The 263,589-nt window shown below is 39.3% G+C and overlaps 20 protein-coding genes and 2 non-coding genes across 29 annotated transcripts; 9 read left to right on the top strand and 13 right to left on the bottom strand.

Moving 5' to 3' along the window:
- The first annotated feature begins 68,469 nt into the window (after positions 1-68,469).
- On the top strand, positions 68,470-68,997 carry LOC115806232 (achaete-scute homolog 4-like). The gene has a single exon (XM_030766989.1). The coding sequence runs from the start codon at positions 68,470-68,472 to the stop codon at positions 68,995-68,997; it is 528 nt and encodes a 175-aa protein (XP_030622849.1).
- Positions 68,998-73,209: 4,212 nt separating this feature from the next.
- LOC115814136 (suppressor APC domain-containing protein 1) lies at positions 73,210-74,689 on the bottom strand. The gene is made up of 4 exons (XM_030776895.1): positions 74,603-74,689; positions 74,009-74,161; positions 73,542-73,697; positions 73,210-73,299 (listed from the first exon to the last, which is right to left on the bottom strand). The coding sequence occupies exons 1-4, from the start codon at positions 74,687-74,689 to the stop codon at positions 73,210-73,212; spliced, it is 486 nt and encodes a 161-aa protein (XP_030632755.1).
- A 3,332-nt stretch (positions 74,690-78,021) lies between these two features.
- trnag-gcc (transfer RNA glycine (anticodon GCC)) lies at positions 78,022-78,092 on the bottom strand. Its single transcript has one exon. It is a non-coding gene; the product is annotated as a tRNA-Gly (tRNA).
- A 4,232-nt stretch (positions 78,093-82,324) lies between these two features.
- On the top strand, positions 82,325-86,231 carry cdkn1d (cyclin-dependent kinase inhibitor 1D). 2 transcript variants are annotated; one of them, XM_030789106.1, is made up of 3 exons: positions 82,325-82,377; positions 85,232-85,692; positions 86,141-86,231. In XM_030789106.1, the coding sequence occupies exons 2-3, from the start codon at positions 85,236-85,238 to the stop codon at positions 86,197-86,199; spliced, it is 516 nt and encodes a 171-aa protein (XP_030644966.1). In that variant the 5' UTR covers positions 82,325-82,377; positions 85,232-85,235; the 3' UTR covers positions 86,200-86,231. The 2 variants fall into 2 exon arrangements, with proteins under 2 accessions (XP_030644966.1, XP_030644957.1); XM_030789097.1 differs by lacking the exon at positions 82,325-82,377 and adding an exon at positions 82,725-82,820.
- Positions 86,232-89,653: 3,422 nt separating this feature from the next.
- slc37a3 (solute carrier family 37 member 3) lies at positions 89,654-96,528 on the bottom strand. The gene is made up of 14 exons (XM_030777317.1): positions 96,452-96,528; positions 95,750-95,864; positions 95,319-95,411; positions 94,855-94,938; positions 94,582-94,727; positions 94,027-94,123; positions 93,568-93,652; positions 92,953-93,164; positions 92,609-92,750; positions 92,217-92,318; positions 91,425-91,472; positions 91,180-91,331; positions 90,831-90,896; positions 89,654-90,663 (listed from the first exon to the last, which is right to left on the bottom strand). The coding sequence occupies exons 1-14, from the start codon at positions 96,526-96,528 to the stop codon at positions 90,571-90,573; spliced, it is 1,512 nt and encodes a 503-aa protein (XP_030633177.1). The 3' UTR covers positions 89,654-90,570.
- Positions 96,529-99,137: 2,609 nt separating this feature from the next.
- Positions 99,138-101,482, top strand: LOC115809127 (ras-related protein Rab-19). Its single transcript, XM_030770658.1, has 3 exons — positions 99,138-99,332; positions 100,834-101,017; positions 101,199-101,482. Exons 1-3 carry the CDS (start codon positions 99,138-99,140, stop codon positions 101,480-101,482), a joined length of 663 nt encoding a protein of 220 aa, XP_030626518.1.
- Positions 101,483-103,260: 1,778 nt separating this feature from the next.
- terfa (telomeric repeat binding factor a) lies at positions 103,261-111,565 on the bottom strand. The gene is made up of 12 exons (XM_030776792.1): positions 111,415-111,565; positions 110,564-110,659; positions 110,337-110,461; positions 109,985-110,077; positions 109,591-109,731; positions 108,739-108,845; positions 107,776-108,528; positions 105,581-105,763; positions 104,221-104,319; positions 103,792-103,871; positions 103,639-103,673; positions 103,261-103,419 (listed from the first exon to the last, which is right to left on the bottom strand). The coding sequence occupies exons 1-12, from the start codon at positions 111,563-111,565 to the stop codon at positions 103,261-103,263; spliced, it is 2,022 nt and encodes a 673-aa protein (XP_030632652.1).
- A 3,428-nt stretch (positions 111,566-114,993) lies between these two features.
- Positions 114,994-117,249, top strand: ckap4 (cytoskeleton associated protein 4). The gene is made up of 2 exons (XM_030776679.1): positions 114,994-115,314; positions 116,083-117,249. The coding sequence occupies exons 1-2, from the start codon at positions 114,994-114,996 to the stop codon at positions 117,247-117,249; spliced, it is 1,488 nt and encodes a 495-aa protein (XP_030632539.1).
- Positions 117,250-118,395: 1,146 nt separating this feature from the next.
- Positions 118,396-122,131, bottom strand: ikbip (IKBKB interacting protein). Of its 2 annotated transcripts, none has more exons than XM_030778165.1 (3): positions 121,756-122,131; positions 121,547-121,664; positions 118,396-119,395 (listed from the first exon to the last, which is right to left on the bottom strand). In XM_030778165.1, the coding sequence occupies exons 1-3, from the start codon at positions 121,971-121,973 to the stop codon at positions 118,580-118,582; spliced, it is 1,152 nt and encodes a 383-aa protein (XP_030634025.1). In that variant the 5' UTR covers positions 121,974-122,131; the 3' UTR covers positions 118,396-118,579. The 2 variants fall into 2 exon arrangements, with proteins under 2 accessions (XP_030634025.1, XP_030634019.1); XM_030778159.1 differs by lacking the exon at positions 118,396-119,395 and adding an exon at positions 120,091-121,057.
- Positions 122,132-122,748: 617 nt separating this feature from the next.
- Positions 122,749-130,496, bottom strand: arfgap3 (ADP-ribosylation factor GTPase activating protein 3). The gene is made up of 16 exons (XM_030771884.1): positions 130,383-130,496; positions 129,426-129,544; positions 129,130-129,202; positions 128,800-128,931; positions 128,276-128,356; positions 128,049-128,127; positions 127,423-127,482; positions 127,131-127,180; positions 126,846-126,985; positions 126,542-126,673; positions 126,255-126,389; positions 125,706-125,846; positions 125,378-125,501; positions 125,174-125,261; positions 124,717-124,838; positions 122,749-124,459 (listed from the first exon to the last, which is right to left on the bottom strand). Exons 1-16 carry the CDS (start codon positions 130,449-130,451, stop codon positions 124,442-124,444), a joined length of 1,563 nt encoding a protein of 520 aa, XP_030627744.1. The 5' UTR covers positions 130,452-130,496; the 3' UTR covers positions 122,749-124,441.
- A 580-nt stretch (positions 130,497-131,076) lies between these two features.
- On the bottom strand, positions 131,077-150,954 carry pacsin2 (protein kinase C and casein kinase substrate in neurons 2). Of its 2 annotated transcripts, XM_030786239.1 has the most exons (11): positions 150,850-150,954; positions 142,042-142,132; positions 141,750-141,906; positions 140,964-141,199; positions 138,795-138,950; positions 138,542-138,717; positions 138,276-138,396; positions 135,764-135,882; positions 134,292-134,429; positions 133,028-133,206; positions 131,077-132,812 (listed from the first exon to the last, which is right to left on the bottom strand). In XM_030786239.1, exons 2-11 carry the CDS (start codon positions 142,096-142,098, stop codon positions 132,700-132,702), a joined length of 1,452 nt encoding a protein of 483 aa, XP_030642099.1. In that variant the 5' UTR covers positions 142,099-142,132; positions 150,850-150,954; the 3' UTR covers positions 131,077-132,699. The 2 variants fall into 2 exon arrangements, with proteins under 2 accessions (XP_030642099.1, XP_030642106.1); XM_030786246.1 differs by lacking the exon at positions 134,292-134,429.
- A 3,190-nt stretch (positions 150,955-154,144) lies between these two features.
- Positions 154,145-158,274, bottom strand: ttll1 (tubulin tyrosine ligase-like family, member 1). Its single transcript, XM_030786166.1, has 9 exons — positions 158,153-158,274; positions 157,852-158,060; positions 157,516-157,696; positions 157,041-157,178; positions 156,829-156,937; positions 156,602-156,745; positions 156,127-156,213; positions 155,091-155,254; positions 154,145-154,271 (listed from the first exon to the last, which is right to left on the bottom strand). The coding sequence occupies exons 1-9, from the start codon at positions 158,263-158,265 to the stop codon at positions 154,145-154,147; spliced, it is 1,272 nt and encodes a 423-aa protein (XP_030642026.1). The 5' UTR covers positions 158,266-158,274.
- Positions 154,572-154,658, top strand: trnay-gua (transfer RNA tyrosine (anticodon GUA)). Its single transcript is given in 2 exon segments — positions 154,572-154,608; positions 154,623-154,658. It is a non-coding gene; the product is annotated as a tRNA-Tyr (tRNA).
- Positions 158,275-159,591: 1,317 nt separating the features above from the next.
- On the bottom strand, positions 159,592-165,345 carry LOC115813857 (zinc finger protein 546-like). Its single transcript, XM_030776559.1, has 7 exons — positions 165,232-165,345; positions 164,988-165,089; positions 164,515-164,625; positions 164,132-164,259; positions 163,176-163,880; positions 163,046-163,089; positions 159,592-162,321 (listed from the first exon to the last, which is right to left on the bottom strand). The coding sequence occupies exons 1-7, from the start codon at positions 165,343-165,345 to the stop codon at positions 160,013-160,015; spliced, it is 3,513 nt and encodes a 1,170-aa protein (XP_030632419.1). The 3' UTR covers positions 159,592-160,012.
- Positions 165,346-167,719: 2,374 nt separating this feature from the next.
- LOC115813779 (uncharacterized) lies at positions 167,720-170,509 on the top strand. Its single transcript, XM_030776434.1, has 10 exons — positions 167,720-167,728; positions 168,030-168,158; positions 168,246-168,338; positions 168,536-168,631; positions 168,943-169,053; positions 169,159-169,270; positions 169,415-169,937; positions 170,033-170,100; positions 170,204-170,293; positions 170,382-170,509. Exons 1-10 carry the CDS (start codon positions 167,720-167,722, stop codon positions 170,507-170,509), a joined length of 1,359 nt encoding a protein of 452 aa, XP_030632294.1.
- A 4,251-nt stretch (positions 170,510-174,760) lies between these two features.
- cbll1 (Cbl proto-oncogene-like 1, E3 ubiquitin protein ligase) lies at positions 174,761-178,088 on the top strand. 5 transcript variants are annotated; one of them, XM_030781127.1, is made up of 6 exons: positions 174,761-174,773; positions 175,970-176,137; positions 176,239-176,345; positions 176,455-176,538; positions 176,644-176,717; positions 176,919-178,088. In XM_030781127.1, the coding sequence occupies exons 1-6, from the start codon at positions 174,761-174,763 to the stop codon at positions 177,946-177,948; spliced, it is 1,476 nt and encodes a 491-aa protein (XP_030636987.1). In that variant the 3' UTR covers positions 177,949-178,088. The 5 variants fall into 5 exon arrangements, with proteins under 5 accessions (XP_030636987.1, XP_030637020.1, XP_030637006.1 ...); XM_030781160.1 differs by lacking the exon at positions 174,761-174,773 and having other exon boundaries at positions 175,969-176,065; XM_030781146.1 differs by lacking the exon at positions 174,761-174,773 and having other exon boundaries at positions 175,975-176,137; positions 176,934-178,088.
- A 1,614-nt stretch (positions 178,089-179,702) lies between these two features.
- On the bottom strand, positions 179,703-185,687 carry LOC115813709 (chloride anion exchanger-like). Its single transcript, XM_030776311.1, has 18 exons — positions 185,554-185,687; positions 185,221-185,360; positions 184,840-184,950; positions 184,569-184,729; positions 184,198-184,362; positions 183,863-184,015; positions 183,619-183,701; positions 183,381-183,528; positions 183,115-183,228; positions 182,794-182,871; positions 182,421-182,516; positions 182,043-182,149; positions 181,699-181,768; positions 180,661-180,753; positions 180,479-180,574; positions 180,137-180,367; positions 179,930-179,984; positions 179,703-179,851 (listed from the first exon to the last, which is right to left on the bottom strand). The coding sequence occupies exons 1-18, from the start codon at positions 185,685-185,687 to the stop codon at positions 179,703-179,705; spliced, it is 2,184 nt and encodes a 727-aa protein (XP_030632171.1).
- A 5,411-nt stretch (positions 185,688-191,098) lies between these two features.
- On the bottom strand, positions 191,099-197,349 carry slc26a3.2 (solute carrier family 26 member 3, tandem duplicate 2). Its single transcript, XM_030776182.1, has 18 exons — positions 197,219-197,349; positions 196,588-196,727; positions 196,316-196,426; positions 195,976-196,136; positions 195,705-195,869; positions 195,182-195,334; positions 194,861-194,943; positions 194,611-194,758; positions 194,343-194,456; positions 194,064-194,141; positions 193,634-193,729; positions 193,240-193,346; positions 193,032-193,101; positions 192,829-192,921; positions 192,363-192,458; positions 191,742-191,969; positions 191,423-191,477; positions 191,099-191,256 (listed from the first exon to the last, which is right to left on the bottom strand). The coding sequence occupies exons 1-18, from the start codon at positions 197,347-197,349 to the stop codon at positions 191,099-191,101; spliced, it is 2,187 nt and encodes a 728-aa protein (XP_030632042.1).
- A 10,588-nt stretch (positions 197,350-207,937) lies between these two features.
- On the bottom strand, positions 207,938-215,533 carry slc26a4 (solute carrier family 26 member 4). The gene is made up of 20 exons (XM_030766914.1): positions 215,397-215,533; positions 215,045-215,184; positions 214,856-214,966; positions 214,314-214,513; positions 213,956-214,120; positions 213,447-213,599; positions 213,247-213,329; positions 212,831-212,978; positions 212,077-212,190; positions 211,829-211,906; positions 211,566-211,661; positions 211,214-211,320; positions 210,631-210,700; positions 210,382-210,474; positions 210,102-210,197; positions 209,711-209,947; positions 208,767-208,821; positions 208,434-208,579; positions 208,063-208,146; positions 207,938-207,961 (listed from the first exon to the last, which is right to left on the bottom strand). The coding sequence occupies exons 1-20, from the start codon at positions 215,531-215,533 to the stop codon at positions 207,938-207,940; spliced, it is 2,337 nt and encodes a 778-aa protein (XP_030622774.1).
- Positions 215,534-227,672: 12,139 nt separating this feature from the next.
- On the top strand, positions 227,673-233,675 carry def6c (DEF6 guanine nucleotide exchange factor c). Its single transcript, XM_030776086.1, has 12 exons — positions 227,673-227,768; positions 228,845-228,985; positions 229,601-229,783; positions 230,263-230,490; positions 230,755-230,901; positions 231,218-231,326; positions 231,437-231,624; positions 232,241-232,348; positions 232,465-232,631; positions 232,720-232,909; positions 233,178-233,259; positions 233,446-233,675. Exons 1-12 carry the CDS (start codon positions 227,673-227,675, stop codon positions 233,673-233,675), a joined length of 1,869 nt encoding a protein of 622 aa, XP_030631946.1.
- A 3,290-nt stretch (positions 233,676-236,965) lies between these two features.
- atxn10 (ataxin 10) lies at positions 236,966-242,737 on the top strand. The gene is made up of 11 exons (XM_030788378.1): positions 236,966-237,049; positions 237,353-237,544; positions 237,850-237,935; positions 238,338-238,434; positions 238,668-238,835; positions 239,075-239,155; positions 239,282-239,444; positions 239,568-239,673; positions 240,407-240,588; positions 241,014-241,077; positions 242,321-242,737. Exons 1-11 carry the CDS (start codon positions 237,003-237,005, stop codon positions 242,503-242,505), a joined length of 1,371 nt encoding a protein of 456 aa, XP_030644238.1. The 5' UTR covers positions 236,966-237,002; the 3' UTR covers positions 242,506-242,737.
- A 2,782-nt stretch (positions 242,738-245,519) lies between these two features.
- On the bottom strand, positions 245,520-252,244 carry wnt7ba (wingless-type MMTV integration site family, member 7Ba). The gene is made up of 4 exons (XM_030771124.1): positions 252,162-252,244; positions 250,199-250,425; positions 247,627-247,898; positions 245,520-245,999 (listed from the first exon to the last, which is right to left on the bottom strand). Exons 1-4 carry the CDS (start codon positions 252,242-252,244, stop codon positions 245,520-245,522), a joined length of 1,062 nt encoding a protein of 353 aa, XP_030626984.1.
- Positions 252,245-263,589: the final 11,345 nt, after the last annotated feature.

The following is a 263,589-nucleotide window of genomic DNA, read 5'->3' as shown; positions in this document are numbered from 1 at the left end:
ATGGAGATCAAGGAGTGTTTTCACACAAAGATATAACATTTACAGAGAGAGCAGAGCAATGAATGGAACAAAAACCTATACATCTAGAAATCTCAGAAAGCAGTGGGCAGAACCAAGGGTGAAAGAAAAGTTGCTTTTCAATCCTTTCAAAGATGTATGCTTTGTGTTTTCAAAGGCACAGTGGTGTGAAGCTGATCCAAGAAAACAAATACAGGTGAAAGTTTGTTCAGACAGCAGGTCATCACACCTGGACCACTTATTTTGTTAGGTAGACATATCAACTCCATTTTCATTACAACATAGGTGTTCTGTTTTCATTAGAGCAGAGCAGCATGTCTCCCACTAAATAATAGCCAAAGTATCCTGTGACTATGCATATTACACAGCAGTTTGAGAGGCCAGCTACTGTTGTCATCCCCGAACCTCCACATGGAGATTTTCATATTTAGACATTAGCCTGAGGCAGACTACTGAGGGAACTGACATTGCACAGGAATATATGGCTAGCGCTGCAGAATAATCTACATGTTCGTAGAGAAAGCCAGAGCTCTCTGAGGGAAATAAGGCCAGGCCCCACGAAGTCAAACCCAGACAGCAAAACTAGACTGTGTTATGCAGCAGTGAGCCTCCAAACATATTCAGCCTGTCAACTCTGATCCAATCCAAGACTTCCACCTTCTCATGCAACTGTAGAGATCTACTATTATCCCTTACAGAGGGTGTATGAGCAGCGCACCATGTTTGCATATGTGAACTTAAGTGAACTCCTGAGTCAGTTCCATAGGTAGACGCCTGTCACCACTCAGGCAGGGGAAGAGGAGAGGAAAGGACAGGAGAGGAGAGGCAAACAGCCTCCAGTGTGTCTTCTGGTAACTGCAGAGGATTGTCTCATGCTCTACATGATAATCAAGCCTAAGCAAAGGTTACAATGAGAGCCAATTATGTCGACAAGAGCTCAAAGATGCTCTATGGGAGGAAAATGGGGCCTTGTTTGGCCAGAGACAACATATTGATTGGAGGTATGGAGTGTGTTTCATTTTCCATTATCTTGCCAAAGCTCTTATTACCAAGCAACAGGAATGTGCTGCATTTAGATTGACAACCTGTTGCCAAGTGAAGAGAACTGAGGCCCAAAAGAATAGTAATAAGGTCTCAAAATGCAGTGAAATAATGAGAGAGTGACTGCTGAGTATAATAAACAAAAATAGGTCCCGAGAAGCTGATCTAAAGCATCCACAGAGTCTATATTTCACTTTAATAGCAGTTCAAACAATTGTAACAACTCAAAGTGTATAAAGAAAACACTGCTGCAGCATGCCCCCCACTGTTTCAGGTCTGGGCATGGATTTCCTCAGACTTATCCAAACTATCCAAGCGGAATAACTAAAGACAAGTTTAACAACTGAATAACTGAAGATTCTGTCCTGTGAAGATGGTGAATGTAAAAATAATCATGTAATAGGTTGTTATCGAGAATTTCTTTTTCTTTTTTTTCCTGTATAGATCTACTACTAAAAAATCTGAAATTACCACCTAGAAGAGCTTAATTTAAACAAACACTGTTCTTGAGATACATTCAATACTGCCATGATCTGAATACTGTGAGTTCTGATGAAAATTTGATTGAAATGAAAATTCTGATGAAAACAATATCACTACACATGTTTATCAACTTCTGCCAGCATTTAATGACAAATCTGATTTGCAATCTGTGATGAACTCTATTGTCCTTATTTTTGAGATTTATGTCAACCAGTCAGATGATTGGTCAATCTTTCTCTGCCCTCCACGCCCACCATATATCACAGTGCTGTCAGTCCTCACATAGGGCACTGTCTGCTGCAGTGTGCTCAGAGTCCAGTGTTCGTTGGGCCTGTGAACAAATCTGGATTATTAGTGAAATTATCTGTACCATAGAATAAAAGGGGACAAATCTGAAATAACAAAGAAAGGGAGACAACAGCTGATTAAGCAAAAGGGTGGGCTCACGTGATTTACGCACTGATCCACATAATGTTACGTTACAACTCTCCATTTATGCAAATGCTGCACTTGGAAATGCCATAAAGCCCTTCATGAGGCATAACAAAACAGTGCATTAGACATCTTGAAGCTCACACAGCAAGAAAATAGCCCATATATATAATACACACATAAATATGCACTATAATATACAGGCCATTTCCTACACTTGTCATGTGTTTTGACACAAAGAAAGAGATTAGAGTCTATGGGACTCTGTGTGCCATGTGCTACTGTATTTCTAAGTTATGTATCATAGCTATGGCTTTGTATAATTCTGCGAACATCATGCAATCTCACCATCATCTTAGTAGCTGATGATCGTAAATATAAGTGAGTTTAAGCCTTGGCAGAAAGAAAGAAAGAAAGAAAGAAAGAAAGAAAGAAAGAAAGAAAGAAAGAAAGAAAGAAAGAAAAAAATTTAGTACCTCTCATGTGGTAAGTAAGCCATGTGATGGTGGCTTTCTTATTTCAGGTCGATACATCTCCTCTGCAGAGCGGATCAATTGGCCCTGGGGAGCAAACTGTTTCACGCCTTTTTAAAGGATGGGTGGTGCAAAGAGGTGGAACCAAAGCACCCTTTAGTGATAACACCAGCAGAATGTCAGAAATGTTAGCTGTCTAGGTAAGATTCAGGACAAAGACTCCTTGTGAAAATCAATGTAAATTCACTGTCTTAAAACAACATTTTATGGCTTTGAAAGAATAGACAGAGACAAACAGCCTTAGTTTAGAGAGACAAAATTCACTCTCGTTTTAAAAATGCATACATGATAGTGAGACATTGCTGTTTTCAAAATATCTCTTAGGGAGAGACAAATGCTATCTGTGCTGTCTCAACGGGTTGGACACAGAAATGTCACAGGATAACAACAAAAAAGAGTTATGCTAAAACTGAGCACTATCTACCAAGAGTATCTGAGAATTTAACAAATGCCAGGGCTTACCAGAGAGATTCAGACTTGGGGTTTAGTAACAGCATCACCCTGATGAGAGCAGAATGTATATAATATTGACGAAAATCCTAAAAATATCTGTGACACTTGGTGAATTACTTGAACTTAATCTCCTTTCGTAAGCGTTTTCCAGTTCTTCAAACAAGTATCACTTTATCATTTTTAAGGCTGAATACATTTCAGGGTTAAAGTCTATAGTCTTTTGTTTTTGCTCACATCATCAGAAGTGAGAGCCATTTTGGACTTTACTGTGTGTCTAGTTCCTCAACTAGTTCAAATACAAACCAAATCCCAAATTTAAATTACGAGTCCCTGTCTTACTTCAGAGAAAAAAGTAATCCACAGCAACCTTCAGTGACACTGAGAGTAAACTTCCAGAGAAGTTCTCAGGGCAGGCACGTATATGGCACTTAAAGTGACATCCCTTCAGCACAGACATGTTTGTGGCAGAATGTCTCTATCAAAAAACTGATAATTTACACCCCATCCCTCCATTACTGTTACAGAGATGTACTTTAAGTCCACCAAAACTGAATGAAAATTTAAAATGTGTTCAATTTAACACTCTTTGCCTTCAAATTCTTTTCAAGTCAAAACTTAACCAAGTCAGCTTTTAAACTACTACCGATTTTGTAGTTTCCATGTATTTCTTCAAAATGTACAAAACACTAATTTACTTGCAGTTTCATTAGCCGTAAATATTATCTATAGTCTTTTGATGGTAGGTCATATATTTAAACACTTATACTGTCTTACCTTGACCTCTCTTTGTCCACTGATATGTGATTAAACTACTGGTACAAGTGGTTGACATAATCACTGAAAGCTGTTCCTCTGTTTACTTTTACAACAAATTAACAGAACATTGTAGGTTTTAGCCACACTGAATAAAAGCTAAAAACACACCAAAACTAGACTAGTTTAACAGAAAAAGTTTGTAGGAAAGTTTAAGAGGAAAAAATGTGCATGTGTGTGCCATGCCACAGTGTCATTTAGACACACTCAAAAAATAAAAAAATATATTTTTGTTTATGTATAATTTATTTATTAATTTGTTCTTTACAGTGGCTGACTGTCCCTCTTTATTTGTCTAGTAATGTTGTTACTGTCAAAGGAATCTAACGCTGCATAAATAGCCTTGTCACCACCAGCAAACCTACAGCCTGCCTGCTAGACATGAAAATTGCTATTGATTGGCTTAATAATAGATGTACTTTACAGAGAAAAGTTTGCACACTCAGTTTGACCTTATCTACTGAATCACCTCATGTACAATTATGGCCTCCTAAACCCAATAACTTCACATTCAGTACTGCACCCAGTGAACATGACCAAACTGAGGACAATATTTTCACACTAAAAAAACAATAATGCAGTCATATGTGGCTAGAAACAGAATGGCTCATTTCAGCTCTGGTGAAGCCTCTACTTCTGCACTGCTCTCCACAGTGGTATGTTTATGGTGTGAAAAACAACCAAAGTGCAAGAAACCATTGTAACTTAACAATGCACCATTGCATATGTTTTTCAAAAATCAACCAGTAACAGTCATTCATTAAATGTAAAATTACTGTCTGTGTTACACTGGACACTTATAAATTAATTTATGCTAAATGAAAACAGTAGGACTAAACAAGAACTAATGGTTGATTGTAAATTTCTTACATGGAATGTAAATTATTGTTTTGAGAGGGGATTTTAAAGTAATGGGTGTTCTACATATTCTTCTATTTTCAACATTATAAAATTATATTTAATAGTATTTTTATGATGACAGTTTGTGTTCTTTTGTTTTAAATGATGTGCTTTCAAAGGACACAGTGGAGGGATAGTCTTTCAGGGAAGTTTTTATCAGTACTTTCATTTTCACCTGAATTAGGTGAATTTATCTGAATAACTTGCTGAATGAAAGTTTATTTTAAAAGGTATCAGATGTACATGTAAAGCACTTAGCCTTGGTATAAGCATTTTGAGCAAGAGCTGCACGGAACTTGTCAACACTCAGTTTTACAACAGAATCTGGGACCACGCTCACGTGTACACACGTGTATTCTTTTAAAAAGGGACACATAAGTCCCAGGTTTAACGACATTAAATTAAATTAAAATAGTAATGATGAATTTGATGCTTTTAAACACCTACTGCATGATGTAAAACAGATGTTATTCTACGATAACTAATTTGTGCGTGCAGGAGAGGAGATAAACACGAAACTGATACTCTAAGAGTTCGCAGTGTACTGTGCGAGACACACAATGGTTTGGGGCATTATCTTGTCGTGGCCAGATGCCGGGTTTTGACAGCTTACCTTAAGAACGTGGGTTACGAGACAGACTGTTGTTCTCTCAAAAATACAGTCAAGTCTCTGCAGTAAAAGGGGTCAGGACCACTTCAGCCTGAACAGCTCCTACAAAATTGCTTGGAAAGCTCTTGATAAATCCAGACCACGACACAAAGCTGAATCTGCGAAACTCTTACGTCCAGCCTTGACGAAAGACTTTGTTCGCTTGCATGCCTGCACTCAGAGTTCTGTCCACTACTTTTGAGAATGTCCAACTACAGATGATAGAAGTCCTTTTACGTACAGATGACCAGATTCGCCTTGTCTGAAATTTACCTGCAAGTAGGAAACCGTTATACCGCAAGCAAGGCCATTGGCGTCTCTACAGAAAATGTATCCATTTTCTTACGCCAGACAGTAAAACCGCTGAAGGTACCATTTCGTCAATAACTTCAGAAACGCGACCACTTTGGTACATACCAAGTGGCCCAGAGCCAGTTTTCTCCTTCGTTCGCTCAGTGTAAGATAATGCCCGGCAAAGTTTTACACCGTCAAAGGAATTCCGCATTCAGCCGGGATACATTTAGATTCTGCTCTCGTTCAGCTCATCATCACATTCCCACAACAGAAAGTGTGTTTGTTGGCTTTGGTGCGATATCGTCTGATTAAAATTAATACTTGCTTTACAGAGCCCGTTATTCTCCCTTGAAAACGCTGACGTCCTCAAAGGTACACACTCAACGGACATGCAAACCTAAAAAACTGTATCGGCGGTCTCATAAGTAAGGAGACAGCGCGTCTCATCCCCTTGGCGGCGAGACAGCCTCTTCATCTCGATATCCTTCGGTAATGACAGCCACTGACAGTCCAATCCTGGAGCACCGCACAGCCCTCTCTCTCTCCCGCAATCGAGCTCCTGGTAAAACCTGGCAACGTGCTCAGCGGATTGGGCGGGATTCGAATGGATTTGGATTGTTGACCGAATTACTATACGAATATTTAACTCATAGGCTTGATTCTAGATCACTCAAAACAGTAGGCTAATCAACCACAACAAACTGATGGTGAAATTTAATAACGTGTTTAAGGAAAATCATATTGTCTTTTACTGAGCAAAAGACCAAAAAGGTTGCTTGTTCTCTATGTATTGAATGGGCCCATGTAATATCTACTTTTCCTGCGCTGTGCATGTGGTGGTGTGTACCAGCTGAAGCTCACATAGCTACAATGGCTACTTACAGGCTCAACTGCAGTATATACCTAATTCAGTTTACTCATGATTAAGTGGATGTTTTGAATCAGGTGCCTACAGCTGCACCAAAAGGGTGTGCATATTGGGTTGAATGAAAACATGCAACATTATAATGAAATATTAATGTATGATGAAATATTGCATTGACTTTTCATTACCTTCACTAATTTCCTATTTTTTTCTGTTTCCTATCTAAATAAATTATTTAGCTATTGAAATAATTAGTAATGAGATCAACCTCAAATTTATTTTCACTTAAGATACACGAGATTCCAGTTTAGCAATTCCGCTCTTTTAAAATTCACTTCATACTGAGCTGTGATCACTAACAAAGGGAGTGTCAAGACCATTCTCTTCATATTATTAATACATTCAGGTCTGATCACTGTTCCTAAGGAATAAGGGGAGTCCTCTCCAGGCAATAGCATGTAAATGCAGCACAGTGTAGTTTGTTTTTTTGGTTTGCACTTTTACTGGTTTGTGCTAAGAGTACAAACAAATACCCCCACCCCAATGTAAAACATGATTAGAAGGGAGAATACATTTGACTCCTCTTCCTGATGTGCCCACCTCTTGTCTCATCAAGCACAGATAACAGAATACATAGCCACAGCTGCTATACCTTTTCTGTCAAAGGGAACATTTGAGAACCAGTTGTAATATTAAGAGTAATCAGTCCCTCCTGGAGCAATTAGATAAGGTGCTCTACTCCATATTTCTCTACTAGTGTAAACACACAGTCATCTTTGGCTGGAAGTTAGGATTACAAGACGATAGTGCATGAATACTGTTGAGTTTCTTCCAAGAAACTGACAGGGGAGAGTAGGGATCAGACACAAAACCTATACATGCCATCATAGACTCATTTATATGCCCCTTCTTCACTTCCAGCAGCTTCAAGCATCACAGCCCTCACGTAAACCATGGAGCCTTGGACAGCACCTCGAGGGCAAAAGAGACTAGCTTGTTGGGTATTGTCAAAAAGGGCAGAGCTGAAAAAGATGGAGAAGTTGGAGGGAGCCCTTTAAAAAGGAAACGCGTGGGTTTTTGGCAAAATTAGTTCTGCTAGCAAGGACAGTCACTGTTCCACAGGTTAAGATCACAATTCCACTGTAAAGTGCCCTCTAAAAATGAATGTATGTCAGTTTTCAACCTTTAACATATTTCTAATTTCAAAGTATTAACTGTGCTTTGCAAACCTTAAAAAAGGGGGGGGGGGCAATGCTCTTTATTATTATGGGGAAATGAATCCCTGTGCAAACTATATGGATACACAAGAAGTACTGTGCATGACAGGATGAAGGATCAAGCTTTTTCTTTTTCTTTTTCTTTTTTGTTTGTTTTTTTGCTGTTTTGTTTTTTGTTTTGTTTTGTTTTGTTTTACATCTTCTGACTGCACCCAGTCTGATAACTCCCATTCATACCTGCATGGGAAATAAATGCACTGCTTTCACTGAGACAAGAGATAATGGGGCAGAGTGTTGGGTCCAATTTCCTACATGATGAACATTAGTGAGAGAACAAAATGACCTGCATTTTTCAGCAACACAGCGTGTAGAGAGTTAACTGTTAGAGGGGAGGTAGAGCACAGTAAAGCAGATGCATGGTAATGATGAGGTTGTGCAGAGTGAAAATGTGAGCCACCAGGGAGGTCAGCCCTGTTATCGCTCACTGACTATAGTGAACTGCTAAATTGATTTAATTATTCACTTGATTTAGCATGTCTTTGGAAACAATTAAATGGATGATCTATTATAAAGATAATTCAATAACAAGATGTCAAACCATTTCAGAGAGTGCACTGTTTACATACAGGGGGAAAAATGTAAGATACTGTAAAATTCAACCGAAGACCTAGGAGTTTTAGTCACCACTTAATGTCACACAACATAACCGCAAACGTGTATAAGAGCAGAGAAGGTGGTGTTGTAAGTTTTGTCACGCCTTTCACTGCTCTTCTTAAAGGCAGGTATACACTGTGCGATTTTGGGCTGTCCCAGATGAAAGATGACAAAACGTGGCGATATCTTTGGTCGTGGCTCCAAAACACTGTTCCTACGTCACACTGTGAGAGAGGTCTAAAGATGGCCATTGTCACAGTCTTGCAACCAAAGATAGCCTGTGTCAGAAATTTAGGATGACCATCTCACAATGTGACTGCTGCTACGACCTACGTCTACTAACCAACTAACTACTAACGCTACACCTACTAACGCTGATGACATTTTATTCTTGTACATTAATTTGCATCATAGTCTATGATTCAGTAAGTGTTATCATCATAGAGTCTACACACATCAAACTTTATGTCATACCCAGGTTTACTGATCCATGTCGCACAGTGTGGCTTGCAATAAACTTATAAGATTGCTGAAATCTCACAATCTGTAGGTGCCTTAAGAGCCTTTTCATAGAATTAACTGTTCTACATGATCTGTCTGTTTGACTTTTGAGTAGTCAACTGGTCTTCACTTCCGTATTTCAGCAAGTATCAGCAAGTCATGCAACATCTATACTCAGCACAGCACATAATACATGAGAACACCAGAGAGCAGACCTTACTCAATATACACTCATGTTGGAGTAGAAGTAGATATCCACATTACCATCTCAAGTCACTGTGAAGTTGTGGTCATTACAAGTGAAGAAATTTTTACGCTTAGTGTTTATGACAGTGGTAGTTGTTATGACACTGTGTGTTGCAACAGGGTGTTGTCAAATGAAGGATATTTGTCCCAATTTGTCCTAAATTGCCTTTATGGATGGTGTATGGTAAAGTCCTGAAATGATACAGCAATGAGCAGCTATGTGTGAGAGCTACTTCCTATAGTTCATGGCTTCATTTTTTGAACTGCTGTTTACACACATAAACAGCACCAAGGGCAATATGACTTCTAATTCTAATTGCTTTTTTGATACCGCTGTGAACAATTTTGAGAAACTGAACCAAAGAATATACAAAAATTAGAGGATTCACTCACAAGACCACAATGTCATTCCCTCTGTATGTTTAATTCAAACGCTGCCCTGAAGTGAGTTTGAGGACTTAAAATCCTTGAAATAAAAAGCTTGGTTCAGGCCATTTTTAATTCACATATGACATTTAGGAATGCTGAGAATGTTTCTATCTGTGAGGCTAATTTATTTTTAATCATGCTGCTAGATTTGAAGGGCTTCAGGCAAGGGTTTAGTAATTGAAAAGTGAGGCTTTGAAAGGTATTTGGTGACACAGCAATTATTATATGCAGTATGGTACATTTCATTGTTTTGTTCCATAATGTAATTTTAATGTACTCTCTCAAAAAAAATCAAGAACCAGTAATGTTTGTCACCATGTCTGATTTACCCATATCATGTATTGCTAAGCATTAAAGAAACCAAAACGGTAATTATAAACAAATAAATGTATCCAACAACTGGCACTGCTAGCAACAGTGTTACTGTTAATTGTTAACAGAAGATCCATGTTGCTGAGTGTTTTGTTGTCAAATAGCTTTCTTTTTGAGGAGACTGAGGTGCTACGCTAACCAAGAGGCTGGGACGTCAGATTGAATTGTATGAACTTCTATAGCAGAACAGCTTGATGCTTGCCAAGACTGGTATGCATTACTCATCTAAGGCCACAAGCGCAACACACATCTCATGGCAACCAGTCTCATTTTGTATGCATGTTGCGATCAGAGCAATAACACCACCAGCATCAGGTGTGGTCTCTGCTGGCTGTCTGAGTGGAAATCAAAACACACCACCTGCTGTGTGAGTTTTCCAGTAAGGAGCCTTTAAAACAACTGGAATATTAAGGAAGTAAATGAAACCAAGTCATTGACAGTTGTGCAATATTCGTGCGGTCATTTACATGACCTGAATACACGGCTATAATGAGAAATGCTCTCTCAACCTTAAGATTTTGAATAGGACTCATTTGACATGAAAAGGTTATACCAAAAGAACAGTTACAATGGTCTGGTGAGCAACATATCTCATTTATTGCCCTGGACCCATTTGAACTATACATTTTGCATCTCACCAAGCACTAATATATGTTATCAAACAGTATAAAAACATGATGATTTCTTGATTTGAATCAGGTGTTTGCTGAGCTGGTGCAAAATGAGCAGTCTTGAACACTGGAATAAAAAGATATGTTAATTTTAACAGTAGTTTCATGTTTTCATTTAAAGATATATTGATGTTGTAAAATCACGTAACAAATGTTCACAAATTACAGTGCTAAATTTGAAGAGTTTATCATGGGCCTGTAAGTTGTGTATGCCAGCACAACACAGCCAGGCTATTGTAGAAGTGCACAAAGTGGTAAAACACGCTAAATCAAGCTTGACATCATCTTCATCTAAGATCAAAATCCTCTTTTTTTATTTCATCCATTTTCCCATCTCTAATTTCTCTATTAACTTGTAAAACACGTCCCACCACATGCATCACAACATCAGTTTTCTATACATCACCAGAACAGTGATAAGAAAAAGCACTCACAATAAATGCCTGAAGTCCCAGTTCTGGTTTTAACCTCTTCTCCCTTTGAGCTGTGTTTATTTTGCAGTTTGCTTTGTGGTTCTGATTTTTCCTTTTTCAGCCCTTAGACATATATTTTCCCTTCTCCCCCTTTCTTTCGACAGTTCCGTCCTTTTTTAAGCTATTGAAAGCTTAAGATATTGTATCTCGCTATTCGAGCTAACTTAATGTAAACCTCTCAGCCAAGAGGTATGTAGAATGTGAATTTGACATTTTTTTCCTCACTATTATTCATACGTATCATACCTAAGAATGAGCTATTCTCTCTGATAACATGATTTAAAAAATGATGGCAGTTATTCCATGTAAGACATAACTGAATAAAGGGGTAACATGGAAACCTCAATCTTATGTCAGTGCATAACAGTTGGACATTGCGCAGATCTCCTTTCTAAATAACGTCCTACATATCTTCAGAGTTAACACTGTCAGCTTCAAAGCAAGCACATTCAAATGGTGCTTCATCAAGGTACCAGTGCTGTCATGCAGTGTCTGAGAGGCGAAACCTTTACCTGCAGTGAATAGCAAACTGTAGGAGGCAAATCTAAATCCTGCAAACTACCCAAAGCTGACTTTCTCATCACTCGACATTTGACTTTGTGTGTTCCATTCCAAACCTACAGAAGGCTACAGAAGACCGCATTTTTCTAAATTTACACTGCCATACCTGACTCAACTAACCAACTGATTAAGTTGTTCTGCTGCATCCATTGTTGTTCAGAAGTCCCATGGTATGGAATGATGTCTGAATAAAAATGCAGAGCTGCTTTGTTCACTGTGAAGTAACAAACGCATACTGAAAATGCCACATGACTGAGATCATTTTTCATGCAGTGGTCAAAAACCATGAACAGCAACAGAACTTCCAATCAAGACAGAGGACTGCAACAACATATCAGAAGCTCTTTCTGTTGCCCTCACTTTCTCTCAGCCACAAACACACACACACACACACACTCAGATTACTGAAAATTATTTCAACAGAAACCTTCCTGTTGATCTCTTTATAAATTACCTATATGGTTGTATGGTGAGGCAATGATGTTAGTGCCATCCCTACTTATAACTGAGAATAAAACAAGCCAGTAGCCTCAATGGTAGTGGAACGATGGCTATTTGGTGAACGTTTTGCCTTTGCAAGGAAGTTTATTCTGCTGGATGTCAGGGCCTGTTACAATCACCCCAGCCATGGTATAATGCTCAATCAGAGTAAATGCCACTAAAGAGGTAAAGGTCAGCGCCGCAAGGTAAATTTTTTTACAAGAACTTAATAAGGAGTGTAGAACTGTGTCAGTGATTAGGTTAGCGCGTCTGCCCTGGGGTGATATTAAAGACCCCCTTCCAGTGAGGAATATTGGATTGTGGTATTTAATTTCCAAGAGTCTCAGCGGATGCCTCACTGGGGGGACAGGCATTCTATCACTCATCTGTCTCATAATGCATACCTAATGAGTTGCCACTCTGTTGCTCAGTTCTGGCCTGCTTCCCCCAACATGAGGCTTCTGCTGTTAGAATTATTTGTCATGGTCGCTAAAATTTGTGAGTTTTTTTCTGGATTTGTTATTGTTTTCCTCAAATGTTGAACTGAGACTTAGTGCTGTATATGACTGTCCATGGTGATTTATGTTGTGAACACAGCTGTGAATGCATTTCAGCAATCTTTCTTTTTTTTTTTTTTTTGGTGAGAAATAAAGCCAACATGTAATTTAAGAGCTAGCTAAATGTAGGAAACATTTTGATTAGTCTTATGTTTAATAGCTGCACCAGCTTCTCAAAGGTAAAATATCTAGAGAAAGGCCATGGTGTTTTTTGTTTTGTTTTGTTTTGTTTTTTCAAAACTGTGAGCCTAACATGCTGCCGTGCTCAACCAGTAAGAAGACAAGATTTTCATTTTACTGAATCTGTAACAGGTAATAAGATAATTTGAAATTATTAGAAAAACATACACGCATTCTGAACACAACAATATGTCTTATAGCCTATAGCAAGTGCATTTTGCCTGAAATTTTCATGAGGCTTGTGTTAAATAAGTTTTTTTTTTACATAAGAAGAACAAATACATACTTACATTGTGTGCCCTGTATGGTCAGTCTTGTATGCATGGTCTTTTTTTCTCTTGAGTGATTATTTTGAATGAGAAAAAAACATAGACCAAACCTTGCACAAACTGCCTGTGCAGACAGGATTGCATCACCAGGCAGAATTGCAGTTGATGCCTTTAGCTCTTCATAGCGTTAAGGTGGTCTTCTTTTACTGTATCTACTACATATAAGTAACTATTAGTGCTAACTTGGGCACCACCTATCTATTTTCCTCTGGGGCACAGTGAATCCTGGTCTCTATTCTACAGAGGAAGACATCCATCATGATCAGAGGGAGACAGGACACAAAATGGGAAGGCTTATGAGCTTCCTGTCCTAAGTGGAGATGCCATTACTCAGTCTTGTCACAACTGATCTAAGGTCAGTGGCATTCCCTTCTTATGCCACTGTCCCATCTGAGGGAGGTTTTAAAATACTGTCCATTGCTGCAAGGGGAGAAATGTACCATTTGCATCAGATCCAGTAGAGCTGCAGTGAGACTTCACGACTGAGTCTTGGCACAGATTTATAACAGAAGTTTTTACTCTTGCTGAACATACAATGTTCATGCAACTTATGTGCTTAAGTGGTTTAGGTGTCTTGATGAAAGGCCGTGCATGCAGTCAAGACATTTCCATTGTTGTTCCTGCACTATGATCTGGAAAGAATGTTTTATAGAGTGTATTGCTCTAAGGGTGCGTAAATTAGACAGTAAATCATACTGTTCACAGTTCACAGCAAGCAGCGTCTTACACTTCAGTGACTGCCATATTCACAAGAACTGGCATATAGACTATTCCTCTCTGACCATCATAAAACTAAATGGAAAAGATGCATGGTTTCACTACATTTAATGTCAACATGGTTACACTGCTTCCAATCAGAATCACCACAGTCACACAGCTTTCAGTGTGTGTCACCACCTCATTAACTCTCCCGCCATCTAATAATCCCAGAGTCAACCTCCCATGAATAATCCCAGAAGAGGGCTGAGATGTTAGGACATTATGATTCCTTTTACCTTTATATGGCTTTGTCTCCCCTCACTGCAAACAGTCACTGTTCACTCTAGTACCCCCTAGAACTGGAAACAATAAGTGGGTAACTGTGTGCAAAAAGTAAAAGAGCTAAAGTCAATCAAATTTAATGCTGCAGCTCCTTTTTAATGTATTTATTACGTTAAAAGTCTGGCTTATAATGAGACTCAGAATAGTACATGCTTATAAGCATTGATGAAGAGCAGCATACCATTGTGCTGAATGTTAATACTGCTTAATCTTTTCCTAAATTATGCCAGCATTCTCAATTTGCCAGCATGAACTCATTTTGTGTGTTGGATTTAGGCTGAAGCCCATGGCAGAACACTGGACAGCTGCACTCTTAGTCACTATGTTACAAGAACTATGAGAAAACAAGATATGACATATCTAGGTCCTTGGCTGAAGGGCAACCAAGTATGGTTACTTGAAAAAAAAATATAGGCCTGTACCATATAAATCTATACATGTCTGGATTTCTTATATACAGAATATATTTTGGCACTTTTATCAAGTACATATTTAACAGGTAAGTACCTTTCATATTTGCGGACAACACTAAGTTGAATCAAATTAACACAGAATACTCCCTTTCTGGTTAGAAAGAGCATCAATTCCATATCACACAGTCAGATGTCAACATCAACACATAAGCTGTTAGATTTTGTAACTGAAACACAAGCAGTTGTGAGTAAGTACTAAGAAAATTTGTTTTCCAAATTTGTACTGTTTTTGGTGGAGGTGTAGAGGATAACCATGAGAGAAAGCTTAGTCTGAGCAGTTTTTACTGGGTATATACATCGACTCTCATCTGATGTTTATATTCTTTAGGGTTGTGCTCTTGCCCATTGATGACTAAAGATAGCTACATCAACACCAGAGCCTGCAAGCGATCAACTAATCAGTATTGAATGTTTTTGAATACAAACAATTGTGTGGCTACAGAGGACTGCCACAAGTCTGCTGTATAATCACATTAATCTTCACCCATAACACTCACTCTCTCTCACTCATTCTTTCTCACACATTATCTAAGCCACTTATCCTAATTAGGGTCCTGGGGTTGCTGGAGCCTATCCCAGCACTCATAGGGCAAAAGGCGGGGAAACACCCTGGACAGGTTGCCAGTCCATCACAGGGCAGACACAGATGAACACACATTCATACCTAGGGGCAATTTAGTGTCTCCAATTCACCAAACCTGCATATCTTTGGGAGGAAACCAGAGCTCCCGGCGGAGACAACATACAAACTCCACACAGAAAGGACTCTGACCATCTTGCTGTGAGGTGACAGCGCTACCCACTGCACCACTCTGCCACCCTTCACCCGTAACAATATAGCGTTATTTTACTAATGGACCCAGCTGTGTGAAGACAAAGAACAAATCACAACAGTAAATCTGTTGTGTGTCTCTTAATGTTTTGTGTGTGTGTGTGTGTGTGTGTGTGTATGTGTTTGTGTGTGTGTGTGTGTGTGTGTGTGTGTGTGTGTGCGCACGTTCGTGCGTGTGTGTGTGTGTGCACGCGCATGCATGCATGCTTGTGTGTGTGTGTGTGTTTCTGCTTTCAGGAATCAATAATATCGCATTATTTTAGGCTTTCAGACAATGTTTCAGATTTCAGTAATGTTTTAGGCTTTCAGAATACACAAGGCTCTCTCACACATAAATTTTGGAAGATTCCCTTGTCTTTGCCTTCTACTTGTACATTAACAGACATCACAGTGCGTGAGTTTTGCTCTCCCCTGTAGCGGGGTACAAGGGACCTTGGTTGTTAAATGCTTTCCAGTGAGGCATATGGGGTTATCACCAGAAGGATGGCCTCCAGTGGACGGTATGCATGGAGTGAGGTAGTCCTTCAGGAGCTGCCAAATCAAGCAGGTATTTTTGTAGGATGAAATGACCTAATCAATGACTACATGGCAGACTGTGTTTCCATGTTAGGTCCTGCACAGACGCAGCCATCCCATCACGCAGAATAAAAACCTGACTCCAAATTAGTGAAGTGCTGGTGGGATGTACTGGTGAAAAGCAACACTCCAACTTCTCAGTTTCCTATTTCACATGCCCTTCTCAAGGTGTTCATGACATTACTTAATTTATGAAGGCGTTCATTAAGATTTTAAGTGTGAGAGTTTTTAATAAGTAAAGGGTCAGTCTTAGGAGAAGGTAGTTGCGAAAAAGGGTATCTGCAGCATGGGATCAGTGGACCAGTACCTTCTCTTCAATTTTTTTTCCAGTAAGCCACCGACTGTAGTTCCCATCCATTTAAACGGTTTTCCTGACACCCCAGGCTAAGTTTTTCCTTTTGATTCACTTGCAGACCAGTTGGTCTTCTGCACTTCTGCACTGCGTCTCTGTCTCTGTGGGACTGAGAGGGGTGAGAGGGTGTCACGCAAGACGATGTGTTGTGGCATGAAGAGGCCAGACCACCAGTATCAATCATGTCTTCAGATTCTGTCCCCTCTCTGACAGGCAGCATGGTTACCAGCTTGGTTGTGTCCTCTATAAGCAACTATAAGCGACTGTTTTTGTTTTTGTTTTTCTGTTTTTGTTTTGTTTTGTTTTGTTTTCTACTATGATTAATTCAATAGGCTAAAATCAGTTGTTTAATTTTAATAGCACCATATTGTGTAGGACATATGATGCATTTAAAGTGCAACATATCTTTGTGGATAAAACGGTGATGTGGAGCCCGGGGAGAGCTCAAAGATCACTTTTGTCTACTTGCTGGCAGGGTGACCCCGCTACATTGACACTGTGTCTGTGTCACTCCTTTGTTCTCTAGTCATGTGACTCATAATCTCCATCATAATAGGAGAATAATAATCAACCCACTTTGGCATTTGTTTTGTCATCCCTTTACACCAAGGTTTTATAAACCACTCCTCGAGCATACTCATTCTATATCGCGTTTCTTATTTCACCAAGAGCAGTACTGCAGAACCCACATAGAGCTATGCTGTCAGTTGACAATATCAAATCAGGAATATGGAGTTTGATAGGAGCCAACATGTGAAATGTCTTGGAGATCCTGACACATGGTTTTGAAGACACAGCTCTACTTTATCCATTACTCAGATGGAAAAAGAAAGGTTATTTTCTTATACTGTTTTCTCAGATAGATCTGTCTGTGGAGGTGTTGTCTGAGGGATACTGTCTGCTGGAGATGCAAGGAACAGGTTAGGTAAAACAAGGTTTCAGTGATATTGCTGACCTTGAATACTGTAAGAAGGACTATATAATTTAATAAGTAGACATGAAAGAGGAAAATAGATATGCCTCCTCTGAAACTCCTTTGCTGTGGTAAGGTTCTAGATAAGATTTTTTTCTTTTAAACTGTCAAACAGTCAGGGTTCAAAACATTCAAAATGTCAGATCTCACTTAAATTTCTGTTCATCGCTTTATCCTCGCATTGCTCCTTATAGTTGTCATCTTCGTATGTGTAAGAAGTGGTTCCTACTCTTCCTCATAAAACATTACAAAGTTTCTACTACCTTACCTACCTGACATGCTGTAGCAGATGGCACAGTACAGAAAGGAGTTAGCACGATTCAGAGAAAGTTTATTATCAGCAGACAGTCATACAGATGAGTGAATAGGAGGGAAGGTCTGTGAGCGCACACTTGTTTGGCTTAAAGCCAATAACGCTTTTTTGTTTGTGTTCATTTGCTTGTTTTTTTTTTCTGAGAAACTGCAGTACATGCATCTGGGTGGGTAACTACATTAACCCTTTGGAGTCATTTTGTATAGGACGTTTGTCATAGATTTAGTTTTGCCTTTGTTCAGAACATAAAGGACTCTATTTTAACGATCTAAAGCGCATGGTCTAATGCGCATGGCGCAAGTGCTTTTAGAACGTAACCCCTAGGTGCTTTGAGCACGTAACCCTTAGGTGTGCTTTGGGCGTAACTTGCAATAAACCAGTCAGAGCGTCATCTCTAATTCCCTTTAAAAGCTACCTTCGTTTGCACTTCGGCGGATTGCTAATATAACGGTGGAAGAATCAAGGCGGAGGGGACAGGCTTTCTCGGGCGCGAGGTGAACGCGCGAGCAAGCTAAACAGCAGACAGCTCCCCAACACAAAGCAAGCTTACCCTTCTTTTTTGTGATTTAAAATTTCCAAAATAAAGTAAATATTCGATGGACAAGGTTTTGGACTTCACAATCAAATAAGGCGTTCCGTTTATGTACCAGGCTATAGATGAAGCATCTAATAACCAAACATTTGAAGTGCATTTTCAGCACTCCAGACGTCCTCTATATTACAGTGCGTTTTATTCATGTTAAATGACTGAAAGACCATTCAAGCACTGCTGTTGGAAGGATATTCATGAGGTGACAGTTTTCTGCTACAGCCTGGATAAGCAAAATTGACGGCGGCATTCCTCTTTGTTGTGGGACAGGTGAGGGATGAGGTGGCATAAAAGTCGTTTAAATGAATTAAGACATTTAATCCGTGATTCCTACATAGTTGCTGGAACTATTGCTGCGGCTGTAAAACGTCCCCCGAACGAATCTGTTTAAATGCTGTTGTGTATTGCCATAAATTATCAAATAATTGGCCAATTTCATGCATCTTTACTCTTATCACATGTATCTTTAGATATCTTGATGTCCACAAAAATATTTGACTACTATATTTCACTGTATTTTTTTTATGCATGTTTGTATTTGCCGCTGTAACAAACCGGGTTTGCTTGCTTTGCGATCCCACCTATGTAGGCCCGCATTACTACATTTATATTGCGCCCTTATGTAGGCGCAAGTGCATTTGCTATCTAAACAACTTGTGCGCTGGGCGGAGAAATGACAGGTGCGCCGGTCTGAAACTAGCCATGACACTTGTGCCTTGGGTTAGCGTTGCGCCGGGTGTAAGATAGGGCTCAAAGCCTTTTCCCCTCATGCATGATATCTCATGCGTGGTATTTTTTTTTTCAGCACCCCCACAGATGTGTGACCGATCGTTTTGACAAGACACTATGTAATTGTCAAGAGCACAAAATGCAAGAAAAATAAAAGACTCGCCTTTAGAATTTAAAAAGTCTTACGCAAAAAAAACCCCTTTACTTCTAAGGTTCAAATTTTCTTTACATTTGCAGGTTACTCATTAGCAGACCAAATTAGAGACAATTACCAAATTCACAACAGTCAACTGAAAATCCCTCCAAAGATTTTTCTGTATTCTTCATCTACAAGTCAGGTTTAGAGCTGTGTGTCATCGCTTCAGTGAGAGTATTTGAACATTTGAAACCGTTCAATCAATTTTATATCTCATCAAAACTGGCTACAAAATGCATGTTTATGGCATTGCACCAAATGATTTTGAATCCCTGTAAAGCAAATGAAGCTCTGTGTCTATTGGTCAAGTAATAGTGCTGGCCTTTACTGACATTGTTTTTTGTTCATCTTATGTTTCTGAGGCCCTATGGTATTTTCAGTCAATTCCAGGCTGAATGGCATTTTGAGGTTCATTATGTTTGTCACTTCACAAGGGACTCATAACAGCGTTGTGATAAAATCTCAAGGAAAAGCCCTGAGAGATGCTACCCAAGCAGTAGCTGCAGAAGTGAAGCAAGTGTGTTTGCTTTAGTGTGATAGTTATGACCAAACAAAACATGATAGGACGCATCTCTGACTAGGAATGCCTAAGAGCTTCTGCCGTCTGACTCCTCTTAGACCTCTGCATGCACTGACTGTTTTTTTTTTTTTTTTCATTGCTTTATCAACAACAAAAAGCAAAAATGGTGTTTTAACATGAACATTTTAATCCTCACATTGTCTCACATTTCCCAATGTGGTGAGTAACAATATACTGTATAACTTTAAACATATAATTTCATTTACAACGCACATGATACTTGTTCCATTCGTTCATATTTACGGAACATTTTCATTTACAAACAGAAAGTTTTATCTTAAGGTGATGCACCCAGTGAAGGAAATGGCCTGCCATATAAATAAATGTATTCTACCTTTGGGACTCTGGGTTAGAAACCCAGCCATCCACGGCTGGAAACCTCAAAGAATGCAATCACTGATGGTCCTTGTCATTCAGCATAAGCTCCATGTAGAATGAAATGAAAAAGTGTTCTCCTCCAAGTATGTTATGTCAGTCACAGGACTGTGGGGAGAAAAAAATGTAGTCAGTTCGGTATTGAAAAAGTGTGAGCTGGCTTTCATCCCTCTGATGTGAGATGCATGGTGCATTATTTCGTTGGTCACTTTAAAATCCACATGCTAATATGTATTACCCATGCTTACTGTTCATTTGTAGCAGTATGTAGGTGAGGCCCCTGGACAACAGGCACCAAATGGCATGGATCAGACATAGTTGTGGCTGAATAGCCCATCAAAAATCTATGATTAGAATCCAGTGGAATAATAAACCCTCTAAGACATCTAGTTCCTGTGGTCTGTGGTTGCATAATTTAAAATCCTGATTCATTACAAGGCTCTTAAGCAGTGAGACATTGGGGCATCACACAGCAATCTTCAGGAATAAAATACATTTTCTGAAAGTTGGTCATTAAATTTAGACAAGCTTCAGTGATGATTGAATGAGTGTCAAGCGGCCTAGCTCTCAAGGAGTTTTTTTTTTTTTTCCAGAGTGAGGATGATTTTGCTCACAATTCAAAATGTGAGCCATAGCATAGACTAGGATCGTATGTCACCTGAAGAAAGTTCTTCTGCAACTGAAATAAATCTGGGTACCAAAATGTCACCAGTCGTAACAGTGAAGAAATAAGTGAATATGGTCATCAGTTGTATTATCTTTACAGGAGAAAATAAAAACGTACAAAAGATATTAGGTTGGCACTTTTTTCTTTTCTATTTACCAGAATTTTGACATACTTCTTCAGTACCTGTATTAAATGACTGAAATTGAAAGACAGTGGTTTGGATTGTTTGACTTATTTTTCACTTATCTTGGTATGAATACTCTCTCCTAACCCTGGATATACACACTAAATAAAAGGTTCAGTATTGGATGGATGGATGGATGGATGGATGTTGGGAATGCTTTTTTTCAGTCTCCATGTCTGCTGTTCAAGTAATAGTGCTGGCCTTTACTGACATTATTTTTCGCTCATCTTATGCTTCTGAGGCCCTATGGTATTTTCAATCAATTCCAGATTGAATGGCATTTGGTGGTTCATTATGTCTGTTACTTCATGAGTGACCTATAACAGTGTTGTGATGAAATCTCAAGGTGCAGTGTGCTCTATGTACTATGTGTTCCTATTGTATGTGGTTTGTATCTTGTAAAACAGGTTCACTCAGCTCACTATCCTGAGCTGTTTGTCTCAGCACGTGCTCTCAGTCTTGAAGGTTTGTTTGAAGTGTATCGACAGAGGCCTTATTGAAAGGAGATTTCATGCATCTACCTTGTTCCCACGTAATTTTTTTTCCCATGCCATCTTTGTTTATACAAGAATTGTGTTTTTCAACTAATACTCTAACTTCAAGACTCCCTCAGTATGTTTTAATGTAGATGTGTCATACACTTGTAGTGTTGATTGTCTACACCCTTTTTCTATTTGGGTAGACTGTGTTCATTTTCTAGTTTTAAAGGAATTTATTTAGTTATTGTTTGCCCTGTGAACAAATTTGGCTTAAATGTGTTATCATTTTTTTGGTAATGATTAAGCTTCAAACACCTATTTTGCAGGCATCTTTGTAAAAGTAGAGGATCTTATCCTCTTGACCTGATTAATGCATTTCTGTATCTTGAAAACTAGCTCCTTTAGTGAATGCTCAAATGCAGGCAGTTTATTAAATGGGAGAAAAGCAATAAACCTGTTTTGAGAGCATCGGCTTATCAGCTGTCATGGGGATATTACAGTTTTGACATGTTCTGATTTCCTCAGTGGGAGGGTTGCTGTAGTAGATATTATAGGTGTTCAGGGTGACGTGAATCTACTACTCACAAATCTGTGTAATTTCTGAGGACCGTCAAGGAAATTGAATGATTTATACTGTTCTCAGTCTTCATTATGTGTGCTCAGAATGAACTTTGGTATTACTTAGGTAATAAATCTCATAACTTTGGTATTACATCTCAGAATGAGTGGCAAGAAATGTATTGGGTTAGCTCTGTAAAAAATTAGTTATAGCACTCAGTCCAACTGTTAGGTGTGAAAATTTCTAACTGGCTTTAAACATTTCCTTTACAAACTGTGGCTGTACAAGACATCTATTATTATGGCCCTACATGATCACATATTTTTGATATGCCTTAGTGCTAAAATGCAAAATACTAAAAGCGAATTTTGTAGTGCTTTGGCTTTAGATTATGTGTAACCCTGTGGACTCTCAGGACTGGAGCTGGAGTACTAGATGTAAGCAGTGAGAAAGGTGTAAATATCGTGTTTAGAGTCAATTGTTCTTTCGTTTTTGCTACATTTCCTGTTGCTGAAGCATTGATTCTAAATTGAACTTATGATTTAAACTGAGTTCTGAGTGAAAATTTTGGCTTTCTGCTTATGATTCAAATCCTGCATAACGTTAATTATGATTAAAGCCCCAATTTTGGCTCAGAGGTCATGGTCACCACGGTAACGGTGCATTTGAATAGAGTCTCTGGTACACCACTCTCCAAATGGATGCAAAGCAATTATCTGACTCACTAGTTTGTGCCCTCAGCCTCCTGAAATTAAATCCTTGAGAGGATATTTTTATGGCTGAAGTTTATGATTACATGTGAAATAATCAGTGTATGTTCCACAGTGGCTTGAAGAACAGGAAGATAGGAGCTGGGTGTGTTATACATACAGACAACTCGTTCTATTCTGCATATGTTAAAACAGAATTGCTTCTTTGTCTGTCTATTTTCATTATAGTCGATATCTCTTTTCCACAATAAAATCTGCTCAGCTGCTTGCCGGCTTTTTTTTTCTTTTTTTTAACCTGAAACGTTTTTAAAGCTGCTAATGCAATTAATAGACTATGGTCTCATGTAACTGCATCTAACTTCATGTGATACAGGGTATTTTGACTTCTGAAAGTTCTGAAAGTTAAAAATACGAATAGCGGACGTAGGCAATGAATGGCTCATTTGTATAATATGTCATTTTGGCATGTCAGGTTGTGAATGGATCCATTGGCTGAAGTTGTGTTTATGCGAATGTGTCTGGTATAATTTGGAGCCATTTTAAGGGGAGTCTCAGGAGAATATACTTCATATCTTCGTTCAAATTCTTCTCAGCAGATGCATGACTAGTGTTGGAGCTGGCGTTTTTCCCACTAGAGCTGAAAATGGCCTCTTCTCAGCCAGCTAGAATGGACCTTGCCAGAGCGAGTATTTTTGCAACACAGTGGGCCTGGCTGAGGGAGATAGCAACTATTTAAGAGGACTTGGAAAATGTGACATTCCTCGGTGAATGTGACACAATTTCACCTTTCACATATTCGCATTTTCAGTAGTGATACTGCAACTATGATTTAATTAATTTTGTGGAAAGTGTGAGTTTTGTTTTTCAAGAGTAGATTAAGGTAACTACAAAATACAGCTTTGAGTAAATGATGGATACTTATATTGAAACAGTGCTTCCACAGAAGTATGGCTATGAAGTTATACAATTAACATCCTATTATGTTAAGAAAAACAATCGTCAGCTTGGGTCAGTTGCAGATAAGAGCATATACTCTTTGATCATGATAGATCATTATGATTTGTCTCAAGACAATTTAGTTGAGTAATGCTGAATGAATTGATTGTAAATATGAATGGAGAGCATGGGAGATTCTGAAGATACCCCTGAGCCTGCCTTTTGCACCACCATAAACAAAATACCAAGAGATGGGTTTTCTCATGGAATAATGATGTGACGTCACTCCAACCGAGTTCTGGACAATTATCTATGCAAATGTACAACAAAGATATTGTAGCAGTTAATGTTGTCCCGCTGCTGCATTAACAACACATAGTGTTGGTGTGTCCCTTGCTTTGATCGTTACCTATATGATGAGTACATTAGTGCTGCACTCTCACTATCACTTAATTTTGTGTACCCTTGTATGACAATCTAGTTTTTAGAATGGCTGTAACATTTGAGTTAATGATATGATTGATTTTACTAAATGACAGACATGTTATCCTCCCCTATCTGACAGCTTGTTAAAGCAATACAAAGTAAAATGCAAATCGTCTTCTGTAGCCCATGGTGTTGGACACTAATGCATAACTGTGCTCTCACTTCTCATGATTTCAAGCCGTTTTCAGCAGAATTTAAGCCAAATTGGTGAGAAACCATCAGTGTAAAGGGACCATCTGAATGCAGAGAGTATGTATTATTCTCAGGGTACACAATGTCCTCTGTTTTATGAATCAGTTGGTACTTAGTCATGCATGACCAGATACAGCAGAATGAGGACTCATAAAGTAAACAATGCCTCATCCATTCAGCTTAAATCTACAAAAAAAATCTGTACAAGGTTTTTCTTTCTTTCTTTCTTTCTGTCTGTCTGTCTCTCTTTCTTTTTTCCCTTTCTTTTGTTTTCTTTTCTTTTCTTTTGTTTTTCACTTCCTTCAGCTTTTTTGTTTGTTTTGACAGTGCATACACAATACCAATATCGATGAGTTACGATTATATTATTGTTAGAAAAAGATTACATACACCTTTAATGAAAACACTTTTTTTAAATTCAGTGAAGTATAAAGGAGGAATAAATCTCAATAAGAAGTGACACATTAATGCATCATGCAGCCAAAGCATACAAATACATTTGTTTCAAATCTTTTTTGCAAAATTCTTACCTCCACAAGCCACTAACTAAATCACCCTTTCATATTCGACCCCTATCTACTGCCCTGATGACTCTGTCCTCTAATTCATTACTTATCACTCCACGATGTGTATGACACTGGACTAACTATACTGACCTATAAGCACTGACTCTTTTTATGGTGTAGAACAATCTGGCACTTAATTGTGATACTCGGCATGCAATAGTTTATATCACTTGTAGCTCACTCCATTTTTTCTTTTACTTACTTGCATGTGTATCTAGCCTGATAATGAACTTAGCAGTGATGCTTATGCAACAATCAGCTCTGCAATGGTTATTTGTTTCATTTTGTACTTTGTCTGTATTGGAAGTTGCTTTGGATGAAAGTGTCTGCAAAAAAATTAAATGTAAATGTAAATGCAAAACCATTTACAATGAAGGAAAGCCCATATGTAGTGTTTACATATATCTGGGTCTGTCTTCCACTTTCTGCATAATTCAAACTTGAATTGATCAACACTGCACTGTTTTTAATGGCTGAGCCATGACGTAACCATGGTGACTACGAGCTCAAGGTTCCATCTTCACATCCTTCATAAATATGCAGTATATGCCTGCAGCAAAATAAACTGACCACTCTCTGACGTAAATTAGTCCTTCATGTTTGTCTGCACATGTCATTATGTCACCATGGCGATTCACCCACCAGTAGTGAACATTATGTAAATGGTCCAGAAAGGTCTCTAGTCTTGTTAATGTAAAATCACTTATTGTTGACACATCTTTAATTGACACTTGATGTTTTCCAGGTTGTTTGTATGCCCCTGAGTGCCGCACCGAAACAGCACATTATCATGCCAAACTCTATCCGCTGAAGACACTTATACTGAATAAATCAGAGACACCTAGAACTATGTCTTTTTTTTTCTTTTTTCTTTTTTTACTTCTCTACTGCTTAGTGGTGTCTCTTTAGAATAAAACTAAAAATTCATTACAGTTAAAACTTAGGAACTGTAATCTTGTGCTCTACTCTTCTGTGATGAGTACTCAAAATTATAGTGACAAAGGAGAGGCTCTCTGATTGTTGACAATTTTCAATTTAACAAATTTTCATTTCTTAAAGAGGAACTGGTATTTAAAGGCATTCAGCAGACAGTGCAGGTTACCTTCAAATTGTTACTGACATTGTGATAATACAGTTTTCATGTTGAAACATGGAGTTTTGAGATATTTCATTGAGCTTGAACAATTTTTCATATCGGAACAAATCCAGTCCACCTCTGCCTTGAATATGGTACTAATGGGTCTTTTTGAGATCATGTTGTGCGAATTAGCACTGGAGCAAGCATTACATTGAATCTGTTAGATAATCACAAGTATCCTTACAAATGTGGTTGTGTATAGCTTGAAATGTTGCTGTGCTCTGGTTACACAGATTTAGACATAACACTTTGGGGACTGTTAAAGAGGGTTGCATTGCTAAAAACGGCCCCCTGAAATTTAGCAGCGACCTCTTTGCATGTCATTAGGTTGTCATGCCATGAAATGCACTGATAAGTGCCACGTCAAATTACACTGGGGGACACTTTGGTATATTATGGGAGTTTTGTGAATCTGACAACAACAGCAAAAGTGCAACTTCCATTAATATGATTTGTGCTTAGGTCACACTGTCACAGTCCGTTAGGGGCAACACATGCAAGCCATTACACAGTGACAATATGCTGCATGGACGTTCAAGCATAATCACTTATTGTCAGAATAAAACACTATTGATATTCCACGACACTATGGCTCCTCAGTGTGTTCACACTGTACATGTATGTGTATGTTTGTTTGATTGTTTGCTCATTCGTTGATATAATACAGTTTTTTAACTGTATGCGTATGCAGTAGCTCACAAGACATAATGTCACTATAACTTTGGCTTTGTGGCTCTAGGTTCAAATCCAGTGGAGAACAACATCATATGAAAATCACGTTATTTTAGACATTGCAAAGTTTAGAAAGTAATTGGAAATGTCAGACTTAAGTTTGCATGACAAATGTGCTTGCAGTATTTTAAAGGTAAATCACTGCAAGGGAAACAGTTTATTGAATGGTAAGCCATGGATTCAACCTCTAAGTGTGCCAGGAAGGATCATCTAGAGGAAAAGCGAGGTTCACCAGTGGTTGCGATTCCCTACTCACTGCTCACTGCTGATGCACCCTTGAGCAATGCTCCAGAGGTGTAGAACATCTGAGATAGAAAATCTGTTTGTCATCTACTGTGGATAGGGGTATCAGTTGAATGAGAAATACATACGTTTTATAACAGAGTCGACGGAGAGATTTTTTCAACTGGCAGACCACAGCTGTGCCTTGTTTGTTTTTTCTTTCCTTTGGAACATCATTTGTGGCAAACTCCTGTATGATTTGTTCTTTGGTATGTGACCAAATTTATACACGAGATTAAAGTTCCTGAGGGGTTGCTCCTCTGAAATGATGAATTGGCTTTACTACATGTTGTTTGAGCACCAAAACATTTACATACAATGGATCTATGTTATCCCTCACATTTTCCTCAAACTTGCACTTTTTTCTGTCGTTTTAGACATTCTAACCTTGTTGAAAAAGCATGGGTGATGTGGATTCCTCCTCATGAGTAATGAAAGAAAGAAATTCATGGAATGGAAATTCTGGGTACCCTTTTTCTCAGATAAACACTGATCAAAGAATCATTAGACTGATAGGAACAAGTTTCTCTATTACAGTCTTCTCTGTCTCCACTGTGCTTACATTTTTACCAGACACAGCTTGTCAGAGAGTTTGTCTTGTGTATTGCTGGGGATACAGTGTCACACAGTGAGGCTGTTATCCTTAAAACTATAGAAACTGTAACAGTTGTCCATGTGAGTACACCCTCCAGTGTAAGCCATCAAACACCATGACCGCAATTTCAAGAAAGTGGCCCTAACACCCATCACTCTTTTGTAATATGAGCAGAATATTTCCAGTAAGCCTAGAAGTTTGTTGTAATGTAAATGAGGAGTCACAAATCAGGATGCAATCACAGTGTGTGGTTTTCAATGCTGCTATTGCCCATGATTTTGCCACAATCTGCGAAAATCTTTGTAAGGTCCTTTGACCTTTGTAAGCTGAAATTTTCAGCAAAAATCTTATAACCTCTTTCTGGTGGTAGTCTTACGCTCCTTTTAGTGAGAATACTGTAGGTTCACAGAGAAGAGAAGGATGAGTTTAGGTGCGTGTCCTTTTAAAATTAGCATTATGGAGTAAACCAACTGTGAAAATCACAACACATGCATGACTTCTCTGTCAAAGAACAACCCTTTGGACTTTTTTCAAGTTATTTTCTGTGATGACTTACATTTTAACCTTGCCAAGAGAAAGAAGCCAACTTGGAAAGAAAGAAAACAACTTAAATAGAAGAAAGATAAGCAATTTTACTTTCCATAGCATGGCTCTAGCAGCCTTGTAATGAATTGCTTCACGGGGTATGATATAGAAGAACGAGTGAACATGTAGAAGAGCCCACTGGAAACAAACACAAAAAATGTATGGTCAGTTAAACAGGAGAGTCATGTCACTGTGGCAAAGTGTGACATGAATTGCTATCATGTTGTCTTTTGTTTACAGAAACAGGAAGAATTTAAAAAAGAGATGCGGTGGATAATAAAAAGAGCTTGACATTTGCTGAATTTTTTTTGCAAATAGTCATAGAACTGGAGATGCTTATTTACAATTCCTCTGAGATATTGTGGTTTCAAGCTTCATACCATCTCTCGGTGTTTTTTTTGAGGGTTTTTTGTGGCTGTTTAGTATGTATACATCTGTAACTCTCGTTGTAGCATGACACTGAGGGAATATGTGCAAAAATCTGTCATGGTTAATTCATTTCTCTGATTCAAGCAAAACACATAATTCTGTCAATTTCTTAAAACCATTAAAATCCATCTCACAGTTAAATGTTGGTGTTTCCTCAACACTGTCAGTTTGCCAAAGGACATCTTGCATATTTTCCCCCCAAATAATAGTCACTGGAAGAATGTACAGCACCTAATAAAATTACACAATGAAAGAGTTCATAGAAACTGCAACCTCCCTTGCTGCAGTGTCCTGAGGCCAGATAGATTTGTGAGATAAATTTGGGAAGGCAGAATTTAGAAAGTGTGGGTATATTAACTGACACTCTCAGATCATCCCCTAAATGATAACCCTGAGGAAATAGACACTCAGGGCTCACCAGAGGAGTCTTGCAGTTGTGTTATTACATTAGCCCAAGGAATTTTCTGTTCCTCTTTTGACCACAGTTACCTGAGACATTCTCTCCCACATCTCACAGACTGGCCTTTTATTTGAAGGGTACAAATCATCTCTTCTTGTGGGCGCATAAAGGGGGGCTGGGGCATGTTGAAATTCATTGTACCATCGAAAAGATGTTGGAGGTCAAGAAACTGTACAATACTCAAATATTTGTAAGAGTGTAAGAAGTTTGAAAGTTACAACCAAATTTGGAGAGTGTTCCATTTTTGTAATTCTTGAGGATTATTTTTCTATATCTTCTGCACTACTGGTCTGCAGGAACTACTTGATCAGAGTCACCTCTGATATTGTGATCCCAAGTGAACGCTTTAGGGCAGTAAGGATATATTGATCATTCTCTGTTTTTCTCTCTCTGTTGGATGTGAATTGACTCATTTACTGCTGTTTCCTCACTGTAGGACTAACCAGAAACTGCTGACCGAGACCATTAGAGCTCAATGTTTTTAGGGGTTTTTTTCACAATGTTTTTTCGTCTTTTCCTCTAAGCCTGTGTGTCCTAACTCAAGTCCAGATGACCCAGAAGCTTATACAGTTTTTTTCTTAAGTAGGTCTAATCAACCTGATTCAACTGATGAATTCTTTAACAATCCCTTTACTAGATGCATGAGGTATGTTAATGCTGCTGTAAAACAAAAAAATGTTTAGTTCCCATTTGGTAGCTAGGACAGCACTGGGAAACACTGTCGTAAACCAACCAGTTGATGTCTTTACTGTCAAAGGGGAATGTGTCTCTTATAGCACAACCTCCTTTACAATTGTAACCCAATAAAAGAAAAACACATTGGAGCACAAGATCTTCTCTAAAAGCTACAATCATGGAAAGCTTTGAGCTTTTCCCTCATCCAAAAAAAAAGTTACATTTCATTCTCATGTATCTTTTTGTTTTTGTCTGGAACTATTCTGTTTTATGGGAATATCATGTCTTCACACAACATTGTATTGTGTGGAAGTGGTGAGGTGTGTTGTGGATCTGTTGCTTCACAGTGATCTTTAACCGACAGAAAGCAGCTTCCATAAATGCTGAAAACACAAGTCAAGGGGAGACATGTTTAAAGTGGTCTGGGATGCTGAGCCATTCTGCTGAAATAGTTTCTTTTTTTCTTATAGCTGGGAGTAACTAGGCACCATAGATCACAGAGGGTGGGTGATGAAATCTTTATTATTGATACATTATTAACAACCAGCAATATTGGAGAAAAAATTAGAGTCCAGTTTAAGGTTGCTCTCTTGCTGTTGTGATATAAGATGAAGCACAGCAGGATGAGAAGAAATGTTTGCTTGTTCTATTCCTGTAGGTATCACATCAATCAGGTTCACTGAAGTGCAAAACAACTGAAGCCACATAAGGAAGACTGTAATATTACAACGTTTTAAACTGACAGTATCACTGACAGAATGTTAGTCAGACTCTATCTTTCTGATATCATTGTAAGATAATGCGCATCAATTCAATGGTGCAAGATAACTTGAAGTTTCATGTGTATGACAGTTATAGAAAAAAAAGACGCTGGAGCAGTAATAAAGGGAAGTGACTTGACAATCAGGAGGCAGTTTGACACCAGAGCTTGATGTAGAGGACAAAAGAGATTTGGTTGACATCAAACCAATAATTTGGATCTTAAAAACAGTTTGCTGCGGATGGACCCTTGAGCTACAGGTACTTAAGTGCACAGGTCCTGTATGTGACTGCACAATGACATTCAAAATCTCTGTGCTCAGTTTTCATGAAATGGCTGTCATAAACAATTCCGGGATATTTAGAGTGTAATATCAGTGATTTATGATGATTTTATTCTCCTTGGTACAAATAGGTCCTTCTTCAAAAGCAGATCTTTGTGACATAACACAGTTTTAAGCTAACTACTTTTAAAATCTGTTCATTCTCATTTTAAAATTACTAAGGTGTTGAGATGCCTCAGCAGCAAGCTTTGTCCCTGAGGTAGCCATGGTGACACAAGGTAGTCAAGGCAACATTTAATGACCAGCAGCTGAGACCTATTCATTATTACTCTACAATGTCATAGGTCCAAAGAAAGATTCATAATAACAAAATTACATAAATGTCAATTAGTAAAGTTCACATGCACATACTCTGTATTCACAAGTGATTTATTTGTTCTTTTTTATAATGCGCTTTCCTTTTGATGATGCTTAGTCAAAGCCTATTAAGGCCATCAAAACAATTATTATTACTATTACTTCTGACAAAACAAAAAAATATACATGGATATAAAAATTTGATAAAAAGTTTCAAAATTACTTATCACAAATTGTAAAAAAAAATAAACTGTACAAAGGGTGCTGTAGTTTAGGTGGCATAGGTTTTGTGAAAATGCCATTAAGACACAAAATGTACCTTTTACTGAGATCTGGCTTATACTGCAAGCTTTACCATGACCTATACAGACAAAGTTTTGACAAACACTGGAATTTGAGAATTTTAATTAATGTGAGACATAGATATATGACGATTTCCACCTCCCTGGAAGATAATATGAGTTCTGAGATAAATCTCAGCCAGAGATATTGTCCATCTCGGCATATAAATGGACATTTCCCAAAGTTAATAATATCTTGTATTTTATTTGTAGACCTAGGCTATTTCAACAGAGAACACACAATTTGTAGAAATTATTTGTAATTCCATTTAAAAAAAATCATTTATACACTTGTTTATCATGAGATTAATAAGTTGATTTCTCAACTAAATCATGCTATGTTTCGATCATAAAGACTACAGAGAGTGTAGTCAGTGAGCTTTCTGATTAAGATGTATTTGAGTTACCATCCTGTTTTTACACCTATCTTACCAGACTGACAGGCAAGAGAATTGATTAAAAAGCACCCTCAGTGAAGGTAGTGATGGCTTGCCCGTCACTCTGTGTGTGTGTGTGTGTGTGTGTGTCTTTGTCTGTGTGTATGTGTATGTGTTGGCCGCATTTCACTGCACCTCTGAGATCTGACCTTATTTAACAGCTTTGTTGGGGCTGTGTGAGGACTGAACAACCTAGTTTTAGACTCAGTTGACACAGATACTATCACTCACTGTCTTTCATACAAATAATTTCTCATTTTAAAAGCCAAACATCATTGACAGCGTTTTTTTCAGAACTATTCTTACACAGCTTAATAAAAAAGATCTGGTGATTTCTTGTCCCTGCATAAGTGTTTTAGTTTTCATCCATTTAGCATCCCAGTAAGAATTCAGCATCTTAATCTTCTCTTTTTTAACCACAAATATTTTGCATCTAAAATCCTAAAATGAATTTGTAATCTTTACAATTAAATATTTAAATAAGTCTGTTTCTGCAGCATAATTTCTATCAAAGAGGTACATGATTTGAGAGGGTGTACCTAACAATCAGATATCCCACACCAAAGATTCATGATGGTGCAACAGACTACAACATGTTTCCCGTGCCTCACACACACTCATAAATACACTTAGAAAAAAAGGAGACATAGTTTACAACTGGGAGGAATCTTTTATAAATCATTTTGTCATTTTTGAGTATGTCAAATCAGAATCTTTAGGATGGCACATCAAGTGTCTCTTTTGGTCATAACAGGCTGTCAGTGTCAGTAGGAGTGATCATATATTAGTACATAATTTAACAAAGAATTGTATTTAGATTTGTGTCTGGTTCTGAATTTTCAGTAGTGAAATTAAACATACTGCTAATACCACAGCAATGCTCAAATGATCTGAGGCATATTTAATTATTTTCTTTTTCTCTAAAATTAAAATGATGGCTATAACAGTTTTATTTAAATGGGAGAAACCCCTGGAAATACTCAAAATAATACTATTTCAGTGTATTGGCTATTTTATAGTGCTTACAGTATGCTTAGTTTTACTGATGCTTTTTGAGTAACAAGCTGAGGCTGGAGAGTGAATGTAAGGGCTTTAGAGAAACAAAACTAATGAATTACACTTATTATCCAAATATAAAGTGACATGCTTGACATGTTTTATTGGGAACTCTCTTATGTCTCTCATTTCTTGTTTTTGTTGTTGTTGTTGTTGTTGTTGTTTTACTGCACAGTTTAGACTGGTGCTTTTTTTTATCTTTGACCCTCATGCTTACCCAGTGTATATGTGTCAAAAGGTGCTTGACAGGAAGAGCAGGGGGATTTCTATCATTTCTTTTTTCATGTTGTTTTGCATTCAAGGATGGCAGCACACACTGACACATCACAACATTTTCAAGGAATAAGAATAAATAATGATCTGCATTTTCTCTACGTTTTATGAGCCTTGCTATATATAATACTATTACCATATTGTATACATCCTGTCCTACCAAACCATACTATTGATCAATGGCACATACCATAATATGTGAAGATTAGTCATGAGTAGAGTGAGATTAATCATTGCTTTAGTATTCAGGCACAGAATTATTTATAATTTTGCTCTGTGTTTTGAGGAGATTCAGGCAAGAGAAATGAAAGTCATTGCAGTGTCTCTTGTGAGGATGAAGACAAATAAAGACAGATGAGGGGGTGTAGGGTGTCAGTGTCACCTCATTAGCCTGATGGGTTTCACATTATTCCAGTGTCACATTCATACTGAAAAATCACTCAGTGAATCAACAACCTTGGAGTTTCACATCAGAACCATCAATCACCAAGCAAACCAAAGAGGATACAAAGGAAGCATTCACTGACACAGATATTGAGCACTAATATTACCACACACACAGATATGTATACACTGATAGAATATGTCCACATCCTTTGTAGACCACTGTGGACTGATATTAAAATAGACTGTTGTTTATCTGTTTCTAAGATTCCAAGATAACTGATCCAACTTGTCAGCCTGAATAAGACTACAGTAACTAGACTATAGATTTGTCCTCTAGTGGGTCCTCGGGATTATGATTAAGAGAAGCTGGAGGATATAAGTGTTCTCTGTTATATCATAGACAAACACATAAAGAACACCAACACATAAACCAACACATGCTTTTGACAGATACAATGTTAGGCATAGATTTATTATATAGTCTCAAAACATTTAAATGACCATGTGTTTAAATGTGTTACAATCAGCTTCAATAATCAGTCAAATATGTTGGGTAAATCATGCGTTATTCACTTATCACAAGAGTATTTTTGTGCCTAGACAGCTTTGAGTGCAAAGTAAATTGCAAAATGCGAAAATGTATAGGATATATTATCCTTTAACTGTTCAAAATAGAGTTGATAGGGCTCACAGATGATCCTACCCCCTGAATTTTGTTCTCAAAATTCTTTGATTGATATTAAATCCTGTGTGTGTGTGTGTGTGTGTGTGTGTGTGTGTGTGCATGTGTGTGCAGATGGCTATTAGATTTGATCAAACCTGTCATGCCCTCTGGCTAGTCTCCTCAGACGTTATTTAATCAGCGGTGGTATCAAATGTGGAAATCAAGGGACCTAAATGAATTCCTAGACCAAAACGGACACTCACAAGGTCGATTTTAGGGATGCCATAATACATTGTGGCATTAAATTTGACTGATTTGTGGGGAGGACTGATGCATCGGAGTAAGTGTCGCATGGACCAAACACACAATGTTTCTTCACACCCAAAGGAGCTGTAATTTATCATAAGCACTTATTATTACATATTTGTTTAATTAAGGAGTTTTGAAGATATTTGTGTTCCCTTTCATGCAAAGTCAGACTTTTATTTTATAAATAAATGCCTTGATACCTCTTAATTAAACAGAGTAAAAGTGCGGTGTGCAACACTACGCAGACTGGCACCAATGCACTTACAAACAGCTTATATCCTACAGGAGGGCAGTATGCGTGTTTGTCTCTGTTCCACACAGGGAGATATCCATCTTTATTCAGGGGTCAATGGGACTTGCAGTTGGAGGGCTTATGAGTTTCCTTTCCAAAGTGGGGCTGCCATTACTCAGCCCTGTCAAAGCTGATCTCAGTTCAGCAACACCCTAATGCTGCTGTCCCCTCTGAGAGAGGGAGCTAAAAATCTAAAAATACAGCCTGTTGCTGCAGAGGGGAAAAATGTCGATATTCTCAAGTTTTATAAAGTCATGAACACAAGAACACAGAAGGATCAGACAAAAAGAAAACAGATAGTTCTGTGGCTGAATGCATTTTGTCTGACTTGTCATGAAATGCTTTCATTTTTCCATATTTCCTCCAAAGGATTGGAAGTTTTAAGTAAGAATAAGAGTCAGAAATAATAGAACCCCAGTACTATGAGACAGTGTGTGCTTTAAGTAGTTTCACCTTTCAGGAGCCTTACCAGTATCCACCGTTGGATAAAGGGTGCATTGTATATTTAAACAAAAATTTACCAAGCTGTGCTTCCCATAAAATTGTCATGTGTTGTGCCCACCAAAACTGACTTCAGAGCTGACCACCTCCTCCACCAATTCAAAAATTCACAGCAGTTTGAATGCACAAAAGAATTCACCCTTCAGTGCAAAAGGTCCTTGATAAATTCGTCTAGGCAACCTTTTAGGTTTGAACAGAGAGAAAAATGGAAGCAAGAGGAATGAATAAGCATTCTGTGTTTTTCAGCACTTGATTTTCTGTCATCCATACACTACAAATCAGCAGTATATGTATTTTCAGGCCTGTTGAATGAATTCAAATTGTCTAATTATTTAAATGGTGCAAATTAGTAAGCAAGTAAGCAAGTATTGCTCTGCATTTCTAAAGGTCAGTACTGTCGGAATTGTCTGTAGAGGATCCTAAAATATGTATTTCAGTAGAGGCTGGAGCCTCTAGAGTCCCAATTAACCAAAACAGTTTTACTTGCTGCATACATTTGGACTCCTCCTACTGTGAATGTACCAGTACACTTCATGAATGAATGCTTTCACTGTAGACACTGAGGTCAGTCAGTACTAAGCACTGTGAACTGGAGGTGTAATGGTACCTGTATTCACACAGGTCTGTTCTAAATGAGACTTACCGTTTGATGCATATTACAAACTGATTTTCTATTTGGCAAGGCAATATATGACTGTTAATATAGATTAATATATAATATATTAATGCAATCTATGACCACACACTTGTTGTGATGCCATTTCCATGTAGACATTTATGTATGATCAAATAGGGGTTTTTGCCATTCCCTCAGGGTCTTAAATATAGTTGCACACTCTTTTTTATAAGTAATGGGAGGTACCAAAAAACATACTAAATTTTGATCCTAAATCTACTATACAGATACAGTGTAATACACCATTGCCATCTCAAGTTTTATGACATGGTATTTTCATGCTACCTCTGTTTGTCTCTATTGTTAATTGGGGGGGCTTATAAAAAGACTAAATGGCTCTTAACATCTTGGTTCTTGATTATTTCTCTGTGAAAATGAATGGGGGACATAAAGTCTTCCTCAAAAGTGTCCCGAATTAGCACTGCTGCTCCCCAGGAATACAGAATATGGAATAGTTTATTTTTTCTTTGGGTTAGTGTCCTCCGATACCCTGGTGAGTCTCACATCTTCTTTCAAATTCTCCTTGAACGCGGTTTCATTCCAGCAGAGTGGCTTGCACCCAGTTTGTCTGTGTTTAGACCCTCTCCATGTGACCCTGTCTGTTTAGATGAACTGTCGTGTAATTGCTCCCAATGGGACTTCTCTCCATGCATGTATAAGCCAATAAGGGCAGACACATGGGATAGAGATAGCCAGATGTAGTCTGCTCATTCATAAAGCGTATGTTCAGGCAGGCTGATTAGATTATTGGATATGCTAGAGGAAGATGTCCCTGCTTATCTGGCCTTTATGGTTTATAGTGCCTTTATAACCACAAGTCATTCTGGTATGTTTGTACAAGCCAGCTAACACTGAACCAATGCCTTATATGTCATGCCACAGAGAACTTCAGAGTCTGGCTATAAGTTGATCCTTCATATGCACTCATTTGTATATGCTCAGGCTGTTTTGTGTGTGATACCATGCGGTAGCTAAAATAGCTTTTGCTTCAATCTATCATGATATTCTCTATTGAAGTTGTTGACTGCCATCTTAGAGAAGGAGCTTTAGCTCATAAAACGGTAAGACTTTCTGAGTGTGTCTCTACTGTAAACTGTTTATATTACTACTAATGCATGCTATTATTTTGCTCAATCTTTGCTGTCAGTTCTTCACAGCATGCCCACAAACTTTTCAATACGCTTGGGTGCTTCATTGATTTCCCTGTTAAAACTATGTGCCGTGAAATAGGCACATTTCAGTCAGCAATAATTGCAGTGTTACCACTTTAATTGTATTGCTGTGTTAGATTCTCACATGACAATAAGACTGGACCTTGGGATTTAAATTTATTTTTTATTTTTATTTTTTTTAAGGCTGTGATATATAAGGCAGTATAAGGGCCATTGGATCTGTAAGCATGCAGAAACTAAATTTTATAGCATAAAGGTGGACAATTTTCTTTTTTAATGTGAGGGGGACAAAAGTACATGCTTACTGCAGTGCAAATGAAGTCTAAAATGAAGTGCCAGTCTGGGCATATTCGCAAGTAATTATAATGCACAAATGGAACTGTGGATCTTGGTTTGGTTTTGTTACTCACTGTAACAAATGTTAAAGCTGTACTTAAACAGGGAAGTGGAACCCCAATTAAATAGATAAGCATGTATGATTGAAAAAGTGGTCAGCAAACAAGGTGTGGGTGTCAAAGCAAGGCCAGTGAAGACTAGGTCTGTTTCATCATTTAGAGAGTGAGAGAGAGAGAGAGAGAGAGAGAGAGAGAGAGAGAGAGAGAAAGAGAGAGCAAAGCATGAACAAGCTTCTGGAAAGAAAACCACACAGCTGACTTTATAAATGTTTCACTGCATTGTTTATCTCCCTCCCTTTCCTGTCAGCTCTGACTGTATTTGATTAATTGTTCTTTCTGCGATGGTAATGGTCTGTATCCCTTGATGTGGTAAGCATTACTTCATCTTTTAGTTGTTTGGTAAATAGATTTGGGTCATTAGAAAAAACAGTAATTGCAAGGCAAAATAGATCCTTGGTGATAATTGCTCTCGTCCTGATTGCATTTCATCATTGTGAGGTGAGCTACAGCACTTTAGTGTGTCATAACTTTGATGATTCTCAAATTGATAGAAGGGTCCTTTTTTGCTCTCACCCTCTGTGCTTTTCTTAAATTTTGATTTGTCAAGATGAATTTGGGTTAATGTCCATTGCTTATCGGTGTCCAGAATAGCTGGGTTTTTCTTTTATGGAATGATGTTCTCGGTATAAAGGGTAAAGGATGGTTCTTTTGTGATACCACAAAGTGTTGATAATGTCTGTGAAGTCACCCGACCAGTTTGATGTCCGTGTCTGTTGTTTTGGCTTGAGCTGTAGATGAGGTGGTGTGTAACAGGTGAACTGGTACAAATAAATGACAATAAATTAATGAACCAAACCATTTGAAAGCTTATCAAAAATTTGAATTTTATGTCCTTTTATCTGTGTAAAAAAGGGCAAGGGTCCCTCTTCCATATTACAGCAGTGCTTTATTGATATACTGCCTGTTATTTATTGTCTCAGGAGAAGGAAAAGGTAAAAGATCATTGCCTTGTTTGACATTAAACTCAAATTGTTGACTCAGCATGGGTGCGATGGAAAATAACCCATCTCTTTTGTCTGCATGCTGTGCATTAATATGCACTGTGTTTACACCAACGCTGTTACAAAACAGCAGTTTTACCAAATTAACGCTAAGTTAAATGCGTCTTTTCATTTTTACAGCGAAAAGATGCCCTCAGCAGAACATAGTCCAACTTCTCCAGAGGGTCAGCAGATGACACAGAGATCCGTAGCACCAGGCCTACTACTATTACCATTATTACTGGTGCTACTGCTGCTACTACTATTATACTACTGTTACTACTTCTATTACTACTACCACTGCTGGTGTTACAACTACGACAACTACTACAACGAACACCAGTACTACTAATGATAATAATGATAAAATACTGATAAAAAGCAACAACGTCATCAGCATTATAATCATAATCATACAAAGTTTTTTTCATTCAGCTCCGCAGCACATTCATAGTTTCGGTGATATGGTGATCAAGGTGTCATAAAATCGTCAATTAAAGTGGTCATATAAACTGACTGTTCAAATAAAAACGCTGCTCTGATTTTAATAAATAAAATGTGCTCATATCTTCAAGTCCCTTGTTGAAAACAACTTTAAGAAAGTAGTTATTGCCAGCTAAGAGAGGAGGACCGTGTGGCCCTCAAGCTACAGCATGATTTCATCTGGCCCACAAATAAAGCAAAAGCTTTAGGCCCATGTGCTGCTCTTAAAACTCCTAGACAGTCTTCTGCTTTTGCATACACAACAATCTGCTACATATAAAGGCATCAGTGACTTTTTTCATTTAATAATATATACGGTTAGATTTTCATCAACATTTACAACAGGTCATTCCTGTCAGTACTGTGACTCGTCAAAACCTGCAAACAGACAACTGGTTTTGTGAAAAGTTACCAAGTTAATATCCATGCCATTAACCAAACTCCTATCGCCCCTAACCTTGACTATTAATGACTTTCCCCTTCTGAACTCTGTATTTTTAAGCAAAATGGAATCTAAGCCATCATGTTCAAAACAATCAAGAGAACTGGAAAAATAGAAAGTGGAACAACAACTATGTTAAACATCGATGTATTCCCTAAAAAATGTTGTTCAGACCCTTTTTACAAAAATATATTTAAATATATAATTATTTATTTATTCCACTTCCCCAAACAGCCAGCTGGATCACTTACCTTAGAAGGATAAATGAAATCAACTTTTTGGTATGTAGCCAAGAAAACAGTCATAGAAAAAGTACTGTATTCATTGGTGGGTCTGTTATTAATTGTTATTGACAACCACATGATATACCGGTACAATAGTCTTAAGTGACTTATCAGTCAAATATTGCTGTACATTCCAACACAGATTCAGATAAATCAGGCCACGGATATGTCTGTGCCTGTCCATCTGTCCATAACCTTGATATTGTCATGTATGTAAACTTGCCAGATAGAATTCATTCCCTCCTGCAATGTGTACAGTAAATTATATTTTATTCGTAAGCTATCATTCAAAACTAAAATAGAACTTGTTCAAAATATTGTCTTTAGTGCCCTGTCAAACACACACACACACACACAACACCTCTGCTAATAATGACCTGTTTGTGATCTTTGGCTCATTGGTTCATTGATACCCTGATACCCTGGGCCCCTTTAAACATATTGGCCAGATCTGGACACACTAACACTATGAAGACTGCATTATTGTCTCACACCATCCCATTTGGAACTTAAACTGACCACTAGATTTTGCCAGCATTAATTGGTTTATGGCACCGTCAGGGAACAGAGATGCACAAACTCTCACAGATTGATTATGTGCATAATGTAGAGTAATGTAGCATGAATGATGAATATTCTGTGGGACTGAGAGTGGAGCTGCAGCTGTCATCTGCTCTCCTACATGTCTAGCTGCAAAAGTCAAACTGAAAGCCCATTCACAATGACTCCATCTCCATTCTGTGGTTTGTTGACAAAAATGCACTCTGACACTCACATATCATCTGGTGATGTGACAGCCATGTGTCATAGCACCCGTCCCAAATGTTCCATCTAGGCTGAGCAAGAGGAGACAAGACATAGCAAATCTACAGGAAGTTTCTGAGTAGCCCTTTGTAAGGGCTCTGCTTATGTAGTCTCTGTTCTCATGGGCACTCTGAATATAAGGTTCTTTGCTCCAGGATGTCCATCTGTCCACTGGAGCAAGGGATGTAGTTGACACATTCAAAAACAGATGTATTTAGAAAGTATTTATCCAGACAGTTACACTCTTACACAACCTGGAGTTTTATAGGTGATAAATGAGAGCCAATGACAATTAGATCCATCACACATGACCACAAAAGGAACATAACATCACAACAGCCAATGAAACTGTAAAATGGTTTAGAGCAGTATAAATATCTGTGAAGGTCTGGGTGGGCTACAGAGTAAAAATCCTGGCCAAATATAACTGAATGTGATGGATGTCTTGTTAGCATCCTAAACACAAGTCTTCATCAAGATATATTTGAAAAAAATACTTTTAGGATATTACTGCATATTCATTTAAGACTGGTCTTGATTTCAGTTTTCATTTTTTTTTCCAGATATAACTAGGTATAGTAATTGTTCAGAGTTTGTCTCTCACTGATTGGGATATCTTCTCTCTCACAAAGATTGGTTTCTGAAGTTCTGAAGACTTTATAAGACAGTATCCCACATGGATTAAATCTGGTTTCCTCAATACACCAAACACAGTGTCACAAACATGTCTTGATTAGTTAGAGGAACGTGTTAAATAAAAAAGTATTTGCATTACCCAGTAGAGTCAAAAATGACACAAATGACAGTCAAACAGATTCACTTCAAAACAAAATCAAAAACAAACAACAAAATCATCAAAGGCTAAACAGACCCAACCATATCACAACTCTTTAAAAGAAAAACCTAGAAAAACTGAACGCTATCTCTGTGGCCACCAGTTTGCCCTGTTTCACAGAGTGAAGTTATTTAGCTTAAAATGGTATGCGAGTTAGTGGGCTCTGTGCCTGTCACAGCAACTTTTAGTTGCAAATGGTTGAATAAACTTTATAGTAGAACCAGGTTCAGTCTGACATCAATAACAATTGAAAGGCCCCACAGTTAGTAGCTTAAAGGGAAGGAACAGGCCTTGGTACCTGGGAGGGGTCACTGCACTGATTCCTCAGTGTGGGTTGGGAGCCGTACAGCATGGCAGGGCAAAGACGTGGAGAGTGGCTTACTAAGGTTACCCACAAACAAATAAGTGTTATTGTCCCTGAAACACCACTGCAGTTACCTGAAGCACTTAGCCTGAAGTTTGCTCCAGAGGTATACAACCGTTCAGAGTGAGAGCCTTAGAGTCTGTGAGCTGCTCTGAATAAAGCTGTTAGCAAAATGAATAAAAATAGACTAAACTTTAAAAAAAGCACTTCTTAACTCTTGACTACTTGATTTTTTGGCTCTTATCATGAAATTGTGAGCCAAATGAAATGGCTTTGGCGATGCTAAAACACCAGGTGCTACTATTGCCTGCATATGTCAAAGCCAATGACAGAATGCCGCTTGACCAGTGTAGTGGGACTAAGCCCAAACAATCCATTCAGCAAATGAATCGCAGCTTGGCAAAAATGGAAAGCAGAAGGTGCTTTGGTTCTCTGGGAGAGAGCTTTAGTAGGTCCTTGTCATCAAAGGTCTAAGAGCTTTCTTTGTATTCTGTCACTCCATCATAATCACAGGACCATATGCAAAGCAATGATAAAACAATCTGAATTGGCAATTAAAATGAAGGCATTGGCCTTACTGCAAGGCCCCCTTATGGTAATTGTTGATATTTTTGATATGATATTTCAGTCTCACCCAGTGCTGTTGCACTGAGACTTTAGTCATTATTTATGTGTATCTTTGAAGAGAATTTGGGATTTTGGAAGACTTTTTGTTAGATTTTAATATGCCCTTATTCTCTGGACCCTCTTATTTAATCTCTTCCTTCATTGTGATGAGCCCTTCCCTTGACCCCCTTCCAGCTTGGTATCTCTCATTTGATATTTTAAACAGACATGAAGTGGACTCTGCCTAAGGAAGTGTCAGGTAGTGTTAGCATGTTAGTGTTAATGTCTTTAGGACCGTGTCTGTTTGGGGGATAGCAATAGTTTAGAAGCTTAAGCATCCTCTCTGCATTAACTGGATATTTTGTGTGTAGCCTTTGTGTTCAAATCATTTCCTTGAGTTAGTGTCGGGTGCTCAGCTGATTCACAGGAAACTGATGGCAACCATGGCAAATTTATGACACATGGGAAGTGTCGCACAATCTAACTTTTTATAGTGAGTGCTCTCCAGGGAGTTGCCAACTTTATTGATTGATAACATTCAGCTGAAAGGTGAAGCATGGATTAACACTGCTTAGTTCTTTGGTGTTTGTTAACTAAAATTCACAGAGTGAAAAATGATTATGAAAATTTGTTGGCCCTATGGATGATGGAGTGTGTGCACTCAGTCCAGGTGCCACATAGTGTCAGTAGATTGTTCACAAGTTTGAAAATGTTCTCATAAAGGCCTGAGAAGTTCAGATATAGGGGATGAAAGAAAAAATTTGACAGTGGTTTGGTAAGATTAATCCTGATACAGTTTTGAGAGCCATGGTTATGTAATGTTACACTACCAGGGTGGACTGAAATATCACCAGGGTTTTAGTGCAACCCTACTAGAAGCAGTTTACAGTGAGACATACTTCCCAAAGTTATTTAGTAAGTAAAACATAATGTTTAAAATATTATTCAGCCTTTATGAGTAAACAAGATAGATATAATTTCAGTATAATAGTGTGTGCCAGTTGCATTAAACAGTAGAAACATACTTCATTTGAAAAAGTATTAACATGTTTTTAAGTGAAGTGTGAACAAGTTTTTAAGTGAATATTACAACACATGTATGTGTTGTTGAATGGCTGCATTTTTGTTGAATTGAGTCTGAATAGAAGTCCACTACATACCACACAATCTTAGTCATCAGTGCACTACTGCAAGGTGGTTTGACAGGATTTGCTGAATGGCCTTGCTCTGATGGGAGAGAATCCACCAGGTCTGGCTGTCATCAACTGTGAATGTCATTAACAGTCTTGATACCATGATAAATAATTCAGTGCATTGTTTATTAAATACAGTATGTAGAGGATAGTGGTTTGTTGTTACTATTGTTGATTACTTAATTTGCAATTAAAAGATCTTAAATAATTATGAATATTGCCATTGATCATTTGAGGCACCAGTCAATTTAATGACTGTTGTCAATGACAATGATCATTCATAATAATGATCAAAGAAAAAAAGTGAGTTTGTGAGAAATACAGATATGTGCAGAATACAGATCAAAAGGTAGAAATGGTATGAACTGTTGTGTGCTCATTTTAGCCCGCCTAAAGCAGTCCAATGAATTACATGGCATGCATTCACGGTTCACAGCTCATGCCAGAAAATACATGAAAGATGTCACGTCTCCTCTAAAACCGTTCAAAAGCAAGTTTGCATAACCTTGAATGGAAAGTGTTAATCAAGGCACAGTAGTAAATCTGTAGGTTGCTCTAAATAAACACAGGTGTATTTCTACTGAATCATACCACCATGAATTTTAGAGTGAAGATATGTACATCACCTCAATTTGGAGTCATAAAGAATTAAAGGGATTTCATTTCTCATATTTTAAATTATTTTTAAACACATCTGCAAATTTGTAATTTTATGGCAATGTACGTAAATTTGTTTGTCCAGCGTGAAATCAAAGAGGGTCAATACATTCTGATGGCTCAAATGAGTGCATCTGTGTCGATGATGCTGTTCCATTTATGTTATCTTTATTGCAGAAACCACAGGGCCCAGATGCTCTGTAGTACTGCAACTTGTATACATGTAATACCATTTATGCTGTTATATGTGAAGAAAGGTCAGGGGTTATGATGAAACTTATTTGTGTCTTATTTGTCCTGTGCTGTAAATCAGTCTCCTGTGTTTTCATCTTGACTTTTTGGGATAGAAACCCTCTCTGAGTTCCTGTTACTGTGTGAATGATGCTATTCACAGAGAAATATGACAGCTTCTCCAGTTCACTGAGGTCTGTTGTTTAAAACACGGATGGAAACATACAGTATAAGTCATTGAATGAACACCCAGTGTTGACACATTTGTCACAGAGATGTCTCTAGAGATGTGTCTTATCAAAATTGGCCTCACTGATGTGTGTAGGTCCCAAAACTTACTTGTAATGTGCCTTTTTCCACATTCATACATTACTGCTCCAGTTCATTTAATGTTGCACCACTAGTAGTGCAGCACTGTTTCAATCACACAGTTTGTGAGAGAACTGAGATGCAACCTGTGAGGTTTCAGAGGGAAGGAGTGTCTGTTAGACTAACAAACTTGTTGGATGTTGAAAGTTCCACCAGAGAAATCTCACATCTGTTTGTATACATGACAGCTATAATCAATGTTATCCTATCTCATTCTAGTCTCTTATTCAGCGTGACAGCCTGACAGCAAGTGCTGCTCAGGCTCTTCTTTGACATGTTTTAGCAGAATGAAAAGGGGTTCCATTCACAGCTCCAATACAACGTTAAAGGATCTAAAGCCACCAGAGCTTCATGTGGATATGATACATTTAGATAGGTCTGTGTCAACACTAATGGGCCTGGGAACACGGATTCTGTCAGAGATAAAGGAAGGCACACACTACAGAAGACTGACAGTAATATGATCTTATGGTACCAATATATGATGAGGCCTCTCCCAGTGCCCCTGAAGAAAGATCACAGTACAACAGTTTGTTTCAATGACTCTTTGTCTGAAAACTCAGGGAGGCTGGATGTATGTGCAAAGCAGTCATACTTTATTAAATCATAATCCAAATCATAAAACGGGCAAAGGTCGAGACCAAGAACAGAGATATATATTGGGGCAATCCAGTGCTTTAAACAGATTGTGCAGTGTGTAGCATGGTTGTTAATTACCTTCTCTTATTAAGGATGAACTGACATGGGCCTTTCTTTTTAAATTCTTTTTAAATTCTTTTTAAATTTGTGTTGATCAGGCCCTGCTGATCACACTACCTTTGCCACATCCTTTAGATCCCTCAGGTTTTCAGTTTCAGAGTGGTGTTACTTACACATCATTTTCATTCCCATTATGTCTATGTCTGTTTCACGTCTGTATATTGTATTTTGCCAGCCTCAGAAGTCAATCTTCTTGGAAATGGTTCATTTTCATTTAGCTGAATCTGTGTCAAGACCAGTGCATGCATATGAGCATTGTATTTCATCCACCTGCCACTGTTAGATCTGTCCTGACCATCACTCTCCAACTATTCTCTGGTCACTCCCAGGTATAACAAACCTACCCACTCAGAGCATGTGGGCTCATATGTATCCACATTCTCAGGACATTTTGAAAATAATAATCATCAGACTTCTCTTAGGACAGCAGTAACATCAATCAAGGAGATGAGGTGAATGTTCATGTGTTGCCAGCAACTGATTTTTTCTCCCCTCGACAGTTAGGATTAGATACAGTGAGAGTTGTAGTTGGGAAATACTATGCAAAAGACGATGATGATTATGATGATGATGACGATAATGATGATGATGATGATGATGATGATGATGCAGCCTGGCAGCAGAGTTCTGGCTCTGTTTTGAGCATAAAGCTGAGCCTAGCAGGAAATCAACTTTGTTTAAACTTAAATCAAGTAACTCCATTTGGGCTGTATATTGTATATTTTGAACCAGTGGGCCAGATTCTTTACTTTAGGCGCAAAGCAAGGCGAGTCATGAAAAGGAAAAACTATTCTATTGGTGGGGGCTGCTTTGCTGGACACAAAACATACTAGAGGTACAGTCAATTACATTAACCAAATAATTTAATTTATTTAATTGATACAAAGTCTTGCCCAGAAAGTTAGATAGACATTAAAATTTCTTTAAACAGTTCACATGGCACACAATTATGATACTACTCAAATTTGAGGTTCCCATGGAATTTGCAATAAATTGATCTACTAAATCGTATATGCAGTAGTGATGGGAAGTACAGATGTTTTTACTGACTCAGATCTTTGAATCTTGTTCAGTAAGATGAACAAATCTTTTTTCAAGTGATTTGCTAATTTCTTTCATTGGAACTAGTGTGGCAATGTAGCTGTCATCTGAGTGATGACAGAAAGAGCACGGTTCTCAAACACTAAGAGCAACATGGTTTGCTTCACTTGGTAAAGTATAATACACAAGTTCACTATTGTCAAGCTCTTAACAGTACAGTACCCAGACCCAGTGCCTTTGATTCTGGAGCAGCCACCGCTGCATTAGCAGAAAGTTATTTAATAGGAACCAGAAATTGCTGCATGGTTGTTTGACTGTAACTATGTTGGATATCAGAGGTGCTCAACATAATTTAGTAAGAAATTATTTAAATCTTCTGATTCCTAAAGCCACCACTCTTTCAAGCGAGCAGTAGCTAACTAGCTAGAGGAGCTACCTAGCTAAGTAGCCTATCCTAAACCTCACCAGAGACACTCCTTATACTGCACAACACTAAACCAATAATAGTAAAACTGTCAAAAATAAATGCACAATGATTTTTATAACATTTCGATTTTATATTATGTATAGACCTATGAGAAAAATGTTGCCATGATCTAGTTTTCAAGCAAGTTTTGTAGTGTCCAGCCAACCAGTCAGAAATTGGAACAGTTTGAAATCACTGGCCAGAACAACAATCAGTCATTTGCGTGGGCAGTGCTAAAATTTGGGAGGGTAATGCCCGCTCCTGCCCACCTCTAGGTCTGGTCATGTAGTCCAGGCTGTTTCTTTGTGTTCCTGTTCTGCAGGCTTGGTTAGATTTAGGTCGTGGATCTGTCTGTCATTGTCAATGCTCCGTGTCTTTACATTCCAGATTCAAAAATCTGCCACAGTGCTATTTCACCTGGTCTTCTCCTGAGCAACAGACCTCAGTATTGTCATGATGGCGTCATTATTTTATTCTCATAAATGTAATCGCTTATTGAATTAATCCCTTTTCACCCTTGAAAGTATCAGAATTTGTAAAACAGCAGCTTGGTGAATTAGATGAGTAGTGCCTAAGAGCTCACCAAACCCAAGGGAAGTTGATATCATTAAATACCCATTACATATAGCGTTCTAACCGGATTAATACATTAAATACTTTGGGACCTACTGGACTAAATTAAACCATGGACGTTAGTATATTCCTGAATATAATCGTATTATATGTGAAGTTACAGATTACAGTTGAATGTTTTGTCACTTTCATTATTTCATTATTTCATTTTTTTTCAGAAATATATATATGTAGTTATGCCCATTGTTAACTTTTAACTAAAACAAATACTAATGTACCAAGAGTGTCCTCCATTCAATAGCCAGAAAATAGAACATTATTCAGAATTTCTGAGGAATGATATGCCTTTATCCCTACAGAGACATATTGAAATGTTTTTTGCATGCCAGTCAAGTACTGTTTGAAGGAATTTATCTTCTGACATTTATGCATTTCTCTGACAAGGAGTTCCATATCAGAAGAACAGATTAGTACTGACTGAACTTAATTACTCGCAGCTTGCCCTGAGCAAGTTCATCATGTTTTCATTTCATTTAATTGCTTCACAATGGACAAAAGTATCAGCTTCAGAATACAGAATATTGTACAGTTAATCAGAGGGCTCTATTAGCTGTTAGCTCATTTCCATGATATTAAAGACCCTATGCTTTATATCAGAGTAAGTCTAAGATCTGTATGAACAAGTCCTCTGAAAATTGATTGATTTGGAATGCGGTTCTTTACCTGATGAGCAAGAACAATCAAAATGATTCATATTACCCTCTTACTAATCATAATAAGCTTCAAATGTAAGGTTTCCTTTTTTGTAATATATTCCTTTTTCCATCTCTCTCTCTTTCTCTCTCTCTCTCTCTCTCTCTCTCTCTCTCTCTCTCTTTCTATCTGGTTTCATTTGCCTCTCTCTTCCTCTTTCAAGGTCATTGACCTTCATTTTGTGGAAAGAATGCTTAACATGATTAATATACCTACCTGAAAGATAAATATCAAGCCTTAATATCAAGGCCCAATATGAACGATTTTTCTCTCCAGTGTAGCTCTGCACCATTCAGTATAGCTAGTCAAAAAATATGTTCACAGGATTTTTGTCTACATTAAAGCCAATGTGTACTGCAACCACCATACAAACATGACAACATTGTTTTCCTCTCCAAGCACTGATTTTCTGTGCAGTTTCCTTACTGAAAGAGAGTGTCCAGCCATAGTTTACCTTGCTTCTTATGATCTCAAAGGAATGAATGTCAGAACTGAAGGTCAAGTTGCAATACTTCAAATGTAACATTTGGATAGCATACACGTCAAGTTCTGGAATATCAGGTCCACCAAAATGACACCACATTTAAAGGTGATCCACAGTATCTCAGTCGTGGGTTAAATGTGCAGGTGGTATTTCCATATACCATACTATTCAGAGGGCTATGGGAGACAACACTCAATTATGTAGATGGAACACTAAGCCTCTAAAAATGGCTACAGTTGGGATACAGGAATATAGAATCTCTTTTTTCCAGTGCCAAGATGTGACTCACCAAATCAATCATCTCTGAGGACTGACTAACCATTCTAATATATAATGATTTATTTTACTGTCTTTGCTGATAATGAATACAAAATGCCTGTTGAATCCCACAATAGAAAAAATGGGGTAAATAATCAGATTGATTTACGTAAAATTGGAGCAATACAATTGTAAGGTTATTAAAAAGAGATTTAAAAATTGATGATAATTTCAGTAATAGTCAAATTAAGTCATGCATTTTATTTTGTTAGTCAGTACTGCACGGCCAGCGCTCAGTGTGTCTCTGTATGCAGCACAGAAAGCAGCTCACAATTTATTTGTAATTTGAGCCACAATTTACGTGTAGCCCCAGCAAGTTCATAGTTATCAAGATGCAAACTGGCATCCAATTTGACAAAAACTTATATATCCTCATTCTGAATCCAAATATCATTTCCAGTAACATATCTAAAGAATACTCAGGGCTCAAATAAAATGTTACAATGTTAGTCAGGGTGTAGTTTAAATCTGTTAGTCCTTTGGATCCAACATAAGCTGTGATCTGTATCTAAAGAAGAGCAAAGCATCTTCTTAGCTTCAGTTTGTAGTGGTTTAATTTTCATTTTGATGGTTTTGTTTTGTTTTGTTTTGTTTTGTTTTGTTTTGTTTTGTTTTGTTTTGTTTTGTTTGGGGGTTGGTGTTTTTTTTGTTTGTTTGTTTTTGTTTTTTTGCAGTTTAGACTGTCACGTTGACTGAATTTGGAAAAATGATTACTATGTAACGTGCAAGAATTTCAAGAGTCTCTTTTGTTTGTTTGTTTGTTTTCAATATTGGTTCTTTGTAGCATGTGGCAGCAGAGTTTGCTGAATTTTGTATTGTCACAAGTGTGAAAAGGTACTTTTCAGCATTAGTTTAAAATCCTGTAGGCATTGTCTTATGCAGAGAAGGTCATTTGAAGAGTGCATTTGATCTCTTTTTCATTCTCATTCCTGCCTGTTCTGTGACTCTCAAATCCTTGCCTTTGTTTTTTGCTCTGCTCTCAGTGCTTGGTATGCTGTCTGTTTTCAACATGAAAGCTCCACCTCAAAGTCTTTTTGAAATGTTTTATCTTCATTCTACCCTCAAAAACAAATTTAAAGAATGAGCACAGAATGTGATCTGTTTTGGTTATGAAACACATTAATGAGAGGCAATGGGGCTGACCTCCATGTAAAGAAACGTCTTGTGTTATTACCTCCTTTAGCTGTCAGTCTCTCTGCCTCCCACAGCCCGCTGCTGTCCTCTTGAGCCATCTTTCTTGGATTTTGTACTGAAATCATCTGACACAGTGACACAGTGGTGGGTTTAACACTCTTGATCACTGATGGAATGCTCCTGTCAAATGTGCCCTGAAACTCACGTCTCTAACAGAATCATAGATCTCCCCCTCTGAGCTCCTTTCCTGGAAGTCTGAAAACCTGGTGGTAGGGTGAGGGTACATAAACAGAATCTCTATTTTTAAAATATTTAAGGGCAAAAAAAGCATTGTCACTTTGGTTGATAAGCTGATGATTTGCAATATCAGCAGTTTTGATGTAGTGGTTTTGAGGTAGATATGATATGTTGTGCGTACTTTTCAGGCAAATATCACATTTATGATCACGTTTGATCACACAATTGTATGATCATCCCATATTGAATACATTACCACTGGTCAACATTTAAATAAGGCTTTAACTGGGGAATTTTCAAGTAATACATTTTGATCGGTTGCATGAAATGTGCTGTGGCAGCCGAAGTTCTGTGGAACTGTGAGTTGTAAGACGTGAAGTTCTCCCCATTGTTTATGGAGAGCATCATATGGAGAACTGGGAATATGCTACTGAGTTTCAGTGAAGCAGTAAGTCATGAGAGGCCATGCCGTATCATGAGTATGGTCAGAGTTAAAATGTGCTGTTAGGCCTAAAGAGAGGCAGAGGGCTTAAACCCCTTTGAACCACTGTCCCAAATCCAGCATGCCCTCCCATGACTCATCATTTTTATAGAAAAATGAGTGCATGGTAAAATCAATAAATATTCCTCTATAGTGAAAAATTTTTGTTCTTCACTCCCATGCCAAAAAATTAACTGTGTCGTGGAAGAAGTGACACAGGCAAATACACTACATCATTGCAAGGCAACACAAAGCTTTCTTGCAAATTTCATACTCGGCCAAATGTATATCAGTTGTTTTGCAACCTCTTAACTTAGCACAGTGATATTTTAATTGGTAAGTGCATGATAGCTGTAACTATATGGGGAAACAAAGCATGACTGGATGTCATTCAAGCTATCAATATTCAGCACTACTGCTTTATGATAAACGTATTGTTAGTATTGAACAAAATGATAAGAGATCATTGTTTTACATAAGACTTCTAAGCCAATACCATTCCTACCTTTGTCGCTAAAATCTACTTTACCATGACAGCAATGGTATCATTTATTATATTACTGGGCATCAGGAATAATGGAGATTAACCTGGACTTCAGTATGGGATAGCGCTGGCACAGGCAACAGATGGATCACAGTAGGATGTGAGAGATGATTTGTTTGTTCCATTCCAAAAGATTATTTACTGCTTTGCCTCAGGGAGAAAACAGGGGATTTTTTTTATTTATTTTGGGATACTGAGAAAGGAGAGAAAATCCATCTGAGATTATAGATGTTTCATACACTTTTTCATTGCTGGGATACTGTGTATTCTTTTAGTGATAACTCTGTCTTCGAACATTGAACCATAAAATCAGGACACAATGTTCATGTGTCAAGGTAGTTAACAAAATCGTTGTTTTAGGGCTGTAGCAATGACATTGTTTTCTCAAACCAGAGCAGTGGGGTAAGCTGAGGAGCTTCAGATAAGTAGCCTTTTATTTGGTTGAGATAGTGCTGTAGAATAGAATTTTATAGTGTGACATGGTTAGAAAGGCACGATGAGATGTATGGGATTCCCAGCACATGAAAATCAAGCAACCATGTGTCACTAACATTGCATTGTTGATTTACACTGCTTGGCCTACATTTGATGTAATGAAATTCGCTATAAGAAGCAGACTAGGTGTCTTTTTCAGACAACGGTGTGTCTAAGTGTCATAATATTTATATCATAATATATTTATGTGTGATGACATTTCTTCAGTGAGACTAGCATAGTCACCTTTGACTCTACCATAAAGATTCTCACCACTCAGTCTTAATGTTATGCAATGATATTCAAGCTTTGGGCCAAGCTAAATTAAAGTTAAGGCAGCTCATTCATGACGAACCACAATCCTTTGCTTTTGTCGATGATACTCTGTAACATATCACTAGTGCCACCAAATCAATCTCCATATTGTAATGTTTTACCCTTTGATTTCAGGTCAGAGCCTCAATATTATTATCTGTGGAAGTATAGTGGGGCTGGCCTTACACTGTATTGGTACGATGAAACATCTGAAATAGTTGCTGTTCTCATTTGGCATTCACCTCAGTGTTTGCTGTCACTCAGAATCTCATTAGATTTCCAAATGCTTGGATAGGTCAGTTTCAGATCAAGGCTTTCTCCATGCTGTCTTGAGTCAGTTCCTATAGCGGTCCAATCATGCAGAAAGGTTGGATTTTAGAGTGGTTGTCAAGCTGTAGTTGAAGGACATCGCTGATTTCAGAGTATTGACATAACATTTAGTGCAGACTGCTGTGTACATTCCTCTTCTTCTTCTTCTGGCAACATTGTCTTTCCTTGATTTCCATATTTTTAATAAACTAATCACATACAAAGAGCCAATCAGAGCAACCCAGTGGTTCTAGATAGTGTAACTCTCATCCTGTTCTTTTCAAATCTATTTGCGTATCCCCAGATTTGAGTAATTGGCAAATTTGAGTTTATCTTATTGTATTTGTGACATTTAAAGGTGTCTTATAATCTCTGTAATGAAGTTTTTGTTTTTGCTATCACTAAATGCAAATTTTGCTCTGTTATGATATTCTTGTGAATGTCATCACTTCAGCACAAATACAGTTTAAAAGTACTTTATTTGTCTTATATTAAACCAGAATTAACTGCACAAATTGTGAATGTACCAAAGGTGCTATTTTGTATCCAAATAAGGTCAGCACAGTAAACAGTTGTATTGACTCCACCAAACTGATCAGGTCAAAATGAGGAGAGAGTACAGTGTCTGCTCCTTCTGGTCAATGGTTCAGATTATTGTCCCTGGGATACAGTGATAGAAACTAAATGAGATATTGTCTGAAAGTCTAGTCTACTTTAGCCTAAAGAAAGATCATCATACTGGTTTGGTAACATGATGACCTTGATGTTACAATTTTAAAAGTTCTTCTGTTATGAAATTCTTTAACTGACACAAAAAGAAATGAAAATCAGATGTAGTTTTATTGGGATAACATCAGTGCATTTGTACAGGTTGTTTGACTTTGTAATATTTAAGAATGGCAATGATTTTGTTTATCTCATCCACCCAGATGGGGGCTGATGCAGTTTAAGATCAAAAGGACATTTCAGAGGCAAAGTGCTGTATTTCCTAGTGAAATCTGAAGACATGGGGGAAGGTTGGATTTTAGAGTGGAGTTCAGGAGTGAGCCTCATAGTGAGAAGTGATGAAGAGCAAGAGAAATCTGAAAGATTTTGCCACACCATTCCTCCTCTGTTCATGTAATTAGAAACTTTTCTTCAGGAACATTAGTGATATGGCTCTAGAAGAGTTAATCCTTGTTCTCAATTTACTGTCATTGATGGGTCAAACTCACTTATTATGTAGCAGGAGGATGGAGAAGAAATCCTGATTCTGGCTCTTTTTGGTCTTTTTTGCCATGTCTTTGGCTTTGGCTTTTCTCCTTACTCAAAGACTGACTGCTTGCAAATGTCAGAGGGAACGTCGAGGAAAACATTCTAGATAGTTTAGCATGTCTGTTGTAAAGGAAGGAAAGGGGTTTTTTTTATTTTTGAGAGGTATTATTACAAACTGAAGTGGTAATCTAGAAAGATAAATGTAGATTAAAGTAACAGTAGGGATCAGTATGAGCCCAGCTCTGGTCCCACATAGTTTGATAATTAGTCTTTTCCGAAGCCAAATGACAAAAGTCACCTGGTGTGTTATTTACCTTTGACTGTAGCACAGGTCAAAAGCATCCAGCCACACTAACATTTGGGAGGGAATGCCTAAACATTGGTTAGGGAAATAGAATCTGCATCGTCAAGCATCACTGACAGTCGAGAGGTCCCATTCAGTGGAAATTCGGTGTAGCCATTTACTAAAAGCCACGTAACTGCTGATTGTTCCCTGATCAGAAAAGCTGTCTCTGTTCATATGAAGAAAGCCTAAGCAGCCTATTTGGCCTCTGCTTCATTGCCAATTATCTATCAGTAGTTTATCTTCACAGACAAGTTAGTAAGATGCATATAATTGATAATACATTTCCATGTTCTCTCAGAAGTATTTTGAACTTTTTGAATGACATGACACAATGAGAGAAAATCCTATTTGAAGACTCCAGTGTCGTTCATTTTGTGGAGAGAAATAGTACTTGTTTCTTTTTTGTTGTTGTTTGTTTGTTTGTTTGTTTCCTAAATAAAATATTTTATATTTTATAATGCCTGTTCAAAGAAATTTCCAGCAATTCTCCCTGTAATTAAATGGTTTTGTAAATGTCATTGTCTGAGAATTGAGTAGTGAATGAAATAGTGAAATTTATGCTGATAATTTCATGGATGTTAATGACAAGGTGACTTTATAACTGAATCGCTTTAGTTTATTTGCAAGCATGGTCAATGTAATAATGCTCCTTGTCTCCACTGGGCCATTTTGATTTGTATGTAGTCGTGTTTTTTCTTACAGTAATCTAAAGCGCGTGAAATAAAGTCCCTGCTTGTCAGCCAATCATACATCATGTGTGAAATGTAGTGAAAATCTGGATTAGTTTCTATCTGAAAATCAATAATACTCCCATTCCTCCTCAGGTTGGCATGGCTTTTTAGTATTGGTTGTTTATTGTCAGATACGTGACATGATTTCTTGCAGCAAAGTTCCTGCCTGTCATCTCTCAGAGCTCTTGACAAGACCTATCTGACTCTTCCCAGATTACACTTTTTTTCAAATAACCTTTGATTGGATGTCAGAGGAAATGCAACTGATCATTTGTGATAAAAGATCACTGCATCAAAGTAGCGTGTAGATTACAGTAATAGCATCAAAGGGGAAAATGGTTCAATGGCGTATGCTGTATTCTTGTTTAATGATCTGACAGTTAGTCAGACTGTTTGTCTCTGAACCATTAAATTGCAGCAAATGGAATGCTCAGCTGCATATCTAATGAAATCAGATTTGTAAATCAATATTGGAGCAGGTCTACATCTAAATATTTGATTCCACGACTATCATTGATGTCTTAAAATGTGTCTACTTGTTGCTGTCTTTTGCTGTCTTTTCTTCTGTTTTGAATGTGATGTCATACACCAGATGGCAAATTGACTAGTGTTAACAGAACTTGTACTTGGTGTAGTGGAATTTAATTTGAAAATGTTATTTTATTCCACAGAGTGAGTTATGTGAAAATGTTACTTTTACTACAAAAGATTTAAATCACATTGCGTTTAAACTGGCAGGCTACAGTAAAAAGTTACAAGAAACTCTCAAGAAATATTCACACCTACAGTAGTATTTTATGTCACTGTGTATAATTTAACAACCACTTTTTTTGGTTGTATGAAACTGTTTGGAGTGAAAAGTACAGGATATATATTTCAATACATCTCAATACTTTTTAATGATACTCTATTAACTATAGCAAATTAAGCTAACAAACCACCTAAATCTTAGATTTTTATATTATATTAGGTATCATTATATTTATATTTCATAGATTTCTATATTTTATATTAGATCGCAGGAGAAGGAGACTTTTCTTTCAAAACTGAAAATGAGCCACAGTTGTTTGTCTTGACCAGAAGTGCAATTTTAGAAGTTTGTTCTCTTTATAAAATATTCGCCGCAGAACCTTTATGAGATCATGCTGGCCAGTGTTTCTCTCATCATTTCTCTTATTATCTTAGAACGTGGCTCTGTCCCAGCAGGAGATGCTCCCACCCGGCTTCTCTCTGTTTTGTCCCTCTCCTCACAACTCTCTACGTCTAGATGCCCCACTGTAGCATCATAACAGTGTATAGAGTGAACAGTTGTGTAATTGCTCCCAAAGGGTATTCTCACAGCTCTCCTGCTTTCAGAGCCGGTATGCTCCACTGGGATTGATTTTCACTGAACTAAATTAAACAAGAGGACAAGGAGCTTCTCTACGAGCCTCACACCATGTGTACAACTGGGTCAAAGACTTAAAGTTTTTGGCAGTGCTTTAATGTGCTCTATGGTAAGTTAACCTAAAAGATCTGACAAGATCAGTTTCCCAGTCATGCTTCAAAGCAGCTGGTTCAGTCTATAATATACATTGTAAACACTGAATCTGATCTCTTTATATATAATCAGTGATCACATAAAATACAGAGGCAGGAAAAGGCATGAGAAGACAAAGTCTGGTGCATTTAAAAACACAAAACAGAGCGTGACCAATTTTTTCGTTGTAGTCTATAGACTTCAATCCAAATTGAATGAACTGATCAGACAATTCAGTTCCAGGATTGTAAATTTGTTCTTTGCAGAACATTGGTCAAAAATCACTTAACATTGTATCCACTAGTCTTACACAACAATATAAAATAACTATAACAACATTATATTTATATTTATATTTATATTTATATTTATATTTATATTTATATTTATATTTATGGACTACATAAGCTAACTCCTTACAACCATTCTTGACTTTTCATGAATAGATTTAGATGTATGCCATGATTATTAATGTTGTATCATTACTATAAGCAGAATATTCCCTCCTTTTTGAGACTTAAATGCTACATGCTGAATTTTGAGCAGTACTTGACTGTTTTACAGTGAATTTACTTGTTGTAGTAATACATTCATCACAATTGGTCAGAATAATGGTATTTATGTTAAATATGTTGCCATTTGTATACTCTCTTGCCCACCAAAGCCCTTTTGCCCCTAAATGATCCATATTTATGGTCCCCTAATGCACGTTTATTAGCTGCTTACAATGCTTTATGTGATTAGCATGAATTAGAATGTAATTTAACATGCTGATTGTCAGTAGTGAGTCAAAATGCCACTCTGTGTAATCCTGTTAATGTAGGGTTTTAATGGTGGTGCCCTTTCTATTGGTCTCTCTTGGTCAGTGTTACCAAATGACGGAATGCATTGTATTTTCTCAGCTATTTCTTTCTCCCTGATTCTCTGGGAAATGCATTGCTGTGGGTATTAGTCATATCAGGGATTCCTTTTAGTACATCAAACATATCTTGTCTTTAGAGTCAAGCCCAACAGACAGATACTAGGCACAACAGGACCTCTTTGTCCAGACATATCCCTTTATTAGATGTGAGGAAATGTAGACAGAGGCAGTCACAGTTGTAGCATTCCTTGATCAAGTAGAGGCTCAAGGACAAAATTATTCAAATGAACCTTGAGCACTCTGGTTAACAGTTAATTTCTCACACCACATTTTGGAATCAGGCCCAGCAAGCCTGAAGGTCTCGGTACATGGTTCTACATTTACATTCACATTTACATTTATTCCGTTTCATTTATTCGTTTAGAAGGAACTTGTACCCAAAGCGTTCTACTGTTTATATGTCTCACTCTTTGATGTTGCTGATATTGCATCTGATGTCCATTATTGTTTTACAGTTATGCAAGTGTTCTGGTCACCCTCACAGTCAAATGTTGCCCATGTAGAGGGGATTGTGATGAGAGGTATGAAGGACTCTTACATTCTATGGTCCGCCTTACAGTAATTCTAACCCTTTTAGAATTTCATAACGTTGACCTCCACTAAGTTACCCTAGATCACCATAGGAACAGTCAAGGTGAAGAGATTCTGCATTATAGATGTATGTTGATGTTTGGCTTATACAAGACAGGGAAAAGCACAAAGGAGCATATGATTCCTCAACTGAAATAATTTGATAATTTGATCATTTGTGGATTATTAAAACCTTATCTGTAAACACATTACATGAGATCAGTTGAGTAATTTAAATCATATGCACAGTGAGAACAAAGGTTCAGCTTTGTGTCATTGTTGAAAATCTCTGTTGCAAACTCCCTTTTTGCCAGCTGGCTCATATTTAAAACTGGGGGAAGTCATATCTATTTATTACTTTTTAAACCAAAAATGGAGCATTGGACTGCTGTCATTTGCAGGTAAGGTGATGAATATTTATTTGACCATGACACACATTTTGAACAAATAAAAAACTCACAGACATAACATTATAACTGAGTTTAGAATATGCAGCACATGGATGGGAACAGCTTCATGAGACTTTTGGATGGGAACAGTTTCATGAGACTGTAATCAGATGTGGTAAATGTGTAGCTAAAATGTCAAGTCTGGAAACAATGCTGCTCGGACCTGCAAATGTTAATCAGCAGTGCTTGATTACCACATACTTATATCTGTGTTGAAAGCTGATTAACACAATGGAATTGTGTGGCAGCTTGGGTTTTATTAGGTCAAACAGTGGAGTGGAGTGAGGCAGGGCAAACGGAGCAACTGTGTCATTATGACTGACATGATGAACTATGAAAAGTTATAAACACACCATAAAACATCCTGTCAGTTTTAAGCTACAGGGAGTAGAGATGCCATTAGATTGCTGCAAATTTTCAAGGAATATCTGTTAAATATATGAACGGTTTCTTAGTAACTGATTTTTTTTTTTATTGTTCTGTTCACGGTGTATTATTGTATTTTTCAACTCTGTATGGTAATTGTAGGATACCTGTTATGAAAATATATCTGACATTGTGGTAGAAGATGTATAAATTATGGTATTTTTACAATACTCTGCTGCAGTATTTACAATGACAAAAATATACAGTGAAGAAATCTTGAGACATTATAAATAAAACTGAAGAAAAAAAACACAATATAAAGGGCCAGTCTGGCAGCACACTGTGCACCTTAGGGTTTCTGTGCTTCTCTCCCGTCTCCACTCTTTCCTTCAGGCAATTTCTGTGAAAGATCCAGGGACCTCTAGCCAATGATTTTGCCTGTTTAGGCTTAAATGACACTTACAAGGCTGTTGCTCATCATTGTCGTGTAAGTCTCCATTTAATGTATGGTACACTCTATGATTTTACACAAATGAAAATAATATGTGAAACAATATACGCACGTTTGTCAAAGAAACCAGGATGAGTCCATTTACAGAATCACTATGCCTATCTCAGTTAAGAGCAGAGTGTCAGGTAATATTTAAAACCTAACTAGGAGCTCACAAGCCGCTTAGCAACAGGCTCCAGGGAAACTCAGGCAGAGCTTCAAACAGAGGCAGCCTGACATGAAAGTTCTTTGAGGATTATCTCCGCTCTTGACATCCTATGAAGGAGAGAGAGAAAGGCTGAATTGGGATAGAGAGGGTAATCTCTGTGCAGAGGACTACTGGCAAACTTCAAAGCAAATGGTTATAACTGGTGGTTCATTGTACATTTCATTCATAAAATAACATGGTAATGACTTATCACTTGTATGAATTGTACTGTCACTTTTCATAGAAGCTTATGACACAAACTCAGTCTGAGTGTCATCATTCTAGGCTTAGTTAAATTCTACAGAAATACATTTCTCATAAAATTTGTGGAAACACCTTTTTATAACGTTTTTATTACACTTGAAGTTACCATCACAGCTAATTACTAATGTCATTTGTAATTTCTGTGAGAAAATACTGTTAAGCAAAAGTATGTTACATACAAGAAGGTCAAATAAAACAGATCTTGGACTGGCATAGTGTCTCACAATTTTGTTAGAACGGGAATCTCTAATTATTCTCTGAAATCGGCAAAATTTCGTGCAGTTTGTATGCAGTGCCAGCTGTACACATGTTGTATCACACATATACTGCCACCTAGTGGTAAAAAGCTGACTCTAAATGTCTGCAGTTCAAAATTAAATCGGTATAATTAGTAGCTCCTTAGCTTATCCTTAAAGTTTGAGTTTCTCAAATTATTTTTGTTACTTTTATCACAAAATGTCCATCTTCTTTCACATGTTTCTGTATAAATGATATTGTGGGTGGATGCACACAAATACATGATAAAAACAATGTGTTTTAAGGAAGGAGAGTTTTAACAGTAGGGACACTACTGGTAACATAGCTTTTCCCACATTTATCCCAAACACAAAAATGACTCTGTAAGTTGTAGTGTTGAATGGCATAGTTGAGTGTACAAATTACACAATGCATAGGCATTTACGGGATAAAAGTTGAGTTTACATGACTTTACTTATTATACCTTGAGCATTCATATAAAACACTAAAAGTTGCTAAGAGTATGAGATGAAGAATGGTTTAATCAATTTTTTTTACAAGACCCAACAAACATACCAACAGTTCAGGAAAGATCTTCATAGATTTTATAAAATTCCAGATGGGTGTGGTCTTACATCAAAGGGTATTTATTTTCAAGTGACTCTTCCCCTCACTTTGGAAAAAGACTTTAGTTCGGTGTTAAATTATTTACTCAGAGAGAGCTAGCTTGATGCTAATACGCATCTTAAGATATCATCACTGTTTTTTTGTAACCTTTCACCGGTATCTCTACTTAATCCTCAATACTCAGTGTCAGGTGTCTAAAGTCTATAATCCTAACCATATGTTACACTAACCGTTTGCAGAAAATATATTTACTGACCTGCTGGTAAAGTAGACACACTTCTACTGTCTTCTGTTGAAGTTTGAAAGCTTTTCAGTTTAATTTAAACATGAATTCATACTTTCACATTGAATCAAGTTCACACTCTGCACCCAGGAGGAGGTTATAAAAAAGTTTTCATCCAAGGGGGAAATAGTAATGCAGTATGACAAGGTTATAAATTAAACAGTGTGAAAATGCACAACTGTTGTACAGTGGCATGAAGTCAACTCTAACTTACAGGACACATTACTTCTATTCTTACTTTAATTAAGAAATGTAATACAACCCCACTGAACTGTAGCATGGCATTAGCATTTTCCCTAGGCAGTATCACTCAGATAGAACACTGTTAAGAATCTTTCAGTGTAAAATATAAGAAGGAATTAGATAGATGTAGTTAGAATTCTGTGGCGAGAATTGAGAATATTAGCTTTAAGAATCATGTGTGCTGCAAACTTCACATAGAGGATAATGCTTAAAGTTGTGGAAACAGTATAGTAAGACGAACTAATACACTCTGCAAACAGAAATAATCAACAGTAATGACATTTGGTGTAGTTACATTACATTTATTCATTTAGGACACACGTTTACCCAAAGCAACTTTCAAGAGAGACAAATTAGAATCCAAGCTGTTAAGGAGCTTTTTGTGGCATAAGTGTAACGGCTAAGTTCAGTGATTCACAAGATACAAGTGCAAGAACAGTTGAAGGAAGTAAAAGAGTAAATTGCAAACAAAGAAAGATAGAAACATCACTAATGAACAGGGGGATACAACAGTGCAAAACAAAAAGCTATTCCCCAATGTGCAGAATGAAGTAGTGCTAATCAACAAAACAGCTGTACTACCACAGTAAGAATAGAGTGGGTCTGTTGTACCATGATCATAAGATAACATAAGGTTATAATGTGCCATTCAAAATAGTGTCTCAAAAATAAGCGCTGATTAACATCCACCATAGAGGTCAAGGAATCTTCATCATACAAAGTAAATGTATACAGGTCAGCATAAACGTCAGCAAAGAGTATTTAGTGAAGTGAATGCTGGGCAATATAAATAATAGAAAGACAAGTAATACACTGGAACTAGGTCATTTGCACTATCAGTTGGTAGGTAGGGGGTCAAGTGCAAAGGACTGGGTTAGTTCACAGATATGATGGTAAGATTTTCGCATAAGCGATCAGTCTTTTGGCGCTTCTTGAAAGTTGTGATGGAGTCTGCAAATCAGATGAACTGAGGAACTCATTCTACCATTGAGAAAGTATGACTGAAAAGAGAACCGATTGTTACCTTCTGCCAAACAGTGGTGGAACCACCAAACGCTGTTGCCTCGAGGACTGTAGTGGGCAGGATGGAACAGAGGTCCTAATGAGTGACTCGGTGTGGGTTGACATGGTTCTACTGGCTGCTCTGAACGCAAGCATCTGGGATATGGGTAGATAGATGGAGCCAGAGGAAGGAGATGAAGATGGGTGTTACATAGGCTTGTTTTGGTTGATTGAAGACCAGATGTATTGCAGCATTTTGGATCGTCTGCATTGGTTTAATAGCACATGCTCAGTGGTCCATCAGAACAGAGATGCAGTTGTCCAGTCTTCAGATTACAAGTGCCTGGAAAAGGAGTTGGGCTGTATACTTGGACAGGTATGGTCTGATTTTCCTGATGTTGTACAGAGTGAATCTGCATGATCTGGAAGTTGCCACAATGAACTGAAAGGCAATGTCGTGTCAGAGGACAGGCCAGGACGACAAAAAGTTCCGTCTTTGACAGGATGATGAGATATGATGACTAGTAGGTATTTTGAAAAGTAGTTTGATTTCCATGGTGCACAAACAAGCCAACAGGGGAAAAATCATTTCCAAACCCTGATTTTGGGGTGCTTTGTGACGTGGGTCTGACAGTTATGCAAGTGTGAAATATACTCGAAAATTCAATGAACATCATGATTATTTCACAGATGCAAGCTGTAAAGTAGTGAAGTGGAGCTCCTTTACATGAATGTGAGGTCAGGCAAACTTTGATTTCTTGCCAAATACTCAGGTAGAGACCAGTGTTGAAACCACCCCAAAGAGAAACCAGTAATAACAGCTGGGATGGAAAAGTAGCATCAGGCATTCCTCCTTCTTCTACTGTCACTCAAAGTACACAGCAGAGACACACCAAGGGAAGAGAAACAGTTTCTCACAGTGAGGGGGTAGACCGTTTGCAAGTATCAAAAGACCTTTTCTGTCTGTTCTCATTTGGAGCTCATTGTTTTATTAATTGTTCTCAGATTTAATTTTTAAATTGTTTAATGTCACTTTCTCTACTGAAATAGAAGGGCCAATCTTTCACTGCTGCTTGTCTGAGTAATTTTTTGGCATATTAGTATTTCGTGATTAAGTACCACGTAGGACAATAAAATTAATGTGTTATAAACATCATAGATCACAGTAAACTGCAGCTTTTCTTAGGCTCTCTGAATTGTTCAGTGGGAATCTGATAATCTAAGTTAGAAAAAACAGTGGGTAATGATCAGATGGGCTCACTCTCTTTTATTTCACAGATATTAATCATGGAACGTATTCTTCACATTAAATACACTGTACATGGTTCAGACTGAATTCACAGTTACACATATTCTCAGAAGGAGGGCAGCTTAAATATACATCTAATGTGTTGAAAAGCTCATTTTAACCGAGTTGTTTTTAAAAAATTCAAAGCAGTTTTTCTGAATTTGTATACCAGGTTTTTGAAATTGGACATTGAAGATTTTAAATCAAGCATTTAAAATTTCGAAAACATATTAAAATTTTTAAATTGGTATCAAAACTAATGTTTGGGTATGTCAGATTTCAAAATCTCAATATCAAATTTCTTGATAAATTTTGCATAAAATTTCAAAAATTTCATATCCAATTTTTAAAGTTTTTTTTTTTTATGTCATGAAAAGTAACATTAATTTTGAACTCTCTGCTGGATCAGAATATTACCATCTTGTGTTAGATATGAGGAGGAGAAAGATGGTTCAGCTGGGTGGAGGAAGCTGACATAGTGGTAACCAGTTCCCTTTATATTCAACAGTAATGTATCCACAAGGTCTTCTATTTAATGCACAAAGTAAAACTCCACCTGCAGATAATTCAGCATCCTATCCTCATCATTTAATGAAAATGTCAAATTGGAATAAGAAATACTTTATTCAAAAGATTTTTTCAGGGTTAGTTTAACTTTTTACTTGAAAGTAAAGTTTTTACTCGAAAGTATATAGTGAAGAGTATTTGTACATATGTAAATATTTTTGTTGTAAGGGACTGCCAATTCAGTATGAATCTCTCATTGACCTGCATGAAAACACTATGACCACCAGATGGAAACAGAGACTATAGTTCACTCCATGGCCACCTACACTTCCACCACACTCAGACCACGCTTTACTGAAGCTGTTGGCACACGCAAAAAAAAAAAAAAAAAAAAAAAACTGTAAGGTTATGCATTTCGGTTACTTGGTCACTGAGTTAAGCGTTATGCACCAACTGTCATCAACTACATTCTCATCAACTACTTTGAAGCCGCTGTGGTTCACATGTTAGGGCAAGTGATATTAGCTCTCATACCGTAATTACATTGATTACAATGAGAAACTGTTTCATAGTTATGATGTCTACACACAAAACTGACTTCACAGTTCCCTGGCCTGAGATGTCAGCCCGATCAGTTCTTCTCCTGATGAATTTATGAATGCAGTAACACCTCATGACACATGGCCATGAGTGTTATGTTGTTGAATGGCTGGGTTTACCTTGCTGAAATTAGCAAGTTAGCTACCTGGCTACTCATGCTCACATGAGTATGAAACAGATGGAATTACGATGACCAAAAAGAGGAAATAACACAGGTTACAACACGAAGAAAGGGTACATATAAATCTGAAATGATAGATTTGACACAACAAAATATAGCTGCTTTTAACAAATGGAAAAATGCTCAAGGAGACGTTACAGATTTTGAGGCAGATTTAAAGGATTACCAAGAATTCCCACTTGATGAGGACACAACAGTTGAGAAATTGTTTGAGGACACAAAATTACCATTCACCAGGTCCTAACTTACAACAAAGAGAGGTATTTGTTGTAGCGCACAATAGAATATTATAAGAACTGAATCAACCTTACCGAACAGGTTTGAAGGCTCTTATAGTTGACCTTCCTCTTCCACTCCCTGTGTGACAGGCATATCATTTGAGGGATCTCCAAGCGCAACCTAAAAGTGATATGTATTAGGATCAGACCATGACCACAACATACAGTGAAGTGGTGAAGAGAATATCAGTGGTCCACTGTGGCAACATGCTAGCAGAGATCATCTCACTTTTGAAAGTATTTGAAAGACCAGCATTAAAAATCCACTTGTCCCTCCAGCTGGGCAAACTGAGATGAGACACAGTGAGAGAGGAGTTGGGAGAGGCAGATTTCTGAATTCTGTCATGAACTCCACAACCAAAGCACCATGGGCAGTTGCTTTAAAGTATTATTCCTCCATCAAGATTTTGAACAGTAACATCGGGAATGCATACACCATATAATAGCATTCAAGAGTAAAAGTACCTCCTGTGAAAACTGCGTAAGCGTAAAACGAATTTTTGTCCATAAAAAGCTATTCTGAAGGCCAGGGTATGTAATAGATAAATGGGAAAATACACTTGCCACTGCCATCACTAAACTTAAAGAAGCTGATCAGGAAGACCAACAAGGAGAAAAGTTCAGAGATACCCTTATTTTCCAGATCTGATGAATGTTTAATAGGAGGACATTGAAAACTAAACTAAATACATGAGAAAAGCTGTTTCAGTAGCTCATCAGCAGGCACATATCCACCCTGTTCAACATATGGTACACACAACATCAAGAAAATCTCTGATTAAGAAATCTGAGTTATGACAGGTGCAGGTATTAATTTTGAATGCTGATGTTATGAAGCTTCCATTTATGGAGCTAAGAAATGAGTTGCAGGTTACCTGGCAAGAGAGCCTTGGCTTAACCAATCTAGTGTTCAAACCTATCGCCATATGACAAACAAAAACACAGGGTTGTACAAGATAGCAATTATCTCTTCAAAGTACTTGTCACACAGATATTTGCATTTCAGTACAGAGATTCTATTAATCTTACCTGTCTGGACAAAAGTTTTTTATGCCACCATTTTCAGAAGGGAGGGTATGCGACAGTAAAGTAATCTGGAGTTGGTTATTCTGAAGGAAGCCTAACATCATTATTTTTACTAGTCATGGTTATCTGTGGGTGTCTAGTTGAAAGGCATCAGTTTTGAACTAAGTCTCTCTGTGTTTGAAAAAGGTGCTACTTTATTATTCATTTGTTGTATTCAGGACTTGGAAGAGGGGTAATAACTGTGTTAGCACTTGTGTTGTATGGTACCTAACTTTTCCAAGACAACTGAAACTCATGGATGGACAGACATGTGATCTTTGAGGATCCACTGAATGTGATAAGCACGGAGAATGGCACAATAGCTGCCGGGGCTGCCTTCTGTTTTTTCAAGCATATTATCTTGTCTCCTTCATCAAATATCATGTGACCTATCATATCGTCAAGAGCTCTTGTCTTAAGAAACTCTTCATTTGAGGCAATAGTGAGCTGGATGAATGTGTTTCCAAAGGCTGAAAATAAATTAATTCTCTTTTAATAAAACTGATACCAACACTCTCCTAAATCACATCCAGTGGAGTGGCCACTTTCATATGTTCTCTGCACATCTGTACATCAAAACGGAGTAGCAGGGCATCTATTTGAGGAGAACATGCTAAGGAAATTACTGCCTTCTGCAGGGCTAGAGGAGAGGGTGCAGACTGTTAGGGGAGGCAGAGAGGCTGAAGGAATTTGAGAAAAAGTGAGGACATGTCTGTCAAGAAAGGCTGTGGAGAAACTGAGCATTTCAGAACCAATGCGTTCACTGGTATGTCTTAATGGTCCATTGAACAATTTTTTTAGTAACTCACTGTACAACTGTTGACAGTTTTCCCATGCATTTTGAATTGTTTCACAGTTTCATTTTTGTAAAGTAAACTCTAAGCTAACAGAAATGTCTCTTTAGCAGACCTCCCACTTTAACTAGTTTATAATAAAACTTGAAGTAAATTGCTACACAAGTGTACTGTGTGCATTGTAATTATTAGCACTGATGGCCTCAAACATAGCTCCATGCTAGATAACTGTAATGCAATAGAAAGTAAACTCATGAAGCAACTTTATTTTGATTTTAATTATGTTAGTTCCCATTGTTTGAAGTTTTCAACCTCAACTGAAGTTGTTAATATGTACTAAATGTAACCTTCTGTTGTCTACACCCCAATCTTCCTGGACTATAACAAAACAATCTGACACTATTCCCTTGACTCGGGGGTGTGATATGACTGGAGAAAGATCTCACAGTGAAATCTGCAGCCAGACTCCTCTCCAGATGATGTTTATAGTAAATAGTAGTGAAAAATAAATGCTTTCCAAACTCAGTAGGCTAATATTTTCCACATAAAACTTGCACCCACCAGTTGCTGATATTTAATTAACATTTTGAAGGATTTTGATGCCCTTTTGGAGCACTTTACTTATAAAGATTATGGAGAACATAATCATTTTCTGCAACCAACTCTGCTAACTCTTTGCCTAAGATGTTAAAAAAATAATGTTATTTTCAATTTCACTTTTGGTTTATACTCCTTTTAACAGAGAGCAGTACCCTGTCATTTGTGGGTGTTTTGAACTGTGAACATTAGTCTAGTTATACAGTTTTGCTCAAAGAAAATTATTATCTCCATAAAGCATAAACAGATCTGAATTTTGTCCAATGGAGAAACATGGGTGTGTATGTGTCTAATCCCTGAATCCTAAAGATATCAGTCTTCCGATCTCATCTCGTTCACCTACAGTCAAAAGAAGAAAGGGTGAAAAAAAAGAAAAGCGGTACAGGCCCCTATAAAATAAAATCCATCCCTTCCTAAGATCACACCCACTGCTACATAACCACCAGCCAGGTTTAAACCAGCTGAAACTTAAGAGGAGCATGATGAGATGTTGACAGCTACACACAAGAAAACGTTCTTGCCCATGCCTGACATCTGCTTCAAAGGGATATAACAGACCAGGTCTTTGGTGTGTCACAAAGTACTTTACGGATTTATCAGTTACTTTAATATATATTATACAGCCTTGCAAAAATGTTTGTGTAATTAGATTAACATTTATTATAAATATAATCAACCTGTTTGTTGCAGAGAGATGGCAACTGATCACTCACAAGGAATTCTGCCATTCACACGGCAAATAACCTTTGGTCTCTCCATGGATCACCAGTGCGCATTCAGAGATTCACTTGGATTAGCTTTCCATTTTGACCAACCTCATCTGGATCCAGTTTACAGTCACAGGTATGCTGGACGATTCTCCTACCTGTCTTTCCCAGGACAGCTTGGTCTATATGACTACTCATTTGAGCCTACGTTCATACGAAAGCGCAATGAAAGAGAGAGGCAACGAGTTCGTTGTGTGAATGAAGGTTATGCACGCCTAAGGGAGCATCTCCCCCAAGAATTCGAGGACAAGAGATTAAGTAAAGTGGAGACATTGCGTGCCGCAATTAATTACATAAAACATTTGCAAAGCCTCCTGGATCTCAGTCTGCCAGGCAATATCACAGAGCTGTCATCTGACGCGGAGCAAAGTCCACGGCCCAAACAGCTCCCTGAATGCAACAGCGATGGTGAATCCAAACATAGTCTCAGTGATAGTGGAGATGCCAACTACTGAAAAAGCCATACATGAGTTAATATTACAGAATATTTGCTTTATCAGGATGCAGATCAATTCCACAACTTATACAGTGCTTCATGTGAGACTGTTGGTTTGTTTGAGAAAGTGAGGGCGTATTTTAACGCTTGTGATTTTGGAGGGAAAAACAAGTTAAAAGTGCCTCAGCAGCTTTTATAAAAGTTTGATCTCTAAATTTCATGTTAGCCAAAGTTATAGCTTTGTTTAAATCAGTGCATGTATTAATTCATAAGAAGGGAAATCTGTCCGTGTTTTATTTTGTGAGCAATGACCACATCATCGACTGGTTACTACAGCCTGGGACTGACAAGACATTCCCTGGTTCACAAACATGTCAGAATATGTCAGTTGCACATCAAATATCTTACTGACTGCATAATATAAGGTTAACTGAATATAATTCAAGCATCTCCTAGTATTATTGCTCAAAGCCTTGGCACTGGTAAAGAGTAGGCAACAGTATTAACTAATACTGATTGGGAAATTGGACAGTTAACAAAGATGAGAGATCTATTTATGTTTCTTGAAGGTAAATTGCTGCACCCTAATTTTGAATATCAACAGGAGTGCCTGGAGTGATCCTTGTCCTCTGATTTTTGTTTTATGTATGTTTACACTACACTCAGTCAAACTTTCAGGTTGATGTAGGGTTAACGCTTTTTAATGCTCCTGTGTATTTGTTTATAATGTATGAACTGTGATGAGGCATTATGTTTTCACGTTTCTTTGTGCCTTCCTTATGATACAATGCTTGCCTCCAAACTGTGTGTCCACTGATGCATACTGGAATCATTTCTAGCATGGTAAAAAGACACATTCATCAATTTCATCCTGAGTGCATTTCATTCTGACTACATCAGTTATCCTTTTTTTTTTTACCTTGTCATTACATATAGAAAACAGAGCATACAAATTTAGGAATTAAGAAGTACAAATAAAACCAACTTGCATCACCCTCTTCAGTAATCTCTTGAAATTCACTGCTGTTAGCAGACAACCCAAACAACATCTTAAGAGAAGTAACTTTCTGTAACTACCAAGACCTCTTCTGAGCATACACATTCTAAAAGCTGATTGCTTTAATATATTCAACATTTTCATAAAATATTTGGTAATTCCAATGTCAGTTTTCAGAAACATTGACTTTCTACACTGACTCAGATCAGTTTGAGAACTTCTGTTGTGTACAATTATTGTAACAATATAGCTCCAGGCACCCGTAAGACCAATAAGAGGATCTGAAATTCATACCTATTTTAATGAATCAACGACATTGTCTTTTTTTTCAGGACTCTCATTCATTCCTGTAAGAGGTCTTTACAAACATGACAAAAAACAGTCCGCAGTAGCGTGCAAATGATCTGTCTATGCAATTCAACTTATACAGGTGTCCCTCCGCTCTCCAAAGGAAGTCAAGACAAAACTATAGAGAGCCCCAAAAATGTCTATCAGTCAACACATTTGTTTATGCTTCATGCCTCCACAGACCTGCAGGGAAGTGGCATACATTTCCTAATGATAACCTAATATGAAAGGCATTAGGTGGAAAATCTTGACTGGGAACAGAAGAGAGTGGGAGGCCAGCAGGGTTGAGATCAAGTGAACCATGCGGGTACGGAAGAGCAATTTTCACTGGCACAGAAGCATGACATCCCCAACAAAAGGTGTTTACAGCATTACTGTGAATAAGATCCACTAATTAACATTGTGCTGGTACCCTGGCCTTGATGGTTCAATGGTAAACACTCAAGGTGGAAAGGGGAGCTACTTACATGAAAGCTTGTTTCATAATGGCTTATTTTCACTTAGATGCTAATCGGACAAAAAAAAAAGCTATGAAAATTCCTCAGGAGCATATCTATAACTGCGCTGTTTCATACTTTTGTTTTGCACAGTTGTATGTGTGCACATGCATGAGTATTATCAGATAAGGTGAGTTTCTATCAGACATTCAGTGAGACGGAGCATGCAATGAAATAAAAACAGCATTGGTTTAGTTAACCTTTGACCAGAGACACATTTTTGTTACATTTGAACAAAGTGACATCATATTCCTACATCTGTTTCTAAGCGATGTTTCTCTCCATTCAGTCGAATGCTGTTTGATCAGGTTCAGGTTTCTTTGTAATTACAGAAAAACCTGAGGTGATAGTTGCACACAGACTTACACAGCAACAGCACCAAGGAAAAAGCTAAATAGTTTATACTGACAGCTACTATGAGCACCAAGTAAACACACATGAAGAAATATCGCATGCACACACACAAAACAACTAGATATTGTTGAGATCGCTGGAGGAAAGTCAAAATCAAAACAATGTGAGAGTCTCAAAACAGGTAACAACTCAGTAAAAACAGCTCTGACAGTGAGAGCTAATCACACAGCGTCTCTATCATAGCTGCTGATCTATCCACTGTGTCCCGTAAGAACATCTGAGCTGGACCCTGCCTCTCACTGGTTTTACTCAAAGCCTGCATGCAGCTGCATGTTAGAGAGGAGCAACGTCATATTTAGTCTAGCATTGTTTCACAAGATAGGCAGAGCTGCAGGGCATCGCTGCCTAAGTGTGTTTATGTTTAAGAGAGGAAGAAAGCCAATGTCAGAAGGGTGATATGTGTGTGTGTGTGTGTGCGTGCGTGTGTGCATGTGTGTGTGTGTGTGAGAGAGAGAGAGAGAGAGTGTGTGTGAGTGTGTGTGTGCATGCGTGCGTGTGTGCATATGTGTGTGTGTGTGTGTGTGTGTGTGTGTGTGTGTGCATGTGCACGCGTTTGTTATTGATGCAAATTGCAGATAACCCTTATCAGTTGAGGTAAACTCAGTGTTGGACCACCTGGAGAGGAACAGTAACATGTTGTGACAGAGATGTCTGAGTGTCTGAGGGGCTGGCAGAAACCAGACTATGGTGGCAGTGAGTAACAGACCAGGTACACTGGCATCAAAACCCTTACCTAACTTTCATAAATACCACAGTGCCACTTTGTACCAAAACTACTCACTCTGAGCACCTGGCAATACTAATAAATAAATACTAGAAACTGTGCAGAATCTTTGATTTTACAGATCAGCGGAGACCCACACTTGTTACAGGATACAATTATGGTACTTTCAGTGTGATCTACCATTGAGACAGAACCACAGCACAATACCACAGCACAATAACCTGAGTATGGTAAAATACTTCACTAAAAGAAGTTATGAAAAAGGAAGGAGTATTTACATCACCTCAACACACAAAATCATTAATGTTTTAATAATGATATTCATAATTATATACAGTAAGGAAAACATATTCACAATCATTATACATTGTAGATTTGTTTAGACATTTTACCTGAAATGCAATAAGTCATGCAGACTTTGCACTCCAAATATATTTACAAATTATGAAATAAATGTTCCTACCAGTACTAATATTATCCCTCAGACATTGTGAGTACCACCGATAAATCTCAATAAGTTTTTTGCTGTGTGCACAGTAATTCTGTGCTCTGACATCTGAAAGCTGATACAACTGTTCCATTTCTTCTTTCCACTGACTGAATGTGATTATTTTTGTATCACTAAACACTAGACACTGTCACATGTTCAGTTTGTTTTGACTACTGTTAATGTTGTTGTTGTTGTTGTTGTTGTTGCTGTCGTGCAATGATAATTGCTAATGTTTCGTTTTAGAATATTTATCTAGTCACTAATTGTATAGACTAGTCTGAAAGTTATGAACCTGCACCAACACATGATGACAGCTGGAAGGTTGGGACAAATTATGCGAGTCATGTGACAGGGAAAAACAGGACACCCTACATATGATCATTTTTGTATCATCTAAAAAAAGAAGCTTGTATGAAACCCAAAGGAACAGTAAAGTGACTAAAATGTGTTAAGTCTTTGGAAACAAAATGGAATAAATAAGACATCCCAGCTATCATCAGCTTCAAGGCCTGAAAGCCTAGCGAACTAAAGTTAAGAAGAAAGTTACTGAACTAAATCCTTAAGCAAACAGCACTTAAAACTTGTGATTTCACCACTTTTCATACCTGATAATCTATGGTTTGAATAAAGAGTGTAATTGGAAGACAGACATTATGTTTGTCTGAATATGACTGAGTGTGTTTAGTGGTGTGAAGACATGAAAATAGGCAGTTGCCGCTGTTGGTGCTACTGTATGTAGCATACACAGTCTGAGTGGTCAGTCAGTAATACTGTAGGTCATCCAGCTCCTGAAGCAGATTGTCTCTCTCCAACTCCAGTAATGAAATCTGACGATTTTTCTGACTCACCTCCTGTACATGACAACACAAAATAATTTAATAAGTCAGAAAATTCACATAAACACCTTCACTCGGAAGAAAATTGACACTAATTTTCAGAGGAAATATTGTTTTGGTGGTAAAAAAATATCTTGCAATCCTTAAACCCTCTAACCGTGAAGGAGGTTAGATAACAGAATGGCAGTGTGTTTTCCTTTTGTGAAAATACATTTTAGCAGTATTGTTGCTGTCATTGCATTCTGGATGCTTCTCACTTGTACAAGTGCTGCATTCTGCCAGCGGAGGTCTGTATCCGAGCCCTCCGTCTCCTCTGGAGCTGGACCGCTCCATACACACGGGTCACACATGAGGCTACCCAGACTCCCATTTATCCGCTGCATACGAGACCGCAACAGGCAGGAAAAGACCCCCTGAAACAAGAACAAGGCATTGGGGTTGGGTTAAAGACTGTATTTGACACGAGATGTAATCTGGAAAGTGATAGAAACATAAGTCTTTATTAAGTCTGAGATTTAAGTCCAAGTCTTAAGGAGAGACCTTATGATAGGTGTAAATACACTCCTTATTACATTTCTGCTTCCCATTTAAGAAGATATAGGTTCTTTGTCAATTCATTACTCTGCTATTATCAGTATGCCTCTGGCTTTTGCCATGTTTTTAGCAGTCTTAAAACTGCTCCTGAACAGTTTCTGATAGAAAAAACCAAAGGGTGCAGGAAAGCACCTACCTGTTCCCAATTTCCTGACCAAACACTGGCCTGCCTGAGTGTGTTCTCCTGAAGTTGGTGCTGGTACCAGAGACGAGCCTGCTCCAGACCTTGCAGGCCAGTCCACAGCAAGTCTTTCTCTCGCTCTAGAGCCCTCAGTCTCTTCAACTGTCCAACACAACCCAGTAAAACCATACATGAATCATCAGCCCACTCATCATAAAGCTTCCAAATGATGTACATGCTTCCATCTGAATACCATTCCAAATACCCAGGCTCGAATATGTGAGCCGGAGAACTGAAGTTTCAGGCTAAATAGTTTCTAAATTTTGGGCTAAATTTCTGACCATGCTGACTGAATAAAATAAATAAAATATATGTAAAGACATGTGCCCATGGAATCAACCAAAAGCCTGAATACGAAACACATTTAAAACTAAACCGGTACCAGTCTCTTTTTATATCCCTCCTTAAAAACATTCTTGCAGAACTAAAATGTTTATGTCAACTCACTCCTCCAGTTTTCCACAGTTAATGTTGTCAAAGGCTATAACGGATTCAGTACTTCTACATGCAGACATCAAGACAAACACATGCTCAACCGCTCACCCAGAGAAAGAAACGCAACGAGTCCAGGCTGTGCAGATTGTTCTGAAGAGGGACAATGACCACAGAATAGGAGCCTCCACAGGCCATGAGCCACAGTTACGCACTTACACAGGCAGTCAGGACAGAAGCGAGAGAGAGAGAGAGAGAGAGATCTCTGACAGAACGAGGAAAAACAAATGCGTTCAGGGGAGAGAAAACAGGCTGAGGGAGGGAGTGAGAGAGGAGTGGAAAAAAAAAGCCCAGGCAGAGCACAGCCGAGGGCAGAGTAAATGAAAAATTCCACACGTCATAATGACTGGTTTATTGATAGAGTGAGACTAGGGGTCTAAGTGACAGGGTGGAAAACAGGAGAGGGAAAACAGGAAAATGACAGCAGGATGACAATGCTTGCGTGAGGGGTACACAGGGAGATAGGGGACAGTACAGCCCCGGACGCAGTAGCTGCCCACAACCCACCCACACATCTCCACCTCCTGGATCTGTCAATAGCACGCCCAAAACCTGTCAGAGGAACAGGCCAAACCAGAGCAGCCGTGTTGTACCGTGTGTTTTTTTTTTTTTCTTCTCTTTCCTCCTGCCACAATACCACCTCTCTTTGTTCCAACATGTTCTGGAATGTGAGTTCACTTTGACTGGAATCATTACACATCACAAAAGGAGAGATGTGCTCCATTTGGTCACATAGTATAACAAAACACAAGTTTCTCTTTTTTTTTTTTTTTTTCCTAAACATGATTTGGGGGGTAGAGTTCATTTTTTTCGTTTGACTTGACAGATTTGACTGATCGATCACTGAACTACATGGAATATCAGTGAGCTATGGTTTACTGTCTAATGTTGATGCCTACTCACATCAGCTTGTGGTATGAGTGGTTATGATATGCGATCTGATAAAGGAAATGCTTTCTGAGTTAATACAGTTATCATCACAAACTGCAGTAATGATCCCTTTTCCAGAGCAGTGCTCTGTCTATTAGGATCCATTAACCTCATTATTCCACTAACGGCCAACATTCTTCTAGCAGTCAAGCAAATTGGTAACAACATGTATTGGCCCTTCTCTGTACATGTCAGCTAAATCACACCATAAAGCCAACAACACTTGATCGTTCACAAAAAGAGACACTGACTATTCATTTTAACCCCCCCCCCCCCCCCCCCCCCAAAAAATTAACAAAGGGCACACTAACAGGAACACATCCTTAATGATACAAGTGTGTTAAAATTCTGAGATAACTAAGCAACAGTACTAACATTAATTAAAACCAACATCATAAGATTGTCATCAACATGTATCCAGACATAGGCCAAGAATAACTGTAACTGAGAATGTAATTCAGAGTTCCAACTGTGACAAGCAGTTATTTTTTGTAATTAGTGCTACACTGTTCAATATAGCTTGCTTGTGACATCATCAATCATGGTTGTCTCACATTTGCACCTTTTATTTCCTTTTCTCTTATTTTATTCTTCACACAATGTTAACAGTGCTGAGCCAACTCCACATAGTCCTACTCAAGCTATGAGCACACTGTCCTGTGGGTGGCGCCTGGTTGGCTAAGTCTAACACAATCTTCCACAAATCAAAATATTTAAATCAGTAAAACCTGAAAGTTGCTACATTTGCCATGAGCGCATATGACAGAGTGTTTTAATCTCATATAAGTTTACTTTTTTCGCTTTTTATGTTTGTAGTGAGCAAAGTATACACTGATTATATACATACAAGAGGGAAAAACTCCTACTCCTTCCTCATCTTCACCACTGGGGGGCGGTATGGCACAACACAAACCACTCGAGGTGTACAATTTTGAAATATTGTACGCATTCTCTTTCCCTGTTCTTGTTAGTGCCAAGAACACATACAAACAAACATGAATGTGTCCAAACCACCTTCTGAAAGTCAGTGCTGTGGCTCCCTGTGGTCTCTCAGTTTCTCTCTTCACCGCTTCTCATCTCTGACTGACAGCTTAGAGTGGGGCCCCTGCTTCCTGAGGCACTTTCACTCTAAAAAAAAAACACACTTATGCCACGTACACATATACACTACAGGCACATATATGGATGAACACATTAAGCGTACATAAGTCATCACCATCATAGACAAATAAATACATATTCATACCATGAATATCTTAGTGTCTCTCTGTTTCTTTACAGAGCTTGTGTTCAATCTGATTTGACAGCAGTGACACTTTATACAAGACCGGCGTCCCCTAACTGCTCCAATCCACCTTCAAGAACCACTATTCCACTGTGTAATGCCCTGGAATTTCAACCTTGTGCACACAGCCTTGAGAATGCAGTGAAGGTGCACCCAGCTATGAGATCTGGAGTAGACTTGGGGGGTGTCCATTAATCCCCTTCACAGTATTGGTCAGGTTCAGCACATATTCAGGGGAAAGAAAATAAGTACTCTATAAGAGCACTGGTCTCAGCCGGCCCAGTCACCATCAGCTCCTCTGTTCCCCAATACTCACCCTTAAACAAGTCCAGGTCTGTTCCAGCCAACGAGCTTCTGGTACTACACTACCCTTTCAAACAACACAACCAGGCACCATGACCAGCTGCAGACTACCCTTCTGCCTGTCCTGGTTTCATACACTAATACTCTCCCACTCACTCACACATATTCACACGCACATACCTATCACACAACTGGCTGACACAAAACCACGTGCTTTCCAGATGGATTCCAAATGATGATGCAGGATATAGTTTCTAAATTGCTACTACATGCAGTGAAAATTAACATATAACACCTCATTTAAAATTCTGATTTCAAATACAAACTCACACAAACTCCGTTATGAGTACTGTGTCCCCAATCAAATATCAGATAACTGAAATTCATGAAACAAAGGTATGTGTTTATTCAAAGGAAATAAAAATATGTTGGCCCAACTTTGAGGTCACTTATCGCATCAAAGTAAAAGGGAAAAAATGTACATTTGTAGTTTCTGAGGGGCAGCCGGAGGTGTTGCACCCTTTAAATTTTTCATACTGCCATTTCTATTTGTGCCATTAAAATTTCCATTTAAAGCATTAGTAAACAAGAGATCAGCTTGGTCTTTGAATAGGTTCCGAGTTCCATTTATTCCACCGAATTAAGAATTATGAGTTCATTGATGTTCTGTGCCAGCCAGTCCAATGTTCTCTTAAACATTATGTTCTCACCACACTTACTCTGTGACACAGAGCACTGACATTTAAATGTAGGTCTCAGTGTTTGTAGAGGACTCAACATGCCTGGATGTCTGTCACTCAATTAAACATAGCTGAAATATGATAATAAAGAACATGCTAATTCCCAATTCATCAAATACGGCAGCTTGGTCAGTGGCCCTATGCTTCAAACTGTGACACTCTCTAGGTATCCCTCTAGCGTCAGTTTTGCTAACGCATAAGAACAAACTAAATGCATTGGCCGGGAATCGAACCCGGGCCTCCCGCGTGGCAGGCGAGAATTCTACCACTGAACCGCCAATGCAGCTGTGAAATCTGTAGAGGCCCAGTGGGCTCCAAAATCAAGGGAAGGGTCTGATCTAAAAACAGTAGTGGGATTTTGAAAAGACTAGAATGGGCATGTAGCACAGTGGTGCAGTATTAGCGCTGTCCCCTCCAAGATGCGACAATTTTAGTATCTCTACCTCAGAGATACTAAAATTGCCCGATTGATATCTATTGAACAGCCCTGCACGTGCAAAACTGACGCTAGAGGGGTATCTAGTGCGTCACAGTTTGAAGCGCAGGGCCACTGACCAAGCTGCCGTTTTGACAAGTTAAGAATGAGAATGTGTTGGATATTACTAAACAGCTGTCCCATTACTTGTGGTAGAGTACACAGCAAATGAGTCAGTGTTGAATAAATTTAAAGGGAGTTTTTCATGTTTCCACAGACTTTATCCCTCTCTGAATAAATTTATCACAAACAAACTTGATAAGTAGCTGTGTTACTCTGCAACTGTGATTTACTTTGTGGTGTGAGGAAAAATAACAAACACAACTGTGATTTACTTTGTGGTGTGAGGAAAAATGACGAACAAAGCAAAGTAGGCAAAATCTGAGAGTTACAAATATTTTTTCCTTTTAACTTTGGCTGTCTTGTATGTTTAAGAGTTACTGCTTACATTTACATGGACAAATATACAAACACACACATATAAGCTGTGGCAAAAACAAAAGATCAATTTACCTTGGGGCCCCATCCTTAGTCAACCACCCAAATCCCTACGCCCACCAACACACACATGCACACACCCAACACACACACACACCCACACACATATACACTTGTATCAGACGAAAAGGAGCCCCTGTACTCAGTGCTGCCACCCCCCCCCCCCCCCCCCCCAAAAAAAAAAAAAAACAAACACTTGAGCAGCCCTCCTCAGGCTCATTTCATCTTAAACCCATTCACCCTGACATTCTAACTCCCACAGCACACCGCTGACAATATCCAGCTGCTCTCTTTCTCTCTCTCTCTCTCTGCCCAAAGCCCATTGTAACTAGAGCCTCTCCAGTCCCCCCCACCTGCACTCCCACCAAATGAATATCAGCTCCCCTAATGGACCCCCATAACCCTCTCCTCCTCCACTGGCCCACTCATCAAGGGTACTGCCACTGCTGCTATACGTAATAAAAGCATTAGTATTTTATACCAGTACACCTTCATTCTGATATTCAGTGGCTGAGAAAGATATGACAGCACATGAACACAAAAGCCCATGCAAAAGACAGTCAAAGAATCCCTATAGGTCTAAGGTCATTTTAGAGCAGGTAGCATGTAAAACTCAGGAGAGGGAAGGGTGTCTGTCTCAACTACACTCTGAATGAGCAGAAATGTTGACCAGCTCCATACATTCAGAGCTGTGAATAGTATAATTGAGAATAATGGAAACCTTTGACAAAAAAACACACACAAAATTCAACATTATACAATTTCACAAAAGCAAACTAGGACAGAAAAAGATTCTGCTTAAGCTTCTGAGGGGATTATCTGAGCATCTTTTTTTTTTTTCCAGATGCACATCAGAGTTTTTATCTATACATATCTACACTTACAAACTGAGACTGAGTGCAAAGCTTATCTTGGTTCTTTTTGTTCTCCCTGAGATATCACAGAACAATAGGTAAGTATGACAACAGTAAGTACAACAAGTGCTGTGTTTTTGTCTTTTCAAACAAATGTGCACGTTTACCCTGCACATGTGCAACCCCAGAGGTTCTCTGTGGGCTGTCTCACACCACTTCCGTCCTTTTGTATTCTCATCACAGGAGAAACACTTCCTGTAGTAGTGAAATTGTCATGTCTTTGCAGCATCTTCTTAGGGTTCTGCCATTCACTGTCACAGAGGCACTAGTGTCCTTGAAGCTCACTGTTGATACCCCTGTTTAGAACCACTTAGAGATTTCTTGTTAATCCTGGAATCACAGCTAAATTCACTTCAAAATTTGTACTGATACTTGTATAGTCTGCAGAGGGTTAGATAATTGTCTATAACAATGGGGTTTTGGATGAGTTTACTTAAAATTTCCTGGATTAAAGTATTTCTTTTGTATATGAATAAATGAAACCACTGACAATGTTAGCTTGGTGAATTCAGTGTTAATAAAGTGGTAACTCTGTTGTTGGTAAGATACAAGAAGCATGATGTCATGGCCTGCATTGAATGAAGCACGGGGGGGGGGGGGGGGGGGGGGGGGGGGGGGCGGGGGGGGGCAACAACCCATCAAGTTGTCAAAATAAGAGCCTAGAGGCAGAATGAGAGAAAACAAAGGACGAACATGATGAACACAAACACAAGTTGAAGGCATCTGATTTCTCCAGTTGACAAACCAAACACTGAACAAACAGAGGCTGTTCGTCTAAAAAACTCTGTGCAAACAGATCACTCTGTTCTTTTGCCTTCAAAACTTGTTCCTAGCTGGCAAACAGGGCCTAACAACTAACACAATGACTATAACTTAAACACTGTCTGAGAGGGCTAAAAGTAAAAAAAAAAAAAAAAAAACACCAGATGGGTACCATAAGAGGATAAGAGATTCATCATATCACCACTATCGAAATTAAATTTGTACATTTGACTTGATATACTACAATTTCACGGTAATTCAATCCTGATTTCAGGATATCAACTTAAATAAAGCTGTATATTTCAACCTATGAGTGGCAAAGCATGCTTTAAAACATTGAAGATTTGTCCTGTTGAAAAACCTCAGTCCTTGTTCTTTTCCCTATGAAACCATCTGCCTCACTGTAGAACAGGGCAAGACATATAACACTAAATGTGGTCATTTTTAATGTTTGTTTGTTCAACAGAACTTCGCTTCTGAATATGAATAACCACTGTCTTCTTCATTCTAACTTATCTTTCTCTTTCCACGTGGCAATAAATAGATTTTGCACATGTGTTACTTCAGTTTCTTTGAAACAGATAAATGTGAAATACTAGGGAAATAGGAAGCAAAAAAATATCCTTTGTTATACGGAATCTTCTTTTGTGAACAACTTTATCTTCAACAGACCAAAAAAGAACAAAATACCCTGAGATTCACTGAACAAATAAACAGGAAAACCCAGTTACAATAGTGACCTAAGCTGAACTGCCCTGCTCTTTTTTAGTAAATCTTATGCACAAACGGTATGCTTAAGAAACATTCCCCGGTGATGACATCATCCCTAATAAGACAGAGCCATTTAGACACAGATGACACACATCTACACACAGTACATGTTATCTCTGATAACAACTGTGGAAAGTCTGTAACTTCTGGGTGCTTGAGACGAACTATTCAAGAACATTATTTTAACAGATGAACAGAGTCATCTGAGTTACAGTTTCAGAGGTTTCATAGCACATGAGCACTTTATATTCATCTTAACTTGAAATGTCTGCTCCAGCTAAGAGCAGAAATTTAGAATTGATACAAAACTTCACAATGATGTCTGGAATCAATCAATTTACACTGGAACACATTTTTAAAATGAAAACTAAAGGAGGAGACATGCATTTGACACTACTGATCCACCACCAGCTAGACATAGAGAGAGACCCTGACCTATTAACCCACAATGGCTGTTTTATATGACATTATTCTGCAGCAGAGTAATGTCAGGACCATTGTCATATTTTAAGCAGTTTGATAGTCATCATTGATAACACCAAAATTTACCCTTGGGACTAGCTTCAAGGAAATATCTGTGGGCTTGGTAAATGGAACTACACCAAAACTGTAGCAGAAGTCAACATTTTTATTTGAAACTTATTTGTTGACATTTCTATTTGTTATAAAAACCAGTTGACGAACATGTCAGCAATAGCCGAAGTAGTGTGAATGCAATTAAACAGACATAACATGGTAATTACATTACGTTGGTGTTAACTGGTCGAGTAATTTCTAAATTAAGATTACATGTTCATCATTCGCTTGTTCTGTTTATATAAAGAGCTTTTTTAATTTGAAGTGTTTAAGAAGATGAGATGCTGAACATAATGTCCAATAAAACCACCAAAATGGAGTTTGCGGATAGCCCAAGTCACGTTGCAAATCAACGTGACTTGTAGCACTGGCCCCGTTCCAAGGCAAAACGTGATGCAAGCAAAACACGAGAATGTATGTCACATAGCGTAGGGAAGGGGAAATGGCTGCTCAGTGCCAAGATATTTGACCTACTTCTTGCAGAGCGCAACAGAGGGACTGTGCGTACTGCAGCAGGATCGCAAAAGACGAAGTTAAAATCGCCAAAATATACACGGAGGAACCGAAACGAGGTAAGCAATGAATTGCAAATTGTAGTTTTGGTATTTTGTTGATATTTAACAAGAAAATTATTTTTGGTCTCTCTATTTTCGTGCAACCTAAATTACAAAAACAGATGCATCAAGTTAGACTTGTAATCTGTCCGTCAGACAATATGTCGAAATATTCACTTTATTTCTTTTGGCATCGTTCCAGTTCACGGAGACCGATTGTTTTGATCAAAATCACGTGATTAACTTGACCGGGGGACGTCCCAGCGTCTCCGAGACCCATAACAAACAAGTCACATATGAGGCGAGACACGACCAAGGAGAAAGAGCATCCTTCAGGTTTCGCATAGTTTTGTGTTACGTTAGATGTCAAGATTATTGGCTAAGTGATCGAGATAAACAGTGTCGCCGTTACACAGTGGATGAGAAATTACATGTACATCTGTTGTGCGTTGAAATTTATGGTAAGCAAAAACATGATTTCAGATCATCTAGATGTTCAAGCTGTGTTTTGACAACTGCGGGTTCCTTTCATATTCTTTACGTGAACGGGAGCTACTTTTGTTTCATTTAGTCAGAAATTCTTATAAATCTCGTCTTGGTCTCGTTCAAATCTAATTGACCCACATCCGATGGAGTAGGCTATAAGGAAAGTAATTTGGAGTGCGTCATTTGTGCCCTTGATATTTTGTCTTGTTATTCTTGGGAAGACTGTTTTCTGTGTTCAGTATGTTTGTCCTGTATCATTTAATGAGAAAACGCTACGTACAGCTCCCTGTGACTGCATCACAGTGTGTTAAATTGATCCATTTTAGATGGGAAGGACGCTCATTATGTGACAGTTCATTGTCAGAAAACAAGAGACGGTTCGGTGTGTTTGTTAGGAGGAATGGGGTGTGGCTTCTTGTAGTAATTTGATACATCCCTGTACAGTGCCCCTTTATTCGACGCAAACAACTTTTACGGAAGGCGAGCACCTCTCTGGCCATTTTCAATAATCTAGAGTGAAAGCGAATGTGAACAGTTACTGTTTATGAATTTTAGTAACTTCAGCACGCAAGCCCAATCAGGCCCATCTAATAGTGACAATATTTCGTGTATCTGTTAAGTGCTAAATCTCAAAAGTGCGCAGTGCACAATGGCTACCGATCCGATATGCATGTTTTCCTGTGTCATGCAATGAGCCGCTGTGAGAAACTGGCATGAAATGTATCTTTGTGTCTGTTAGAAATATTCGATCGACCCGCGTCTCTCGCAGGTGTATGGAAAAAACGAATGTTGGCTAACATCTCAAGCGGTAGTTTTTTATTACTCTTAGTCTTTGTCGTCCATCCCAATAACAGATTATGCGTACATTAATTACAAAGTAGGTTGCGCAATGGGCCACTGAATATGCTAATCTCGTTTTGTTGTTGTTGTTGTTGAATGAAAGCATCCGAATTGTAATAAACAGTAGTCGGGAATAGCGAACACTGACAAAGAATGACTATTCTGAATTTCCTGCAACTCTAAAAAGTTAGCAAAGTTGTGACGTGGACATACACAGTCCTTAAACTGCAACGAGAAGTAGGCGTTTTGTACAATGTAGAACTTTACCATCAAAATGGAACATTTACGTACGTTTCGAATCTGTGTATACTTAAAGCTAGATCTCTGTTAAAAAATAACAATGTAAAATTGAGATATTATAGATTAAAGAGAACGTCTTAAATGAATAAAATACAACTGCTGAAAGACGTCTTATAACATTACTGTCTCTGTGTGCCCAACAACTGCAAACGGTTTAGCGCGTTATCTCCTTATCTAGGCACTAAAGTTTGTTTTCTCTACATGTCTGCGAATACAAGCCAAAACTTTTCTGATAAGCACTGATCAGTTGCACCGGCGGGGAAAACCGTGTTACAAGGAGGCAAAGCATAAACTCATGGAGAGCGTCCAGGCAGATTAGAAGCCTAATAAAGAACTTTCAGACACGTAGGCAGTGAGAATGCAAACAGTAGGACAGTACAACTAGTCTTCATCTGACAGGTAATTGTTCCATTAAATCTTTTTAAAATGCATTTTAATCTTTCAAATAACCTAACACAGCACTTCAGGTGAAATAGAAGTAAATATAAATTGTCCAAATTCATCGACCACTTCTTTTCTTGATTTATTCTCAGTATCATGTGTTACACAGCTTCCAATATTACAGTAAAGTAGATGATCTCTAACTGGTGGAACCTTGATTGCAATACAGTCAACTCAGAATGTACTGTCCAGTTCAGGGTAACCTTACAAATATTGTAATATAATACTATGTTTCTATTTTTGGGTAGATGAAGTGAGTTAACTGTCTAAACGCTTGCTTGATTACTGCATTTCAAACTAATTTAGACCAAGCATACTGTGCCTCCTCTCTAACTGGCCTTTTATTTTTAGAGTGTTTTACAAATGCCCACTAAAAGAGGACTTTATCAAAGGAGGCAAAGAACAGAGAAACATTCCGCCACTGTGAGACATTTCTCACACATATGTGGATCTCCTGGTCCTGATTACGCTCCTTCCAACTGCACCCTCAAACATACAGCAGGTGTATCAGGGGTTCACAGATTCAGTTTTAAAGATCTTGGGTGGCACAGCACAGAAAAAGCAGAAATTTATTTGGTGTGCTGTTTTAACTATGTGTAACAGTGCATGGTGTGTTCACATTAGTAACTAAACGGTTCAGGGGCACACATGGATTTGATCACATAAAAGTCCAGCAGTATTCAGCAGGGCCAAACATTAACCAGGCTCTCTGTCTGTGAGTCATAGTCACACCGTCCAGTTAAAGCAGGATAGCATGTTATATGTAAGGTCTCACCTCTGCTTCCTCTCTCTCAATTTGCTGCAGGAACATGGCGACAGCATCATCTGAGTCAGAGCGTGGACAGCTGCACGTGGAGGAGGTGAAGGTGCGTTCTGGGGCTGTCCGTCGTAACCTATTCGGCCCAGTAGACCATCAGCAGCTGCAGCAGGACTTCCAGAGACTGCTGTGTATGAGTGTGGAGGTTGCCAACAAACGCTGGAACTTTGATTTCCAGAGAGACCGACCCACTCAGGGCTCTGTGGAGTGGGAAGAGCTCCGGTGCCAGGATGTGCCCGCATTCTACCGCAGCTGTGTGGTGAGAGCAGGGCTGGGCCGTCGTGTGGGTGATGTTCCCAGTGGAAAAGTTTGTGCTGCAGTATCAGCACCTTGCACAGCCAGAGATGAGTACCTGGAGGTGAGGGCCAGGGGAGCGTACAGACCGGCTCAGGCTGAGAAGAGGGGAGCTAATCTACTGGGAGTTAAACGCAAGCAAGCTTTCATCACAGGTGAGAGACAACACTGGGTTTAAAGGAAGGTTGCTTGTGTGTGTGTGTGTGTGTGTGTGCCCCATGTATTGCTATTTCTGTCCCCAGTAAGATAGCATAATCTGAAAAAAGTGCCTGGTGGGGACCAAAATGCTGGTCCCCACTAGGAGAACATTTTTCTATTGAGTGAAACCATAAAATTACCCTTTAACCCTAAAATGACTATAAAATGTTATAATTTGAAGGTTTTGTTCATGCAGAAGAGATGAGACCTTGAATCTTAGAGATTTTACTAAAACGGTAGACAGAAAGAAAATCCAAAACAGCAGTTCATATACTCGTGGTAAACAGTATTAGTTAATCCTGTCTGTCCTGTTTCATTTTCAGTGTTTTACATTCAGTAGAATTGCCTTATTCCACATTTCAATCCTTTAAATCATTGCTCCGTTCATTCTTGCTTTCCCTTCAGAATTTTTCACCGTGAAGAAGAGAAGATTCCTTCATCATAAGGGCCCACCGCGGCAGTGAGCCGAGAGAGTCTATGAGGCTTCAACACTCAGGATGCTGTGTGCATCTCTGTGTATAAATGTACATACAGTACCTGTGCATATAGCTTCTCTTACTTAACACCAAGACCCCATATGTTATACAGGGGCTTATAAACTACACTCTTATAAAACAACCTCTGTGTACAAGGAAGCTAAATTTATTCAGCCATATCTGAGTTTCTCCATCGTAGTATAAGGGTAAAAGAAGAAAAGAAAGGAGAAATTCATGTTTCATCAAAGATATACTGTGAAAGTACCCAAATGCACTCTCACTCTTCAGGAAGATAAGATTTAAATGGTGTCATGTTCAATGATGCCTGTCAAACATTTTTTCTTTTTTCTTTTTCTTTTTTTTTAAATCTTTTTAACGTACCCCACATTGCATTGCTGAGTTCACTTGGAGTGTTGCATGAGTGTGTTGCCTGTTGCCTAACCTGCACCTCAGAATTCGAGGCCTGGGGTCACATGCCCCTCCTCAGCTCTGTGTGAGCAGCAGGAATACCATTAGTTGGGGGGTCAGAAGGTTAAAGGTTAATGGTAGCCTTGTAGCAATAATCTCACAATAGGTCCATGCATGCAATATAATTTTTTCGTGTAGAGTATAACTTTAAACATTTAATTTGAAAACTTTTAACTACTTTTTATTTATTACTGCTTGTTATAGATACCCTCTTTTTTTAGAGCTCATCACAAACTTAATAATGGTACCTTAGTATAAGTCAAATATGAGTCTTGGTTCTCTTTGCTTGCTAAGCAGGTTTATTGGGTGTTGCCAAACGTTTAAGCAGTTCTAAGCCTGTCTCATATTTTGGGACATACATTCAGTTGGACTCCATCAGCAAAGAACCAAAAGAGTCTAAGTAATATTTTCTGTTTGTATTGTTTTTTTTGGGGGTTTTTTTTTTTTAAGAATTTGATGTTAACTATTTTAATAATGTAGCATTTTCAACTCTTTTCCATCTATTTTAGTGGCCTAACTCATGGTTTTGAACACAATTCTAATCTATATGAAGGGAATGTAGCATATGACGTTAAAAAGAGCCGTTTATAATTGTGTGGACTGGAGGAGTTGAGAACCTTGATAGACAAAACTACATATAATGCTGTGCCTAGTATGTAGTTGATAGCAGGGAAACTTTCTGTAACACTTTCATTGCTGTACTATTTTATCTGTGTGCCTGTGTTAAAGAAGTGTGAATGTGTTTTCTGTTTTCTATACATTTTTTATATTTAAGAGGCAGCTGAGGCAATTGACCAAAGAATTGCTCCATAAATACACAGAGTAGACAAACAGTAATTCGTTCATTTGGACTGCTTTATAGAGTGGGACCAACTTCATTGGCTTGTAATATGGAAAACTATGCTCTAAACATGAACAGTATGTTCATTTAATTTCCACTGTGTATAAGACATCAATACTAAACACACCTAAAGTTCCTTTCTTTTACAGCAGTCTTTTTAAGTTAGAAAAGTTGGCCATAATCTGGAATATCTACCTCACCTCCTAAACAATGTCAGTACTGACAAGGACCTATATGGAAATGAATAAGAAATACAAAAAAAAAATAGTGTAATTTACGACAGCATCGTGGTTGTGCAGTCTGTAACTAACTGACCATCACTTTGAAAAAGAGTTTAACAGGACAGTCAAGAGTCTGTCTGTTTGACTGCCAGTGCAGAGGAAGCCTAAGTCCTCCGGGACATGGAGCCTTTGTTGTCTCTCTGGCTCTGTGTTTTTCTCCCCCCTGGTTCAGTAGCTTTCCTAGAAATAGACGGAGCAGCGGGGGAAGGGTCTGTATTAATAGTGAGGCAGTGGGAGCTGAATCAAAGGCACTTTGCATAGACAAGCAGCCAGTGTTCAGACTGTTGTCCAGTGTTTGGAGCTCGGACTACTCCCCGCTCTCTGTAACTCTGTACCTGCATGCACAGGTTATGCTTTTTTTCATTTACATACAGGTAACCAATACGTTTTTTAAATCACTGCAACTTTACACACAGTCACCTCACTTTCAAAATAATTTTCTGTTGGTATTTTCTATCATGTGTTTTGTTTGGGGTTTTTTTTTTTCCTTTGTGGTGGGGTTTTGTGTTTGTGTGTGTACCTTTTTGTGTGTTTGTGTGCTTTACGTTGTACCTGTTTTTCAATGTGTTCAAAACAAAAGCAAACTTTAAAAGTATATTTTAACTTATTTTAATTCTATATTGATCTATTGTTAGGGGAAATAATTATAAATGCCCCTTTGATATTACTAACTGATTTTTATACCATCTTTGCACTACTTGTAAACATTCGTTTTATATAATTGAATATAAATTCCTCATGGTGTTGTAGACCTCTAGTATAGGCATGGACACAAGCTGTGAGCAGAAAGTGCTAATATTTCAGGTTTTGTATTTTAAAAAATCACAGCCATAAACAAACAAACAAATAAGACCAAGCAAAAACTGTAATCTGATGCTGAAATACAGTCTTCACACTGACCAAGGAAAACAGTGTCCCTCTTATCATGTGGCATTGTTTAACACCTGTGCTTAGCCTCTGATTAGTTTAGTCCTCTGCAGATATCTGCAGATTAACACGAGGCACACAGCCTGTGTCCCTGAGCCCAACACCACGCTTCTGAAATTCACCTTTCGCAGGTATATCAACATAGTATTCTATGCCTTATATGCATGAATGGATGGTAGCCATGTATACTGTGTTTGGTCGTGATTTGCTAATTTAATATTGGTTGATTTTGTTATATGGGAACAGAGCGATTACTTTTGGTATTGAAAAGGAAAGTATAATTGTTTAATTGTTGAATTTTTGTGATTTCATTTTTTTTTTTTTTTTTAAGTTTCATATAACTGGTGTAAATTTCACCAAGTGATTCTACCAGTTTTGGTGCACTGTTGATTTGCTCATCATTATATTTTTGCAGTGTCAAAGAATTACTGAAATATCAATAAAAGATATTCACGTATGCTAATACCCATTTATTTGCTTGTTCGTTTCCAATTATTAACTTTATCTGGCATTATATGATAGCTGTTTATTCAACAGAGAGACATATAGTGGACTGGTACCCAACACTTTAAAAAGGTAACTGAGTAATAAACATAGTTTTCAGATTGAACAAAACCAACTAAATGGATGCAAGATTTCAAGGTTCTAATTAAGAACTAATAGTGACTCATGTTGCTGACTAAGAACTTTCATTGCTCACTTCAAATCTTAAAAAACGTTAACTCCACTCTGGCAGGAGTTTATCCAGGTTTAAATGTATGAGGACCTGCTCCCTCTAGTGGTTTCATGCTTACAGAACATTTTAAACTTTTGACTTTTTGTTTGTGCTCCACAGTTCAGCTTACCTGTAAGAAAATGAGACACACACTAGATTTCAGATGTCTCCTCCTGGTTTAGAAGAACACAAATGCACACAGTTGTAAAAAAAAAAAAAATCAAGTGTCTTTTATTGGTAGAGAAATCAACACTGACAACTGAAGTATGGAAGTTAACTACTGTTTATACAGATAAGAACAAAATAACCCATAATTTTAATGCATTAAAAACAGAGAAGCACATTCTTGTTAAATCAAAGAGACCAAACTGGATCTTAGCAGCAGAAATTGTTGCAGTAATGCAGGAGTTACCACACTGTACCGTTAAGGTCTCACACTCTGATAAACCTGAGCATGATTTCAGTTCAAGCATGTTAGCATGTCATTGAAAGAATTATCCAGAACCCTTTCAATAATGCCCACCTATCACACTCTCCAGTCAGTTAAAAACATAAATATTTCATACTAAGACATAGTAGTGTTAAGATTTTAAAGGCATGCATTTGTAGAAATACTTTCTCCGACAAAGAAGTAAAAACATGATTTTGAATCAGCACCCTATTTTGGATTCCTTACTGCTCACAACGAAATCAAATAAAAAGATGTTGATGATGATGATATCTAGACGCTGACAAACTGAAAACCAACAGTAAAACCATACCTAACACTAATGTGAATACAACCTATAGCTGTCTGCCAGGCTCAGCTACACAGTTGAGGACTGGAATGATGAACAATACATTAGAGTTTTCCATCCCTTAAAAAGACCACAATCATGACGAGAGGGTCCTGCCCTCTAACTCAGGAGTCAGTTTTTTTTTTTAAGCAAAACAAAACAAAATAAAAATCATCAATGAAACAGAAGTGTCATGTCATTATGTACATATACAGACTCATAAGGAGATTCCACGATGGCATTTCACCTGTGGGGTCGTACCAATTTTGTAAAACATCCTTTAAGAGCTTACTGTTATAACAAAGAGCACATTAAGACCACAGCTGACGCCAAGGACCAGTGTTTGTGTCCTCACAGCTGGCGCGCGCGTGTTTGTCTGCTGCTACACACGGCACGAAGTTCACTCACAATGAGCGGCATGATGAAGGCTAAGCTGCCCAGAGTCTGCCAGAGAGAGACACAGAAACCCGTCAGAACTGGCCAAATTCAAAAACTTCACAACTGGTTACTTAAAATTATTAAAATGATTATTTATTGTGGTTACTTATGATGGTTGTTTATTGTGGTTACTTATGCTGGTTGTATACTGCTCTGTGTACGGACGCTCTTACCATGCTGATGAAGAAATAGAACACCCACATCCATCCCAGTTTGTTCTCTATGAGAGACACGAGGTACTAGAGAAGACAAAGAAAGGCCAGTTGACATTTGTACTGTTTTTTTTTTTTCAACTTTGTTTTATCAACTCCATGGCTCATTTAAACACTTGGTTTTACTGATAAACATACTAACACAAGACATTGCTCCACCAGACTCTCGTAAATGTGAGGTATCAACAAATTGATCAAAAATGGTCAGCTACAGTTTAAAACAGACTACAGTGAAAGACTAGGTAGGGCTGGAACAAAACATTCCAGAAGAGGAAATTTTAGTGAACACTAATCCCCCTCTCTGAGTTACCTGTCCTCCAGCAGCTCCGATGCTCCCTGTGCCATCCACTATGCCTGTGACGGTGGCCAGAGCCTCCTGACTGCCCCGCAGAGCCTCCTGTCTGCCCAGGTCTGCAGAGATGGCTGAGCTGATCATGTTGGAGGGCCCACCGATGAAGAATCCTGCAGAGGGAAGAGGTATCATCATCGTCAAGGTGTAAAATCCTAGGCCTAATCATGCTTAGAACATGTTGCTATGACCAAAAATTCACTCACCTGTGATGGCCAAAAGTGCTCCATTAACAATCTTGTCATTTGGGGAATCTATGGAATGGTAAGAGAAAGTCTCAGCGCGTATGAAAGCAGACAAGACAATGATTTCTTTCTTTTATGATTTGTCAAGAGACTCCTGTATTACAAACAGATTAAAAATGATTTCATAAGAGGACTACGTAGAGGGAAAAAAATTGTAGGATGTTCACTGGTTATTCACTAGTTATTTTACATACATATACATATCAGCTTTGTTAAGAACTTTACAGCAGATACGTATTTTGGAATTAACTGTGCCAACAAGGATACTAACAATAAAAAATAAAAATAAATAAAAAACGGAGATGTGCTTGGGAGAATGTGGTAGAAACTTTGCAATCAACTATCCATGTTGGTGTAAAACCATTTGGAATATTCAACTGTTATATGTAGTAATATCATGTAAGAGCTGAAGTTAAGAGACCTTAGCTAGTTTCACTAACCCAAAAATAAGTAAAATAACTGATAAATTTTGTTATAAACTTCTGAGAGGAAATTTTGCAGATACTCATGGTGCGACATCTTTAGGCAAACCATTCAATTCTGCATAGACCCTGTATGGCATTTCAAACAGAAAAGCCCAATATAACTTATATTGCGTACAGTGTCATTTCTTAAGATGTGATTAACTCATGTAAGCATTATGGATTTCATTCATTTTCAACTCCTTTAAGTGAAAATATTGTCAGAAACAATTGAGAATCAAGAAAACAATTAAAAAACAAAGTGTGTTCACGAATGTTCATAAAAACTCACGGCTATATCCCACTAAGGCTCCCACAGCCAATAACAGACTGACAGCCAACACTGGAGCCCTCTTCCCCAGGACATCTGAAATAAGACCTTGTACTGTCCCCCCTGAGAGAGAGAGAGAGAGAGACAGACAGACAGACAGACAGACAGACAGACAGACAGACAGACAGAGAGAGACCAGAAGAGATCGAAGGTGTACGATGAATAAGTATCATTTACCTCTAGATTCAGCTCTCCAGTATTACATGTATCACACATTATTATGAAAGGTCCTACATCTCAACATTCATTAAATGTTCAATTTAAACTGAATTAATTTTCAGTTTGCTCTGCTAAAGATGAATTTAATTTCTTTTTATATCTTCAGCTGAATGACTACTAAAAGTATCACTCACCTATAATCCCGCCCACATCGTACCACACAGACAGACGATCAGATTCTGCCTCCTTCCAGTGAAAGTTACTGCTGAGATAAAAGGGAAGCCAGAAGAAGAACGAGTAGTTCACCAGCTTCAGACAAGCATAGGCCAGAGAGTACTGCAAGAGAGAGGAGTAAAAAACTGTTCAAAAAGTCTTATCTTTCTGCAGTGACATTGATTTCAGAGAAAGAAATGAAATGTGTAAAACATTAAAGAAATCTGAAGAGTTGAATCTCTGAAAATAAATAGAAGTGAATATGAGTAAAGACCAAACAGAATTCTGATAAAAAGTCTATGAAAAAGTGCAATGGTGAACATACTGGAATAACTCCAGGTAGGCAGAAAGCCTGGATGAACCCGATGGCTTTGGGTGGAGGGTCCAGATCCTGATCCTGCTGCTGAATGGAATAGTAGCCACCATCGTTTTCAGTATCATCTTCATCATCATCCTCTTCATCACTTATGAGAGGCCGGTGACTGTCTGTGTCCCTTTCCACCCTTCTCAGGCCTGTTTCAGAGTCTAAACATAACCCTGAGACAGAAGGGAGAGAAGGCTCTAGATATTTCTCAAACATACACACACACACACACACACACACACACACATAACATATCATCATCCAAATTCAGAACTGAGAATGGATGTTGAGAAAGAAAAAGAGATTCTGAGGCAATATTTTAAACACAAAAACATTCAGAAATACAGTTACATGTGCAGAAGCCAATGAATATTCACTCTAATGCGAGTCAGCAACCACCTATAGAGAGCGGATGCATATCTTCACTCATCACATGCATGGCAGAAGATCTGAGACAGGAAATAACAGCCAACGGTACAAGAATGGAGTGTGATACAAAGACAACCTCCTGTCACAGAACAGAGGAAGAGTTCACTGGGGCCGAAACTGAAGCTGGCCTCTGTGTCATATACTCACCTACTTCCTTAGGAGAGGTGAGAAGACCAAAAAACACCACCACTCCACCAGCAAACTGCACTGTGGACGTCACCAAGAAGGCATACTGCAACATCATAACACAACAGAGCAGAGCTTTAAAAACACACACCACAAATTTGTCCAACACAAATACAACCAAAGTTTGTTTGATAAACAGTTGTCTTTTTTTATTTCGCTATTGACTTCTTTGGTCTTTGGTCTTTTCTGATAAACTAAAACTCAACTCTGCGGTATTTAAAAAAAAAAACCTAAATCAACAGTGTAACCACTTCCTCCAAAAAAACCCCTCCATTACATAATCATTGGTTTGTTCTTTATAAACAGCTTGTTTCCCATTACCTCAGTGCATCATAAGCACAACAAAATGGTCTCTTAGCTGTCAAGATGATCCCTGTGACCGTTAGTTAAGGACTCAGACATAAGGCATTATTAGCTCACCTCATAGCCATACTTCAGAACGCTTGAGGCCAGGAATGCTCCCAGGATATTCCCAACGGACGCACAAGCGCTCCACAGACCAAACACAAAGCCTCTCCTTACAGTGAAAGAGAACAAATAGATACATGGGTCAATAAGTCTCTGTGGAAGGGAGTGTTATTTGATTATACTGGTCTGACCAAACACTCAAATCTCCAGGACCTCAAATCCAGCCCAAGAAGTTTTGAGTCCTGTCGGGTTTTTTATATGATTGCGTGTGTGTGTGTGTGTGTGTGTGTGTGTGTGTGTGTGTGTGTGTGTATGTGTATATATATATATATATATATATATACACATACATATATATCATCTAAATTCTGTGGTCTCTGACTAAATAGTTTATTTATTTCCATGTAAAAATTAGTCTCTATTCAACACATGAGATCAAAAATCAGCAGAACTCCAAGTCTCAAAGGCCAAATTTGAGGAACTCTTCACTAGACAATGTGATGTGAGTCTGTAGCTTAACTGAAAAAAAGTTTGTGTGGAAAGAGTACAATGAGTACAGATCCCTACCCAGATTTGCCAAACCAGTTTCCCATGACTGCCACCACACAGGGCCAAACTGATGACTGCAGCAAGCCATTCAGTACCCACAGACAGCAATAGAAATACACGTTATAGAAGTGCAGCCACTCTGTTAGAGTACCGAAAACAAACTCCTTCAGAGAAGAGGGAGGGAAGAAAAGAGAAAGAAGGAGTTTACCATCAAAGATAGAGGATGAAATACAAGGCAGAGGATGAAAAACTAAACATGTTCTGGTCTGTTTCATAAATGTGCATACTCACTACTACAGCAGAGCCACACAACCCAAAGGAGAGGACATAGCGAAGGTTCAGTCGATCACCAATGACCCCACTGATGTATAAGCCCTGAAATACAGATGTGCCAATGTCATCCTATCACCTCAAAAGCACTAATATGTCAATTATGAAGCTATTGGACAAGACCGAGAACACAAACTGACCAATCGATTATGAGAGATTGGCATTAAGTAAACTTTAGGAGAAACCACACATTCTTTAATCCTTACATGCTTCAACAGTTGTCCTTCACACCTTAGATTTTGTTTGACAGTGAGAAAGGCAACTTGATCTGAGAGCCAAAGTTACTCTAAAAGAAACATTTAACAAAGTCGTGTGTATGTTGTTTGATATAAATGCCCCATTGCAGAGAAGTGTGCTAAGCAACGTTTGATGGATTTAACTACTGAGGAACAGAAATGACAACCTCTCCTCAATCTGTCACTCACCACCGCATATGAGAAGAGGAAGATGGTGTCCAGCAGCCCCAGAAACAGAGTGGCATTCCCTGTGTTCTCAAACAGTCTGTTCTCTTCCCATGTCTATCACACACAGACACAACACTCCACTACGTCAGACATATGCCAAACCTCTTTTACTACATAAGCATATATACTATCATTCACAATGTGAGAGAGAGAGAGTAATTGGGAAATCTCAAACTCATAATTGTACGCCACTTTATGGAAACTGGAGAAATCAAACAAAGACTTCTTATCCAAGCTCTGAGAACAATGACTCAGACCACAAACCACTTGCAGATAAGAAAATATGATATTAGAACTCTGTCGGCATGGTTTGGGAATAGGAGGGGCTGTCAAGTAGCCTAATCAGAGGAGGTTAATCTCTAAAGACTCTGGAACCTGTTACACATACATACCTCTCCAGGAGAAAAAGCAGGAGAACTGTCATTTAGCACAGAGGGAGTCCACTGTGCTGAGATGCTCACTTTCACATTGCTGAAAGTCTTCCGTGAGGAGTGCAAGAGCACGTAGCTGAGGAAAACAGAGTAGGTTTTCCTGTGAGTGAATGAGCTTTTTATGTCTCACTGAGAGGTAAGAGGGGGTCTCCTATAGATTGGGTTACAACATTACAAGCAGCTGTCATGGCTACTCCACAGAAGCTTTTCATGGGCAGGTCATTGGTCAATGGATAACTCTACATCAGTGGTACACAGCTGAGGAGAGGTCAGCAGTCACAGGCAGAGAGCTGCCCTAAGGAAAGGGAGGTTCCCTGTGAGCACAGAGGCGGGGGAATATTTCAGTAAATACCCTGCTGTGTGATATAATCTCAGGCATTAATCAGACTCACTGATGTATTTCCACCAAACATCCCCGCATTATTCTGCATTGCATTGCATTCTGCATTGTAATTCTCCCAAGAAAAAAGAACACTGAGGTCAATAATGTGATGTCCATCTACCGTCTGTTTGCGCCATTACTGCCAATAGTATTTGTTTATGTATGGATGTTAAAATGACTATTGTTAGACATACCATCAATTTATGGCAGGTAGAAGACCTTGAAAGATTTGAACTTTAAACAAACTGTACAGTGCTTTGCATCTGCTTTTCAGAATTTACCTAAAGAAGGTGAGGAGGAAGGCAACCAGGTGGTGGTGGGTATACTGGGACAGAAAACCGCACCGGGGGGGCGACATCACAGGGGTCTCAGGAAGAAGAGGAGGTGGAGGAGTAGGGAGGGAAGGACTTGAGAAGAGGAAGAGGGAACAGTATACTGAGAAGCATTGTGTGAGATGTTCTCACTAAATTAAAAACAAAAAAAATCACATGGGCACAAGACATTGGCAACGTTTACATCTGGATTGTGTAAGATATGAATTGTCTTCTTAGACTGACAGTGATGTCGTGTATATATTTATTCATGGGATAACGTCTATTTAAAGAAAAAAAAAGAATACTTCAAATCAAAAAATATTTTGGAAAACTGAGGCATCAAAAGTCAACAGGGGGGTTTTCCACGAAGGGAATTTATCCACTAAATCAGAACTGTTAGAAATCATCCACGGTTGTTGTCACATTGTCGGTTTGTTTTTGTCTTAAATTATGCTTGAGACAAGTCTTGCTAATCGAGAACCACATGATTCCAACCAATCATCGGCCTACGGAGTACAAGGATCGAACGAAACCGTCTTGAATTTAGCTCACGATCAGAAGTTGCTGTTTGACATACGACCCTTTGACGATGTTTGAGCCTTAGTTTATATTTATGCCTTAGTTAAATTTCAGACCTGCACTGTCATCTTTCGGAATACATATATGCAACCCAGCCCTCTGTACGTGAACCTTAAAGCTTTATGGCTAGCCAGTAGTGACGAAGATAAACAAGCGTACGTACATAATCCAGCGTTTACACTAGAAAGCGTTCTAAACATAAACGATTACACCATGAGAGGAGAATCCCCCCCACTCCTAGGAGATTTAATGGTGAGAACTGTTCCAAACTCAGTGGCTAGCTAGGTACAAAAAGCGAACCAGAATAACACACATATGGTTACAGAAGAGCTGTTGCTACTTTGACAATGGCTGACACACATACAATAAAATACTGACCTAATGTAAAATGCCTGTGATAACAAGATAAGCCAGCCCTTACCTATTTTAGGACTGTCAACAAAACATACGTGTTTTTAATTCCCGGAACCCTCGCGTTTTTCGTCCAGGGTGGTTTAAGGTTGAAGATATGGGAAGGTAGAATCAGTATGCACATTTGTAAAGCTGAACTGAGAGGAACGATTTTTCAAAATAAAGTTCCAACGAGGATTTCAACGTTGTTAAAAAATATGGGGCATTTAAAGAGAGAAAGAAAATGTTAGTTCCGTGGCACAGAAAATGGCTCCATTTTCCATTTAAATCCCGCTCTATATCATAACGAAAGATGTTTGACTTTGCAGGCCTTTTTGTCAAATGAGTATTCGTGATAAATCTTTGATGTAAAAATACACTTTAGACTGTGAAACATTTACATGAATGTGCATTTCACGAACTTAAATAACAGAGACTCACATGAGAACGCAGCTTTTTCTAAATTCCTTCCTTTTCATGTTTATCAGTTGTATATGTAATCTTTACCACAACCGAGTGATGTTTGTTTGCATGGATATACAGCATAAATAATCAAAAAATGATAACTGATTACTATCAAGTATGGTGACTAAAAACATTTCTGTGTCCTTTGCACAGAGCATCACAACCCTTCTTCTCCTGTCTTAAGTGAATCGTTTGCCATTTGCCACACATGCAGTGTACAGTAATTCAAGTACTTTTATTTTGCAATAACTAGGAACCAAGCAAAAAGTCACTTTGCTCACAGTTGCTAATCGCAGCACTGACATCAGATTCGGATTTGTTTACAGTAGGAATTGTGATTCTACTTGAGCATGCTGCAGTCTCCTCTGTAAAAATACTTACCAGTGGTAAACAAGCTGACATCCACACAGCAGATTTGCCATCCATTCCCAAGCCATATAAAGGAAGAATAAGACACCAGGTGTTTACAGGTGATGAATTGCTCAAGGTTCACCTGATTATTTCTGCATTTATCACTTTGTTTGCATGGTTATCTGTATTTGGGAAAGAGAAGTTATTGACTGTTCTCAGGACATACCTAAGACAAGGTTGTAGTTCAAACTTCAAGACCTATACAGCCAAGTATGTGTGCTATCATGAAATTAGATGATAATATACACACTATACTATCCACATTAGACTGCAGCAACTCGACCTGTTACCTACCAAACAGGTAGGGCAGGAATTGTGTCACTGAAGGTGTTAGAGAGACTGAGAATGGGTGGAGTAAAAGGAAGGGAAGGAAAGCAATGAGAACATGGGCATGAAGGAAACAGGTCGATGGAGGATGCCGAAGAAAGAAGCCCCTTCTCATTCAAATAGCACATCATGCACATAGTGAGTCTGAATTTCCCGGGACAGTTTTGACAGTGAGGTGGATTATTTATTTTTCCCATTCTGTTGCTGCGGAAAAAGACCGTAGGTAACACCTGAGAAGGCACTGAAGTGGAATGCTGATCCTTTAGACAGTGCCTTGCTGTGCTTATCTGAATGCAAGAGCAGGATTTAAGGAACCAGAGAACATTCTAGAGGGACAGTTGTATTCTGTTTTGTTTTGAAATATGGTGTAAAATCTCTCAGAGGAGCCGTCCTACAACAGCTAACCTCAAGGCGTGTGGCATACTTGAATCAGAGCATACTACTTCTAAAAGGTTAAAAGGAATATAATTCACAACCAATAATGCAGTCAGTGGGCTCAGAGCAGGATGACTTGTTCGACTTCCTCTTCAAGATTATTCTAATTGGTGACTCAAATGTGGGCAAGACCTGCGTGGTTCAAAGCTTCAAGACAGGGGTCTTCTCAGAGCGCCAACAAAATACAATTGGAGTGGACTTCACTGTTCGGACACTGTCTATTGAAGGCAAGAAAGTAAAAGTAAGTTTAACTCTATTTGTACAACTCTGATGTACAAAACCAAAGCGAAGTTTGGTTTTGTACATCTCTGTCACGATGCTGTTATAGTGTCTGTGTTTGTGTTCATTTTGCAAAAACTAAACTCTGCATCATATCGGTACAACTTCATCAGCACTCCGGTGTTGCCACGTTACAGTGGTGATATTTAGAGACCTTTCCATTGTCAGGAACTAGTCAGACCAGTGCTGCACATGGGGGACTGGCTGCACAGGTTTCCCTTCTCTCAGTGTCTCCACAAGTTTGTCAACTATTAGCATTTTAGAAATTACACCATACTCCCAGAGGTCACCAGCAAAACACACAAACCTAAATTTCAGATTCTATGTGACTGTCCGTAATCGGCCTGATGTTTAATTGTATCTGTTAGGGGGTATTGTAGGTTAATTATGACACACATTGCAGGTGCCCACCCAAACCACCTTCATTGTTGCAGAACCTGTTAACCTATGAAGCTGGAGGGGAGGAGTCTTAGGATTGTCAGTCCAACGTGTCACTGTTTGAACATTTTAATAGATGCTCATGCAATTTCTTATTGCTATGGAATGCACAGTAACTGTGCCATCAGACTTGTAGTGTACTTTCTTCAAGGTGATTTACAAGGAGGCTTTTTTACCTGTGCCTCTTGTCTCCCATGTTACTCTAGACAGCAGTTTATCCCCAAGGCAGCTGTTGGGGGATGGGATGTTATGTGTCCTTCTGTACAAAGTGAAGGTTTGCAGCTGAGGTGTGACAATGACAACAAAGGAGAACCGGGCAGCTGTGGAAAGTTACTGTGAAATGGTAGCCAGACAGAATTTAAAATGTCAGACGAGTTCAGCTTTAGTTCTGCACTTTACATTTGTCAGTAACTGTTATATGATGGTTGGCATGTGTGAAAAGTCTTTGAGTCGTAAAAACCACAATGTATATAAACTCAGGTTCAGAATTGCAGGATCCCCAAAAATATATAGAGTTAGATCTGGGCTTAGCCAGTTCTTTATCTTATGTGTTTATGGCTAGATTAACAAAGCCAGTCCAGGTCTTAGGGGGCAAATCTGAGGATAAAATATGGCATATGCAGCCAAAGGACTCTTAATTATCAGATGTAGGTGTACAGAGCCCATGGTATCAGCTGTGTTTGGTTACCATGGCAGTGTATCCTAGTTAATAGGGGGCATTTAAAGAGACAGTTAGTCTCAGTGCAAATATCCCTCTGTGGAATACCTCACTCATACGATACAGACTGAATAATCCCTGTTAGTGAGTGCCCTGTTGATGAGGTGATTTATAAGCATTAAACTCTATGAATGCTCAGATCTCTTGTTGGTAATAAATAAATAAAAATAATGACCCAGAAGCACCTCTACTTCTCGCACTAATACAAGTCCTTAGATTTTCATGTTGGCTCAGCGATACATCCTTCAAAAGATAGTTCAGCCCTTGACGTGTATTGAGCTAACCTGATTTTGTTCTGGTTCGGCAGATGCAGGTTTGGGACACAGCTGGGCAGGAGCGATTCCGAACCATCACTCAGAGCTATTACCGGAGTGCTCATGGAGCCATGATAGCTTATGACATCACCCGCAGGGCCACTTTTGAATCGGTGCCACACTGGATCCATGAAGTCAAAAACTTCGGAGCTGCAAATGTCCTTGTTGCTCTGATAGGTGAGAGGGACAACAGTCAGTTGTCCTTGGATGACCATATAAGAATCAGATTTTCAACATACAACTTTATTTGTTTTATATCAGTGTTTTAGATGACAATGTTTCGTGAATGGAGAATCAAAATTGATACTTTTGTCTCAGCACAATTCCACAGACTGTATTCTCTCTTTTACCTTGTCAGGTAACAAATCTGACCTGGAATCTGAGAGGGAGGTGCCCTTCCAGGAGGCCTGCTCCCTGGCTGAGGAGAGGGGCTTGCTGGCTGCGCTGGAGACGTCGGCCAAGGAAGCTCAGAATATAGAGACAGCTTTCATGATGATGGCTAAAGAGCTGCTAGCCCGCAACGGCATGGCAGTGACACAAGAAGATGCTTACACTGACTCTCCACGCATCCTGCTACGAGCCAACTCTCGTCCAATCAATGGCCCCACCTACACACCGGAGAAGAAGTCATGTGACTGCTGATACAGATGCTGTTACAAACATGCTTGCGATTCTGTCTCCCACAAAACGTAAATAGTGAGATTATGGCCTATGACCGGTCAGTCACACAAGTGATATGGTGGATAGTAGCATAATTTGCATTCAAACGGTACTGATCTTTAAAGCCTCTGTCACAGAGGTTCTCAGAAAGTTAAGATCATTTTTTTTGCACCAGCAGTTGTCACATCAACAAGCATCCACTGGATCCCTTAGTTACGATGAGTGACACAGGATACTAATTGTAATCTATGTGGAGACAGACATGTCACAACCTGCTAGACAACAGACTGTGTGTGAACATTTGAAAACCATTTAAAAATGTGAACAGTATGAGCATGACACTGGTCAAGCTCTGAGACAGTGTTAAAGAGAACAGTGTGTGATTGTACTATCTGACTTTACCTGAGTGATGAATGTATGTTACTAAATCAAATTTAAATTAAAATATTTTTTGTACCTGAGCAAAGCTGAGACCAAAAGTTCAACTTGCGTGATTGCTTACGTATGTTGATGCTGCTACTACTGCAGGCCGTAAACAGTGAGAATGGAACAAAGCATATGCAGTTCAGGATTAGTGAAAGTCCAGAGCTACCACAAAAAAACATTATATCAAGGTAAAAAAATCTAGATGACAGAGGATGAAAATTTTCAGTCACTACCCTGAGGAGGTTTGGGACCACAGCGGTGTATCTGAGTGTTGCTTGAAGGGAAAAATGCATAGTAAGCAACAGAAATAAAGCTTTTGTTTGTTACAGGCCAGTAACTAATCTTACTTTTCCTCAAATTAAACAATTTCTCTGAACACTTGCACCACTTGCTATATGTGCATCCTTGAGTTGGCTTCTATTTGAGTGCTCCCTGCTGGTAATCGGACAATATTGCATGCATATTTATGTAGAGAGAGAAAGAGAGAGCCAAAGGGAAAATAATTATTTATATATATATATATATATATATATATATATATATATATATATATATTATATATATATGCACACATACACACTTTACCTTGAGCTCTCAAACGCTACCTTTTTACAACAATCCATGACACACATAAGCCATATCTATTCAAGATACGGAAGTACTTACCTTCATTTTTATACTTGAATCTTTAAAATACTATAACTACACAACACTTGTTCTGACACAATAACAAAAGATTTATGAATGCGGTCTCATTTTAACCCTTTATCTTAATTTCCTGGCGAAGACTGAGTTTCTTATATTTTCTCACCTGCCCTAATAACAGGTCCCTCTGAAGTCTACTTCTTTATGACCCTGCTATGGACTTCCACATGGTCCTGTCTCTAATGATACTTACCACAGATATTACAGTAAACTCTATTTGTTTATGACAGAAGCACAAAATCAAGGCCAAGCAAAACTAAGCAGCTGTGAGTGTAATCTGTGGATACTTGACTACTGAAATATTTTTAGAATTGTGACTGTTTTAATAGCAGACATGAAATTGTAATTTATATATGTACATCAACAATGGAGAGACAACACAAATAAAGTAAAAAAGACACAGACACTTCTAGAAAAAAGTTGAAAATACCTTCATTAATTGTTCAGGAAAATTGAATCAAAATTACAGAAATGTACAGATTTATCAATACCATCAAAATATATGTTCACACTATTTACATTTTTGAATATCAAATGGAGAAAAAAAATATATTTCTGATGTAAACCTAATGATCTCTGTATTTTTCCTTTATCTGTGACAGACCAGACCACACTCATTGCTAGCATAATCATGCTATCCTCTGACGGACCATGGTGCGCCATCGGTCTTTGATATTCACTGCCGAGCGTCCTTGGAAAGGGAAAGAACTCTTTATCTTCTCCCATCTCCCCGCTCCATAGCGTCTCACTCCCTCTCGTATCCACTCGGTCTCCTGTTGAGACCACCTCTGAAAGAACAGCACATCCAACATAAAGACACTGACCATCAGTTCCCTATGCTCTCATGTCTAAGGACTGAGAGTCTATTCAATACAACACTCATGTACAGGGTGCATGAATATACTAGACATTTATAACACATTATATCTGCTAAGGCAGTCATATGTGTGATGTTGTGAGGACAGAAAACGATTTGAGGCTTCGATAATCAAAAATATGATTCTCACCTTCCTCTTGCCTTGACTGTCACCATTTCTAATACCTTAAAAAGAGAAAAAGAAAGAAACAACTGCATGAGAACAGCAAACGCATATTGAACAGCAAAAAAGCATATTACAGGTCAAGCAAATCTAATGAACTGATTGAAGAAACAGAAAGACCCTTTGAATCTGCTGAGCTGAACAGAGAATCTTCATCACTCCAGTCCTCCTTAGTCCCAGGCACATTCATCCATCTGCCTCTGCAAGAGAGGATGAAAAAAAAAACAAAAAAACTAAGAATGACAAAAAGTTTCAGCAATACAACCACAGCTCGACATCCACCGACACAAACAACAAGACAGAAAAGACCCATCACTGGTGCAACCAGAAACAGACACTATCAGAATTTGCCACAGAATGCTCGTAATCTGCTCTTCCTTCCTTCAGAGGGAGTGAGCGCATCACAACAGAGAGATGAACCAAAAGTTGTCCTTTAGCTATAAGAACAACCATGGACGTCCTACACATCCAGCAATGACAATCATCTGATGGTACCAACACTCCTAATGAAACAGAGAGCTCTCAGAGGGAGAACATGTTAACACTGACCGTTTGATGCGGCGAGGTGTGGATGGCTTATCTGAAAGTTGGGAGTCCATCTCTACGTTCTCTCTCTCTTCACTCTCTGTGTGACCGTCTGTGTGGCACCTGTCGGGGTACAGCACATTGGATAAGACTCATATACTGTGCACCTGACAAACAGATTAGCATAACAAAAAGCAATTTGAGGCTGTTGTCTCAACAAGATCTTTACTGTTTTTTTGTTTGTTTGTTCGTTTAACAGGTGTGTTAAGTTGGAAGACTGGGAGTAGACTTTTCTCCTTACGAAGAGTGGACTCTGTTGGGAAAGTGTGAGATGTGTCTCATTTAAAATACTTTTCCTTTGTGTGGTCAAACTGATACACATTTACATTCTGATCAAGCACACAGACAAGAGAAATTCCAAATTATTAATTTCATGAAAAACAAAAGTTGAGAAATATAAAGCAGTGACAAAACAAGGAGGATAGTGCTTCCCTTACTACAGATGTCTGTGTTAAACAGATGTCTGTGTTAAACATTGTTAAACATCTGAATTATGCCACCCCTTCTATGCTTATCTATTAGGGGTGTTCATCTCTCCTTTATAAGATGATCCTTTTCATACCTAGATACATGCGTTACGGTATGATTCAGTGGCCATACATTTTAATACAAAGCAATTCAGTTCGATTCGAATTGGTGTGACACGATGTGATGCGATATGATATGATGCACTCTGATACAGTTCTTCAGAGATGTTTAATGTAGACATTAATTTTCCATTATGAATTAAAATAAGCCAATTCTATAAGTGACATTGCTTACCTTTAAATACATATTTTTCATAAAAGAAAAATTCCAAGTATTTCTGTTATTATATGGCACGAAAAAAATGGAAGACATATGTATCATTTCAGAATTACATGTCATTGTGTTTATTACTATCCAATAGACGCTGTGAGGCGCTATGCAAATTTATTAGCGAATGTGAGGTGGTCATTATTATTTTGAAAGTAACCTGACGTTAGATCAATGAATCTTCCACAGCAGCTTAGTTTATACTAAAGTAGAATTAGCAGCAAAGCTTCAGTCAACCAATTCCTAACTTTAGAATCGGGCCATCGATCGGTACATGGTACGTTTAGATAGATCCAGGGGTCCTGGTGTCGATGTAGTTGCATCTTTAACATTAAAACCAGTTTCCAATTCGTATCGGTGAATCGTTACACCCCTATTATCTATGTCAATAATATGAACACAAACACACAAGCAATTTGTTATATGAAAAGGCAAATCCTGTCATTTAAAATGAGATAAATACTGCCATTTCCATAACCAAGCACCACTCCTGACAAAATCATATTGGACAGGTGTTATGACAACTTGCCTTGGTGACTTGGCAGCACGGTTGCGGAGAGTTCTGACAGGAGTAGAAACGGTGGGCAAGGAGCTCAATGGGTCCAGTCCTGCGGACTCTTGTCTGACTGGTGTGGATGGCTGGTCTGAAAGTGGGGAGTCCATCGTTACGTTCTCTCTCTCTTCACTCTCACTGTGACTGTCTGTCTGGCGCCTGTCGGGGTACAGCACATCGGGTCTAAGAGTCATACTGTGCACCTGACAAACAGATTAACATAACAAAAAACAATGGGCCTCGTTCGCCAATCGTTCTTAAGAAGTTTATTCTTAAAACCCACTTCTGCAGTTTTCATTCCCCAATGTTTTCTTATTTGGGATTTGTTCTTATGTAAGAACAGAATCTATGCACACTCAAGAGCACTTACGCATATTTGAGTGCTGACATGTTTGTGCAAAACAAATGTTCATTGCGTTTTCTTCAATTCTGTATAATATTGTATAATATTACAGGATTTAAATTACAATAATATTTTTATCATTTATAATACTTTTTTAATAATTATTTTCATTATTTTACAAAGCATTATGGTGTTTTAATATAAATAAACACTATACTAACACTTCATGTACCACTCCAGAATGTCATGCATATTTATTCATACTTGTGTACAATGATCAAAAAGAGCAATATGAGAACATAACAGTTGATGGAGACTGTGATGAGTGAGCGGTAGTTTTAATTACACTACTTATGGGTCTCATCTGAAACCAGAAGGGTTGTAAAGCAGGTGTGTGAGAATCAGTCAGTTTTACTTTTACAAACGGATAAATATTGAAATACCTGGACAGAGCAGGCACAGCCAATATAGCCTTTGCTCCTGTCTGCTAATGTACACACATTGCACTGAACCATTAAAGCGGGAACAGAAGTGATGGCTCAAGCTACTAATTGGTTGTTAGAGAAGAAGTCGGAATTCCAAGAAATAAAGTTCCAATTAAGCAAACTTTTTTTTAAAGTTTGGGCCAAACAGGCTTCCACAGATTTGTGTGTGCACACAGCCCTGCAGTCTCATACTCTTTTGCGGGGATTGGTGAAGCGTTTACCTATGCTAACTAGGAACAACTGGCACACGCTTTCGGTTTACGATGACAATGGGATTCATCACTGTAAGAACAAAGATGCAAACAACTCTGCAGTTTAAGAACCGGTCATGAATCTGACGTAGACTTTTTCTTAGGGCCTCTCTTAAGAAGAAATTTAAGAAAAAATGTATGAGTGAATGAGGCCAAATGTGAGGCTGTTGTCTCAACAAGGTTTTTGCTGTTTTGTTTGTTTTAACAGGTGTGTTAAGTTGGAAGACTGGGAGCGGACTTTCCTCCTTACAGAGAGTGGACTCTGTTGGGGAGATGTGTCTCATTTAAAATACTTTTCCTTTGTGTGGTCAAACTGATACACATTTACATTCTGATCATGCACACAGACAAGAGAAATTCCAAATTATTACTTTCATGAAAAACAAAAGTTGAGAAACATAAAGCAGTGACAAAACAAGGAGGATAGTGCTTCCCTTACTACAGATGTCTGTGTTAAACAGTGTTAAACATCTGAATTACACCACCCCTTCTCCATGTCAACTCCTAAGCAATGGCTGCCAAACTACACTTTCCCCGCAACTTAGTTTTTACACATTTACACCCTCAGTGTCACGATGATAGATTCAACAAGTGTCAACTGCCTCACACTGGATATCCATGGATCAACAACAGCACTTATACTGACATCTGTAACTAACCCCCCAACTCAGAACACACACATGCAAGCAATTTGTTATATAAAAACGCAAATCCTGTCATTTAAAGAGATAAATACTGTTCTTTTTCACTCAAATCCCCCATTTTTATATTTTTCATCAATGTTCCTTTGTTTGTTGTATGAACAAATACTATAAATAAGGAAAGTAACCAATGACTCCAGTTCTCTTCAGACAGAGAAGGTAATGAAATGGCCACAGATGGCTTGCAGCCTTAATGCTGAACTTGTTACAAAAAAAAATCTTCTAATGTACTAGATATTTATTTCGCGTTTTTGTGTAGAAATTTGTTTCGCTTTGACAGCCAAAACAATCATTATCACAAATGGCCAAGCCATCCGTCAACCACTGCCATTTCCATAACCAAGCACCACTCCTGACAAAATCATATTGGACAGGTGTTATGACAACTTGCCTTGGTGACTTGGCAGCACGGTTGCGGAGGGTTCTGACAGGAGGAGAGACGGTGGGCAAGGAGCTCAATGGGTCCAGTCCTACAGACTCTTGTCTGACTGGTGTGGATGGCTGGTGGGGACTGACAAACTCTGACTCACTAGTATGACTATCATCCTCCATCACCAGCCTGGGGACTGTGACAGACACAGACTTCAGACAAGCAACATCCTCAGGACAGACCTCCACAGCACAGACCGATTCAGCCTGCATGTCTGGGTCAATGGACTGGCTCTGTACTGAAATGTCTGAGCGGCTGCCTGCGTCATGTTGCATACTGGCCTGATGAGGATCTGGATCAGTGCTCTTGTCCTGTAATGGGTCAGCTGAGAGTGACTCTGCGGGTGTACTCTTTGGGCTTTCAGAGATGTGCTCTACGGCTGTTTCCATGCTGCTGTCCAGGTCAGTGTTGAGGGCAGAAGTGTCTGTGCACTGATCAGAAGTGCTTGGTCTGAGCAGGTGCTGAGCCGTGTTCTGCTGCTCATGAGGCTCCTCTTCCAAATGGTTCTCAGCAACTTCAAGTTCCTCTAGAGGAGACTCTGAAAGCTGGAGAACTAGTTCCTGAGAGTAAGGATTACCACTCTCCTCCTCTGCCTCCTTCTCCACCTCATCCAAGAGCTGGGAAAAGGGGATAGCAACTCCTTGCTTTTCTGCTAAGACCATGTAAACCTTTCTCAGCATGGAGACTGACAGCTGTTCCGAGTCTGTGGAAGACCTACAGGGAAACAGAGAGACAAATCAATGTCTAGAAAAAACTATCAAGGACCAAGAACAAACTCTGATATGTACAGTGGTTTGTAACTGAAACCTGAAATCAATGAATGGACAATCATCTACAAATTACACCATGGCACACATTCTCACAACTTTACATGAAGAATGGAGAATGAAGTGCATGAACAAGCACCAAGAAATGAAACATCACCTGGGCATAGGTGTAGATCTTTGGTTGTTCTGTAGCTCTTGTGAGGCACCATCTTTTGTTGAAGTCTGTAAATTCTCAGCCCGCACATCTCTGAATTTTCGGACATTCTGAAAGTAAACGGCATAAATGTTTGCCGTCAGCTTATACATCTTGAGCCAATCACTTAAATACATCGCTAATCTGGTCAGTAACGCTCAAGCAAATAGTCTTTTCTGGAAAAAGGTATTTGTATGGCATCACACACAACATATTGAGAACTATTATCGCCAAAGAGTCAATCCAGATCTTTTGAGATAAGGCAAATGGAAAACAAAAACTCAGGGTGACCAACTATTTTTTTGAAGAGCATCTAATCTACATGTACAGAAACACACATTAAAAGCAGAATCAAATTATTAAAAAGTATACTACAGTAGCTGCAAATAACAGCATATAAATTAGGTGTCTTCAACAGATGTCATTTTATTACTCAATTCATTTTACCTCTAATATTTAACAGACAAGTTCTAGACAGGACACTGTCCAACCATTCCTTTTACATGAAATGGCTCTAGTCACTGGATTATGAGGAAAAATTAGTACTTTAGACCTTTTATTGTATTCCTATTTCCAAAACTGATTTCAGGCAAGACTACTTCATGTTTAAATTCACTTTCAATTAACCCATTTGCATTACTTCCTCAAACATATCAATAACACATCTGAAATAACATATGAAGTTTTAAAACTCCCCACAGGTGAAGAGTTATGTACATTCTTATAGGACTACATGGACGTCTGACCTAATATTGTCCAGCTAACTGAACAATCCTATTCACAGTGAACCTATCTAGTCATTTTTCATGGACAAACCTTAATCAAGAAAGGTTCCGGTATGGTGTGCAGTCTTTCAATAAAGTCCAGCATGTCCTGTTTGAAATCCTCATAGGAAATCTTGTCAAGCCTAGGGTGGGAGCTGCATTTCCTCTGTATGAGACTGGTGAAAAATGTCACCTATATATCAAAAACAAATAAGCAAATTGTGTTATGTGTAGAAACATTACACATTATACAACTATGTGCGGCAAGACCAAAATACAGTCTTCATAAACTAAAGCACAAATGCCTCTGTGGAGACATATTTGTATACCATGTTTTAGCAGTAATTTAAGTAATTTAAAAGTTAAAACATGCACTCAAGACAATACAGGAGGAATGATTTCAGATTTTTTTTATTAGTCACTGTATTTAAGTGTCAATAATTTACCTCTCTGCCACAATCCAGTCCTTTATTGAAATGTTTAAGTAGCATGTCACTGGCTTTGTTGAACTCTTTGCTTCTGATGCACAAAATAACAAGCTGTAGTATGAAAAGATGACTGTTCAGTTGATAACACAGTGATTCAATAAAGAGGATCATAAAGACACCACAAAATGCAACTTAGTTCCATAATTCATGACCTAAATGGATAACTCTTCTCTTTGTTAATTGACCATTGCTTGAACCAGAAAAGCCCAGAAGTCAAACACACAGCTCACAACTTAAAAGAATTCTTAGATCTTAGGAGATGATGCTAAGATGAAAATAACAAACACTGTGTGTAATCTAGATCTCTCACCATCTCTTTGATGGAGTTGCGCACTCTCTCAATGTCCTGCTGCTGAACATCAACTTCCTCGCCGATACGGTCCAGCACCAACAGAGCTGATTCAAGGGGAAGTAACGTGTTCTGAAATGTGCGATCTGAGAATAAACAGAACAAGCCTTAAATGACAAATTCTTGTGGAATACAAGGACATATGTTTACAAATGATATGTCAAACCATAGAAAGCAGAAACCCTCACCAAGTTTGTCTCCATCGTTTATCCGAGAGAGAAACTGCGTGAACAGCAACTTGACAATAAGGTCGCCATTGCCGTCGATTGGTCTGACTGTCAAACCTTGAAATCCCCAGTTCAAGAGTCATAATGCATCGTATTATCATACATCGGAATGACAACTATGATAAAACAACCATATGACCCTGGCACAACAATACATTGTATATTAGTTTAAATACCGCTAAGGTACAAAGAAGTAGCAGTGTTTACATTAGCACTGCAGTCTGAGATTTGCAAGAGACATAACTGCAGACTAGATGAAGTTCAAATTATACTATTTCATTGATTTGATAGCTAAATTTAGCAAATAGGTCAGTGACTTCATAGTTTTGTCACCCAGTTAGTTGAGTTTTCAACAACCTGATTACATTTCGGCGGGGGACACAAAAGCGCGTGCTAGCTGGGTAACTCTACTAATCTAGCACCTGATAAAATAAATGTATCTATCTTCTGCAAAGCTGGTTGATAAGCGGACAACCACTTGTGTCTAATTTGATTTATTTCACGGTTTCTTTTCACTGTGCAAGCAAACTGTATGCATTGGCTGTTAACAGCTGGACAGTAGCATTAGCCATTTCAGGTTAGCTTAGTTCACTGCCCTGCTATCGCACTTAGCTTCCCTTGCTCAGTATTTCTCAGCTCCAGGCCTGGGGAACCAACTGGACTTCTGTCTTCTAGGTCTACAAGACTTCAGCTGAGGAACACTGAGTTGCGAATTGCAGGCTCACTAGCTAGCTAATTAGCTAGCTAGCTAGCCAGCCAGAGTTTTGAACAGCACCTTGACCCTAAACAAGTATGGGTGTTTTGCAACTTACTGTCAATTATACTCCTAATTTGACAGAAGGCAGCGTAGTCTCCGTCTCGAAATACATCAAGTGCTGTGTAAATGTAAAATTCCAAATTCCATCTGTTAATAATCTTTTCATCTGCTAGTCGTTTTAGACCACTATATTTTGATGTCGCCATTTTTTACTAAGCTAAGTTGAGCTCAAACTCTTGGCGGGACTGGCCAGAATAATTGTAAAGGCAGCCCATAGGACACAAGGCTGTCCCGCCCACAATCAGCAAAACGAACATTACCATGTCAGCACCAGTCTCCAATCAACGTGCCTCATCGTTGCGAGGTAGGCTTAAAACCTGGACCATGAGTAGGAATGCGTCACTTCAAAGAATGAAAAGGTTTAATATGATACACGGAAGGAGAAGCACAGTGAATCTGTGAAGCACATTATGAACGGTAAACGGGTAAATGCACTCAAGATACACAGACCTTGAGTGAGAGCCTCGACGGGGCTTACTAGTCATGCTTTCCATTTTCCACACACGCAGAATCACTGAACGGTGGGTTAAATTTAAGCATGACAATTCATACAAAACTCTTAGAGTATAAAACATGAAAATTATATTGCAGGTGCCCTTGGCTACTCAGAAGAGTATATGGTAACTGATTTTTTTTTTACTTAATTTTTTTGTTCATGTTTTTCCAGGCCAAATCCTAAAACTGTCAAAAAGTGTGATTGATCACGCATTCTTTAAAAAAAAAAAAAGATTAAAAGGAAATCTTTCTTAAGAGTTTATAATCCATAGTCTGCTGAAATCAAGCCTTTCATTAAGTGTATTAATTTGTTAATGTGCTGATTTTTCGATAATACATCAACATCATCCCAATTTCTTAGTATTTTACTATTTCAGGTTAATTTTTAAGTTTTAACTATAAATGAAAGACAATTCTTTTGATTAATGATGACACCACTACTTCCAGCATTACATTAAGATTTTCATAATTTTTTACAATCAAGACCATAGTTAGATCATTATTTTTAATGTCACAACACATGATTTTGCATCATGGCACAGGATAATGATAACAGAATGAGAAAATTTCTCAGAAAAATGGTATCCACAAACTTACATAAGTGCATAAGCTTTCAATATCAAACAGAAATAAAGCATTCAAGATACAATAATTAAACTAAGATACTGATAATAATTAATAATTTTGCCTCCAGGGACAGCAAATATTTTAAGCAGTGCATCTAAAATCAGTTCACAAATTTCAATTCAACTGCACCACTCTGACAATATTTTATATCCTGTACGAACAGTTACGAACAACTTCCTCCTTCTTTCTCTGAAGACTGCCCAGTCAAGTTTAATTCTCTCCCTGTCATTTCTTGTTCTCTCTGCACTTGACATCTCTATTGTATCTTAATCATAGTGTCAAAAAGAAGTAAAGACTGTTAGAATGGCTGAGAGATAGTTTGTGCAAACGTTGTCTGGGGTATTCTCTGAGGGCAAATGCTTAATAACATACCAAAACAAGGACTGGTGTTAAAATTTGAATGAAAAAATTGTGTGGATAATTTAATAAGTTGTTATTAAACTGTCATGAAATCATTATTTTCTGTGTAGTTGTTTATCTGAAATACAATCTCTGTACTGTGGTGTGGCTGATGTACCATATGTTACAACACGTAAAATACTCCCACATCATTATGATTCATACTGTTAGGTCACTCTGTTTACTCAGACTACACCTACTGCAACGTGGTAACAATGCTGTTATTGTACGGTGACAAATAAATAAATAAATACAGCTTTGCATTTTGTGTAATTAATGTCACACTACAAGACGTAAAAAAAAAACTGAACTGAACTTGGAGCGCTGAAAACGTGCAATTTACGGAAAAAGTTACAAGGTACAATTCACCTCTTGACCTTCTGATGTACTTCAGAGATGTTATCTGTTCTTCCTGGTTTCTCCACAACAGCATCTAAATAAGTGCCAGTTAAAAACTGACAATCAAGTGTCACAGTATATGATACCAATTTCTCAGAAATTTCTCAAAATGTGTTTAACCAGAGCTAACCTCAGTATTATGCATAGGCTTCAGAATTTTTAGTGTTGCTAAAAACCCATGTGAATAATTCCCTTGATTTATTAAGATGAAGGGAGGAAAATATGTCCCACACAGTCATGGCACATGAACATTTTGATGTTCAGCTCAAAACTCTGGACAGAAATGTTTAAGCACTGACTGAAATTCTGGTATATACTACAATAATGCAAGCAGATTAACATATAAACATATAGTTCTAGACAGTTTACTACTTTTTTATGTGTCTGACACCCCAGACACTTAAAAAAGCATGTCCAGTCAACCAAAAGGAGAAAGAGAGAGAGGAAGAGCAGTTACATGTCATTCTGAAAATAGTTAAATAGCAACAGCACATACATACATACTACATACATACCCGTGATTTGACTTGGTCAGTTTTACTTTTCTTTTGCGTTAAATATGTCACTGAGGGCAAGAATATAAGATGTCATGTATAATATTTTGGTGCGACTATGTTACTCCTACACCCTCGTTCCAATTTCATAACATTTCAAGTAGAAAGCGTTAAGTGCAGATAGGGGGAAAAAAGGGATGTCAAAGTTAAACTTTTTCAGCTGTTTAATAGTCAAGTGTTCTTTCAGAAGGAACTCTGATCTCATTCCTCTCACTACTGACAATTAACAAGTAATAGGTTATCATCCGAGTCGTTAAGCATTTTAATACAGAAACTCTTCTCCATCCTAGCTAGTATGTACAGACTAATATAGATGTAATGCACCCTCATTTCAAGATCGATGAACATGATCGACGTTGTGCTGTACTAGTGAGGAGTCTTCAGTTTGGCTGTTATGTTATTGTAGAAGTGATAACGCACTGCCACGTAGAAAAAGGGTGGGGCAAACAAGGGAAATTGAACTCCCAAACAAGGGCCGTTTTGTTGTTGATTCATGAAGTGTGACAAAATAAAACAAGAGAAAATAAAACTGTTCTAAGAACTATTCTGTGGCTATTCGAGTATAGACTGTAGAGTACGAATATCGATGCATTCAGGTTGTTTCTCTCTCTTTTTTTTTTTTTTACTCGCTTTAACCCGTTATAATCTAATACCAGTATCCCTCTGAGAGATCAATTTGTAAACAAAATCTCTGCTATCGTAATGTAGGTCATGTATGTCTGTATAAATAAAACAATATTACTTCAAACCACGCAGGAAACGTGAGCTACTGCGTTTGGTAAACGATTATGATGTTTTTGCAGGCTATACTAACTGTATACATTCAAGAGCAGACCAGTTCGGTGATTCATTTAAATCCTTTCGTTTTGTTTCGTAACTTTTTTGAGACAGGTTGCATTTCAGCTTCTTGAAAATGCAATGAGAGATCAAATAGGTCTTTAAGTGACGCCCCTTCTTTGCATACCCAAACTCGAAACCGTGGATGGACACGACACGCACACTGATACGCTGGGTGAATTGTAACAATATCTGCTGTTCATATAGTCTCTGAGCAGCAGAGTCAATAACTCACTTACTGCTTCTGCAGCGTTCCATCAAACATGACTACTAAACACAGAGCTAAGAACAACGCAAACTCGAACGACAAAAGTTCTTCTTCACATCAAGATGACGTGGCAAAGAAAAACCCAAAACCCAGTAAAGCGGACGGATCTTCAGTTCGGAGTTCTGGCTCGGGCTCGGGAAACATAACCAAAATTTTGGCTGCGCTTTGTTATCTCGTTTTAGTAGTTGGAGCGGGGTTTGCATCCTTTTATCTTCAGCAAGTGCTTGAAGAAGTCAACCAAATCAGGAATAGAAACGAAGAATCCGTACAAAAAAGTGCAGAGATGACGCAGAGAGTGGAATATGCACTTCAGCAGGTAATTAAATAGATGTACACTATCGGATGCATTAAATTTAGGGCGTGAGCTATGGAGTGAAAAGTTAGGCAGGTAGTTCAGAGGTAATCAGAAACAAAGAACATCTTTTAAATAAAATGATACACAGGAAATAGTCAAGTCTAAATCCCCTCCCCCAAGACTTGGTGAGTTGGCAGACAAACCACCAGAAAAAAGGCAAAAGAACGAAGTAGACATATACATATATTTATGACACTGATTGCACTGTTATTTTAACACGTTGTTACAATACTGCGCAGTTAGGTCGTTCGGGTACATTATTTCCTTTCTGTTCATTTGTATTACTTTGTCTGACGAAGTGCAGCGGAGGAGCAGTCATTCATTCATTCACTTGTAATCACTTTTTCCACTTTCCATTTAGACTTTCAACTGGTTCATGTTAGAGTTTGGAATAATGATCAGCTATTAATATTTTTTTTTATTTTCCTATCCAAAAACTATTGCTGACCAGATTTTTATTGCTTAAATTACACTCATCTTAGAGTGTATTACTTGAATTTTAACGCTATCTGTGTTATAGTATTGCATACCACACAGGTTAGACCAATGCAGTTAAAACAAAATGTTTGTAGGGAACATATTGTGACAGTTTTTCATGAAGCCTGTCATGTATATATAGCCTATAATGACGTGTCAAAGCCAGACATCAGTGTTACAAGAGGAAGGAGCACGAAGCTTGCCCTCCATCTCTTTTTCACATACATTATTTCTGTCTTACTGTCCCTATAGGTGAATTCTTTGAAAGGATCCTTGGAAGGGTTGGAGTCAGCCCTGGGCAGTGTACAGACGGAATTGAAGGGAACCAGACAGTTGGTGCATAAGGGTGAAGCAGAGACACGAAGGGTGGAGGAAGCACTACAGAAGCTGCAGAATGAGATCCTGCGTGATCTCTCTGAGGGCATCCGGGAGGTAAAGGAGGCAAGGGAACGAGACTTCTCATCTCTGGAGCACACGGTGGAAGAGAGGCTGGCTGAGCTCAGCCGCTCCATTGCCGACAGCATAGCTGAATTCACTGAGGCCCAAGGGGAGGCGCAGGGCCAGCTGCAGGAGCTTAAAGCCAAGGTGGAGGGGCATGAGGACCCCACACTGCTGAAACAGGAGCTTACAGCCATTACCAACGCTGTGGCCGAGCTCCACACTGCCAACCAAGTTGCGGAGGGCAACACTGGTGTACTTCAGGAACAGATTGCTACAGTAAGGGCAGAGCTCCAGACTAGGAACAAGGAAGTGGTGTCTATATCAGAGGAGATTGATTCGGTGAGATCCCTAGTGCAAGGCACAGCAAGTGCACTGAGGCAAGAGGTGTCAGAGGCACAGATCAGAGTCCAGGCCATGACTGACAGAGTCCAGAGCCTGCAGAATGGGCAAGAACAGTTCAGCGAGAGTCTCCAAAGCCTGGAGAAGGATCTGAGAGAGGAAGATTCAAAAGTGGAGAAGAGAGTAGATGAACTGGAAGTTAGGCTGAAGGTGGCAGAGGAGAATGGAGAAGCACTGGCAACCTCCGGCTCTGAGCAGAACAGCAGGCTAGAAGCCCTCCTCTCTAAATATGACTCTCATGAGAGCTCGCTGACTGCTCAGGGACAGGCAGCAGAAAGAAGCAGGCAAGCTCTGCAGTCAGAACTGGAAGGACTGAAGAGCAGCCTGGCAGAGATTTATAGCACTCTGACCACACTGGACAGCACTAAGACCAAATTAGAAGCTGTGGAAGAGAAACTAGATGATCTTGGAGACACCACAATTTTCAGCCAGACAGTTAAAGACCTGCAAGCACTCAGAACCACTGTGGACAGCCTGGTGGCCAAAACTGACCAGCTGGAGAGTCATGAAAGGGCGATTTCTGCCCTACAAAGTGCACTGAAGAAGACCAAAAGTACAGCAGAAGGTCACCAAAAATGAAAATTAAGTGTTTAACAAGTAAGGGAAGCAGAGAAGGCAGAGTGACAAAGAGGAGAAATCTGTATTCTCCAGAGGGCAAATAGGTATATTAAGTTGGGACAGGGAGTAGTGAATTGGTGGACTGCTGTTCTGAAAAGCTGAATAACACTCAACCTGCACTGTAGTTTTTTCTACTTTACTGTTTTTTATTGTGGATCTTTTCAGCATCAAACTGCAACATTTTGAACACATCATGATTGTACTGATTTTCCAAAATAAAAATAACAATAAAAACACTTCCTATGAAACTCGAGTTCATCTGTTGTGGTGACATTCAAATCAAGAGAGAAAAAAAGACGTTGTGTAATACAGCAATTAAGCTTTTATCACTTAGGATCAGATCTTGGTACATTTTAAAAATAATTTTAGTCATAAAGTACAACAACGCTTTACATGAATTCTGACTAATGTCCCCTGCATTATGCATTTATGTACATAAAATACGAAATGTACCCTCTTGCTGACACAACAGCACAGGCTGACAGTGCATGTATACTGGTACGCTGAGCACCTGATAATATCACTTTTTGAATGGAATACTTGACATGTTTTGAAGCAGCCTTGCTCAAGAACCACTTCATTACATAATTTAACATAACCTGTCACTGAGGAATTTCTGGCATTTGTACATTCATCTTTCAGTTGGCATTGTGACTGAAACTAACAGTGGAGTTTGTTGCCAAACAGGTAGATATGCACACAATAGGCCCGCAGTAACTGGCTGTCAGGAGGAACTGTTGTCTGTAGCTCAAAATGATCCTTTGCTCACCCCTGAAGGTAATTCAGATCATAGCTCCATGTAAATGCTAGTCATAGCATGCAAATGGAAAGAGGAAAAGTCACAACCATTTTGGCTGTAATTAAACAAACTCTTATCAAAAGAAAAAAACAGCAAAATATTCTTATACCCTTATTTAATCTGTGATGACTGATCAATGTACGAATTCTTTATGACAAACATGGTCATTCCTGAAAACATTTTATAATGTAGCACACCATGAAAAGTTCAATTACAATTGGCAACCACTTAATGATGACACCGCTGTAAAAATGATCTTTATTGTGTGCAAATAAAGTATATATTTTTGTTTTGCTTTCTAAGTAAGCCTAAGGTCTGATTATTCAAACCGTTGGTATATTTCACAAGAAAAGTACTAATCTTGTGACAAACAAACCAGCCTAGGAAAAAAATTAGACCCTGAAGAAAAGTGTTAAATGTAAAACCAACAGCATTCCTCAAATGATTGCGCCTTTTCTCTTTGAAATGCATGTATTCGGAACAAAGTCCTCTCTACGCCTCAGGCTTGTGGGTATGGACCAGTGTGTCTCTTGCATCATTTTGGTGTAGTGTGTCACTGAGGTCTGGTACTTGTGTCAGCTCCTCTTTAACCTTCATAAGATCTGCCTGAACAGCAGTGAAGTTGGCTAAGCTTTCCTTTACCTGAGCAATATCTTCTTCCCTCTGCATTATGTCTTCAGCCAGCCTTCCAATCCTCAATGTCAAATCAGCCAACTGAGGCTCTAGTAAGGCAAATCCCTTTTTGATGGAAAACACCTTGGGTTTGAGGTCACTAGCAAAGGTCACTGTTTTAATGAGTTTGGCTCGACCACTCTCTACAGACAAGATGCGTTCGGACAGCTGTTTGTCAGCAGCGATGAGCTGAGGGATGCTTTTGCGCATCTGTTCCAGACTCTGAGAATTTTTCTCAGCCTTAGTTTTCAAACTAGAGATGCGGTCAATGCTCCCAGCCAGCAGGTCTCCAATACGCTTGATCATGAGCCTCTCAGCCTGGGACACTTTCTCTTCAAGCTCACCTGTCTGGGCTAAGAGAGTCTGTACTTCTGACTCCAGTCCTGCCATCCGCCTTACATCAGTGCGCACAGAGGCTACTTTGGCTGTAATGTCATTGGAGATGGCAGAAGTCCGATCCTCAATGCCTTTCACAGCCAGTGATAGTCCAGTCAGATTCTCCTCAAGTTGTCGCCATTTCTTTGTCAACCCTGAAGACCATTCCTTCAGTTGAAGCACCTCTTGCTCCAGACCTTCCATGTGGGACCATGGTACTTGGTCTTCCAGACTCCTCAGCATGGCCTGGACATTCTCACACTAGAGTGCGACAGGACAAACAGAGCAGCCATTTTACTGATCCTGTTTGCTGGAGGTTCCAGCAGCCATTTCATAATAAACATGGGAGGTGATTTAAAGCATTATACACATGCTCTAGGCTAGATATGTGTAAATCATGGTATTTACAGAAGCAATACAAAAAGGTAATACGTCAATGTGTAAACAGCATACCAAGGTAAAGCTCTACTCAAGATATTGCATTTATTTATTAAAAAGAACAATGTTTGGCACAAGATTAATACTCCCACAATGTGAGGTAACATTTAAATAAAAAAACAAAAAACCAAAACACCCAGCACCCAGTCACATTCTTTGACCGTTTCAACGGCGAAGATTCCACAGCCATAAAAAACACTGAATGTTGCAAATGAATGTCACAATCGTACTTATACAGGCATTTACACATGTGAGATTACAAATGAATACAAGTGCGCAAGTAACAAAACGTTATCCTGGAAGTGTAAAAAAAAAAAATATGTTACATTATTGGAATAATATGTTTTGATAACTTGTTTTATAACACTTTTCAACCAAAGTAAATTTTATGATCTTTCATTCAAACTTAGCTCAACAGTGACAAGAGAAATCCATTAGAAAAATGTTTGATCTGTAGCATACATATTTTTAAGAGGACTGTCAAACATTTTCAGTGCAGAGATAGTAAACTCACAAGTTATCTCTATACTTTATTACACAACTCACCACATTCGATTTTGCTGTTCTGTTGACAGAATATTAGGTAGGTAAAAGAAGAAAGAAAAAAACATTAAGATGTATTTACTTCTACTGAGGATCTACTGAGTTATAATCTGAAACTTTCAGCTCATCTGTCATACTCTCCAAAATTCCAGAGTCACTCTTGGTCAGTTCTCTGTCCACCCATTTCAGCTCTCTCACTGTTTCCATGACAACCCCAAGCTCATTCCTGACCTTCAGAACACTGTTGTCTACCTGCATGGTATCCAGCATCTGCCTGAGTTCCAGGATCTCTGACAAAGCCTTCAGCATGCTGTCCTCTGTGCCGAGTACCTGCAGGGTGAGCTCCTCCAGTCTCCTCTCTGCTGAGCTCAGTTCCGACCCCAGCCGCAGGATGGAGCGCACTGCCTCCTCCACAGCTGGCAGGTGACCCTCACACTGCTGGGCACGGGGCAGGTACTCCTCCAGTCTCTCCCGAAGCTCCACATCATGTTTTACCAGATGACTAAGCTGCTCCTGCAGTCTGTGCACCTGGCGTGTGTTCCAGTCCAGCTGGTCCTGAGTTCGCTGAGCGTCCTCCTCCTCAGTGCGTTCAAAAGCACGGGCGTTCCTACGTGTGCTGTCCTCCAACTCCTCCAACTGCTCCGTCAGCGCACGCAGACGCCCCTCTGCCTCATTTATCTGCTCCGTCATGCGCCCATGCACAGAGCGTGACTCAGCCTTCAGGGTCATCAGGTCATTGGTCACTGAAGTCAGGCTGCCCTGCCATCTCTCAGTCACATTCAGGAAGTGTGTGTTGATATTTTGGATGTCAAGAGAGGCTGAGTGCTGCTCTTTCTGCATGGATGTGATGATGCCAAAGAGGGAAGTGATGTCTTGTTTCAGCTTGGTTATCAGAGAGATGGAAGACAGTGCTCCTTTCAGGTTGTCCTCAGAAACTTCCAGCTGCACCCATAACAGAGGACATGGTGTTTTCGGTGTGGATCTGCTGTGTCCACAACACTCATACATTCATTGTGCATTGTGCATGCCATTCCAAGAGATATAGTTACATATAAAAGTTAGTCAAAGTGTATCTTTCAACAGATCTCTAGGTGAACAGGGTCTAGCTCAAAAAGTGTTATAACACAAAAAATTGAGACACCATATTAAACATTTAGCACCCTTTTGAGTGATTTTTGAATATCTTTTAAAGTGCATTCACTTTGGCACTGTCCTTGGACTGTGTGAAAAGTTCTAAGTCATTAAATAAAACCCAGAAAGCAATTAACACCATAACTGCTGTGTTGACTGAACGTCTCCAGCATTTCGACGTGGACACACAGACACAATACGAATTAGGCAAGCTCTCACTGTGTGAATGCACCGAGCTGTAGTCACTGTGCATAACAAAATGACGCTGAAACAGCGGTACTGTATCCAAGTAAGACATACCTTTTTAGAAACTTCAACAAAATTCGTCTCCAGTTCTAGGACACCAGCTGACTTCTCATACAGAAGTTTGTACCTTTCCTCAACATCTCCTATTCTCGCGTTTTGCTGAAGAACAACCCTGTGAGCGGTGAAATGATACCCTGTTACTATAATCATAAAATATTACAAATAATACCCTGTTAACAGTGATTATTTATATTCAAACTTACCATGCGAGTACAATGCAGGCGGTCACAGATAACATACAAAGTACCACTCTGAAATCGAAGGAGGAATGGGAGGAAGTTCCCTTTATATCCGTTTTTTTCCCCGTTACTCCGACTTTCTTGGTTTCTTCTCCAGAGTCAGATTTTAACGTGTCGCTCGGTCCCCTATTTTGTTTATGTGCAGAATTTGTCTTTCGTTGTTTTATCTCACTATTTGCCATTTTATATTTCTGGACATATGATTCTGTAATGTGATACACAGCCAAACCACACTTTAAAGACTGAACAAAACGTTTCACGCAAGCACAGTGCTGTATTTGCAGTTACCAGCCTAGGAAAACAACTGTATCCACTTATTTGCAAAACATTTCGGTCTAAGGCAAACTACTCCGTCCTGACTGGTTACCAATTATCATTTTTTTTTGCTTTCCCTGTCCTTCGCTTAATAACTGCGACTCTAAGGAATTTGCACTGGCCACGTAGCACTCTGCCAGCGGGGTTAAGAAATATTCAACTCTCCGTAGCAACTTTAAGAGGCTACAACATTTGGAGGCTTGTCTGAATAAGCTTACCTATTCCACATTGGTTAAGTTTTTCATTGTTACCTAACTAACTCCTCGAAGACTGCTAAGTCCAGTAATAACTGAGATTCAGAGAAAGTGCGTGCTACACGCTGCCAGCGTCAGCATCACACGCATGATAACGTCACGAGCCGAGCCAAGAGAGGTACATCACCCTATTGGTTGAACCCCACGTTTGGAACGTGCGAACGAGTGACGACAACTCTAACTCCAGCACAGTGGCCAGGCAGGGATACTACGCTCACTGTACACAGAGGAACGCGGTGACAACACGTTAAATTTCTGTAAAATGATACAACTATTTGTTTGTTCAAGAAAAGACTATTCCTTACTTTGAAACAGCAGTAAATACTATGAAGTTTCACATACATGTGGGCAATGAAAATGAAGACAATGAGAATCAATACACATGGAATAGTTTCAAGTAAATAAACCATTTATATTTAATTTCAGCAAATGATTTACGTTTTCAGTTTACATCATTTAAGGTAATGCTTGATTAAAAGAGATAACATTACCATCCCAACACCTACTCAAGTAACTTTCCCCATGTAGTGCAAAAGCATCATAAGGTGCAAGCTCAACTAAGTCTAGTCAACTAAGAGTTGTTTGCAAGACACTTGCTAAAATATTCAAAGCTGGACTTCATATGTAACCTGATTTTCATCCTGTCCTCCCTCCACATGACTGTTTCAGCAGTTCCCTCCCATTCAGTCTAATCAAGGCAACTTCATTCTCAAATTAAAGTTTTAGCACAAACATAAACAAGTGATATTACAAAGTCAGACTAGTCCTGTGTGGTATTACAATGTCAATACACAAGGCCGAGTGGGGTTTCATGTGCATGTTCACGGTAAACACAAAACTATACATTGTTTGTGAAAACCCAGCAATAAAATATCCAATTCAAATAATCAACTAATAATTAAAGTCTTGTTTATTTGAATCTGGTCTGATAGTACTGGGCAAGAGTGAAACTATGTAGTTCATGTGTAAATATCAAAGCCACAAATTGCACTGACAACACTAAATGGTAGGTAAAGTACATATCCACTTCCCTAGTGGGCAGCACTATGATGGTCATTTTCTTCCACTGACCTTATCTTTCCACAGGGCTGCAGCAGGTGACCTAACTCACTCCAAAATTCCAACCAATCAATACAATCAAATTAGCTGCAGTTTAGCTTAAGACAGCCCAAATTATGACACAACATTGTGCAAAAAAAGCTACCAAAATCCTTTGCTAGTGTAAATACAGAAAGTAACAACAAATATGACCACCAATTTTGAAAACATGCAACCCTGGTTACACTAGAAAGCTTTTTTATATGAAGAAAGTTTGAAAGAAAATGTGTTTTTCAAATGACAAATTTGGTTACACACTACAATGGCAAGACCACTGCAAAACTATTTACAAATCATTTCAATATGCACCAACACATAAATTTGTGTGGAAACATCCTTTTTTTGGACCAAATTACATGGTTTTACACAAACCACAAATTCAAAGAACATCCTATGTAAGGGATGTAAATGTTTTGACTTGATAAAGAAAATCCTACTTAAGACACTTGGTCCAACAGTGATCCACAAACAATTGTGTGGACTTTTAAGTGCACTTAAAGGCATGTAAAACTTTAAGATCAGATATAGCTTCCCAGTTTTAAATTCAAAATTTAGAGTTCAGCTGCATCTAACCAACCTGACTTGATAATGTAAGAGGTTCACCATAGCAAAGTTTTCCCTTCAGGGAATCGAAGTAAACATGGAACTAAATATGAAGAAAAAAAAACATACAAAATCTTATTTGAAGCCTTTAGCATGATCATAATATAGTGAATATTAGCTACAATGTCATGAGACCAACAAAAATACATATATCCATTATGCTACTTTGAAATTACACAAACAGGGTTTCCTCAAGACAATTTCCCCCAAAAGGCTGCATCAAGGTAGATTTGCTGATCCAAAAAACTCATTATATGCCTCACAGATGACAGTAAAGCAGCTGTAACCTATACCATGCTACATTCATTGGACAATCCTTGGCTATGCTGTGAGACTACTCCCTTGACAAAATGTGCTCCATGTTCATTCTCCAACTGTACTCAAGTACTATAACGATCCTGCAGTAGAGAAAAGACATGCACAGTGTCATCAGTGACATGATAATAAAAATGCTATGACACTACATGACGTCATAAGAGATAGGAAATAAGAAACTTTATTGTCATTGTACTGCTGTGCAGGACAACAACACAACAAAATTATTTTTTAAACAATATATACCTCACAATATATTCAAAATGATGAATAACAAGACATGTTAGTAAAACATACTCATTCATTTCAGCTGACAAGCACTCATTTTGTTATTACAGACCTGTATGGAGGACACCACTCCACTGGCCATGACGGACAATTTTCCAGCCACAGTTCGCACACCCAGCTTCAGCTGACTCATGTCTGGAGCATTGGGCAGGACGTTAGACAGACTGTATGAGCCTGAGGAAAACACAGACAGACACAGAAACCAGATAGTTACTCAGTACTTCAAACATGTCGAGTGCAATCTTCACAAACCTTGATTATCATGTCCTAAATAAACCTATGTTGACACTTATCTGTTTGCTTATTTTGAGATGTGCCTATCTTGTAACCAGATTTTCCCTGTGTTCACTGCAGTTCACAATTTCAGCATTAACCTTCAACCTTTGGTCTCTTCAAATGGAGCTTTCATGAAAACATTCCAACTGAATAAAGGAAACTGACCTTTATTAACCAATGTTTTCATTCTCATTATCTCTTCCTGCCAGTCTTTCAGTGTCCTTGATACGTACCAGTTGGTTTCTTCTGTTCATCGAACAAGTCAGCTGAGCTGATGGCAGAGTTACCAGAGTACCTCTCCAGACGCGCCTTTGCTTCATACTGGAAAAGAAAAGAGTGGTTCCTACACATGAATTTGATCAGGCATACTAAAGCAAAAGGGGAAAGAATATGTCACCATCTCCAAAATACACTGCAAGAGGATCACAGTCCCTCACTTCTGAATTGTCTTGTTTGCCAAAGTACATGTCAGAAGAGATGGCCTTCATGTCCCCAAATTTCCTCTGGGCATCATCAGAGGCAACAACAGGTCCAGTATCATGCTTCTTTCTTGATGTGGCCCTGAGAAAATGAAAGACACTTGGTGTTACATCACAATAATGTGCTATTCACAGTTCAGTGACAGGCCGGCACTTCAATTCCTCAATTAAGAAAGATTGAATTAAAAAGAGGATAAACTGGTTCAGTACTTAGTAAGCAACTCTGGCTCCTCTAGTTGGCACATGATTGGTGGAACTAAAAGAAGGCTTTGTCAGTGAAAGCTACCTCTCCTCCATGCTGGGCATTTTAGAGCTTAAATAGAATTCAGATTCTGCTTTCTTGCTCTCCTTTTTCTTAGATTCATCCCACTGGGAGAAGAACTGGTCTGAGGACTTGGATGGTTCATCCATGAACCTGGATGACATTCTGCAGTATAGAAAAGAGTTTCAGAGTGTGGGGATACCATACATATCAAGTAACATAAATGGTGGAAAAGCTTGTTAACTAAAACATCTGAGTTCATGTAAAGAAGTGTCCAGTGCAAACGAAAGATAGATAGTGTGCAGCTGTCAAAGCTTGAAGCCGAAGACGTATGTTACAGAAACTCTAAACAATGCCCATGGATGCCTAACAAAGAAAAGTCTCTAAATCACCTGCTCCACATTCCCCACTGCCCCTAACATTTACATGTCTAGCACAAGGTACACATAAATAAATAGAGAAGTGCTGCATTATGTTGAGAGAGAGCAAATGAGTTGTCTTCAGCATCAGAAAGTTCCAGCATAAATCAAGTAAGATTTCAACTGTCAAGGATGTGAGCAACTGAGATCTCACCTGGAGGAGAACAGGCCTTCCTCTTCCTCTTCTTCCTCCTCATCTATGTATCTCCTACTTCTGCCTGACTGAGCAGAGGCTGGAGACTCCTGCTGGATGGTCTGCATGTCAGCCAGTACTGAGTGAGACACACCACTGATAACAGGGACAGAGTGTGAGAGAAAGATAAATAACTAAGACTGACTTCATATTTTTACTGTGGGCTGCACTGCAGCTAAGGTTTCATTTTGTATTTGGGAGTCAGCAGCAAGTATGTGGAAAGAGAGGATTATGTGAGAGAGGCTTACCTCCTGCTGCCCAGTCCCATACCCAACCTCTCAGCCTGCTCCTTCTTCTTCCCTTCTAGACCCTTTAGCCTCTCCTCATCCCTCTTTCTCTGTACCTCCAGATCCTGGTAGGCCAGTCTCAAAGAGGACGCTCTGAAAGACGGTTAGACAAAGAGAGATAGAGAAAAAGAGAGAGAGAGAGAGACACAGAGAGAAAAATGAATAAAGAGAGTGCATTCATAAAAAAACACAGGCAAAGAGAAGGATAAAAGTGTAAAGGAAAGAAAACGCATCATTGAAAAAGACGATGGAACGAGACACTCACATGGGTTCCTCAGACTCAACACTCTTTTTGATGTTTGATTCTTCTCTCAGTTTGTCCACAGCCTGGGCTCGTTTCTCCTGTGCTGTGAAACTCTGGCTGCTCACTTTCTGAGCCCCAAGGCCCCCTTTCTTAGAGCCCAGCTGATTAACACAAACACAACATTATGTACCACATACTCTCTCTGTTTCTCTAACAAGCCATTTCAATCTTTCTCACCTCATTTCCCCTTAATGTCTTGACCCTAACAGACGACATATAGTAGATTCATTACTGTATATTACATACCGTTTTCTTTGCTGTGGTTGGCTTCTTTTTGATAAGACAGGCTGAGTGTTCTGGGAGTGAAAAGAAAAATGTCTTGTAATTTGTACAAAACCACAATGACCAGCTATACTTCAATAAAACCCTATAATTGGTACTAAAATGATAAAAGGTCAAATTTAGGAATGACACACTTTCCTAATGCAGCTGTTTGTTTCATTGGAGAATATTCCCTTGTCTGGTGCCTTGTCTCATAGCACCAGCAGCTACTTTAAAATCTTAAGTCTTCACAATTCCAGTATCACAGTTACATTACCTGTGACAGCTTTGGGGGAGACACTGAGAAGGTCAACACTTGGGCCTCCTTCAGAATTACCTGAGAAAAAAAAAGAGAGGATCACAGCACTCAGTAAACTTGACATTACATTCATCTAAAAGAGTAATATAATGGTGTTCACTGAAGGTGCTGGAAGTATGACCAATATGAATATACCCAACTGACTTTAAATGAAACTCGTCTCTTAGCAAGGAGTGACAAAGAACAAGGAGAACAAGAAACCAGAGCCTAATCTCCCCCTGAATCTTTTCCAAAGTATTTCCACTGGATCAACAAGACAAAGCACAGATGCTGTTCTACAGTTAGCGAGTATCAAACACAATCACTACCTCTGGCATGACTGCCCTTCCGTTAACTATATACAAAATGGAGTGGAGAAACCATGCTAAGAAGCAGATAAAGCAGCATAGGAAACATACTTAATAAGGAATAAAGCTCTGAGCAGAATACAGTGGCTGCAAATTGTCAAACCGGGAAAAACATAAATTACCATTAATTATGCTATGGCAGTTTACATTAGCTAGTACTCATGGATATTCTGTAGAAAGAATTTTTAAAAAGATGTGAAAAAATGTGTGTGTGTGTGTGTGTGTGTTTGCACATACCTTCATTATTATTCTTGTCATGTGCTGTTGGCTCTGTGTTTAAGCTAACTGGGAGTGACTGTTCAGCTCCTTCGATTACCTAATAAAGATTCGTAGTTTAACAAACATAAACAGAAAAAGCAAGAACATATCAACTTTACATGATGCAACCAAGTATTAATGGACACAATGATCACTCATCTCAAAAATAATGAGATGCTAAAAAGCACTTATGCACTAATACGCACCTTTGTGTGCTGGCTAAAAAAATCTTCTTGCTTTTCCAGCGGTGATGTTGGGGAGAGTGGAGCCTGGCTGTCCAGCCACAACTGCAGGGTGAGAGCATTAAGAAAAAAAGGTCAGACAAATCAGTCAACAGCAGATGCAATTGCTCAGGCTAGAGGAGGACCTGATGGGTATGCAGGCATGCCACAAAGTTTGGATCACAGGTTGAGAACTTGGTGAAATAAAGAGATGCTTGTAAGGAAAGAGACATCTGCAACACTGTTCTGACTCAGTGTCAAGGCTGAAACAAATAGCTTTAATTTCGAGTAACTTTCAGAATGGTGGTCTGTGAAATGATTGGTCTAAGAGTAACTGAGCACCTTTTAATTGAATGTGTGCCCACCACAGAGCCCCTACACAAAAGGCCAAGTTTTAATATTGTGATGTGTGTGTGTGAGTGTGTGTGAGTGAGAAAGAGAGAGAGAGAGAGAGAGAGAGAGAGAGAGAGAGAGAAGGAGGAGGAGGGAGGGGGCGGTTGGGGAGACACCTCTGTGCCATGCTGTCTGGTGGCCTGGGTGGCCAAGCTCTTGATCTTCTCTCTGTATAGCTGAGCAGCTCGGCTGTTGTACTTGGCATTTGCAGCATTTGTGGTGCAGCCATGCTGATTGAAAAATGTCACCTATATTGAAAAAAAGCATTAATGAACTTGTTTCCAAAGGAAGAAACTCACTGTTGTCGATGTAATCGTACACTTTCTGTCTTCAGAGCTACATTTCTTAAACACAAATAACAAAATCACACTGGAGGGTACTGACTGAGGCTATGTGATAGTTGGACTAGAGTCTTGTAAAACTGAACACAGAAGGGGGACACTTACTGCACTAGCATTGCCACCCACTTGCATGCAGCGTAGCTGATACCATGACCAGTTTGAATCCAGTTCTGTAGACCTGCATAATAAGCAGTCTGTCTTAGAGCCAGAGAAATGTGTTCTTCCATGCATCATCTGTTTGTATCAGTACTAGGCTTTAGAATCCACAGCACTATATTCTCCATGGTAACTTTCTGTTGTTTCACTTACTTTTCCAAGCTGTGTACGTGTAAGGACACAGCCTGCAAGGTACCATCACATTCACGACAGAATGTTAAAGTAATTGGTGAGTGGGGCAGTACCTGATGAATGACAGGTGCACTCCTAGTGACCGGTGCGTTCCAGAGCAGTCAATACACAGAAACACGCCATAGGTGATGCTGGCCCAACTGGGATTCTTGGCTGAGCAGTCAAAACAAACCTGAAAAGGCGAGGTAAACGGTACAAAAACAGAACTCCTATCCTATCAAAGTGCTTCAACGTGCTGCGGCTCTGTTAATGTTTCTTTTTTCGTCCAACTTACTGCCCACGAAAACACCTCAAAACACATGGATGTTTATTGTTTAAACAAGCTGAACACGTATCTGTCACGCATTAAGCAGCTACGAACTGTAACGATGACGCAGTCTACTTGTAGCAGCGGGTTCACTGTAAAGAGCAAACCGACTTATCATTTGACATAAAAACACAAAGAATAACAGTATATGCAAGTTCAGAGCCAATAATTCAGTTCATTTCCAACAGAATCACGTTAACTACAGTTTTCAAGAATGTTCATATTCCATGCGACAGTTTTCGTAGTAGGTGGATCTTAACGTTACATTACGTGCCACATTCATGTCTTGAAAGATTAAAATCACAGTTTCTTGCAGGTGACAGCAACCTCCTAATTGTCATTCCATTTTATCCATGTTTGTTTATAAATCTCTCGATACAAAACAACAACACAAACATAACGTCGCCGGACTGGTCATCTTCAGCTATTTTGAGAAAACCGAGCCGTTCACTGAACTCTTGCTTTAACAAATTCATAGAAAGTTGACGCCTATATACATCTTCATAACCCAAAGTTTACACATTCTAAAAAGCTGGATGTTGAACTTTCAAGTTAAGACCTTCCATATGTTAGACTGACAGCGCTGCCACATTTCCTTGCTAAACGACTATGGCAGCATACCAGAGTGCGACGTGTCAAACTGATACTGTACTTCCTGCTAAGAAACTAATAAATTATCAACCTGTGGCGCCTTCATCCTCACCTTGTTCGTAGGGATGGAACGCAGACGTTTGAAAATTGCAGCTATATCGTGCTTACTCGGGTCAGTCATTTTCACACCAGCTGAGAACAGTTCACCTGACGTCGTCAATATCCGCATCCACAAACTAGCGTCTATTCACCATCGGTGGATTGCGCTTCCGCTTTCAACATCGTCAAATACAACGCGTCACAGTCGCGAACAATAATTTTGGCTACGCTCTTATTGGTCCAGGAGGGAAAAGGGACAGGCTTTGTTATTGCATAGGGCTGCGAAACAAATGCTATTCAATACACAACTTTGGGAAAAACTACCCCCCCCCCCCCCCCCCCCCCCCCCCCCAAAAAAAGGAGTCACAATCACACACCGAGCGTGTAAAGCAGTAAAATAACATCTTCTATTTATTTATTATTTCAAATGTCGCAGAACAACATTTTTTAAACTGAATCGAGCCAGAACAGCTTTTTCTTTTTTTCAATCGTGTAACAAGTTGTCCAAAATCTGAATATGCTCCATTTCAAATGTCAAACAAACTCTTGATTTACATTCAGACTCTTCTGGAAAAAAACCTCTCCATTCGAGGCATTTTATGAGAGAGGCACGGTATCAGTGAACAGGTGAGTTTGTGACAATCATATGAGGATGCCCCCATGTCAACTCTCCGAGGAAAAAAAGACAATCAAAAGCAGCAAAAATATGCAGATCATTTTGTGCCTTTGTAATTTGATATGACCTCTGAATGAAGAAACAAACAAAATCATATATACAAATGTAACAAAATACTAAATTAATGACATTCATATGCCATAAATCCTCAATTAATGTACATTCTGATTCTGAATCACAGCATTGTCCACTGGGGAAAATAGCATCTAAGGCATATCATAAATTAGCAGTTTTCAATTAAAAACTAGAATTCTCATGATTACCTCCTAATTCTAATGCTTAACTTGATCACAGATTCAGGCTATATACATGCAAAAATATTAGATTTCATTACTTCATTTTTTTCCATTTTATTAAGCACATTCAGTCCAGGAGGTTATGGTTCCCTGTGACATATTTTAAACACAAGCACTTGAAGAATATACTCCCATAGAACAGCTATGACCATCCAGTGCAGCCTAAGGTAAAGCCAAAAGCTTCAAATGAGAGTTCTTTCCCTCACAGAAAAACACATTCAGATGCATTCTGAAAATTAAAAACATCAAACCAAAAGACTACTCTTTTACTGTTTGGTGCCTCTGAGTGTAGTCTGGTCAAGTAAGCACTGGCACCGACAATCCTCTTGTTGAAGACAGCCAAAGCACCCTGATGCATTTGTGTGACAAATTAACAATTACCATCAGCAGGAGAACAGCTTAAATCAGTCAAAGCACTGGAGGTGAAACACGCTGATTAAACAGTCAATCAACAAGCAGGAATAAAGCTATCATAACATGCAGGCACTTTCATGTTTGTGACTAGTAATATTTAAAAACTTAAAATCTATTATGTATGCTTGGTTTGAAAATAAAACATACATAATCAGACCAGAGAATGGTGGTATCAACAAAAACAAAACAAAACAAAACAAAACTAAAAAAGTATATTCTCATGGGACTTTCTTACTTTCGGAAAACAATAAGTTTCCTTGCATAATAATTGAATAATTGATAGATAGGAGAAACATCAATGCAACAGAACCAATTTGAACCATAAAACTTAACAGTAACTGCCTTTCTCCACCTCAGTTAAAAAAAGGGGAAGTGGAAGGAAGAAGGAAAAAAGTGATATAAAAAAGACAAATGCGTCAGATTTAGATCAGTCCAGAAGGCATTCAAACAGTGGAAGCCTGAAAACCCGTGTCATTTGGAAAGGGCATAAGCTCAGTGTTTAAAGTGTGTCATCTCTGAGATTAAGGCATATAAGATTGAGTTCATATTTTCAGTTTGACCTCACCCTTTGTTTCAAAAGATGTATCAATGCTTCTAAACATCTGTATTCAAATAATAACCACTATTTAAAACAAGCTGTCTACATATAAGTCAAATTCTGGCTTGTTAACAGTTCTCTGCTGTGGGTATGATGCACGTGAGTGGTAAGGCCAATATAACATGCTACACCTCTGTTTGTTCTCTCAGCATCAGGGGCCTTTTTGCTGTTGCTCTTTAGAAAAACAAATTGGACTTCCAATACCAGAATTTAATGTTTGGACACTACAGCAGACAATCCTGCCTCCAGCACAAAGAGAACATCCAGTAGCCAAATCTCTCTCTCTTTCCCTCTCTCTCTCTTCTCCAACTAACTCCTCTTTCTCTTTCTTTCCTCCTCTGGGTCATCACTGAATGTCCTCCACATAGTTAGCTGGATAAAGTCCAACTTGTCCATCTTTCAGGCGGCCTTTGCACCAGCCCTGTTCATCTTCATTCTCGATCTTAGTGAATTCATCACCTGTTAGAGAGGAAAATGAATGGTGTACCAGTTAAATAACCAGGGGTACTCAGGGGAACCAATAATAACAACATTTAGTTAATCTTCACATGAACTAAATTTTAAAAGACTCCCCACAACTAACCATCTTCAACGTTATACTTCTCCTCCCCCCTCCTATTACTTCATTCTTTCCAGTTTTGCCCTTAATTGATTTCTCTCACACCAGTCTTTACCTGCTTTGAAGCTGAGTTCATCCTGTTCTTGGCCCTCATAGTCATACAGGGCACGCACCGGAACTGAGAGGGTCGGAGTAGGAGGCTCATCTTCAAACGGGTTTCCATTTCCGTTTGTATCTGCCGAAAAAGGGTTCCCTGCCTCTTCGTCCGAGGAATCCGGAGTCTTCTCCGTGTTACTGGTGATGTTTGCAAATAAAGAATCAAATCACAACCTGTCAAAGGCCACTTGTCATCTGTAAACCACAGCCAGCTCAGACACCAAAAGACATTTAACAAGCCAGGCAAGAACAGCAGGAACATGTTAAGAGAGAGTAATGTGAGAATGGAGAGGGGAAAACAACCCCACACATGAACACATCACAAAGACAAACAAACGCAAGCTCAAATGCAGCTCAGAATCCCTCCTCATATAGCTGAAGCTTCCATACTTACCTCCATAATACACTATGTATGATGTGATTTTAAGATACTTTCATTTGTGAAGGCAAGCCGGTTGATAACAGCCATTTTGACAGGTTTCATTGAGTCACTTTGTTACCACTTGGCATGAACAGAGATGATGCAAATGTAACAAAGAACACGCACACAAGTTGAACGGAAGCTCTGAACTTTACATAATATGATTGCCAGAGACTTGATGGCAATTCACAATATCCACCACCAGAGGGCAACACACACAAACACCTGACAAAGACAGAAGAACCAAAGGAGAAACACACTGAAGCCTTGTTCATGTCAGACCCATGCCACTGGTGTATGTCTACACACCTAAAAACATTTCCTGCTTTTCATCAAAGACACTCCTCATTCATACTTGCACAAACTGTTTGCTTACTGGCTTTTAGTTTGTCAATCTTTGTGTAAATTTCCTGGAAAACCAAACCAATTTTAAATACATTTTAAAACATTTTTAGCTGAAATTTCCCCCCGCGGTATTAATATCTACATGCTTTTTTATGGAGTTTTTATGGTGTTGTTGGACCAAACTGTTGAACATTGGTCTGATAAATTCCAGTGCATGGTGGGTCTGACTGAAGAGAAGGTCTGAGCACTGCAGAACAAAAAAACTGTTAGAAGTGAGGGACACACAGAGAGGATGTGTGTGTACACACGCATGAGAGTGTGTGCGTGCCCGTTCGATGAGCGACCATGCAGAGCAAATACTCAGAAACTTGACAGTAAGGGAAGGAGAGAGAAAGAGAGACAAATAGATATAGAGTTCTGCTGCAGAACATTGAGCAGGTGTTTTCTGTTCACCAACGTTTTAGTGTTAACTTCCGCTTTTTTGACATTGACTGGGCTGCTGTTGGGCTGTTCTTCTGTCATCTCTTCCTCATCCTCATCCTCAACCTCAAAGGGGTTTGAGCCCACAGGCTCTGTGTTACTGGGCACAGTGAGGCTAACAACATGGAGAGAGACAGCATTGTGATACAAACACACACATACACACGCACACAAACATCCATACACACATACATACATCCACAGTCTCAGCTAATTACAGCACACAGCTGGTAGTGACAGAGCAAAACAACACCTGCACCAATAATAGAATATCAAGATCATCCATAGACATGAACTGTAAGCAGCTTCCTCAGAGCACGGAGATCATAAGTGAAGGTCTCAGGAGTAAGGGCACTGCCCCGTCAGCCTGGAGAGAGAGAGCACTGAAATACTTTATACCATATCAGCAGATCTGAAAACAGAGCCAGCACATTGGCTGATGAGGGGGTAAGTACCTCAGTGTCAGCAATGTGAATGGTGACTGGTTTTGTCAAGAGTACTGCTTGTCTAAGAGTCTACTTGTGTTCAACCAGTCATACATGTACCATCTTATGGTTCTTATTTTTGTACTACATTGATGAGTGCACGTACTTTAAATTTCTGTACATTTCCATGCTTTAAGAAAAAAATTACATCATTTTCCTTTAGAAATGGCAAACATGTTTGGATGAACTTTATAATACCACGGATTGTACAGAAGACTAAAATTGGGAAACATGCAGTTTACCCATGTATAACCTTCTATAATTTGATTAACTCTTTTTGGTTCAGCGTCTTATCATAAAGAAGAGAACACAAAATTGAGCAGATCTCTCTCTTTCTCTGGTAAGAGCAGATGCAATCAAATGTTTGCTCCACAAAGGCTGAAAAAGGAGTTTTCTAGAACAAACTGATTTGCCCAAGATCAAAGGTTAACCGTTTCCAAGATGCTCTGAATTCCTCATGCTAATTCGTTTCTACTTTCCAATTAGCTACCAAGGGACGCAAACTATTCCCTAAAAATACATAGCACAGCAGCAGGCTATGGCCCCAACAGGCTTTGAATGACCCACAGAGATTCATGTGCACATGCATGTTTAAAAATACTCCAGCGCTCTCTGTTCTTTTCTTTTTTTTTTTTTCTACTCTGGCTGCGACAGCACTTGCTTAATGTCAGATGTATGCTTTTTAAATAACTTGCATCTTGGGCAAAGGCCTGCTTGTAAAGATTGTACGAATGGAAAGTCTGGTTCTGAGAACATCCAGCCCCATCAAAGGAGCCAGTAATGTTTGTAACGGCATGGCAGCCTGAGTAGTTAAAGTGTAAGGATGCTACTGCAGTATAATGCTGTTGACTATAGGTATTTAAAACAGCACAGTAAAGATGCTTAAGTGGACTTAAGTGATCTGCTTTGAAACTATGGCTCAGACTCAGACAGGCAGCAGTGGGTGATGCAGTGGTGGCTTTACCTGCTACTGGTTTTAGCTGCCTGCTCTCCAGTCTGACTGATTCCTGTCAGAGTCACACCATCTCCTGGCTTCTTTTTGTCCCTCCGACTTAAGGTACGGTTGAGGTCTATGGACCATTCCTGGAAAACACACACACCCATACAAAAGCATGTGAGTAACATTCATGCATAAACAATCAACCCTTTCCTCAAACCCAGCCAAAGTAAATGAACTGGAACCACTGTATATGCATGAATGCGGTTAGAGAGACTGTACACAGCAGAGTAGACATATGCTTTAGAGAGTCCACAAACACACATACACCAGTAATATCATCATCACACATTCAACGGATGATTTGGCAAAATTCTCTCAGACTGTGTACAAAACAGAGATGTATCAAGTGCTGTGTGTTGAATGTTTGTGCTAAAGAGAAACAGACGCATTTCCACCACCACTGCACACAAACACACACACACACACACACACACACACGCACACAGATAAGATGATAACATAGAATTGTCCACCCAAAACTGAGAGGCGGTGTGAGGTAAGCAGAGCCTAGTGAAAAGGGAGAACATCAGCCAAACAAAAAAAGCAACACTCAGCCCCCATCAACATAGACACATCCCAGAAAAAGCATTTGTTCAATGAAGGCATCAGTCAAATTCATGTGGATCTTCGGACATATACCACGTTGTAATAATGTCCGACAATAAAACATTACAGAAGCTCAGTCGACGTTATGATTGGTAATTTTCTGCAAGTGCCCTCCGTTCTTTCCCAAAGGTCTCTGAGGAGTTTGATTCTCTGCTGTTGGATAATGTGATCTTGATGTATAGGTGTGGCATGTTGTACTGCAGAAAAATCTTCAGCCCAGCCAGAGAGAGCTCCATCTGTTGATATATAAGCTAAGGTACGCTCCCCAAACCCAAACACAATCACAATGACCCACACTGTCCCGGGTGCTTTCTTCTGACCTCCATCTCTCGGGGACAGAAGAAGCAGTGGGTGACTCATGGGTAGGAGGACTGATCACACAAGAAGCAAACATGTCCAGAGTGGTAACATTAACATGCAGCATTGAAGGCAAAGGAACAAAAGAGAATTCCAAACATACACCTTCCATTAGAGGGAACAAGCATAGTTCACAAAACATATCGCAGATAAGAATGACAGAGGTGTGTGTGTTTCTGTTTGTGTATGTGCGTTCATTATGCTCCCCAGCCGTGGGAGGTTAGGGCAGGTCAAATATTACACACACAGCACATCAAACATACACACACACAAACACACATATACTGATGCAGTGTAAGTGCTTTGGGAACCCGTAACCACTGTGAAGGGGGGGAAAAAAAAGTCCTTCATGCTGAACTCACTACAATGGACCTTCTCTTATGGGAGTGAAGCCTGGACCAGTCCATGTTCTGTCAAATGGATCAGAGGCCAGGTTGAAGCAAAGCATTAGAATAAAAGCAACATTAACTCACATTGCTGCCTTCCTACAGACAGGGAACATCTCAAAGAAACAAACATTCTCACATATTCCCTGTATTCTGAACTCCACCTCAGGGATCTACTGTACTTCACATATGACTAGGAGTGGGCACATGCAGGCCTGATTCTGGGGTGACTTAACACAGTGTGAACAGACCAATGAAAAAGGGAAGTGTGTAGGAACCCGGGGAGATACTATTATAACAGTCAAAACAAATCAACAGTGTAATTTATGACATGGTGTCATTTACGATTCACACCACGTGATATGGGAATGGTGCATGTCTCAGGTTTTCAGAAACATAGCTGTAGTGGTATGCATATTGTCTTTCAGACCTGTATAATTCTCTTGACTGCACTGATGTGAATTTACTGACAGAGTGAAAGTGAGAAGTCAGAAGCCCTAGGGGCCTAGCTGAGTGGAAGTCTAGTGACGCAGTAATACTAGTAACACGTAACTGTGACAAACTTAAGACACACCTTGTTTTTGGCATTACAACATTCTATCAAAGGTATAATATCACTGCAGGGACCTGGGAACTGATATTATATGAATCTTTGGAGGAAACAGTACATAACACTCAGAGAAAAGCAAGGCACAGTGAGTCTAAGCCTCTAGGTCTGATATGCGTGTGTGCTAAACCTGTCAGACAGGTTTTCTCTCTTTCACAGTAAATTCTTTAACTTAGATGAAGACAAAGATAAATATAGAACTGTCATTAAAAGTAAACATGACATCACTTATTTACTACATTGAAAATCCATTCAAAGTTACTGTAAAGTAAATTGAATTATGTGTCCATGTTTGAGTCGGACAGAGGCTGGGACATGGAACTCACTCCTTACTGCCAACTGCATACTCACACTCACTATCTCATTCTTTCACTTTGTATCTCTCTGTCACTCTCCTCACTCTTCTACTGCAGTCATCAGGGTGAATTCAGTGCCCCACTGTGTCTATCTAATCTCTTAAGAGCTACGATCCAAAAGACCAGCGTATTGTGTGTGACTGTGTGTGTGTGTGTGTCTGTACCTCAAACTGGGGCCAGTTCATAGGCATGCCTGGGCCGTGGTTGGAGCGGAACCATTTCAGGTCTTCTTCTGCATCTGCTGCATTGATTGTGTCCTCCAGAGTTTGGTAAACCATCTGGAACCTGCAGACAAAGGTTTATCATGATAAAACAGTGCCCAGGTGTGGCATGTACTGACTTGGAGAGAAAAGCTGAGTTATGAATCAAAATGCATCTGTATGCATACGTCTATGTGAGAGAGTGTGTATATATGTGAAGTGTCTCTTACTTGTGATTGGTGGACAGGTCAAGATGCTGCTTGACCTCCAGTAACACCTCTTTAAAGAAGCGGAGCCTCTTGTCCTCAAACTGTTGCCACTGTTCAAACACCTGCTCCATGTTCTCCATGTACTGTGGAGTCACTTTATTAAGCTCCTCCAGAGACTTCTCATAGCGTTCTTTAGACTGGAACATACAAATTCACGATAAATATCAAATCTTTACACCTTCCCCTAAAGCACACAGAAAAAAACCCCACCTACCTTCTGAACATCTTGCTGGCACTTCTCTACTTTGTCCTGTAGTTTTTTAAGGGCGTCTGGGTTGGTGTTGCTCTCCAGTTTGCTGGTGTTCTCTCTGCTGGTTGCTAGTTTCTCCTCCTTGCAGGCAGCATGGTAAGCCTTTTTCATCGTATCCACCTGCATACACAGTTCAAAAACTCCCTCATCACTCATTCCATATAAACCTTTGAACAGTTCACTGTTAACCTTGATTTTCATTAGAGTTGTGAAGAGCAGACATATATACAAAAAATCAAATCAAAAGTCCCTTACATCATTAAGAGTCAGAAATACAAAAAAAGTCCAAACACTGAGTTTTTCTGGGTTATGCTCAGAAATATAATATGCTCAGCATAACACCTCAAACTTTTTCATGTAAGCCTCTGACTCAGTGTGTGTGTGCTCTCAGATGCACATTTATTAGAGGTGACTACATTTACAAAACAAAAGTTTTTGAAACAATCACAACCGAAGCAAGCTCCACTTAGATAAAGAGACAGATCACAGTCATCACTAACGCCATTAGATTGACAAGTTCATCAACTCTTTGCTAATGGCTGGGGTTTCAGCACTTTTCTGTGATTTTGAATATTTTCACAATACAATATTATGTATATGGCTCTGTTTGCCAATTGTTTTGGTGGCTTTTTGTGAAAGAGGATGGTCAATTACTTTGGAAATTTTCAAGAGTTCCTCCTAAGTCTAACCTGATCCATCCTCTATATTAGCACACTCTGTTCACTTACTCCAGTTACAATGTCTGAAAAAACCCCACTCCGAAACCACACTCCGAAACGCCACTCTGAAATACCACACTCCGAAACACCACACTCCGAAACACCACACTCTGAAACACCACACTCTGAAACACCACACTCTGAAACACCACACTCTGAAACACCACACTCTGAAACACTACTCTGAAACACCACTCCAAAACAACTTTCGTTTCGCATAATATATTCATTTTAAGTATCATAAACACTTGAGCCCTGTCTTCAATGTCTATTAATTCTCCATAATGTTGTGTAGTTGTGTGTTGTGCATGGGGGCATTCTTTGTCTTGGTAGAATCTCAGTGTGTGGAGAGGAAGAGCTAAAGACAAAGGAGTGGTATGCAGTGAGGGCATGTCTATTTCCTCTCTCTGTGGATGGTCACTGTCTGGCCTACTTCTATAAATAAGCCTAATCAAAGCCAAAGTGAGTGGTGCAGCCCCACACAACCATGGCCACCTGTCTGATAATGCCACCAAGTCAATCACTGAGATGCCACACAGGAACACAGAGGTGGCGCAGTCCCACATTCTAAAAACTTTCTCTAATAAATACACACACACACCTCCTCACCACCATCATAAACAAAAACTACGTTATGTTAACTTGCACTGAGGGCTATGTCAACCCCCCAGGGAAACGAACAGCCACAATAACATGTGGGGAAAAAAACAAGGGCGTTCCGGAACCCTGTTCAGCGGAGGTCAGTGTCTCAGCAGGAAACTCTCTGTGCTGCTGCGCTGTCCCAGCCGTCCCTCATCACTACTCTCTTCTCAAGCATCACCCTCATTCACCTCTGCCCTGCCTCTAACCCCATTAACTCCTTAGCAGCTCAGTGACTCAAATGCAAATCAGTGAACTATTATGGAAGGAGCTGTTTACACAACTGTAGAGGCCTGTTGTTTTGTCAACCTTGCAGCCTGTTAGTAACTGCTAGCCTGACAAATACCAAAATGAAGATATAAGCTGTTCCTCTCTGCGGAAACAAGAAGGATGTTTACACCTAATCAAGGTCCTGGCAGATTTCAGTGCAGCATAAAACGCTTTCTGAGACCGGGGACCACAGCAACAGCATGTCTGATTGGCCTATCACCTTAAGAAAAAATTTGGCAAAATTATTCATTAACCTTAGACAGTAAATATACTACCAGAGCAAATGATGACAAAGAAGACATTTTCTTAAAACACATGGCCTGACCTCACAAAAAACAGACAACAATAACAAAAAACAAACAAATAAAGCAAAATGCAAATAATCGCTAACATAACATCTGAACACATCTCCTTTCAAATTCACTCCTTTCAAGTTCATCTGGGAGACAGTAATGTACCTATTCTAAAAAATCTAACGTGATATGTATGTGTTTAGACTCCGCACCTCTTTGAGTTTCTTGGCCCACGGTTTCTGGGCCTTACGAAAGCCATCTTCAGCCTCTTTGCTCTCTTTGAATCCTCCAATCATCTGTTTGTGGTAAGCATCCTTCTGCCAGTTCTTCAGCTTCTCAAAGTCTTCTGACATCAGTGCTGCCTTCACATCCATGTGCAGGTCACTGACTTTCTCTGCCTCTGTCATCAGAGCACTCCACGCTCGCTCCAGCGTCCCATACTGAGGCCCTGCAGTAGCAATGGCAAGTCACAGCAACAGGACCAATCACAACCAGGGCTTAGCACACTAGAAAGTATAAGATCAATGCTCCTGAGATAGGGAGTCATTTAAACAACAATCAGTGATGTACTTTCTTTTTGTGCGACTCTTTGTGCGGCCTCGTGCGCACAGTTTTTAAGACAAACAGCTGTAAATTACTAAACAACTGACAAAGTTAAAGAGCATGATGAGAGGAAAACTGTTGTGTTAGAAGCAACTGTACGATTCTACAGGGTTGTGTTAGTGTCAATGGCCTGCAAATGTTTAGATTTGCCCTAGAAACAGTCAAGGGAGCATTTGGCCAGGATAAAGCCAAAGCACACAAGCCCGAAACATCTGGAAGACTCCAGAACTGGGTCAGCACAACCTAACTAAAACAAACAAATGAGCCAGCACCGGTCCAGTAAGGCTTTTGAGTCAAAACATTCAAACCACCGTGAGCCCTATACATCTAAAAATGCCACATTCTAGATCTTTCTACACCAGCACCAGTGTTGGTGTGAACACCTGTGGAGGTACCTTTTTCAATGAGCTGTCTCCAGCGCTTGGCCCATTCTGTCAGCTGCTGTGCGTAGCCTTTCTCGATGCGTGCACGGTCGTGGATGCAGTTCATCAGGTCATTACACAACCGGTTCCCATCATCCACACGCTTGACTGTGCGCTTATAGTTTCCAACCTGAACGCAGGAGGCAGAGGAGAATGGAGTGACTGATTAGTCCTAACAGTGGAAACTGAAATCATCATATGATAAAGCTCATTACTGATGTATGTGTGTGTGTTCATTTGTGTATGTTGGTCTCAGTTAGCCTACCTCCCAAAAGCTGTCACTAGACACGTCTATTAAGGAGTCGTTGTAAGTGCCAGACATGGCTGCTTGTCAATATAGACACGGTCCTCTGAAGCTGAAACAGAATCCAAAAGAATTACTGATGTCATGTTGCAGAATATGACAACATAAAATTAAGAATTTGAAGTGGTCTGCTAGAAATATGACATCAGGAAATCCACACACAAAAAAGCAGCACTGGTGGAAAACGTTATTTTCAAACAGTCATTCTGCTACGCTAGTCACAAACTGGGTGTGACGAAACGTGGAACTTCATACACAAATGAATAACAGCACAGCCTCTGGTTGTTACATTTGACTAGGTAGTGTGATTACAGAGCTTCTCTCTCTCTCTCTCTCTCTCTCTCTCTTTGTGTAATATGAAATGGTGTGGGACATTCTTTCCAGGGGAAGTGAGGAAAATTACTGCCATTCTTCCATGAGTGTTGACCCCTGCCTCTGGCTCTTTAATGCAGCTTTAGCCCTGGAACTGCTCTCTGCTCTATTCACTCGACCCCTCACAGAAGCAGCGGTAGGCAAACTCATACTTTCCATGATTTAACAACTCAAACAATATCACACAAAGCCTGGGCAGGGTGCAAATAAAAAAAAAAAAAGAGGAAGGAGAGATTTCGCAGCCTGATTTTCATCAGTCTTTTACACAGCTGGCGGAGTGTGTTGGCAGGCTTGTGTTAGCAACTACCATTACCATCACAAAGCCGTGACTAAGACTCAGGCATGAAAGAAACACAGAAATAAACATAAGAATGCCATGACAAAAACAGACACAAGCATATCTGTGGACACATACACTCTTACACAGGGACAGGTCTAAACGAATATGTCAGGGCCTGGTTGGAAACTGGCTTTCATGTGTTTTGAATGGGAGTTAACGGGAGTCTCATATTTTACCTATAAGAGACAGGAAAGTGTCAAATAAGACAAACATACCAACAGGCCAATTGTATTGTATACACTCAGTACCTCATGATAAACACAAGTGGCCAGCCTCTTTCACATGCTGTTTTAGAAGAGAGGAAAGCAGGCATGTGCATAAGACACAAACACATATTCCCACAGCCTCCATCTGACTGCACTCTGTGACCCTGGGCACAGACACACATGTTTACTTGGGAAAATAAGAGACAGTTATATTATTGGACTGCAGGGAAGTAACAGATATCATCACACTCTCCAAACAATGTCCTACTATTCTTATCATTGTGCCTACGTAAATGTGGTCACGAGAAAAAAATACCTCGGAACGCTGATTCTGTGGTGAATGTCTGGGACACTGCGGCTTTCCATAAGTAGGAAAACGCAAATGGACTTCTGGAATTCAGCTGTTAACACAGATTCAAGCCTGCAGCAAAGAATCTGTCAAAGCCTGATAATACGCCCTAATCTCACTCACTATAAACAGGTGTTAATAAGAGACGGCTATTCATCTGGTGTTTAAGAATATCAACGATATCATCACACAACCCAGAGATACACACACCAGCTAAGTAATCTATTTAGTTTGTTAGCCATGTCTTGAGATGCATACAACACAGACTTTCTTTAGGCATACTCTGAAAACAAAGCTATGATGCATATAGTGTTCAAGCATGTGAATGCTTATTATGGACTCTAGGATTTAGAATCCAGAAATGACAATAACAACTCCATACCACACATTTCTGTATTATTTTATAGTTGAAATGCTCTACTGTTTGTTCCACCATGTGCAGCTTCCAGGTTTGTTAATGGCAAAAAGAACATGTATATATATATTTTTGTTTGTTGAAAAATTCTGAAATTAAAATAATTTGTTTTGCCAGATTATACAGCAATTGATGGACTGATGAGTTTTCAACATTTCGTCGCATTAGATTCATTTCAGATGTCAGAAATCAGAATTCCTTGATGAATCCAAAACGGAAATATTTCGTTTTTTAAAAAAAATCACATAAATATGTAAGACTGGAGGACACACTGTGTGATAATCTTCAAAACAGATGTGTCCAATCAGCCATGTCTATACCTCCACCACCCATAAAACAACCATACACTCAAACTCAAACATAAACTCACATCTGAACTGTTTGTGTGTGTGTTTGTGTGTGAGTGAATGAATGACAGAGAGGTATTGTACCAAATCTCTGAGTATCCACAGCAGGGTGTTTCCGTTCCCGTTGGCTGGGACGCTGCAGTAGAACATAGCTGAAAGAAAACGCCTCTGTCATTTCTCTGTCCCCTCCTCATTCACCCCCTTCTCTCTTTTCCGCTCATCCATTCAGCTTCTTCACTTCCTCATCCCTCTCCTCTCTGAGTGGCTTTCTGTCATGCAAAGCACTTCTGTGAACTCCCTCTCTCATCTGTGGACAAACACCCTACACACTGACTGAGGAGCTTCTCTGATAAACTGCATGAAATGGGAGAGCCAGTGGAAGCAGCTGGAGTGGAGTTAGAGGGTCAGACAGACTGATGGGTCATGTAGTTAAAATGTTGAGGCTGTTTTTCTCTCCATCCAGGGCCTGACTGCTTGGTGACCCTCTTTACAACAGATTACAGCTACACAGTTGCTTCATTGTGACCACTGTCCATCATAAATGACCTAAAAAGAACAGGGGCATTGAGTCTGGTCATCTAGCATTTGCTTTAGTGTTATTCTAGCAGGATACACACACAGGGCACAAACAAGCCTGACACTTTCCAAGATATGTCCACACTGTGGAGCTACATGCTCAAAAGCACAGATGAATACATGGCATATACCTAAATAGCCAGGCAGCTACATTTCAGCTGATAGGGGCGCTTATGTTAAACATGCCATAAGAGTTTACAGGGGGCGCAGTAGCAGAGTCAAGTTTACTCTGGTGAAGTGAGATTGATGGTCCCTGTGTGTGTGTGTGTGTGTGTTTATGTGTGTGTGTGTGTGTGCGTATGTGTGTGTGCTTGCGTGTGTGTGTGTGTGTGTGTGTGTGTGTGTGCATGTGTGGAGGTGCGTCCTGCGAGTTTAAAGTCAGCACATCTCATTGCAGTGTCTTGAGTCAGCAGCTCTGCCTGCTGGCTCACTTCTGAAAGTCTCCCATGGACTCATTAAGAGAGCAGTCCACCCACACAACACATATGAGCCATAAATACTCACACACACATGCACGCGCGCTCACACACACGCTCACACACACGCTCACACACACGCTCACACACACACACACACGCACACACACGCACACACATCACAAGACCCTCAATCACTGCCAGACCTCTCCAATAAGGGCTGAGTGAAAAGGCCCATCTCAAAGGCCAAACAAAATAGTTTTTATTAGTGTGGAAAGCAGCTAAGCAGTTAGTGATTTCCTTTAACTTACCACTCGGATCTGTTGACTAAGGAGTTGAAATCACATTCTCTCTAACAAACACACTCAACCCACAACACTCGAAGTCCACTCCAACCCCCAAAACACACACACGCAGACACAAAGTCCAAACAAATTCTTAAGCAAATCAGTGTCCACAGAAAATGACTACATCACGTATTGGCTGAACTGCCCAAGATGTCAGAGGTGGACAGGTTTGCATTCTCAGTCCATCTATGAATATTATCACGGAACCAATATCTAAGCTACGGAGCGTGTGTATGTCCTACAACACGATTTAGTTATTGCACTATTGTAATTTGACTTATGGCTCAATGCAAAGCCCTTTTTGTCATTTCCCTGCCAGATCAGTCTGGTTCTTTGGTTAAGAGAGTGATGTTTTCAGAAATTCACAAAGCTCTCCAAGCAATCTATGGTCTTCTGTCTCTATGTAATCACCTCTTCAGAAAGAGCACACACAGAGGGGCCACTGCTGATTTGACACACAAAGGTCAGCTGATCACGGCGCTCTGTTCTCGTCCGTTCCTCTCCCTTCATCGAGGCAAAGCCACTGCCCTCTGCCAGATACCAGTGAATGAGTAAACATGCCAACGAACAGGCTGTTTGCTTAGTGCAAAGTGGTTAAAAAAAAAAAAAAAAAAACCCCAAAAAAACTATTAGGCAAAGAAAGGTGGAGAACAACTGACAAAATTCTGTTGCACCATTAACTGTAAAGGTCAAATAATGTTGCACCATGTTGCAGCAGAAAGCCAGCTGGGATATGACGACCCAATGCCTTTAAAAAAGAAAAGAAAAAAAAAAGAAAAGAAAAGAAAAGAAAAGAGAGAACAGAAACAAATCTGTATTCAGTTTGAGAAAGTATGTGCACACGCTGCCCGCAACTTTCAGGCATCACTTTCTTTTCATCAATTACAGTTCTTAGTTAGGACATCACAACTGTTTACCACTAACAAGAACTAGCCCTGCTGAGGTGTGACTGTGGCTCCACAGCCCCTCCAACACACTGACGAGCAAACAGACCTTATACTGAGAGAGCACTGTGGGGTCTGAAGTCCACACAGTCACAGACTACCACTCCAGGAGGGGGGAGAGAGAGGCACTGCTCAGGCCCTAAATCTGATCTGGAGGCTCAGCCAAAAAACTGAGATTCAGGAGTAGAGAGGAAGCGAGAGAGGGAGGGTTGGTGAGAACACTTAATTCCCCGTGGCAGAGAGGCAAGCTAGTTTTAAAACAAGACAAAAGACACACACACACACACACGTTTCTGCCAAATACACGGACACATGCACACCAATGCACACGTCATAACTATATCTCAGATTCAGTCTTAAACTCCGTTAACGCCCTCCAGACAATAACAGCAAGTTTTATGATTACACCATTAGACAAACCTGAGAAAATGATAGGATAAATATAGAGAGAGTTTAATAAGAAATGATGTCATGGTAAAGTCATGACTAATATTTGTACTTTGCATGTTGCAACATGACATGTACCTGATACTGCTGTAGAGTTAAACTGCACTGATATTGACTTCAATTTGTGAGGAAACACAAAGTCATAGTCACACAGCAGTAAATGCAGTCTCCAATCCCAGGGCATGCAGGCCAGAGGGGCCTCTCTCAGGAGTAAAGGAGGGGGTGATGCCGACACAGAAACATGTGAGCTATGATGTAACAATCAGTGTATTGCACCCTCTCTCTCTCTTTTTCAGCCTACATGACCTTACCACTTGAGAATGTGTGTGTGTGTGTGTGTACTCTGTATGTTTACTTTCCAGAGTCACTTCACATTCCTCCATTGCTTAAACTGATATTATGCACAGGGCTCGTATGATTAACGACTACGTTTTCCCATTAAATATTTTTGCTTTATCTTCATGTGAAAGTGGAACCAAGGACCTGACAGAAGAGAAGAAGCTTGTTTGGGAGAGACAGTTAGAGAGGAGGGAGAGAACTAGAGGTAGGCTCTACAGACTGATAGAGAAAGAGGAGCAAAGACTGACACCACACTGATTGAGAGCACAGGGGACATGCAGGCTGGAAAGCAGTCACTGTGTAAAGGCCCTCAAAACAATGTGCAGCCATGGGATGTCAGTGACCTTTTCCATGAAGGCAGTAAGAGGGGGAGAGAGAGAGAGGTGGGGGGGAGGAAGAGAGAGAGGGAGAGGTATAGAGAGAGAGAGAGAGAGACGCGGTATGCATGCAGCTCTGGAGGAACCCTCTTTCCCATCCTTCTCCTGGGACTTCAGAGTTAGGCATGCTTAACAGAACTCTAATTCTTAATGTTATCTTAACTTTTATGTTGAATCATTTTTTTTTAAATGCCATTAATCAGCACTGGTTCAGCCAGGAGCTACCCAGTTATTCAGTACTGAAAGCATGGCTTAATTAGGGGCACATGTTCTCTCTCGCACTACAACTGAAGCTCTTGTAGTACATCACTGCAACACGTTCTGTGGTGTTCCAACTGCTCTGTTTTGAGACGAGGATCCACTACCTTTAAACGACATGCAGATCAGAGAGCTAAAGGAACAGTGAAGGCCATAAGCTCTGTTTACAATGCTGCAGGGCACTCAGGAGCAGGCTTGTCATAGGCAGGCATAGGCACGTCGACCACACCATGAACCCACACTACAGCTGTGACCCAGCCACACACATCTCATAAAGCCCCCTCAGTAAACACCCAGCCAAGAGAGCTACTTCTGCTCAGTTACAATCACCAACACCATATAGCAGAGGCCTGCCAGAAGCCCAAATGAAGAACGCATGACACCGAAACTAAGCTCACCAGAGGAGGCCGCATGTCTCAACCATCAACTGCATCCTCTCAACAAAACAGAAAGTGTTTCCACGAGCCCCAGACGACATGTAATTTACTCATCTTCTGTCCAGTCGCAGAACTGTTGGTGAAAGTCTTGAGATACTCTCCACAGTCAGAGACACAATGAGAACAGTTCAGAAATAGCAAAGCTGCTGATCACAGGTCATACAATACAGAACACAAGACAATGCAGACAGACAGACAGACAGACACACCACTTCTCACTCTAAGGACAGTCATCCAGTTGGACACCGCTGTGTCAGGGACCTCTGTGTCTCTGTGCTGTCTGAGGTTGGAGGTGACACAGAGGCATTCAGATGAGTGAGGAAGGACCTGTCACTCTGTACATATGAGACAGCTAACCCATAGTGACCATGTATACTGAACTACCACTTACAGTAAGAATGTTTTAAAGAGCGGTGTTCTTAAAGAAATGCTAATCATTCATATCATCCTTCCAGCCATTTTATTTAGGGGTGTCTGACCACATTTCCCTCTTTTGTTTCAAATTTCCTCTGCGACGAATGCAGTCAAGTCGCCAAAGAATAGTCTCCTACATTATGAAACTGGAAAAACATCCAAATAATTCCATTATGTGGAAACGCTCAGATGGCCACACAGAACACCTGATTATACTGGTGTGACGTGTAACCATAACAACAAAAGTCCATTAACCGAACAATCTTCCATTCCATCTCATCTTCGCCCAATTCTTCTTTCATCTTCGAGTGTCAACACTACACAACAGCTGCGCCAATCCCTTGATCTCAACAATGTCTAGATGGGCTGTTTGTGAGAACATCCAGCATCTCCATCCACAACATCCAAAGTTCAGTGAGTCTGAAAACATACTCCTCTACTAGTGCCTAGACAGCTGTTGGCTCTTCCATTCACAGTGAAAAGCAGTGGTGTTCCTAACTGACCCAGGCTCCATTCTGAAGGCTTTTTTAAACATGCCTGGCCAAACAATAGTGGGGCTCCTCTGAAGGTTTGCAGCCTTGAGAGGGAAGGGTTCAACATAATGAGGGGAAACACGCAGGGAAATGATATATAGGGGTTGAAAAACTCCCACATCACTGATGTAACTTCTCTTGCAAGCTTTTTGTGGTTCCCCTCTCACTTCATTCTGATAGACACCTGGCACCAGAGGGTTTTCACAGCAAACAAAAGCTTCCTTACTGCTGACAGTTTCAGAGTGCCTTCACTACTGCATAAACACTCTCTCAAAACTTACACACCTCAGCAAAGGAGCCAAGTTACTCCTTTATCAAGACGATAACAATGACCTCCACACCAATGAGTGTCTTTAAAATGTTCAGCTTCTCAATTTTTTTAATCTAAAATCCGGAGGTCATTATTTATCAAAGAGTGAACACGGAGTACTTTACACATTCATACAGCAAGGTGAGTTAAGGACATGCTTATTAAACTGTCAAACGTCTCGACTATCATACTTTCTCACCACACTACTGTCAAACGTAAGATGTGAAAGATCTCATTTACAATACAAACAAATGCAGATCAGTTTAGATGAGGGTCAACGTTTGGGCTAAATGGTAAATAAAATAGCAGTTTTCTTTGAAATGTCAGTGCCAGGCACAGGCACGGTGCAAGTGATAACATCTCGAGTGGGGGAGACGCCCACTAACGCTGTTCATTAAGTGTTGATTAGTCAACTGAAGGGGAATTAACGGTGCGCACCGGTTATCAACTTAGAGTAATACTGCCGTTATACAATGTTTTAAGAACTTCATGGTCCGATACAAGCCCAACAGCATTTCTGAACAAGTACTTCACAACGACGCGTCCATATCAAGTTAGGACAACACCGAGTCTGACAGTCAAATACGCATCAGGAGTCTGCCCCGCCCTTCAGATCCGCTGTCAAAGTTAACTTGCTCATATAAGTAATGCTAGCGTTAGATTTCCTGCAAAACACAAATCTACGCGACTTAAAATGAAAGAATGTGGCTTTTAATTACATTTGGAATCCCTTCATTATATTCACTAAACAACAGATCAAAGTACGCTTTAACACATTATTCCTCTTTCTAATATTCTCAACCTATTGTGTCTAAGGTGTAAATTGCTAAAGAGGGTATTAAACTGGCCAGCTGACGAGAATAAAGCAAGTAACAGTACGTGGCGCATACTGACTCACGATGCTGGGAGCACACCCAGTAACCGAGCTGATATCAGTGACAGTCAGTTATTTCCTCGACTTCAATAAAAACGAGTGACTGTCACCAGTATAATGAAAAAACTCTTTGGAAAACCTTACCACTAGCCAGATCATTCAGTTGTAACAAGCTAACATTCGATGGCCTTTTCCCAGCTAAGCCCCCCCTTTTATTTCTGTCACAGACACGAGAAAATTTGGTCAATTATCTGTCTCTATAAAATGAACAAATTCTATTACATATTCAGTCAAAACAAGTTAGTCTGCGAAGAGGTTAACTTTACAATAACCGAAGCTTATGACTTTCTTGAGGCTGGACGACGTAGTTAACAGATACCCGGGTAAATGGTCTCATTCTGATCATATGAGCTAAATACAAACCTCATATAATACATTTTGAAATATTACGTATTGTTTCTACTTTACCTTGCTGGGAGTTAATCCAATCTGAATGAAAATTTCTTTGAAAACAAGAACTTTGCAACTTTTTTTCCCCTCTCCTTTTTCGGATCAGCACTCCATCGACACCAAAAGCTGTGTGAACACAGAAACAGTAAAAAATTTTGGGATGATAGCCAAAGAAGGCTTTTGCTTTTTCAAAATAAAAGACCTTGAAGAAATAATTGTTCGGCGACGCGAGAGAGAGAGAGAGAGAGAGAGAGAGAGAGAGAGAGAGAGAGAGATTCTCCGTAAATAATAAGGGGAAGTCCTCCGCTTTGAACTGCCTAACATCTGAAACTTTTTTTTTTGTAACGTCAAACATCCTTCTTCTGGCAATTTAACATAAATTGTGCTGAAATAATAATGTACTGTGAAGTAACGCCGTAATCATGTTTAATACATACAAATATTAATCCATCCCAGTGATTACAATATTGTACAAACGGCCACTAAAGTCTTTCAAAGTCTTTATACAAACATTTTTACTTCTGTGCTATAAATCGTGAAACGCTCTGGTTCACAGTTCCTGCCGCTGACAAATTCTTGGGGTCTGCATGCAGGGGCGCCATCAGCGGAGGGCGGGGGGGGGGAAGGTTACGGCGATTCCAAGTGCCCAGCACTGACAGGGGGCTTTCATAGAACACTAGAACACTATTAAGGTTTGGAGGGCCCAGTGTGATATTCTTTCATAGGGCCAAAATTTCTAGCGGCACCCGTCTGCACGCTTAGTGATCTCGGGATTTTAGCAACACTATTACACACACACATACACACAGGGTTTCCGTCAGCCGGTAATTGTCGTTTTTGCCTGGTAGAATTTATATTTAAAAAAACGATAAATTAAAAAATTGCCGGTTAAAATGTCTGGTAATAATGCTCAAACAAAATGTAGCAATGACGAAGGCTATCCATGAACAGGACATTGCAAGCTCCAAAGACACATTCGACACGTTTGATTTCAAGCCGGCAGCAAGAGGACTTTGCCGCAATGAAAAAAGGAGAAAATAAAATGTTATCTGGTAGCCCTAGGGCTACCAGATATAGGCTACGTTTGATGCCATGTAGGCTTAGCCTTTTTTTTAAACAGGCTATAGATGTTAGAGATGTTTCGTAATAGCCTACATTTTAGCGGCTAATGTTGAGGTTTTGCTTAATCATTACTGTTTAGTAAACACTCAAGCTGATTTGAGGTCATTGTCTTTCTTTCGTCAACCTAGGTGTACATTATATTTGTGTTACTGTTACTGAAACCTGACCGATAAGTTTCAAATTTGCCCAGGAAAATAAATTCTATCCGGACACCGGACCGGCAAGAGCAAAATCGCAGCGGAAACCTTGATATAGCCTATAGAGAGAGAGAATCTGAGGGGAGGGAGACACGGAGAAAGGACGGTTTAAAAATGCAGCTGCGAAAAAAGAAGTTTGGGTTAGACAGAGATCAGTAGAGCGCTTAAAAGTGCTATTTCTGTCAGTGACCGCTACCATTCAGAATTAGAATCAAGGCTTTGAATAGGTTCATATTTCACACCATGCACAGAACTGTTGTAGGCAGTACATGAAGGCTGTGTGGCCTAGAGACCAGACTCAAGTTGAGCTCACCAACTGAACAGCAAACATGCCTGATCAATTACTTCTCATTTCCTGTTTTACAGCTCCCAGTGTATGCAAGCACATAGCAGTGATATAGAATACTCTACTGGGTAACAGACAAAGGACCTGAAGGTTACAAAATAAATCAAATTACAGGTCTGGCCTTGGTCTTCAGACTGGGTTTACAAAATGAAAAGTGGTCAGGGCTGAAATATCAAACAGTCCAGGAAAACGGATAAGAAAGCCTTTTTCACATAGTCCAGAGGGTAAGTTCATCTCTATACCTATAGCATTCTGTTATTCACTAAAAGACACTACCTTTCATAACCAGCATACAGAACTCATACTGGGATCATATTTCATCCACCACACTAAAAACCTTTTTTATATTGCAATGTAGAGCAACAGGCACATGGATTCTATACAGATTCCACTGGGACAAGGAGGAATGTTCTAAGAAAATGAGCATATTAATATGACAGAGGGTGTATTTTAAGACTGTTTAATTCTGGCGTGGGCATGTTCAAATGACTGCTCACTTCCCACTTAGCTTCAATTTACAAGGGGAATGGGTGGAAACCTGGATCTCAAATTCACTTTCAGTGATGATGGAACAGGCTTACATGATGATTTTCACACATAACAAATGTACACAGGAGAATACAATTTCTACTAACTCCGAGAATGACCTAAAAAACATATTTTGGGACACCAATCAGTTAATACTTGCATACTTTCATTGTCCTAATAATACGAGAAGTACCAAATGTGAATGTGAGAGTGGTGAACATTGAACAATGTCTCACTTCCTTCACTGATCAAAACATTTTCAGACACACAGTTTTATTATTTTGTAGCATAAAGAGAAAGAAGAGTAGAGTTAATATAACTACTTAGGTAGGAGGGCTATTTTTTAGATCTTTTACATATAAAGGAAAACTCTGCAGTAGAGGAGTGAACTCGGTCACGTTTGTTGCACAATGTGGCATTTACACTGCATCAGAAATTGATATATTGTTGTGAGTGCTTTTTAGTTGTATCATTTGTTCTTAACATTTCTCATAAATACAAACAGACATATATGTGCACTTACTGCAGATATATACAGTTATATACATAACATGACATACAAATTAACAAACTGAATCCCAGGGTATTACTTGTTTTTTGTTTTTGTTTTAAAAAAGGATGAAATAAAATTTACTATCCTTTACCTTGACCAGCTATGTATTTGGAGAGAAAGGGAGTGGCCTCCATACACTAGTTGAGCTCATGTGTAAGAGAACTCTTCTATACATTGCTCTCTTTTTCACGCTTTAGTAGCACAATCTTTCACAGCGTTATACCAAACTACATTGTTTCAACAAGGGGTCCATACCTTCACGCATTCAGGAGTATTTACTGAATTACCAGAGCTTGACACACTGTTTCAACAAGGGGCCCATACCCTCATGCATTCAGGAGTATTTACTGAATGACCAGGGCTTAACACTCTGAGATGTCCTTTATACTCTTTCTGTTTTTCCTTTCGTAATGCAGGGAGATTCATAGATGACTTCGCTCGCTCTCTCTCTGCCTTTGTCAAGAGTGATGTCCTGATGGCGTGTTTAGATTCTAAGCATGTTTAACTTTCCATAATCTTCATCTGAAAAGGGAAAAAAGAACAAGCAGTCTGCTGCAGAAAATGGCCTCACTTCCATGTGGCGGGGACAGGGCGCATGTGGCTGGTCCTTGTGCCCTTTGACCCCAGCGACTGACCCGAGCGACTCCGAAGGTCTCGTTCCGTGCTTTCATTTACCGACTGTTCTTCATCGTATCTAAAAGTGAAACGTGAAACAAAAAGAAAGGGGGTGAGGATGGGGGGGTGAGAGTGAGTGTGTGTTCGCTTGCTGTTTTGTCTGTTACAGGAAAAAAACATGTACCTACAGGAAACTCTGACAGGAAAGCACAAAGTGCTACAGGCTCATAATTCAATAAAGCTAAAAGCACATTTCTCTCTGTTTTTGGAAACTGCATTCCTTCCCTGTACGTATCAGCAACCAGCAACCTATCAGGATATCCACATGACTTTGAAAGTGACAGAATGACTAAGCAAAATATTACTCATTAACCACGAGCCTTCGATAGCTCAGTTGGTAGAGCGGAGGACTGTAGTGGGTATCTCTGACATCCTTAGGTCGCTGGTTCGAATCCGGCTCGAAGGACTCCTTTTAACAGCTGTTTAAGGTCTATTTATAGAGCCATAGAAACACTACTTTTAGACATAAGACATTTTTACCATTTACCCCAAAGGACGACTGCAATGTGGAATACAATAGAAAAACGTGGTAAGCGCAAAACTAAAATACTATATGCCATCTAAGTTCAAATCAGATCTTCCTCCATTTCTTCTTTGAACAGTGAGAAAGGTATTTTGTTAACAACATATTTATTGTAAACATGTCAGTTGGATAAGTTAGACAAGTTAGTCTCATTACCTCACCTAACAAACATTACTGTAAGTCTGGAAACTGAAATTAAATACGCTGTGCTCCCTAATTCATCTGTGTCAATAGCCTGCAATGTACGTGGGGGCCAGTAAGTTGTTCTGGGAATCCAATACTGAGAGCTGACTGAAGTAAACAGGTGTCACTCACAGAACTTCATAGTTTCCCAGGGCTTCTTTAGGTGGACTACGGTTCCAGCGGCAGTCTGGAATTTCTCCGTTAGGTGTGACTATGTTCAAGGTGTCGTTAATCAAGTTGTACTTCAGGATTCGATCATTTGCTGTGCTAGATGTGAGTGATGGAGAAGCATTCACCTAACGAACACATAACCAACACACACACACACACACACAAAATGGAGCACATGAGTCAGGATCAGTATGAGTCATTAAATACACACTGATTGTAGTGGTAACTCAACTTCACACTGTGAGGCCAGCCCAGCTTTATTTCAGGTTAATTTCCTGTTTGGGCCCAGAGGATGGGTTTTATCTCAGGAAATGTACAACACTCTCAGCATGCAACAGTGTGACAGGGTGGCAAGAGCTTATCTGCTGCCCCATGATTAGAACTGTGTTAATTTTACACAGAAGTAACGAATCTGGATTTGAGATGAAAGAAAAGCAGTTTTTCAACTATTTGTAGCCTTTATTTAATCTTAGCGCTAGAATTTAAGCCACTGTTCAATGTGTGCATGAGAGGAGGGCTTGGTGAATAAATATGCAGTGTGATAGTGATGGCAGTCTGCCCATTTAAAACAGCCCTCACAGAGAGACAGACAGGCACACACAAGCAGAAACACACTCTACAACAGTGTGAGTGAGTTTCAGCTCTTCCCAAACACACTCATCAAACATTGAGTTTCAACTTAATGTATCATTTCACATTCCTGAATACATATTCTGAACACCTGAGGAATACAAGCATGCTGATGTGTCAAACACACCTAAGACAGGTTTCAGTCATTCACACACACATGCTGGTAAGTTCTCACCAAGGACAACACAAAAGGTAGATGTACAAATATATAACTATACTAATGTTCTCACTCGTACAAATATATAACTGTACTAATGTTCTTACTCTCACTCGTCTTTACAGAAAGTGAATCTACAGGGTATAATAAGATTATCAGAGAATAAGAAAAGTGAGCATGCTCCCAAAAAGTAAGTGTAGTTAGTCTCACCTCAATGAGCCATGGTTTCAGCTTGTCATCAATAATGATGTCATAGCCGTAGCATTCAAAACAGTGCTTGTCGTTGTTCATGACAGGCTATGGAGAGAATAGGGGCGGGGAGAGGTAACAGACAGGAAGAAAGGAAGAAAGAAAGAAAGAAAGAAAGAAAGAAAGAAAGAAAGAAAGAAAGAAAGAAAGAAGAGAAAAAGAAAAGAGAAAAAAAGGGAGGAAGGGGATGACACTGTTTCGAAATACTGGTCTAAAGTTCCCTTTTAGAGGGAAACAGAATTTGTGAGGATGGGAAACACTGAGTGGGTTCTCTGAATGCTTCTGAGAATAATAAGAAAAGGGAAGTAGTTCATTAGCCTTGACGGCAAAGTACTGCAGACATGACATGAGTAATAAGTACATGAGTAATAAGTTCTATACTCAACATGTGTACACACATGATATTGCACAATGCACTGTACAAGAGCTAACTCACTGCCACAGCCTTCAGAGACTGTACCACAATCCAGTAGATCTGGTCAAACAGTCTGTTGGTCACCTCCTTTCCTCTGGTGCTCTCTAAGTAGAGGCGAAGGTTACTGACTGTCCATTTCCCCCCGTGGACATGGTTATAATCATCCTGAAACAAGCAATCATGAATCACTGCCACATACATTTGAGAAAGTGCAAGGTCAGCACTGTAAAACAAAGACACATACTTACCCCATGTTTTTGGATAGCAACGTTAGTAAGGTGCACAAACATGTTGTCTAATTCACTTGTGCTAGGTGTGTATTTGACTGTGCAAAATCGGCAAAATCCCAGTTTATACCTTGAAAAAAAAGAGCAGTGATTCACTTGGTGGGCTCACCTCTTGAAACCGTTTATACTAAAAGTAAATGAACAGCAGTGAAGCAGAGGAGTAATGCACTTACATGTAGCATTTTAGTGGCCGGTATGTTGTAACTAGCACATAGAGGCGCAAGTCAAATTTCTTCCCACCGATCAGCAATGGATTGTCAATATACAGTGAGATGACATATGCCTCTTTGCCACTAGAGGCCGCCATAAATCTAAAAAGTGAGGTAAATGCAGGCGAGTAAATGGCAGAAAAATGCACAAACATCACGACCAAACATTAAGACAGTAACATATCAGCACAACTGTAAGAACCAGGCTTTTGTGCCCTTTTAAGACATTTTATATGCATGATTAAATATGAAAGCACTTCACAATAAGCCTGATCTGTAGAAAGACCTCTATGAGTCAAATACAGGAGGCATTTATAGGAGAACACTGCAGGTACCACCTGGCCATTAGCCACTGTCATTTATGGAAGTGTCTCCCAAAACATTGGACACTGAATCAAATCACTCTCCCCCACTATTAACTCTGTCCATATGGGCTTACGTGGATGTGCGGCTGTCCCGGGACCATTTTTTAATCTGGGACAGTTTGTTGATAAGGAAGATGCCTTTGCCTTGGGCTTTCCCACATGGCTTCATGATCCAAGTGCTGGACGGACTCTTCCGGAACTCCTCCACAAACAGGTTATAGTCAGCGGGGAGCATAAATGTTACTGGTACAAAATCTATTCCCATAAGGAGTAAGGGGGAGGGGGGGGGGGTGGATGGACAGAGAAAACCAGAGAGAACAGAGCCATGTAAGAAACCATTTCTGTTTGCCAGTCAAAATCAGGAAAACTGTCTGTCACCATTAAGAATAGGATCTCTGTTTATACACTACCTAGATAAATGTACTTTCCATTTTCATCTTTCTCTGCAAGAGGACTTCCCTCCTTCTCAAGCTCTTTCCTGTAGCGTTTAATGTTTTTGATCATTAGATCCTTTCTGGTCAGCTCATAATGGTTGGGGAAGTGGTTGACCATTTGATCATCAGAGAGCCTGTAACCAGTGTCCACGCTGAAAACATTCCTGATTGTCTGGACGCTCATCCTACAGAGTCAGATGTGAAATGAACCAGGTAAAACTGAGGTGTCATAAATGAGGCAGACCACTGTAGCATGAGCATGATTAAAATAATTTACCAGTAGAAATTCCAGTCCTCGTTTTCTGTGACCTGAATCCATGCTCTTTTTTCAAAGTTGTTGATTAGTACAGATTTCTCTATGTCGGTCACCCACTTCACTTTACCAGCCATGACACCTCCCCGGACTGAAAAGAACCAGTGGGCATGTCAGCGTGCATTAAGCGCAAGGGTAGTCATGAACGGGTAATATTTGATGCTTTAGCTAATTGACTGACACGGTGTGCCCCCCACTTAGAGCCGTAGCCAAGCCCTGCCCAAAGAGCAGCTAGCAACGGCACAAACAATGAGGAGCACAAAGAGAAGAACGAGTTTCTACGATACGTAAAGTTTTAATTGCAAATGATAATAAAAGCACAAAATACGTTAAGTATGTAGTTTGTTGGGGCTAATTTACCTGGCTACTTCAGCTGGGAAAAATAAGTCGGTCATCAACTGTGTTCCTTGTACAGATGCAGCTAAGAGAAGTTAACTGTTTCCAACCAGTATTGCAGTTCGCTCCTTGGTACAACTGATATCATACCATTCATATTCGAGTCTTAATTCTAGACATGTCAAATACAAATTTTTCATTTCATTTTCATTCATGCTACCTCTTGCCTGTTAATATTGGTCCATTGAGTTGGGTGTGAACTAAGCAACGGTGACAAATTTCAAGATGGCTACTAAGGAGACACTTTTCAAAATAAAAGACGGGTCCTGTATGGAGTTATGTACTGAGCGGCAGAAGAACAGTTAATTAAGGGAGCAGACAAAGTAGCAAGATCTGTGTCTATCTGGAAACCATTATTAATTTTGTCAAAAGTATGTGACCTGAACTTGAACATCTGTTGTAGGCCATAAAAATGTATTGACTGCTTTTTTAAACCCTTTAAGGACCATCAGAACACCACAAAAATATCAGCATAATAGGTCATGGTCATGGGATGTAGAGTAACTGGGATCATTACATGATCATTACAAATACCCAATGAGCAATATGCAGACACAGACTAACCATGCAGACACAGATTATTGTCAGTGACAGAACTGATTATTTTTTCCAGCTGAAAATTTTCTTCTGTCCTAGACCAGAACAAAGCAGTATCCATAAAACCACCACTAAATGTATTACAGAATTGATCACTGTTAATATAGACACATTTGGACAGTTTTTTCTGGTTTCCTGTTAGCTGTGGTTTTGGGTGTACAAACAATATATATATATATTTTTAATATACTGCATGTGAATACCTTGTGACAATAATGACAATACCTACAAGATTACATACACTTGAACTACATTTATTCATATATTCCATTCACTCCTAATAATTTATACAATAAGACCAGTCATTTTGTGCATCAATATACCCAACCAGGCTGCTTTAACCTTTTACGACACATCACAAGCGAATAATTGAATCAGCTACAGTATGGCAGGATACAAACTATGTAAATTAAATGTATTACAGCCCTTATCTGTTACTGGGACAAAAGATTATCTTTCAGTTCAGCATCCTCACATGACAAGCTGTCTGGTCCATGAATGAGTGGGTTAGGACTTGGAGCACATGATGTTAGCACGATTAGGGGCAGAATATACATGTGTAGAGATTTATGACAGAGGATAACACCATCCACAGTGGCTGAGGCAAAATTGCAATAAGCTTTAATGTCAGACGACTGCATTCTTAACAAATTACCAGAAAAGAAAATACGGATATGTATAAACCACCACTTACCCAGTGTTCATTCGATGACATAAAAGACTAACTACGGCAATAAGAGTAAGTACAAAAGATAACTTTTAAGTCTCAAGATATAAACAATCCTTTCATCACATTCATCATCACTGTGGTTCATATTAAGTCAAGCAAACTCACTTTGAGTTCACATGAGTTCTCTTGTGTATATTCAAAAGATTCATTCGATTGAAAGCTTTCCCACAGTCACATACATATGGCTTCTCTCCTGTATGTATCATCATATGCCTGTTCAGGTGAGTTCGGCTGCTAAAACGCTTGGCACAAACACCGCAGGGGTAAGGCCGCTCCCCTGTGTGAACTCTCATATGCAACGTCAGGTAACATGACTGGGTGAAGCTCTTTAAACAAACAGTACATTTGAACGGCCTTTCTCCTGTGTGGTAACGCTGGTGTTTTGCTACCTCACCACTGGTCAGAAAGGTTTTCCCACACTTAGTGCAACTGTATGGCCTCTCCCCTGTATGAGTGCGATTGTGCCTTTGCAACGTAAACGCTCTTGCAAATAGCTTTCCGCAATACGAGCAGGAATAACACTGCTGTTTTCCAAAGTGACGCTGCAAATGTTCCTTCATCGTCCGTTCTGCCTTAAAGGTTTTCCCACACTGAGAACAAACATGTGGCCTCTCGTTGCTGTGGCGAACTTCGTGCCTGGACAGCTCTGTCACAGTTGCAAAAAACTTCCCACACTCTGCACAGAGAAATTTTTTAATTCCTGTATGAGTTTTCTCATGAATCTCCAGTGCAGTCAACAGTTTGAATCTCTTTGGACACTGAGAGCACTGGTAAGGCCGCTCACCAGTATGTGTTCTCAAATGTTTTACTAAGCTAGACACTTCTATAAAGCTTTTCTCACAGTGAGAGCAAGGGAAGTCTCTTTTGATGTCATGGGCCTGAAGGTAGTGTTGTCGGAGAGATTCTAGTTTCACGAAGGTGTCACTGCACAGGGTGCACTGGAACACTAAAACTATGGCATGTATCTGCTTGTGCTTTGCGAGCTGACTTGTGCTCTGAAAAGCTCTACCACACTGAGAGCAGCGCAGTGGATCATCTCCCCAGTGATTACGCAGATGTTTCTTTACTTCTGCTAAAGTCCTGAAAAACATACCACATTTGACACACCTGTGGCGATGTTCAGGAGGCCTCTTACACCTCTGTCCATCACACTGCCCAATTTCCTTCCCGCAGTTAGCACAAGGTACCGGTTTCTTATGGGCAACGACGTCATCTGATTTGTCTATTTTCCCCACACATATGTTTTGGTCATTTCTCTCAAACATCTGATGAGAATCAGGGGTTGCGCTAAGCGGGGAGGAACCTTCCGAGGCACCAGTCAAAGTCAGAGAGGTCGCGTGATCGTCTGTCTCTACAGAAAGAGACTTCTTGTCCTTTGGTGAATGAGTCTGAACTGAATTTTGGCTTGGCTTTGTTCCCTGGCACACATCCTGGTGTTTCTCCAAATTGTAGGAATATTTGTAGCCCATGCCACACTGGGAACACTGGTAAGGATGCTTAACAGACTGAGAATGCCTTCTCGTGTCTGAAGAACGAGTGCTTGGTGCTTTTTCACAAGACTGACAGGAGGACCCAAGTGAAGGTGACCGTTTCTGAGGTTTATCGCCCAGGGTTTGGGAAAGATCACTAGCATTTTCACTTATAGTCTCCTGTGTCTCCTGTTCACCACACACCTCTTGGTGAACCATGTTCTGAGGCTCAGTGCTATCAGCCTCCTGACACACCAGTTCATGTACCCTCAAACTGTCGACATACCGATAGCTTTTTCCACACTGGGAGCATGAGTAAGGTCGCTCTGTTGTATGAGAGATCATGTGTCTTTTCAGAAATGTGGGGCGTGTAAAGGTTAATCCACAAACAGGGCATGTTGTAGAGGCAGGGGTACTGGCTGGAGTCTGTTCCCTGGAGGTCTTATTCTGAGATGTGTGTAGCTGGGATGAGTTACTTGAGCCTTGGGCAGAGACATCCTTATGCTCTTCCAGCTTACCCAACTCCTCTAAATGTTCGTTTTCACATGTATGCTCCTGATGGTTTCTCAACTCACTGGGTAGTTTGAAGCACCTCCCACATTCGTTGCAAGGGTATGGACGCTCTCCTGCATGGGTTCTCTGGTGTCGCCTCATATCTGCGCCTCGGGTAAAAGTCTTTCCACATACGGGACATGTTTTCGAGACCGGGATTCTTCTATATGTCCGCACAGGAGCGCTAACCTTGACTTCATTTGCAGGATGTTGAGAGGCACCACTAGTTGGCTCAGTGTTGATGGCTCTTTGAGTACCAGCTTTCCAAAGCCTTTTGTATTCCTCAGGATGGGTCACAATGAGGTGATGGTGCAGGTTAAACTCCTCTGGATCTGAGAAAGAGCACAAGGTGCAGGCAAAGGCCACAGCAGGAGCAGATATGGCTGTACCTGGTGGAAAACAAAACGAGCATGACATAGTTATTGACCGTGAACAGTTTGCAGGTGCTGCATGGACCAAAAGAGGAAAACGTACATAAATGAGAAACAGCTGTAAAAGTGGACTTCGACATTATGAATGTGTAGAAAAACAAAATCTCAACGGGCTAAAGTGAAAATCTGTATCTTATGAAATTCTGTGTCTGTGTGAAATTCTGAAACTCAGTATCTGCAAACACTAATCTGATTGGCCAAAGGTCAGAACTGTGATCCAGCGACCAAAGACCCCTTTCAATAGTCTTCCTATTCTGGACTCTCTGAGTTGCCCTGCACAAAAGTTAGTAATGAACAAATGATAAATCTAAGCAAACTCCATGTAAACAAACCTTGAAGTAAAAAATCATGAATAAACTAAAAGAAACTGGGCATACACAAGAAACCATTGTAAATGATCACGATTTCAAATTTAAGTTGTATGTACGCAAAAATGCAGATGCTGTAGTACAATGTAAATACATCTATAGTTTTAGAGGAGCACATAGGATTTTTTTAACTGAAACATGGAAAAGGCCAACTACTGTTCTGTCTAATAAGTTATCAAATATGCCAAAATCACACCCAAAGATAGTGTCTTAAAAAAGGCCTTTATGATGACAGCAGAGACTGAATTTAGGTTTAAATCTGCTACTGTCAGCTTTTAACTGAGGTAGCAGTTCAACATAACACAACATTTCACCTGTCTTTCCACTGTTCTGGTCAGGTTTCAGGGGTCCCATAAGCCTGTAAACAGAGAAAATATTTTATTAGTTCTAAACTCTAAATTATAATGAAGGTCAAACTGCTCTCATTTTTTAATAAATTCTTACTTCTCTAGAGGTGGTGGCACCACCCATGTGACGTTTGGCTCATGCCTTTCAATTTGTTGGTTCTTGTTTAAGGGTTCAGTCTCCTTTCCTGGACATCCTATTTTGGGTTTGGTTGGATACCATGGAAGAGGCAAAGGTTTGTCTGTGACATCAAGTCTGTCTAATTTTACAGCAGGCTGTCGAGAAATGCACGCATTGACTAAACTGGACACATTCGTGTCTTTCAGCTGCGTCTTATCCGGTTTGGCCCTAGAAGACAATGTCAGGCTGGATTCCTCTCTCTCTTGGCTCTGCTGTTCTGGCTCATTTGGGGTCCCTTCATCTGTCTTGTCCATTACCACTTCTTCTGTATTTTCATCCTTACTGCCACAAGTCACTTTGCCACTGTTCACACGTTCTGTCCGCTCAGCCCCAACAGGTAAAACCGTTTCCTCAATGAGAGGCTGCTGATTCTCAGTAGCAGGTCTTTCCACTTGAGCAGTGACATCCAACTCTCCTGCAGGCTTCATCTCCTCAATGATAAGCCCTCCATCATTCTGTGCCACCCCCTCCTTTACGCCCATATCTTTTAGTTCGCTTTCTCTCTGCTCCTCTTTTGTCGTTCTGTCTGCTTCTTTATCTTTTTCTTCAAACTGACCAGTACTTGTTTCATATTCTATCTCAGTGTAGTCAACAATGTGAATGGTCTCCACTTGCACCTCTTCACTAAACGAGGCAGGGCAGTCATGAACAGTCTGGACATTTAACTGAGTATATAAATTAGCCTGATCATTGGCTATAACATGCACTACTCGAGGGATAGAAAGACAGGAGAGTATGCAGTCATCAACTGGGGAAACCAACTGTTCCATAGACTCTGAAAAAAGAAAGAAGGGATGGGGATAGGACTGATTATCAAACTACCATTTTACAGCTTTCTAAATATGTACTTTTAACCAATGCAACAGTTATGACACATGCCTTTAGGTTCCAGCTGTTGAATATTTTTGTGGTGTTGAAGTAGGTTTTTAAGGTGTTCGTGATGTGATAGTGACTGAACACACTCCTCCATGACAGCAGGATTTGTACTCAGCATGGAAGCAATCTGAGAAGACAAAAAATTATGCAATTCATTTTGGTTAGCTAACCACAGGACAGCTCATTTCATTTTCTTCACATAAACTGCAACACACAATATTTGACTCATGATTTTAACAAGATTGAATGAGATTAGCTGAGTGAGGTTTTGACTAGCAACCAGCGATCAACTGAGTGAACACTATCCTGGCATGTTTGTGACCAGTTGATCAGCTAAAAGACAGATGTACAGTTACCAATTCAACTGTTGTCTAAATCACACCTGTGCAATATTTGGCATTGGAAGAGCTTCCTCAAGTTTGGAGAGGAACACCCACATTAACTTCTGTAATGCCACATCAAACTTCTGACCATATTCCACTGGAAACACCTCCTGTGAATGGAAGGTTAAGGAAAAATCACACACCTGTGAATACTTTATATAGAAAGACCAACAAATACTGCCTTGCATATGTACACAGTTCTGTCAGTGTTTAATAAAGTTAATAAAGAACAAATAAAGTTAATAAAAAACAAATTTATCGATAAACCTGGCTGAAAACTGTAAACATGGCAGAGGCTGTGTTCATACAGTGTAATTCCACTGTAAACATTCAGAGTGGACACTAAAACTTGTGTTTATAAGTAAGACTAGGTAGAATTGAGATGAAAAGACTAAAGGATAGTTCTAAATTCTATGAACTTCCTCAAAAATCACTTGTTCCAACAAAATTACAATCATATTGCCATTCTCACCTGAAAGAACATGGTCCTCTCAGCTGGGTCTTTCAATAGGACTTGTACCAATTCTATAAAGTTTGACTCAGATGCTTCAACTTCTGCATCACTTGACTGAAGCTGTCCAAACAAATACATTTGAGAACAGAGAATTCCAGTTTTGCATTTAAAGACTGAAGAAAATGATCGTTGCTCCTCAACACAAAACTCTCACTCTCCTTCCTCCTCCAACAAAATCAAGCTCTACTCTTTATGTACTGACCCCTGGTTCCCCAGACAGTGCAATGGGGGCACGAATCTTGTCCAGATGGGATTGAATGGTCTCTAGGCTCTCCAGACGACATAGCTCCAGTACCAGCTGGACCAAAGGATGCATTGCAAGAGTTACAACTTTGGAAATCACACTTACACTGAGCTACATTTGTGTAATACCACTGAACTTGAACTGAGCAGACTAAATCAATTCATGTTTTTATGATATTACAATGCTACAGTCTCAATATGACAGTCAGATGAATTCATGTTGCATCATCTTGTGTCTCTTACATCTGCCAGTAAGTTCTAATTTTGATATATGCATGTTCTTTAAATTCTAACAGTTCACTTACTTACAGCTCTGTTTGTCAGAGACACCATCATTCTTGACAGTTACATTAAAAACAAACAAACAAACAAAAACCTTTATCGGAATGTCTCACTCTACGGTGCCCCCCTGGTAACATTGGTGGGACAAAAATATTATTGCGTGGCCACGAGTTAATAACCTGAGGGAATGAGATAAATAAGTCGTGGCCACAACTGTATCATTGCATGGTCACAACTTTCAATATGAGATGAAACACCATGAGAAACCTGCAAAGTGGCTGTCCATTTTGTTGTTGCAATGTGGGCTCCGTATTTATCCATGCTTCATGCGTGACAATAGCCTTAACGAGCTCGTCCGGAGTTGTCAGTAAACAACAGATTTCGAATCTTGCGGCCACAATTTAGTTATCACGTTCCCACGCCTTATTAACTCGTGGCAACGCAGTAATATTTTTCCCACCAATGTCACCAGAGAGGCTCAGTATCATTCTTATGCAGTCCTCAATTACCCTTGCTCGCAGCCCAAGAATCAGTTGGGCCCTTTGCCGGTGACTCAACAACTCAGGAACTGTCTCCGTGACCAAAGACACAAATTCTTCCAGTAGACCATAATTCATTATGTCCCTTTTCTGGATCATTTGCCATGTTGCTGCTGAAAGAAGCCGCAACGGGGGAACCAAACGGCGAAAAAAATAAAGTGGGGTACCTAGGGAGAGTTTAAATTTGTATCAGCTCCGAAATAATTAAACATATAACTAAAAATACTTACTGTATTGCTATCCTAGTGATTTGAAACCAACAGTTAGTACAACTGAAGGCCAGCATAGCATGATTTTGTATTTTGTATAACGTAACGTATTCTCTGTGTGACACAAGTTAGGGCCTGAATAACTAGCTAAAGAAACTGAGCGACCAAACTGAAAGCAAACAAACAAGCGTGTAGACTAGGCAGTGCACTTTCTCCTGACGGACCAGCAGGCTAACTCTGGAGGGTTCAGTGACTCCGAAAAGACTGGTAACATTACTGAGTAAGCTCGCTCTATGTAGCTAATCAACTAGGATAAAAAAAAAAAAACCTTTACCTTCTTCCTCAGAAAACCATGAATGTATGCTATGCATATTTTCCGAGCGGTGAGTGATCAATGGAATAGAATGTTGACAACACCTCCATGTAAAGAGTACGAAATGCCCACTGCAATTTTATGTTTGTTATGGGGTGGATCAGTGGTGCTATCACCACCTTGTGGAGTGGTGGTGAAACTACACACAACACATCTCAGACGTTCTATTTGCCGGATCTCTGTCATCTCCTCCTTGATAATTTGGGTTTGTTATCATTTGTATAGTCTTCACTCCTTTGGTGTTATGACTTGTTATCTTACAGTGTCACTCACAGAACCTACACTACATTGTGCCCGATCTCTAGCCACATCTAAGCACCACAGTCAGTTTGCTGTATACATGAACACAACTGAAGACAAACTGCCAAAGTGAAACGAGAGAAAAACATACATTTTATCTCGCTGTTTGTCGATTTCAAGTTAAATGACAGTGTTGTACCAGGAATTGCTTCCTATTTAATATGGAGCATACATTCTCGATTGCAATCAAAAGAATGTTAAATTTGATTTTCAGGAAGCACATTGATTATATCAAATATTTAAAATACTGATGTAACAGAACGAATTCTGCACAAAGGATTTCATTCTCTCTTTCTTCCTCTAAACGCACTGTAGCCCTCTCCAGCTCAGTAGGTGGAGCCGTTAATTCAAAGAGGAACGCTGATAAGAAGGCATGTTTTCGTCGTCATCAAAGTGCGCACGCAAATGTTGTGAATTTAAGGACGGGGGCACTGAGCGGGTTTTTTTTTTTTTTTTTTGCATATTTTTGCTTATTATTGGGATTTGAGAGAGAAGTATGGGTATGCATCGACCGAAGTGACCACATGCGTTTATTAATCAGACACAAGATGTATCGATATATGCGAACGGTTTGTCTTCCCAGATACTAGGCAACTATTTGGAGTTAGACACCTCACTGCTGGCCAGCCAGCACCCAGCTATATACATGTCTGTATAATCATTTTTCGTTCTTTAACTTCTCGAATAACCATCAGAGTGTCACAGACTTTCCATTGCGCAAGTGCTATTCGATTAGCTACCAGTATGTATCAGGTGTGTTAGCCTTTAGATAGACAAAGAAAATGAATATTAGGTTTAGTCGAGATGCGGCTTTGGAAAGGCGAACTGTTAAAGTGTAAATAAAGCCAGTTGTCTGTATTGTTATAGGCAACGCGACGAAAATCTGAACGGAAAGTGTCTGTAGCTAAATTGCTCAGTTTGTAGCCACAGTGGTTTTCCCTTTACCACGTTTACAAGTTAACAGTTCATGTTTCCCCTAGGTATTCCTGTCCCACTTGCCTCCCTACGCCTTCTGGTGCCTCCCCTACGTCTCATGTCTGCGTTCATGTGGCAGGTCGCTCAGCAACAGAATTTAGAGCATTTTGACAAACTAGAGGAGTTTGTCACTCAAGTTACAAAGGTGATTCCAGAGCTTCTGAGTGCAAGGCAAAGGACAACGCTGATTTTGGGCTTGAGGGCAAAGGTGATACTAACCAAATGAAATTTCCAAATATGTCCAGTTCAAAGTTTATGTTCCAAAGAGAGTTAATCTCATTGCTGTCTGTTTCAGATGATTTTGGAGATGTGCAAGGGTGAGATACCGATTGACCTAAAGACAGTCAAGGCCCATCTAAGCGGGATTCAGTCTTTAAACATGTCGGAGGTGATCACCTGTACTTTTTTTTTTAAGAAGTGTGATAATGTCACTTATGAATGGCCAAGCAGGAGGGGACACCAAAAGCTTATATTCAACGGAGTTTACAATGAATTATAGACTAATTATGGAAATATATTGGAATTATGAACTTGTATTGGAGCACCCAATGAATGAGACTTAATGTGTTTTATTTTAACTTACAGTCTAGTGATTCGGAGGTCAATGCATTACAAACCAACTTGATGAAGCTTGTGATGAGTCTTTTAGAAGATCCCCTGAAAAAGGAACACTTTTATCAGGTCAGCCTCAAATATAGTTATGTGTGATGTTAATATCTATCAATATCTATCAATATTCTATTCACACTCGTCTGGTAAAAGTCTGGTAAAGGAGGATGAGCAAAGTAAGAATTTCATTGTACAGTGTAACTGCCTGTTTTGCTGTGCACATGACAATAAAACTCTTGAATCTTGAATCTTGAATATCTGTCTGATGAAATTTGATCTTTTATTTACCAAACTTAAAAGTAGATATTATGTTCTTGATAATTGTATCTCTAGTATAATTGAGCTGAAGATGACTACTCACACTTTTAAAACTTTTCTTGTAGGAGGTGTTTCCGGTTGAGTATGGTCTTGACTTTGACAAAGCACTACAGGTTCTGATAGGCTACCTTCTCTCCAGACTGGAACAGCTGCTGCCTGTGCCAAACTTTAAACAGGTACAAATACTGACTCCTGAATGTATCACTCTTCCTTAGTTACACTGGAAATTAAGCAATATTAATTTTGATTGCTTTTTAATTGAATCCAATTCTGTTTCTCAGGCTGCGTATTATCTTAACGCTGCTCCCTCTGAGTGTATGCAGACTGACTGTCAGCCTGAGCTGTTGCTGTCTTTGCTCAAAAGTAATTACTGTGGAAACTTGGATAAGAATGGTATGTATGTACACTGCTACATACATGTTGCTATTTTTTTTTTTAAAAATTGTGTGTTGTGTAATAACCACTTGAGTTCATTGCTTTGCTGATTAGTCATGTGTAATTTGTATTTATGTGTGAATATTTGCCTTCCTCAACCAGATCTCCCATCAATAGTAGTAGACAGAATCATCTCCTCCCTGTCTCTTCCTCCTGTGACTGAAGTGGTCATCTCCAGTTTTGGAAACACTGATGAGGATCTTCGTTCCCTTCTCAGCTCTGAAGGCCCAGCCCAGGTCAGTTCGAATTTGTGCCAAGAAGAAGATCCAAAGTGCCAAAAGGTTGAAGAGGTGGAATTCCAAAACTGTTTTGGAGAGGAAGATGTGGATAAATTTGGGCAAGGAGTGGAAAAAATTAGGTTGGCAACAAAAGAAACACAGAGTAGTGCTTGTTCTTCCCCTGAAGATGATGGAGAACCAACCTATGAAGCAGTGAACGACGCAGCTACCTCACCTGTGGCCACAAAGATCACCCTACCTTTGGATGTGCACTCTTGTGCTGTTGCTAATAAAGGAAACCAGAAAGTGAATTCTCAAAAAATGTACAGTAAGACCCCGATAAGACAGAATGTTACAGCATCCAAGCCAAAGCCTCAGATGTTGCTGTCTGAATCTTTACAGCAGAGGTAAGTGTAAATGTGAAGTAGTTACCATTAAGGACTTACTGTCTCCCTTACAGGTACATGACATAGACTTATCATGTGCTAATTTCTCTTCTCAGGATTATCTCTGAACTGACTGGCTCAACCAGCTCACCTTTGGTCAGACTCTCAAAAACTGTTCAAACAGGTCAGTCCTTCTGCTTTTATGTTTCATATATTAATAAAGATCTAATCTAACCTAGATTATATTCTTAATGTCGTGATTTTTAACTGTTTCTCCTGTCATATAGGCAGTTCCATTCAAGTACTTCCTGAGAGTGCAACTGAAGTTACACGCCCCATCTCTGCTCACACTCAGCCTCCTTCATGTTCAGCTGAGTGTGATGTCATTTCAAGTAGACCTGAAAAAATTTTCCATTCCACTGAGAGGAAAACCCACAAGTGCCCCCAATGTGGAAAGTGTTTTAGGTATCTCTCAGAGCTGTCTGCCCATCAGTGGAGACATGCAGCAGTGGGTCCATACAAATGTTCCCAGTGTGGACTGTATTTCAAAACACCTCGGCATGCTGCTACTCACAAGCGCAGACATTATATGAACTCAAATTATAATTGCCTTAAGTGTGGTGACAGTTTTAGATCATTAAGGGACTTGATAAAACACCAGACTCAACACAGAACACACTCAGTGCACCAATGCGATCAGTGTGAGAAAAAGTTCACTAACTTTAGATCACTTATGTTTCACAAGAGAGTTCATTCTGCAAGTGAAGGCGATGATGTACTCACTCCTGGTGTGTGTCCACCACTCAAGTGTCAGTTTTGTGAGAAGTTGTTTCTTCGTGCCAGTGACTTAAGGGGCCATGTTAAAACATTTCATCCATTACATACCAAAAAAACCGTAAAAACTCCCAAAGTCCATCTACAGCCAGGAGAGTGCCGATTCTGTGGGGAGATCTTTCCCCTGGCGAGTGATCTGAGGAGCCACTTGAAAATTCACCCAGAGTTCAGACCGCATCAGTGTGACCAGTGTGGCAAGTGTTTTGCCCTCCAGAGCAGCCTGCTTGCCCACCTCTCTAATCATACTGGGGAGAAGCCACACCTTTGTTCAGAATGTGGAAAGCGATTTTTTAGCAAGGCTCAGCTGAAGTCCCATATGGTGTCTCATACAGGAGAGCGTCCTCACTGCTGCTCATACTGTGGGAAGTGTTTCTCGATGTCAGGAAATCTAAGGATACACACGAGAATACACACGGGAGAGAAGCCGTACATGTGCTCTGACTGTGGAAAGTGCTTCATTTCAGCTGGTGATTTACAAGCTCACAGGCGCACACACACAGGGGAGAAACCATATCATTGCACATTGTGTGAAAAGTCTTTTAGAGTATCTTCGCATCTCACTGAACATATGCGCAAGCATACAGGAGAGCGTCCTTATGTCTGTCAGATTTGCGGAAAATGCTTTGGGAGAAAATATTCTTGGAACACACATGTGTTAACACACTCGGCTAATAGGCCATTCCCCTGTTCCCTGTGCTCAAAGAGTTATACAGTACGTAAACACCTGAAAAGACACATGCAGACCCATGGACTACAGTAGAGCTTCAACAGTAATGTGTCATGTCATATTTTGCTGAATTTGGAATTGACAGTTATTTGCAAATTTAGTCAACTCTTCGAAAACATCTTTCAACCCTTCAGAAACAGTCAGTATCTCATAGCACTTCTCCAAGCTGTTAGCCATCCACTCAGTTCTACCTGCAACTCTGTCAGAACAAATTGACAGAGACTAATAAAGCAGTTTGGGGTCCCGTTCTCCTTGTGGAACAGACATGGTTGTGTTCTGCTCTGCTCACATCTCACATCCTGCAAAGGAGATATTTCTGCATTTCAAGAGAGTGCCTTAATTGGGTTCATCAGTTTAGAGCCTTTTCTGTTTTCCTTTTAATGACTTTTTATTTAAAGGTTCTGTACCCTTTCATTTATCCTTTCGTTCTTTAACAAAACAGGCTGTGGATTAGTAGATCCTGTAGTCTTCAGTGAATATTTCAAGTGTTATTGTGTCAAATTAATTAAAGTTCATAAGCAACAGTCTTTCCCTGCGTAATATTTTGTTCTTTCTTTTTACCATCACTTATCACCGCAGGTGGTAGAGCTTTCATAACTGATGTGGCTTTAACTGTAGTGTTTTTTCTAAAAAAACATTTCACTAAGTACCCAAGCCCCTGGTAATTGTTTTTAGGATGATATGCAGCCAAAGCTGCCAAGCTCATCTGCCACCAGCTGAAGAAGTGTTCACCCCATCTCCATCAATCACTCAAAGGTTTTTGGTAATATAGCTGTGTTATAATGAGGGTTACTAATGCAATATATCTTGAAAGGAGGAACATGACTGATATGTTATTACTGTCAAATTCTTTGTAGTGTGAATGGTTCGATTTGGACTTTTGTGCGTTCACAGCTCATTTCAAAAGCAAAAGCCAATGACACATTAATTACCTTGGAAAATATAAAGCTCTTGCAGCTTCCTGAAATTCAAGTTCATGGCACTGCTGTTTGTGTAAATATAGCAATTAAAATTGAATATGGTCTCTAGACACCCCATGCCAAACTTGAGCTTGTTTTATACATTTAACTGAGAAGAGTTTTTCTATTCAAACACTTCACAATTGGTGCAGTTTTTTTTTTTTTGGAGTGTGACAATCCTGATTTATGATTAATGCTTTTATCTCAGAGTGATCACTGAACTAAACTCCACAAAACAATGTGTGATGACAATACAGGCATTCTATTCTATTCTATTCTATTCTATTCTATTCTATTCTATTCTTTTCTATGAGTGAAGCAAGAAATATACTGTGGCTATGAGACAAGCTTCAGGTTGAGAGCAGCCATGGGCATTGCTTACCCTTTCAGAATTTCTTTGTTTTGGGTAAGGTGCAAAGGTGACACTCCACTAAGAAGAATCATCCCAGCCAGTGGTGTACTCAGTTTGAAGAGCAGGGGCGAAAAAATAAAAAGAGCACCTAATGCACGACATGGGGCCCCACCAGTGTAAAAAAAAGCTATGATGCATCATGTATGATGAAATAGTCTTCACCCTTGATTAAGATTAAAAGTATAAGCACACCTCTATGTTAAAAACACACAGGGAGCTATAAACCTTTAAATTGTTTAGGCCCTATTTTACAAACAGAACAAAAAGCTCCTTTTGTATGTGCTTCAGTTTTCTTCCTCTTCTTGGCCTTCTGTAATCATTGGACAGCCCAATGCTAACCCAGCTCTTAAGTTAGTTGAAAAAGCAATTCACAGCAAACTTTAAAGTCCTAGGGGCATTTTGTGCAAATTACCCTAAAATAATTAGGGAAGGATTTTTACACTTATGCTTGATTCCCAAATTGACAGGTTAGCATAGATTCAGCTAAGCAAGGTACCTGTTTAGTTAGCTAGCTCCTTAGCCAGACATCTAGGCTGAAAAAAAAAAGTGACACAGCTATCTATAAAAGCACTTGCAATGTATGTACATTAGTATTTGCATTTTGTATATTAGTATTAGTAATGCATCATTGGTAAAACTCTACAACTCTACAATAAATCTTTACAACTTCAAAGAAAGCTTGCAGTATTACCTACCTCACACACTGTAGTAGGATGTCAGGGTTACAGTTCAGACTGTATTAAGTCCCCTCTGACATCTGAACATTTTAGAGGGGGTATGGCTAAAACTGAAAACTTAAATGAATGGAATAAAAGTTTTTAACAATGGGAATGAGTATTTGAAACTTCATTTGTGTAATCCTTGGCAACAATTTACTTTATCTTTTACTATCAAATACAGTTAACCTAACATAATCTAACCTAACCTAAACGGTACATTGAAAAATAAAAAACAGGGGCAGTGCAGATGAGATTACATCAAAATGCGAGCTAGATATTAGCCAAACTTATCAGCCCCTTGCAGAAACACAGAAAAGATTTGTTAGCAGCCATACAATGTGTTTTGAATATAAGCAGGGTTTGAGATGTAAATATAAAATCTTATCAAAGTATTTGGTGACACCCCTAGACTGTCGTCACGGCACCCGCTTTGGGAAAGCCTGCGCTAGAGGGCACGTTGTAGGGGGAGACTGTAGGGCACTGCATCTCATTTTCTTCACTGGGATTTTTTTCTCTCAGTTCATTAGAAAGGCACCTGTAGGGAACCTCAAGTTTATCCCATTGGAAGGGCACCTATATGGCACCGCATCACATTTTCTCCACTGGAGAGGCATCCATCAGAAAACTTCCCCCCATGCTCACGCACGTAAGAACACCCTTTACAGCACTGCATCACATTTTATCTACTGGAGGGGTGCTTCTCCATTAGAAGAGCACCTAACTGGGCACTCCATCATGTTTTCTCACCTGTAGAAGTACCCTACACAGCACTGCATCCCATTTTCTCTACTGGAAGGGGCACCCTTCAGGACACTGTCATGTAGGGGCAGCATAGAGGGCACTTCATAACGGCTCCTTTTTCCATTGGAAGGGCACACATAGGGAACATCAAGTTTAGACCACTGTAAGGGTACCTTATAGGGCACTGCATCATGTTTTCTCCACTAGAAGGGCACTTCCTCTCACTTTCGCCACTCTTTCTCAACCATAGGAGCACGGAGGGGGGGTCCGCCAGTGATCCAAGCTACTGTTCGATTAAACTTATCAACCAATTGATCAGATGAAAAAAATGGCGGTAAAATTTTGGGGTCATGCCCACTTGTTCTATGCTTTCGCGCCGGTAGGTGGCAGTCAGTTGTCAATGTATTTTAAAGTGCACTTACAACTAATGAAGAAGAAGAGTTGAGGAAGTCATGGACCAGAATGGTAAGGATGCACATATTATGTGTATGAACTATGTGTATTGTAGTATACAATGTAGTATACTTAAAAGGTAAAACAAAATACTGAAACTTGCCTTAAATGCTTCTCTATCTTTCACTTAAAGCAAAGTCACTGTTCTCCCCCAGTATCCAGTGAAAGGTTTTTTGACCACTGTTGCGTTAGTTATCCTAGCATCACACTTTTCTGTCTAGCTTGATTCCTAATCTTATTATACTTTTACGTGCTTCTCTCATGGCATATGTCTGTTTGTTATGCAATATATATATATATAGATGTGTGTGTGTGTTTTATGTTTCTACCGCAGCCACTATTCCTGTTAGTAGCTAAAAGGTCGGTGCGTAACACAAAACATGGCTAAAAAGCTAGTGTTCTGGTAGCACGGTGTGTTGAGGGATAACTCAGTATAGGTTAGCGCTGGCGAGAGTTCAAAAATTGTTAGCTGGGTTAAGCCAGCTAACTAGCTAACGTGGAATTAGCTTGCTCCATGCGAGTAAATGGATAACATATTCACCAAAACTGCATTTTTAACTAGTCCCGCCGGTCTCTGCTACTTTAGTTAATTCACAAAGGAAGGCCTCGGTATGCTTTGTCAGTTTTGTTTAAAAAGTAATTAATATGCCAGCAACTCAATGGATGGTACGTATTTATTTGCCTTTTTTTTAGAGAGAGCGAGAGACTTTGAAGTCCTTTCATGAAATGTAAATAATACCACTACCCTGGAAATGTATCAGCGGAAGTATTTCATTTTGATCCTGAACATAGATAATCTTTAAATCTAGCATTGCTTATTGGTTGACACAGTTACTGTACAAAAGATAATGTTCAGTCTCGCACCAACCTTTTTTCATGCAGCATAGCTTGACTAAATTTAACGCCCTTCTCTTTGCAAAATCACAATTAAAGCTACTTACTGCTTTTTGTTTGTTTGTTTTTAAGTTTCATAATAAGGCTCAAGTTAATTATCTGTAGTGTGGTATTAGGTAGCATCCAGAGTACAGAACTGTAAGTAGCAGTCACTGTAGGGTGCCCCCTGTCGTTCTCAAGTATCTCACCAAATTTTTAACATCATGTACAGATTTCCTGGAATGGTTTGTCATATGTCAAGCTGAAAACAGTACTGCCAAACTAATGCTAAGATGTTCTTGCCACAACTAAGTAAATTTATTTCCTTCCAGTAGACAATGATATGCAGGGCACGGAAAACTCTGGAATATTAGGTGGCCCTGATGTTCGTAAGCGGATCCCCATCAAACTTCTTCCCAAACAAGCCAGGAGCAGCAAGCCAACACCCCGAACACAGAGACCCATGGGCCGTTTGCCGTCAAAGTCTCATTTGGGAGATGATGGTACTTTGTTTTGACAAGTTACCATTTTGAGCTTTTCACTAATGCAGCCTTTGAAATGAGTGTAATATATCAAACCAGTTGTCTTGTCTGTACTTTATCAGATGACCTAAGTTATAAGCAGGAGGAGAGGTTTGTCTTTGGTGCAAAGTCAGGAGATGCGTTTGCTAGTCAAAGACGGTTTCCACAGCAACTGTACTGGGATTACAAGGTATGAGAACTGGTAACTCCTGTCACTTTTAACTTGTTTAGATTACCATTTTAATTTGACTATAAAGTAATACATGTTTGTATTGACTGCTTTGGGGTTCTTGTTCTAGCTAAACTTAATTGGTGAGAAGGATGACATGTCAATTCATTTTTGTGACAAGTGTGGCCTGCCCATTAAGACCTATGGACGCATGGTGAGCATGTTTATAACTTGACCCATAACTGTCTCTTGAATTCTGACTCCTGAATTTTCACCCTCACATTTATTAGCATCCTGAAATTATTTTTGTCATTGACAGATACCTTGCAAGCATGTTTTCTGCTATGAATGTGCAATGCTTCATGAAAGGAAAGGTGATAAAATGTGCCCAGGGTAAGTTATCACAGTTTTTTTTTTTCCTTCATTTCACAAGATTTTTCCTCGCTGTGCACAACTCTAATGCAAATCAGTGTTATTTTTTTTTTGCACAATGTTGATGTCGCTACATAGTACGTTCTGTCATATGTAAATGCTCTGCTTTGATGGTTGTGTCGGGACCCATTCGTCTTTACTAAGTTTCTGGTTTCTGTCTAGTCTGACCTTGTACAGCTGCACAGACCCGGTCCAGCGGATTGAGCAGTGCCAGCGCGGCTCCCTCTTCATGTGCAGCATCATTCAGGGCTGCAAGCGCACCTACCTCTCCCAGCGAGACCTACAGGCTCATATCAACCACCGGCACATGAGGGCCAACAAGGCCACTGGAGGACGCTCAGATCCTCAGCACCCTCCCAGTGCCTCTGACGTGTCCGACCGCTTCCGCTTACCCCCTCACTTGCCCAAGCCCCATGTGCATGTTCCCCCTCCCTTGACACATGGAGGTCATGACCATTACAACCAGGCCCAAACAGCCACCCATGATGACCCGCGAGCCCCGCAAGCTCAGCCACCTCCGACAGACATTGGACCACCCCGCTCTCTAGCCCAAGAGACCTTCCGTATTGCCACGGTGACCACACGCAAACACAGCAACCTCATCACTGTACCTATCCAGGATGACACCGCAAGCTCTGCCCCTTCTCGTGAACCCCTGCCTCAGCCTGGCTCTGCTCCTCCCCCGCATCATATCCCAGGAGACTACCAAAGCCAGCCTGTAGTGTCCCACCCTCACCACATGATGGCGCCACCTCAGCCACACTATGGGCCACCACCGCCTCCCCCTATCAGCCACTCCCTGCAGCACCCCCCACAGGGCTCCAGCACACCTCACATGGTATATAACCAGGCCCCTCCTCTTCCAATGTCCTCTGTCCCACCTCCCATCACCCCTCCTCCTTCACACCTGATGGGTCAGATGCCCCCTTACATGAACCATCCTCCACCAGGACCACCTCCTCAGCATGGTGGCCCCCCAGTCAGTGCTCCTCCGCCACGTCACTACAACCCTCCATTTTCTGAGGACCAAGGCACCCTCAGCCCACCTTTCAGCCAGCCCGGAGGGGTGAGTCCTGGCCTCTGGCCAGCCCCTAGAGTACCTCCGCCTCGCATGCAGGGCCCCCCACCTCAGGGACAAATGCCTGGACCTCACCACCCAGACCAGGCGCGCTACAGAACGTATTACCAGTAGACCAGTCTTAATGTTCCTCTTTAGCTACCAGGAACTTATCTTTGCCTCACTGCTGGTCCTTTCTTTGGGGCCCCAAACGACATGAGTGAGTTTAGTTCAGGGTAGTACGTGATTGTTTTTTGGTTCAAACTCTTGTTTTAGAGTCTGCTTTGTATGGCATTCGAGTTCATGTGCAAAAGCGTCTCAAATTATTGTCTAGATTGTGAGGAAATACCTGTAAAGTTTGCTGTCAGCTTCTTTTTTAAATGAACTGGGAAAGTTATTTTTGTCAACTTTGTTGTTTTATGAATGTCATAAGAATTAAATGCACAAGATGTATGTGACTCTGTGGTAAATCTGTTATGTCTTGCATTCAGGCTTAAATGTTTTTTTTGTTGCTTCTTTTTAGACTCTCTAACACAGAAGTTTGTAAGTTATTAAGTGATAAGATCATTTACGCTGCGGTGCTCATCATGAGCACAACAGACTCATCTTGACAAAGAGGTCATAAGACTTTGATTCAAGTTTATTACAGGTCATATTACAACATAATGAGCTAAAACACGCCCAGTGCTTGTACAAAATGGAAAGATCAGATCATGTTTTATTTCTTTGTTTTGTTCTCTTTTTGTCATCCTAGTATGTGTTGGCTGACTTCAAGCAGTTGACTTTGACTTCAGGTAAATATTTTATTGCAGCAACAATATGACAACAGTGATATCACAGTAGACAGACATAGTCATTAAACTGAATTCACAACTTCCTCTGAAATAAGGCCATTGGATCAAAGTGGATGGACATAGTGTTTAGGCTTTACTCACAACTTGAAATTACAGGCTTATGGTACAAAGAATAGTCATACATTAACAGAACATACAACATTGTCAGTGTGTAATGAGGAATATCAGATTTTAAATGTATAAATATCAGTTCATTTGTCTTGTATTTATAAAAGGATTGACTGAAAGGAACCATGAACATGTTTGCTAAGAAAGACACATAAAACAGCATGAAATACACTGTGACAACATGATATTGAAATTTTTGGCAGAGGTGGTTTATATGCAACGTGTTTACATTTTCCCTCTGTTGTGTCACAATAGGAACAAACAAACACTAAGATTACTCAAATGGTTATCTGTACATACTGTGCCAACCAGTTTTCATAAATCCGGAAATGTTATAGTTTTTGGTAATTAGTCACACTTTAGATATTCAAACTTACAAGCATATGTAGAGAATGCCATAAGTGAGACAGTAAAAACAATATTGCCATCATGAGATCACTGTAATTGGCACAGTTATACAGTTTTTAAAACTGTGCACTTGCATTTCCTGTCAGGTGTCTTTGTACCATAGAAACAAAACACCGTTAACGTTTTTGTCTTCCTGACTGGACACCTCCCATCCCTGTTGTTCCAGACTAGGGAATGTCACCATCATTTCCCAACAAAGCTGAGGATGTTCTTCCATGTTTAAAGTCTGGCATGAAGAATCTGGGGACAAAATTAAATAAGATTTGCCTGGGCACTTCTTGCAATTAGGTAGTTTTGCCAGTTTTACCAACTCGTCCTTCTGAGGGAAGTTAGGCAGACAGTAATAGATCTGACTAAGGTGGCACACATAGCTATTTCTGTCATAAACTCATGACAAAACTACTGCCCTTATAAGTATTTCAACAGTACTTTGCCAACACTAGCAGTGTAAATATAAGGAAAGCAGGCTATTTAAACAAGTGCACATCTAAGCGGAGTTTATTTTTGTTACTTTTTCCCTTACCACATCATGCTGTTGTTTTCATTTGATTGGTTGTAATGCTTTTCCAGAATGTGCAACATGGCGTCATGAAGAGTAGGGAAAAATATGGATGTCTTGATCTCATCATCAAAAAACATGCAGCTATGGAGTTTCTCAAGGACATATGCTGTGGAGATTCAAGTCATTTAAAGTTTGGCATTGGATGGGTTCTCATGATCAAGAAATTATATCAAAAGTAATTTACCGTCACATGACACAATATAGACCTCCACATCCACTCTCAGGAAGTTTTTCAATGTCTGTGAAGAAAAACATTTTTGGATGATATTGTGCTGAAAAGCCTGGAAGAACTGGAATTGAAATATGCTACTGGCTGTCATTAACAATCCATAGAAACCACGGCCTAAATGTAACATGACTGACTGTATGCGATGCCTATTTAAGTGTGTACCATTTTCAGCCCCTTGAGAGCAGAGATGTCAAGGAAGGACACAGCAGCAAAATCTAAGACCAAGCTGTGGATGTCCACTCTGGGCACAACGATGTTGGCAGGAAGCTCTGTTCTCCAGTTCACCTGGACAGGAAGATCTGAGAAGTCTGTGGGCCTGTCGAGTTCCTCCATACTGTTCTCACTGACTTCAGAATCTTCTCTTTGCAAAGAGCCTGTGAGTTCAATGCCTCTCTGGTAGAGTAAAGGGAATTCAGCAAGTGAGAATAACTAGGAAGTTGTTATGTAGGCTGCACCTTAAAATTGACCTAAATTTACAGCCAGCCAGGTCAACCTGTTACTTACAGAAGTCATCTGCAGATCTCCTTTACTGTACATTTTCTTGAGTTTCCTCAGGGCTTTGTTCCTCTTTCTCAAAACTCTGAGAGGGTCAAAGCCTACCTGAAAAAAAAACCTCAGAACTACCTAAAATGTCTCTTTACACAACAACAACAACAACGGAACATATTCTGATAACAAGAACTTACTGCTTCCAGAAGTTTGCTGCGGAAAAACTCAATGTTGGCAAAGAAAATGGGTGAGGGGATTCTGAAGATCTTAATACCCTCTGGTTCATATATCTGAGAGGAAAGAAAAATTATTGATGGGTTAGTCGCATCCATGTATTTATTGTGGGCAATAATCTCCAGGGAGAGATGGCTCCAGAAACATCTTTACTGGTCATTACAATATGAGGCTTGTTAGGAATTTGTTTTGGCGTGCCCATGGAGGCCAAGATAACACAGGACATGTCAGTTGGGAACATTTAGAGACCAGTCACACACAGAAACATAAGACCTATTGCACCTAAGACATACAAAAATTCAAGTACAACAATATCTGATTAAAAAAGAATAACAAAGAATTAACGGAACAACTAAGAGTTGAAGGAGCAAACAGGCTGTTTTTAAACTGCGTAGTTCTGAGATTGAACTTGTCTGAACTCTTCCCAGAAGGAAGATGCTGGAAAAGTGGAAACTGGGTGAGAGGGACCATTTATGACCTTCAGAGCCTTCTGATTAGATGGTATTTATAGATTGAAGATAGAGATAGCAGAGAGCAACCTATTACTTTGGACATGGGTTTTACAGCTCTCTCCAGCTGTTTCCTCTCTGCCTAATAAAACGTGCTAAACCAACCTACACAGAGAGATGAATAAAACTCGATCATTGCATTCTTTGGTACACCACATTTCCTAAACTGTCACAGAAGTACAATCTCTGGTGAGCTTTTTTAATTATATATTACACATTCTTTTCTTATGAAAGGTTCGAAGGGATCATGGTATCCAGAATTTATTAATCAACTCTGTCCACTGTCTCTTTCTTTATACTCAGTGGTAGGAATGCGTCTGCTGTCTTCCTGAAATCAATCACAATGTCCTTGGTTTTTATTTATGCTAAGCTAGAGATTGTTTTGTCCACACCACCTTACAAGTCTAGCAACCTCTTGTCTATAAACTAATTCATCATGCCTTCTAATGAACCCAACCAAGACATTATCATCAGCAAAGATCAGAAACTCACATGGACGTAGTCTTTTCGATCCCTGTAGAGATCTGTTCCTGTGATGTTAGCCAGGACGGAACAACGAGGGCTGGAAAACAAACAGGACAACGTACGCTATGCTTTATTAAATTCAAGTCCAAACCCCTCATTTATGGGGAGCTCCATCTTGCTTGACTATTAAATTACACACAACAGGTTGAAGAACAAAGTAAAACTCCTGTAGTCGCGACTGCAGCTGCACAACCAATCAGGTGCACAGAGCACCACTGCAGTAGAATAACATTTCTTTAAAACACAGTTATCATTATTGAATCCCAAAACATTACCCTCATGTATGGAGTGAAACTTAATCCCACACTCACAACTGAACCCTGAAGACCACAGCTAACAGCTCTATCCCCAAACCCACAGCAAGCCCCAAATCCAGCCCAAGCAAGATGGAGGACACACAGGTCACCACCCAGATAACCTGATGGAGAAAAAACAACAAGGAAAAAAACTCCAAATTACTCAACACTTCTTACTGTAACTATTGTCACAGATTTTTAGGATTAAATCTCTAAATACATACAAAGAAATAATGACAACACCCTTAACCACCAATACCAACACCATCACAACGACAACAACAGTAGTGGTAATATAATAGTGGTAATATAATCATAATAATAATAACAATAATAATAATGGACCAAAGAAATATAATTCTCAATTTAAAAAATTGAATTTACAGTACTTACGCAATCAGGCCTGTCTCTTCTCCACAGATATGGGACCTCAGTGACCTGCATCAGCATACCTTTCAGATTGACAATCACCAGGGCACCCAATACAGACTGCAATTAAAGCAAGGTTAAAGTCTGAAACACACAGGTCAAAGCCCTTGACCTTCCCGAGATATCATCACTGAAACATCTAAAGGCCTTGTATACTGTTCTCAAAGTTTAAGATGAATTACAAATTTCAGATGAAGGAACAATTGACAACAGGGTTTGGACAGCATTGTCTAAAACAGAAAATAGCTTTCTCAAGTCATTTTATTTTATCAATGAAATTATGTCAGTCTCAAATGAGTGATGAACGCAGTATGGTTTTGATGAAAATTTCTTGTACCCTTGGCAATGGCTCAAGAAGGAATCCTATTCCCACGGTGACAATCATGGCCATTACAGCTGATATGAGACCTGCAATCTACAGATATGCCAGTCAATGTTTCATGCTCATGTTGTATTTGATCAAGTAGTCATGTTTCAGAAACATCATAGAAACATAATTATGAACAACAGAATCTAGAATAATATTTTATTACTTTACTCATCTGGGAACTTTGACAAATATTAAGGTTTTATTGACAGGTCCCTCCTTTTCTCTAACATTTCTTTCATCTGGAGAGTTATGAGGTTGAACAGTAAGTGATAATTAGACAGAACTGACCTGTGTTTTTCCCCCTGTGCTTTCCTGGACAGCTGTTCTAGAGAGAGCTGTGCTGGCAGCAAATGACCTGAAGGATGCTCCAAAGATGTTACTGGCTCCAAAAGCAATGAGCTCCTACAATAATGATTAAAAAAGACATTAAACACATAAATTCATAAGTTTGTCCAAACTTGACGGAGTATACAAACGTTTGATGTGTGTGTGTGTGTGTTTGTGTGTGTGGGTGTCTGTATAAAACAATAGTAATTTTCATGTATTTAGCTCACCTGGTTTCCATCTATGGAGTAGTCATGTTTGACAGAATAGACCTTAGCCACAGAGAAAGCCACAGCAAACCCCACTATGGCCAGAGGGAAGGCATCTACAGCACTCAGCTGGAGAACCTCTATATTTGGAGAAATCGGGGTTTCATACCTGAAGAGAAGAGTTTGCACTGGACATGAAGAACTTAACCGTAATACATGCCTATTAATGTGTGTAATCAGTGCGACAGTAAATGTTTACCTGTTTGGAATCTTGCCAATTACTTCAACTTTGTAAATATCATCAAAACTAAATCCATAGGAGACTCCGCAAGCAATAACAGTCTATCAGGGAGAGCACAATGTATTCATGTCAGTCAGGTAAGATTAAACAACAACATGTCAAAATATGAAAAACACTGTAACAGTGTCATTGTCTCATTAAAAATAAAACAGTAAAGATGTTGTAATATATACGAAAACATAAAGTGAACCAGACCACCTACCATGATAACTTCAATAGGAATGGGGACAGGTAGTCTTGACTTGAACCTATTGTTTATCTCCTTAACTATGAGCACCACAGCCATAATCACAATGGACATCACCAGGTCAGGAACATTTGTTTTCGTAATCTGTGAACCTACCATCTCCAAAGTCTACAAAAAAAAAAATGGATCAGCAGTAGTGAGCCATAAAACATGAACAGACAAACTTTTATCTGTTATCTGTTGGAGTCATAATGAATTGACAGAAAACATTTCTAATACATTTTGCTGCCTTCTTTTAGCACTTTTTAAAAAGATCATATCCATTGAAGTTTGCTTTCACTCTGACTCACGTATATAATGGAGAGTGGTCCACTGATACCTGGTATCTGCAGTCCCAAAATAAACTTGAGCTGAGACACCACAATCTGAATTGCAGCTGCTGTGGTGAATCCAGACACCAGTGTATCTGACAGATACATGACTATGAAACCCATTTGCAGCAGACCCATACCCAACTGAGATAGAAAGAGAGGATGTCATACAAGCATAGATTACACAGTGAATATACATAACTGAAAATGAGTAAGTGAAGTAAACAGAGTACTATAGTCTGTAAATCTGAATGCTGGCAACCTTCAGCATAAGTTACAGTGAAGAGATCAATGAAAATCAGTTTTAGCTGTGATGACTTTCATAGTAGTTAAACTGAATATTTATGTGCCTGGAAAATCCCCATTAGAAAGGTGACAGAGGAGGCCACAATGACTCGCTGTTCATCTCTAGTCAGTCCCTCAAATCCAGTGATATTTGCAGGAGGACCATCATCAGGCACCAGTCTGGTCACCACTGCTCCCACCATCAGACTCAGTACAGGAAAAGCTCCTGAGGAATGGTGAGAAGAGTTATAGTCAATAGTTGGTTTAATCAGACATTTCGTCTGTAATACAAATGTTCAATGGCGCTATAACTTTTTGTCAAGACAGCTTGCCCACCAACTGAGATGTGTCTGGAAGTTCCCATGAAAAAGTAAATTATCACAGGGAAAAATGCAGTATACAGCCCGTAGCCAGGAGGTAGAGAGGCAAGCAAGGAGAAGGCAAGACCTAAAAAAAAAAAAGATAAAATGAAAACAATACAAATAATGTGAAATTCCCATTTATGGAAAAAATTCAAATTCAACACTCATTTTTATTTACCTAAAATGTCTGTGAAATGCATAAAAGTTATGATAGTGATGTGTAGTGGTGATACAAATGCACTCGTGTTCAGCTTTTACTTGATTCTGGCATTAAACATATTTTATTGATCTTGGCATACCCAGGTTTATTTACTCCCAAGTACAATGGTATAATGCAACAAGTGAAATGCCTTACCTTGCAGAACAGCCACCAATCCAGTGCTGACACCAGACACAATATCACTGAGCAACCAGTCTTTGATTCTGTACATTTTCATCCATTGAATTATGGGTAACACAGAAAGGGCTGCATTCTCGGCACGCTGTGCATTACAACTAAATCAAAGAAAAACACACAAGCTATCTTTCAGAGACTCCAGTGATGAAGTTTTTTAAAAACACACAGATTCTACCACAATTTCTTTTTGAGTTTCTCTATAGGTTTCCATTACAGAGTAGACCCAAAGGCATTCAGACAAATGACACCAAAGCAATTTAAAGGCTGTGCCTGAGGTGGGTATATCCTTACGTGAAATAATCTCTTATATGGTCCCCGAAACTCTTGCGCAGCCTGTGAATTTTTTCATGATGCTCTGTGAAGGAGTCTTCTGAGTACAGCGGTCTAATGACCATGTAACGTTCACGTAATGCTGTCTTTTCCATTTGCTGGGTGTTGGGAAAGTCTGGAAGAAATTTGCGTGGAAGAAATTTGTGACTTAGCTCCAACAGTAACATACAGATCCAGAGTTAGATATTGCGACTGTGTGTGTCTCTGGTCGTGTGTGCCTTTATATATTCGAGATTTCTTTTTTATTCTTTTTCCTGGTACGTAAGTAATATCTCTCTTCCTTATGTATTCTGGTATCTCTGCTTTTTACGATATGGGTGTCTCTTCCTTCACGTCAGATTAAGCAAGAATATTATCAAAATACTGTTATCCACAGTTCTCTTTGGATAATCAGTGTGTTCTACAGGTGGTGTTCTTCCTGGTTGGCATCTTTGCCTGTCACGCCTCTGCTGGTGGACACTGGGTCAGCTACAGGGTCCTCAGCTGGAGCCACCGTTGACTGATGTTTCTCTCCCTACCCAATACATCTCCCGGTGAGGGGAGCAGTGGCCAGTTGGGAACGTTTCCCCCCCACCCCCTGCAGTTGCCCTTAATGGGGTGTTGAGCCCCAGAAACTGTCCCTCCTCCATAGCCACAACCAGTAGCTTGACTTCTCAGCCTCACCTGCCTGAAACAGTTAAATAACCCTTACCCAACAGATCGTTCAACGCTGAAGGGAAAGGTCGCGTTTACCAAATTATGACTTCAGTTATGTGTGAAATTTGATTTCAGTAAAGCGACGCTGTAGTCAGCCAGTTTGCCCTAGTTCATTTGGTGTTCTACATGGCGAAATACATACATACACACATGCACACATACATAGATCAGTAAATAATTACTTAAACAGATGAATAAATCCTATTCTAATAAACTCATGCTCAACATAATGAGTTCAATTGCAATCCAAATGTCATACATCTCCTGGTGGGGGCAGTGGCCACCCCCTGCAGCTGCCCTTATTGGGGTGTTGAGCCCCACAGCCAGAAGCTTGATTTCTGACCTTCCTCTGCCAGTTCATTGATGGCCCTCTGTAGGCTCGCCCTGGTCATACCAGCAGCACGGTGAAATTGAATTGCTGATTTTCCCACAAAACCCCTGCAGCCAAGTTCGACTGGGTGGTTGCCAGTTCCGAGTTCTTGAGCTGCTTGAACTCATGTGCTGCTGGTATCCCCTCCTCCCAAGGGACAGCAAGTTCAATGATGAGAACCTTCTTTGGCAGCTGTGGACCACATCACAACATCTGGTCTGAGAGTTGTTTGAGTGAGCTCAGGTGGGAAAACTAGCTGCTTGCCCAGATCAACTCGCATTTCTCATGCCTTTCCAGGAGTAAGCAGAGAAGTTGTCTTTCCTGGTGCTGACTTCTGTCGGTTCTCTCCTGGCTTGACAAAGGGAATGAGCTGCCGATGGTGACCTGAGGAGTTGTTTGCCCCACCCTGCACTTCTCCAGCAGCTCTGCCAGCTTCCTCAACACCTGGTTGTGCCGCCACCTGAAGCACCCCTGCGCCAGTGTGACCTTGCATCCTGACAGGATGTGCTGGAGGCCTGTGTTGCTGTTGCTACACAGTGGGCACTTTTCCTCACTAACAAAACACTGGGATAGGTTTTGGGGACATGGAAGGGTGTCATACATTGCCCTTATCAAGAAGCTGAGCCATGCCATCCTGCTGGCTACTGATGAAATGTTGTAGCTGAGTCTCTCTACCTTGAGTGTCAAGTCACTAGTGCTCATGCCTAGGTTCAAAAACCACTGACGTTCGACTCTAAGTCCAATTCATCAAGTCTGAACTCGTCTAAACAAGTTTGAAAAGGACTAATACATAATAAAGTACAAACTAATACACAATACATAATACACACATAATAATACATGCAACAATACAGCTGGACATTTTGAAGTATCAACTACAAGTGTGGTGAATGCCATTAGACAGAAGTTTAGGGAAAGTCTAATGATACTGTGAATGATGCAAGTCCTGGAGTAGAGCACTACAACACTGGGATAAACCCAAACATATATTTGTAAGCTACAGGTAACTGCTAAAGTTAAGGAAACATATGAGTAAACAAGAAATAGTTTGGTCAGGCTGCAGTGCCTAAACTCTTATGAGTTTGCCTGCAAAGGCAATGGTACAAAGAACACGTCTCGTTGTTTAACATATGGCGGAAACAGTCATATGATCAGATCAAAAGTCATTCATCCTGATCTCACTCTGATTAAAATATGTTGTCTGAAACCACTATTGCCCAAGAAAACAAAGGGAAAAATGTATTTGCTTTTTGATGAGATAAAGCTGTATTATGGGAAACAATGGCTTGAGTGCTGTATTGTGCAATGGCCAAGTGTCAAATATTTTCAGTCACATCCATGGTTTTGCAGATCAGCTTCCTTCTTCTGTGCAAACTGTCAGCCGTGCTTCTTAGGCACTTCATCAATGTGAGTCATACACACACACACACACACACACACACACACACATATATATATATGCACAGATATCACTACAATTCTAGCACTTCCTTAAGTTTAGCATTAGGTTGTGTTGTAAGACTGACCCGAAATCATATTCAAACATAAGAAAATGATATAAAACATTAGTCTAAGTACATGGCCTCCTGTGCAGCTTCCTAAAATAAGCCCAAAAATGGAAATTTAGGGATTTTTTTTAAAAGATCATTTTCAGTGTAGCTGCCACAAAAAAGTAATCCCTATTGTTTTAGGGGTCAATATGACCCAAGATAACTTTTGATGTTGAACTATCTTTATGAGCAGCTCTGTCTAACTCAGTGTCACAAATTCATCAAGTATTTGACCTACTCTTAAATACCTGGTACTAGGCCTATTTCAAAGGTATTAGCATGCATGCTAGTTTAGCATGCTAGGTTGCTAGCAGTACACAATTTCCATGTTTTTCCATACTGTATTCCATACTGTATCAAAACCACTGATGCCCCTGACCTCTAATGATTGACTGTAGATAGTCTCATTGGAATTCATAAGCATATAACTTTATCTTCTCTCTCTTACAAAATTAGAACATTCAGATGTTATAGTCAGCTACTTCAAAAGAGGGCACTATAGACTTAATTTATGTTAAGATAGTTTCAGTTCATATATATCAGAATCAATTACATCTTAAAAGGCTAAGAGTTGTATTTTGAGGAATTTTATGACAATTGTACCTATAACCAAAACATTTTTCATGTTTTTGCAGTGTATGGGACCTTTGGGGAGGGGCGCTAGAGAGTTAACAAAACAGCTGATGTTGTGTATGATGATTTGGCTGTATTCTACAGTTGTAACATTGTGCCAAATTTTACATTTGTATTCAAAGGTTTAGTTGAGTTATGAGTTAAATTGGACCCTGGGTCATAGTAACCGAAGGGTGTTAGGGGTTAGTATTTCTTAAAACAATAGGAGGGTTTTAATCAGGAAGCAACCACTGAGTTAAGTGATTAATAATAATCATCAGATACTTTATTGATCCCCATGGGGAATTTTGTCCTCTGCATTTAACCCATCCTATATACAGTGAGCAGTGAGCACACACACACTAGGAGCACACACTCACACACACACACACACACACACACACACACACACACACACACACTACGAGCTAGGAGCAGTGAGCAGCCACAGTGCAGCACCCAGGGACAAACTCCAGTTCTTTTGCCAGTGCCTGGGTCAAGGGCACTGACGGGAATATTAAGAGCTAAAAGCAAAACCAAAAGGAATTAGCAATATTTATTACTGACTGTAAAATATTTGGTATTCCAGTAGGCAACATCCATGCCAAATGTATTGTTTTCATAACTCATAATAAGAAAAAATTGTGATTATGGCTTTAACATGTGATTTGGAAAATACCGATAATGACAGGTTTTGCAAAAGGTCATTTAGGGTGAAATAAGCTCATGAAATGAGTTTATGACTGCCTATTTCCTCCAAATCATTTTACAGTCTTCACTACTGAGAGGTTTTGTTTTTGTTGTCCAAATGCAAATTGTTGTTAAAATCCTGCTGACTGAGAATGTGCCCCTCAAAAACAAATTTCTGATCAGTAGAATTTAAGTTTGGGGCGGCACGGTGGCGCAGTGGATAGCGCTGTCGCCTCACAGCAAGAAGGTCTCGGGTTCGATTCCCGGCCGGGCGGCCAGAGTCCTTTCTGTGTGGAGTTTGCATGTTCTCCCCGTGTCTGCGTGGGTTTCCTCCGGGAGCTCCGGTTTCCTCCCACAGTCCAAAGACATGCAGGTTAGGTGAATTGGAGACACTAAATTGTCCCTAGGTATGATTGTGTGTGTGAGTGTGATTGTCTGTGTGTCTGCCCTGTGATGGACTGGCGACCTGTCCAGGGTGTTTCCCCGCCTTTCGCCCTGTGACCGCTGGGATAGGCTCCAGCAACCCCCGCGACCCTAGTTAGGATAAGCGGCTTAGATAGTGAGTGAGTGAGTGAGAATTTAAGTTTTTCAGAAGTTGCTGAAAATAAGATTCAGATCATAAACTCTTCATATCTACTGATATTTATTTGACAACCAAAAGTTGCGCTTAAAAATACAAAAACGCACATCTACAAAACAATAGCATACATAAACATCACTGACACTTCTTGCTAGACAAATATTGGCAAATAAAAATATAGATGAATAAGATAAGTGCAGACTTCACAGTTTTGCTTGGCAACATTTAATTAACATATATAAAGACTACAAAAAAGACTACAAAATTTGTCATGACTCTTCTTCAGCTTGTATAATCAGCTTTAACAAAAAGTTCCTCTGAATGTAAGATGAAATAAAAAATGAATACCTATATACCTATATACCATTTTGTTTTCTTTAAGATTTTATGCACCTAAAATGCATATATTTTCACCACAGATTTTAAATTAAATTTACAAAGTCGATTTTATATACATTGCCAGCTGGATGGCAGTTGACCACAGAATATTTAGGTTAATCTTGTTCTCTGCTCTTTGATGACTGTAAACAGTGCAGATTGTTGTTGGGGAGATAAAGGTCTTAAAACTTGGTTTCGGGCTCTTTGACCTGTAGAAGAAAACACGACATTCTATGCAAATGCCAAAACTGGAGCAAATGACGTAAGTGACCAATTTGATTTGACTCATAGCTGCTGACAGGATATGGCTTTATGGACCTCCTGATCAGTCAGAAATCTTTTTGAGGAAACCTAATGCAATGCATCCTGTACTCACTTGCTTATCTCGGTTGCGCAAGTTCTGGTAACCGTCCATGTCATTAGACTGAGAGTCAGGGATATTGTTGAAAATCTGTAAGCCAATATTGATCTATGATTAACCTTTTTAAGAACAGTTGTGTGACAACCATCTGTTTTGACATATGCTTTTAAAACTGTTAAACACGTTGTGTTCTTGTAGTTCCAAAAACAGAGCAAAGTAAAAAAGTGATCATTTTTTTATATATTCATGTGTGTGCTGTGTGTTAAAAACTAAAGGCTATATATTACCTTTTCACTCAAAATCTTTCTTTCTTGTGGATGTTTCTCGAGTATATACAGCATTGCATCATGGAGTGTAAGGAAGAAAATGGATGACTTGATCTCATCGTCAAAGAATTTACAGCTATGCAGTTTCTCAATGATGTATGCTGAAAAGAAAATGACAAAGATGAAAAAAATGAGTAGTAATTGATTATTATTATTTATCTTTCGTGTTGTGCTGTGACTGCCTAACATTTCACAAGACAATGGTGATAATACAGGTATGGTTCTGTATATAGAATGTTTCATTAATGTGAAATAGTGTGAACTCACGATCACAAGCAACAATGTAGATCTCAACGTCAACCCGGATAAACTCTTTCAAAGCCTATAAGTGAAAATATTGAACAGTACATTGAGTTCTGAATGCACATGAATCATGTGTGATATCAATGACAGAGCTATATCCATGCCTCCACCAAATCAAACTGGAACACTCTTTGGTCAGACTGAACAACGTAATCAGCTTAGGGCAGGGCAGTGGAAAGGCAGTCAAGGCACTGTGATGGCAGTCACTTTCCTTGTTGGGTTTATGAGCTCCAGTCTCCGCTATTAAGTGTAGTGGGTCAACTAATCACTGGTGAAGTCTTACCGTTTTCAGTCCCTTGAGAGCAGAGATGTCAAGGAAGGACACGGCAGCAAAGTCCAAGATCAAGCTGTGAATGTCCACTCTGGGTACAACAATGTTGGCAGGAAGCTCTGTTCTCCAGTTCACCTGGACAGGAAGATCTGAGAAGTCTGTGGGCTTGTCCAGGTCCTCCATGTTACTCTCATCTTCAGACTCTTCAATAGGGACAGAGCCTGTGAGCTGTAGTCCTTTCTGCAGAGGGATCAGCAAGGTTTGGCAAATTATAAAGAATAAAACAGCTCCATTATTGAGAAATGAAAGCTTATAAATGCTGCAGATCCAGTCAGATTTTATACATAGCTCATTATATATTTCTGAGCAGTGAGCAGTGAGATGCAGCATATGCATTTCGCTACCACTAGTGAGCACACACACATTAGAGCAGCGACACATACTATGAGCAGTGGGGACCAACTCCAGGTTATTTTGCCAGTGCCTTGGTCAAGATCACTGACAGGAGTACTAATCCTTGCATGCATGTCTTTGTGGTGGGAGGAAACCAGAGCCCCCGGAGGAAACCTATGCAAACACACAGAAAGGACCTGTGCTAACAGTGCTAACCACTGAACCACCGTGAAGACTTACTGTTGTTACTGACAGTTCCCCTTTCTTCAGTAGTTTCCTAATCTTCCTCAGTGCCTTGTTTCTCTTCCTCAGTACTCTCAAAGGGTTGAAACCAGCCTGTAAAGCATTACACAAGGGAGTTTTAGTAAAACTGGTGTGTTTTCATGACCAGTTTGGCATTAAAATAGTTGTTTAATGCAGTTTTTGTCTATACATATGCACGCTAAGACTTTGTACATTACTTAAAACTGCAGAATTCTGTGACATATAAGGAAATAATAGCAAAAGCAGTGTCGCATTTTTGCATTTTTTCATTTCTAAAGAGCTATGGCTGGTCTTCTGCAATAGTAGCTTAGCTACTTCTCCATATCTCGATATGTAAAATTTAAAGGTCATGAGATGAGATTTGGCAAGAGCAGGTAATTATTGAAGCAAGATTTCAAATAAGAGATCGGTGAAGTGCATAAAAATAAGGCAATACACGTACAGCTTCCACTAGTTTTCGTTTGAAAAAGTCAATGTTGGCAAAGAAGATGGGAGATGGAATTCTGAAAATCTTCACTCCCTCTGGTTCATATATCTGTGGAGGATTAGAAAACAGTGACATCATTGGACAAATGTCAGCAAATACAATCATTTATGGTGTAGTATACTGTATGTATGACTAAGATGTGTCTTGGATTGGTTTACCTGAACATAATCCTTCCGATCTCTATAAATATCAGTTCCCTTTATATTTGCAAGGACACTGCAACGTGGGCTAGAAGAGTAAAGAGATAATGTTGCATCACCAGCAGGATATCTCCATTACATAAAAATAAAACCTTATGACAGGCAATCAAAGACTAAACATACAATATATGGTTATTTTGTATACTGTTCATCTCGCCATTCTTACAATTGAGTTCTGAAGACCACACCAAGAAGCTCCACCCCAAGGCCTACAGCAAGTCCCAGATCAAGGCCAAGGAAGATAGATGCCACAAAGGTAATCACCCAGATAACCTGATGGAGAGGGATGGATCTCAGTCGTATAGACTGCACAGAAACTAACAGACGATCTAAATGTTCTGCGACTGGAGGTCAACTGTAATGTCCCACTGTCAGAACAATACTATTTCAAAGGGAAACAAGCTTTAGACATATGACTACAATATGTTGTATTTCTTTGTTTATGAGATGCAGGCCAGTGGCTTGAAAAGGCTTGACTTTGACTGATGCTGTGGTGATATCTCTTTGACAACAAATTTCATGTGCGGATTATGGGAGGATGAAGAGGTATAAACACTTACACAGTCAGGCCGATCCCTCCTCCAAAGGTAAAGCACCTCACGCACTTGCATCAACATCCCCTTAAGGTTGATAATGACCACGGCACCCAACACGGACTGAAATACACGTGCACATACACACCATGTGATTATCAGTGTGATATATAACTAGTCCTGAGATAACTACACAAAGCTCTTTCATTCACATGTACTGATATAGGCAATGACTCACTGCTGTGGTAGTATGTGGTAGGATTTATTCAGAAACAGTTTTGAAGTATGATGGTTTACTGGAAGCCCATAATCTTGTTAAGGTTTGACTATTCTGATGTACAGCATTTGAGTGTGAAATACCTATGGTATATATCACTGATCCCTAGGACTGTAATAATAAAATTCTGAAACAGTGACTTTGGAAACAGAAATAATCAAATGAACATCTGACGCTTACCTTTGGTAGCGGGTCCAGCAAGAACCCAATCCCAAAAATTACAATCAACACTATGACTGCAGAGAGTAAACCAGCAACCTGGAAAAAAATAATAAAAATCATCAGAAAGTAAGCTAGGATTGTTTAAAGTATGTTTACTCTCACTCCCTTTCATTTGCCCCTTTTCAACTTTTTCACCTGAATTATGATATGCAATCTCTTAGAGTATTCAGTGTCAGTATTACAGGGAGCCATTTTCCAGGTTGTAAAGTGAATGTGAATATTTATTTTTGACCTCACCTGGGTTTTTCCTCCCGTGCTTTCCTGCACTGCACTCCTTGAGAGAGCTGTGCTTGATGCCAGGGATTTAAAGGCTCCTCCAAAGATATTGCTAATACCGAAAGCAATGAGCTCCTGCAATTATTCAATATCACAGTTAATTCATCAGTAATGCTTGTGCAATTATTTTTAGGACCTCATTCTCCTATTAGTAGATACATATTTGTTCCCCACTGGTATATCTTTCTATGTGACGAATAAGTGTACCATCAGACACAGTTTAGCTCACCTGGTTTCCATCTATCAGATAATCATGTTTGACAGAGTAAACTTTAGCCACAGAGAAAGCCACAGCGAATCCCACGATGGCCATGGGGAAAGCATCTACTGCGCTCTGCTGAAAGATTTGCAGATTGGGAGCCATTGGAGCATCAAAACTAAGGGAAGAGAGCAGATTAGCGTATTTTCTCTTTGCTGCGAATGTATTCAGGCTTCTGCAATGATACGGTTGTGTGATAAATGGATAAAAAGTTGCTAACCTATCTGGTATTATTCCCACAACGTCCACTCCATGATTGTCTCGGAAGTTGAATGCATAAGACACTCCACAAGCTATGACAGTCTGTAAGAGGGATGACATAGAGCAACGCCATGTTTAATTTTCTGAGAAATTACCACACTTTTATGATGGTATAATATAAAGGCAAAGTTCTTTTGTGACATAAGTTGATTTATGGAGGAGAACCTCATATTATTAAATAATAAGTGCCTGTAATTATTAACACTGCCTTCCTTCACAGATTAATGAGATTCAGAGTGAATAAGCATTGTCCACTGTACAAGGTGTCTGCTATACTTACCATGATTACTTCAATAGGAATGGGCACTGGCAGTTTGGACTTAAACCGTTCATTGATCTCCTTCACTATGAACACCACAACCATTACCACCAGGGATGTGACCAAGTCATGGATGTTTGTGGAGGTGATCTGGCTGAATATCGACTCCAATGTCTGCGATTGAAAGGCAACAAATAAATAAAATAAAAAATAAAAATAAAAATCTGGGCTTTGATACACGCAAGAACTAATGTTGATTTTATTATACTATTGTTGACGTTACTCAAGTGAAAACATATAACGTCATTCTCTGTTATGACAGGAGGCTTTCCCCATAAAATAAAGCTTAAAATTAAGCTATGAGATAATGCAATAGGAATGAATGAATTGGAAAACTGACAAACTTCCCTGGAAGAAAGAAGGGGAAACAAATTTGGCCTCTATAATGTAAGCTTTAACTTCTAAAGTTAAAGCAGCATATGTTTTCACACCCAACCACATGCTGTCTTGTTTAAAGTAATGATTTTCAAAATGTCAGACTTACATATATGATAGAAAGTGGTCCACTGAAACCTGGGACTTGTAGTCCTAATACAAACTTGAGCTGAGACACAAGAATGTGAACTGCTGCTGCTGTGGTGAATCCAGATACCAGCGTATCTGACAGGTAGATGACTATGAAACCCACCTGCAGTAGGCCCATACCCAGCTAAGAAAGAGAAGGGCAGGGCTTTAGATTAAACATTTATCATTTAATTAATAAAAAGTTTAATTTATGTTGGCAAGAGAGTCCTTAAACATTATGAGTGATTTACCTGAAACAAGCCCATGAGAAATGTGAGTGAGGCAGATACAATGACTCTCTGTTCATCTCTTGTCAGTCCCTCAAATCCAGTGATATTTGCAGGAGGACCATCATCAGGCACCAGTCTGGTCACCACTGCTCCCACCATCAGACTCAGTACAGGAAAAGCCCCTGCACAGCACAAACAGAAAATACCCACATTTACAGTCACCACTAGCAATAGAGACAGGGATTATCTGTATTAAAACAGTTTTGTTAAATGCACACACACGCACACACACACACACACACACTTGCACGCACACACACACACACATACATGTTGATAGGGGTCTTATAACAGAACTCACCCACTGAAATGTGTCTAGAAGTTCCAAAGACAAAGTAGATGACGACAGGGAAGAAGGCAGCATATAATCCGTACCAAGGAGGGATCGATGCCAGGAGGCTGTAGGCCAGACCTGGGGTCAGGCAAAAGTTGTTTAAATTAAAAATATATACTTAATTATACACGTAATTTAGCATTACAGTTTTCTTCTTATGGAAATGTGTGACTAAGATGTGCTGTTATCTGATCTTGTAATTTTGGATGACTTTTTTAAGGATTTTTTTTGGAGTGTACCTTGCAGAACAGCCACTAGTCCAGTGCTGACTCCAGACACAATGTCACCGAGCAACCAATCTTTGAATTTGTAAATTTTCATCCATCCAATAATGGGCAACAGAGAGACCACTGCGTTCTTGGCACGTTTCGAGTCACACCTAAATCAGTGGAGATACATGAACATGCAAAAAACATTAACAGGCACAGGTGCACACACACACACAAACGCATACACACACACACACACACACACACACACACACACGCATTAGAGAAATTCAGTTTCTCTCTTTTTTGTTACATGTTATAAAATCACTCACTGTTCATTCACTCACTAAAATAACTCACTGTTTTCACACTGCTACATCATGTACATGAGTCGTAGTATGAACTCGGATATCAAGGCACATTCTGAACCTCATCTCTCAGATAAGTTTATGTATTTATTGCTGTCACAGAAGCTGAAGAACCTGAAGTATACAGCAATGTTACATGGTACTGTAAGTTTAAGCTCAGATAAATTTAAGTCATCTGGACACATGGTCTAGGCAAACAGACAGAGATGACCACTTACAGACAACCTGTCTGTCTCTCAATATTCCCTGCTCAATAACACACAACAAAGGATGGAAGGTGTTGCAGCTCTTACGTGAAGTATTGTTTGACATGGTCTGAGAGGCCCTTGCGTTGCCTGCAGACTTTCTCATGTTCTTCTGAGAAGGTTTCCTCTGAGTACAGTGGCCTGGAAACCACATATGGTATTCTGGATGTGCTCACCATCCTTCGACCGTTTTTTGGGCTGATGTTTGAACCCCTGAGAGATCCTAAGACCCATCAATCACGTTTAAGTCAAGTTTTATCCCTCATATCCTTTGAACATCGTTTAACAAAGGGAACCACGTAATCAGAGCACAGTACAACAAAGATCCAGTCCAGTTTCTGGGAAGCCTAACAACATTAGGCGTAATAATATTGCCTGTAGCATCCTCCAGACATAGGAGGAGCATTTGTGTTGGCTTAAGTCTTCTCTCCATACACACGTTTGTCAGCAATTGTGCATTCAACATATAATTCATCTTACGCCATTTAATGTGTTATTAGTTTGCTGTCTTGCAAAACTGCAGAATGGGAATGCTAGGTATGGTATATTGGAAACATTACAACATAAGCCAGTTTCTCCTTAAGTAGACAATGAAAAAGTCATACATGTATGAAAAACATTTATACTTTAAACTATATTAAATACAGTTTCAAAAAGATCACAGCATTTCATTCCTGATGCAGATGATATAGTTAAGATAAACAGACCTTACCTCAGTTGCAGTCTTAGTTCCTTGAGATAAGCCCTCTCACACTATCTTAGATCTCCTCCTCGTGCTGTCCAGTTGTGCTCTCTTCTGAACAAAGAGGTAATCTGAGCTCTTGCAACATGTTTCTGACAATAAATGGTGTTCAGAGACTTATCACATCTGTAATTATTAACAGCAATTATGATACTTCCTTCACTCAGGGTGTCTTAGCTCCGTGTATCCTTGACCATTGTGCTTGGAGATAAACAGCTGGAATAATGCCCGGCACTTAATAATGATTTGCCATATCTTTCATTTTATCCTTGTACTACAGTGACATAACTTATCTAATGTATAAAAAGTAAAATAAATATACAAACACTGACAGTCTCACTCAACAACTGTATACTTCAAATTAGTGTCAATTTTGACTAATTAAAACATTCACAGAATGTGTATTTTCATCATAAGTATGTGAATTTAAAGATTCCCATCTGCCCTAAGACTTGGGATGGTTGTAATGCTGAATGTGATTTAATAACATTTTATAAAAATATTTGATATATTAAAATCATTCACAGGACATCTAAGTACTATTACATTTTAACCACAATAACATATAATTATATTATAATATCAGTATAATGATCTAATAAATGAATCAATACATTGAAGAAATGAATGAGCTGTCATATATAACTCATATATACTCAGTGATAATAGCATTTATTGAATACTTGAACAAAAAAATTATTGTTATTTTTGTAATTTTGTGTAACAACTTTATAATTAGAGACTTTTCTGTCCTTTCTGGCATATTAAAGCTGGGGGCTGCATTTTGGTCATTTTGCTAACGAGGGTGACGGCATCCCTCCTTCATCCCCCTACAAATCACCTATTGTATGTATATGTGTTTCATGTAGATTCCTTAAGAACAAATGATCATATTATCAAACAAAATGGTTTCATCTCCTAATAACAATTCATTCACTTGTTGATGTAGTCCGCTGTTGTTTACTACAAAGTATATTTTTATTGACATTGGAGTGCTATCTATATGGCTTATCGTCAGTGCACAACTGGTATATTATTTCTATGCTTCAACCTTGTATGGTTTAAAAAAAGAGAGTTTCTCTCATTCTCAAAAACCGCACATTTTTTCTCAAACACCCAACCCCCATCGCTATGTTTATCTGGCTTTTTTTTTTTTTTTAACAGATTACTTACAAACACAAATTCAATGAACACATATAGCTCTCACAAAATTCTCAAAGAGTCAACACAGTGAATTACTGTAAGTTTAATTTTTGAAAACTCATACAGTTGAGTTCAATATCCAAAAGTTGTCATAGTGGTTTGACTTAGAAAAAAGAAATAAGTGGGCATAACTAATTGGGGCTGTAAAGTTTTACAGTGTACAGTTTATGAAAAACATCACTGAATATTGTGTTCCTTTTAAATAAACCTGCACGAATTTCCATTGAGTTTCACAACAGTTTTGTTTACAATAACACAGTGTTAAAGAAGGGCACTCTTTGATTAAGTAGTGAGAGACTGTAGTTTTCCAGAGCATTTGTTTTGATCATTTACAACGTAATGATGCCTGGTGTCCTGTCATCATATATGTATAAATACTCACCATTATCAGTGAGCTATTTTCAGCCTCGACTTTTATTTCCTCCCAGAGTGGAAATTTTACAGACTCCGACAGGTTTAAATTTGGCCTACGATTACAGTCTGGTGTGTCTATTTGATAAATGACTTTGTTTTTTTTTTATTTGTGTTTTTAGTGCCCCAAACATATTCTTTTAAACTACATTTAATCTCAACTCATTTAATCAATTAACTTCATTCACCCCAAACGCACCCAAACGCATGTAGCTTAAGTCTCAAGCAGCTTGGTATTCTGAATTATGCTAAAATTCTGAATTTAGTGAAATACAATACCCAAAAAGAACAGCTTTAAGTTTCTGGCAGACAAATGTTCATTACTTCATTTGATGCCAGTGCATGGAAGGTAATATAAATGCATGGGTGAAAGATGGACATAATGCTCATACTGTAGGTCTGTTGAGTAGCATGGTTTTGCTTCTGTCAAAATTCACATGAAATTAACTCAGTCTAGACCGGACTCTTCTGCATCTGCAGGACTGTATACTGTAACAGGACTGAATACCAATCTCACTCTTCATAACTGTGATTTAGTCCAATTTTATATCATGCATATGCCAGATAATAAGAGTTGTGCTCTTTGGCATTTTTCAGTTTCATGCTCCATCCATTAGAGACTGCTATTTTGCCTTTCTCAGGCTTCATTTTTACAAGAAGACCTTACAGATGTTAATTCGTTAAAACAAGGCAGTACAATTAGAAGCACTAATTGCTACAACCAGGCAGTACAATTAGAAGCACTAATGGTTCAGGTTGGGGTTTGAGACACAGCAGAAATCTAACTGCAACTTGTCACACAACCATTTTAGTGATGTTGCACATGATTCTGAACTGTAAAGGTCATGACTTAAAAGACTAACACTGGTATTTTTCCAAATGTCAGCATTTCAAACCTTCTCATGATAAAAGGTTGCATTAAAAAAAAAAGAAATTCAGATGGATACTTTAATGTAGTATTTTCATGCCAAATGATACCTGTAAGACCCTGATCAGTTATTTTTGGAGGTGGAACAGTACTAAAAGTCAACATTTATAATCTTAATGATCGTAATCTTCTCAAGATAATATCTTTGTACAGAGCCAGTCCACTCTCACCATTCTAATCTTTTTTGTTCTATCTGATTGTTTCTTCTCAAAGTCCAGTGGCAAGTTTCAGATGACATGGGTGTTTGATATAGGGGTTTTGATGTGGGAGATATTGGCTCTGGTGTAATAAGGGCATGCAAAACAACAATTGAAGTCTCTCTGATCTGAAAGACAAGGTGAGTCATTATCACCGTGTACTATTATTTACACTAATAAAACTGATTAAACTATGAGGCAGCCAAGGTTAAAAGCCATAAACTCACCCTAACTACTAATGACTTGTAGAACCACTTTGTATGTAATTTATTGTGATATTCCACTCAGTAGCATTAGTGATTTGGATTGGAAATTTTAATTTTATTCTGACTCTGGTGGTGTGCTGCAACACATACAAGCAAAGTTAGCACAAAGTTCACATTAGCATATAAGCTAAACATCTACCGATAAAGTATGCATTTAACATGTATTTAATATTTATGTGCAATGGATATTTGAGAGTCTACCGTAAAGAATGAAAGCTGCTAAAATGAAACATTCTCTGATATTCAAGTGTTCCCTTGGCCATGATGTTTGACATTATTTTGTTGAAACGCTGTTTTGAAAACTTGCTGTTTGTCCCTAGCACTCTCTTGTTGGATTAGATGGGCTACACCAGCCTGGAGAACAAATGTTAAACTTGTCCCAAGGAATATGGTTAGATTTATAAATTTGGCATAAGCAGAGCAAAAATTTACTATGCAAAGCTCATAGTACTCTACACCCCCAGAAATTCTAGGCCCTATGACAGAATATACTAAACTTATGATAATAATAATAATAGTGTTCTGTGAGGGCCACCTGTCAGTGCTGGGCCCTTGGAATTGACCTAATATCCCTTGTTGTTACTTTTACTGTTTATCATTTGTTACTACATGGTAGCAGTACTCCCAATTTCTGTGCTCAAAATTGATCTCCATTGCATTCATGCAAAGAGTTCCAAATGTTGCTCTCCAAAAGAAAAATAATCATTGTTGCATATTTTCAGCAAGGGAGTAAATCAACATATTTGCTTTTCCCTGGTGTGGTCTTTAAAATGTGGATAGCTATGTGAGAATTTAAACGGACTTAAGTTCAATACCAATGCTTATTAAGATGACAGAATAGCAGTAAATGCTTTATACTTTCTGCCAAAAAAGACCTTCAGTAGTCTCGAAGACTCTTCGGGAGTTGTGCTTAATATTGTAAAAATACAGGATTTGGCATTTAAAGGGTTTTTTTTTTAACATATTTCAGATTGTAGAATGACCCTACCATTTCTGAGTAGAGATGGTTAAGTGCACAACTTTTTAAAACATTTTTCAAGCACTTTTATACTGCTTGTGCATTACTAAGAGAACTTATTTTGTGTACTCATCGTCTTACTGAGGTTAAGGTTCTTTTTTAAAATATTGTACTTCTGACTCCATAAAATACTGTGTCTCATTTAAGGCATATTTCCTATGTCACATTTTTGTTTGATATATTTTCGCAAGTCAAAAGGACGACATATTTTAAAGAAATGTACATAAGTGAAACAGTAAGTTCTCAAAAAAGAGAATTACTTGATTGAAGTAACAGTATTGCAAAAATACATTTATGTAAGTATATATACCAGTTATGTCAAACTTGAACATTTATTTTCTGAACCTTGGCAGTGATGGGAGTAGTTCACAGAACATCGGACAAGTAAGATGCTGAAATCTTTCACTCCCATGTGAAGCTGCATGAATGCATTAAGCTGACTGACTTCTCGCTCTGAAAAAATGTGCAGGCTGAAGGAGTACAGTGGCAATGGCTGGAGAAAGATGTGCTATAGTCATGGTGAAACTTTTAAATGCGTAGACTTTAAACTCTGAGCAATTACAGGCTTGGTTGTTGCCAGCGCAGAATATTAGCCTAGCAGATAAGATACTGAATGAAAAAGCTGAACAGTATCACACGGATTATAATGTGTATGTTAGTTGATGTCAATCATTAGTGCAATAACATCATTAAGAACCCTCTGATCATTTCTAAGGTCAGAACCTTCTGGTCTTATCTTCACATGACACAACCACACTCAGGTGAATGAACAAGTCACTAAATGATCACAGTGAGAACATTATGATTTCCAGGAAGATTTTAGTCTGTCACAATCCTTTATGAGTGAGACAGATTCAGTGTATGTTTTACAAGTCCACTGCCAGTGTGTTTAGGCATGATTAAACTTCAATGTTTAGTGACAGTATGAGGTTCCCTCCCTAGTAAACCCTGTCCATGTTGTAAATTATTCTTTGGAACGATATTAAGGCTTGTGTTTTAATCCAGAGGAAAATACAATAGTTTGAGTTTACCTTGTGTGGAGGACCAGCTGCAGGACTGATTGTGCATGGTAGTCGGGAGAGAATGTGTATGTGCTGTTGTGGTCATCGTGATAAATGTTGTCAGTTTCCATGAAGTTCAGAAAGTTTAAAGAGCAAATCAAACAAGTGAACTCTCTGAATAACAAACTGAGGAATGTTAGTCGAAAAGGAACAAGTAATTTATTGTTCGTGTCTGACAGTTGACTGGGAGTCAAGCAACTGGCTCCACTCCCTCACAGAGTCAGGTAAACTGGCTTCTCTCATTCAAAGAGTCAAGTAAACTGGATTCATTATATTGTCGAGTTCAAAAACTTGTCAGACACTCCAGACTGACAAACTGGTCCTTTGGGCACTTGTGAGACATATCAGGTGTCTTAGTGTTCACAGACACATGCTGATTTTTTTTTTTTTTTTCAGCATCAGTGATACAAAGAATGTGGATAAGACATGAAATCTTTTTGATGTTGATTTCAGATTTTATCAACAGATTTAAATTTGAACAAAAATGTTATTTATCTGCCTGCTGTGAAAAAATAAATGTTAAGAAAAGTTGTGAAATGAAGAAATATATGTTGGTTAAACATAACTGTTGTGTCAAAAAAGAAAAATGAGCTTCATCAATTATTGCATAATTTTGATCATTCCACTTTAAAAGTTGCATAAAGTGAACGAGTACAGCTGTGCTCAAGCAACTTTTAAATTTGCACAAAAATAATTATATTGGCCGAGCAAAAGAGGGAGCATGCGTAAAGGGCACTTCCGGGCTCCTAGAAATTCCCGCGAGATCTTTTACCTGTCCCGTCTAGAGTTATCCGACGTTAAGTGAAATGAATGGTGAGTCCCTTAAAATACAGTTGGGCTACAACTTAGTCAACAAATTTAAAGTTTAGAATAGTATTTTTTCAGTATCCATAACGATTTGTAGTGCTTATCAGTTATCTGGCATTCCACTCACTTGCAACTCGCATATAACATTACAGTTCGTGTGCATTAGGATTGCTAGCAATAACTCGCGTATTGAACTGCGAAGCTACAACGGTTTGCAGCAATGTCTATATTACCAGTTGCTCATACATTTTAAATTTCTTGATGGCTGATATTTTCAAGTGCGGCATTCAGATGTTTTTCGGGCTGCACGATGTACTGAATCGTGAAATGAGCGATTACTCAGTCATCTGCCACTACGAACGTAGTAAAATGCTAAATTCAGGTGATATCACAGTATGAACTTGAGTAGATAGCATTCTAGTGATTAGATAGGCTACAGCTCCTGCAGTGCCATTTTTTAATCGCCCTGCCCTTCGCAGATGTTTCTGACAGACTTGTTTGAATTTTTGGTTGTTGAACTGGATTTTTAATGATTGAGCTTTTAACATAAAGGATGTGTTAGCTTTATGGTGTATAAGTTAATTGCTTTCAAATTATACTGTAAGGAAGCATTTATTTTTATCTAAAGCAAAGACATTTCATTTTCAAGTAAAGCTGTGGCACCTTTTGACTGTGAAGTGAAATCAGTAAGTATTGTTAGCTGAATGTCATGAGCAGTATCAGAGTTCTCATGTACGCTTTTTTTTTTGCAGTTCAAACCAGTTTGCACTAGGTGACATTATTGTATAGTTTGTTGCTAAAATGCACGTATTGTATATTTTGTTTATATACATAATGTTACTAAAGTGCACTTAAGCCTCTAGCATGCACATTGTATTGTACTTTGTGTATTCTGTTTTGAAATGTTCTGTTGTACACAGAACTTCTTTTAGTGCAGTTTAAAGCAGGTGCTGTAATACTGATGTATGTAAAATATACATACAGAATTTGCTAAGTGCACTTAAGCTTTTGCAGTGTATTGTGCATTATATCTCTTGTATACTGTTTTGCACTGTTCTGTTGTATACAGTATACTTTTGTGCAGTTCTACACAGTATGCTCTAAAGCTACATACTGAAAAATGCCTGCATATCTTCACTTAAAATTCACTTAACATTTACCATACATTGTGCACTGTATGTGATTTTGACTGTAAAATGGAGAATTTGTACCGAGGTCAACTTTGAGGTATTGGTTTTGTAATTATGTAAACTAAACAAAAATAGCTGATCCAATTCAAAATATAATATTGGACCAATTACCCCTATTTGGTCAACATTTTGAGTTTCAATCCGCTTGCATCTTCAGTTCACTGTTACACATTGCTTGAAGTAGACATCTTTTTCTGACGTGTTGTAAAAACGCTCAGTTCAAAAATAGAGCATTGTATCCTTTTGAAATTTTTGGTGAAACTGAACAGAACGACTACTGAATCTTTTTGTATGTTAACTGAAGTTTATGGGGAAGAATGCATGTCACGTGTACATGTGTTCGAGTGACATAAGATTTTGTGAAGGTCGAGAGGATGGTGAACTTTGTGGATGCCTGTAACTGCCCGATTTTGGGAACTACCTGAATTTGGCGGAAGCATGAAAGTCCGGAAGTCCGGTCTGCAATACGCATGCACAGTATCCAAAGCATACATGCAAAGCATGCGCATACTATATGACATCTTCCAGCAATTCCAGATCTGTACTGCTCACGCGTGAACATTTTACAGCACAAAAAGCACAGTGTTTTCACTGAGACGGTTAGCGCATACTTCTGATAATGTTATATAAGTACTGTGTTTTTGCAAAGGTTCTCTGTAGACTAAGCATAACATTCACTGCTGGAGTAAGCTGTCTATGCACTTTGCTCTAAACCTAACTCTTTATCAGCAAGAACATATAGTTCACTTGAGGTTTGAAAACCACCAAATCATTTTTGGTTCGCTCATGTAGCACTCTCAACCTTTACATACAATTTTTAACTTCTTTTGACATTTTTAATGTTTAATTTCTTGAAAGACAATTATTATTAATAAACTCAGTATTTTTACTGAGCCATCATATATCCAGAATTTTATAGTTCACTAGATATTCTAGTAAACTCTACAGTAAATTGTTAACAGTAATTGCTGAATTAGTAAATTCTTAATATAAATAAAGTTGTCTATTTATGATGTGATAACTGTCCATTCTTATGTTACAATGAATATGCACTGGAAGTGAATTAAGTTTCTTGCATTTTTATTGAATATAACACAGCACAAAGTATATGTCATGTGAAACTGTTTCTTTGGCTCCTGTAAGATTTTTGTTGTCTTGCTTTCTTAATGATGTTGAAAACCCACAAAACAGAGTATATTATTTTTAAAATTCTCTCATATTAGACATTTAATATGATGTAATGTTGTAAAAACGCCATGCCAGTTGGGTAGTGTTGTCAACTATTCTTGCTGGGCATGTGTGTTGCAGACTGGACTTCCAGACTATCGTACTTGTACCAAAATCGGGCAGCGATAACACCCATGCATGTCAAGAGCTGGGGTTCAAAATGAACAAATTGTTCGAAATGATCAACGGCTCAGCATCAGAATGATTGCAGAAATGGTCTCCATCGATAGACTGTTATTAAACTTTCATTATTACTGTTATTAAAACTGTTATTAAACAATCATTAAACTTGAATTTCAGCATTAGTCTCATTTTTTAATAGTCACACCTCGTACTTATGGTAATATAAACTATATTTCAAGTCACAGATAAATGAAGTCATTACAATCATTTGTCCAGAGCTGCTCACATCTCAAATTTTTTGTCAGTGCAAGTCATGGAGTACATCAAGGTTAAAGTATATATTTTTAATAAACATAAAATATAAATGTTATTTTTAATGTTATTATTCCAGATTAATCTATAAAATCTGATTTGATTTTAGGAAAATTGTCAGAATCTTTCCCAAGTTAATGTAATTACTGAAGAAAGAAATCATAGTTAAATGCACGAACAGAGTTATAAACATTACATAACACATATAAATTTTACTATGACCATATACAAAAATAATGTCCTCTGCACAAATGCAATCTCTTCAACATGTTGACTTAAAAAAAAATCTTGAAAACTATGCTTGTATACATAGGTTACTTTATGCTGAAAGTATATGACTCTGCACCAACACGGTAAATGTAGTTCAGTTTGGTCTCCCAGCTTGTTTAATGTTTCATTTGGATTATGATGCAGTGTGAATCTGCTTGTACATTATGATCTTGTGACCCTGCATCTGGATTGTGGTTGTGGATAAAAGTCATTAAAATAACACTGCTCGCAGTCAGATCAACTTTAACTTAATAAGTTCAGTGTGACACTGTTGTCCAACCCTTATGTAACAGTACTGCTCCATTTCCACATAGTTCAAGGCATAAAGTGTAGCTTGAAATGAATTATTAGACGATTTGACATAAGTTTTTTATGTTTGGGAGATAGCAGCAGGAGGACACAGCCAAAAAAAGTGCAATATTTCTTGTGCATTTGGAAGAGCTGCTACGACCAGTGTACTATAGATGTGGCATTTCAGAGTTCAGATGAGGGCTTTAACTGCCCCTGCCAGTTCCTCACTTGACAAGAGAGGAAAAGCACTGTTTATGTTCAGATCCACTGCTGTTCTGCAGATGAGCTGTGCTCTCCAAGAGTTGAATGTGTCCTGGTTTATTGTGTTTTTGTTTGCTTTTTTTCTGAGGACACTGTAGTTAAAACAAAGCTTTGCGGTTACTCATTAGGGAAAAATGACAGTAGTAATGGCTACATGACAAAAACCTAAAAATATCATTAGTCAGCCCCAGTCCATTTTTGTTGATTCTGGACATTCAAAGGTAAATCTTCAAATGTTAAGTCATGATTTCCAAGAGGAAAATACTGGTTCAGCACTGTCTGAGATGTTACAGCTCGAACCAGCGGCAGAGAAACTCCTTGTTCCTGAAAGTCCTGAAACATATCCATTCAGCTAGATGTATTCCAAAATGTACTCATGTCCAGTCTGATTAGCAAAGCCTCTTTTCTTCTTATTTTCTCTTGAGCTCAACCAATCAGAGATGGTGTTGTGGCATTAGCGTTAGTTGGAAAGTCCATGAATAGCCTGAAAAGAAAAAGAAAACCCGGAAAAATCATCTGTGAATAGCTTGTTAAATTGATCCACCAATGGAATTTGATGAAAATTGTTTATTATCAATCGTTTACTCGATGTTGGTTATCATATGTCTCAATCAGATCCTCTTCCTCAGTGAAAGGTGGTGGATCTTTGTTGCTCTGCATCTGAGAAATATTAATGGGAAGAAATGTGGTTTCAGTTGTTTAGATATACATACTGGAGCCTATAACAAATGGTCAAGCCCATATTATAATTAAAGCAGTTCTTTTGAAAATGTAGGTTTATTCATAAGTTGGTATGCTCAGTGAACAAATGTGGAATTTTGTAAAATCGTGGACAGTTGCTTTAAGTCTGTATGGTTCATTCTGGGTTGTCCACAATTAGGTCTCTATAAACCAGATGTGGCTGTGTCCTCCATGGACAATTGCTTTGATGAACACTGCTGTGTTATTCATCCTACCTTGCTTTCTATGGTATCATGTACATTTCTGCTGGCGGCCTCCAGTCTTATGAATAAGATAGCGTCATGAATGGAGAGAAAGAGGAGGTCTCTAGTCACAACATCATCAAAGAAAGATAAAGCCTCCATTCTTCTGACAATGTTATCTGTAAAGTAAAGCGCATTTCACATTCATATAGATATTTGTACTGTTGGGACAATGCAGAAACTATGCTATAACACTGAACAGATGATAATTCACATATATTGTCAAAAATGACCTGAGTAATATTAGTTTTCTCTGAAATACACAAAACAGTATAACGCAAAACATGAGTATTTTTAAAAGTGTACCATCACATCCTGCTAGATAGACACTGACTCCAATGCGTAAGAATTCCTTAATGACCTGTGGAGAACGGATGGAAATGATTAATGTTGTTGGCTAGTCATTGATTTCCATTGGACTGACCCTTGTTAACATTAAGTACACAAAACCAGAAAGGAATGACATTCCTGTGTTGTATTAATCACCCTACGAACAATGTGTAATTGTGTGTTCCATACTACCCCCAGTTTAAACACACTGTAAAAGTTTTTACAGTAACTTACTCCAAGTAGAATGGGCAATAAAGTACAGTGAACTTTATAGAACATAACTGTAAATTATATAAACAATAAATTACTGTAATTGAATCACAATACATATTTAACAGTCTCGTATGCAAATTCAATGTTTTTTTTTAAGGCAAATTAATCTTTGACAGTATCCTACTTACACTAGTCGTTACAATACTTTAAATTTACAGCACATAGGGGTTCACACTAAGCTTCCTAAATCAGGCAGCCGCTGATCTGGTGACCAGTCAGTAGGAGCTGCAACAGGGAGATGAGCCTCTGCTGACTTCTCACCACCTACTGTCTTTGTGTAGGAGCACTGCAACCAGGCATCAAACCCAGTGCACCACCCAAACACCCTCTGAGCCACTATCACTGTGACATACAAATTTTACCAGTCTTCCACCAAAAAACATTTGTTTTTATATATATTTGACATCCCAGAATGTAATACATGCTCTAGTATTTTACTGTAAACAGACAGTCACTACACAGTCTCCCACAATGCATTGTATTTCACAGTAAAACTCAGTAAAACAGCAAAACAGCAATTTACTTGCTATGAAATTACTGTTGAAATTTGCTATTTCAATTTTTAGATTACACTCTAAAGCAATGTAATTTTTCTTGCTGCAGACACAGAATATTTTGTAGTTTTTGTGTGGGGTACTGAAACTCACAAGTTTTAAGGACTTCACAGCCACAACATCAACAAAGGAGACAGCAGAGAAGTCCAACACCAGGCTGTGGATGTTAACTTTTGGAACTGACACTTTAACCGGCAACTCCAAAGTCCAATCCACTCGAATATCTGTCTCTGAGTTGGGCTGACCACTGTTCTTGACCTGCCCAGGGTCCTGCTCACTCTCATAGGCCTCATTATCCACACCTAGTGAGACCACAGACACCACCCCCTCCTGTAAGTGAGGTCAGAAGGAAAGAGACATTCTGCAGTAACTCCTGTCAGAGACTACTGAGGAAAAGCAAGGTGAAGTTCAATAGGATATTACATAGAAAGATATAGCAAAAGATTGAAGGGCTATGAAGTTTTCATATTAAACCATACTAAACCTCTTTTGCCTGCAGTTTCCCTTTTTTAATCAGTCTATGGATCTTCTTCAGTGCTTTGTTCCTCTTCTTAAACACTCGAACCGAATCAAACCCAACCTGTTATTTATTAAAAAGGTGACCAAAAGCTTTTAAGCTGTAAAACAATTTAGTCTGTCGAAACCTCATATCATGCAGCATTCGCATGAGAAATTGCTCTTTAGGTGTGTCACTATGAGCTTATAAAAGATTCTAGGAACCTGTTTCTAGGAATGTCAGTGGTTCAAGAGCAAAGGCAACTCACTGAATCTCTCAATCTTTCTTTGAAGTAGTCAATGTTGGCAAAGTATATTGGCGAGCTGCACTTGAAAATCTTTACTCCCGGAATTTCCTCGACCTGTGAGAGAAACACCATTTCTTCACAATCATTTTTTGACACATTAAAAGACCTTCCTGGCATCTAAATTTACTTTCTAAAGAGAATGTAGAATGCAGGAAGGGAAATAAATTGTGTGGAGACACAATTTGCTTAAAAGTTAGAAAATTCTCTTACAGTTTTGTAATCCTTTACATTCCTGTAGATGTCAGTGGCAGGGATGTTTCCCAGTGTAGAACAGGCAGGGCTAGATTTTGGGAGGAATAAAATATTTCTTGATCATCCTTTGGCTGTTTTAATATTTTACCTATCTGAACAAATGAGATGTGATTTTTTTTTTACATAAATGTACATGTGCCTTGGCGCTACATTTCAATGTCATGCAAAGTGCTATTGTTAAATGACTGAAAACATAACATTTTAATAATTAACCTTTCTCTAATTGACCTTGCCATGATTGTAATAACCGTTGTAATGATGCTAAATGGACTGTAACTGACCCCAGACAAAGCCCTGTTGTAGTTCAGGTTTATCTAAGACATCATAAACAGATATGACTAAACTACATATCTTGTAATCTCATGCTATCTTACTTAAAAAGGTCAATCAATATGCTAATGACTTTAAATAATTTTATTGTCTTTTATTGTATGGAATAATGTTGGCAATGGTTTCCAAACTGTCCTTGGTGCATTTCATGCCATTTTACATCAGCTAATTATTACATTATGTGCCGAGGTCCATCTTCAGTATTACTCACAACTGCGTCCTGACCACCACAGTACCCATCTCAAACACCAGACCAGCCAGTAAACCGACATCAAGTCCTAGAATGATGGACAGCACACAGGTGGCCACCCAGACATACTGTTGAACAATATAACATAAATCAACACTCTTCTCTTATATACACCAAACATTTATCAGCCATGGCTCATATGCATTGCCATGTGTTTTGCTTTTGGCCCATCATTACGGGCATGTAAGTTTACGAATGCACGTTTGATGCAATGTAATATGAAAATATTATATGTGTTTGATTTATTGTTTTATACCACTTTGCCCATTCTTATATTCCAACTGTTATCAGACCATCTTTTTGAGGCACTTACACAGTCGACTCTGTTCTGTCTCCAGAGCACTGGTACATCAGTCACCTGCATAAACATTCCTTTCAGGTTAGCAATGACGATGGCAGCCAGCACAGACTACAGGACAGAAAGAGAAAGGCTCAGTATTATGCTCTTACACTGTCACATTGCAGTCTTTTTCCTGTTAAGAGAGCATTCATAGCCAAATGCCAAATGTCCAGAGTTATGTCGCTGTTTCATGGTGTACAATGTTAAGTTTTTCTTTACTCTGCCCCCTCACATACCTTCTGTAGTGGCTGTAACAGGTGCCCAACAGCCAAGATCACTATCATCACTATGAAGGCTGAGATTATTCCAGCCACCTGTAACAGCACAAACAAGTATTTCACATTTTACTAGTCAATATCTCAAACAAGTACATGACTGTGTGTGTGTGTGTGTGTGTGTGTGCGTGCGTGTGCGCAGGTGTGTGTGTGTGTATGTGTGTGTGTGTGTGGTATGTGTGTGCTTATTTGTTTGTTTGTATGTATACCTGAGTCTTTCCTCCTGTGCTTTCCTGCACTGCAGTGCGAGACAGTGCTGTGCTGGCAATAAAGCTGGAGAAACAGCCACAGAATATATTGCTGATACCAAATGCTATGAGCTCCTGTTTGAAAACGGAAAAAAGACTCACGATATCAGACCTCATTAAAAAATAGTGTGTGAATACAGCATAATTACACATCACTGCAGTCTGCAGGGCTTCATTAACATTAACCAGTGTCTTGCTAATCAGTTTGGACTGACTTAAACAGTGACAGTGTGCTGTATTATTCAGATTTATACATCAGCATCACTCAGTCTGGCAGTTTGGAACAGACAGCAGTAAAGCATGGCCAACCACAAATATCCTTCTCTTGCTAAAAATGAGACCTAGATGAGGTTACCTTCCTGCTTACAAGGTCAGTAAACTTGTTCCCTTCTTTTACAGAAATATCTCCTTCCTTGGGGGGGTTCCTACCAGAACAAATCAGGAAATATTTTTCCCCTCTACACTCAACACTAACTCTCCATGTCTCTCACTTTTTTCTCTGTCTAACACAGGCATAAACATGCATATATTCACGCATTCACACACATACAGCTTCACTCTTAATTAAACATGCAAACATATCATGATGGAGTCAACTTTCTCGGTATATTGCATGCTTTTTTCCCGTGTTTTACATTACCTGTTTTTTTTTTATCTACTCCTACACATGCACACATGAATATGTGAATGCATATACTTGTAAGCATACACATACCTGATTGCCATCTATGACATAGTCATATTTCGCTGCATAGACTTTAGCTACTGAAACTGCCACTGCATAGCCCACCACTGCTGTGGAAAAACTAGAGCTCACGATGGTTCCATAGAGTTCTGTGTTTGGTGGTCGAACTGGAGTGAACCTGTTGAACGCACACACACACACACACACGCACCAGTCATATATGAGCAATGTACACACATAAAAAGGTTTTGAATCCTGTTCTTACATTTTCAGTCCTTGCTTTGATAGCTCATTTCTCAAGCTAATTTTCCCTTTTCAGGAAATAATATATTTATTTCAGTTGTAGCTTTGCACTGGATGTATCTGTTTCTGTTATTATTGGACCAGTTTTTTAAACCGTTTGTTCATGTTATTGTTCTGATGGTTGTCACAGGAAGTGCTCTCACCCCCTCGGGATGTTGCGGACAATACTGGCGCCATAGCGGGAATCCAGGTTTGCACCATAGGAGATCCCTGTAGCAATCACTGTCTAGAAGAGAGCGAAAGAGTGAGAGCTTCTGACCTTTGAAACAGTCCTTTTCAGTAAAATCTCACAAAGAGGGTTGCTTGAATGATAATATAATCAAGAATCAATAGTTCTCCTTACCACAATTACTTCGATGGGTATTGGAATAGGAATCTTGTGCTGGTATTTTGCATTAATTTCCTTCACAACCATCACTATGAGAATGGTCAGCAAACCAGCAACTAGGTCAGCCACATTGGTTTGTCTAATGTTTTGAAATATATCTCTTAGCGTCTACAGAGAAACAACACAGATTAAGTTTATGGTTAATTCATCAATGACCTAACAATTCCATTCTAAATATCTGAAATTATCACTGATAGTGATCACATTTTATTTACATGTTAAGGAGATCTCAAGAGCACTCTGTTTTGCAGTCATTTATTCCAGATGTTTCATCACTAATGTGAAATATTGTTCATCAAAGAATGTCTTCAGAGGGAAACGAATACACAGAAAAAGTGTTGTTTTATCAGTATGATGGGTACTTTTTGAGAGCATGTGTGAAAATGTTAAGTTGCATAAGGATGTCGATGAGCATGTTAAACAGTTAAGATATGACCTTGGTGTTTGTGTGATATTTTGCTCACATAAAGAAGAGAAAAAAGCCCATTGTAGTTGTTGGTTGGCACAGAGAGGACGATCTTGATCTGAGAGACAAACACGTGGAATGCTGCTGCTGTGGTGAATCCTCCCACCAGTGGATCTGACAGGTACCGCACCAGAAAGCCCACACGCAACGCACCCATGGCCAGCTGAGGAACAGGCAGTTGAAAAATCACATCCTTATATATTACACTGCAATAATAAATTGATATGGTAGAAATTTGATTGCTGTAGTGACAAACTAGGGTGCAACAAGGAAACTAGTCTTAAACTTCTGAATTTCTGGCGTAGTTGTAAATTTGTTTGTTTGTTTGTTTGTTTTGGCCAGGGCTTGAACCTTACCTGAAACACTCCAATCAGAACAGTCATAGTAGAGCACACCATAATCCTGTATTCCTCCCTGGCTTTCACATCCACTATGAAACCATCGTGAGATGATCCATTCCCAGTAGTGCTGCCATTTACAGGACGTAGAAAATTTTCATCTGGAGCAAGTGTCAGGACCACTGAGCCCACCATCAGACAGGTTACAGGAAATGGACCTAGAGAAGGGGAGCAGTCAGGTTCCCTGTCTGTCCTGATTATTCCAGTTCTCACACCCAATAAACAGTGTTTGTTGCATCTTTTTAATGTTTTTTGAGTGTTAGAGCATTTTTCAAACAAAATCAGTCATTTTGTCCAGTCAGCTTCTGTTTCAGCCTGTGTGTTTATTGTTTTGAAAATGTGATGTCAGAGTGGACAAATGTGTTTAAGCAATCGAGAAAAACCGTGATCACATTACTTTTGTACCGATATGCCCACAACTCAAATCCACAGCCCTGCAAATGCCAGGATGGTGCTGAGCCACGTTGTGACTGATGAAGGACCAAAAGATGTGCCCTTACCTACAGAGATGTGCCTGGAGGTGCCAAGCAAAAAGTAGGTGAGAATGGGGAAGAAAGCAGAGTACAGTCCATATACTGGAGCAACAGATACCAGCAGCGCAAACGCCAGACCTACAGGACAAAACCAAAGATGTAGTCAAGAAATAAGTTGCAAACCAATAAGATCTTCCAGGGTGAAGTAGTGCCCACCTTGTAAGCTGCACACCAGTCCAGTGCTGACTCCAGAGATGATGTCACTAGGCAACCACAGCTTGACCGGGTATTTTGGGAGCCATTCCAGGATAGGGAAGAGACCTTTAACCACCTGTAAGGCCCTCCTACCTGAGCATCTGCAATGATGTGCTTATGCATTATTTACAAATGTGTGTGTGTGTGTGTATGTGTGTGTGTGTGTGTGTTTGTGTTTGTGTGTGTGTGTCTGTGTGCGTGTGTGAGTGTATTTACCCACAGTTCTTGCATAATGATATTTGACTAGCTGACCTATTTCAATGAACTTTTTAGAGTGTGTTTCAGAGGTTTATGAGAATACTGTGTGACTCACTCAAAATTCGTGCTGAGCCTTTGTCTCAGGCTCTTGGTCTCTCGGACTTGTCTCTCATTGTCCTCCTCAAAGTTATGGTTGGAGTATATTGGTCGTGAGATGCAGTACTGTTTCTCCAAAGGATGAGTACTCATCATGCAACCTACTGGGAAACATAACCTCAGTCTTATTCCTTAGCCAAATGTCATTTCTCAGTCTGGTATTTTTTATCTGTAGATTCCTAACTCCCCGTCAAAAATGAAAACTAACTCGCCATCTCCAGTTCACTTGATCCTATGTGTCAGAAAGCTCTGTAAACTCTCTGTGATGTAGAAACAATGAAACAATCTAATCTCTTAATTTCAAAACCACAAGGCAACAACAATGGATGTTATACATGTAGCAACAGACATATGCCCCAATGCGGAATATGTGACATTGCTAAACCAATTCTCTCTCTCTCTCTCTCTCTCTCTCTCTCTCTCTCTTTGTGTGTGTGTTTCTCTGTAATGGTCAAGGACAGTGAAAGTGCGAAAAGAGGAAGAAGCCAAGTGCTACTGCTCAAACATCCATCTAATCAGGCACCCAACAAGAAAAGCTTTACTGACACCCCCCACACACATACTTGCCATGTTAATTTTTCTGTTTAGCAAACAACTTGTATTAACATATATTAACATGTTTTAAACCTTTATACTTTCATAGCGCAAAATGTATTAACATTAATAAACCTTTATAATTTCATATTGCCTAAACAGTGGGATGACACAAGGTACTCTAACCACCTCCTTTTCAGAGCTGTTTCCAAAAGTCCTTTGTGTTTTAGACACAACACAGAGTTAAAACCATTACTCCCACAAATGGCTGTGTGCCTGGTAAATTCTCTGCTAGTGAGTTTTTATTTTGATATAGCATTGTTGTATTTGTGTTTCTTGTTTAAGAATTTCCCATACAAGCAATCGTAACCTTGACAGACTGTGATTATTTAGTAATAACCTCTCCATTGGTTAGAGTAGTATGCACCATTTCAAAATCTAGATTTAAGGAAAAAAATCATGAATAGTCTCATGAAACTTACCAGACAGTTCTGATGTTTGCAATCTTCAGTGTATCTTGTCTTCTCTCTCTCTCTCTCTCTCTCTCTCTCTCTCTCTGTCTCTGTCTCTCTCTCTCTCTCTCTCTCTCTCTCTCTCTCTCTCTCTCTCTCTCTCTTTCTTTCTCTTTCTCCCTCTGCTTCTTTCTCTGTCTGAGTGGGACCTGCATCCCTCTCTTTTGCATTTATAAGCAGAGTAGGGATGTGGGAGGTGTATTAGGATTGTGTAGCTGGAGGAAGCAGAGGAGAATGACATCAGAGGTCCTCAGAGTGGACACTGCCAAAGGTGGCTACTCCACAGCAATATGTGTCTCAGATTTGTGTGTGTGTGTGTGTGTGTGTGTGTGTGTGTGTGTACAGGACCTGCACTCAGTATGATGTTACTGTTTCTCCTGAACAGAATGTCCAGCATAAAAACTCTTTGATACAGTGTGTGAAAAAAATTGGATGATAAGAAGACTGCTCCCTATTCTGTACAAATAAGTTTCAAAGTCCAAGCCAACCATTTCTCTAAAAAAACAAACAAAAAAAACAACCCCAAAACCCAAATGGGCTATAATCTGAACCTTACTTTTGACTGAGTAATACTGATGACTTCAATAAATGATTTTCCTCAATCAGTATTTGAGTGGTGCCATCCTTCACTGAGTTGAGAAGGGCTGTTGAGAGCCTAAATCTGAGACTTGCCTCCATGGTGAAACTTCTATTCATCTTTCTCTGTTTCACTGAGAGCTCTTTACAAAGAGTGTCCAACTAGGTCAGATGCCCAAAACGTAACAGTGTGTTGTTTGTACTTATGTGTATGTGTTCAGCCAAGTAAGTGCAGAAATTGTGTGTGTGTGTGTGTTTGTGTGTTGTAGGTAAAGCTAGCTTACTGAGGCTTGTGACCTGACTGCACACTCACAGTGTGGGGAACAAAGTCAGTGTGGGGCGCAAAATGGTGTTCCCCACTTAGTTAACAAAGTTTTTCTAAAGTATATTGTTGCTATTGGTAAACCTAAAAGTGCCAGTTAGGGTTAGGGATAGGTTAGTATTCTTTAGTTACAGGAAAGTGGGAGTCAGTGGGAGTTCTCTACTTAGATATGAAAACAAATTTTTTTGTGCGTTTGGGTGTGTGTGTGTTGACGTGTGTGGTTGTGTCTGTGAGTTCGTTGGTTTACCGTCACATAATATGGCATGAGGGTGGTCTGTGTTAGCTTGTGTGATTAGACATGAGGTTGTAAAGATGCCTTTGAGAATTTTGGATCAAATGAAGTGTGCTATTTTAAGATGTCTATGTATTTATCATCATTGCAATACACAGAAAATGAAATACACAGAAACACAAGAGTTTATTTAAAACATTAATCATAACTATATACAAAACAATCATGAATCATGACAAGTCTTTCTAAGTAATAGCAGGTTATTTCAAAACTCAACTGTTCAGTCACTCTGTTTAGTCAAACATACTGATTACAATGTGAAGTCAGTTCAACCTCCTCATCTACTCATACATGTACATATGCCCATCAGCACCCTCTATAGACCCTGCTGCTCCCCATTCTTCTTCTTCTTCTTCTTCTTCTTCTTCTTCTTCTTCTTCTTCTTCTCTTCTCATTTGTTTATTCAGAGGTATTCTGTTTGATAGCATTTCAACTTTGCCTCCCTCTTGTGGACTTTGGAAATGCTGGTTTGAGGTTCATTCGTTACTCATCTGAAGGGCATCCAGCCTTGAGATCAGGCCACATGGGGCAAGAGGGAGTTGTTATCCCCCCCCCCAAAATTGTGCGAGGACACTCAGGTTAAATACTGGTTACATCACTGCTGTGAAATAAATGTATTATTTGATTCTGAGACAGTAGTCTTGTGTTGTTATTTAGCCTTTCAGAAGCTATTGCATGGTTAAATCGATGAATTTCATTAAACCTACCACCAGACCAATTTTAGGTGGTGACTTAAATTTAGGGAATTGTTCGCATGTCAAAATGCCACTATACTGCCACCTGTAGGATGAGACAAATGCAGAAATAGGCATAGTACGATGATAACCTACTGTTTTACTATCTATTACTATCTAGAAAGATCCCTCTCGGCATTTTTAACTGCCCCATTAGTCACTTCATCCTGGCGCCGGGCCTGGATCAGGCCAATTCAGTTAGTGGCCTGCAGGCCAATATTTGACCCGTAAGCAATATCCAGTGGCCCAGAGGTGATCCCAGTCAAATTCAAATTATACTGTAGTAAGCTGTCAGCAGTTAGCAAGTAATTTGATTGGATAAGAGGCATTGAGTGAGTGCTGATATACAAAGTAGGCTACACGGTACATTTATGATATATCACTCTACTCTACAGCACAGCCAGCCACACAATGTTGATTAAATGAATAATGTAAATATGTGGAGTCATGTGGGATCGCCGAGCAAGATGGCCCCTCATTAGTAATTGTCCTAAGCCCCACAGACTAAGTGCTCATATTTTTGTTATTTTCTCCACACTTTTTCCTAACTTTTATGTATCTAATCCTGTTACTAACCTTTCAACTGATTGAGGCGATTAGTCTTAGCGGTAGCGTGCCTACAACCTTGAAATATTTCAAAAATACAAACGTGACATCAGGAGGGACTACTACAATGGACTCCTCTACTAGCCCAAAACAATAACCTACTCAGGATGTCTGTCTCATTGGGCTTTGAAAATGAGGGAGATTTTCCGGCATCCTGCCTCAGGCCTTCCCACCAGACTTACCCCTTACATTTCGACAAGGGTGCGCATTGTGAACCTTGAAATCACCACCAGGCAACCACTTGCTTTAAAATATCAACAAGGATTGGATTAACTAGTTCCTCCATTAACTAAGTGATTACAGTTAGGTGGTGAGTCAGATACCTGGTTGAAGGTGAAATGCTGTGAACAACCCCTGCAGTATATAAATGAAAACACAAAAGGGCATACAAATTCAGTGCTTCGAAGTTTAATACCACTGGGTGGGAGAGAAAGGATGAGTGAGAGAATGGACAGGGGAGAGAGAGGCTACTTTGACACTCCTCTTGGTGAGGAGTGACAAGGGCCCTGTTGTAGGCATAAGTTGCAGAGTTTGCACAAAGCACAAAGCATAGCCATTTTCACCTCAGCTTTGCTGACCTGATCTGCCTCAGAAACATTTTGGCTTATGAGTGACGTCAGACTCAAAGCATGTTTCTGTGGCTCTTGGGTGCACTTATGCTTGCCTTATTTGTCATGTTGGGTCACATTGCTTTTACCACCATGACCTATGCTGAAGTCGATGCGACATAGTTTACAAAAGGCATGGTTTTGACCTACATGGCTCTTAGTTAAATTTGGATAAGCCTCCTCCCATTTAATGAGGTACCTTCATAAACATTTAGCCTTTTTGGCTGGTACCCTCCCATTCCTCTCTTCATCCATCGTCAACTACACCATGCAAAATCTTTGAACACGCTGTTTGGATGACTTCTTCTTGCAACAAGATATCACTGATGCTCTACATACTGCCACCTGTTTTACTGGACGGGGAGTGTAGCAAGGACACATCACTACAGAGACTGATCAGTCCAGTTATGTAGGCATTATGTGTAAATGGCAAACAATGCTTATGTTAAATTAGTGTCCTGGAATATTATTGGTTGTGGGAATCCTGTGAAAAGGAAAAAGGTACTCATATCTGAACCACAAACAAGCTGACATAGCAATTATTCAGGAGGTACATCTAAAGGATGATGAGGTGAAAATATTTTAAAGAGACTGGGTTGGGCAGATTTGTCATAGCTCCTTTTCTAGCAAACAGAATGGGAGTTCTAATTGTGGTGCATAAAAGGTCGAGCTTTTCAGTACTTAAGGAAGTTAAGGACACTAGTGACAGAATTATTTGTGCTGAAGCCATCATAAATGGTATGTAAGTAACATTGTGTAATATAAATGCCCCCAACAAAGAAGATCTGTCCTTTTTTCATGAGGTTAACAGTATATTGGGAAATACACAAGGGCAAATCATTTTGGCAGGAGATTTTAATCAGGTTTTAGATGGGTTCCTTGATAAAAGCAGATATTCAGGGTCCTCAATACCAAAGGATAGAGCCGCCATTCATACGCTAATAGAGGACAATGGTTCGATTCATGCGTGGCGATTAGTTAATCCTAGGAAAAGAGAATATACATTTTACTCCCATTGCCACAAGTCTCACTCAAGAACTGACATTATTTTGATCTCCCAGAGCCTAGCTAATACTGTCATTACTAGCAACATTAATACTATCTCTCTGTCAGATCATGCCTCTGTTGAACCTTGTATAAATATAAATGCAGACAAACTTAGATGAGGCAGATGGACAATGAATACAGCTCTGCTGCAGGATGAGGCATTTGCTAAAGGTCTTGCAGAAGATCTGTTGTAATTTTTTTGAGATCAGTGTGGGCAGCACAGACAGCATGGTGACAGTTTGGGAGGCATCTAAAGCTTACATCAGAGGCAAAATTATCGCACATACTTCTAGGAGAAGAAAGTATTGATAAAATTAAGAAATTCGAAGCAGAATTAAGTGAAATGGAAACATTATTCTGAAAGCCTATTCAAAAATATTTGCAAATGTAAATTTTGAAATTCACAAAATTAACATTAAAAGTCAGAATATGCTCTGGTTGGATTTAAAACAACGTTTTATGAGTTGGGGGCAAAACCTGGCAGGCTTTTAGCCAGACAGCTCAAAAAAGAACAAAGCTCTGCCTGCATAATTCCAGCGATAAGAACAGGGCGCTCTCTTGTGACATCCTCAAAGGGAATTCATCAAATTTTTAAAGAATTCTATGAGAATCTGTATAGATCATCTGGCACTTAAATTGTCATAGCAGCAATTTTTTACTAATATACATCTTCCAAATTTATCTTCTGAACAAGCAGCTTTTCTTGAAGAATCAGTGACACAGGGGGAGGTGAAACATGCCATCTTGGCTATGAAAGCAAGGAAATCACCTGGAACCGGATTCCCTGTCGAGTACTACAAAAATTATATAGATGTACTTATTCCAATACTATCAAATGTATTTCAGGAGGCTTTTCAACCTGGTTCACTCCCACCAACACGTAATGAAGCACTTATTTCACTAATTTCTAAGAAAGGTAGAGACGATACAGACCCTATTTCTGACCAATCAGCCTCATTAATGTCGACAGTAAAATACTGGCTAAAGTATTGGTTCTAAGGCTTGAAACAGTTTTGCCATGCATTGTACATACTGATAAAGTAGGCATTATAAAGGGTAGATCCTCTACTGATAACTTACAAAGGCCTCTACACTTGATGTGGTTAAATTCTTCCAGCACAGTGCCAATGGCTGCCATCTCACTGGATGCTGAAATGGCCTTTGACAAGGTCGAATGGGTTTTTTTTACATGCGGCCCTGTCAAGTTTTGATTTTGGTCCCAGTTTTAGTAAATGGATAAAACTGCCCAACCCAGTCTCTTAATGTACAACAATCCCGAAGCTGCAGTCATGACAAATGGTCTCATTTCCCCATTCTTTAATCTTTCCAGAGGAACATAACAGGAGCACCCCCTCTTCGCTACTTTTATTTACAATTGCCTTGGAGCCTCTGGCGGTAGCCATAAGAGCAAACCCTGCCATTAAAGGAGTGGATGGTGGTGGGAGTCTGCATAAAGCATTATGATGTTCTTCTGTTCTTCTATTATGATATTCTTCTATTGACTAGCGATCCCAAAAATTCCTCACCGTGATTAACGAACACCATTCATAACTACTCAAGGTTATTAGGTTATCAAATCAATTGGAACAAGACTGAAGCAATGTAAATATCAAAACATTGTTACCCACAAGTAATAGCACATATACTAAGTATATACTAAGGTATCAAGCTTAGTCCAGACCTAGATGAGATATTAGCACTGAAATTTGAACCATTCCTTCAAAACATTAAAACAAACCTGGGGGAATGGCGGAAGCTAAACCTGTCCTTATGGAGCAAAGTAAATGTTATTAAAATGATAATAGCCCCTCAGTTTAACTACATATCCATGATGCTGCCACTCAGCACACCTGACCACATATTTAAACAATATGAGCATCTCATCAGAGACTTCCTTTGGGCAGGGAGGAAGCCCAGATTCAAGCTAAGTAAGATGTACACGCCCAAAGATAAAGGAGGGCTTGGCCTACCGGACGTGAGATTATATAGCTTGTCGCTTGAAATGACTAAGATAGCGAACTACTGGTTGGAAATTACATCTGGTTTGGATTGGGTCACTAAAGAGACAAGTTTCATTCATCCTATCAATGTGATATCCCAACATTTGAGTGACACAAAAAAAGAAATCAATGCGATTATTAAGCACTCTAGTGAGGTCTGGGCAAAAGTTCATAAACTGCACAAGATCTTACATTACAAACAGTGGTATGCCTCACTTTGGTTCAATCCAGATGTACAAATAGAGAAGCAGAAAGTGTATTGGAAACGGTGGCTAGACAATGGAATACATACAATCAGTGATCTTTATAAAGATGGTACATTTATTTCATTCTCTGAATTAGTCCAAAAGTACAAATTGCAAGGGAAGGGAGATTTCTGGAGGTATTTACAAATTAGACATTGCATCATTAGTAAGTCTCAGTCAGATGAGGTAGATAATCCAATTGTTAAATATCTTGAAAACCCATTCAACCATAAAGTGTGAACATTCTATAATAAATCAATTTAGTTAATTAGTAGTACATGTGACAATTTTAGGATGATATGCCAGAGAGACCTTGACTATGAAATTGAGAAGGATAATTGCAAACAGATGGCCAATAATGGTAAATATATTAGGGAAACTAGAGGGTAATTTATTCAATATAAAATTCTGCACTGATATTAGTGGACACCATGTAGGCTTTTCAAAATAAGATTAACAAGTATCAGTATGTGCTGAAAATGTAAAAAAGAGATGAGCACTTTTCTGCATCTCATATTGGAATGCTCTATGGTCGAACCATTTTGGCATGAAGTGCGCTACCAGTGCTGACTGAGACAACGAACTGGCAGAGAGCAGATGAAAAGCCGGTGTACAAATGCAGCAGCGTCGATGAGTTGCAGGTGTGCCGGACTGATGAGACAGGGCGCCACGCCCACACGCAACACACACACACAGAAAACAGGGGGAGCACGGGAAACACAAGGGAAAAAATGACTAGAGACATGAAGGTAGTCATGACGGGAAAGCGCTAATGAGTGAAACAGCATCATATGAAGTTATGTTGACTAGGATAGGGGGGAAAGGGCTTGTGGCATTTGGAATTTGGGATTACTTCATGGTTCATTTGATTTCTAACTAGAAGCTTGAATGTAAGACAAAGTCACCCCCCACTCTTCTGTATTATCTAAGTACCTGTCACAGCCTGCACCTCATTTTGGACTTTTAGTTTGATATGTCTTTGTGCTCTTGTTCTGTGTCTGTCTCCGCCCCTCACCTGTTCCTGTTTGTCTCATTATTAACCTCGTTAATTTCAACCAATCCTGTTTTGCCCTGTTTAGTTCTCCTTCTATTTAAGCCGTAGTGTTTGCCTTGTCTTTTGTCTGTCGTTGTTTGTGTATTTAGCACACTGTTACACTGCACCGTTTTGTTATCGGGTTTGTTTCAGTTTGTACTTGTATTTTGATCTTCATTTTAAGTAAAGTCATCCGTTTTGTCACCTTCATCATTGTGTCCTTGCACTTGGGTCCTGCACCACTCCACCAGCGTGACAGTCCCAAAAATCCTGTATGTGTAGTATGTACAGCAATTTTATTTTCCTTTAACCAGGAACAAGTGTGTCTTCACTCATGTGCCATTCCACTGTCTAACTTGTTTTTCTGCATTGTGTGCCACATGAGCAGTTTTGTGCCATGTTTGAAACTTTAAAAAAAAAAAAAAAAAGCAGAAATTACAATAATGTAAATAGGTTGTCAAAACCTTCTGGCCAAGGAATAATATTTTGTTTTGAAGTCTGGCCTATCTGAGTTTGTAGTTGACAAGCCCTACTTTAGAAGGTCCATGCCTTTCATATTATTGATCTGTAACTCAGGCTTTATTCTCAAGGCGCCAGGACAAACAAGATAGACAAGGGACATCAGGGTGCAAGTTAAAAATAGCCTCATAAGAATGATACATGCTGGTTTATCGGCTCATCCGAGCAGATAAGATATGGGTCACTTTAAAAATGATCCAGGCACGACTGATTTCAGATTCTCTTGTTGTACTGATCATAAATAGTTCAACACAAGAAAGATCATGTAAGAACACAAAGCACATTATTGATTTTTCAGCTGATGTAACTTTAACGCTGTATTTTCACAGAGGTAAGATGGTATTTCCCTTATAACTTAGTTAATAATCATAAACCATAAGAACTGCTTGTGATTTACAGCGTGGCTTATTGTGCCATCACAGTAAACGTCCTCTGGTCTGATTTATGGCATCACTTATCTGTCCAGTTGGACAGGACATGGAGTTTCCTCAGAAATGTCAGCATGCCCAGTAGAAGGTGTTAGCAATATTAACTGCTTTATAGTTTATCAAACAGAGCACCAAAACCAAAACACACCAGTGTTTTGTTTGTACTTTGTGCCTGTCAACTGAGTGCAGGAATTGTGTTTTTGCATGCGCACATGGCGTGTGTGTATGTGTGCATATGTACTTTTTTTTGACAACTTATGAGGACATTTCACTGAAAGACCATGATTCTACTGGGGATGCCTTGCAAAATCATAGTCCCAATTTGTAAAAAATACTGCAGAACTGCTTTTTCAAGAAAAGTTATTGTTATTGGTAAAACTAAAAATGTGAAAGTTTTTTTTTTTTTGATTAGCGTTAGAGTCCAGGTTAAGGTTAGTTTGTTGTTTTTTTACACCTGTTGTAACGGAAATCAGTGGAGGGTTTCCAGAGTCTAGCGTACAAGGTCTGTATGTGTGTCTGTGTGAGTGTGTGCGTTTTCCTCCTGATAATACGCCATGAGGGTGGTCTGTATTAGCTTGCCTGATTAAACAGGAGGTTGTGAGGATGCATTTGAAAATTATCAAAATTTATCAAATAAAATGTGCTATGTTCAGATGTTTACATTTTTCACATTATTGCAATGCACAGAATATGAAATACACAGAAACACAAGAGTTTATTTAAAACATTAATCATAACTATATACAAAACAATTATGAATCATGACAAGTCTTTCTAAGTAATAGCAGGTTATTTTAAAACTCAAACTGTTCAGTCACTCTGTTTAGTCAAACATACTGATTACAATGTGAAGTCAGTTCAACCTCCTCATCTACTCATACATGCACATATGCCCATCAGCACCCTCTATAGACCCTGCTGCTCCCCATTCTTCTTCTTCTTCTTCTTCTTCTTCTTCTTCTTCTTCCTCTTCTTCCTCTCCTCCTCCCCCTCCTCCTCCTCCTTCTTCTTCTTCTTCTTCTTCTTCTTCCTCTTTTTCTTCTCCTCCTCCTCCTCCTCCTCCTCCCCCTCCTCCTCCTTCTTCTTCTTCTTCTTCTTCTTCATCTTCTTCTTCTTTGTTCTTCTTCTTCTTCCTGTTGTTGTTGCTGTTGTTTATTCAAAAGTATTCGTTTGATGGCCTTACATTTAAACTTTGGCTCCCTCTTCTGGACTTTGGAAATACTACTTTGAGGTTCATTCCTACTTGTCTGAAGGAGATTCAGCCTTTAAAAAGTCCTTATCCTTCATGTCATTAACGTGTAATTCAGCCTTTATTCTCAAGGTGCCAGTGTAAGCTCTAATACAGTCTTAACAATAAGTTAATGATTAGCACAAGTGAATCTTTATTGGGATGCAATTTTCTAAAACCCTCCAGAAAAATAGGTAATTAGAAGGTACATGGACAATCCACATTACTACAGCTGACTTAAAATGGTGCAAAAACACAAGAGACAGAGATAATTCCGGAATGGTTTATCACAGACACAGTAGTTTAACAGTCTACACGCTGACTTCTTAGTATGGGAGGATAACACTGCCAATCAAAGAATTCTAAAAGAGCCCTTTATTTCATAACTTCATAATTTCATAACTTCATAACAGATGAATCACTATTTGATTCTACATTTTGAAATTAACACTATACTGAAAATGGATAAATCCTGATTAAAAAACAGCAAAGGAGACCAGGGTGAAAGTAAAAATAGTCTCTCAAAAGAAAATGTTAGGTGCTTGTTTATCAGCTTATCGAAACAGATAGTAAAATCAGGGTAACATTAAAAACTATACAGTCATGACTGATTTTAGATTCTTGTGTTGTACTGATCATAAGTGGCTCAGCACTAAAAAGACCATGTAGGAGCAAATAGTACATCATTGGTATTTCAGCAGACCTAACTTTAAGGTGGTATTTTCTCAGAAGTAAAATGGTAAACCATTAAAATTGCTTGTGGTTTACAACATGGCTTATTGTGCTATGATACAAAATTCCCTCGGCTGTTAAGCACAGCATCACTTATCTGCTAGTTGAATAGGATATAGAATGTCTCCGTAGGTGTCAGCGTGTCCAGTAGAGGGTGTTTGTCGTATTAGCGGGCTTTAAACTGAAGTTTGTCAGTCTAAACACCAGAAAGTGCCATTTCTCTACTGCTCCACTTACAGCAGCACCCTGGACCACTCCACCTTTCTCAAATACAACCTTACTACAGTCAGTGCTGTATGTAGGTCAACACGTGACGTCAATCGGCATACGACATTACAATACTCACTGAAGTGCTAATTGTTTACAAATCTACATTTTCAAAAATAATGTTTCATATTTGCTTGCCATGTAGGAAGCCAACACTCACTTTTCTGTAAACGCTGATGATATTTAAATTTGATTTACAAGCAGTTGATTGTTGTCAATATTATTATAATGGATTGGATTATAAATATTCTTGTTGTATTATTTTTAATGTCCAGCTATAGCCTAAGTCTTGTTTGACCGATCAGTACAACTATATGCACAAAAATTATTTGTAATGTCGCGATACCTGTTCTCCGTACACTTACACTTCGGTGCGCATGTGAACAGAAGAAAGTAACTTTCTTATGTTGCGAATATTTTACATTCTCTCCACCCTATTTCCTGCTTATCCTACACCGTTTGTCAGAGCGATTCGGCTGCACTGTTGAGTAGGCTATACAGTTTTTGCTCAGTCAGTCATAATAATGTAGTTTATTTTATACTGTCATTACAATGGATCTAAGAACCGAACTGTTGAAGTCCATCTGGTACGCGTTCACATCACTGGATGCAGAACACCACGGAAAAGTTTCAAAATCTCAGCTAAAGGTTAGATTCCAACTTCGTACCTAATCAGTTGCGTTATCGCAAACTTTACAGTGTGTTTTGTTTGATTTTGTGAGAACAGAAAATGTTTCACACTTCCATAAAAAGATTTTTTTCCTTTATAGTAGAATAATAGTACTGTGAATGTGTACTATTTTTTCACAGACTACCCAGTGCCCTTCATTAAGCGTTTATGATTATTTAATCGTTTAATGGCATCTTGTTTGGCATTGTTAGAGCTCTTTGGCGCAAGTTTACCTTCCTCGTTCCCGAAAGATTACTGCGCAAGCCAACTCATTTTAATGGTGAATTCATTGTCTATTAGATGGCCTTCCGCCAAAATGCGTTAGACTGCAGCTCTTTGGTCTAAGGGTTCAAATGAAAGGAATGCAGATCAGCACCAAGAAAAAATGTGGTCACACAGTATTTATCACCCATAGAAACAATGGCACTTAAAGAAAAGAAAAGAAAGAAAGAAACAAAAAAACATGTACTATGTATATATGTTTACCTATATTCATATATACAGTTACAAATTGTGTGTGTGTTTGTGTTTCTGTGTGGTGCAGTTCCCTTTAACTTTTCAGTTAAAGTGATTTCTGAGGGGTTGAGACAGTTCCCTGCTAGAGTGTAAATAGAACTGTATCTCCCTTCCCCTGAGAAATCAGCATGCCTGCTCTTCCAACCAAGGTCCATTGCATTCTCTCAAGCTGAAACATGTTCCTCTGGTTAAAAGCAAAGCAAGAACAGACAGATGTCTATACTTGTAAGGCATGAGAAAGAAGGAATTCTCTTCCTGTAAATACTAGTCCCAGAGTCACAGTAATGAGAAAACTGCCTCCATCCATCCTCTTCTATTTAGATCAGCTCTAGACAAAACAAATGCAGTAACATTACTTCCACAGACTTTGTACAAGAACGTCATCAATCCCCTGCAGGGTTGCTGTTTTCCTGCTTTTGCCATGTATTGAATGACAGTTACGGTCGTGTCATTATGATTATTTTCAATAAGGTAACACCATTTGGCCAAGGCCCATCAAACCCCAGTTTGTTTCTGTCTGTATGATTGTGTTAATCAGGTCCTGTCTCATAATCTTTACACGGCTCTGAACATCCCACATGATCCTGTTGCTTTGGAACAACACTTCCAAGATGATGACAACGGACCTGTGTCCAGCCAGGGCTATATGCCTTACCTCAACAACTACATCCTGTCAAAGGTTCTTATTCTAGCTGATAATTCTCATTAAGCTTAGTGTAGTTGCAGACTGTTCTTCTGTCCTTGTTTTGTTACAGCATATTTAATTGTCTTGAAGGATTAAGGTTATAAAGCATTTTAAAAAGCATTAGGTTGTTTCCTAACTCTTACTAACTGATGGTTATATATAAGTAAGTCATAAAATACGCTAAAAGATCGTTAAAAGATTGATGTGCGTGTAATATTGGTTTTGACACACATCACTAGGAAAAAAGAAAGGCATCTTTTAATCTTCTTGATAATAAATATACTTGCCTCCTGTCAAATTCATTTAAAAGTAAAATGTCTAAGTGGAGCACTGAGATAGGCACATATACTTGTGTTTGTGAATATGGATAACTTGTGGTTGTTAGATACTCATGGTTGCTCCCTAGTGCTGATACAAAAATGTCTCCTACGTGAAGAGAATTCTAAATATGTTGATGTATTTACACATATCCAGTATCACACAAACCTAAAATTTGGCTGTTATATAATCTTTTTTATTATACGTCCATCATTTAATCATATCTAACAAAACATTTCCCCTCTTCATTCATCAGTATGTTTATATTACCCTCTGATGTTAAACATGCAGGCCAAAGAAGGGACATTTGACAAGGAGACGTTTGATGACTTGTGCTGGATGATGACATCCAAGAAGAATTACAAGCCTAGTATAGAGCAGGGGCTGTGCTCTGAGAGAGACTGTTTCAAACTCTTCTGCCTGTTTAACCTACTCTCTGAGGACCACTACCCCCTGGTTATCATCCCAGCTGAGGTGAGGGAAGACACTTAGCTCCATGGCTGCTCTTGAAGCAGGTGACCACTGTGGCTGAAATTCTGTATGTTTTTATAGTAAGCTGTAGTCGAGAATCAGCTAAATTATTAAAGAACTGATGTAAATGTGAGTTTGTATCTCTGAAGAGCGAAGCATAAATGAGAAGTTTACAGGTAGAGGAACTGAGCCCTCCTGATGACTGGATGCATCTATTGATATTATCAACAGTTACAGAAGACATGTTGTAAATAACTTTTTGTGCAACTCAAGGTCTTAATATGTATCTGCTTAATTCAGTTCTGCTCTCTTCTCCCCACACCTCCTTTTCATGCTCATGTGGGTTTTTGAAGATTACAAACTTCATCGAGTAAATAAAGATTTCACAATTTCCATTAAGCCATTGATTTCCATTAAACATTATACTGTATGTTCAACATACCTACTGATGTTAAAGATGAGTTTATTCTTATTTGACACAGGTAAAGTACCTGCTCAAGAAAATCTCTACAGCAATGAACCAAGAGTGGAATGGAAAACTATTAGAGGACTTGTTATCCAAGAAGACCAGTTTTCAAGGGGGCATGTCAGTGTGGGATTTCCTGGAGTATGTGAATGCTGGGCAACTCATGCAGACAGACAACCGGGAGGTTTTCAGTCTGGCCCTGGACGATGTTTTCAGGGAGATGTATCATAATGTGCTTAAAAAGGTGACTGAGCCCATCTGTCATTACTAACAATGAGAGTCCTCAAATCAGTGAACCCAAGGGTAAAAATAATGATCACAATTTAACATGAACACAATTGATCTGTTTCAGCTGAGAAACAGAATGATGCTTTGCATGAATAATCTTAATATGCTTGTGGTAATGATAAACCTTCAGGACACTTCAAGAAATTTGGAAATTGTAATTTATATTTGTACTGATGGTGAGAAAAATCTTACTGAGTCTCTCTCTGACTCTATCTCTCAGGGGTACATGTTGAAAAAAGGGCATGTGCGGAGGAACTGGCAGGAGCGTTGGTTTGTGCTGAAGCCTAGCAGCATGGCCTACTACGTCAATGAGGACCTGAAGGAAAAGAAAGGGGAGATCCAGCTGGATAAGACCTGTGTAGTGGAGGTGGGCATTTGTAGAACTGAGCAGAACCAAGACAAGGGAATCATACGTATATTATAGGTACACTAAACAGATAGTAATCAGATGCATTGAAGCATAATGTAAGTCGAAGGGTGGGCAACCCCTTCACTACCTAATCTACCCATATCAAACAGCGATTCGTCTGGATCCTATGAATAACAAATAAGCGTGCTGGATCCGGGCTGCTACACATCTCTACAGACGCGTGTAGGAGTTGGATTGTTTAATTCAACCTCAATTATAGTCACGCTAATATTTTGTAGAATGAATTCTCTTTCTCTTGCTCCATTTTTCTCAGACCCTCCCAGATAAAGAGGGCAAGCGGTACCTGTTTTGTGTAAAGACCCCTGGCAGGACCTATGAGATGAATGCCTCAGACCAGAAGATGAGGTTAGAGTGGATACAAGGTGAGAACATTCTAGTGGTGCACCAGGGCTTTGTCAGAGTGCAGAGGCGGCTCATGTCATCTGGTCAAAGCACTTGTGTTAGGTGGAGACATCCTCTGCTTGCTTTGCAGCTGTGCAGACGGCTATCAGGTTGACTGCGGAAGGGAAGAGCTCTCTGCACCAGGAGTTGAAGCTGCAAAGACGTGAGCAGAGAGAGATCTGCATGAGTGATCTGACCAGCCAGCAAGAGGACACTAGTCAGTTTCAGCTGCAGGAGGAGAGAGGGAAACCAGGGGTGGACATAGACACCATCATCCAGGTGAGGACAGAGGAGAGAGCTAGAGAAAGAGGCTAAATGTGGGGACAATACCCTCAAATTACTGGTGTAAAATGATAATCTATCACATTAAAGTATTATTTGTATTATTAAATCAGAATTTTAATAAGCATTAGAGAAGTATTTGTGATAAAAATTGGATCAAAAATGTTTAAAATAGTACAGTTCTTAAAATCATACAACTTGTGTTAGATTTATGTTAGACTTATGTTAGATTCCACTGAATACTTCCACTGCAAACAGTTGGTGTGTTTATAAACAACAAAGTTGTCTCAAGGTGGAATGTTATCACACTTTGTTTTACCTCTAGCTATGCAGGAGTCAGTTTGCCTGCTACAGTAAAGTGAGAAACTGCATCAGAGAGGCAAAGCTGTTATTTAGTTATTTGGGTGGGTGGTGGTATTTCCTCAGGGCTGTGTACCTCTGCAAGGACACGTGTCTTGTTATCTTATGATCTAAGCTTTCTCCCTCACTGTTTCTTTTCTCTCTCTCTCTCTCTCTCTCTCTCTCTCTCTCTCTCTCTCTCTCTCTCTCTCTCTCTCTCTCTCTCTCTCTGTCTCTGTCTTTCTCCCTCTGTGTGTCTGTGTGTATTTCACAGAACCATAAGGAGATGGAGATACAACGCAAAGAAAGGGAGGAGCAAGATAAACAACAGCAGAAGGAACTGTGCAGAGAACTGGAAAGGCAACTGGAGGATTCTAAAAAGGTTTGATATGTATGTGTGTGTGTGTGTGTGTGTAAACAAGTAATGCTTTTACACTTTTACATGAATACATCACACAATCAATTCAGTTCCTTAATATGATGCTTTTGTTTGTCCAGGCGGAGGAGAGGATGGTGGCTGACATGGCTATGTTGGAGAGGAAGGTTGAGCAACAAAAACAGACAATTCAAGACCTTGTACTTACCAAGCAGAAACTGGAAGAAGCCCTGAAGAATGAAACCCAAGCCCACTTAGAAGAGAAGAAAGAACGCCAAAAATTAGAGAGGTCTCACAAACACACACACACTATTTATCTACATCCTCAGTTTTTTCACTTTTGTTCACTGCTTTCATGGTGTGAGTGTCTCTCTCAGGCAGCTAGCTGAGGAGCGGAGGAAATTGGCTGAATTACTACAGAAGCTTCCTACAGAGAACAATCGACAGGAGACACCTCAGCTCACAGAGGAAGACAGCAGCGTCAGTTCTACCTCATGTGTCCCTCAGCCAGCCGAGCATCCTCAGACGCTTACTGGAACAGAAAACACCAGTCAGGTTAATTTGCAAGTAAGAGCACAGCAGATACGGAAGATGTTTTATATTTTATATTTATTCATTTCGTTGATGCCCTTATTCAGAAGTTTCAGTTATTGCTTTTATGTTTCAAGTCATTTTCCTCAGGATCAGCCCACCTGTTACTGGATTGCATGCCACTAATGTCCCACAACAATATACTTTTTTCCTTATATAACCTGAATAATTTTTAATCTCTGTCTCTCTCTGTCTCTGTCTCTGTCTCTCTGTCTCCATCTCTCTCTCTTTGTTCCTCTGTCAGGAAAGTCTTTATGATTACAGTCAGCAGACAAAGCATTGGAATATTCAGCTGAATCGCCTCTTGAAGCCCATCACACCAGGAGGTAGCATACATGCAAACACACACTCAGAAACACAGTCAACCTCTTTGCCAACCACTCATGCAGTTAGCCTCATCTTACTGAGTATTAGTCGCTTATTATAGCTATACCATGATACGGTTATATTGCACTTTCCAATATATAGGATTGCTCTGAAATGGTCTCTTGTTTACTGTTGCCTGTGTGCAGACAAAGTGCCTCGGGTAAAGCCCAGCTGCCCCAAACAGGGCCAAGCCCTCGTCAGCTCAGAGTTCATTACCAAATACCAATCAGCTATTGATCAGGAAACACCACAACCCTTCAACCAACCATCGAACACGGAAGAGGAGGCTTCCCCAGTTCAGTCAGATCAAGCCAGAACATCTGTGGATAAGTCAAATATGAACAGCAATGGACAAGGGGATGCTCTAACTGAATGACAACTTAACATAATGAAATAACTTGAGATTTGGATCTATGATCTTGGCTGTTAGATTTACTTGCTGTAAGCTACTGTTTGAACTGAAAATTGTTAGAAATGAAAAATACTATATTTTAGTCCCTAATAGAGTACACTAATCGACATCTAAGAATTATTTATTTAACAAATCATTTCTTTAATGTGCTAATTAATGTGCTTTGTGATATCAGCTTAGTTTGACTCTGTGAGGTGTCATTAGTTCAGGTAACATAAAGCAGTCAAAGAATGCCTGTTCACTTTGCAAGTTCTGATTAGATAATTCCAGCATTTATATGTGACTTACTGTCACTGCTGTAGAAGTGCTCCTGCTGGGTAATGGTGATGCACTGTGAAAACATGAGAGGAATTCAGCTTGATGTTTGGACAGGGCTATGTAGTTTGAAGTTTGACGTGTTTGTTTTGACATGAGTTGTTTTCCAGGAACTCTTATGCTAACATTTTAGGTAAACAATCTAATGTATATATTTTTGTGAGAACTGTCTGATCATACAAATGGGGATCTACTCAAACTTTAAAAATGCATGTTTGTTCCTTAATTTGACAATGACTATGTCAGACAAAATAGGTCTTTACCATTTATGTTATTATCTTATATTGTTTTATGTTTTCGTGACAGATTTTCCAGGAGTATGTGACATGCTGTTGTACTGTTTCTTCTCAGTGTACCTTATGAAACCTTATGAAAAAGTTCACTGAAATAAAAACATTTTCAATGGTTTGTAGAACAAAACCCTTTTAACCGAACCTGGGCATCTCTACAGTGTAGCCATTATCAGTCATTGGCCAGTGTTTCTGTATTAATACTGACCTATTCAAATAAACAAGAGAATAACTACCTTCCTAGATGAGTGTAGGCCTTTCATGCTGGGAATAGCTTCCAGTTTTGTGAATGTATGTTCTCATATGACGTGAAACCTGAAAATGAGGCTGTGTCAGCCTCTGTGGGTTGTTGTATACTTGCAGGCATTTCCAAGAATTACATGAAGTACATTCTTTGAGGTTTTTATCAGGGTAAACTTAGTGTTCTCTAAGCCCAGTCTAATCAGTCTTTTACTGTAACTGGGACTGTTTCTTTGTTAAGCAGTAAAAAAAGAACATAAACTTAGTACCTATCTATGGCTTTCTGGAGTCCGGCCAGTGGTGGGGCTTAGTTTGTGGCTGGGAATCATCACCATTCAGAGGACAAACAGTGATCCTCTCTGTTGGTTTTGGGTGCTAATCAATAGGCTAACTGTAAGTCATTTTAAAAGAAGGAGCTATGTTTTTTTCCTGAGCTGAAATTACTCCCAATCATCTTTTCCCATGATGGTCTGGAACATTCCTACCTGCAATCCTAATTACCTGAAATGGAGCATTTTACTGTGGGATAAATCTATAACTTTTTTTGTTAACGTTATTCTTTTCAGTCCAAACAAAACTATAAAATCCTAGAGAACAAAGTGCACTGTAACCCTTTAAGCATTTTGAAACCATTAACTTTAATTCTCAAGGTCACAAGTTCTTTAGTTCTCAACTAAAATAACAAAAATTAAAAATTGCAGCCGTAATGACAATGCTGAGCAGCAGACTTGACCACAGGGAGGGTCTTCCATGCTCACCTCCTCAGGCCTCACAATTAATTCATTAATGAAATTGTTCTCACTTATTGGTCTAAAGACCTGAATATCAGGTATTAAACTGTATTCTGAAATGTTTTCATATCGTGTCACAGAACAATGGGAGCATGCAAATGCCTCTAGCTTCAATCGATTAGGTGGGTCTGGTTTCTGACTCTAATATGAATTAGCTAGTTCCTCTCTTGTAAGCTTAGATGTTAAATGAGGTCAGGAGATTATTATTATTATTATTATTATTATTATTATTATTATTATTATTATTATTATCGGCTCATTCAAAAGCTTCCCACTGATGTGGCTTGGGCTGTGGACATTTTAAACATGGTTATTCTCCTGTACACTCTCAGAGAGATATCTCAGCCTGTAGGTAGGTGGCGCCCCTGTACAATTAATACTGTCAATATCATCGTCACGTGTTGACAGCTGTCAGGGTCAGTGACATAACTAAATGTCATTCTCTCTTATGAACTTCTGTAGAAGAATGGGACTCTTTAAAATATAATTTACCAATGACTTTTCCATTTTAAAATTTTGAATGGACAAAGGAGAACCATACACCCCTGGAGTGCAGAGAACATTTCAGCCACTGAGTAAATTATTTCAGTGTTACCTCTCATATGATCACAGAATTCAGTATTCCGTTTTGTTTTGTGACATTTCTCCCACCATTAGCCCTGGGCCCATCCTTAGCCTGAGGGTATCTGTCGATACAATGTGACCATCTGTAATTATACTCTTCAGCCTTAACCACCATCCACAAGGGTGTTTCTCTGGCCAGAGAAAATACAACATGGACCACAGACTGGGGAGCAAAGGGCCAAAAATACTCATGAAAATTCAGCAGTGAACTTTGCCTTTGTTGCTGCAGCAATAACACTTGTCCCTTAAGTTTGGTGTTAGGAAAGGTATGCATGAGATGAGTTCCTTTGAAGTGCTGAGCTCTTTTCCACATGAATATCAGATATGATGAAAACAGAGTAGATTACCTCAATAGAGCAAAGACATTTATATAATGGGATTTCCCCCCCAGGAATCTGAACATTGTACATAATTCTGTCAGATTTCACATTATGTCATAAGTTTGACACACAGCTTGCTCCTGAAGCAGCTTGTGTGGGAACATATTACTCCACAGTGATTGGAAATTTGTTTCATCTGGTATGCTCCTGTAATAGCAGCAAAAACCAAAAAAGTGTGAATACGTAAAGGAAGAATGGAATAGTTTGGTCCAGAGAAGATGACACCAGCATCGCACTGATCACAAATCATCATTATCATCATCATCATCATCATCACATCAAATCATTCTTTCTGCAATATTTATAGATGGTGTCGCAAGAAATTTGTAGATCATTTTTGGCGTATTTTTGAACCTGCAACTGGAAAAGTTTATGGCTACATTCAAGGGTTAAAGCTCCTGTTTCTGTTTCAGCTAAAGTTGTTCTGGCGATCTTTGAAATCTATAAAGTGGAAGTGGCACCTTATTTACACACATTATTTACTTTATTGCAGAGATTACAGTATTTGTGTGTCGGCTGTCTCGACTATTATTTTGAAATTTTGCGCTGCTATGGTCTGTTGTGATCATGGCTGTTGTAAATGGCAGCATGCTGAAGTTTGAGAGGATGTTCAGTGAGATATACACAAATGAGTTCACTCAGGAGCATTTAATGTCTCTACAAAGTTGGACGAAGGCTTTGCGAGATGGGGAGTTCAGGTGCATTTTCACGTTTTCGTTGCAAATACAAAGAGCTACGTAAACTATCCCCTGACTTTAGTCACATGCCGGTATCCACACGATAGCTAGCTTGAATGCTATTGTAGCTAGCACAGACTGCTCTCTGCAGTTACATTAGCTCGATGTCTCATATCATACATTTCAGTTTTCTTACGGTCATTTATATTGCCAATTTATATTTGTATTCTCACGCTGTACCAGTAATCAGCTTGGTCCTGTTCACTTCTTGACAGCTTGTTACGTGGAACACAACACAAAACTAAATCGCTACTTTTATTACAGAGCCAGAGTCGAAGAAGACATCCTGAAAAGCTTGTTTATGGTGCTGTCAAAACTGCATGAAGAGATAAGGGTTTGGTCAAAGAGAGGGCAATCTGCAGAGTCAGTTTCACTAGGCCTTCAGTTAACAGCAGAGTGCTTTAGAAGTCAAAGGAATGCCTGTGTTCAGTGCACTCGCAACCAGTGCATTCTTAGGTATGTCTTTGCTTTCTTTCTATTTGGTGTAGACTATATTGATCTTAACACGACAAACTTGGTAAGAGCACATTCACGTTTTCTCTACTCCAGTCCTGGGAACAACATGACTGCGCATCTTTGGTCCAGTAGACCGCCTTTTGAGCGCCTGAATTGAACAATATACTTGATAGAGTATACAGCACATTCATTCTAGTGATTCTTTATGAAACTTCCATTTCAAATGCTGTGAATGTAAGGATTTTAATAATATTCTGAATTTGTAGAAATGAAAGATAAAGCAAAAACTCTCTCTGCTTCCACAGAGATATTGGTTTTATCAGAGTGTCTGTAGAGATTCTCAGTGAGCTAATCAAGTTTATTCCATGGACCTCTCAGAGCCCTGTGGACAGTAAGTCATTCTGGGAAGCTACACATGTTTTACAAAAATTCATACTTGTGTTCTGAACGAAACAGCTCTTATTGAAACACTTGTCTCAGGTATGAAGTGCTGTTGGAATTGCATGTGCATTATGTAGCCTTCGTGAAAGGATGAGAATTTTACTTTATCTGAGAATAGATTAATCAGATTTTATGAGATCAGATTAATCCTGAGTTTATCATAACATGAAAACTGGTGATGCTCTATTCATGCAGTTTTAAATACAACATTGGCCTAACAGGGGATGTCATTTAACATTATGTATTAATGTATAAATAAATTTGATTTTTTTCTTTTTTCCACTGTGTACCAGATAAGTCCTCCTCTCACTCCAGTGTAAGTCATACTCTTGTCTTCTGTTTCTCTGTACAGCACTAAGATGTGGAATTCAGTTCCTGGGTAACGTTGCGGTCGGAAACCAGCTCTGTAAAGATGACATCTGGCAACACAGTTTTCCACTCTTATTTTTGTGAGTACACTTTAAAGTGAACTTGATAGACTGAATTTTCTTACACTATGTATTTTCAAAGCATTCATGTTACTAAAAGTGTTTAGAAAGGTGGTCATGTTAATTAAAATGTGAAGACCAGGAAAGAGTCCCTATATCAGAACGTCTATAGTGACACTGAAAAAGAAGATTGACAATGGTTTAGGACTATTTACCAAAACCAAAACAAAACAGTAAGAAAAATCTTTCCACAGGGATCTCTTGGGCCTCTCTGATGAGAAGGCTGTTGCATATGCCTGCATGGTTCTCCACACTTGTCTAGATGAGCACAAAACAGAGCAACTAGCCAAAGATGAGCAGCACTTAAAGGTGGCTCTTAAAGTCATGGACTTGTGTAAGACTCTGCCAGAGGTGGACTGGACGTAAGTGTGCTTTTGAGAAGTTATGTTATTCATTCTTTTAGAGTTTATGTATAATTCATCAGGTTACGGTGCAGTTAATTGAGTTTTTGAGGAATTAATAGGGCCATAATTGCATTACATTTGAATAGCCTCCATTTTTGTTTGCAGTTACAGTGCTCTATTGTGTGATTATGCCACACCAATCACTTGTATAAATTACTCATCCTTCATCTGTGAACATGAAAGCCTGTGTCTTATAGGGTTTTGATTGCCACACAACACTTCTTTAAATCACCAGAGCTCATTGAAAAGATGTACAGTGAAATGAGGGATCCAGAAAGGTAATAACATATTGAAAAACATCTTGATTTGAATTAAAGGAATAAAAATCCAAATCATCTCCATTATGGGTTTATAATGATGTTCTGTAAATAATAATTTTTGACATTTTCTTATCTGTACCCAAGGGTGACTTTATTGGAACTGATCTCTGCCCAGCTTGGTGAGGGTAAAGAGGACACAGATGAGTGTTTGTTTCCCATCAGTGGAGCACAGTTTCTGGCCTCTTGTTTCCAGCAGCAGTGTAAGGCAATACTGTCACTTGCCTCTGGATCTTCGTCAGATGAGGAGGTAACCACTGCAGTACTCTTAATGCTCCCATGTTGTGTGTATTGGATGATTTATCCCCTGTGTTACAGCAGAAACCTTTTAACAGACAGTGTCTGTTTTGTTTTTGTTGTCTTCGTGAAGAAGGTCCTTGTTGTGGTGAGGCTTTTGGATATCCTCTGTGAGATGACCTCTGATCAAAGAAAGTATATGGTTCTGCAAGGTCATCCAGACCTTCTTAAAACAACTGTTGGTAAATATTCTGTAAATCACTACATTTCCGGGGTTTCACATAATGTATGTGCCTGGAGGTCTTTAAAGATGTTATTTTTGACATTTCTATGAATTTAAAACGTGCATGTGATTTCTGAGGACACTTTACTGAATGATGCAGTCTACTCCGTGATTAGCCAGTAACTGAGAATCTGTTCTTTGATACTTTCGCGTCATCTGGATTTTACAGTTGAGTCGGCGACGCTTGGTGCGGTATGGAAGAAGTCCCATCTCTCAGCATGCTCACCCCCACAGTAAAATTACCTGGGGAAATTCCATTAGCCCACATACTGTATGCTGCAGATGCTCTAGTATTAGCGTGATGCAGTAAAGAGCCCACTCTTAGCCCCTATATAGTGTTTTCTTCCACAGCGATTTTAAACACAAATAAATCAGTCATTAACAAGAGAAGCAGAAGGAAACTGACACCACCAGCAGGGCATGGTGTGCTACTTGGAGACGCCAGCTACATTCTTCAGAGCCACTTCTGTCATCCCCTGTCATGTTTTAGACAAGGAGACCTTTGAGCGGCCCGGGGATTGATCTGTCTGAGCTTTAGGTTTGAATGGTCTATTTAGAGAAGTTAGGAATCATTTCCATTTGTTTGCTAATCTGTTCTTCCTCTCTGTCACTTTTTCTCTAATGTGTTTCACCTGACATGTTTGTGTTGTCTTGCTTTGCCGTTTTACTAACTCTCCTCTCCGTGTTATAAGAGCTCTTAAAGGAGGTCCACTTTCTGGGAAAAGAGAGCAAGAATGCGTTCACTGTTGCTCAGGATTTCTCCAGCGTTGGTCCAGGGGGCGCCACCTCCTCTCATGCTCCCGTCAGCTTCAAAGCCCATCTCATTCGACTGATAGGCAACCTCTGTCATTGTCACAGGGAAAATCAGAATAAGGTATGTGCAGAATTTGTAGCATAAGCTCATATAGCTTATTTGTGTTAGATTTAATCATTATTTACCATTGGTGCAGCATGTTTCTTCAGGGTTTAAGTTGTGTGCTCTGTGTTGCTAAGCACTTTCTCCATTCTAAGACTTTTCTTCTCTCACCATTGTTTTTGCTGAGCCATGCTGCGTGTGTAGCGTGGTAGATCGTTAGCTATTTGATTTGACAGCAACAAACAAACTTTGTCTGATGGCTGCCAGAAAATATATAAACACAAACATCTTTTATCTTTGGAATGTTATCTGTTTTACCTTCTAAAGCCTTAATCAGATACTTTGGTGCCTCTCTGACGGAAGCTGTCTTTTTAAATAGATAATTTATCTTAAGATATGTAATAGATGGTTGGCTAACACCTTTGTTTCCTTCTGTCTTCCAGGTCAGAGACCTTGATGGGATTGCCCTGATCCTTGACAACTGTAACATTGATAGCAACAATCCCTGTATCCTTCACTGCCACACATGACTCCTTGCTGTACTTCATGTGTCATTGTTCTCAGGAGCTAATGGCTCTCTGATTTAACAGGATCAGATAGACAAATGCTGTTCATTAGCGTGGAAATAGCCTTCTGACCTCTAGAAATTAGTAGCACTTATGGGAAAGTTTACAACACTGTATGTAGTCAGCTAAGCGAACACATTTTGAGGGGTGATCCCAGTTTATCAGGGATCTTACCTTATCTGCTTCAGCCTGCCATGGTTACCATGGTCAGTACAGTCAGCTAGAAAATTCTCCTCCTTTTTACAGCCTTGTCCGAACTTCTGTTCTGTGCTTTCTAGTAAAGTAACCAAACTATATTTTAGATCTTCACTACATACAAATTAGATTTAATTTAGTATATTTTAACAGAGTACCAGCAGTCTTTTCCATTCAAAGTGAGCACATTTAAGATTGCCAGTCCATAGCATCATCCTTACCCAGCCATACATCTGTCATGTGGTTATAGTCGTTTTTGAATCTGAATATGTCATCTTTTTGAAGGATGATCTGATAATGACTGTAGTTTATTGTGACTCACAGCTCAATGGGGTAAAAATACAATGCAGCGAAATGTGTTTGTCATGTTGCATCAGTCGGATCTAACAGCAGTACTACAGAGTCATTTTTGTTACTGTTGGCACAACCGCTGCACTCTGAAGAGCACTGCCGGGTTTGTGTTAGAGTGCTGAGGGCACAGTGCCAACTTGTCTTTTCACTGAGGGATGATCCATTAATCTGAGCTTGTGTCCTCTTGGAAACAGGCTTCCTGCTCCGTTCAGGAAGTTGTCATCCTTGGTTATTGTTAAGCATGGTGGTCTGGGTCACATGTGTTGGCCAAGGCAATGTTGACAACACTAATAGAGAATAGAGTGTGAAAGGGTGCAGCTAAGAGACAGACCATTGTTAGTATCATACAGTGTACAAATGAGAGTGAATCCCAGTTCTTGACAGATTATTTTTCTTTCTAGAGCCTGGATTGTTTTGCAGTTTCACAGCTGTTTGTTTCAGTACCTCCTCGCATGATTCAGTATGTCACCTAATCAGAATTACTGCAGGTGTGCAGTGAGTCAGAGAACTGCGTAAGTCCTAATATGGTTAGATGTGGGTTAGGTTGTAACATATCTTCTTAGATCTTAATAAAACTGGGGGGAAGGGCAGGGGCAGTGACTGTGTGTTAACTTGTCTCTCCTTAACCTGTGCCACAGTTATAAGCCAATGGGCAGTATTTGCCATCCGGAACATTCTGGAGCAAAACCCAGACAACCAGTTAATTGTTCAAGGCCTTAAGAGGCAAGGTGTGGCAGATGACTCAGTGCTGAGAGAAATGGGCTTTCGCGTGGAGGAGAGAGACGGCAGCCTGCTCCTCAAACCCATAAAAAAGGATCCATGATCACCGAAGAGACGAGATCATCCAGACTGCAATCAACAAGTGTCCCCATCAGCTTTCCAAATTACACTCTGCAACTGGCTTAAGTCACTTGCAGAGTTAGTTAGGCACAGGAACCTTAAAGGAGCCCTGTTAATATCCAGTCATTGTCAAGGAGCTGAGAGAGGATCTGTGCTTTTGTGTGGAGAGTGCCAAAGGAAATGAGAGGGACTTTTTATGAGAGAGCTCATGCTGATGTCTGCGGCGTATTTTGTATTCCTTCATTCTCCCTGTTTGATGTTCCAGTTTTGTGAAACAAGGAAGTCCGTGTCTTTCTAGCTTTTCACCTTCCAACAAGACTGCGGTTAGCAGCTGGGGACGAGAGTTAATCCTTTATCCATTCACTTTACAGACACCTAGTACCTCCTGAGCTGTTGACACAAGGGCCAGCTCCCAATAGCTGTTTCTGTTTCATGAAGAGCCCAGTTGAGCTTGTGCGTTATGATCTTTATTCATTCCTGCCCTTTCTCAAGAGCGAATAAATGAATGAATATCATGACATTCAGTGCAGACTAAGTTCAGTTGATTTGTGCTGTAGAATATTTGATCAAAAAGCTCACTTTTCTAGCAGTACAGAAAAGTTTCATGTAAATGGGCCTCTTACTGACCTGAAGATATCAGTCTTAAACTCTCATCATCTCAAAATCATTGTTTCATCGTACCTACTTACGCTGGCCGCGTCTGAGGTCGACTGGGACCAGACACGCTGCTCTTCGGAACTCGGACCAGAAACGTTAGTTTGCTGAATGACACCCCCCCCCCCCCCCCCCCCCCCCCCCGGGGTGAGCTGAGTGATCTCGACACCTCCATAATGGCCTGCTTTAAAGGCCGCTCCTCTGACTGCTGCGCCCTGTTTGCTCTGCCTCATATTTTTTAATGACAAAATGTTTGTGTGAAACAATTGGGTTGACTTTCCCCCAATCCTGGGTATAGTGAACGGAGCTTACGTGGTTCCGGTCCCCAGGATTTCAGACGGCTAACAAAACATATCTTTACTTCTGCTCTGTTGGCTGCCCGCAATGCTTTTCACACACAGGAAAACCAGCGAGAGTGTCGAGCTAGTGAATGAGGCGGCGCGACCATCTATTCAAACGCTTGTGGAGCTTAAGCAGCAGAGGTATGGCCTTTCCAGATCAGCGTTTCCCCTAAAACTGCCTCACAAGTGCCCTCTACATAGCCGCACAAATTCCAGAATATTGACTGCACGTTTTGACGTGGCTCGTTCATTGCAAATGTACTTCCATGTATTGTAACCATTGTTCTGCTCCTGAAGTTTGAATAAACATAAGCAACTGATTTTGTGTTAGTGTCAGTATATTTTCTAAGGGGCAGGTGATGGAATTTAGACACACAAACAACCACAGTGACAGTGGCTACCGCCAAACTGTTTGATTCATTTATTAACCTAGTATTTTACATTACCACCACATTAAATAGATTTTGTTCACATAACGTACAACCAGTCTACACACAAATGAAATGGTGTTCTATCAAACTTGAAATAGAAAGAAAATATGGGCTACTGAAAACACATTGTGTGCATAATTTAGGACAGATTTCAGTATAATTTGTTGTTTTGGATTATTAAGAAAAAGTAATAAGAATAATATTAATATAATAAGGAAAATAAGTAATAATAATTACTCTGTTCTTTTTGTATATACATGACAATGTGCCATATTTCCTACATATAAAAATATACTTTTCTCCTCTTTAACCAGCCATAGTTTTATATTTATATAAAACTTGTATAAACAAAATTTGAATAAAAAAATTGCTACCCAAAACAGCTCAGTGACCTTTAATGTTCTCAGAGCCCAGCTGTGTGGTTAGGTGTATTCTGCCAACCTGGGAGGGGGCAATGAGCAGACCCTGTGCAAGCAGGACCAGTGATGTGGAATTGTATTTCCCTGGCATTCGTGGGAATGCTGTGTGTATGGTTTGGTAACTCAATTGGTGCAGTGCATAGCTTATGCACACACACATGCAGACCAAAGGGAATGAAAAAAAAAAGCCAAAACAAAACCCTAAGCCACATCAGAAAGTGTCATGCGGTAACTCCATCAGATAAGCCTTGTTTTCTTCTTCATCTGAACCCTATTTCAGACACGGAGATGAGTAATAATAGCAAAAACAAAATGAAATCATTTTGTCATTGTGTCCAGTTGATTGGTTGTTGAGATGTTCTAAGTCCCTGTGCTATTTTGATGATGTACTGTAAATGCTAAAGAGACAGAAGACACTGCTGTTCTTAATCTATGCCCATTTTCTTTGAGAGATCATGTCGGTTTGAGAACTTATTTATCATATCAGTAGCAATCATCTTACAAGTTCTGTAACCAGTTTAAAACAAGACAACTGTGTAATAAATGCAGTCACGTTCAGAGATCATGTAACAGAAGTAAAGCAGTTGCTTTCAGTGTTCAAACGGATACAGTATAAGTTGTCCTAACGGCTAAGGCTAAGGTTCGTTTTTTTTCCCCACTCTGTTCAGGAAGTCACTGATTCTTTCTTTTCATTCCCTTGCTCAGCCACAGTTGCTAAGCTAATGTGGCATTCTGTGACAGTGCAGTTAGTTTTTTTTTGAGGGTTTTTTTTCCAATAAAAATAAATAGTCAGTACTCCTTTATCTGGCACATTGACTTGTATGACTAACAGAAAATCAGTGTTCAGTCTCAAATCCACCCTCCAGAAAAAGATTTAGCCTCTGTTTAACCTCGCTGTGTCAGAGGACTTGAGGACTACCCATACTTGCTCTGCATATGTTTTTAGAACTCAAGGCAGAATATCAAAAGTCAAATTGGAGTCAGTGCATCATCTATAATTATGGCCTCCTCAGTCTGTTCAGTCTTTGTTCCCTCTGAGATGTACCTGATGTGCAAAATGAAGCCACGAAGAAGCGATTTTTGAAAAATCCTCTTCTCTTTTCTCAGTTCCTCTCCCATTTTCCTTTGCCTATCCCTTAATCCTTCTATTCCTCATTTACAAGTGAACACCTCTGTCTTCTCACTGCAGGTGTTGCACTTGACAAAGCAGCACCACTGAAACTTGCAGTTGCATTGCCATACACGAGTGTACTGGTGGGTGTTGTGACCACGGCCGCAGCACATCAGGTTGCAGCCGTCCATATGGGGCGAAGTGTGGTTACAAAGACGGCCGCGGGTCCCTGCACTCCCCGTAGCAGCGTCCTCCTCACAGTAGTTGGGTGATCGCTCCAAATACACCAGATCTGTGTCAGTGGGTTTCAGATATCCCCGTGCTTGCTTGAGCCGCAGGAAAGAGGGTTGACGTAGTCGTGTAGCCCTTACTGCCTCCACTTGCACTGCTGTGCTGTACCGCTCCTTCAGAATGTAACCAATCTCCCGGAATTTGGGCAGTGTTGTCCAGCATGTCTTAGTTGTGCAGGAGCCAGAGACGCCATGACATTTACACTCCAGCTTCATCCTCTCTTCCAGAACCTGACAAGCCCAAGAGAGAGAGAGACAGAGAATTTGTTGCAGAAATTCAAGGTTCTCATGATCACATTCCTCAGCGAATCGTTGTTCCTGTTTTTTGGAATTCTAACAGCTATATGAAGGACATACTCCAAGCAGCACTAGAAAACAAGAGTGCTTCAAGAAAAATCTTGTGAACTGACAGAGAACATTCTGGATGTTATACTTTTACTATTTTCAGGAATATGCACTAAAACTTCTGTTCAATGTGTCTTAAGAAATGTTTCAAATAAGTCATGCCAGCTATGTGTCAGATCCAAGAGAGAAAATAAGTTGTGGGCAAAACTACTCTGTAATTTGCTCTACCTTCCTACTGGCCACATCAGTGCACAAGAAAAATGCCCATAAGTCTTATGTAACCATTTGTGTATACAGTTACTTTGGACTTGAACGTGGGTCTATTTGGCTTCCCTATGTGATATAGATATGTTTTGCAGACGTTCATAACAGTTCACTGTTAACCATTTACTTCCTAGTGCTGAGATGCTTGAAGAAAGTAACTAAGATTAAACTCGATTCAAACTAGCTGTTAACCACGCTTAAGGTGTCACGTGAAACATTAGTTTGACAGTAATCTTTTCATATTTGCTGATGTTAACACAGTCACCTATTTTCCTTTTTTTTTATACTCAGTCAAAGTAGAAGTGATGATGTATCCCCATTGACCCATTTTATTCCATCCACAGAATGCAGCCCAGATATTCTTAATTAGTTTTTTTCATAAATAGTATACTATACTATTGATCTCTTTAGATCTCTGTCCTGTTCTGACATTTTGTTTTGTTTTTTTTTTTTTTTTACATTTGGTTAGCTTGTACAATAGATTTGAGAGCAACAATGGGTGTAGTAATACAGCTTTTGGTGTGTTGGTAGAACAAGTGAGAGAGGAAGAGAAAGAGACTAGCAATAATATCCTGTATCCTGACTTAATACTCTGTAATTCAATGAATGGACTGTCGGGTTATGGCAGCTCTCCATTTGGCAGACTGTAGCTGGGCTTTGCATTCCCGTCACACACGGTGAAACCCTCAGCCCAAAACCAGCTCCATTAGGCACTGTAATTCTACCCAGGGATGGGCTTTGTGTTCTTAACGGCCTCTTTGTTGGGGTCCAAAATGACAAATGAAACCAAGTAGTGCAGCCCAGGTCATGTCAGGTTAGCCCAAACATAAACACGTACTGAAAGACTGTGAATTCACCGTAGACATCAGTTAGCACATGAGGCTGTTCTCAGTTTAAAAAGTATTTGCTTCATCAAGTATTTTAAAACCAGTTAATGACTAACAAGAACATATGTCAGGAATGAGGCTACATAACCTTTCCTTAAAAACTTCCTGATCTGTGACATCTAGGGCAGTGTTCCTCCATTTCAGCTGTTACTACACACACAGGTAAACTCGACTAAAGACAGATCATTTGTTGAGCATTCAGATTAGGTCAATACTCTACTCTAAATGTCCCTAGCATGTAAGGATTTTTAAACACAACAGTTTGTATCTTCTTCTGTTTTTAAGTCATTTGAAAGGTTTGAACATGGAGTAAGTCTAAAAATCAGCTCATATTACGTTCTGACAAATATCTTTAGCCTTACCTTTCGCCCTGCTTCATTGTTGTGTAGATTCATCAGCCGACGTGCGTTTTTCTTAATTTCACGAGCATCCACAAACTTACGTGAGAACTCCATACCATATTTTACATCAGCTGAGCAGCCCCCCCACTTCCAACCCTCCTCTTGGTCACTATAGCCCTGTTTCTCACGGTCGCAGCCACAGTGGGTGAGGTTGCCCTGGCTGCAGGCTGCTGTAACCGCATGAGCTACTCCTGCTGCTGTGATAGCATATGTGAATGCAGCCTCCTTGCTACCTAGGGAGGACAAGACAGACATTTTGTGACACTCCACATAACTGATGTTGCAGATAACATAAACTGTTTACAAATTCCTCCCAAAAGGAAATATGAACCATCAGCAACAGCATCAACAGGACCGTGGTAGGTAAGGGAAGATGGACTATTGACTCTACTCTGTGCTCCAAGCTAATAATCAGTGTCTAAGTATGATAGTCTCTGCAAACAATAATATTAACAGCTTGTGCATTATAAAAGAAACATCATCACGGACCAAGACATTCCACGTCAGAGTACCTCAAGTCAATGCTCTAAATTAACCATATTTCACCAGTAAAACCAGACAAGACAGAGACAGACAGACAGAAGGTCCTTGAGATTCAGTGATCTCACCTGCCAGTGTCAGACTACAGTGAGGAGACCAAAGTGACCCCTACTGGTTGATGTGATGAGACCTCAGTTAGTGACCAGTTCCACGAAACATTCATAACTTTGGAACTCAATATGGCTATGTCATGAGATAAACAAATTATGTGCATCTAAAACCACTACGTTGCATAATGAATAGTGAAGCATGCCAGGTGAGAAGATATAGTGCTCTAAGATTTTGTTACAGGAGAAATCATTATTTGCAAGTAATTCCAAAAACAAGATAAGCAAATTGATAAGTAATCCTTCTGGTATTTTGCTGTTAAATCTTATCAGAAGACTATATAAGTCTAAAGGAATGTGGGAACAACACCACCAACGGCACATCATCAGTCTCCCTTTGATATGCTGTGTAAGATGCTCATCCACAGTATTTGTAGTGTGTGTTGTTGGAAGCCCCAGTCATGAGTCTGTGACCGAATTTCCTTATCACATCCATTGCTCCTATCAAACAGGACACTAATGGTGAATATTTTCATCTAGGGCACCCCATCCTTTCACAATAAACAAATTTACATTTTACGTCTGGAAAAGGAAACCCATATCAACATATACTGTTGTTTTTGTCACAGGGCATTTTCTCTCAATCTGGATAAGTTGACTTTAATGTCCCTCCGTACCCCAGCTATTAATGCACTGAAAAGCAACTGTGATAAAATGACAGCCTTCCAAACTGACCACCTCTCTCTCAGCTCAAGCCAAAACACAGAGAAACCATTTGTATTGTGGCTCCCTGACCTCAAACCCCTAACAAACTCAGAAATCCTTCTGCTGGTCATTCTGTTGCAAAAAGGAATTTTCACTTTTTCCAGCCAAAAAGTTTTCTGTGCGTAACCCCGTTTCTGTGTTGACTGACCAGTATAGCATGCATGGTTCCATTGATGATTTTCAACCACCATTGAATTATTTGGGAAGTCGTGCTCTGGTCTTTTTCAGCAATCCAAAATCATAATTAAATAACAGTTTTACCCTATGCTCTCAGTCCAAGCAGTTATAATGTCACTGAATGTTAGGGATTTTGAAAGCCCTCATTTTCTAAACTGGCCCTTAGAGAAGGCAAGATAACCGATGGAGAAATTAAATGGTTTTAGGCTCTTTCCCCACAAATCTTATGTAAGGAGCAAAACCCATAACCTAGGAAAAGAAAATATAAATGACATTCTACATAATCTTTTTATTTTGATGCAAAACCCTCAGCAGGGCTGACACAACAATTAATTGCGCTGACAATGAACACAACTTCACGCATCTCCACACATGGGAATAAACAACGGAAAAGGATACACTAAATTTTGTGCATCTCCTCAGAAGAGGACCTCAGAGCTGTGAAGCATACACATTTGCTTAGACAGAAGAAATAAAACACCAAGCAGTGAGCCAACTAGGCCAGAGAGAGTGATTGTTACCAGTGCTGTTGGATTAGACACAGTCCTGAACTGCACTTTGACTTTGACCGAAACAACACATTTCTGACTGAAGGGTAATTTATATGAGAACCTTATATTAAAAGTCCACATTACTGTGAGAGATAAATCCACAGAATGTGAATCCAAGCAACTGCAATGTGTTTCCTGTATTAGGATCATTTAAAGTATTTGTGTCATTACTATGTCTAGCTGAAATAGATTTCATTGTGATTTCAGCACTGGTGGGGGAGTCTACTATGATTGCCCTTAAAACACTACTCTCAAACATCACTACACACTCCCACTAAAAAATGAATTACCTCCTTGATCAACCATATGCCCCCTCCTTTTATAAAGAGTGAGAACAATATATTTGGCCTCAGTGACCTCTGAATACAGATCTACAGCACAGATCTCTATTTGTTAACATCCAGTGCTAAGCCAGTGTCTCAGTACAGTGACTCACAGACTTTACCTACTGACCTACTCTCAGCTCTTGGCCAAACACAGTCCTCTCTCCAAGGGCGGAGCAGTTCCAGCGGCCATAGCGGAACTGGTACTGACATTCATTGATGCCCAGTTGGGCACCCTCGCCGATGACAATAATGGCATCTGGGCGGCTCTGGCAAATGGCACGCTGTCTGGGGGCCAGGCCGGGGATCTTGTTGCAGATGATGTTGGCGCCCAAAGCCACCACAGATGACAGAGCGCTGCGGAAGAAGAAAGATCTATCAGAGACACCAAAAGACTACAGACCAACAAATTAATCTTTGATATCTTTGTTTTTTTTGCCTCAGAAAGCAGTAATGATATGTATATAATCTTTCATACCAAAAGCATAACTTCTCTACTTTTGAGCATCACCAGCAATTTCCCTGCAAGATTATGAGAACATAAACTTTAATCCCTGACTCTGAAGGAAGTTATATGTTCCAATAGCATGATGAACTTGATTTTTATTGAGTGCACATAACTTAACGTGACTTTTGTTTTAGGCACAACAACCAAGAAGTCACACTCATCTTCAGTGGAAGACAACAGACACGGCACTCACATAAATACCCTAAAGTTAACTGATCTGGATATTCAGAGGTTAGGAGTGCTATTTGAGAGATTTGCAGGCTAAAATATGCTGCTCTGTAGACAGAAGCAGTCTTCAAAAACAATGAAGATTAAGTTTTAACCACAGACAGAGAACAGATTTTTTTTTGTCCTTTAACTCAGTCTGCCAAAGCCAGATCTTCTGCAGCACTTTGTCCATAGACATAACCACTAATCACATTGTAAGAAGAGACGTGTAAATACGACAGGAAAATTCGCTTTGTTTTCATGCCTTAAAATATTCGCACAATGGGAGAGGCAGGTGGGATTAGTAACCTTACATACTTCTGTTTTTATAGGCAAACTTCAAAGAAAGGTGCGTCTTATCTCCCTCTGAAGTAAAGCTTTAACGGACTTATTATGAATTCATAGAGCCAACTCTGAAGTTCTCTTTATGTTACGGGTTCCCGAGTATCTGCCCCTGTTTAACATTAACGTTAATGACTGGTATCATTTCATTATGTTTAAACAATGACATGGGACACGTTTTCTAATAAAAAATCTTTAAATTGAGTGGAAATGTATTCTTTTACATTACTTTCTATGAGCATCAACGGAACCGAGGGACTGCACAATAAATTCACTCAGTGTCGTCAGCTTATGCATATCATTGTCTTGTACGTTTCCTAGATGTGATGTTTCAACTGAGTGTTAGAACAAAGTGCTGTAAAGGACTATCTCTGCGAATTTTTTACACGTCTGCCAGTTACATGTCAATACGGAATGTGTTTAGTAATGTTATCAATCACTTCCATTCTGCTTTCCTTCAAGTTCGTTCGTTTCTGCAAACTGAAGCACAGTAGAGACGTGTACCAATTTTGTCCAATCGGAAAAATGTATTCAGCCTGTTGCGGTTAATGTGAATCTCAGACTCCAACGCTTCTGAAAAGTTAGAAGAGATTCTAACCTCCAGTATCTTTTCTAGTCGACTGTCCCCACAGAGGCTGCAAATCAAAAAAGCATTCATATGAGAGCTATCGGATACATGTCGGCCAGTGTTCGGATAATTAAGAGCTGTGTGGTAACATAATACAATAATACCACGATAATGATGATATAAAACGAAAACATCACACGTCATTATTAGCTCTTACTCTGCCAGTACTCACAGAAGAAAACAATCGCTTTCCGCAGTTCGTATGAAGTGTCACGCAGGTGCATCAAAATATCTCAGCAGTGACTTGATCCTAACAGTACTCCCGTGAGTAACACGTAAGGCGCGACTGATCGATTTCAGTGCGACTTACAAAAGTCCTTAGAAAACTATCGTAATCGACCCACAAAACACCGGCTGACACTCACAGTCTTACTCTAAAACCCATGAAAACAAACATGAAGTACGTACAGGTAGCTACCGCTGGTGAGGATGAGGAAGATCTGCGGGTAGTAGACTGACAGCAGTGCACCACAAGATGAGATGATGCGCATGGTGACATTGAACAAACAACCGCCGTCTGTCCTCTTGAAGAAATAAATTAGAGGTGTAAATCCTTACTTCCCAACTCTGTTTGACAAAAGTACTATGTCCTCGCTTTGCTGAAGCAGTGCCTGTGGAAGTCGGCGTAGTCTTGACGTTACGCAGCTCCAAGCTCCCCAGACCATGCGTTTGGTGCGGGCATGGAGACAGGATCCGTCATCCCTTGGCTATAGGGGTTGTTTTAGAGTGTGGTCACCGATATGGATAGATGGTAATTTTACATAGACGTGTCTGTCTCGTCTAAGTGCTTTGCCATTGGCAGAGGGGGACAGTGCAGTCCGCCCACCTTTGTAGTAATATAACGGGGCGGAGGGGCGTCACCCCCTCTCCAGGTTAGATAGAAGTTTTCAGGAGGAATGTCCATGCTCACGGTTAATTGTTAAAAACGCTTTTAAAGATAGGTTCCAGATCCCATTCAGATAGCTAGAATATTATTAGTAGTATTATTTATGTATTTATTTTGTAATTTTAAACAGACAAATTTTCTTTCACACTACTTGGTTGTTGGGCGCGAGGTGGAAAGAATGAATAACCTGCATTTATTATGTGGTATGTATAAAGCTAAGCAGACATGGATCCTAAGCATAGTTTTTCTCGTCACGGACAAATTATTCATCATGCCCTCAGTAAATGATGTTCGAAACATCTTTCAGCAGGCAGGTTTATTGATTAAGTCGGGCGTGTGAGGATAATTCAAATAATGCAGGGTTAGCAATGCAAAAAATATTCAGTTCACACGTTTTGCTAACTGCATTTTGAGAACCTACCTGTACACACAATGACTATACATGCTTACGTACACCGGCAGTCTTGTCATGTCTCTTCAGTGCACTCAGAGATGACTTGAAGTCATCAGAGAACTCTCTTTTAAGATGATCACACGGAACGTCTTGCTGTCACAGCCTTCCTGAGTTTTGCTTCAGTTGCCCTTTCTGTCCTCAATATCAAACCCTGATGTGCACAGAGTGCCTGTTAAACAAATACCCCCATGAAAATGTCTGTCTTTTGAAAGTTACCTCTTAAACCACATCTGTTAGAGTTCAAAATGCATGCTTGCAGGAAAATGTTAAAGATGCCTTTAGCAAACAGTAGGTTGTTTGACCTTGGATAGTGAGTGCCTGAGGGGACAGTGGGTGGAGGTGTCACTGTTTAATATTATAAACTTTCAAAGGACAGATACTTTTACAAGGCCCCCACTCTCTGATGGAAAGATCAAAGTGCATCAGCACCATGACATTTTCTGGCCTGCTGTTTTCGTTGGATGTCAGTGAAAGACCCCAAGATCACACAAAATCACTGGTTACATGTATAAGAGCAATGTGACTTAAAGGTCCTAAGTTAAACCATTCTCCATTTAGATTTCTTATACAACTCTTCAAATGCTCTAGCTTTATGTGATATTTCTGATATATTCAGATAAAATTGTTGTCCTATGAAGTCTGATTAAATCCTCGTTGCCAACAACTAACAAAAGAGACCAAAATGTTGATTCAAACAAAGCTGTGTCACAAAATCTAACAGTTAACAGATAACATGTCTGGTTGCAGGACTATGCCACTATAAAATATTGCAGCCAAGAGAAAACTCTGGAACATCCTCTCTCAAACTTGAGAAAGAAAAAAAAAAGAGAGAAAGGAATTCCATCAAATGCCTTTGTCAGTATATTTGACCACACTCCTAGAGGCCAAAACTGCACTTTAGCAGAACAATCACCATTTGGAAGGTTAAACAATGGTATCTGTTTCTTTTCATTTGTTTTTAAGACCCTCAGAAAAGGAAAATACACAGTTTTTCTTTGTTTTGGGAAGATATCTCACAGTTTTTTTTAAATTTGTCATTGACTTATTTAAGAGCATGGGAGTGGGCTTAAATACTTCAAAAAACTTTTCTATCGTTTTTCATTTGTCTGACATTTTACTATCTCTCAGCTGTGTTATGCTTGCATTTCATGGCCTCCCAAACAATTAACTGGAATTTTAAAATACATAAAAGAAAATTAGTAGAGCAAAGTTTGATGTCCAAGTTTTAACACTGACTGTACTTGTAGCCTCTTGAAAGTTTTTCTGAGAGTATGGACAAATTAAAACCAGCACATTTTCATTAAGGTTTTACACATAAATTTTCTTGTAAATAAAGCCAGTTATTATAAAACATCTCAGGATACTGATTTTTTAAAGCTTCTCTAGTTTACAACATGAAACAGATTCTTGTTGATGTGATGACCAATATGGAAACAATTTAGGTGGTAATAACAGGTAAAATAAAATGACTGTTTCACTATTTCATTCCTTAGATGAATAAATAGACATATTAAATTTTATAAATACTGCTAAGTCTGTTAAAGGATGCCAGAACATGTATCTTTAGTTCTAAACTATGGATAAATTTCAATGAGGGTGACTGATTACTATCTTGGTTCAAATACATTTTATGCTCTCATATTCTAGTGACCTTTGTAACTTTACACTTTATATTCAGTTCCCTTCTCAAATATATGAGGCGCATGTTCATGTTTGCTTGTACAAAATTTAAACAACTTACAACAGAGACAGGAACCACAAAGCAGCAGTAGTTTACAGATGAGCCAGTAGAGGGAGACAGAGTGCTTCACACCTTTGACTATGGAACCTCTGTCACCACTGGTTTGACCGAATTTTCTGTCCATGCCTGGGATGGGCCATGGAGTTTATCTGCATCTCCCGCACATGAAAGGAGTGGAGTTATGAAGTGAATTAACATGTTCGTAACCGACTCAGTTTACCATCCTTTGAGATCAATGTAGTAGCTAGGTTCTACCACAAGAGGACTCTAAGAGTGAGTTTATCCATAGGTCCAGCACGACCCAGAACTCTGATCTGGCACTCAGAACTGAGACTCCCTCTGAGCCCCGCCATCTTGTCTCCCACCCCACCCCGAAGAACAGTATTACCCATTGTCTATAGCATCAGTGACTAATCCAAGACCCCGTAATCAGTGGCCTAACCAAGAGCAGTTGCTGAAAATTCATTTAAAGATGCATTACAGACAGAATACCAAACTCAACGTTCAAGTGCTTAATTTTGTAAGGGAGTTACAATAGTGTTAAGTACAGGGAACATCCACTCACAGATACAGTTTTTTATGTTTTTGCCATCATGGTGATTGGTTCTCCAAAGGTGCTGTTAGTCATCGCAAAGTAAGTCTGAGAAAAGCCAGAGAGAGATGATTTTTCTAATTTTTTTTAGAGAATTGACTAATAACAGCATAAGAATAAAAGGTATTCAGTATTATTTAGCCTCATATAAAGTGACCTCAAGAGAAGAGTAAAAGTATACTGAAGTTTTTTAAATTATAGTGTTTCAGTGAGCTATTATTTTATGTACTCTATTTGACCTCTTTATTTTTCTCTCTCCCTCTCTCATTAACACACACACACACACACACACATTTTGTGTGACAATCCTTTAAGCAAACCTGTACCAACCATGCCATATAAATACTGACCTTGCTGATGGTGTTTGCTTATAATCACATGGGTCAGTAGTAAGGTCAAAATAGCAGCTAATTTACTTTTAATGACAGCTATTTCCCACTACCACATACTTGTGCATGCCATGAAGTAAACCAAGCTACCCCAGTCATGACACAGGAAAGGTGTACACACAGAGAAAGGTATAGCTAGACACAGTGAAGGGGGGGGGGGCAGGGAAGGAAAGATACAGATTGAGGAGACATAGAAAGAAAGAGAGGAGGACAAGGAGAAGACGAGGAGAGGTTTATCTTTATGTCGTCCCTGTGATGGAAGCCCTGTTGGGACAACAGATGTGCGATGATGTCATGCAGAGGAGGGGAGAGGGAGGTGGGTGTAGGGCGGGGTGAGAGCTGTGCAGGAGGACAGTGGCTGTGTCGAGCCTGTTTCCAGGCATGAGAGACAGGAGACGTGAAGGAGGCCTTTGGGCCTTTCTGTGCCTCTGCGACCCACAGTATATCCTTAGTGCAGTTTTGAGCAATAGCAATACAAAATGCAGTAACTACGTACAGTAAATACACCACCCTCATTTTTAGACCAGTAGCGGTCACGCAAGTAAAGCTTTAAATTAACTGTGAATTTTGCAAGGCAGCAGACATATTCGTAAGAATAACGACATACAGTATAACTCTGAGAGTGGATCTCTTCTCCACTGATGTTCAGAGATGGTTGCATTCTGTGGAATCTGCATTTTCAACTTCTAAATGATTATCCCTGCTATGCTGCAGTCACATCTCATTGGTTTAAAAAACCTTCAACGACATAGTTTTCCATATAGTATTCTCTCTGTACAATCTCACAGTCTGAAAAGGTTGTGATTTGATTTCGGAGTTGAAATATTCATCTCTTTCCTGAGTCGCCTGACCGTCCATGCGCATAAGAAGGCAATTGTTCTTGGGGTCTTTCTATGACAATGGCAGTTTGTGGCCACCCAGAGCCAGAGAGAGAGGGCTGCATATACAGGGAATGTGCTGTTCAGTGTCAGGGCCAGGCTTTCACTGTGGGGTCATTCCAAGTGCAGAGTGATCTCAGTCACGCCACGGATCCCCTTGCCCTGTGCAGCACCACTGACCATTAATGCCATTAAGATAAACTTTTGCTTGCTAGCCACTAGCCTCCCAGCATTCCATCCGTGCTGCATAATTACAGTTAAATTGTGTTTGCAGCAAAGAATCAGAAACCAAATGAGTGAAATACTGAGTGACTGGTGTCACTCCTGGAGAATGGCTTTGGTCTTTGACAAAGGTAACACAGAAACTGTGTCTGGCTCACTGTGAGAATCAGCAAGGTTTTCACCTTGAGAGGAAAGCAGGCAGTAAGCTGATGTCACACAAAAACAACAAAATCATATCCAAATGTAAAATGATACACAAGTAGCTCTTGTTTTGAAATGCACTTCTTCCCAAACATGCCTCATGCATTTCTGAATTAATGCAAGTCACAGACTTGGCCAACAGTCAAATTTATCACCGTGGTTGTGGCATATCAACATTATGTTTATCATTAGAAGGTTTGTTATCAAGCTTTTTGATAAAATCAGAGCACTCAGGTGAGCAATTTCCTTGCTGAATTGTGGCCCACGTGTCTCTGTCACAGTGACCTCTGTCTGAGGACACAGTCACTCTCCTTTGTAATCATTTACCTATAGCCTTGGGCAAAGCTGCCAAGACAGCAAAAAAAAAAAAAAAAATCTACTGAAAACACTGCAGTAACAACATACATGTTGTTATTTTACCATTCTTAACTGTGTGTTTGACAGGATTTTGAGCTTGTGCAAAAACTGTCATATCACCAGCAATTAGTCAAGACATTTGTTACTCTCTGATTCAGTGATAATGTTATTTGCTTTGCATGTGCTGACTTACTTAACTAAGTAAGTTATATATTTTTCATTTTGAGTGCATCTATCACCACCATGACCAGGTCCCTGGCTCATTAATACTTTGAATTGTGTTACAGTTAAGAGCTATCAGAATATCATGGCAAAATATTTTATTTAAATGCAAATAATTATTTCTAAATACTTGTTTGTTTCAGAAGTCTACCTTGCAGCTTAGGCGCATAACCTTGATCTTAATATTACTGTGTTGTATTTATAAGAATAGTAATTACACTAATGATCACTACAGTCACTTTGTGTGTGTGCCACTGATGTTAATCCTCCTTTTTATTAGTTGACTGCAGATTTTAACTGACTATTATTAGGGAAAGCACAAAATATGCGCAAACTACCTTTTAGTCCATAGAGGTTTGTCGCAATCCCAACAAATAGGTGATGTCACAATTTCAATTATCATCTTAGACAAACTGACAGTGCAGAATTATATCATGAAGTACCTTTTCAACCCACTGCACGATTTCCTATCAGTCAGCAAGAACTGACCATCAAAGGAACTCCACCCCCCCACCCACCCCCCAAGGTAGCCCAAGTCCAATCACACATCTACAACTTAGGTGGGGTATTGAAGACGATAACAATGAGAATCAATAGGAGTAGCCATAGCTCACAAATGGCAGGATTTGGTTTGCACCATGGGGCTTGCATCTTTGTGGTGACAGAACACTCTTTGATTTAAATGAATTGTCGTTCTCTGGACAGACGGATATCTGGTGCTATCTATGCTATAGCGTGAGACCCTCGCACTGTTTAAAAACAGTGACATATTTATTCCTTCTTTTATTGTTTTGATTTAAAAAAGAATATTTAGCTCAGCCTGTGTCTGTTGGGTGTGGTATTGCCGCATGGCCCTGTGACTGGTTGGATGGGCTGGTGGGGTGGTGGGTAGCTCTCTGCTCCAGGGTTCCGCCCCTCACCACTGCCATCTCCAGGCTTTCCCAGAATGCCTTGTGTCTGAAAGCACTGGCCTGAAATAAAACTAAGAGAGCCTGCACTGAGAGAATAGGAGCTTTGTCTCAGCTGCCATGTACACTGTCTGGGGGCATAGTGGGAGAACTCAAAGAGAGTGTCTGATTGCAAATTAGCATGGCCCAGGCCCTGCAGCTCCCCACCTTCAACTAGATTCAGTCTGCTGGTGTGAGATGCCTATTAGATGTGCACAAACAGAGTATGACTCTGTCTGTCACAGGCTCTGAATGCAATTAGAGTTCATTTGGGAAAAATTAAACAAATTTTTCTCGTCTATTTAAAGGATATCTTGGTTGTTTTGCAATAGTCTTTAAACATGCAAAAGGTGATGCATCTGAATTAATGATTAGACGGGAACAAAAGAGTTTCAGAACAGTAGTCTACTGTCGGCTACATTTCTTGTCATTTCTGTCCTCTAAACCAGGCAAACTTTAATACTTCAGACTGACTGACATTTTAAATGAAAACTGTTTCTGTACGTGATGACTCATTATGGATTAAAATGTTGCCTGTTGTCATCAGTTGCCCAGATTTCTGTAAATTTAAATCATAATTTACCATACTACTCACCTAATGCCTCTGCAAAAATCTTGATTATTTAAGGAAACAAAGTATTTGGCCTCAACAAAACTATCACTGTTAGGTTGCAGGAAAATATGTGTTCTTGAAGGTAACACTAGTTCTTGTGGATCCAGAAAAAAATGGATTGCTCATTATTTTTCTAACAGCAGGAAAAAATGGTTTATGATACTCTTAGATTATAATTCACGTTCAGTCACATGAACCTGGCATCCTCTAACTCTTCTAATCCCAATGCTCCCAATGCAATTAAACTCTTTAATCTGATTGTCTTTGACTCTAGATATATGGAGTTCACTGACTACAGACTTCTCACACAAAACACTAAAAGAGCGTTGCAGGGAAGAAAAAAAACAAACAAACTAAAGCCTGAGGCCTACAGTCTGCGTACAGAATTCAGAGAAAATACACTGTTTACCTGAAAAAGTTCGATAGATAATGTTTACCTATTAAACATTATACTGTTAGTCTACTGAGAGCATTTTTGTTCTGATGTTTATTCTGTGTATGCAAAAACATTCTGTGTGTCTAAATTTCTACGTTCTAAATTTCATGGACCAATACCGCGGATGCCTAAACTGAAAATGTGCCTAAGATTAAGAGGTATGACAAAGTTTGATAATAAAGGTAAACTTATTTTTTTTAAATGTTCACGTGTCAGACAATTATTAAATAACATGGTCGTTAATGATTCAATATAAATTTATTCTTCATTCAGAGTTCTTTCATGTATTATCGGCAAGCCAAATAACCGACGGAAGTTCTGAGTAAATTTATCTTTTGAGTATAACTAATGAGACAAAGAATAACTCTCTTAAATCCTGGGCTTATGTAACAAAAAAAGTTCAACATTTGATATCAGGCAGTGCATTACATTTAAAATAATACACATTTCAACATCATTAGTTGAAAGCAGGCTGAGGGTTATTAATCTGGTTTAGATGTGGTAAAATAAGACCAAGTTTAATTTGAAGCAATATGTGAAAAACGCAATACATTTATATACAACGTAATATCAAACAGCAGAGGCCTTTTCCAAAACATACTAACATTTATATAAATATATGGAACTTTTACCTTGTGCTAAACATCACACTATATTCACCAAGTTTAAGCATGAGACCAAAAAACAGATCTAGTCCAACTTTGGGGACGGACGGGGATGCAAGTATGACAAGCTTTCAGGTCATAACGGCAGCAAAAAAGTCAGACGCCTCAGAAGTGATAATAATAGAACAAATAAGGTTGGTTCCTGTTGTAAGTCACCTGAGAGACCCAGGGTTGTAATAAGTATTTGAGCTATTAACAAGAAAGGAGGCACAGCCTACCTTAAGACAGCAACACGTGTTTTGATATTCACGTTCCTAAAAATGTGCGACCATAAATAGGCTTTCTAATAGTTGAACCGCATAGCATGGTTATTTCATGCAGCTGTAATTACACGTTGCTCTACCGAAAACAAAGCCTTGAAACAGTCTTGACCAAACCGGAGTCTTCGTTTCAACGGTATTTTCGTGGCATAACCACTGACGACATTCTCTCGCCTTCTTTTCAACGACTTATTCACACATTTTTGTCCTAATTTAAAACCTCTTAGCATATAAAAGCTTGAATTCCGAGAGCTCGCGAAAATATTGTTTCTAGTTGGAGGACGTATTCCGCGTTCACTGAATCACTGGAGCTGAAGTTTACAAAATATTACAGCGCCACGGTTTCAGTGTTACCAAACTCGAAAATAAACTCGAAAAACACAAACGTAAAATTCACATCAAATGCAAGTATATTTTCAGTTGTGAGTGGCCCATGCATACCTAATTTTAGCGAATGTGAGTTGTTTAGAGAATGGGCAGTTAATTGTTGCGCTATTCTATATCATTTTACCCAAAATAATAAGAGAGGACAGCGCAGAGGAGGTTGCGGTGAACGGCCTACCGCTGTAGACCCCTCTCTACTGTAAGAGAGCCCACTCCCTTGTTATACAGCTGACCACCTCGTTTCCAAAAGTGACATTAGATAGGAGTAGTCTGCAGGCTGGCTCTATTTTAACGGTCGCTATGAATCACAGTTCACCTTAGTTGAACTTCTGTAATCTAGTTCAGAAACGTCATAACGCAGTCAGTCCGGTCTGGTGGGTGCTCTGAGGCCGCCTCCGAAGCGGCGAGGAACGAAAAGCTATTCTTGGTCATTAAAAATGACTATGACTTTAAAAACACTTGCATACCGTCATTTAGAGGATAACACGCCAGGATAGTGTCCTCACTGTCACTTACTGTAGCCTCTCTGGAGCGAGGGACGGTACAAATAGTCGTTTTTTCTCACAGTCGTTTCATTGTTGCCGGAGTGCTTCCAGTCAACAAAAGTAACCGGGCGACAAGAATTTACCGTGAAGAATGACATCTTTCTGCCGCCTGACGACTTGGACTCGAACTTGAACTGAAACGCGAATTGTTATCTGAAACCTATCCCGAATAGATTGTTTTGGTGACCTCTTTTTAGCGTTTTGCAAAAAGCAGAGGAACGTATTGCCGAACTGTTTCCGAACGATGTGGATGTTACGGTACTCGACTGTGATCCATCTCATAACCGACAAACGTAAGTTCGTACAGGCTTTGTTGTGTTAAGCAGTGCTGAGTGGTCACTACAACAAATTTAATCATTTTTGCAGAAAGTGTTATTAACAATTCCTTATATACAGCAATAGATCTCCTCATAGTCACATGAAGTGTAAGTAGTCGGTGACTTCCCCGAGGAAGACTTACTTTTGGCGGCTTGTTGGTTTAGCTTGGAATGTAAACGAGTGCCGACCATTAAATTAAATTAGTTTTAAAAGAATTAATAACTATTAAAACAAATATTTACTAATGTTTTTATTTAACTGTGTATCGTTTGAAATGGGGGTGTTATACATCTGGTTTTGGGCAAATTGAGTTTTGTTATGTAATTTTCGAATATTGTTGCCCATAATGACATTTTAGCTTTCTGTGTAAAGACTGAGCAAATTGATTGTATCATGTATGATGCAAATAAAGAACAATTCGTCAATATTTTAGCCAAAACGTAAATTTGCTTTTATTGGGCTTATTCAGTAATGCAAATTGTTAACCTCGTAAATCCCTTATCGACAGTTAAAAGGCTTCCAACATTTGGCACAATAATTAATGCAAGTAGTATAAAAATTCTCAAGGAGTGTGATAAATCTAGGTTAAGTGGCACCGAGAAATGTTCTGTTAGTGATTAATTTCAGATGTCACCTCATGAACCTTAGTTTAACTTGTAATTTGACGATAATCTCACCAACGTTTAAACTGTGTGTTTCATAAACACGAGGGTTTTTTCATCGTTACTGTAAGATTACAGTTCTCTTACAGCGCACAGGTTCACCCATTTAAACAAAGCAAGGAGTACCAGCATTCTATCCATTTTTACATCTTAAATGAGGGCATTTCCAGTGATGTGAATAATAGTCATTACAGTGAAGTGACTTCTGTGGAGATGAAAGTACAGTTTCATCACAAAATAGATTATGATCTTAAAGTTGTGGTTTAACGTGAGAAACATTTTATTGAGGAAGAGGTTTTTGTAACTGTTTGTGTGTGTGTGTGTATGTGTGTGTGTGTGTTGCAGTGATACTTCAGGTGATGAAAACCCTTTATGGAGATTCACTGGATCATTCAGGGCACAACACGTGAACTTATACTTTAACAGGTACATGTCTGTTGAAATATCTTGATTTTAACTGTGGAACTGTTTTTTCCCCCAAATATTTTTATCCATGACTAAGTAATTATGAACCTCGCAAATGCATTGCTGCAAATATTATTACATGTAGCTAGCAGCATATGTGAAGTAGTATTATTTAGGAATGATATAAATATTGGATGAGTTATTGTTCTCCTTCGTATTACTAACTGGTTTTCACTGTTTCTCTAGTTAAACTCACCATTCCACAACTCTTGGATATATTGGCAGTATGCTGGGGTTTTTCTTACTGCACTGTTTTTGTTACCAATATTTAATTAATAACTTAACAGTGGTACTGTATTTGGCTTCAATTAAATAATTACCACATTGATGCTACTTGTCGCTAAATTTTGGAGCCATCAAAAGCTTCAAGGGGTACACCTTCTGATATTTTATATTTAAGATTCTTTATTCAATTGTTGTTTTGCAGTGACAAAGCTAACTGCATAACAGTCACTCATCTGAATTATTTGAGCACTTGCTGGCAGCCCCTTTAGATCCATTAATTAAATAAGCTGGTCGTATCCTGCTTTTGATTAAATCTTAACATATCTGAGCAACGGTCAAACTTCACTTTTACTTAATTAGAGATATTGACCAGA

Source organism: Chanos chanos, chromosome 1 (assembly GCF_902362185.1).
Source record: "Chanos chanos chromosome 1, fChaCha1.1, whole genome shotgun sequence".
Taxonomy (NCBI): domain Eukaryota; kingdom Metazoa; phylum Chordata; class Actinopteri; order Gonorynchiformes; family Chanidae; genus Chanos; species Chanos chanos.
This window is presented reverse-complemented; position numbering and strand designations above follow the sequence as displayed.

Excerpts from the sequence above, each read along its gene's own strand:
- LOC115814136 (XM_030776895.1), bottom strand. The coding sequence starts at position 74,689 with ATGGCCTGTGGAGGCTCCTATTCTGTGGTCATTGTCCCTCTTCAGAAC. Across the intron at positions 73,698-74,008 it reads GAAATTGGGAACAGGTAGGT|GGGGTCTTTTCCTGCCTGTT; the intron begins GCTTTCCTGCAC and ends TTCTTGTTTCAG. Across the intron at positions 73,300-73,541 it reads AGAATGCAGCACTTGTACAA|GAGGTGAGTCAGAAAAATCG; the intron begins GTGAGAAGCATC and ends TGTCATGTACAG.
- def6c (XM_030776086.1), top strand. The coding sequence starts at position 227,673 with ATGGATCTAAGAACCGAACTGTTGAAGTCCATCTGGTACGCGTTCACA. Across the intron at positions 229,784-230,262 it reads TGGTTATCATCCCAGCTGAG|GTAAAGTACCTGCTCAAGAA; the intron begins GTGAGGGAAGAC and ends TATTTGACACAG. Across the intron at positions 230,902-231,217 it reads ATAAGACCTGTGTAGTGGAG|ACCCTCCCAGATAAAGAGGG; the intron begins GTGGGCATTTGT and ends CATTTTTCTCAG.
- slc26a3.2 (XM_030776182.1), bottom strand. The coding sequence starts at position 197,349 with ATGGTGAGCACATCCAGAATACCATATGTGGTTTCCAGGCCACTGTAC. Across the intron at positions 191,478-191,741 it reads CTCTCAAGGGACTGAAAACG|GCTTTGAAAGAGTTTATCCG; the intron begins GTAAGACTTCAC and ends TTTCACTTATAG. Across the intron at positions 191,257-191,422 it reads CTACATTGTTGCTTGTGATC|CATACATCATTGAGAAACTG; the intron begins GTGAGTTCACAC and ends TTTTCTTTTCAG.
- LOC115806232 (XM_030766989.1), top strand. The coding sequence starts at position 68,470 with ATGGCAACTGATCACTCACAAGGAATTCTGCCATTCACACGGCAAATA.
- wnt7ba (XM_030771124.1), bottom strand. The coding sequence starts at position 252,244 with ATGCGCATCATCTCATCTTGTGGTGCACTGCTGTCAGTCTACTACCCG. Across the intron at positions 250,426-252,161 it reads CTCACCAGCGGTAGCTACCT|CGCTCTGTCATCTGTGGTGG; the intron begins GTACGTACTTCA and ends CTTCTTCCGCAG. Across the intron at positions 246,000-247,626 it reads ACAATGAAGCAGGGCGAAAG|GTTCTGGAAGAGAGGATGAA; the intron begins GTAAGGCTAAAG and ends TGGGCTTGTCAG.
- LOC115809127 (XM_030770658.1), top strand. The coding sequence starts at position 99,138 with ATGCAGTCAGTGGGCTCAGAGCAGGATGACTTGTTCGACTTCCTCTTC. Across the intron at positions 99,333-100,833 it reads TTGAAGGCAAGAAAGTAAAA|ATGCAGGTTTGGGACACAGC; the intron begins GTAAGTTTAACT and ends CTGGTTCGGCAG. Across the intron at positions 101,018-101,198 it reads TGTCCTTGTTGCTCTGATAG|GTAACAAATCTGACCTGGAA; the intron begins GTGAGAGGGACA and ends TTACCTTGTCAG.
- LOC115813779 (XM_030776434.1), top strand. Across the intron at positions 168,339-168,535 it reads AGTCTTTAAACATGTCGGAG|TCTAGTGATTCGGAGGTCAA; the intron begins GTGATCACCTGT and ends TTTAACTTACAG. Across the intron at positions 170,101-170,203 it reads CTCAAAAACTGTTCAAACAG|GCAGTTCCATTCAAGTACTT; the intron begins GTCAGTCCTTCT and ends CCTGTCATATAG.
- ckap4 (XM_030776679.1), top strand. The coding sequence starts at position 114,994 with ATGACTACTAAACACAGAGCTAAGAACAACGCAAACTCGAACGACAAA. Across the intron at positions 115,315-116,082 it reads TGGAATATGCACTTCAGCAG|GTGAATTCTTTGAAAGGATC; the intron begins GTAATTAAATAG and ends CTGTCCCTATAG.
- cdkn1d (XM_030789106.1), top strand. The coding sequence starts at position 85,236 with ATGGCGACAGCATCATCTGAGTCAGAGCGTGGACAGCTGCACGTGGAG. Across the intron at positions 85,693-86,140 it reads CAAGCAAGCTTTCATCACAG|AATTTTTCACCGTGAAGAAG; the intron begins GTGAGAGACAAC and ends CTTTCCCTTCAG.
- LOC115813709 (XM_030776311.1), bottom strand. The coding sequence starts at position 185,687 with ATGGAAAAGACAGCATTACGTGAACGTTACATGGTCATTAGACCGCTG. Across the intron at positions 184,363-184,568 it reads TTCTAATGGGGATTTTCCAG|TTGGGTATGGGTCTGCTGCA; the intron begins GCACATAAATAT and ends TTTCTATCTCAG. Across the intron at positions 182,517-182,793 it reads TTCTTGAGCCATTGCCAAGG|TCTGTATTGGGTGCCCTGGT; the intron begins GTACAAGAAATT and ends CTTTAATTGCAG.
- atxn10 (XM_030788378.1), top strand. The coding sequence starts at position 237,003 with ATGTCTCTACAAAGTTGGACGAAGGCTTTGCGAGATGGGGAGTTCAG. Across the intron at positions 240,589-241,013 it reads ACAGGGAAAATCAGAATAAG|GTCAGAGACCTTGATGGGAT; the intron begins GTATGTGCAGAA and ends TCTGTCTTCCAG. Across the intron at positions 241,078-242,320 it reads CATTGATAGCAACAATCCCT|TTATAAGCCAATGGGCAGTA; the intron begins GTATCCTTCACT and ends CCTGTGCCACAG.
- cbll1 (XM_030781127.1), top strand. Across the intron at positions 176,346-176,454 it reads AACTGTACTGGGATTACAAG|CTAAACTTAATTGGTGAGAA; the intron begins GTATGAGAACTG and ends TTCTTGTTCTAG. Across the intron at positions 176,539-176,643 it reads TTAAGACCTATGGACGCATG|ATACCTTGCAAGCATGTTTT; the intron begins GTGAGCATGTTT and ends TGTCATTGACAG.
- slc37a3 (XM_030777317.1), bottom strand. The coding sequence starts at position 96,528 with ATGTCGCCCCCCCGGTGCGGTTTTCTGTCCCAGTATACCCACCACCAC. Across the intron at positions 93,165-93,567 it reads CACCTCTCCTAAGGAAGTAG|GGTTATGTTTAGACTCTGAA; the intron begins GTGAGTATATGA and ends CTTCTGTCTCAG. Across the intron at positions 90,664-90,830 it reads TCTATTTCTTCATCAGCATG|ACTCTGGGCAGCTTAGCCTT; the intron begins GTAAGAGCGTCC and ends TCTCTCTGGCAG.
- slc26a4 (XM_030766914.1), bottom strand. The coding sequence starts at position 215,533 with ATGATGAGTACTCATCCTTTGGAGAAACAGTACTGCATCTCACGACCA. Across the intron at positions 212,979-213,246 it reads GTCCGCAACATCCCGAGGGG|GTTCACTCCAGTTCGACCAC; the intron begins GTGAGAGCACTT and ends TGCGTTCAACAG. Across the intron at positions 208,822-209,710 it reads CTGTGAAGTCCTTAAAACTT|GTCATTAAGGAATTCTTACG; the intron begins GTGAGTTTCAGT and ends CGTTCTCCACAG.
- pacsin2 (XM_030786239.1), bottom strand. The coding sequence starts at position 142,098 with ATGTCTGGCACTTACAACGACTCCTTAATAGACGTGTCTAGTGACAGC. Across the intron at positions 141,200-141,749 it reads GAGACAGCTCATTGAAAAAG|GGCCTCAGTATGGGACGCTG; the intron begins GTACCTCCACAG and ends TTGCTACTGCAG. Across the intron at positions 134,430-135,763 it reads GCAGCTAAAACCAGTAGCAG|CCTCACTGTGCCCAGTAACA; the intron begins GTAAAGCCACCA and ends CCATGTTGTTAG.
- LOC115813857 (XM_030776559.1), bottom strand. The coding sequence starts at position 165,345 with ATGCATCCTTTGGTCCAGCTGGTACTGGAGCTATGTCGTCTGGAGAGC. Across the intron at positions 163,881-164,131 it reads CAGCTGGAACCTAAAGGCAT|TGAAGAGGTGCAAGTGGAGA; the intron begins GTGTCATAACTG and ends TGCCTCGTTTAG. Across the intron at positions 163,090-163,175 it reads GTGCCACCACCTCTAGAGAA|GCTTATGGGACCCCTGAAAC; the intron begins GTAAGAATTTAT and ends CTCTGTTTACAG.
- terfa (XM_030776792.1), bottom strand. The coding sequence starts at position 111,565 with ATGGCGACATCAAAATATAGTGGTCTAAAACGACTAGCAGATGAAAAG. Across the intron at positions 108,846-109,590 it reads CGGAACCTTTCTTGATTAAG|AATGTCCGAAAATTCAGAGA; the intron begins GTTTGTCCATGA and ends GTTTACTTTCAG. Across the intron at positions 103,872-104,220 it reads ACACCTCGCCGCATCAAACG|AGGCAGATGGATGAATGTGC; the intron begins GTCAGTGTTAAC and ends CCTCTCTTGCAG.
- ttll1 (XM_030786166.1), bottom strand. The coding sequence starts at position 158,265 with ATGGCTGGTAAAGTGAAGTGGGTGACCGACATAGAGAAATCTGTACTA. Across the intron at positions 157,179-157,515 it reads CGGGACAGCCGCACATCCAC|ATTTATGGCGGCCTCTAGTG; the intron begins GTAAGCCCATAT and ends CTCACTTTTTAG. Across the intron at positions 154,272-155,090 it reads CTGGGAAACTATGAAGTTCT|ATACGATGAAGAACAGTCGG; the intron begins GTGAGTGACACC and ends TTTCACTTTTAG.
- arfgap3 (XM_030771884.1), bottom strand. The coding sequence starts at position 130,451 with ATGACTGACCCGAGTAAGCACGATATAGCTGCAATTTTCAAACGTCTG. Across the intron at positions 125,502-125,705 it reads ATGCCCAGCATGGAGGAGAG|GGCCACATCAAGAAAGAAGC; the intron begins GTAGCTTTCACT and ends TCATTTTCTCAG. Across the intron at positions 125,262-125,377 it reads GCAAACAAGACAATTCAGAA|TATGAAGCAAAGGCGCGTCT; the intron begins GTGAGGGACTGT and ends TTTCTTTTCCAG.
- ikbip (XM_030778159.1), bottom strand. The coding sequence starts at position 121,973 with ATGGCAAATAGTGAGATAAAACAACGAAAGACAAATTCTGCACATAAA. Across the intron at positions 121,665-121,755 it reads GCCTGCATTGTACTCGCATG|GGTTGTTCTTCAGCAAAACG; the intron begins GTAAGTTTGAAT and ends CACCGCTCACAG. Across the intron at positions 121,058-121,546 it reads TTGTTGAAGTTTCTAAAAAG|CTGGAAGTTTCTGAGGACAA; the intron begins GTATGTCTTACT and ends TTATGGGTGCAG.